At 46.4% G+C, this 252,717-nt stretch overlaps 10 protein-coding genes, 1 long non-coding RNA gene and 4 other non-coding genes across 19 annotated transcripts; 9 read left to right on the forward strand and 6 right to left on the reverse strand.

Moving 5' to 3' along the window:
- Positions 1-292: 292 nt before the first annotated feature.
- LOC149335217 (TATA box-binding protein-like 1) lies at positions 293-19,417 on the reverse strand. The gene is made up of 5 exons (XM_089551903.1): positions 18,791-19,417; positions 14,932-15,014; positions 9,625-9,792; positions 4,648-4,742; positions 293-1,971 (listed from the first exon to the last, which is right to left on the reverse strand). Exons 1-5 carry the CDS (start codon positions 19,100-19,102, stop codon positions 1,718-1,720), a joined length of 912 nt encoding a protein of 303 aa, XP_089408029.1. The 5' UTR covers positions 19,103-19,417; the 3' UTR covers positions 293-1,717.
- Positions 19,418-19,760: 343 nt separating this feature from the next.
- On the reverse strand, positions 19,761-36,441 carry LOC149335218 (transmembrane protein 121B-like). The gene is made up of 5 exons (XM_089551902.1): positions 35,608-36,441; positions 31,567-31,842; positions 30,673-30,826; positions 26,041-26,310; positions 19,761-24,331 (listed from the first exon to the last, which is right to left on the reverse strand). Exons 1-5 carry the CDS (start codon positions 35,608-35,610, stop codon positions 23,961-23,963), a joined length of 1,074 nt encoding a protein of 357 aa, XP_089408028.1. The 5' UTR covers positions 35,611-36,441; the 3' UTR covers positions 19,761-23,960.
- Positions 36,442-37,724: 1,283 nt separating this feature from the next.
- Positions 37,725-44,960, reverse strand: LOC149335219 (uncharacterized). The gene is made up of 3 exons (XM_089551904.1): positions 44,746-44,960; positions 40,498-40,747; positions 37,725-38,702 (listed from the first exon to the last, which is right to left on the reverse strand). The coding sequence occupies exons 1-3, from the start codon at positions 44,853-44,855 to the stop codon at positions 38,412-38,414; spliced, it is 651 nt and encodes a 216-aa protein (XP_089408030.1). The 5' UTR covers positions 44,856-44,960; the 3' UTR covers positions 37,725-38,411.
- A 72-nt stretch (positions 44,961-45,032) lies between these two features.
- LOC149335220 (uncharacterized) lies at positions 45,033-61,183 on the forward strand. Its single transcript, XM_089551898.1, has 8 exons — positions 45,033-45,191; positions 45,658-47,511; positions 49,977-50,083; positions 51,919-51,959; positions 53,414-53,832; positions 55,298-55,461; positions 55,571-55,611; positions 59,227-61,183. The coding sequence occupies exons 2-8, from the start codon at positions 45,728-45,730 to the stop codon at positions 61,027-61,029; spliced, it is 4,359 nt and encodes a 1,452-aa protein (XP_089408024.1). The 5' UTR covers positions 45,033-45,191; positions 45,658-45,727; the 3' UTR covers positions 61,030-61,183.
- Positions 61,184-66,943: 5,760 nt separating this feature from the next.
- LOC149335221 (uncharacterized) lies at positions 66,944-81,570 on the forward strand. 3 transcript variants are annotated; one of them, XM_089551899.1, is made up of 5 exons: positions 66,944-67,171; positions 68,525-70,397; positions 72,916-73,073; positions 76,925-76,971; positions 80,519-81,570. In XM_089551899.1, exons 2-5 carry the CDS (start codon positions 68,533-68,535, stop codon positions 80,654-80,656), a joined length of 2,208 nt encoding a protein of 735 aa, XP_089408025.1. In that variant the 5' UTR covers positions 66,944-67,171; positions 68,525-68,532; the 3' UTR covers positions 80,657-81,570. The 3 variants fall into 3 exon arrangements, with proteins under 3 accessions (XP_089408025.1, XP_089408026.1, XP_089408027.1); XM_089551900.1 differs by lacking the exon at positions 66,944-67,171 and adding an exon at positions 67,256-67,460; XM_089551901.1 differs by lacking the exon at positions 66,944-67,171 and adding an exon at positions 67,611-67,764.
- Positions 81,571-89,397: 7,827 nt separating this feature from the next.
- On the forward strand, positions 89,398-93,116 carry LOC149335222 (uncharacterized). Its single transcript, XM_089553770.1, has 3 exons — positions 89,398-89,803; positions 91,262-91,429; positions 92,171-93,116. Exons 1-3 carry the CDS (start codon positions 89,610-89,612, stop codon positions 93,114-93,116), a joined length of 1,308 nt encoding a protein of 435 aa, XP_089409896.1. The 5' UTR covers positions 89,398-89,609.
- A 2,345-nt stretch (positions 93,117-95,461) lies between these two features.
- Positions 95,462-102,641, forward strand: LOC149335223 (uncharacterized). The gene is made up of 3 exons (XM_089553771.1): positions 95,462-95,555; positions 98,553-98,596; positions 99,687-102,641. The coding sequence occupies exons 2-3, from the start codon at positions 98,588-98,590 to the stop codon at positions 100,368-100,370; spliced, it is 693 nt and encodes a 230-aa protein (XP_089409897.1). The 5' UTR covers positions 95,462-95,555; positions 98,553-98,587; the 3' UTR covers positions 100,371-102,641.
- Positions 102,642-104,364: 1,723 nt separating this feature from the next.
- On the reverse strand, positions 104,365-148,948 carry LOC149335224 (uncharacterized). The gene is made up of 24 exons (XM_089551907.1): positions 148,793-148,948; positions 143,228-143,339; positions 140,423-140,499; positions 138,511-138,643; positions 137,093-137,241; positions 135,160-135,259; positions 134,583-134,707; positions 131,458-131,604; positions 129,833-129,950; positions 128,480-128,646; positions 123,798-123,905; positions 123,496-123,582; positions 122,746-122,884; positions 120,925-121,037; positions 120,220-120,283; positions 119,094-119,208; positions 117,954-118,051; positions 115,614-115,735; positions 110,490-110,589; positions 108,414-108,656; positions 107,235-107,495; positions 105,782-106,036; positions 104,662-104,706; positions 104,365-104,527 (listed from the first exon to the last, which is right to left on the reverse strand). The coding sequence occupies exons 2-24, from the start codon at positions 143,334-143,336 to the stop codon at positions 104,412-104,414; spliced, it is 2,991 nt and encodes a 996-aa protein (XP_089408033.1). The 5' UTR covers positions 143,337-143,339; positions 148,793-148,948; the 3' UTR covers positions 104,365-104,411.
- On the forward strand, positions 113,112-170,764 carry LOC149335225 (uncharacterized). Its single transcript, XR_016284024.1, has 3 exons — positions 113,112-113,442; positions 162,881-162,995; positions 170,643-170,764. It is a non-coding gene; the product is annotated as an uncharacterized LOC149335225 (long non-coding RNA).
- LOC149335226 (uncharacterized) lies at positions 160,393-217,660 on the reverse strand. Of its 2 annotated transcripts, XM_089551906.1 has the most exons (25): positions 217,494-217,660; positions 214,136-214,232; positions 208,519-208,625; positions 203,924-204,000; positions 203,677-203,806; positions 201,677-201,825; positions 199,199-199,304; positions 198,615-198,742; positions 193,786-193,932; positions 192,696-192,819; positions 190,311-190,477; positions 183,279-183,386; positions 179,163-179,255; positions 178,785-178,917; positions 177,455-177,570; positions 177,050-177,113; positions 174,568-174,682; positions 173,296-173,396; positions 171,277-171,395; positions 170,669-170,768; positions 168,284-168,523; positions 166,107-166,367; positions 164,190-164,453; positions 162,388-162,441; positions 160,393-160,728 (listed from the first exon to the last, which is right to left on the reverse strand). In XM_089551906.1, exons 3-25 carry the CDS (start codon positions 208,619-208,621, stop codon positions 160,619-160,621), a joined length of 3,009 nt encoding a protein of 1,002 aa, XP_089408032.1. In that variant the 5' UTR covers positions 208,622-208,625; positions 214,136-214,232; positions 217,494-217,660; the 3' UTR covers positions 160,393-160,618. The 2 variants fall into 2 exon arrangements, with proteins under 2 accessions (XP_089408032.1, XP_089408031.1); XM_089551905.1 differs by lacking the exon at positions 214,136-214,232.
- A 17,112-nt stretch (positions 217,661-234,772) lies between these two features.
- Positions 234,773-234,845, forward strand: TRNAA-AGC (transfer RNA alanine (anticodon AGC)). Its single transcript has one exon. It is a non-coding gene; the product is annotated as a tRNA-Ala (tRNA).
- A 1,925-nt stretch (positions 234,846-236,770) lies between these two features.
- Positions 236,771-236,843, forward strand: TRNAA-AGC (transfer RNA alanine (anticodon AGC)). Its single transcript has one exon. It is a non-coding gene; the product is annotated as a tRNA-Ala (tRNA).
- Positions 236,844-237,442: 599 nt separating this feature from the next.
- Positions 237,443-237,515, forward strand: TRNAA-AGC (transfer RNA alanine (anticodon AGC)). The gene has a single exon. It is a non-coding gene; the product is annotated as a tRNA-Ala (tRNA).
- Positions 237,516-238,838: 1,323 nt separating this feature from the next.
- Positions 238,839-238,911, forward strand: TRNAA-AGC (transfer RNA alanine (anticodon AGC)). Its single transcript has one exon. It is a non-coding gene; the product is annotated as a tRNA-Ala (tRNA).
- Positions 238,912-243,570: 4,659 nt separating this feature from the next.
- On the reverse strand, positions 243,571-250,114 carry LOC149335231 (chitin deacetylase 7-like). Of its 2 annotated transcripts, none has more exons than XM_089553772.1 (4): positions 249,747-250,114; positions 248,338-248,550; positions 245,609-245,842; positions 243,571-244,408 (listed from the first exon to the last, which is right to left on the reverse strand). In XM_089553772.1, the coding sequence occupies exons 1-4, from the start codon at positions 250,112-250,114 to the stop codon at positions 243,895-243,897; spliced, it is 1,329 nt and encodes a 442-aa protein (XP_089409898.1). In that variant the 3' UTR covers positions 243,571-243,894. The 2 variants fall into 2 exon arrangements, with proteins under 2 accessions (XP_089409898.1, XP_089409899.1); XM_089553773.1 differs by having other exon boundaries at positions 245,609-245,832; positions 248,316-248,550.
- Between the last annotated feature and the right edge of the window lie 2,603 nt (positions 250,115-252,717).

The following is a 252,717-nucleotide window of genomic DNA, read 5'->3' on the forward strand; positions in this document are numbered from 1 at the left end:
CTTAGCGTTGCTTAAGAATTTCTCACAGGTACGGTTGCATATCGAGATGGTCGCGCAAGCGGGTTTATTAAGCCTCACTAGCCTAACTGGGTAAACTGGTGTGCTTCTTATACACTGATGTGTCTTATATACAAACTTTTTCAATGACAGCTTGCATATATGGCGGGTGCGTCTTATACACCAGAAAATACGGTACTACTGCATTTACAACAGACATCTGTGTACAAAAGTAACTGCACACAGTGCATGGCCTTTCAAGGAAATAAATGGACAGCTCTTGTGGCAGCTGGAGTGCATGGTAAAAAAAAGCTTTATTTCACAAGGTCCGACATTCAAAAAAAAAAAAGTTGCACTACATCCAAGCAACCAACACAAGCACATCCGCTGCACTGGTGCAACCCACAAGCAAAAGATGGCATCTGCTATAAAAATTAAGCTTTCTGTGCCCGTCACGGCGAAACACCCGCATCTATAAAATGCAGACCGCAGTTTCACTTTGCTTGCTCGAAAGGAGTCTGCAAAGGGGTCCTGGACATGATGACATAACCCACGCAGAAAATGAACACCTCTTCTGAGTAGTCTCCTCCTAAGGTTGGCCTACGAGTAATGAATACCCTCGGTGCCCCGACTGAAATTATTATTGCTCTCTACCTGCCAGCAACGCATGTCAGAATGAACCATTCCGCCACGGTCTCAAGACGCTGGCCTCCGAGCGGCCAGCTTGCAGAGGTTCTCTGGTGACACTTTGGTTGGGGTGCTTTGGGAAAAAACTAGTGGATCCTCGCAAAACACGCACATCTGCACAAATATGAACACCTGTCCTCACTGACACTTTGTTCCGACGCTACTGAAAAAGCACGCGTCTCTTCCGCCTCCTCCTCACCCTCCGAGAAGAATGGGATTGCCCCAGAACTGCCACACAATGAGAAAAAAAAATTCACTTATCGCCTCCTTCTAATGCCATGACCACGAGGAAAAAGAAACAGTCAAGTGACCACGACAGCCCCAAGCACAGCAGCTGAGACGTGGTCAAGTACACTGTCTTAATAATAGGAAATGTCACGCAACTAGGTAACACAAACACGCACGCACACACACACTCACGAGGGGACGGGGACGTGTTGGAACAGGGGAGGGGCAAAGGCCGAGAAGAGTGCACTCTGCGGGGGGAGTTGCAGCTATGCACACAGTCACAGATGATATCTTCGCCACTTCTAGATGCAAGCACTCTTCTTTGTCTTTTCCTTTTTTCTTTTTTTTCCTGGTAGGAGAAATGCTGGCCCAGAAAAGACGGCCAACGGTCGCCTTCCGCGCTTCCGCACCACTTGCACACACAACGAACCCCCCCCCCCCCCCCACACAGAGGGAGGCACATGCCTCCATCCAGCGTGGTTTCTCTCAGTACAAACCCCAACCTCCCCACCTAGATAAAAAAAAAAAAAGAACATGCAGCTTGATCACCATCACCTTTTTCCACATGTCTGCGACGACTAGAGAGCTGCAACGGTGAGCAACGCACACAATCAAAAATCGTCGGCAACACGTACAGGGTGGCAGCCTGCTCCGTCGAGACGCTGTTTCTAAGGCGAGAATGTTGGAGTGTCAGCGTCGGCGGTGTCGATGATACGGGGAGCAGCAGCAGCAGCAAAAGGGGGAAAGTAAAGTGACGAGAAAAGGCCACACTCTCTGCGCCTCTCTCTCTCTCCCACCCACTCCCTCAGTCCCAGCTCTCATCAGAATCGGGGTAGTCCATCAGGTCCTCGTCATCCTCCTCGTCATCAAGTGAGTCAAACTCATCCTCGTCAGCAACGAGGAACTCACGACGATCCCGCCGCGTCACAGCACGGTTGGGGCCACGTTGAGACCGTGCTGCGGTGCGGGGCATGTCCTCAGGTCCTCGCACCTTGCGAAACTCGTAGACGAGGGGGAAGATCTGCTCAATAGCTTGCTGGACGTTGGCAACACTGGGAGCTGCAATGATCAAAAGGTGTGCCAAACTGTAAGGTGGTTTTGGAATCCAAGTACACTGAGTCGAACCTGGACACTGGTTCTGCTTTCTGCAAGCAGCAGCTCGTTATGAGAACCAGCAGAAACAAAAATGAACACTGAAATTAAAGAAAGCACAACACAACTGCAGCATCCCCAGACCAAGGAGCAAAACGAAGGCAGCAATCTGACCATGAGCTCTGTCTGCAAATGATGAGTGGCCAAGCACAACCAAAGCACTGGACAAGCTTTATGAGAGGCCTCAAATAGTAGTAATTACAAGAAGACAACACTACACAAGCATTCAAAAGAATCCCCTCTAAAACATGTTCACTTCCCAACAGCACAAAATGCAATGATGGCCACGCGCTTGCATTACAACTGATAAGCGCACACCATGAAACAGGCGCTGACGTACACATACATGCAAATGCAATCAGCTTCCCAGGTCTTTATTTGGGCCAGGGCTTTAGAAAAGAATGCTGTGTCCCAGCCTTTTTCAAAACCAACATTTTTTGCAGACTTTTGTGTTGCCAACCAAGCTCTCGTTTTTTTCTACAACTGTCACTGTGGGCATCAGTAGGAACGACAGAACAATAGGAAAACGACTAATTTACCTTATTTGCCCAAATAATAACACAACAGGGAGTTTGAGATCTCGGGGAAAATTTTAAAGAAATATCATTACGATTACACCAAAATCTCAAACTGTTCAGGCCAACCATAGCCGAAGGAGGATATGCTGGTCAGGTTTCTATCAAAGGAGTTAGCAAGCATGCCTTGAATTAGTCAAGAATCACCATTCCTAGCTGCTGAGTGGCAAGTGTCCCTGAAAACTGCTGAGGAACTGAAATCTAGAGAGTTTCTTTCTAAGCAAGACAAACAAGATGAACATTTCAACAGGCCGTCTTTCTTGGCTGGAATGGAAGAACTGACCCCATCAATCTGCAACATTGCTCTCAAATAAGTGTCTATCACAATCAACTTGTTGACGCAAAGGGATCGTTCAGTCATTATGGAGATATAGTATCAAACAAGTGCCATTGTTTGAGTGAAGATCACAGGAAAACATTACCTGATGCTGAGTTACAGCAGCCACCTTCAATTTTAGAAGAGGGATCTCTGCAGCATGCAAGGTATGTGTGTAAAAAATAAACTTGCATGTTTCTTTCATTTGTGTTAAGCTTCCCGTCGAAATTCACGGATTCTTAATTCTGCATCTGCAGATTTTAGAATTTCGCACCGTAGTGGTTTCTACAAATAGGCATTTTACCCTCTGCAGTTGTACGGAAAGCATGAACACCACAACGTCGTCCTCACTGGAGGGCAGAACCTTAGAATGGGACTCTCCTTGTCTGTTGACGTAAAAACCTCTTGCCATGTGTGTGAAGTGTACATTGGGGAGGCCAAAGCAGGCTTTCAGCCACAATGCTGGTTTCACGTATTTAGCCTATTCAATCCTCTTTGAGCCATTTATAGCACTTTCACTGCCAGCAGCTGCTTACCGTATTTTCCGGTGTATAAGACGCGGCTTTTTTTCAGAAATCTTGCTGGTGCGTCCTATACAAGGGTGCGTCTTATACGCTAATTTTTTGCATTTTTGTTTTGAGAGTTCAGAAGTTACTCAGGTTCATGTTGAAGCTTTTTTCATTGAAAAAATATCACTACCAATGACGCGGTTGTAACGCGGTTAATACTTCAATACGGGGACCGCCGTGCGCAGCTTTTCTTAGGTGAACTTTATCATGAAACAGCTGGGATGACGACTTCCGGGATCACAAACACGCAACCGTTTCGGAGGCCCCAAGCAAAAGTAATGTGAAATGCCAAAAGATGAAGACAATCGCGCTTCTCGCCATTGTCAAGACAAGTCAAGACAAGCCGGTGTTCTTTTTTAGCCACCCTTTGCAACTTTGCTCCGTGTACGTAGTAGGAAGAGAATGTTTCAGCCGCGTTGCCGCCAGAAATGGGCGAACTTTTTGATAGCGTATATGAAGATGAAGACTTCATAGGTTTTAAGTCGAAATAAAATGTTGTTATGGACATAATGCAGAGCACTTTCGTTTTTTTCTTTTTTCGAAAACGTGGGCGGGTATAGCGTGAGTGTTGTCATTTTCGATCACTTAGCGTTGCTTAAGAATTTGTCACAGGTACAGTGAATTCCGCGATGGTCGCACAAGCGCGTTTAATTCTCACTAGCCTAACCGGTTAAATTGGGGTGCGTCTTATACAAGGGTGCGTTGTATACACCGGAAAATACGGTAACCATGAGATAGTAGCACCTACAATGACAAAAACTACATAGCCGCTGGGAGGCACAGGCATCAACCACTCAAGTTTCCTGCACCCCAAATGACAGCAAGGTACAGTCCTTGTGTAGCACTGGAGTAGCTACCCACATCTGATGACGACATACTAAGTTCACAACGGATGAAATCCTAAATATTAGGCACGAATTCAACATTACCAATAGCTGAGCATTTCTGTGTTCAACAAGGACAGGCTCAGCTGCAGGCTTTATTACAGCTGCGACTTGCAAATGTCCATGACCGGCTTATCTCAGCAATGGTTTACATGCCAAATGCACATAAAACGGCGGTCATCAGTCAGCACCGACAAACCATGACACACAAGCACAGGACAATTCATGCGCCAGCCCACCTGTGACTGTGATGCTGCCAGTGGAGAAGATTTTCAGCGTTGCCCTCAGATCTTTGATCTTGTACGTGACGCCGGGGTGCAGCTCCGGCTCATAGCTGCAAAGGGAACAACACGCAAACGCTCACTGGGGGGAGCATATCCCACGGCAGCCAAACACATGCACAGTCCGTACACTGTTTCATACATGGTGAATGCAATGCTGCCAAAGCTAGCGCGAGACTTCGCATTCGCTACATCAGCGCTTGAAAAGTACCTCGTTCACCTGCCGTCCAAAGTACTGAGGATTTTCCGTTACGGCAAAGCTCAAGTAACACAGCTTCGCTTTCCCTCCTTCCACATTTTCATTCTACCGCTCAGCACGACCTCGGGAGGTACCGTACATTGCCGTATTTAAAGGTGCACTGAAGAGGAATCTGAACTCGTCTTTTTACCGCGGGAACTCGATCTACACATTCCGGGCATTCTTAGAAACTTCGATTTATTGCCCTGTGAGGCCGATTTCCCAAATTAAATCGAATTAACGTCCGGCTCCCGCCTTTATTTTTGGAATTCTCCCCGCACAGTGGGCGGAGTCGACCAACGCGTGAAGTGCCTTTCAGCCAGCTCCGTGGAGGCTTTGCTTTCGCTTTATTTTGTTTTTTAGGCTTCTGTGAATAAATAGTTTCATTCGCAGATAATATGGCCGCAGAAATAAGCCCGCAGAAATAAAAATACACACAGACTATTTGCTTCTACGGATTACTACGCATTACTCCGCCGATGGCAGAGCGGCAAGTTGCCACGGGACTGGGTGAAAGGCACTTCACGCGTTGGTTGACTCCGCCCACCGTACAGGGGAGAATTAAAAAAAAAAAAAGAAGACGGGAGCAGGACGTTGATTTAATTAGGGAAATCGGCCACAGAGGGCAATAAATCGAGGTTTCTAAGAATGCTAGGAACGTGTAGATTGAGTTCCCGTGGCAAAAAGACGAGTTCAGATTCCTCTTCACTGCACCTTTAAGTCGACCCACCAACTCGCGCCCCTCACTGGCCAAAAAAGCAGTTGACTCCAAATACAAGTCAATGCTCCCGGCGCCATGTCTATATAAAAGTGGAAGGTGTAAGTGAATAGTCCATTCTTTGTTATATAGTTTCCCATGGTTTGGTATCGCAGTGCTCAAGCAGCTCAAAGCAACAGAAAGGTAATGAATTTGAATTGAGTTGAACTGAATGAGTTTGAATTTTCATTAGTGGAGTCTATTTGTGTACGAATAAACAATTATTTTCTTTTTTTAATGCATGGAGCTTTAAGCAAACCTGCCGGCAACAAGCATCAGCACAGGGTGGCGTACTAAGAACGGCTTGGCTGAAAATGCCTTGGACTCCACAAACAGGTTGACTTCCTTATTTCGGATGCTGATTTTTGTTAGGAAAAAAAAGTGCAAGTTATATGCGGCAATATATGGTAAAAGTGACATACAATAGGCTATATGATCAGACCTCATACACACCCAAAAAGTTGTTCACCACCAGCGAAACTTATAATCAAACGGTCGATAAGTGGATACTTGACAGCCTTGTCCATGATTTGCAATGCCAAGCACGAAGTTCTGTACCACTCTATGTTCTCATTAAAACCCTCAGCGAGGCTTTGAGAAGTATGATACGTGGTAATTAAGTGCCATGCTTTTGAGAACACATTACTTGCGCACTTCACATAACATTGCATGCCAAGTGTGTAATGGAGTCGGACAGAATGAGATTATCAACTAAATATGCCAATAAGCATCCCAAACGTACAAGGCAAAATGCCCGAAAACATCCGGAACAACACAATGCACTGAAAGCAAGCACTTATGAGCATATTAATATTATTGCAGACCTTTCTTTCTTCTTCAATGCACACATTCCTTGCAGCATCTGAGGATGATGCAGAACTGAGAACTAACCATTTCGATGGCAACATGAAATCGCAATCTTTAAGACTAGCAGTATTTCGGTTCAGACCCTCGAATCAAATTAAGTTTGATTAGTTCAGAATTATCACATTACAAGTTATGAAGTATACAAGCGAGGGTCCTTGAAGACCAAAAAGCAAGCTCTGGACTCAATTAAGAAAAGGTAACCATGCCTTGTGCTCTACACCTTCTAGCTTCTGACGAACAAATGGAACCGAAAGCCTTAACATGCACATACACGATGCCAATGACCAGGAAAACCCACACCTAATAACCATACCAGACTGCCACCTCAGTAGGTGTTGCCGCATTGCTCGTAAATTCTACAAAAGTGCCCCTTGCCAGCACTTGCTTGTCCTATCTTTAGCCCCATCAATTTTTTGCCAGTAATAAAGCACAAATAAAATAACAAAAATGGAGTAATGCTCAGGAGAGATGAACTCTAATTATTGGTAGCAATACCATTACTCAAAGGATCCAGAACTTTGGCTGATCTTGTAGCCCTCGACGGAGAGTAGTTTGTTAATCGCATCAACTACGATAAAGCCAAGCAAATAAAGGAAACATTAAAGGGGTATAGACACCTAATTTCGATGGCATGTTTTCCTCTCTACAATGATGCTGAAGACATTACTATGCATTTACCACCATGTGGCATTCGCCTACGACTGCTATATAATTTATAATTGAATTTTTCTGCCACGCTGTTCCGGTTTCAACAACCGAAAGATGGCTGTGATGTCAAAGTGTGGTTATATGTCATATGAGGCATAGAAAAACTGCAATATAACCGCTGTTTCCACATTCATTGTTACTCCGGCTCTTGAAAGCTGGGTTCAGCACTGTAGGGCATTAAAACAGTGAAACAGTGGGTCATGCGACCCATAACCACACTGACATCACAGTCATCTGTTGAAACTCAAACCACAACAGCACGAGAAAGAAATCTGATTATAAATCATTTAGTGGTCATAGGAGAGTACCCTCGTGGTGATGCATGCATAGTATACTCAGTTTCATACATAGCAGGCAACTCTGCCAAAGCTAGTGCACCTGTTCGCACAGGCTAAGTCCGCACGCAAAAAAAAGTTCGCCATACAACCAAAGCGAACACAAACGTATTTCGTGGCGACAAATCTTAAGTGCCGTGAGTGGTCCCTCCCGGACTTCGTTTTACCTCTTGCCACATTTTCGTCCCGCGACTCGTCGAGATTTCGAGAAGCAAAAAGTACACGTGGCGGCGGTATGATACGCGGTTGGTAGGGCGAATCGCTTCTACTGAATCCGCGCCTAAAAAGTAGTTCACACTCCGTGAAAATTATGGCCAGAGAGCCCGAACACTGAGCACCTAACAGCTTCGACCGTGATTTTCAATGTTACTACATCGTTTTATACCGCTCTTTGTATTCGTCCACACAATGACTGGAGTTTCGAGAAGAACGAATGATATGTGGCGGAGTAATATGGTTTCGCGGACGTGCTACTTCAGCAACCTCCGCAGCGCTGCCTGCTATGTATGAAACGGAGTATAGTGTCTTCCGCATCATTGCAAAGAAGAAAACACACATGCAAAAGTTACGCATCTACACCCCTTTAAGGATTTCTGCTGCAGACGATGGTAGTACACGCATGCTCCCACTATGGCTGTGGCATGCTCCACGGGTGTGTCATTTCGTGCCCAGTTCCGCTAACTACCTTTCAACTTAAGGGGGGACCCTGGTCTTGAAAAATTTTTTTTATTAATTTATATATAGTAATGAAATTTTCAGGCCACATGTATTTTTGTGTGCTGATTTTAGATATGTCATTTAATTTTGTGTAAAACAATTCCTTGAGCACTTGTGCAATTTTTATGCAAGTCTTTTGGAGAGAGCATATAAGAAAATTTGCTGCAGGAAACTCGCTAAAATGCATGCCATTGGGCTCTCTTGACACCAAGGAATGCAATAAGGGTAAAATTATCATCCTGGCTATCATAGAACTTGAGTTACAGGGTACTGAAGCTGCCACTTCACAAACAGGAATACACATTTTTCTTCTCATTTCTGAAGCGACAACTTCAAAACTCTATAACTCAAGTTCTATGATAGCCAGGATGATAATTTTACCCTTATTGCATTCCTTGGTGTCAAGAGAACCCAATGGCATGCATTTCAGCGAGTTTCCTGCAGCAAATTTTCCGCAAAACTTTTCCCAAAATACTTGCATAAAAATTGCACAAGTGCTCAAGGAATTGTTTTACACGAAATTAAATGACATATCCAGAATCAGCGCACAAAACGACATGTGGCCTGGAAATTTCATAACTGTGACTTCATTAATAAAAATTTTTCAAAGACCAGGGTCCCCCCTTAAAGGTGCACTGAAGAGGAATCTGAACTTGTCTTTTTGCCGCGGGAACTCGATCTACACGTTCCGAGCATTCTTAGAAACTGCGACTTATTGCCCTGTATGGCCGATTTCCCAAATTAAATCGAATTAACGGCCGGCTCCCGCCCTTTTTTTTTTAATTCTGCCTCGTACGGTGGGCGGAGTCGACCAACGCGTGGAGTGCCTTTCACCCAGTCCCGTGGCGGCTTGCCGATCTGTCATCGGCGGAGTAATACGTAGTAGTCCGTAGTCGCAAATAGTCCGCGCGTATTTTTATTTCTGCGGGCTTATTTTGCGGCTATATTATCTGCGAATGAAACTATTTATTCATGAAAACCTAAAAAACAAAATAAAGCGAAAGCAAAGCCTCCACGGAGCTGGCTGAAAGGAACTTCACGCGTTGGTCGACTCCGCCCATCGTACGAGGCAGAATTCAAAAAAAGGGCGGGAGCCGGACGTTAATTCGATTTAATTAGGGAAATCGGCCATACAGGGCAATAAGTTGCAGTTTCTAAGAATGCTAGGAACGTGTAGATCGAGTTCCCGCGGCAGAAAGACAAGTTCAGAATCCTCTTCAGTGCACCTTTAACAGCTGGTCACAACACCACTTGTAACGCCAGCATAACAAACAAAATGGAAGAAAAAAAAAGTTAACAGAAGGGCTGCTTGCCTGGCAAGGCTCCGGTTTTGTTGAGAGAATGGAATGAGTTTGATGGCAAACGGCATGGTGCAGGTGCCCAGGACGTTCACCACCCGGTAGTTCATGAACTTGACCCTGAAGCCCAGCTTCTGGAGAATGCGCGCGTAGCGCCGCGCCGCCGTCTTGGCGGTCTCCTCACTGCGGAAACACAAAGGGAGGAAAAAAAAACAGTGATCACTCCGAGACAAGAGTGAAAAAAATATTGTTACCTGTCAAAGCTACGCCCAGGTCGCGAGGCCCAGGTCGTAGCTCTGGGCAAATTTTTTGCCACGACCAGGATTCTTGAACCCTTTAAGGGGGGATATGGGGATCAGATCGCAAAAATCGTGAAAAAAGTCTATTTTTGAAAAGTACACTTTTTGGCATCTCCAACACTGTTTCTATGTTGTACTGAAATATTTCACCCAAAAATAAACTTTAAACGCTCCAAATAAATATATTTGTCTGCATCTACCCATAGACACTGTGTGCTAGCTTAGAACTTTCAGGCTTGTTTTCTCGAATGTTTGTTTTGAGCTTAATACCTTGCTCATGGAAAGCACAGTACAGCAATGGGTGCGTGGATTTTTACCGTTTTGTTGTGATCACTGAAACGTGGTCTGCGTCAAGACAGTCCAGATTTACTCTTTAGGTTCACATGTTTTTATTACGTGGTAATTAGAGCATGATACATTCTAAACATAAAAGAAGGTGCATATTGTGTCCTTTAAAAAAAAAGAGCAGAGAATTTTTTTTAAAAATTAAGAGAGTCTAGATTTACACTACACTTCTTAATAAATATTAAAAGCATTTACAGACCTGTAGCCTGTTTTTTTGTCATGCTAGGCTTTCCACAAGCAAGCAACATGGGGACAACATATAAACAATGATAAAAGGGAACCTACTGAAGCTGTCAGTGTGAAACTTTATATTTGATTGTTTGATGCTGTTTTAAACCAGTCTGCCAAATTTCATCACTCTAAAAGTCGAAAAGTTGCCTTCGATCCCCACATCCCCCCTTAATGCTCAAATTATGAAGGATCCAAAGAAAAAAGTTGCCACCCTCACATTATGCTAGCCGATATGCTTAGAAATCGGTAAGTCGTCAATTAGCGACAATTAGCACTTGGCCCACTTCTGTGCCACTAGTTCACTGAAAGACCAAATCGAAGATCTCGAACCACCTCAAACGCCCAGAGACAGTAAAAGAGTTTTAGGGAGTTAGCTTTTGGTTTGTGGGGGTTTGGCATCCCAAAGCGACTCAGGTTATGAGGGGCGCCATAGTGAAGGGCTCTAGAAATTTCTGGGGTGATCGAAATTTCCGGGTGCTAGCTTTTATTAGAGCTGGTTCCTCAACTTCGTGATGTCACCCCTGACATCTGTGGTGCGACCTGCCACTTGCCTTGTTTGGCAGGTGGCAAAATGGAGAGGGAAACCCCCTCTCTGCTTTGGGGGAGGTGATGGAGAGCGGTAGAGGTGGGAGAAAAAGGGTAAGAAGGAGAAAGGGTGAAAATTCAAGGAGGCATTGTTGACCTAAAGTGCGGTGCGGCGAAAGCCTTAAGCGCAGTGTTGCTGCTTGTGTCACTGATGTGTGGTTAAGATGTTGTTAAGCTTTGCCTCTTAAGAGTGGAACGCGACAGCGTCTTGCAACGCTGCCAGGGAGTCCACTGAACGCCATCGCCCGTTCAGTTCTACGCTTTGCTCATCGGTAAATTGGTTTTTGAGGAAAGGAAATGTATCTGTCTTTCATATCTCGGTGGACACCTGAGCCTCACATAAGGGAAGGGAGGAAGATGGGGGTGAACGAAGACACCGTATTCACTAGACACATCTTTGTTCATTCCAAACCATCGAGCTGGCATGGAAAGGCTAGCATGCTCGTCTCGCACTCCCGAGACCGGGGTTCGATTCCCAAACTCGACCAATTCTTTACTCGATTTTCTTATTTATCTGGCCTGACTAGAAAAGTTAATTAGGCTAATTGGGTCATTAAGCAATTAACTAAACTCGGTCCCACTTACCTGGAGCATCACTATATGATCCCTTTAATTGGTTGCATGGCTACTAGCCAAAGTACAATTGGCCCCGTTTGAAATTCGCGCACTGTGACGTCACAACCGTTTCGATGAATTGAAAAGCGTGACATTTCTGTCAACAACTCCTGCTTATAACGATGAGGCATTAAAGGCTTCCGCCTTAAAAGTGATGGGTGTACTTGGGCCCACGCCTCGACTGAGGGAAGTGGTTGGTTTGGTTGGTTTATGGGGTTTAACGTCCCAAAGCGACTAAGGCTATGAGAGACGCCGTAGTGGAGGGCTCCGGAAATTTCGACCACCTGGGGTTCTTCAACGTGCACTGCCATCGCACAGCACACGGGTCAGCAGCCGAGCACCATAGCCACTGAGCCACCGCGGCGGCAGTGGTTGGTTAGAAACCCACCACTGTCACTGCAGTCCTGGGCAAGTTCGCATTCACGTCCAGCTGTCTGATTTGCAAGATAAAACACAGACCATGTATGTGAAAATTCCTTGCTGTCACAGCACAGTGAATGCTCATTCACATGACCACTGGTAACCATCCTCCGAAAAGCACTATTCGTAAGACACGATATGTTACCGGCCAATAAAGTATACTACTCTAAACTGATGCAATTAATCCACAAAGAAAAGCTTTACACTAGACTTTCAGGTAGGTCGCCACACTACAGCTTCCGAACTCATACACATACAACTAAAAGAATTAGAACTAATTATGGTAAACAGGATATTGATTATCAAGTAATAAAGATACTTAACCGCCATGGACGCTACATTGATTTTACGCTAGCATTTAAGTCATTCAAATCAACTTATAAAGAATTTTTACAGATCACTGAAGATAATTTATACATATAGGTACCCATAAGGCGTATGCAAAGTTTTGGTTTTTGTAAGTTTCCCCCGGTTTTCTGTCAGTGTCATCCATCACAAACGCTAATTCATGTCTTCACTAAAATGTGTTGTCGCGAAACCTATGTTTTTGTGTTGTTTCACCGCGGAAGTTGTTTAATCTATAACCATCACTATGTGTTTCTATGTATTTTATATTCTCCTGTCATTAAGTATACCGTTTCAACAGGAGGAAAACCTGCATATGTATTGAAGTTGCCCACTGCGAATTACAGACGGGAGACGAGGCCTTGTCAGGCTCCATGCCTTTTGCCTTGTCTTCCACTTTCAGTTTAAAGAAAATAAAATATTTCTCTCTCTCTCTCTCTCTCTCAAAATCCAAGAGGTGTCGTTCTTTTCTGTCCCCAAGATCTGTACAAAAATGACAAGACAAGGAATTTCTGGACACTGGCCAAACGTTGGACATTCGTGTCCCCTCTTTACTTCAAGCAGTTCGCCCGCAGCAACGCCAAACATTTTGACATCAAACTCTGTATGCGAGATCCATGTAGCAATTGAAACACAGCGTGAAAATGGTACATTGCGAATTTGCGCCGCTAGGCATTCAAGGATTAATGTGCACCGATCACAGCGCATGGGTATTTTTAACGTTGCTCCCCCATCAAAACAACAGCTGTGGCCTGCTTTCAGATTTCAAGATTGTGCTCTTACTCACACCTGTGAGAACTGCTGCAGAAATTTTTTTTCTGTTGCAAATGACTGTTTCCAACAGCAACAATACACAGCTTCAATTGTCTGCCCTTTATTTAAAGGCGCTCTGAAAGGGGCTCTAATAAAGTTGAGGTATGCCTGGGATGTTAAAGCACACCGCTTTGCGAATATTGTCCAGCAAGAATTTTTTTAATGCATTTTGTAGGAGCAGATTTATCTTTAGTCCAAATTTGAATTTCAGCATCTTCGCGCCATTCCCTCTCCTCTCGTAACTTTTTGCGAGCTGGAAGGTCGGCACTCCTCTGTTGGCCCCACCTCCGGGGGCGGAGCTTCCTGACCTGCCAGAGCTACGCAGCTCATTGGCCGCGACCGTGGTAGCTGCCAGACGTCTGAAAGAATCTAACCAATAGCCACGTCTCAACTTGTATACGCAAGTGTGAGCGACAGAGAAGTGTGCGAGCATGAAAAAGTCGCCGGTAAGGGCTTGCCAACTTTCGCGCGTGATTGTGGGTCTTCTGCTGCGTGTAGAAGTGTATTATTTGGCTCAGGTTTCCATGCAAACAGAATGCAGTGATTTAGCGAGTTGCGCTCTCCTCGGAAAGTGTTTCAGAGCCCCATTAATTAAACATCTGCAGACCCACGAGGGTCACGTTAACACATCCCAAGCACAGCAGGCCAGAATCTTGTTGAAGGATGGGTAAGCAAGCTTCGCTAACAGATGGCCGTCAATATCGATTACTGTTTTTATTGCATTTCATGTTCTTTTGCCAGAAATTGAGCTAATGCTGGCCCAACTGCTCTGAGCAAGACAACTGCTGAGCATGGGGAAAGCTACAGCACTGCACGTGCCCCTGAAATGTTTCACCATGCCCTGGAACAGGATTCACACTTCAGCTGAATGAGATACCTATCTAAAGGTCAGTTTCACCACACAAATCCGCAAAAGGGGAGGACAGGCTCTAAAACAACGATGTCTGCAGTGGTCGCAGGACATTAACAAAGGAAAGAACATTACATCTAAATGAAAAGCACATTTCACCCAGCAACTTTCAATCACTTGGCAGAAAAGACCCCACACAGCACGTTTTCAATACTTCAATAACTGCCATCACATTTCACACAACACTTCCAGTGCGTGGCCTTCCCAACCAAACACCACCACTACCCATTTTCTGTGGGCCCTTTCCTTAACTACACACCGCTTCATACATCAGGTACACAAGTAGTCTGCATGAAAAAATAAAGGGAGGCTTGTTAGTCTGCGCTGGTTTTGTGGCCGAGTGGTCAAAGCTGCAAGAAAACGACACCGTGTCGTCAGCAATAGCAGGGTGTTTAATCAAGCTTGTGACAAATGTGTCATATAATAAGCCTGCAGGCAAAGCATTTAATGTCTATTGCTCACCAGAAGGAAAGCACTACTTTTTGGTCGCGGAGGTAGGCAGCGCAAACAAGAGCGCTAGTTTCGATAGCGATGCACCTGATATACGAAACAGTACAGGAGCAATAAGTGGCTGTGGTGACCTTTTGTAAGTGCAGGTGCTGAAACAGGTGCAACGCACATTTATCCGAAAGCCAGCATTAGGAGTATCTCTTCACGAGTATCCCGCCTTATGCAATGCCTATGGGCCCTTAAAGCTTCAATAACTTAAATGAAACTGCAAGCCGTCAAAGAAAACTGTGATGGACAGCAAATACCAACCTGGTGGCTCCAGTGCAGGTGACCTTCCCTGAAGACCACATGCTGGCCGTAGTGTAAGGTGTCCTAATTTTCATTGTCAGCATCTGCAGCAATGGAACACACAATCGCCTTTAACTTAGTCATGCTGCATTTAACAGAACACGAACCACAACAAAAAATCCCAGTAGCATTTGTTGTAGCAACAGCAACCTAATGGCCAACAAGTTTTCTTAATCCAAACAACTAGGTTTGTCAGTTTGTTGCCTGAAAAGGGCACTGCACACACACACAGTCAGAGGCACAATTCATAATGGGGTGTAAAATGCGCGCACACAGGGCTAAGACGTAGCAGTTACCTTTTTATTCCCTCAATATCAATCTGCACGCTACGGACCAAATACAACATACCGCACAGACAGATTTAATGCCATTCACGTACTGCCACATGCAAGAGATTAATGGCATGAGCCTTATCACCATTTGAGGCCTACTGCCTACTGTGATCACCACAGCTCATTCAAAAAATGTGTTCTCTCGTCCATAATCTTCACATAGAAAAAGCTTACCTCTATGCGCAAAGCAACCTCCTCTCGTGTAGAAAATGTTGAAACTTTCAGTCAGGTGAGGCATCTCCACTAACATTTTCACGGAGAACAGCACCATTTTTACCAGCACTTCTGATTGGCTCTTTCTGCTCGCTTGCTCACATGCGAGTTTATGGCTATTTTTTTACTTGCCCACCAACAGCTGCAATTCCCTCAAGATAAATTAGATGCTATATATGAACAAAACTGACGGCATTTTGTGCTAGTCAGCTCTATTTACTACCAGATAAAATATGACTGGCTTGCAGGCGATATTCATGAAGCACATATGACAAAACCTAGATGTGTAACAACCGCCGAAAATAATGCTACTAATAAACTTACGGTATTAAGCATTTACTGCCATTTCTCGTGCACTTGTGGTACTGATATTACTCTCCAAAGTTAATACCATTCCAAATATTACACACACGACCATGTACATTTGATCCTCATTCCTGTACATGTCCATGTTTTATCATGCCTCTAAAATGTGAAAATGTCTTCTCTGTCAGGCTCTCAAGTAAAAAAGTCTGCAAGAGCAACAATTGCAATGGTGCCAAGGCAGCAGCGTACAGGAGAGGAAGCAGATATCAGAGACAACAATGCACTATATTTAATACATTACTTAAACCGCAGTCTAGCCAAACAGGTCGTGGAAACTGGAAAAACCAAAGTTGGAGTCAACACATATCTGTCCCCACACAATCTACGCGCAACTCCTTGAAATTGTGATAACCATAACTGCTTCAAACAGTAAGCCATCAATGATCACCGATAGTGGCCCACAAAGATAAAAGTGCAATGGCTGCTTATCTGTCACTGAACTGATGGATAGCAAAGCTGATACTCTGAGCGAAGCATGACAAACCTACCACAACCCTAGGAAGACAAAAAATGAAGTGGTCCCAGTCAATGCTATGTGATTACTTGAGCAATTTTCTCAAACACTGCAGCAGAATGCCTCATTATAAAGGCACAAGTTGCAAGTGTGGCACGAATGAACTGGGATTTAATGACAGCCCATTCCTCAACGCTTCGACGACAGCCAAGATGCGCGCCAGTCAATCCAGTAGGTCTCAAGTCATTTGCCAATACACCTCGACTGTTGACATACTCATGCATCCACGAGACAGATTTTTCTCAGCGTCAGTGGTAGGTCAAAATGTTTACAGCAGAGGTTGCTTTCCTTTTCAGGTGGGTGGAGCATCACTCATACAAGTTTGTCAACGTCAGAGCCGACAGAAATAGTGTCATCGGTCATGACAAGGGCGACTCCTTTCTCGTCGTGCGCAAACCTCGCCAGCTAACGGGTCGCTTATCACCACGACAGCGAAAAAAAAGGTACTACGCCGAGCGTTGCGTCCGCGGCGGCACGCACAACACCCTCCCTCTCCGCGGATTCGCCAGGTCGTCTCCGGAACCAGGGGACGGACGGGCGGACTCCCCGAAGTTCGGGGTCATCGTACCGACGGGGTGCCGCTAGCAAAACCTTCGCGCCGGTTCAACCCCCCCCCCCCGTGAATCACACCGTCGTGCACCGACACATCCTCTCAGAGCCTCCTCTCCCGCCCCCACTGCCTCCTTTCTGGAAGCAGAGAAACACCTCCACACAAACCGTTGCGCAACTCAGCGGGCGCCGGTCATGTTCTTGCCCGCTTGCGGATCTCTCCCTCGATCACCCCCCCCCCCCCCCCCCCCACCACCACTTCTAGCCTCCACCCCACACTCTCCTTCTTCCGGTCAAGAACAAAGCAACACGGCCGCCGGTTAAGAAGGCGTGCACGGTTTTGGACAAAGAGCAACAAAACGCGCACGTAAGCACAATGTGGAAGACGTCCGAAACCGGACGACGCACGCAGGCGAAACGAAAGCAGCAGCATCAGCAAGGGCTGCATCGGGGAGCAGCCTGTGGGGAGGAGGAAACTGTACGCTTCGCGAACATTCATCGAAGTCGTAGCGGTTGTCGCCGAAACACGACCTGGGAGGTCACGGTACTACGCGGTAGACACTGTATATTTCCCCGACCTCGCACCTGCTTCAAAAACATCGTCTAGCTTGGTCGCAGAAGGCCAATAACAGCGAAGCTCCGTTGCAGAAGACCAAGAAAAAAAAATTCTCCGGACACGCCAGCTTCGACTCCGCCGCCCGTTTTTGGAACGCCGTCGATCCGAAAACCCGGCTGCGCAGCGATTACAAAACTCCCCGCAGAAATCGCAGCACAGCAGTGACATTACGTAAAGCTCGCTTCTTGACTCTCGCGTTTCGTCACGGCTGCTCGCTTCGGCCTCCTACCCTTCGGACTCTCTCCAGCGTGGAGGCGGGGTGTGTGTGTACTACGAGTGGTCCGCTTTCTCGCTCAGACCTTGACGCCAGCCGCTAAACAGTCGGAACAAAAAAAAGAAAAACGGGGGCAGCGCGTGCACACACAACATGAGAGCACGGAGAAAAGGAAGAAACCGCCGATATGCACCGCCACCGTAGTACGTTCAACATGGTTGCAGGCAAAAAAATATATATAAAGATACAAACGAAGCACCACGCCGTGGCTTGGCTGACCGCTACAACTGCTTTGCGCGCAATCGCCCCATCCCAACAGTTTACTTTGCGTGTCCGGAGCAAGCTGCACCTACTACCGCAAAGAAATGGGTTGGACTGAAGTCAGTATTTTTAGAACGGAGGGATGATGGGCGGGCGTGCAAAAAAGAAAGCAGCTAGGAAAGCACCGTGCGCGACTGCAACGATAAATAAAACAGGATGGATGCGCGCGCTGCTGGGGTCTCGGGCAATCGCAGCAAATTAGGCGACGTGCGCTAAAGAGGAAGACGGCGAGGAAACTGTGTGGGAGGACGAGGCGTTGGTGGGGGGAAGGGATACCTGGAAGGCCGCCGTTCCAAATGAAAAAGCCTACGGTACACAGTTGATGGCGCCGATCGTGAAACAATGCCCAGTCGTCATCGCCGCCTTCTCGGCGCTGGCCTGACGACTCCCGTTTCGAAAGCGCGGGCCAAGAAAGACACGCGACGTGCGGATCGGATTCAAGGTTGTTCTTTTCGATAATTTGCTGCTCGTCGGCGGTGCGCTGCAGACAAAGGACCGCCACAAAAAAACAGCGCCCAGAACGGTGCAAACGAATCGCGTGACGGCGAGTCAGCGCTTCGCCGTCGACTAGAACGAACATGAATCCGTTGAGTTTCATGCACACATCACGCTCTCGTTCGTCAGAGCCCGGGACAAAGAGGCGGGCGGGAGAAACAAAAAAAAAACAAAAAAAAGGGGGGGGGGGGGTGACTTACGCCGTTCTCGCGCCGATACTCGACGTTGGTCGCAGTCAAAGCGATCTGGCGCAAGTTGAGGTGGCAGCGCACGCTGAAACTGCACACCACGTTGTTTATCACAATGTCGATCACGGGCTGCGGTTCCGAGTCGCCGTCGGTGGCCGGTTGCTCCATCACCTCGGCAGCCGCGGCGACATCCTGTCCCGGCGGCGGAGGCTGCGGTTGCTGCGGCGGCGGCTCCTGGGGGCACGCGTTTTCTGTTTCGGGTCTAACCACGTCCCTCGAAAACTGGTGGAACGCGAAGTTGCTCCCCTGGCTCAGCGTAGCCATCACGGGCGCACCGCCGCTCGCACACTACTACTTTGCCCCGGCGACCGTCACAGTGCAGACTTGTCGTTTGGGCGCTAGGCCTATGGGTAGGCCTAGCCCAAACGCGGAAGAATGGCTTCCGAAGCAGTGTTTTTAGAAAATTAAGCCACGCCGCCGCACAATCGACAAAATTGCGAGCCTCAAAAACCGTCACGACGCATTTTCGGCGCGCAAACACCACCTAAAAACGCGTGAAAGGGCACACACACACAGTAACTCTTCCAATTCTCACTACGCGTCTGCTAGCGGTGTGCTCGAGGCGCGTTCTGATTGGGTATTTAAGAGTGCGACATGTCCCCCTCGCGGATTAACAGCAAACTAAGTTATTCGAAATAGGAACGGTTACTACTCCGAATATAAGACCGCCACGGTATCATCAAGAACGAGGAAGGCATATGAACGGTACACAAAAGTAATTTGGTAGGGGGTCAGAGAAAAATATATATTAAAGGCCGAAGACTCTGACTAACCATTTATTTGACAGCATGCAGGACGCACCAACGTTACTAACGCACGTATGACCAAGGTTGGGACGCACAGAACGGTCGAACTGCTATAAACAGCTCTTTTTCGTGGGACCACTTTCTTCGAGATACCGAACGAACGACAGACGCGGGAACCGACGATTCATAACTTTATTAAACGCGCAACAGTGTCATAACATGAGCAATGAACGTCGCAATACGTACTCTTACTTTTTCTTTGGCATCTAAGTTTGGCATATTTCCCCCATTCCACACTGGAATAAAAACGACCGCTAATAACGCCCTCGTAACAAACAATAGGTACCAGAAAACAAAAATAAACACAAAGAACAGCACAGCTCACATGCTCGAAAATTTGGGCATAATTACTGCATGGACCGGCAATGTTACAAGTAGACTAAGGGTAGCTACACTCGCAGATACTGACAAACAAGCAAGTCAAAAAGCAAATGCAAGAGACAACCTTTTGAATCAAGTTTATCCTGACATTAGATTTCGTTTCACTTGTTATCTGAAGTAGACAATATTTTTAAATAGAGCGCGAGAAAAAAGTGCAGAACCCCTGAGCATACATAAGAGCACATTAAAAGTTAGTGGCACGAGTCAATGAGCAATATATAAACGCAGCGATGAATAAGTATGTACACTAAAAAAACCTTAAGAGTGCGTATCCAACAAAACTACTCGACTGCAAGAGCCCTCAGCCATTTTCACACAATGGCATCACACTTAAGTAAGCCACAGGCCAAAAAGACAACTGATTACTATTAAATGAGCCCTATAGGGCAGCACTGCTCAACTCTCTCTACACATCAATGAGCGATATCTCTTCTATCAGGTACTTTTCTACACATATTCAAAGCTGCACTTTTGTGCGGTGGAAATTGTGGGGCCGATTTATCAACATGGCAGATCTAAAGACACCACTCAGAAGATGCATTTCACTGCAATTTGCACATTCACAAAATTGGCCAAACTGCAGGATCGTCCTTCCATCGATCGACGCTCTATGCAAAAATCTCAACACAACTTGCGTTACATATGCTATGGTATTGGCTGAAAGTGCAGAGCTACTTTAGCACGGGGTTAACACTAGCGTGTGCCACTATCAGTAATGAGGCACACATAAAAGGGAGGGTTCTGGCGTGAGGAGACAGTTTACCTAAAACTTATCCGAGCAACTCATCATCGCAAGGCAAAACTTCAGTCACACGCCTATCTAATTAAAATGACCTTCGGAGATGGTATTAGAATTGAAACTGCTATTTATTCGATCCCGGCCGCGGCGGCTGAATTTCGATGGAGGCGAAATTCTAGAGGCCCGTGCACTGTGAGATGTCAGTGCACATTAAAGAACCCCAGGTGGTCGAAATTTCCGGAGCCCTTCACTACGGCGTCTCTCATAGCCTCAGTCGCTTTGGCACGTTAAACCAACTAAGCTAAACTATTATTCCAGCACATGCAAAAGAAGCAATGGATCAGTTAACAAAAATGCAGAGGGCCAAATGAAACCCAACACTCTGTATCTTGTATATCACAGAGGGCCCGAAAAACGGCATACTCGTCTCACATCGGTTTCACAAACCTTTCCACAACTACAGGTCTACGTAACGAGTTTTGTTCCAGATGCTCCGTAGGGGTGTCAAAAGTAAGCAGCTACAGACAATAAAAAAAAGAGTTCCTGTAAAGCAATGCCTCCCATTCCAACACACACAACATGTGGCAAGTGTTTGATCGGGCTGAACATCGTGTGCGTACTCGCAGCAATTCAGCAATGTGCAAAATGGCAGCCACAGGACAAGTGACAGGCCAGCTAGTTGCCATGCCTTGTGAGCTTGAGAGAACCAGACGGTTTGCTCCAATTTTAAAGCTTGTGTAAGCTGAGTATCTTACTGCAAACCGCAGTGACAGGGTCAACCCTGCAGTCTCTCTTCACTGGTGCAACTGCAGAAAATTGGTCACAGGTGTGCAACTGGAATGCGTCTGCCATTCAGGACAAGGCAGTAAATACGAAGGTTATAACGCGAGACGTTCCTACTTGACGCCACCAAAGATAGGTGTGACGACAGTTTTAAAATACTGGTAACTTCTCAAAAGCGCACGTAATACACATATTAATTCTTGTTCAAACAAGACAGGATGTAAAAAAAGCAGCTTCAGGCAGGTAGCCCAGCAGCAAAAACTTTAAAAACATTACATTAAGTCCAGCTCCAACATTTTCGACTGCTCTCCATGCAGAGTAACCTCACAAAAAGGTGTTGCGTCATTTAGGCGAAAAGCTCTAAGTAACATAAGTTACATGCCAATTTCTTTTCCCGAGATGTCCCTCACATGAAAACATACCGGAACGCCAAGACCATTAAGCAACTCGCATCCAAACAATAAAGCATTACGCAAAGTGCAAGCTCCTTTCACTGCAAATAACAGCTTAACAAATACAGTTGAAGTAGGATGCGGTTACAGAATAGTCAATGTTTGAAATGTCACCTTCAAATCGTCTACGACAGGACTAATTATAGATTGGTTTGTTAGAATGGCTGAATTTTTAAGTTTAGCCCAGCTTTCGAATAATGCTCACTGCCAGAAAAATTTTCAGAAAAGGTGCTATGAAAAGAAAAACGTGCACCCTTGCTGATCTTTTACATAAATTTTGCAACAAACTTGAAATGAGCATAACTACAGAGTAGTAGTTTGCCAGAAGTAAAAACAAGTCTGTATAACAACTTGGCCTGAATGCAATGCAATGTGCATTCTCGCAAGTCTTGTCACAAACGGGACCTCGGAAACTTCAAAAGCATGTTTAGTAGTGGTGCTGTATATTGAGCATGTCATTCAAAGCTCTTTCAATTTGGCAAAGTTGGAAATATTGCAACAAAGAATGCACGCCGCTGTTGGAAGCGTGCAGTCAACAGGCTAGTAGCTACGAATAATCCACGATTGGTCTGGAATTCTCACATCGTGTCCCGGCAACAATACCTTGGTAGCCTCAATGGCGCGCAACAAGATTCATGAAGATCCGTAAAGCCAGCAGCTCCAATGCTGGATTTATAAACAGCAAAGTCTTTATGCTTTCAGCACCACTAATAATAGCCTCCCCACTCCTGCTTGCCCTCATCGAAACTTTAAGCCCAAGTAGAGATCAGTGGAGATTCATACCCAACTCTCATGCACATGGCACAAGTTGGAGAAGACGCACAGAACAAAACACAATGTCATGCATTGATATTTGGGTGCTGTGATGCTTTAAAATGCGCCACTTTCCCGAATGGACAGACCATATTGTCTCCAGCTGCCAAGAAATACTGTTTTCCCGGAATATAGGTGGATGGAGAGCTCTCAAGGCTACTTCATCACTGATCCACTTGCTGAGTGTTCTCGTTTTTTTTTTTTTTCAGTAAAGCATCACGCAGGGCAGTACCACACAGATCGAGGAGAAGGGCATAGAAAGCGAATGCTTCAAGCCAGAGAACGATGAGCAACGGTTTGTGGCAGGCACTACCAAATCCAAGTGTCAGGACTAAGAATAGTTCTCGGAAAAAAAATTCCATAGGACCTCACTGCTTTATGACCGGGGCAGATTCTCCCCTAAAAATACAACATACTGGGTCTGTCCAACCTACGGAGGCGTGTTTGATGCTCTCGGCTGGCAATGCAAAGCTACATCCTAGGGTTGTGAACCATCATGGCCAGCGTATTGTATTTGTTTTGTCACAGGTGACCTTCAGTTGTTAACATTGGCAAGCCCTGGTGGTATATCCGCAGGGCCAGTTGGAAAGTCGTAAGTGAGATAAAAACGCGCCCCTGACCAACCCACAATTGGACAGCTGGGGCCGCATTGCTCGCAACAAAGGCACAAAAAAACGTTGCAACGCATCACTCATCTCTTAGGGTCGTAATAATGGTGACTGTAGCAGCACATAAAAAGTTCTCACGGCCTCTTTGAAGGCCTTCAACAAAATCGCTAGATGATGACAGCCCATTCCAGCAGCTCATGCTAAGTTCTCAAGGCCTCCGTGAAGGCCTTCACCGAGACTGCTGTACGATGAGAGCGACTATAGCAGCGCACACAAAGTTCTCAATGCCTTTGCGAAGGCCTTTGCCAAGGCCACTAGACGATGAAAGCCACTTTAGCAGCATCTCCAAAATGCAAAGTTCTCAAGGCCTCTTTGAAGGCCTTTGCCAAGACCATTTGACAATGATGACCACTCCAGCGGCCCATGGAAAGTTCTCAAGGCCTCTGTGAAGGCATCCATCAAGACCGCTGTACAATGACAGTAATTCTAGCAGCAAGTGAAAAGTTCCTGAGAGCTTCCTGAATGCCCTCTCCACGGCCACTAGAGCACATTTCCGACCGAGGGACTTGGCAGGCCATCGTCATCGCCATGGCGATCGTCCTTTTCGCAGATGACCTTGAGCTCGATGGGGTCGGCGGCGATGCACGTGCGGCTTCGGCGGCGGTTGGAGAGCAAAAAAAAGTACAGCTGTGCTTCGGGCACGAGGGTGCGCAGCGCCGAGTAGATGCCGAGGAGGTTCTTGACGAGGAAGAGCGAGACGTCGTGGCCGAAAAAACTCCAGAGGTAGATGCGGATGGCCAGGTAGGGCACGTTGATGAGGCACATGTGCAGCAGCTTGTAGAGGAGCTTGAGTCCCAGGGGGCGTGGCAGCTGGCCAAACTCGCACTGACTCAACTTGAACAGGGCAAGGGCTGCACAAGAGAGAAAAAAAATAAATAAAAATGAATTTTTTTTTTACTTGCCCCACACAAGTGTCCCTTGCATTTTTTAGTTCTCTAAAGGTGAGTGGTTAAGACAGTCAATTAAAGCATTCTGCCATCCACTAGTGCATCTTGGTACCCATGCACTAAAGTTAACGGAGCATGTGAGCTGCGAAAAAAATGAATTTTGTGCAACTCATTGCATGCAATTTGAAATCGAAACCTACAGCCTGCACTTTATGGTGGGGACTCAGCAGTGTGTGCCATCTTTAGACTGTGTGCCCAGGCAACAAGGAGACGGCTTTTTCACTGACTTGTTTGAATCGCAAACTTTTGATGCTGGAAGTACCTTAGTAGTATACACCTGTGCAATAAAATCTTAGTACCTGTGCACTAAGGACTTTGTGTACCAGGCTTGCTGCTACATGCCTTTTTTTGGTTTGTTTTGGTTTATGGGGGTTTAACGTCCCGATGAGAATAAGGCTATGAGGGATATCGTAGTGAAGGCCTCTGGAAATTTCGACCACCTGAAGTTCTTAACGCGCACTGACATTGCACAGTAGATGGGACTCTAGAATCTAGAGTTTCATCCCAATCGAAATGCGACTGCCATGGCCGGGATCGAACCCCCGTCCTTGGGTCAGCAGCCGAGCGCCATAACCATTGAGCCACCGCAGCGGCTACATGCCCTTTTTTTTCTTTGTCCCCGCCACTTGTGCACTAAGATTTGTGACCTGTGTACCATATAACCTTTGTGCTGCATGCCTTGGTCGTTTATGTTTGTTCATCCTCATCACCAGCCTGACTACGCCCGCTGCAAAGGAAAGGCCTCTCCCATATCTCTCTAATTAACCCTATCTTTTGCCAACTGCGGCCACTTAATCTGATCAGCCCATATAACTTTCTGCCGCCTCGTGCTATGCTTGCCTTCTCTTGAAATCCACTCCGTTACCCTTACAGACCTGTGGTTATCTTTCCTTCACATTACATGCCCTGTCCAAGCCCATTTTTTTCCTGCTTATTTTGACTAGGATGTCATTAACCCGCGTTTGTTCCCCTCCCCCTTTTTGTTTGCTCCCTCACCCCAATCCCCGGCGCCAGAGTCAGAAAAGCACGCGAAAATTTTCAGTTCTCGTATAAGCCCTGGGATAAAGGAATGTCAAGAATGAGAGAGCTCACGTGAGTGGGTGAGTGAGTTAAATGGATGGACACAGAGGACAAATTGAAGGTGGCCTGTAATGATACTTTAAAGCATTCTGATAACAAAATGTTACTTTTCCTGAAAACGGAGCTCATATAGGCAAGAAAGGACCAAAAGGTGAAATACAGGTGTCACCACTACTGGATGTTTTCACAAATGAACTGCAAGGAAGGCATATTGTGACAAGCCAATTATCGGCTCGCGGATCACCGAGGCTAGGGTTAGGCCTCCATCCACTTCCAAACAATGACCACGGAGTCCTTCCACGTCTGGACGTCACAAGTTTGCACTAATGCAGTTCTCTGGGCAATAAATGCGTCCTCTCCTGTGGCTGGACAAATGTCAACACAGCCCGAAAAAGCCGCAGAATCGATTTTCACGGAGAACAAAATTTGGATGGAGTTATCCCCAGTGTTCCTTTAACAAAGGAAGGTGAACTGAAGTGAAATTCACCCCATTTCAAGAAGAGTCACCCTCACCGACATGCGAGCAAACTCACTGGGCAGCAAGAAGTTGACGCAGGTGAGGGCGAGCACGGCGTTCTCGAGCGGGTACGTCAGCGCCAGGTGCGTCTCGTTGGGGAACAACAGGCCCAGGAAGGTGACGCTGTCGAGCACCTCGAACGTGGTGCCCGTGCACAGGGAGTGCAGGTACGTGCGCTGCTCCGAGGTGGCGCCGGCCTCATTGTGGCTCTCGACGAGCAGCAGGAAGATGACCGCCGCCACGGCCAGCACCGCCTTCAGAAACTGGATCCCGTACCGGTCATCATCTACGCACACGAGTGCACAGGCTCTCCTTGATATAAGAACACCTGCCTCCCACTTTGCGAATGTACCAATGCGTGCAGGAAATAACAATGGGGAATTCACGTAATGTGGCACAAGGGGGCCATGTTACACTCTAAGCAGAGAGGAGTGAAAAGGGAGTAAAGTTGTCCTCTACAACTACTCCCTCATTTTTTACTCCCATATAGGTGTATTTGTGTTTAGAGTACACGTAAGGGGGTCATTTATGCGTAACGGGTCATGATTAAGGACCCTGGTTTCCCACGTTTCCATAACAACTCCCAGATAAATTGCGGATTTAGGCATTTTTCGCGCAATTTCGCATCGGTAGCCAAATTCTAATTTTTTTTTATGTAACTGTTGTTACAGACATCAGTAGGAGTGACAGAACGATGGGAAAATGACTAATTTACCTTATTTGCATGAACACAACGCATGGGGGATTGATGTGGTCACGGGTTTGATGGCATACAGTTTGGTCATGGTGAATAAATAGGTGAATGGGGCATAGGTGAATAAATATGGAAAGTTTTCATATTTTGGAAGCACTACGGCTCCCTTGTTCACTAGATATAGTGAACAAGGGAGCCATAGTGCTCCCGGAACATGAAAAATTTCCATATTTATTGACCTTGGCCAGTGGCCAGTACTCCTTATCAACATATATGGGGGAGTTTGAGACAGGTCAGGAAAATTTTGAAATATATTACTACAATTATAAAAGAATCACAAACAGCTCAGGCATAAACAACAGACGATGGAGGATCTACTATAGGTCAGGTTTTTATCAGAAAAAAAGGTCAAAGTTTGCAACCGTGCCTGGAAATGGTCAAAGATCATCAGCCCTAGCTGCTGAGTGGCAAGTGCACCCGAAAATTGCTTGACAACAGAAATACAGTGACAGAGACCTTGCACCCTTGCTTTCTAAGCAAGATGAGCAAGGTGAAGATTTCAATGTCCTGTCTTTCTGGGCTGGAATGAAAGAAGTGACCCTAACACTCTCTTTGATTACAGTCATTATGAAGATTTTGTATCAAACAAGCTGCATTCTTTGAATGAAGACAACTTGAAACATTACTTAATGCTGAGTTTTAACAGCCAAGTTCAGTTTTAGAAGATGGACCAAAATAAACTTGCCTGTTTCTTTCGTGCACTTTGTGCTTCCTGCGAAATTCTGTAGATTTTATATTCATGAAATGTTGTGAATTCTTTATTCTGAATTTGCGGAATTTGGAATTTTCCAATGCAGGGGGTTAGGAGCCTTAGGCATGAGGGTTTAGCATGAAACGATGACATCACATAGCGAGGTCACAGGACCAGGTCAAGTGACTGATGCAGACAGGTCCTGTTATGTAACTGTGTGATGACATCATTTCATGCAATCGAAAACCAAGAGATTCCGGTGGGGGGGGAGGTAACATGGTCATAACAGCTGGTGCTGCAAAAAAATGAAAAAAAAAATGGCTCATTTTCTGAACCTCAACGAGCTACCAGATCTGAGCAACTGCTGCTGAGCAGAAGATTAACAGCCTGCCTGGCTATAGCAGCCACATTTAGATAAGAACGAATACGAACCATGTAACCATGTGTTAACCATGTAACGATGGCAAATGTTTGCAATGCCGAACCATTCTTCAATTAAGTAAAGTGCCTCACTTTTGACAATACCTGAAAAGCTCAATGGCCCAAAGTGCACCCAAGTGTCACACATGTTCAAGTAGGAATGAAGTTCATCAGTTATCGTCACCTTCATCAGCCTAACTACATCCACTTGTAAGCGATCGTACGACGCAATTTCTCATCGGCGCCTACTCCCGTCGAGACGGCGCCAGTCGTGTCCTCGACTCAAGTGGAGCTCACGTGAATCTGGCTCGGTGCGCCGGTCGATCCAGAGTGCATACCGCATCGCCTGCCTCGAGTGGCGCTCACGTGAATGTGGCTCGGTGCGTTCGTCGGTCCGGAATGCATACCGTATCGCTTGCCTACCCTCCTCTATTCTTCCCGGCGCCGTCAGGACGCCGTTTGTGTTTGTGACGTTTTGTGTTTTCGCGAGTGCGGCGCGTCGGCTCATCAGCGCCGGCGGCAAGAAGCGCAGCGAGTGTGTGGTGCGCGAGCGATCTGAGCGGACGTGCGTGTAAGACTGTGGGAACCCTTTTGAAGTGCGCGAACTTGAATTATAACCACAATACAGTCAAGCCCACTTACAACAATAATGGTTATAGCAATATATTGGATATAACAATGGTCAGTCGTGGCACCGTCAGCTTTGTCATGTGTTCTATGGTAAAATAAACTGCTTATAGCAATGCTGTCAAGACACATTATTGGTTATAACAATTAAATCTGGTAATTGAGTGTCAACCATTATAGAAAAAAAACCAAGGAAATGCTACAACCACACCAGCAAAACCATGCTTACAACACAAAAGCACGCGCGTGTGGGGCCGACCAATGGACTGAGCTGGCGCAGCAACGCCACGAAAGCAAAAGAACCCGTGAATGCGTTCCCCTGAGCAAAAGGCCCACACAGAGAAGAAAGTAGGGAGCATGGTAGGGAGCCTTGGCGGAGCAGTCCATTATTAACATTTCTGAGGGGTGCACCGCTTGCAGAAAAAAATGTGCAGATGCATTTTTCTTTGCTTTTACACTCTGAGCCACGGCTGGCACTGGCAGCGCGTACGTTGTCCCATCTTCCGCTGTTCTTCGCTAACTTCCCCACGGTCCGTGCTTCACAAATTTCCCGTGTCCCAGGGGCAGGCGTCATCGCGTCAGGAGAGCTGCTGCATTGCTGCATTGGCTACGCACGCCATGCGTACCCCCAATCAGTTGCAGTGCGCGTGCGTGCAGCCAGCACGGTTTTTCTCACGTCAGCTGTCACCGCACGCTTAGTTCTGCATGCTTCTTGAATATCCCATAAGAATCACTTCCGGAAAGCCCGCTTGATTCCTGTGATGTGAAGGTGTGCGAAACTCTCGGTGGTGCAGTGATGGCGGTGCTTTGGTCATCGGTGAACGGTGAACATTGTTCCAGTTCCCTGAAGTTTGAATTAATGAGCTTTTACAGGTATTAGGACTATCAAACCCCTCCGGCTATTTACTGTCAGTAAATGCTCTGAAGTTTGTCATCTTTTCTTTTTTTCGGCACAACCCTGTTATAACAATTATTGGTTATAAGTGGGCTTGACTGTATATCCGTTTTTATTCCCAAAAAATTGTGTGTGCGTGGGTATTCTTACCCGCTCCCCCTTCATGTTTTCGGTCATCGCTGACACACTAAAGCATGAAGGCCTCTCCCACGACCCTCCAATTCACCCTGTGCTGTGCTAGCTGCAGCCACTTTATTCTCTCAAACTTCCTTATCCCATCTCCCCACATAACCTATGCCCACCTAACTGCTACGCTTGCCCGTCAGAGAAACCTCTAAAATTCACACCTCACTATCACAAACTGATGAAGCTGTGTGTGCTTGTTAAAGCCGAACACACTATAATAGAATCACTGCCATCCATGAAATTAAGAGCAACTGTTGGGAAGCCCTGTTTGTCAGTGTAAGAGGACAACACATGGATGGGGTAGTGGCATGGATTGGTGCAATAATTTCTGGAGTGCTTTTTGTGTTCTTTTATTTTTTGCAGACCTACAAAAGAAGCCAGACACAGTGCCAAACAAGTTCCGCTGTTTATTTTGTCACCTCAATACCCTTACACCTATCTCCCTCCTGGGCTGTTCAATAACATTCACTCATGTTCAACAGGTACCAACCCATTCAAGGTTAGCAACCATTGTAACGAAAAATGATCAAAAGTGCCTCCTCTTAGTTCACAGGCTGACGCGCAGTGAAGCAAGCACTCCAGCACCTTACCCTAACTCGGACAGCTCAATGATTTGGTTTTGTTTATTGGTGTTTAACGTCCCAAAGCGACTCAGGCTATGAGAGACACCGTAGTGAAGGGCTCGGGATAATTTAGACCACCGGGGGTTCTTGAACATGCACTGACATCACACAGTACACGGGCCTCTAGAATTTCGCCTTCATTGAAATTCAGCCGCCATGGCCGGGATCGAACCCACGTCTTTTGGGTCAACAGCCGAGAGTCATAACCACTGAGCCACCGCAGAGGGGTTGGACAGCCCAATGAAGAGGGAGAGAAACTATTACACGTCCTAGGTCCAAGTAGCTGGTTCAGGTGGGCTGGTTAAAGGGAGCAGCTCGACGTAGAGTGATGGTTACTCAATATGCGGGTACCATGTGAGCAACATGTGGGTAGCACGTGGGTGCCATGTTTTTCTTACACACTGAATGAGTACACCTCACACTCACTCACTCACGCACACATGCATGCCCACCTTTGAGCACTTGTGCCACGTCCATCCGAAAGAGCAGGACGACCTTGGCCACGAGTAGCAGGGAGTAGAGGAGCCACGACGTATAGCAGAGGGGGAAGCGCCCCAAGACCGGGTGCGGAGGCTCGGGCTCCGGCGTGGCATCATCCGGCTGATCCTGTAAGCGATAAGCCCATTTCGCGCCACACTTGTAGATGTGCCACTTTGAATGACCACTGCAGCACTTTTTCTTCCTCTGTGGCAATGAAAATTGGGGCGCTGTTTCTGCATTAGTTATTAACACACCAAATTGCATCATTCACGACCATTTGAAAAGATAGCATTGCGAAATAAAAGCTATTTACTCATCCCGCCAAAAAATGCCGTGATGTCCACTTGTCATTTCCAAACACATTTCTCTGTAGCTACAAAAGATGGCACCACAAACTTGACAGGGAGGTGTCAAAATGGTAAGAGCCCGGAATTCAAAGGTGGAAATTCACCTTGTATACGAAAATAGGAGCAAGCTTAGGTAGCATCCACATGTGTGGACACAGCACCTGAAGGGAATATATAGCGGTTCTCATTATGTACAGCAGACTCTTGTTAATTTGACCTCCTTTAATTCAAACTGACGGTCTCGTAATCTTAACTGTGCACAATTTAAACAAATTGTCTGTTGTTAATACTTAACTAATTTATTCACAGAACAGAACCAGAACTAGACCGTGGTCCAAGGATCCGAGCATGCTTTTCATCACTCCTCCTGTACTTACATTTTCCTACGAAACAAAACATTCTTATTCTCATTCTAAAGCCATCCAAAGGGGATTCCGAGCTTTCAGACTACTGATCCACAATCAGCATGACGAAACAGATTTTTGCACCAATGAGAGGAAAGGAAGGGTGCCTGCTTACAGGAGAGGGTGCGGACCGCCGGAAGTGGCGCCGGGCAAGGAAGACGGCCGACATGATGCCGATGAGCACGAGGAAATCGGCAAGAAACCAGAAGTACCAGGCCACTGACCCCTGGTTGTGCTGGATGAGATAGAAGTCGAGCGTCGAGCCCTGGAACACCACTGCCACCAGCAGCACCAACACGTCCAGAACGGCCGCCAGGTGCGACGCAGAGCAGCATCGGGCCATGGCAGCGCGAAGTAGCTTCCGCATGCCGCCGGAGTCCGCACTCAGGGGCTACAGCACACCAGAACAGCAGAGGTTAGTCACATGGAGGTTAGTCACATGGAGGTTAGTCACATGGAGGTTAGTCACATCGCACCAAACCCAGTTTCCACTAACACATTATAACATTTACTAGTAAACGCCCTCAACGGTTTTGTAATCTTGAAAACACAAGGTGAACCGAGCTTCAATTCCGATTCAACTTTCAAAGGTTCGGTTACATTCCACATAAATACTCCCAAAAGCAGAAGATTGCACAGCCACCAGCAGATTTTATGGCACTGCTAAAACTGCCATAAAATTATCTGTTCACCCGAACAGCAGCATATGAACAGAGGATCACGCTTCATCTTGTTTTGATACAAATACAGAACATCGTACTTTCTTTTCTTATTCAGATATCTTTCACACCAAAATACCAAAGGAGGCATATAATAAATAAACAGCACAAAATAATAAATAAATAAAAATTAAAAATACCCTGTGCCCCTTGGTTTCTGTGGCTGTTGGCTTCTCTCATATATTGTAGTAGAATGTTCTTGCGGGCTAGCTGGTTCATTTCAATAAAAGGTAGGAATAAGCAAATAAGATAGAAAGGAGATATAGAAACAAAAACGACACTACGAGAGCAGACTTCCAATTGTTTATTTACAAGTGAAAACTCAAGCTATACATTAGGCGTGGAACTGAAGTGCACAACCACTTTTGTCATTTGTCACTTTTTGTATTTTTGTTTACCCAATGTCGAGGTCCAACTGTGTGCTATTTTTTATCAGTTGATGTGAAAATCATTACATTCAGCATTAGAACGTACTATTTTCAGTGCTTGGACTAAACTGAGCAATGACGCTTGGGACAGACCCACGCTTCTCTCCCTCTTCCGAGTTTGCACGTGAGGCCGGAATTGATCTTTATCTCCATTTCCCTACTCCCTCCCTTCCGCGAAAAGGCCTTCGTGCCAGCTCCATTTAATAGAGATGACTCAATAAATCTGAAGGAGAAACGTTTGCCCAACGGGTCAGTGGGCCACGCAGGAATGCATCACAACAGAAAAATCAGGAGGCACCCAAAGCTAAAGTGCCTAATTGGGCTACGTGTCGGTCGAGATGCGACACAACTACAGTAACATTATTCACAGGGAGCATTCTGGATGAGTGGATGGGGTTCGGATCGCCACACCAAGGTATAGCAAAAGCAGCAGCTTCAATAAAAGTTTGCTTATAAAGGATGACTGCGATTTTTCTCCAATTTTTTCCTATCACTATGGGTCGAGACATATCTCCTAGAAAATGGTTAAATAGTTTGACAGCATCAGATTCCAAGCTGGCAGGACACAAAGTGTGGCCTTGTCTGGCACATTCTAACATTTTATTTAGGGCACCATAAGTGAGGCTATCTTCCCAGAGTAGTGCACTAAGCAAACTGCTGCGTATCCATAATTTCAGCTGCACACAGACAAGAGAGGTCAAACAGGAAAAAAACGACAAGACAAGCGCTGCTGATTAGACAGGCTGAAAGCCCGTTTCCTGCATATTCTGTTTGGTTGTTTTTACTTCCTGTGAGTATTCAAAGAACACCGCCTCTCTCTTTCATCACTAGAAACATGAACCATGGAAGAGCCGCATTGCCTGAAGAAAGTGAGGTGTGTCAGAAATTGACCGTTGCAAGATTTGTTTGGTAAGCTGGGAACTTAGCTTTCTGTTAGAGTGGTCTTTCATTAATCTGAACTTGCCTAACTCAAACTTGCGACTAATTTGAACTGACGCTTGAATCTCATCGGCAAGAAGTGCATTAAAACAGCTCTAATTCGATACATTAAATAATTAGAATAAAATTTGAGTCCCTTGAAGTTGAGCTACCGAGAGTTGACTGTAAACACATTTGTTTTCCATTACAATTGCAGGCCAGCAGAATAGCACAAATTCCACTCTTTAACATTCTATCAGGTATTAGCAACTTATTAGAAACATCTGGCAGTGTGGTGTTTAATGACTTGCTATTTTGTCTTTCCTGGAATTCTCCTCAAAGCAAACTCCAAACCTGAGAGGCAGGCCTTAAATTACAGTTGTGAGAGTGAATGCAAACAAGATGAGACTGTAGTGTAAAGGGCTGCAGACCAACACTGTCACTATACTAATGAAGCAGTGCTTCACCTGTCAGATCACGCAGAGAATTGCTTGAACTTGTTACAGTTTCTGTGAACACCGTTCTCAAGAGTGGCAACAAGCTTTGAACCCAAAAATGAACTATACACACTTTCTAGCATTTGGTTCAGCAAGGTTCATACATCAATCCATACTAAATTTTTCAATCTTGTTTATGTATTATTTTATTCCCTTATCAGGCTGCTTTTTCATAGATAGCATACTTTATTACCAGCAACACCTTATCAAAATCAGTAAGATATAGCTATCACAATGAGACTGTTATAATAGCCTGAATCCCCACTTTGGCCTTGAGGGGCTCTACACAAAGCTGTTGCAATAAAAAGAATGTTGACACACTGGTAGAAACTTGATATGCTTTAGTAGTAATGCATTTAGCAGTAAATTTATAAGTACCTTGCGTGCACACATAAAAACACATTATATTTGTTGAAAAGGAGAGGCGCAGACTTCAAAAGTCCAGATGTAAGCACACTTGTCTAAAGCACTGGAGCAATATGCAGCAGGCTAAATAAAGATAGATCTTAGCGCATCTGCCATGTTGGAGGCCTGACGCTTGTGCCTTTGTAGTCGTAACAGATATGCAGAAACAGATGAGTGCAATAACTGTCTGTAAAAACCACAGCTGATGAGACAAACAAAAGAAATTGTTTTTTTTTTTTTTTGCATACCCGGAGACGGCAGCCTTATAATAGCAGTGGTCAACAATACAACCCGATGCACAAACCTGCTCCTAATCTATTTAGCATACAGAGTGATGAAACGGTTTGGTAGTTCTGTTCAGCCTGTTCGCGGAAGCAAGAGAATAAGCTCCCTAACCACGGACACAAACCACAAGATGATTAGTGGCGCACGAAAAGCTTACCCTTTGCATTGCTACTTTGCGCGCAATGTCTCACGCAGACGCTTTTGTTTTGACACACACGCGTCACGTCGGCAAACATCTCAAGGCGTATGCGCTTTCACGAGTCACTGCGTTAATGGCAGTTAAAGCGAAGTAAGCACCAGCACAAGTGCTGCAAGCAGACGGAAAACTAGACTTTTGTGCATTATTCAATTACCCCGCCGGCAATTGTCCTGTAGCAACAACTGTCGCCAAAGGCTAACAAAAAAAAAAAAAAAACTGCGCCGCGAACTCCAAGAAACAATAGGGCGTCAATTAATGACAAGAAGCGAAATATTTTTGGCTGATTACGAACAATGCGTTCTTTGTCAGCGTCACTGATGCCGATAGGAGCATGCGATCACGAAACAGGGGCAACGCGTTTTGCGCACGGTAGCGACCACACGCTCTCAGCTGATAAACGTGCGAAAAACCTGCCGCACAGGTGTCTTACGTAGTGACGAAACGGTGACGCCCACAGAGGCTGATTCATCGTAGGAGGGCGCAGAGCACGTCGGGCTCGGACAGTGAACAATGCGCCCGCGTCGGTTGCGTAATGCACGTACAAAGAAACGAAAAAATGGAAGGAAAAGAAACTGCGCTAGCCCTCGTGGTAGCTGCGCGCGATGGTGTTTCAAGGCGAACCATTATCAAAGCGCAAGTAGTAAACGCACCTTTGGCGCAGAAGCGGGCGGTCCTGCGAGAACACGGAAACTTCACCATACTCACCATAGCGATCGTCGTTTTCGCCTACGCGGCTTCGATGATGGTCAAAAACACAGACGCTGACCGCACTGGTGATGAGAGCCTTGCCACCGTGGTAGTAGAGAGCGCGGAGAGCACTCCACATCCATCAAGGCTCCCTTGGGTCTGTCGTTGTTTCCCGCACTACTACTCGGCGCACTGCCGCGACTTTGACCGTCGCGCACCCGACGATATGAATCACCCGTCGTGCCTTCTCGAAAGAAGCAAGCCTGAAAGTTCAACGAGCGAAATAAAGGCCGCTGGCTCTTGGCTGCTGCGCGCCGTCGTTGACACAAAAAATGACAAGCAAAAGCCCCCCTCCACGGCGTCGCGACGTCAAGTTCAGCAAGCTCGCGCTCGTTATGTCGACGGCAACCAGAACAGCACGTTGCAATTTCGACGGCCAAAGCGTTTACACAGCTCCGCAGCCATGTCCGCAGCCGACCGCTGAATTCAATCAAATCTCCCTATATTCTGGCCATTAAAACAGGCACAATTGCATTCTTATTTTTCTGAATAGCCTATACCATGAAGAGCAAGCTTCGCGCAAGGCTTCTGATAACGGTCCTAGTGCAGGGGATGAAAGCGGGAAATTTGAATTCAGTGCAAGAGGTGCTCTTGCGAGTGTCATTGATCACCGACACTCGCCAGGCACAATTTGGCAGTGGAGTAGGAGCTACGAGCGCGACAAGACGGCTTCCAGGCTTGTGCGTTTGGCTCGCGAGCGCGTGAAAACTTGAGAACGACACACTTGTGGAAGCCGCCGCCTACCGCGTAAACTGCGCCCCGTGTGTCCGTATGTAGAACGAGACGCATCATTCATTTTCACCGCCGAAAATCGAACTGTGCATTCTACAGCGCGGACATCGGCGCATTGCTGTTCGCATCTTAGCGCGTCGCTGCCAGAATGGGGTGTTTTCACCCTTTCTGGGCATTTCAAAAGGCCCAACTCGATCCACGACGAGGCTCAACTCTTCCTCCCTTTTCCTTTTTTATCCCCCAATGGTTTCCGATATTCCTCGCATTTTCACGGCAAGAACGCTATAGTAAGGCTTCATTTACCGATTGTCTTAATAGTACGGCTGCGCTTCTGCTAGTTTACGCTTTCACACAGCAGTTTAAAATACCAGTTCTGCTCAACCCTAGGTAACTAATGTAAAGGTTACCCAGAGTTGAGCAGCAGTGGTATTTTAAACTGCTGTGTGAAAGCATAAACGTAACCTCTACATTAGTTCATACAGCTCGATCCTTGCAGAGGAGCTTAGTCATTTGCTTGCATACATATGGCACGTTAAAATGGCATGAACATGCAAAAACTACTTACATCCAGTAAAGTTTAGAGCAATTTTATGTCAATTACGTACTAAATTAGATGCTGTTGTATATTTTCTCTCAAGTACACCAACCTCCTGAATACTCCTGACCAGCTGTTTTTCCTAACAATGGTGATATATGATTCTGCGATTCATACACTGGTAACAATTGAGTCATAGTGTTGTAGACTACTAACTAGCCCAAGTGTCTGTGCTTAACAATATATGACTACTGCTATTGCTGCCTCAGGCTGTTTTTACGAGGAAGAACTACAGAGAATGTTTCCTACATTCGAATCAGTGCGAAAGCACGGATCTGTGCTATGTAGAAAACGACAATGAGTGGACAGTGCCGTGGGATGGAGCACTCGTGCTAGGCCAGCTGCAAACAGACAAGGGAACAATGGACGATTTTGCTGGGGCTTGGTACCCATAAGATTAGTGCTTAGCATTAGAACTGCAATGACGTCAAGTGGTTCTTTCTTTGCAGATATCAGAGGCTAGATTACACTGCCATCCACTTCCAACCCGCAATTACGGAGTCCAAGATTTGCAATTCTCACGGCGCCATCATCACGACTTTGATCTGTGGAGGGAAAAAATATTTCATTCCGAACTACAAATCTTTTAGCAACAAACATTCCTTTTGTTGCCAAACGAATGTCTACAGAGTCACAATTGTATTTCACTAAGAGCAGAATACTGGTTGGAGCTGTACTCAGAATGCGCTTTGGATGATACTGCAATGCACTACCAGCTTAAAAAATGATAGGGGTGCCAAGACACAAACGATTTTTTCAGTGTCTTTATTACGGCTGACTAAACAATGCATCATCTGTACAAAAGCCAGCGTTCAAACTCGTAAACAAGAAAATGACTATTATAGTTGCACAGTGTGAATCAAGATGAAATTAGCTACTTAGATCACAATGCACCAGCACTCAAAATGCAGCTTTCCTCAAAATCAGCACACCATTAATGACACAATAGATGATTTGTAGTTATGACATGAAGCCTCTTTAGCGATCAGCTACCTGCAAGTATCTCCATCACATGGTGTTACCACTCACACCTGAGTGCAGTTTCATGTTTCTGAACCATAGGCCCACCTGTCACCTAACGAGAACCTGCTGCAACAAAAGTAATCCTTTCTTACCACCACAATCTCAGATTCACAGCAAATGCCAAACTAGCTCTTTGACGCTATTACAGTCTTAAGATCACATCAAAAGGCTGCCTGCTTCTATAGCAGGTCACCACTGGCACAGTCGAAATAGCAGTCCCCTGTTGACACGGTCCCCTGTTGATGCAGTCACCCGTTGATACACCGGTTACCTGTTGCATCGGCCCCACTCTCTCAGGCTCACACCTGGAAAAGACCACGTGCTTCAGTGGCAAAAAGATGCTGTCGTTGGATGGTGCTCTCTCTTAGGCACGCTAAGCTGCCCACGGAGGTCGCACCACGGGCAGTGGTTGTCACCGCTCCGGCGGCACGCGGTCGGTGACCTCCATGCGGTCCACCACGCCGGAGAATGTTGCCCTTCTAGCAAGCCGCGGAGGCGAGCCCCCCCTCGCTTCGGCAGGCGCGCTGATAGCGTCCGTGTGGTGCAAGTACGCTTCCCACAGCTCTCGCCGCCAGTGGACCAGAGCATGCCAGACGCGCTGCAGAAATCCGGCCGCAGCCAGGAAGCCAGAAACGGTAACTCGCCGCGTGCCTGTCAGGATGGCCGTGGCTGCCTGTTCCATCTTCCCTTGTTGCGGAAACACCTGCGGGCAAAGAAAACATGCAAAATTTTTTGCATCCGCAGTCGTGGCCCAGTGGTGTGGACACCCATCTTGGCTGCAAGGAGGTGGTTGGTTCAAAACCTACCGCCGGACACCCACCGGTAAAATGGGTACAAGCGCCCAGCGGCCCGCCACTCGGCTTTCTTTAGGGGTATACGTTTGGGAGAAGCTCCGTAAACTCCACTGCGCCCCTCACGCGCGGAGCCCAGTATCGAACGACGTTCGCAGCCTTCCTCTCTTGTGTGGTACCGTTCAGCCAATGCGGCTCGAACGCCAGCAGAGAAGCGCAACGGCCTTTCCCTCATATGTGAGGACAAACCAGCCTTCCTCACTTCCTCAGAGTCTTACACTCGCACTGATCCACTGGCTCACAGCAGCAGAATCAGCAGCGATTGTACTTCAGTGCAATTTTCCCTTCAGTATTGATGAACTTTTTTCCAACATTTAGCCTTATGAAGCATAAGCTCATTGTTATAGTGCGCTAACATTTAAGCCCGCATTCAGCAAATATCCTGTGATGCATTCTGAAACCTGGAGAGCAACCTGTCCACCGGGTTGTGGGCAACCTGCCCAGGTGTATATACACACACAGGTCATCATGTGTAATTTGTATCTGGTTACACCCGAGAATATGGTTACCACGCATTTAACAGGTGTTTGCCACCCACCACGGTGCGCAGATTGTGATGACATCACAGGACACGTGACCTAGGTGGCTGGTGGGCCAATTGCTTTTCCGCTCACAATGTCGCCGGCGCATTTTTTGCAGAACAGAAGCTGTGACTGATACACATGCATAGAACGACCATTACAAACATTGTGCTATGTACCTATGGCAGGTCACCTGGCAGGTCACTTGCCACAGTGGTCTGCTTGTGATGACATCACAAGGTTCGCATCGCATATGTGTCACGAGTGACAGTGGTCGCCATTTCCACTTGCATAGACACTTATAATGCTAATACATTAATAAGTCCTGACGATATATAAACAGAATACTTTTTTGTTTGCAACAGAATGCAGTCACTCATTCAGCTTTTCCGTAGTGCACAGAAGGAGTAGACAAGAGCAACCAGCCAGGTCGTCGCCTCACTGACACAAAGGTTTCGTTCGGTTGCCAATGCTGGTGCTGGGGGCTTGTCAGCGACGGCATATTTGCCGATCAGACCACTACCCAACCCAAACACAGAGGCAGCGCTTGGCTGACGTCGTGCAGTGCCGTTCATAGTACATCACATTACTGTGCTGTGATGTCTCTAATACTATACACCGATATCATTCCCAAGTTCCTACGTCACCATCTCACTAGTGACGGATCTCGATTAAGAGAAAAAGCATTCAAGGACCTTTGGAGCTGAATTAAAATATATTGGTCGCATCCGATATTGCTGTGGGTGACCTTACACACAGAGGAGGACCATAACAAGCTTTTTGTAGCCTAAAAATTTGGCGTCTCCACCTCTTTAAGGTGGATATCCGGATATCCAACGGGACACGCATAGGCAGCTCGACACACTGCCAAGACGTCACGTGCAGCGTCACTGAATTCTGACCAGTCAGCATGACATCTTGCATATGCTCACTCCCCCTCCTCTTTGCTCCTCACAATCCTTCATGTTACGCCAACACTGCAGAGCCAAGAAAGTAACAGCTGTCGCTGTAAAACAACTGCTCCACAACTGACAGCTGTTACGAGCCATACTTCATCTGACAGATCTGCCCTGCACGCCATCTCCTCCACAGTCCAATGTCCACTGAGAAAGCTTGGGGTTGCTACCTTGCGAAGGCCGCCATCAACAGCCTGGCCGATGCATTCCATGCTGTCAAACCAGAGGGTGGACACACCGGACGCAGCTGCCTCGAGGGCTAGGCCAGGGCTCCAGCCGCGCCCGGAACAGTAGGCGCCCGCTGTCAGCAGCAGCAGAAGCCACGGCACTCGCAGCCGCCACAGCCACAGCAGTGTCGACAGCACCACCAGGATCTGTGCCTCTGAGCGCCAGATGTGCAGCCGCTCGGCCAGGGAGGACCTGCAAATTGAAAATGGTAGCTTGGATCAGTTGGTTAATGGGACAATGAGGAAAGCTTCATCCAATCTTTAGTCTCAGTAAAAATTGACTGAATGGATTTTTCAGGCCATGCTGAGGTATGTTTGGCAGCAAAAGATGTATTTATCATTAAGAAAATTAGGTTTAAAAACAGAGCATGTTTTCCCCCCACAGCCCAATGAAAATCAATAATGTTAAAGGGTCAATCTACTCACCGAGATGAGTGTATAAATAATGGCATATTCTGGTAGTCGGCACCCTATAACATCAATAACGAGGGAACTGCTCCCGGTTTAGGCAGGAATTTATATTTTATTTCGGCGTTAAAAGTGTCGTAAAAATGCATGGTGGTGACCCCAAACGTTCATTTTGTTGGTGCAGGTGGTAGTCTTTTTTTGTAGAAGCATAAGTGAATATACTATGTACCGTTTGTATGCCACAATGTCATAGAAACGTACGTTTTATTCTAGTAAACTGTAGAAGGCGTACCGCTCGCTTTTTCTGCAAATCACATGAATATTTATAGTTATACGTATGCTAAACGCAGGCACATTCCCACTTTTAGTTCAGCGTATGCTAGCAGAGACGCAAAAATAAACTCAGCCTATAGTGGCGCCATCTGGTTGTCAGGACGGGAACCATTGCTGTAAACAAACCGACTCTCCACTTAAGCCTAGAAGCGGCAGAATCGTCACTCCAATTATTAAAATAAAGCAAATTTATCACTTATACGTTTTCTTATAGGCGAGATGAGACGAAGCAAAAGACCGGCGCCCCATTTATGGCCAGTAAACGCACTGAAAAAGGCAGCAACAACGAGAATTCAGTCCGAAGCGAGAGGTCTGGCTTCGACGGGCGCCGCCATGTTAGTTGCCGCGCGGCGGAAATCCAGATGGTTGCCAGATGAGACTACCATCTCATACAGATGTGTTCCCACATCAATAAATTCTATTTTAAAATGGTCGACTGCTCTTCTTGGCACCACACCTGGCTAAACGTTAATGTGAGTAAAGAGCTATCGGTTGCCGCAAAGAAAATATGACCGATAAAATTCAGTAGACTGACCCTTTAAGGCTGTAAAGAATTCTGTGACTGCTGTTTGGAAGTGAACAGCAGTGAAGCCTAGCTTCAGGAATCCAAGTTTAAAAAAACTGTCTCAAAGTCTCCAGCTAGCTTGCAAAAGTCTGGTGGTGGTAATAATGTACTTTATTGTTTGAAATCTTTTCTAGCTCAAATAAGATCAGTTTACAGGGAGTGTAGCCTCATAGTCATAAAACATGATAAGTGAACGAAAGCAAACCATGCACTGTAGCAGACAATGGCACAGACAATAACCCTCAGCCACCTCCATCGTCCACAAATGCCCCAATATTTACAAACAGTGTTAGTCCACAGCCAGAAACCTACCCCAGAGCTTTCATGGTCATTCACACAAAATGAAGTCATCACTAAGTGCGGTCACATCACATGATCCATTTTCATTGGTCAATTGACCAATGGGTGGCCTGACCAATGGCAATGCGTCTTGTGAACCATTCAACTGTCACTGTTCCAGTTAAATAAACTCACAACTGAATCTCCCAAATGCATTCCTTTATCACATTCTTTCTTTTACATTCTCCTTACCAATACAGATGGTGCTTAAGCTCATGTCCCATTACATGAACGCCCCTTACACTTTTTCCTCCATGACTTTTCGTCATGCTATGGGTTTCCATGCCTCCAACAAGCTGCCACATCTGCAGCATCATCTAGTGTCTTAATGAATATTTAGAAGGATACAGATGCATATAAAAATTGGAAAAAACCTCATGTAAAGCCTAAGACACTTATATGGCAGCTGTGAGCAGCAGACTGTTTTTGAGAGAGCAACCAGCTCGGAAGGTAGCTAAAAGCATTACATAATCCTTGAAAAAATAACTAGAGTAGAGATAAGTGAGTTCTCCGAGATTTTAAACTGCATTTAAACTACAAGAGTGGCACAGTTTTTGCGAATCAAGTGCAAAAACTATGTTGTGAACAATCCTTGCACCTTTCCTTAGCTCATAAAAAAATTCGAGTTTATTTTGTTCATCGTCCAAAACATCCCCCTAATAAGGAACTCGTGATAAAAGGTGCAAGCTGTCACTTGCTGCTGATTGACAAACCACATTGAATCTAGGGTGGTTTTGGGTAAATGAAAGGCGTAAGTTCATTAATTAAATACAACAGCTGCTGTTCAGGTTCTACCAAACTGTGTTAGCAAACTCCAGTTATGGTAAAATGCAGCTGGCATGAAAACTCGCCTATAAAGGTACCATCACATTGTAAAGGTGAAGCCAGAAAGGTAGAGATGAATAGATATCAAGAGATCTGCCGATTTAAAATCATGCTTACGAGGCCAGAAAAAAAAGCCTATATTCTACAAGTACAATAATGCTCTGGAATGCTATGCTACTGAGTCAGTTCTCCAAATTTGCTAGCACAGACAACAGTACAGCCAGCAGGCAGTACAACCAGCTGTTCCCGGTAAATAAAAGAAAATTGGGACCAATTCAATTAAATGAGTATTCCAACTGAATAGTCTATATGGACTTCCAAATGGACCAATTGAGTTTCCAACCAATGAGCACAACTGGTCTTACCAATTGCATCCAAATGCACCTAATGTATCTAAGTGAACATTTGCATATTCAACAAACAAGACAAAACTAAGATGGTTCTTATAATAACAGCTATCAGCAGCTTAAACTACTAAAACGTATTCATCATCTGCACTATACCTGTGGTCGAAATTAAATGAAATAACTGCACTCAGTGGGCAAGCACCACTGGCCTCAGCATGAGTCTCTCATAAATTGGGTATTTAAGTGGGAGCGGAAGTGTGTTCTCTGGATGTACATATTCAGCTTATGCTGTGTCTGAATATATGGTGTTTCTTGATTGTGACGTATGCATGCCTGTTTGGCCTTGATTTTCATAAAAGCATGTAATGTTCAATTCCCCAGAAAAATGTTGATTCGCACCAGGTAGTATCTCCAAATCAGTTTTCCTTTTGCACATTATTAACGTGCAATAATTCAATGCAAGAAATATTTTTGACATCGAGTATTTTGCACAACTTAATTGTGAGATACATTCTGTAAATATTTTCTGGATGCAATAACTGTCTATAGCCAAATTGGTCCAATTGGTCAGGTGGCTAAAAACACAACTGGGACAAATTGGAATGTCCAATTGGTTCTAACTGAAATTTCCAATGTTTTATTTTCTTACAGGGATGGGCAGAGCGAAAATGGCAGTAGTACAGTGCTAAAAAGTTACCGTATTTTCCTAATTTTGTCACTGCTGGCTATACTGTACACTTTTCCTCGCGTATGCCAGGAATGTGCTATTAATGACGAAGATACTGGAGACAACGCCACTTAATGCTGCTCATGCGACAAGACAGGCTCTGCATACCAAATGCAGAAGGTACAATCTGCAGTTTAATTTTCCTTGCAAGTAGTATGAGTCAATTGCTATAACCTAGTCTCAACAGGGTTCGAGAAATCTCGAATTGGAAGTACTTGTGATACCCGACATAGGCGTACGATAGATAAAACAAACCAATTATCAGTTTGATAGTGCCGGCAGTAGTGGGTGCAAATAGAGAGTACAGGCCGATAACAGTCTTCACGCAGCATTCTACACGCATAACGTAGCTAAGGTCTGCAGCCTTGATTATAGCAATGCGCGACCGCAATAGTTTCCATGCGCGTTTGCACAGCCATTTCGTGCATCGTAGTCGAATTCTTCCTTTCGCGCGCACAGCACACAGCAAAACGATAATCGACAAAGTAGGTAGCAGATGCCCGCAGGCGTACAGCTCGATGAGCACGTAAAGCATCCGTAAGATAGGCACGTTACAGCAAAAAACGCTTCAAAGCTGCGGATCGCAACTGGGGAAACCCAAGCTCTCGGTGTTCGAACACCTGCGTACAAAAATTCGCGCCTCTCACCCGTGCGTTCGGATAGCGCGCTTGGTCAACAGGTCAAGCGGCAGGAATATGCAGTACTGGAAGGCTATTTCCAGAAGGAAGGATACCACTGCTGCAAAAATCGCCGACATCTCCGGGGAAACGAAGCCGACGCTATTCGAAAACGCGGAGAAGGAACCGCTAAGCCTTTTTTGAGCTGCCGACGGATGACCCGGCGCCCGGAAGTCGACAAGAACAACCGATCATCACGTTCCGGTTTCGTTTACAAGAGCGGAAAACGTAACCGGAAGTCTGCTAGCGCTCTCCGGTAGGTGGTGGAGGCGCGGAGGCGGCAAAAGCAGCAAAACTGACAAACGCGCGGACGGAGTCGCGGAGTCTTGTGTTTTGACGGCGTGGCGGAGGATACGTTGTCTGCGGAGTGAGCGCTTGCACTTCGAGCGTTTGGGAGATCCCGAAACTATGCTCAGGTAAAACGGCGTGTTAACAGCTCGCGTTTGTTGACATGTGAACAGGCATTGGCACAACTGACAGTAATCTTGAAGCTGTGAAGTGGACGAGGTAACATCTACAGTATACTCTCGAAAAGTATATTTTCGAGCACGGCTGTCAATGCACTGCGCGTACGGCGCTGCTCTTGCTGTTTCAATAACGCCTGTTCATTGCGCGCCTCGCGGGCGTGTCGCCTTTCTTTGTACGCATAACTTGTTTGTCCGTTTTATCAATGTGCTGCCATTGTTATGACTGCGGTCACGCGCTGTCAAATAACGGAGTATCGTGGTTTCGCTGCTGCTTGAGAACTGTGTTGGTATTTTTCGTTCGAGATGCATATGAGACCTAAACAGGCTGTCACTGCAACTAACGTACCGAAATTATTCTCTTTTTAATTTTTTTTTTGTCGTATCAGTGTTAACCGTTTCACTTCGCGGTTTTCAGGTGCGAGGACTTCGTCCCGTAATTGTCGGACTGCATCCGCCGAGGCCGTCGTCTCGAGTACACAGGCGCCATGAGCAAGAGAATGTTGGAATTTTTAAAACAGCGCGTCGAGGCAAATCAGGGAATCAAAATTTCTCTGCTGCCGGGGCACCTTTCCCAACTACCGGCAGAAGTCCGCTCAAGATACGGCTCAAACGAACCTGCTATTCGCAAGTTCATGGAAAATCACGCGGAGGTGTTCGTTATTGACAACTCTGGCCGCGTTTTTACACGGCCACAAAACAAACTTCTGCCCACAGCAGCGGATGAGCAGCGTGCTACAAATGACATCTCAGCGCTGTACGATGTGCAAGGCAAAGTGTTGCGCATTTTTAATGCATTTGGATTCATTTCGGTGACGCGTCCAGTCAAAACCACTGTTTACTTCACCGTAAAATGTTTTGAAGACGGCAAGTACAGCAATCTGTTGACCTGCGGCCTTGCTGAAGGCGACAGCGTCGTTTTAGATGCAACCAAAAGTGAAGGACACAAGGCTTCATTCAAGGCAACGCGTGTTATTCTCATCTCCCAAGCTGTTAATTCTGCTTCTAAGCCTCGGCTTTCGGAGGAACAGCTGGCAGATGAGGGCAACAGGCTGAACAATCAGCGTGGGGTTATCCACACTGTAAAGCCAGGCTACGGCTTTATCGTGTTTGGGCCCAAGAAAAAGAACTGTGCATTTTTTCACGGCAGCACCGTGGACAAGGCAATGACCAAGGATAGCAAAAATTTGACGGAGTTTCTCACTGTTGGAGACAAGGTCAGTTTTGATGCCAAGCCGGACGACAAACCCAGCAAGTGGGTCAAATGGAAAGCCACTAGGGTCTGGCGCGCCCCTACTCCAGTGAATAGTGCCTGCAACTCTGACGTTGACAGTGGTGATGAAGTGTTCATGTCAGAGGACGAAGATGAAATCCAAGGATTCCTCAATGACGAGAGTGAACAGGAATCGTCTGATGTGGATGTTGAGGACTACCCTATTGGGTGTCCTGATTGGGAAGATCCGCCACAAAGACCTTCACATCAAGGTGATAAGACTTGTGAAGCTAAGTCCCTTCTAGACTGGCCTGCTCGAAGAAAGGTGTCTGGGATGAAAGGCTTTTTCGTGCCGTACACCGAAAAAACTGGTGTTGTCTTGTGGCTTGACAAGGGTGTCAACGTACAAGTGGTGATCACTACTTTGTACCACATTGGCAAGCAAGTCAAATCCTTCAATGAGCTGTGTCAGGACTCATCTGAGCGTGGCTTGGAGGTGTTCTTCGATGCTGTTGAAGCAGACGACATGTGGGTGGCTACGCTTGTCTGGACGGGTGAACGGCCCGCTAAACTGCATGTCACCCATAGCGAACACATTTTCAACAGTGTTCTTGCCCTGGTGAGGGCAGAAGCTTCTTCATGTGAACGTAGCAGTACGGACGCTGCGCGTCCACTTTCAGCGGCATCCGGAGAGGAGCCATCGGTCACAATTTTTCCCAGTGGAAAGGGAGTTGTGACAAAGGTACTTCCAGGTGCTGCAGTGTGCAACGTGCAGGAGGCTGACAGTGGCAGACAGCTGAAATTCACAAATTTCTATAAAGATGGCTCTGTGTATGTTGAGAATCTAGACAAAATGCTGCAAATAGGCGATGCTGTCTCTGTTGACTACATGGTCGGCACATCCTGTGGCGAAGAATACGTCCACTGCGGCCTTGTCTGGCAGGGGCGCAAGCCACTGGACGCAGCTCAGCTGTCCCCAGAAGACTTTATGAAACAGATAAGCATGAGGCCAGCCCAATGCAGTGCCAGTTCATCGGCCAGCAGCCAAGACCAGCCATCGTAAGTGCCATTGCTTTTCAGCAACCGGGATTCTCAGAAATGCATTCTAAAAGAGCAGAAAAAACAAAACAAAGTTCTGAAAAGTTCTAGTACTTCCTGGTACGTGATGTATGGAAGGTGGGTGGGCAAAACAGCACAGAAAAGCAGAACAGAGTGAGCTAAGAGCACCACTTTCAACTCTCTCTCTCCCATTTTTCCACACTGTCCCTCCTCCCCCTGCCTCTTTTGTGATCATTTACCATCTGGCCAATTTCGACACCCTGCTTCTTAGGGCAGCTCTAGGATTCCTTTTGTTAACAGGTCCCCAACCAGATTTGGTCACTAAGAAAGCATGACTTGTAGATCGGGAAGTTAAAATTGTCTGCAAAGTAATACTGCAAAGTCTGCAAAGTAATGCATGTTGTGATTGACAACAAAAATTCCCTATCAACTTCTTTTCACTTGCACTTCCTATCAACACAGCCATTCATATCTTTTGCCAGGGATAGAACATGGGAAAATCTGCACTGTGCAAATGGTACCTAAAATTGTGTTGATTGATCATCCTGATAGATGGCATGCTTGCATGACAATCAGTTGCATGCACACTGTCTGCTCTTCATTTCTGAACAAATAAAGCTGGCACTCTAGCTTTCTTTCGGGTCTCTTTGGCAATCTTTGGGGCCTGTGGATATTGTTGTATTTTCACTTTATTCATTTGTTTGTTGCGGGTTGATTGCACTATCCTTGCGTGGAGCATTAGGCATGGCTGCATTCTAAATCTGCTCTTCTGTTTACCAGTAATGGGATAGTGCGATCTATCTGCCATGTCTAGGGAATATGTCGTAGCACAGATAGAGTACATGGGGTCGACTTATAAAGAAATTTCAACACTCTCGTAGTAGAATTGTGGACAAGCCTTGCTTGTGGAGGCTAGTTAGTTGCTGAGCATGCTAGATAAACTTGTGTGAAATTGCGTGACTAACAAACAAGTCCTTGCAGGAAATTATCGGGGGACATGTACCTTGCGTGATGCCTTGTAACCGCTGGAGTATGACAGTCTCTTGACAGTAGGCAGATTGGGGGCCCAATAAATTTCCACTGAAATACAATGGAGGTTCGGCACTACGAGGTTCCCTTGTACAGGGTGTTTCACCTAAGACTTTCTGCAATTTTTAAAAATAAGCTATTTGAATTAGATGCGCGCTTTTTCAGGCATAGCATTGTCAGTGGTATAGTACATCATAATGCAGCTAAGACGTGCTAACTAGCAGGCTTGTTAACCAATATTTAATAGTTAACTTTTAAACTATTACCGTTGGGCTCCTTAATTATTGAGAGGCATGTAGCCCACCGTAAGTAATGTCCATATCCGTTTTTAGAATTTCGAGAACGCGATTATCCTCGGCGCTGTGGCCCAACAAATTTTGGCTATTTCGCCGAGTTAGGTTCACTGGAGAGGTTGCTTTGCCTGCAAGCTTCTCAAACCGCGTGTATTTTGGCGCGATGTAGGCAAAATTTGTTGGGCCACAGCGCCGAGGATAATCGCGTTCTCGAAATTCTAAAAACGGATATGGACATTACTTACGGTGGGCTGCATGCCTCTGAATAATTAAGGAGCCCAACGATAATAGTTTAAAAGTTAACTATTAAATATTGGTTAACAAGCCTGCTAGTTAGCACGTCTTAGTTGAATTATGATGTACTACACCGCTGACAATGCTATGCCAGAAAAAGCGCGCATCTAATTCAAATAGCTTATTTTTAAAAATTGCAGAAAGTCTTAGGTGAAACACCCTGTATATTAACATTTCTGGCACTTTGTGCATGAATTTTACTGCTTTATGTTTTCTCACATTCGTGATTCGCTGCAGTGCATCTTTATTTATTTACACTGCAGTTTTACCTCTACATGGTGGTTGAGAATTGTGCCATTTAAAAGATGAACAGTGCGCCGTAACAGAGGGACAACTAAAGGCAGGTGCTGCACTTTGCTGTTGAATGCAAGATGCAGCTGGAGTGGCTGGATTTTGGTGGAGTCAAAATCCTCGGATGCATGAGTGCTGAGATTTGGCTGCGCTTAAAGTAACCCAGAGTGGCCGAAATTGACCTGAAGCCCTCCAGCTGTCTTTCTTATGGTGCACAGGGTAGCTTGGAGGCAAAAAAATACATGCATTAGCTCTGTGTTAGCGAAATTGGTGAGGCATGCAAATAGCTGAGTGGTCACAAGGCTGTGCTGATATGAAATCTAAATCCCAGTGAGTGGTCATTGTCGTGGCTATTGTCTCAAAGTTCATTTCTCGCATGGGTGTGGCTGGCGAAACACGAGTACGTGGCTTCCTCGCTAGATCACATTTAGGGTGCACTCATTGCTTGCCCTAGGTCACGCAAATGTGGCCCAGTTTCACTTACTGAAGCTGCACATCGTACAAGATCTACTGTAGTATCAACGGATGCTAATGATGCAACACCTGATGGTACCGCAGCTCCAGTTCTGCTGGATCGGTCCCCCCTGCAAAGCAGGAGAATGGCCTGCACTTGCCTTTGGACCAGTCTTCCTCAGATCAATTGCGGCGAGAGGCTCCAGCCGCTGGTGAGGATGCCTCTACACAGATTTATTTATATATTGTTGCCAGCCTGAGAAGTTGCTGCTCAAAGGACAATAATACCCGTGCCACACGCTCACAAGAAATGGCAGTAAATGCTTAAGGCCTTAAGTTTGTTAATGCCATTATTTTCGGAGTTGGTGCTACACGTCCACATTTAATGCCATTATCGAAAGTGACGATGACGATAACGCTTGCAAGGTAGTCAAAAGTTTCATCTGAATATAAACATTCCTGATGAGCACAATATATGGGGAATGTTGTTCAAATGTAGTATAAAAACGATTTTCCAGAAAATACAGCTGTTCCTGCTTTACAAGTCGAAAAAGTAGCCATAAACTCGCATGTCAGCACCCAAGTCGAGAGTAGCTGTCAATAAGGCTGGTTAAAATGGCGCCCTTCGCACCGAAAATGCGGTATAGATGCCTCATCTGACTGAAAGTTAAGAATTAAGCATTTCCTACTGGTTAGGAAGTTGTTACTAACAAAGCTGCATGCTTTTCTGCGTGTGGAATGGGAACGAGAGTACGCATGGCACAGGCGAATGGGTTGTGGTGAACTCGGTAGGTCGCGAATGGCAGTAAGGCTAATGCCATTAAATTTATGCGTGTGACACCACACGAATGCCATTAAAACTTAAGGCAGTAAGCACTTAATGGCATTAAATCTGTCCGTGTAGCACGGGAATAAGAGGTATACAATGCTAAAGAAACAAGACAAGGGTCAGGCAGGGTGCCGTAACCCTTTCGTACGTCTTGTTCCTCCCACACTGCGTGAACCATACTGTGTTCCATTGCTAGCTGGTTAAAACTGCTAACATGCTGAAAGGCTTTAGCCTCAGTGCTAATATTGGCCTTGGTGGGGCCTATGGCATGGGTGACACGGCTTTTGCCTCTTGGTCACATGAAATGATTGCGTGGCTGCAGTGTCAGACCTATGCCTGCTAATTTCCTGATTTCATCATTGTGCTGTATGCTCTGTCGAATTGGACTATGTTTACCTACAAATGGAAGACGCAAATTGACAGAGCGTGTTCTATCTGTATTCTGTCTCTATATCCCTGATGGTTTTGACTCGGACCATATGTCAACTTGCTGAAGTCAACTCTTTATTTAGCCTTTTACGATCTCCTTGTCGAATTATTAATTTGTCATCACTGCTACTTAAGTAGGAAGGAAGTCAGCAGTCACTAAGACCAAGGAAAGAAAGGGGGATTTTTTTTTTTTCATTTGTGGTTTATTCACTGGGAAATTAGTAGTGTAACCGTTTTTACCTTAAAGATTAATTTACAAGAAAGTAGAAGACATCTTGAGAAATCAGTGGCAATCTTGCATATTCTGCACTTTGCGTTGACAAAGGCCATCCTTTTCCAGTTTTTCTTTGCAAAATATGGTAAATAGATTGCTGCTGGTACATTTGAGCTTTCTTATTTCCTTTCCCCATCACTTCGAAGCGGTGGGCTAAGGCCCAGGTTCAGAGTTCCAGTTTTCATATAGATATATGAATACAAGTCCACGTGTTGTTCTTGCTTTTGAAGTTACCATCAGGCAGTCCGTGAATTATTCAACTAACTGGCTGGAACAGTGGGGAAACTAGAAAAAATGATATTCCACGCAGTGACTGTTGGAAGTGGCGGGTGTGTGTGGCACTTGTCACCTCTCTTCATGTTCTGTGTCCTTGCACAGCTCATTGAACCTTGCTCCTGTCTTTTTTTCTAAGAAGCCATCATATCGGCAATTTTCAGTGCACTGTACTGCCTCTGCTGTGTACAGTCATTCCAGGCGAAGAGTACTGTTATGCTCATTGACATTTTGTCTTCCAGGGACCACCGTGCCAACGCAATCTGGCGTGCGCAGTTTAAATGTAAGCCTGCGTCAACCCAGTGCATGTTGCCAGGGCATGCCACCTCCTTCCTGTGTGTCTCTTGCATGTGGCTCTCGCGAGAACCTCTTTGCCTGGTCCCATTCTTTGCGCATGTGCCCAGCAGCCTGGGGACACCTTTAATTCAATTCCTGTCGCTTGGCTCCTTTCCCTGCCTTCTCCATTTTTCCTGAATGTTGCACAGAATGAAATGCTGACCCATGTTCTACTTTCTGCCTCTAGTCAGATGCTGTGGCAAGAATGCAGTGGCAAATGTGCCCCTTAAAGGAGGCCCTGCAACCACTGATGTCGGCCTTTGTTCTGACGTTGTTTTCTCTTGCTAACTTGGCATTAAAAGTGGCTGACGGGTGCTGGGAGGCTTGGCACAGTTGGTCAATGTCATTGGTTGGCAGGCTTCCTCGGAGAGGTGTTTGCAACTTCATTCCCAGTTCTATCCATCGCTTGATGTCTGCCTGATCAAGAAAAAAAAAACAACAAGATTTCAGTGCTGGCCTGCCCACTCTGTCCCCATGCTGGCTTGTGACTTTTTTTGAGGAGCTGTCGGTAACTACAGTAAAACACACTACCGTTTGTTAGCTGTAGGTTTTGTAACACAAGTTCAGCACTTCGCTGGCATTTCAGATTTTCAGAGTAGAATGGACATGATAAAAAACTAAAAAGAATGTTCTTACAGTAAAATGGCCCATACCATGTTAGTTTCTTTGTTGTTTATTTTGTTAATTTTTCCCTCACTTGGACCTGGTTTCCAGCCAAGCCAACTAAGGGAGGACCCTGGTCTTTGAAAAAAAAAAAAAAATTAATGGTCACAATTATACAATCTTCAAGGAACATATATTTTTGTGTGCTGATTCTGAATATGTCTTTTAGTTTTAAAACAAGTCCTTGTGCACTTATACGATATGTTATGCAATATTTTGGACAGAGCTTTTAAGAAACTTGCCTAAATGCATGGCATTACTTTTTCATGATGTCACATCAAGGAATGCAATAAGGGTAAAATCATTACCTTGGCTATCATAGAACTTGAGTTATAGGGTTTTTAGGTTGCCACCTACAAACATGGATGCAAACTTTCTTCCCATTTCCGAAGTGGCAACTTCATAACTGAAGATATGATCCCTGAAGGTTGCATAATTGTGACTTCATTGATTAAAACTTTTTTCAAAGACCAGGGTCTCCCCTTACAGACCAGCTAGACCTGGAGTTTGGGAGCTGTCTCAGTAGAGCATATTATTATTTCAAAATACTGCAGGCCAGCATGTTTGGCCCATGCAGGAGGGGCTATTATGCAAAGCATGAAAACAGTGGCACAAGAAACAGCATTTCACGAGGTTGCCGACATTAAGAGATGCAACACTCATTCACTCAAATGATGTTCAAGAGTTTTACCAATGCTTGAGCAACTCTGCCTTTCTTTCTCTGCATTTCTCTGGCAGGGGGATGTTGTTCAGTCAAGAAAGAAACGTGCAGCCGCGGCAGCTCCCTTGAAGGAGCCTTCGATTTCGGTCTACCCGAATGCAAAGGGGACCGTCACGCAAGTCCTCGACTGCTTCGCGACGGTCAAGGTCAAAGAGGCGGAGAAAACACGCGAGGTAGAATTCTCCATCGACTGCTTCTACAAGGACGGTGTCATAGTCATGGACGACCTCAAAGAGGTTCTTGGTGTAGGAGAGGAGGTCTCCTTGGACTACATGGTGGGTGACACGGGTCGCAAGGAGGTTGTCCGCTGCGACCTTGTCTGGCTGGGCAAGAGGCCACACAACGCGCACTGCCTCGGCCCAGATGACTTTGCCAAGGAACTTGACATTGCGCCACCTTCCGCTGGTGTCACAGTCTCCGTCGACGACCTTTGCAGGCAGGTTGCGGGTGGCCGTCTCAGTGGCAATTTTTCTGTCTCACTACTTGGTGTGTAATTCAGTTTGTTTGGTCATGCGTGGATGCAATAAATTCAATTATCATTACATTCCAGTTTCCATCCTCCTTCATTATTAATTTTTTTTTCGGAGGAGGAGGTGGGGTGAAATATGAAAGTATCTTGGCAGGTAACAACAAACCTCTTATGATGTGACAGCTGTACCAGCATTGAACAACTTGCGGCAAAATACATTTATAGCATGTAGGTGGCACACATTTGTGCAGTTGTTCATACCTTTTCCAAACAGTTCACAAAATATTAATCAGTAAGAGCCATGTCATGGTAAATGGATATCTGTCTGCATGAGCAGCCTGCAGATGTAAAAGCAAAAGCAAAATGGGTACATAAATTTGCATGCACAGTTACAAGAGCTTTCATAAACAAAAAGTTCAAAATATCTGGTGCATACAACAATTTTTTACTACTGCGACAGTCCGTACTGACAGTTGTACGGACAGTTGTATGCATTTCAGAGCCTGACTGCAGTGCTAATTGCTGATCAGCAAATGTTAGCCTGGTGCAATGTTCCATTCCACCGAATTGATAGCAAGTTTCGGACCCTTCTGCTACACAAAGAAAGTAAGCAGAGGTAGAAGCACTGAGAGAGGTTGGTTTCTGTGTCTGTCATCTTTCCTTGCATTGCGCAGCACTAATATGTGCAGGAGAAAGGAGGGCACAAATCAAGTGTAGACTTTCACCTTGGTTTTAAATCTTATCTTCAACAGGCTTGTCCAGGCTGCATCACCCTTGTGTAAAGCACCTGAGCAGTGCACTGCCCTATAAACAAAGAGGCACAGTGCAGCCTTCGGTTGGTTTGTGAGGCCGTGTTTGTGCAGAAGAAGAGCGGCATAGACCTGAGCACAACCACTTAAGCCAAGCATTATGGTTTGCTGTCCAGTTTCAGATTTTATCAACTGGTACACATTGCTCGACTGCTCTACAAAAAGGGTGACGCAGACTGTGCAGTTGCAATCAGAATATTTATGGAATAGAATAAATATGGACTGCGCTCCAGCAGTCAAACTCTTCTGGCACTTTGTGTACTGGAAATTAATGGCAGTTTGATACTTCTGCAAGTAAATTTCACTAGTGCATAAATGCAGCAAACTTTTCTGTTTCCATTAAGCAGTGTTGGAAAAGTTTAAATGCTGTAGTGTGGTCCATATCATTCTATTCATGACAGTCCAGATATGTGTGAGCTGTCTTCATTCCTTGAAGAAGCAGACACGTATGAATGAAATAAATTTATTTCTAATGCATGCACTTTGTTCTCAACTCTACAGAGGTAGCTTGCAAGGCTACTCAAATTTATCGACTATTTTTTAGCCATATTTTTTTTTTCTTAACCGTCCAGTTATTTTAATTTCAGTGGTACAATTTACACTCTCAATTCTTTTGGTTGCAGTGGCTGGCAGCAGGAAAGTCTACTAGAGAACAATTTGGCAGCTCCAAACCGGCAACAGCATGTTAGTGAAGACAATACATGTGAATTGGAAGTGAACACGTTTTTGCCAAAGCAGTCCCCCAAGCAAGCTGCAGAGAACATCAAGCAGTCTCCAGTGCCAGCAGGTGAGGCTGAGTCAGTTTGGTTAGGGTTTTGTTGATACATTGTGTGTGGCTTACGAGATGAATGCTTCATATACGGCACTAATTCTTTTGCCTCTTCTATTCCTTGCAGAGTCTGTTGACAGTCCCCGTCATGTTGCATCTAGCATTCATGTAAGTCGTGTCCCACCCTGCATATGATGTCTTTTTATTCCTGGTAGCTTTAGGCATTGCATAGCTAGCAGAAAGTTTTAAAAAAAGTTTGGAAGAAGAAAATTCTCAGTGCTCTCCCGCACTGTGGATGTAAGACGTGTCGTATCTGTTGCTGAAGACTTATCTGTTGCTGATCGTATCTGTTGATCGCTGATTGTATCTGTTGCTGATCGTGATGTTGCTGAAGTCGTATCTGTTGCTGAAGCTACCTTTAGTGCAGGTAGCTTGGCTTTGGACGCAGTTGTTGTATTAAATACCTGAATATTGTTGCTATGATTGTTGTTAATGTCACCGTCGCATCCCCAAAATCGTACACTGCACAGGTAATGGACAAAATTCACATGCTCGATCTTTGTTCGTGTCCCTTTGGAGTGTACCTTACTAAGCACCTCTTGTTCCTATTCATATGCGTGTGAAATGCAAAAACACTCTCATTAGCAACTGCTGTGCTGGTGTGAGTGAAATTTCTTGCTTTTCGCAAGACAGGTGTGGTGAGGCTACAGAACTGAGCCTCTCATTCTCTTCACGGGGGCCCTCAGCCTCACGAGCAAGAGCTTGAAGATCCTGGCGTCTTTCACTGGACGGTTCTTCTTGGCAAGGCTGCACAGTAGAACCCCGCTGTTACATTTTAAGGCGGAAGCCTTTAATGCCTCATCGTTGTAAGCAGAAGTTGTCGACAGAAATGTCACGCTTTTCAGTTGGCCGAAACGGTCGTGACGTCACAGTGCGCGAATTTCAAACGGGGCCAATTGTACTTTGGCTACTAACCATGCAACCAATTAAAGGGATCGTATAGTGATGCTCCAAGTTAGTGGGACTTACTTAACCAATTAGCCTAATTAACCTTTCTAGTCAGACCAGATAAATAAATAAAACTGAGAAACTGAGTAGGAAATTGGCCGAGCTCGGGAATCGAACCCCGGTCTCCGGAGTGCGAGACGAGCACGCTACCACTCCGCCATGCCAGCTCGATGGTTTACAATGAACAAAAGCGCGTCTAGAGAATATGGTGTTCACTCTCATCTTCCTCCCTTCCAGTTACAGCGAGGTTTAGGTGTCCACCGAGATATGAGAGACAGATACATTTCCTTTCCTCAAAAACCAATTTACCAATAAGCAAGGCGTAGAACCTTTCCTCAAAAAGCGTTGCATTCAAAGGGCAATGCATCACGCCGAATGGGTGGTGGTGTTCTGTGGACTGCCTGGCAGCGCTACAACACGCTGTTGCGTTCCACTCCTAAAGGCAAAGATTAAGCATCATTAATTGGCAGTTAATTTATGCACCAACAGAATGTAAAGTGAACAATCGCGTAGCAGAATGCAGCACTCAGGCTTTCGCCTTTCACCACTTTAGCCACTAAAGTTCCTCGTAATTTTTTCTTTGGACTGAGGCAAAAAAAGTGATGCCATCCAGGAGACTTAGTAGCCAGGAAGCACGCATAGTTGTCTGGCACCTTTCTAACGTGAGGGAGTTAAAGCTCGTGAGGCGGAAAAGACGGCAGCATTCGCTTTTTGTCGCCGAAGTCTAAGGCTGCCTTGGCTCTATTGTGTTGTTAGTGCATGAAAAATCTCAGGATCACCAGCGGCAGAGGCCACCAGGAGCGCTGTGAGGGAGTGTGATGTCATCTTTCGTCCTTGAGAAAGCGGAGTTGAAAGCTTCCATTGCACACAGGGTATGGGGGGCTCTAGGAGCAGTGTGGAGTGATGCCATCATGTGGATGGTATAAAGGGTGGATGCTATTACATTGCACTCTTAAGGTGGTGCTTAAGCATCTCCCAGGGTTGTTTGTTTATTTTCCTCCTTGTATGGGCAACAAGCTTCTCTGGAATTAGCACGGCTTTTGTGGCTGTCACGACCATTCACATGCACAGAATGTCCTAAAAGCCCTGTGATGGCTCTCTTTCTGCCTGAGCAGCAGGAAGGCACTAGCGATGTTGAGGCATGCATGCACACCTCTGTACTGTTTTCGCAGCATTCGCTTTAATCCTACACAATCCTTGTCTATTTTAACCTAGAAATTGTGGTTTTAAAGCTCCAGGCAACAAGGCAAACCCACCTAACAGGTACGTGCCTCAGAGCCAACCTGCACAACTGCATCTTGTTCAGCGCTGCCCACGTGGCATTTGCCGCGGTATAGTTTTGTTTTCGCGCCTTCGTCGTGGGTGCAACACGCTAGAAGCCATCTATAATGTGGTGGCAGCCGCGCAGCCGCGGGACTGTAGAGTCCCGCTTTGGCTGGAGTGTTGTCGCCATTTTTAAGTGTGCTAAGCATAAGCTGTCAAAGTATTGATTGCGGGGTTAAAGCACTGCGCAAAGCGACATTCGCAATGTGGCATATGGGAATGGTATCATAGTTGCAGTGTAACAGCTGAGCTTGCATTGCATGTGTTCCTATGGGGGCCTTTACGGGGCAGCAGGCAGGCAGGCAATGTGATGAACTTTTTTGCTTGCGCTGCAACAAAGAGGGCCTGAAGGAGGGCTGTAATCCCGAAGTGGAATTGGCACTGGCGGAGGTCAGCAGCATTTCCACTGGCCATAGAAGTGCTACAGGCCAAAGCAAAAGAACTGGCTGGAGAGCGAGGCATTCCACAGGATTAGTGAAACACGCGAGCTAACTCAACAGACCGTGTCAAGTGCTTGTTGCGAGGTAGCTAGCTAGATCGCTGCAGTCTGGGTTGACATCCCAGAAAGCTTGGCTGCATGCTCAATCTGAAAGCGCAGAATTTCCAATGCACTAGACAGCGCGCAAGATTGTGCAGTAATCAGGAGGTCAGCTGTGACTAGGAAAAGTGAGCGGGGGAGCAGGTTCGTGGAAATAAATGTCATTTGCGTGTTGTCCCTGCTGTCATTCTCAATAATTTTTTTGGCCAGCTTATATTGGAGGAATTTTTTTTTTTTCCTTGAACTTCTTGGTCTCGGCTTAGCTGCACATTTTGCTTAGAAAATTTCCTCGTGCACTGCCTTTGCATTCCACGTATTGGGGCACGGGTCTTAGTCAAGTCTTCTTCTGGCTTTTTGCCCATGCCCCAAACATTCCTGAGATGTTGAGTAAACATTGTGTCACATTGTATTATGGCTGGCCTAGGTTCGAGTAAATACGGTACTTGAGGATCTTGCCATCTTTCATGGGCAGTCTTAAGCTCGAGTGCCCTGCACCTTGGGGGTTCACATGCACCTTGCATTTGTCCTCGGCCAGTGCGTACAGAGAAGGCCTCTGCAGTCCTCCTGTGACGTCACCGCACATTGCAGTTGACATTGCACTTTTTGATTGAAATTGCAGTTGCACTGTTTGTTTAGTTACTAAGGTAGCTTTTTCACTTGGGTGCAGAAAATTTCATCGCTATCTGTTTGAGGCTGCTTAAGAGAACCTTTTCTCCATTTCTATCTGAAGCAGCCTGAAGCAGTGCAATCATTGCATACTTATGCAGTGGATGGGAAATGGCAGTTTATGTAAAGCAAGTTGAATGAGTGCAATTATATATCACCCAACTGCTCTCTAGCTCACAGATTGACGTGCTGCTTTTATGTGAAGTTTTCCTAGTTTCTCAGTAACCGTAAAATTCTGCTGTGTTCAGGACGAGACTCTGCTTCGACTCATCAGGACAGTTGTCGAGGAGTACCAAGCCAAGTTGCGAGAAGAACTGCAGAAGTGTATGCAGACATTCATGGAGCGTCCAAAGGTCATAGTGGTGTGTGACGCTGAAGCGCAGACCGACAGAGAGGACACTGCTGTGACCTTGAGCTCTTGTGGAGACCAGACGCCTCCTTTCTTCAGCCCATGTAGCAGCCCAAGCAAGGAGCTGGATTCTGTGCACGTGCCGGTCACTGACAGTACCTCCCAGCCTTCAGATGACTCCAGTCTTCTGCAGCCGGGTGCCATGAGCTTTGGTGCTTTTCAACTAGTTGAAGCATCAACTGTGCCAACTGGGTTAACCGCTTCCTTGTGGTCAGATGATGCTTCTGATGTACCGATCACTGACAGTACCTCACAACCATCGGCTGACACCAGTCTTCAACCGGGTGCCATGAGCTTTGGTGCTTTTCAGCTAGTTGAAGCATCAAGTGCGCCAACTGGGGTGAACGCTTCCTTGCACCCAGATGGTGCTTCTGATGTACCGGTCACTGACAGTACCTCACAGCCACTTGCTTTCCTGGAAAGTGAATCCACGCTGCATTCGGTCAAGGCTTCAGAAACAATTGGCACCATTTCTCAGCCGGCGGAAGCTTTGGATGCACAGGTTGTCAGTGTTGAAAATCTGGCTGCTGACACTGCTTTGCATGCCACAGAGTTGTCACACAGGCCATGCACAGAAAGTGAAGCACTGCCATCTTTTGAAACGATGAACAAAGATCCTTCATGTGCCAAGGTCTCTACGAATGAACCAGCTGCATATGAAACTTTTGTCGTACAGGCTGCAGGCTCGTGTGTGCCAGCAAACAACAGTGTCTTAGAACTGTCTGCACCACTCAAAACTGAAGCCAGCTGTGATAGTTTACATGAACATCATCGTGACGGGGATACCGCACAGCCTTCGGACGCACTGTGTGCACCAGATTGTGAGATTGCACCAGTTTCAGGCGAGGCCATTTTTGAGGCAGACGGACGGTCTGCTGAAAAGAGCCTGTCAGGCTTGTCTGAAGAACCCGTCAAGGTTCCTGTAGACGCCAGTGTTTCACAACCAGTGGGCTCAAAGAACTTGCTTGTTGAAGATGGCGCTCGTTCTCAATCATCGAGTGCATTGGATGCACCGTGTGAAGAACCCAACAAGGTTCCTGTAGACAGCAGTGTTTTGCAACCAGTAGACTCCGAGAGCTTGCTTGTTGAAGATGGCTCTCGTTCTCAACCACCGAGTGCATTGGATGCACCGTGCGGAGGAGGCACCAGCATCCACCTTGTTGAGGAGTTTGGTACAGTGCAGGCTGAGGAAGGCAGTTCTCACCTTAGTGATAAAAGCAGCACAGAGCCCTCAAAGATGGTGCATGCACCAGATTATCACATTGCTCCTCTGTCAGCTGATGCAGATTTCAAGGCGGAAGGGACATCAAACAAACCATCCTCTGAGAATATGTCACTCTTGCCTGATTCTCCTGACAGAGCTCTTGTAGATACCAGCGTTCTACACCCGGTGGAATCTAAGAGTTCAGCGGTTGAAGACAACAGTGTTTGTTCACAACCAGGTGCAAGTACATCAGACGCAATTTGTGAACGCACCAGCGCCCGCCTCGGGCAGGCACCAGGTACAGTTGGTGCTGGTGACTTTTTCACCGCTCAAGAGGAAGTAGCTTTTCCTTCAGACGGACCAGAAAATGCTTCCAGTGATGTTGCACTGCTTGAGACTCGGAAAAGTGTGGAGCCGCCTGCAGATAACATTTCATAGTAGTTGGTTTCCCAGGATGTTGAATGAATGCTTCACAGTGTGATTATCTTTTTTTTTTCATGCAAAGGCAGCAGCTTTTTTTTTTGCTTGTGTGTGTGCTTTTGAGTGCAGTTATTGGTACTGTCAGTAATAAAAAGTTGTGTGGATCCTTAAATTTGCTGACCTGCAGTGTCTTGCATTAGGTTTGTGACTGGCCCTTTGCAGTATGCTTCCAGTATCACACAGAGTACCAGCATGGTTCTTGAGAATGCATGCAAGCACAACATGCATTTGGGGTGACTGATCTTAGCATAGAAAGTAGTTATGATATGAATTATTGTTCTTGCCTCCAATGGAAGTGCAGTACTTTATTACCCATCCATTGGCAGTGGTTGTTCTGATCACTGAATTAGAGCACTGGTAAGAAATTTTTTTTTTTTTTTTGACACTGATGTGGCCAAATACAGGCTAACCGTAATGCATCCAGAACGTTTTCCAAATCTATAGGTCTAAGCATTGCCGCCAAGCTCATTAAAGCTAGCAGTTCACGCAGTAAAATACTTTTGCAGCTTCTGTCTAAGGCAAGCAGTTATGTTCTGGCAGGCTCGGATTCAGAGAAGCATATTTGTACTAGAATGCACTGTGTGGCATACTCTGTGGCATAGGTGAGGGCATGTTTGATTGAATATTTGTCAAGCTAACCGAGTTGGCTACATCCCGGTTAAATTCATGGCAACACTGGCGAAGTGGATGTGTTCAGTGGAGATGCGTTTACATTAGATGGCGAAAAATGTAAACTTGGCAAAAGCTGGTTGCAAGGCAGCAGCTTTTAGAAAAGGAGGTAACCTATCCCAAGAACATGTTGCCATCCAGAAGCATCACTCAGAGTGTCGTTGGAGACTCCAAGAAGTGCAAGATGCTGCAAGCAATGCAAAGGCTGATCTAAAGGCCACTGAGTCCATAAGAATCGAGAGTAGTAATTATGCTATTAGACTGCTAGTTTTAAAAGGCGAAGGAACACACCGTGTCACAGACATTCCAGACTTTCTGGTATCAGCAATGTTTTGAGAATTGTTCAGTAAAGTCTATTAATGCACATGCTATGCATCAGTGCTAATGCCAGAAATAAAACCGGATGGGAATGCCCTTGGTTCAGTGTTCTGCAAGACTTAGTCAAAAGAACTTGTAAAATATGCTGAAATCAACTCTGACCAAGCTCCTGTGTTCTAGAAAAGCCGGTGCATAATTTTGTACACTTTACCATACTATTTATAATTTGCTCTTCTCCAGACTTCCTGCATTAAACTAATCTGTTACATGACATATGAAATTTGCTGCAAAAGTTTTTGCAAGGAAAAGGTTATATCAGATGTTATTACCCACACAACGAGAAAAGTTTCCCATTAGCAGGTGAAAAACTTGCTCCTTTCGCAGTTCAGCAATAAAGCTGCCGATGTCAAGAGCTAGTTCTGCTTTTGGCTGCGGTCTTTCTGTATTGCCGCTTACCTTGTTTTTATTGTGGTGCCTCTAGTGAGGCTGGACAGCAGCAGGCTTTGGTGCTTTGTTTTGACTGAAGGTTTTCATTAGGAAAAACACAAGGTAAGCTCATCTTTTACTTAGCTGTTAGTGTTATTACTTAGCTACGTTACCTTGAAAATCTTGCTTACAATGCATTTCCACATTTCTCTACATCTGCATTAACAGCTGAGGTGCCAACCATTGAGGACATCTGTCCTATACACGGGTTGGTGGTTCTCCTTCGACTGGGCTCCCAGTACAGAGTACGTGACAGCAAAAATAGCTACACTGTCTCCTCTGCCTTGATGGAAAGCAACATTGATTTTACATTCTGAAGCTACGGAAGGTTTGAAGAGATGCCATAAACCAAAGCATTTATTTTAGTACAGTCTAGCCTGTTTTTAGAACGAAGCCACTTATAGCGAAATAGCGGTTATAACGAAGGGATTTCAATTTCCCATTCCCATTTTTGCATTTTCAATACATTTTGGGTCCGGTTTTAACGAAGTAAATAAGAGCGCGTCAGCGGATATAACGAAGAGATTTAATACCAACCGAAAAATAATCTGCCAATCAACACATTTTTGCGTCCTTGAGACGATTTTTTCCGAGAAAATAAGAGCAAAATTCGGCTGACGGCGTCCTTTCGTAGCGCCTCCGACAGCGAATGCGACGATGCTAGTTGTGCCCCTAAGCCGTTCACCTCCGCAGCGGCCATCGCAGCTGTTGACACGCTACGGATGTACCTCGGGAGTCCGGAGTTCGACCAGATCTTTGGTTCGCAGTTGGATGGTATGGAAGCCGCAATCCTGAAGTCCGCACTCGCGAAACGTGTTCAGGGGACGCTGGACGACTTCTTTCAGCGGCAATAAATCGGTATGCCGATGTTTGCATTTTTTTTTCGTAGTCCGCATATTACGAAATAGCGGATATAGCGAAGTGATTTTCGATTCCCGCCGACTTCGTTATAACCGGGCTAGACTGTACTTTCTTTTTCATCTACGTGATGTAGCCAATCAAGAACAAGAACTCTTTAACATTGTGAGCTGTAACATATATATAAATGGCATGTAATGTCTCGCACCTCCATGCAGGCTCCGAGATGCATTGCAGTACATATTTATGCTTGGTTAATTCTGTGTGTGAGCGAAGTCCTCTCGCATGCACCAAAGCCTTAGTAAGTGGACGTTGTCATAGTTGCTGTCACATGCTCATCAAGACCGTTGACACACATTTGCAGTTACATATATAGCCTCTGTGCATGCTTGCTGAGGCATAATTCGTGCAGGAAGAAAAAAAAAACAGTAGTGCTGAAAATACAACACATTTGTCATGCAGTTGCATTTTTGCATAACAGCCGAACAGACATTAAGTTGCTTGAGACTGTTATTAAGCATGCCAGTCTCTGCAGTAATTATCCATAAACCTAAGCAAATATTGAGTCATAGTTGCTGTCACATGCTCATCATCAAGACCGTTGACTCACATTTGCAGTTACATATAGCCTCTGTGCATGCTTGCTGAGGCATAATTCGTGCAGGAAGAAAAAAAAAACTAGTGCTGAAAATACAACACATTTGTCATGCAGTTGCATTTTTGCATAACAGCCGAACTGACATTAAGTTGCTTGAGACTGTTATTAAGCATGCCAGTCTCTGCAGTAATTATCCATAAACCTAAGCAAATATTGAACAAAAACAGTTCTGACAGGTTCATGTACCAACAAAAAAGCATACTGTGTGCCTAGGTTAGGTTTTGAAGTACAGGTAAGTACAGACTTTCAAGAGAAAGAACTCGACGCGTCGCATGTGTCAATTTTAGCACAGCAACTAAAACGCCCGGTGCACCTTGCTTGCAGGTAACGGAAGCTCCGCTGAAGTACACATTCACGGTGAGGGACGCCGTAGCAAAGTGCTCTGGATTAGTTTTGACCTTGCATTTCACAGCACACTGGTGCCTTTCGCCTTCATCGAAGCACGGCCAGTACTGAACCCGGGTCATCAGCTCAGTACCGAGCGCTAGCTCCAATCACTGAGCCGGCACGGCGGGTGTAGAAAAAGTACTGAAAGTCCTCCGAGGATTTGTATGATTTTATATATATATATATATATACACACACACACACATACATACATATATATACAGGGTGCCCCAGCTAACTTGGACCAAGATTTAAAAAAAAAACTAAGCGTTCTTGAGAACTGAAAGTGGTTGGATGCTGTTAGGGTTTATCTAAATTTACAGTACCATTTTTTTCGCTCCTCCTATTCGAATAATTGTCGAAATAAATAAATAAACTTTTTAAATATAGCTTGAAACGTTCAGGCGCCAGTAGGAAAGTTGTGGAGCTCCACAAATATTGTCCAACCCAGGCACTTCCAACGAGGTGGACTTAGGGTGGCCGTTTTTATTCGGGAAAAACGAAAGCCCGCGGTGTTAAAAAAATACCTCGTGATAGCGCGCTCGGTGCGCCCGGATGCGCCACGATTACAGCGCTATCATCCGTGCTTTCTAAAAAACATGACTCGCTTCGCGCCTTTCGTGCTGCCCAAGACAGGGCTTCGCGTTGCGTTTGGTTCCAAGATAAGCGCCAGTGGCTTCGGGCGGCAGTTGAAAGAAAGCGCGGCTCCTGTTTTTCAGCGTAAATCACACGACGTTATCAGGCTTATATGCGTCTTTGCTTGTTGGGATCTTGCTCCCAAATTCGAACTCATATCGTCATCGTTCCTCCGCATGCATTCTGCTAACGTGACTGCGCAATTATCGCCGCAGAAACGGGAGCCGCGCTTTCTTTCAACTGCCGTCCGTACCCATGCACTGCAGGCACTTATCTTGGAACCAAGCAAAACGCGAAACTCTGTCTTGAGCAGCACGAAAGGCGCGAAGCGAGTGATGTTTTTATTGCGAAAGCAATACTATTCCCAAGAACGGCCTTTCGCGTAGCGGCGCCACTTGTCATATTTCACCTTTAGAATGACCCCTGACGTCATACTAGGTGCGAGAGACGCTACCAACTCGGCTCGCACGGCACCCGCTTGGCACGGCGCGCTCCTCCCGCTAGAGGCGCTAGTGACGTTATAGCGTGACGTCATACCTGCTTTCACAACCTACCAGGTTTAACCAAAGCTAAGCCCCAGCCAATTTTTTAGAAAGCATGGATGAGAGCGCTGTAATCGCGGCGCATCCGGGCGCGCGGAGCTAGTAGAGCTAGTCTAGGTGGCTTTGGCGGAGCGCGCTGTCTTGTGGTATTTTTTAAACCCCGCGGGCTTTCGTTTTTCCCAAATAAAAACGGCCACCCTAAGTCTATCTCGTTGTTGCACAATATTTGTGGAGCTCCACAACTTTCCTATTTACGCCCGAACGTTTCAAGCTATATTTGAAAAGTTAATTTATTTATTTCGACTAATTATTCAAATAGGACGATCGAAAAAAATGGTAACGCAACTTTAGATATTCAGCTCCTGATAGGGCGAGACCTTCAGGCAATTTTTAATCTGTGTTAGAGAAAAATGTAGCAGCCGCGTGAATGAAGCGTCCTAAACTTCAGCGCGAACAGACGACGCAAGCCGAAACGTTCGCACTTTTAGCGCGTCCTTTATTCGAATACTCAACGTCGAACACAGCACGTAGAGCATTTCAAGCACGAAGTCGGAGTACCCAGTATGCCTTGCGGCTCATATTCAGATTGAGCACCACCTATCAGAATGGTATCGCATACTTTCCTTCAATGCCACCTCATTTCCGCAGCTGAAAATGGCCGCTGTGTTGCGACACCACCGGCTCGAAATGAGCATTTCTGGAAAAGATTAAAATACTAAATAATACGATTTCGGCGACCTATTTGCGCGTTCAGGCGTCATAATGTCCCTTACTCTGCGCTAGGATTGTTTCTTGAGCACTCTGATAGTATTTGCAGTACGTATACTCTAGGTTTTAAGAAAATACCATCAATATTAAAATTAGATATTTTTTTTTTTTTTTGGGGGGGGGGGGGGGGGTGGCACAGCATAAGGCGAGAACTCTGCTCTTGGGTTACACGAGACATCTGAAAGTGTCTCATTTGTTACAACCTTACGTGACGTGTCTTATGACAAGACAAAAAAGTGTGAAAGATTGTCAAAGCTTGTCACTTGCATACTTCAGTCAACCGCCGCTGCTTCGTGCGTGCCGTTGCCTTCGTCCATCTTCATGCTTAGGAAGAACTTGAAGACAACTGCTTTTCGCATCGTGGACTGTAGTAAAACGCTAGCACATCGCAAGTAGGAAAAAAGCTTGCATGCATTATCTCCCTGGAGCACATGTCAAACATCGCGTCGGCACCAAGAAAGCTACACAAACGCGCACTTTCGAAACCGAAAACGCGCGAAAAAGGAACAGCGTCCTGACAAAAGCGACCGATCAGCATGGGCGGAAATACACGCGTGGCGGCGTCCACATCCTCCTGGCGACGGGTTCAAGGCCCGGCCCTCTGGCCTGTAGATTATCTGGACAGCCGCGTAGAAAGTTGCGGTCGAATAGTTGTGTTGCTAGGAGAAGCTAGACCGTCTCAGCGTCGAATTCGCGTGGTACACGTGTGCAGGAATAAAAACAAAAGTCTCGAGGACACGTGGAGTTCCATGACTAAGAGCTGACGCCCATCGCGCAGGTGAGTACTCGGCCACCCAAGAACAAATGCGCTGCGTAGCGCGTTATCTTTTGCGCCGCCGTATCTCGCTGGTGCCATGCCATACCTTTGCCCCTAACCGTGGCTTACGGGGTTTCGATGATCACGCAGCTGTTTGCGTTGTCCGTGACGAAGGGAACTTTGTTTCGGCGGTAACTTATTAGCGGGCGAACGAATGGCCACTTGTTGCTTTCGGCGGAGCATTCCAGGGCTACGTGTGGCGAAGTATAGTGGACCGCGGAAATTCGAATCGCTTACCGTCAAGCGAACGGTACGTTTTTCAACTGTTTGGCTACCTGCAAGCACTTCCGGGCGTTAGCGTTGACTAGCGTTGAGTGGCGTTTCCGGACAGTGTTCGAAACACGTGGTATTCTTTAGTCGTGGTTGGACTTGACGTCATCTATTTGTGCATTGCGTAGCTGCTGCTTTGTTCTTGTTAGAAGCCGCTGTTCCTAGATCAGCCGGCTGCTGTTCGACCGGCGCTAAACGATTCTCAATTTTCTATAGTTTAATCGTTGGATAGGTTTCGTTTGCCGAATGTGTTTGGATCGTCGCGTTTACGCGTCGATCAGCTGGTAAGGCGCAGCAGTGCTTTGTCTTGTTTCAGTTTGAGTGAAAGCATCGAAAATGGTGAACTGATTTTCACGAACCAAAGCTACACTGTGGGCTAGCTCTAGTGAAGAGCTGCGGATTAATCGACTACCTTAAAGCGCGGAAACGGTTAAATAGCAATAATAGTGGCATTTTCTCAGACGAAACTTGAGAAATTAAGCTCCTTTTGAAGTTCAAAGAAAAGGGTTCGAGAGCCACTGTAGCCTAGCTCGAAATTCGTTCACATATTTGATAGTTGTTGAGCCTACCAGCAAGGTATACTTCGGTAGTCAAAAGGTCGAGATGGCAGCTTTATGGAATTATCAAGCTGAATTCTGTACCTTTTTGCTGTTGGAATCACAGCATGAATTGACTGGAGGGGAACAACAGAATTATCATGCATTGTTTGGAGCCTCATACTGTACTTGCAACATAGTCGGTAGGAACTTTTCTTTGTGCGCGTGCCATCTTTAAGAAAGCTGTCCTGTCACCAAGTTGTCTCCGTGGGGTTGCCTTTTCAGAGACACAACTTACCTCGAGCAGCCTGTTTGCTCCATTTCTTGTCTTAGCCATGCTATTTTAATGGCTACTTTTACATGGAATTTTACTTGAGCTGTTCAGAGACACAACTTACCTCGAGCAGCCAGTTTGCTCTATTTCTTGTCATAGCCATGCTATTTTGTGAGATGTATTTTATCATGTGAGATGTATTTTATCTGATACAGTAATTTATTTTCTTTTCAGCTTATTGAATGGTGCTACAAACCACTCGCCAAGCCATGGTGAACGGGAACAGCAAATCCCGCGAGACGTTGAAGGAGTTTCTTCGTAAGCGGGTTGAGTCTCATCCGGGTATCTCCATTCAGAAGCTGACTGGGCATCTGTCTCAACTCCCGGCTGAGATCCGCTTGAAGTATGGCGGCAACGTTGATTCCATCCGCAGAGTGCTCGAGCAGTTCCCTGAGATTTTCATCATTCGTAACCATGATCAAGTACATGTTGCAAATTCGAAGACTACCGCCAAACAGGCTGGGGCATCGTCAGGGGCAAACAGCGATGATGAAACCACCACTACGCTAACTGGGGCAAAAGGAAAAGTGTACCGAATGTTCAAGACGTACGGATTCATTTCTGTGCAGCATCCAATCAGCACGAGCGTCTACTTCAGTCTGCGCTCGTTCGAGAACGGACAGCATTCTAGCCTGCTTTCGTCTGGTCTACAACTTGGTGATGGCGTTGTTCTTGATGCTGAGGTGGGCCCCAATGACTGTGAGGCCAAGTTTCGTGCTAGCCGAGTGACACGCATCAAAGGTGCAGGTGCCTCGGCTTCACCGTCTGATTCGTCATCGCCGGCACCCCAGAGTACTGTGCTTCTGCCTCTCGTGAACAGAATTGGTGCAATAGAGACCCTGAAAGATGAGTTCGGCTTTATTAAGTTGGAGAAAGAACAGGAGTGTGCATTTTTTCACGCTGCCGAGATAGAGAGGTACCTTGGGACTGCTGTGCCCGCACTGCCAGAGGTTCTGGCCGTTGGAGACAAGATTCGATTCGATGCTGACCTTAACAAGAACACGACTGCGAGGGCTAAGTGGGTGGTGACTACCATACATAACATTCAAAATGTGCCTCCGTGCCATTCAGGAAGCGAGACGGAGGGAAGTGAAATTGCTCCGGGCACAATAATCAAGCGGGAGGGGCTCATACAGATGGTCAAACCAGAGTTTGGTTTCATAAAATTCGGCACCAACTACCGTGACCGTGCCTTTTTTCACCTCAATAATGTGGCACTGCCTCCTCGTGACACCATCAAGAGTCTGCCTGACGTGTTCACAATCAATGACAGTGTGCGCTTTGAAGCCAAGCCTAGCCAAAAGCCATCTGAGAAGGTCAAATGGCAGGCAACTACAGTGTGGCTAAGTGAGTTTGGGCCCAAGGACGGCTTGGACTCTGCTGATGAGAGTGGCAATGAGGTTTTCCTCTCAGACGACGAATCTGACATCATGGACTTGATCCAAGATGGACTTGCGGCTGGCAATGTCAGTGACTTGGAGGACGATGACCTGGGAGCAGGCTCAGGGCTGCCTCTTGCCACTTCACATACATTAGTTGATGGACTGCGGCAACACTTGCATGTAGAGACCCACGACCTGTTGTCATCTCCAAAGGACTTCAACCATCATTTTAGTGACCTCCACAAGGATGAAGGCTTTGTTCACCTGCCCCAGTCTGTCGAGCCATCCATTGTGATTTACCGGGGAGCAACTGGAATCGTCACAAATGTCACAGACTATGGTGGTACAATTGAGGTCCAGGATCAAGCAAGTCCTGGCTCATCCGGATCGAGGAAGGTAGAGTTTTCAAATGAAGTTTTCTACCGGGATGGTTCGTTATGTGTGAAGGAGCTATGCCAGGTGCTCGGTCGAGGCGACGCAGTAGCCCTGGATTACATGGTGGGCAGCAACGGATCGCGCGAGGAAGTGCGTTGCGATCTTGTTTGGCAGGGGATGCGGCCCCATGGTGTTCCACAGATGAGCCCCGAAGAGTTTGGTCAGCATCTGCAGATTAAGACGCCCGTGCATCAGGGAGGGCCGACGTACGACGACTTCCAGCGAGAAATGTGAGTAGTAACGCAGACATGGCTACCACTGTTTCCATTTGGCGATTTCCTCAGAATGGTTTCCTCCCGAGTCTTTCGCCAGAGTATGAAAGATGGTGGGAGTGTGCCAATGACTTCAAAAGTGGCCATGAAGGCTGGTTGGCTGTGCACCGTAACATATGTTGGTGCACATCTCAATTTACATGCTTCACCATTCTTAAAAATTCGGAGATAAACTGATGCAGGCAGTGATAGAAGCCAAGAAGCTTGCTGCAGGAACCGATGACTGTATCATTATGCCTTTGATATCTGCTTTAGCAGAAAAGTTCACTTACCTGTAGAACACATGCTTGGTGTCCCGCTATGACTATATACAGTATTGTGCATCATTTTCATGAACACTTGTAAAAATTTTCTGCCTCAATCGTTGGCTTGTTTGCGATGAAACTGCGCACAGAGGTTGCGTGTTACGGTAACTTTTGTCTTGCGGTAAGTTTGACAACCATACTTACCTGGTTCAACCGCGCATGATGCAAACCTGTAATCATCTGCGCCGAGATCAAGGAATCGAGAGCCGCCAACGCCGGGTTTTTGTAAAGGGCAGCGGCGGCATCATCGAAGAACCCGCACACCTAGTGATGCTTACCTTGGTGCCTTTTGCGTTGTGGCACTTTCCTCTGCAGACACGAGATGGCACCAACGCTTCCCCTCGGCGGCAACCCGGCGCTGGCGACTTTTGGTTAATCGTTCTTGGAGCGGATGATTACGAGTTTGCATCTTGGGCGCCTGAACCACATAATTTTTGGTTTGGTTTATGGGGTTTAACGTCCCAAAGCGACTAAGGCTATGAGAGACGCCGTAGTGGAGGGCTCCGGAAATTTCTGCCACCTGGGGTTCTTTAATGTGCGCTGACATCGCACAGCACACAGGTCTCTAGAATTTCTCCTCCAAAGAAAATGCGTACCATCGTTAAACTTGCATCGAGACAAAAGTTACTGGAACGCGCAAGCTTTGCGTAGTTTCACCGCAACCGAGCCAGCTGTCCAAGCGAGAAAATTTTGAATAGTCTTCACGATACAGATGCACAATACTGTATACAGTGGCTGTTTTGAACCGTTGTTAGACAGCGGGCGCTGTGTTTTTCTTGTCATTAATGCTGGCTGTTTACATAAAGCGTGTAGCTACATACAGAGACAGTATGGTCAAATGCAAATCAAGAATGTAGCCGCAAAAGCCCTTCGAAGGAGGCCCACTGGGTGTTGACGGATTTTTGTGATGTTGGAAGTGATCCCTTGTGCCTGCTAGCCGTCAGCGATGGCAGACTTGCAGATGTGAAGCGATGAACTGCGATGTTATGACAGTAAATCTGCTCCATTGCCTGGAGGGCCTGTTATGAGGGTCATTTGCCAGTGTGTTTTTGAGTTCTATTTGAACATAGTGCGTGTGTGCAGTGCTGGAGGGACTCCTTTTTTTGTCGAAATTTTGTCAAAATGGAAACTACTTCACTTAGGCCAAAGAGTGCAGGTGGTAATGAGGTGGAGGCCCACCCTGTGTGAGCCAAATTAACCTATAGATTAATTTGAAGTCACTGAACTTGATTGGTTGCACGATACGAACTGCGGATGATGAATGTTCCGACTTGGTATGACGCTGTGAGGGATGTGTTGGAAATAGGCAAATAGCATGCAGGCAGCAGTGCAAATCATGATGCAACCGATAGCAGTAATGGAATTGTGCTGTTTTCTTTTTCATTATTTATGTTTATTGGCATGGGCCATGGTCTTATCTATTTGGTGACATAGGGTGGGACGTGTGGTGTCCTCCTAGTAAAATTTTTTTATCTATTCACACCCTTGCGAAAATTTCTTTTAGGCAGTCTATAGACTGTCCATAGACGTTAGTCTATAAAGTCTCTAGACTCTCTATAGACAAATCTTAGAGAACAGTCTGTAGGCAATACAAATGCTATAGGCAGTCTATAGACAAATTATAGATTTAGGGCCATACACTTTTAATAGACTTTTGTCTATAGACTATGAAGGGACAAAGAAATATCCATAGGAAGGCAATATAGTGTATAATAAGTCTATAGACTGTCTATAGACCATATTTATAAGGGCAGTACCTCTAAAAAATCTTAAAGAAGGCTGTTACACCCGTGTTTCATGTAATCCCTTTCTTTGGAGGCTATTAGATGTGTAACTAGTTTGCCTGCGAAGGGTCATAATTGTGTGAGTAGAATTATCTGTTGTGCTGAGGAAAGTTTGTTGAAGAGTTGAAGAGTTTGTTGGCTAAGAGTAGAAGTGTACTGATTTGCTGGCTGTGACCCGGTACCTCAGTTTCAATGCCGCTGAGTGGTTTAATTTCAGGTCATTGGTTAACCAGGAAATGGCTGGTTTCGGAGTCATTTGGTTTTTTCACTGCATACGTTTGTCATGCTCATATAATTGTGCTTCTTCTGAAGGAACAGTACTGCCCCGTTTCGTATTGTTACTTTCCTTGCTGACTGTGGCACTGCTTCTCGCAAATTTCATTGCAGACAAGAGGCAGGCCTTTGCTTAACGGAGGCTGTGAACCCACGGAGACGAAGAAACGACCGCAGTCCACTGTCCATTCCACCGACATCGAGTGAAACATCGCCCACATCGCCTTCAGGGAGCATTCACGGTGACAATGGCATGCCTAACGGTGTTTGTGGTGAGCTCAAAACCTTTACTGTCATAGCAAAGCTTAAAGGGGAACAGAGGACGTCTGCTCCAAATTTTATTTTCTTGGTGAAAATTGATTTCGTGCCTCTTCCTGGCTGTGTTGATGTTTCTGTGGCAGCAAAATAATCAAGTAACACTTGTTGCTGGGCTAGTTGGTGCACTATTCTTCGTACAAAAGTTAGCGCAAAACACGACACTCACAAGAAAGGTGGACAGGACAACGCGCTATATTGGAAAGATACTCAAGTAACACTTGTTGCTGGGCTAGTTGGTGCATTATTCTTCGTACAAAAGTTAGCGCAAAACACGACACTCACAAGAAAGGTGGACAGGACAACGCGCTGTATTGGAAAGATACTCAAGTAACACTTGTTGCTGGGCTAGTTGGTGCATTATTCTTCGTACAAAAGTTAGCGCAAAACACGACACTCACAAGAAAGGTGGACAGGACAACGCGCTGTATTGGAAAGATACTCAAGTAGCACTTGTTGCTGGGCTAGTTGGTGCATTATTCTTCGTACAAAAGTTAGCGCAAAACACGACACTCACAAGAAAGGTGGACAGGACAACGCGCTGTATTGGAAAGATACTCAAGTAACACTTGTTGCTGGGCTAGTTGGTGCATTATTCTTCGTACAAAAGTTAGCGCAAAACACAACACTCACAAGAAAGGTGGACAGGACAACGCGCTGTATTGAAAAGATACTCAAGTAACACTTGTTGCTGGGCTAGTTGGTGCATTATTCTTCGTACAAAAGTTAACGCAAAGCACAACACTCACAAGAAAGGTGGACAGGACAACGCGCTGTATTGAAAAGATACTCAACTAACACTTGTTGCTGGGCTAGTTGGTGCATTATTCTTCGTACAAAAGTTAGCGCAAAACACAACACTCACAAGAAAGGTGGACAGGACAACGCGCTGTATTGAAAAGATACTCAAGTAACACTTGTTGCTGGGCTAGTTGGTGCATTATTCTTCGTACAAAAGTTAGCGCAAAACACAACACTCACAAGAAAGGTGGACAGGACAACGCGCTGTATTGAAAAGATACTCAACTAACACTTGTTGCTGGGCTAGTTGGTGCATTATTCTTCGTACAAAAGTTAGCGCAAAACACAACACTCACAAGAAAGGTGGACAGGACAACGCGCTGTATTGAAAAGATACTCAAGTAACACTTGTTGCTGGGCTAGTTGGTGCATTATTCTTCGTACAAAAGTTAGCGCAAAACACAACACTCACAAGAAAGGTGGACAGGACAACGCGCTGCATTGAAAAGATACTCAATTAACACTTGTTGCTGGGCTAGTTGGTGCATTATTGCAGCGCGTCCTGTCCACCTTTCTTGTGAGTGTCGTGTTTTGCGCTAACTTTTGTATGCAGCAAAATAATTATTGGTCATAAATTCTAATTTAAAAATTCAGCTGTCTTTTCCCGCCACACAATTTAAATTAGCCTCAGTGATCAGTGAGAAAAGTAATAAGTCTTGATGTTACTCTCTGTTCAGTCTCTTTTACTCCCTCGAGCTTATGAGTGCTCCGTTCTGAGTAAAATTAGCCTTCTTGCATTAGAGTGCTGTAGTACTATTATCGATACAGGCCAACTTCAGGGATAAGGACATCAAATTTCTCATTGTATATTTTCCTTGTTTGGAATGGTGTGCATGACAAGCTTTTGTAAAAGGGATTAATCTGTGGTATTTGCATGTACCGGATAAATAATTTATATTTGAATTTCTTTAGTGTAATCTGGCATTTTGTTTCAGCAGTCAAAAGTGGCTATTATATCACAAATAGGGTTGAGCTCGGGTGTGGCTTACAAAAACTGCCATACTATAGCTGTTCATTCCTGCAGTGTGTATTAAGACTTTTGGGGCGGGTGGTCACGAAAGATTGTGTGAACTAAAATGACACAGGATTGCGATACTGCTGTTTTCTTGAGCTTCATGTATCCTAAACCCTGCTTGTAACATCATAAACACTGTTCAGATGCTGAAACCTGAATTGAATATACATTTGAGAAAATAATTCAGTGATGAATTATTTATACCAGACGCGGGTGAATTCCTCGTTGTGATCTATGTTCGTTAATGTCTTGCCCACCATTGCAAGGAAACAGCACAACCAAAAATGTCTTTACTCTTTTAAAGGCATTTAGGAAATCACGTTGCTGATAGTAGAGCACGTTAGTGAATTTCTGAATGTGCTTAGATTTTTTTGTTGAAATTCTTCTGCTGACCAGTTTCATTTTCAGTTTTATGGTGACATGCGCTGTGACATCACAAGCCAACGGTGGCACAATTAGCCTTTGTTTTGCCATCCCATAGATACCACACCACAACACTCCCGTTTTTGCTTTCGGTGCCCACCACAACGATTGAATTTGGGTTTCGCTTGATTTCTGTGGCTTTTTTCTGATGTCACAGTGCTGCAGATTGCATTAGTTCTGACAGTTTTTGGGGAACAAATCACATCTTGAAAAACTCTGCTAGAAGTAGCTTGTTCATGCTGGTAGATTCTGCACTATTACCCCTGTCACACGGGCACTTTCGATCCTCATTGAGTCAATGCTCATCGAACTCAATGCAGATCGACGGTTGTCACACGGCCACTTTCAAGCGCAATCGAGCTCGATCCTGCTTGACTCGATGCCGGCCCCTCAAGAGTGCTTGAGGTTCCAAGCACAATCGAAAGCACTCTCGCTCTCACGAAGCTATAAATATAAACACTAGTTAACAAAACAAAACTACAACTGTTGTTGTTGTAATTGATTAAAATGCTAGACAGAACATTTCCAAGCACTATGCCTGCTTATATGCAAACATATTTATAAATAATCTCGACACCGCACTCCAAACTTAAAGATGGCGTCCTCCTGCTCGTCGACGCACAAACTGTGGAGCGAGCGCGAGACAGCCGCTCTCATCGACTGCTGGCTAGACCGCCTAGATAATTTGCGGCGCCAGAAGAGAAACGCCATAGTCTACGCAAAAATCGCGGAGGCGTTGCGGACCCTCGGGTTCCATCGCACAACAGCAGAGGCACAGAGGTGCGTCGCACGTCTGGCTACGGATTTGGCTGCTGCTGCCCCCAACTGCACAGTGTTGCCGGACATCACTTTGTTATGGCTGTTGGAGGAACATTTGGCGCCACCTACACACACGAGGGAAACTTCTCAAGGAGCATTGAAAATGCCCGTGTAGCACCGGATGTTTCAAGCGTGCTCGAAAATCTCGATGCAGATCGAGTTCAATGAGCATCGAAAGTGCCCGTGTGACAGGGGTATATGATTCAATAAGAGCAATAGTATATGCAGCACCCGCAGCAATAGAAGGCTTAGCACCTGTTCCCCTTTGCATTGCAGAAAATGGCAGAGGAAGACTTCTGTTTGCTTAGCATAACTTTTGCTGCTAGTAACCGGGATTGTTAGGTTTGCATTATTGAAGTCGCTATCTAAATAAATGTACTGGCCATGTCAAAACTCATTCACGAACCTCACCGCTTTTGTGCGATGACTGAGTTCAACTGAAGTTGGAGCTGCTTGTCAGTGGGCAGAATAATTATTTTCTCCCTGAGACAGTGTTGGCCAAATGCTTGTGCAGGCAACTTTTACAGAATGTCGTGCAAATTTTTAATGGATTTTTATTTCTGCCTGTCTCTGTGAGCATTTGATTCGGGTGCTGTTAGCCCTGGCGTTCTCGTTAGTCAGGCAAGCAACTCTTCTGTTATGTGTAAAAAGTTTGCCGCAAAAAAAAAAAAAAATTGGTCAGTGCCTCCTTGGGTTTTTGCAGTTGTGCTTTTGCTGAATCGCTTGACGCTTGGCTTCTCTTCTTTGCAGTAGGCAGTGTTCTGGGAACCAACGGCATGTTTTCAAGTGACGTCAGTGTAAGTGAAGTGCATGGCATTTGATCTCGAGTATTACCGTTTGCATGCATACTTGCTTTCACAGTAGACTGACAAACAATTACTATAAAAGGAATTCGCTAACAATGGGATAGTGGACTCAGCAGTTCCCTTTGCCTATATAGTGGAGTGTAGTTGTCTTACTTTGCTTTTAGACAGGTTTCATGCTGGGTCACAAGTTCGAGTTAAGTGTGTTTTTCTGCATTTTTGCAGCTGACTCTTGTGTTTGGAAGTAATTTCAATCTGTGTCCCTTGACAGAACAGTTGAAGGATTGACCAGTGACACACAGAACCCCCACCCCCCGATCTTTTTTTCTCTCCGGGAGACGAATTGGCATTGTCTACCCGTTGGTTACATGCTCCTTCACTATGTACGCAGGTCTCCTGCTTCAAATTGCTTGCTGAAAAAAATTTTTTTTTTTCACTTTTTTTTTTTACTGTGGCAGTTCTTGTTCATTGATTAACATTGTCTACTTTCTGCCTAATTATTTGAGGAAGTGTCAGAAACACTTGTGGTCTTCTACCACATGTTCACTTGGTAGCATTCGTAGTAGTGGGAAGTTGATCCTCGCTTTGTTGCTGCCTGTTCCAGTGCTAAGCAGTGTGAGAGCAGCCTAGCTGTGCTGCAAGTGATAGAGAGGCTAGCTTCGTTTTATCCTTAAGCCTAACAGTTGAGTCTTATTGTTCCTGAATTGCGGCATCTGTGCTCCTGAAGCATAATAAAGGTGTGCTTCGTCGCAGTCACCTAATCAGCAGCCACTGCAGGTGCAGCTTTTCTGAGAAGCATCAACTGCAGATGTAGAACTTTGTTTTTCTACGAGTGGGCAGGGGCGGGGACATTATCTTTAGGTCTCATCATGGTTTCTATTGGAACGGGTGCCATGAGTGGCTTGTTTGTACCGACTGTTGCGCAAATCAGAGAAAATCGAAAAAAAAATTCTCTCGGCTTAATTGCGCGTTTGTTCGGGCTCAAATTTCGCACAGAGGTTGCATTTGGTGGTCAGTTTTGTTTTATACTATATTTAGGTGGGGTACTTGCCTGATTCAGTCAGAATTATCAGGAAATCCCCATTGTATGTGGTGACGGCGAACCAAAACCGAAAGACTTCGCAGCAGTGGTACCCGTGGCGCCATCTCGCAACCATCGGAGAAATGAGCTCTCCACCAGGGAGGGCGGTGGGGAGGAGTTGGACTCGCATAGCCAAGTCGCGGCCATGGCCTTCTCTCGATCGCTGTACGCTCGCATTTTCGGTGATGTCTCGCGTTGCTTCGCAGCAGAGAGCACCAAGCAAAGATAATTTGCTCACCAACTTAGCACAGCTGGGTTTCTCCGGTGGGTGTGAGGTGGCGCCACGGGTACCATTGCTGCGATGTCTTTCAGTTTTGGATCGTCGCCGCATACGATGGGGATTTCCAAATAATTCTGACTGAATCAGGCAAGTACCCCACCTAAATGTAGTATAAAACAAAACTGACCACCAAATGCAACCTCTGTGCAGAATTTGAGCCCGAACAAACGCGCGGTTAAGCCGAGAGAATTTTTTTTCGATTTTCTCTGATTTGCGCAACATGGGATATTGTTCTCAGGAGGGCTGCCGCTCTGTCTCTGGTGGTAGTTAAAAGTTTCAGAAACCGCAATTTCAAAGCTAAAATAAATAAACAAAATGATGATTTCATTTTAATGGCACAAGGGCACATGTGGCTAAAGAGTGCCATAGCACACTGGTGTGCCATTGGAAAACTGGTGTCTGGCCTGCGTGAAGTGTTGCCAGAGGCCAATTTTTCTAAGCACTTGATCCCAGAGAAACTGGGTGCCAGGCCAAGGGAAAGCTTGAACTCAGCAGAAATCTGCTGCATACCTGGCGGCACTGCGGACTGAACCCCGCGCCTCCTGCACACGAGGCAAGTGCTCAAATCGCCGCCAGTGCCGCTGCTGTGAAACGAACAAAATGCAGCAGCTATAACTTCACATACTTTCTTACCAGTAGCCGGATTTACATGAATGCGGCAGTAGCGCATCACGGGAAATGCAATGCACCAGCATTTACGTGTAGTGCATTGACTCTGGCGTAGTGGTGGCAGCACACATATACTGAAAGCAAAACAGTGTTTCTAGTACAACCAATTTCCGCTTTTTTTTTTTCTGTGCTTCCTGCCTGTATTGTTTACTGCTGTGGTGTTCACTATTCTGTGGAACATGCTCTTAAATGCAACCAGACCTGCAGCAAAGTTCCTTCTTAAGTTCCTAATGCGATCCAATTGCGTTCACAAGCGTTACAAAAGTTCTTTTACTTGTCTCCGATACGCCTTCATCTGGAGCATTTATGCACTGCTTACTTTCCTAGCACATTACCCTCATTTACATGAATGCGGCGTGCTAGTAAGTTGATGGATTGCGCCATTTGTCGCATTCAAGTAAACGCAGCAAGTGAGGGGGCCTAATATGGGTGCGTTGTCAGGAATAAGCTTCCTTGTCTGTCTGGTGCAATCGGTAAACTTTTTTTGGGGCCAGGCAAAATTTTTCGGCTGCACTCACTGGCCCTTGCCTCCTTTAGCACCATCGCTGCTCAAGCCACTTGATCGTAGCCTTATTGTATTGTCTGTAGGCTTGGTCTGAGTTGAGCACATTTTCATTTCTGGGTATCATTTTGGTCATGCTCCCAGATTCATTGTGGCTTTATGCTTGATGGCCTCACTGTTTTGCCGTACATTACAGTGTTGTGTGTCCGGGATTGTGCATCAAAATGTGTGGAAACCAAAGAAGGTGCTTCTAACAGCACCATCATTTCGTGGACAAGAAACACAACTGGTGTTTACTGCAGTGAGGCTGCTTCTTGTTATTCTTGTTAGGGGGGGGGGGGGGGGGGGGGTAGAGGGGTTAGATAATGCTCAGTGTTGTGAGGCTACAAAAGGGAATTAGCTGGTGTGAACAGATGTTTCCTATGGTATCTTGTGTCCCTTGTCTCGTTGCAATTTGTTTCACAGCCTTATTAGTGAAATTTTCACACCTTTATTAGTGTGTAGGCAAGTGCAGCTGTGAGCTTAGCAGGAGCCGATAAACATATATAGATTTTTAGGTATGACAGCTGTTTGAAGCCACTGTGAGACGCAGTTTATGTTAACTACTGTATTGTATAAGAGCCTAGTGCAGTCTGGAATCTAGTAGGCCTGAACGTGTCAAACAGTTCAGCGACATGGACTCAGTCACAGACAGCCTAGCTTGCAAACCTGTCTTTGCCATTGTCGGTTACTTCCACAAAGGTGTCCGTGGAAATTTTTTCAGACTTTGCGGCAGTAAACTGAACCTCAAATTCTATTCGCACTTCTGACTCCTGGTTAAGGCGTTTAAACAAACTAATTGCCTCTGTTTTGTGCTAAAATTTGTGCATTTAGAATTCGTCTTCTAAATTAACATATACAGCACATTGTATGTGTTCAAATTTTTTTCTTCTCATCTTTCACAGCCCAAACAGACACGTGGTAGCAGTGAACCAATAAGTGCATAAATAATTTAATAAATTGCTTGCAGGACGGTGTCCTTCGCCGCCTGGCCAAGATCATGGCACAAGAGCTTCACGCCCTGCAGCAGAATGACCGAGTGACAAAGGGTGCAGTTCGGGACGCAAGCACACAGACAGCAGAGCGCCTTGTTCGCCCAGTCCTGTAGCCAAGCGCCAGCAAAAGCACAGCTTTGGCAAGCAAAAATGTGCCTTTGCAGGGCGCCCTGTGAACTTGGGCATTACAGTGATTTAATCATGCGGTTAAAAAAAAAGAAGAAAAAAAACGAAGAAATAGGGACTGAGAGGAGGGGGTAAAGAGATGTTATAGATGAAAGATAGTAGTGCCTTGGGAAATATTTGGCATGGTACCTGTTGCGACAGCGAGAATCTGGTTCCAATGTGCTTTGACGTGCTTTATTTTTTTTCTGATGTTATTTGTTATGTTAGCAGTGCAAGGATGAGTGGCTATTTTTTTCTGTCTGTTTGCAAGTCCGAGAAGCAGCACTATGTTGAGTGCAGATCACAATGAAATTAACATGATTTGCTGCTGCCTGTGGTGCTGACAGTGAGAATGGAGCCACTAATGGTATGGTTAAAGTGAATTTACTCAGAAGCATATGCATGTATAACCATTTCATTTTTTTTTTCTCTTGAACCGTAGTGCTAAGATTTTGTTTGTGATGGCGTCGTAGCAGGCGGCCAGTCAGGCCATTGTCTAACATGCTACTTGGCAACACTGGCTGCACCATGTGCCAAAAGGAAATCGAATAAGAAAAAAATGTAATTCTGAATTCCCAACAGTGCTTTCACACAACGCCTAGTTTGCTGCCATGGGTGTTGTTATAGGCTTAAGACGTACGTGAAATTCCTAGATTCACTTCAGGACTGTACAAACTACTATGACGTTTCCATTTTTTTTTTTTTACACAATGAAATTCCAGTGTGCTCAAGATTGTATGTTCCCCGTGTTGTGTGCATTCCTTTTTTTTTTGTTCTTTAGAACCCTCAGGTGTGTTGTCTTCATTATGTCATGTACTGAGGCTTGTGTGTCCACAAATAAAGTGAAAACATCTTCAACTCACCATTGGTTTGCGACGTTGAGTGCACAGCTGACTACTTGTTCTCCAAGTGCCGAAATACGGCGCTTTCTTACCAGGGCCATCATGTGACCTGTGACGTGGCATCCGATGCAGTTATATGCTTGTAAGCCTCATGCCCTGTTTTAATGTGGCGCATGTTGTGTACCACACTGCTGATAATTCATTACAAAACGTCATGTGAAACATCTTTTTTGTGAATGTATTTGTGTGTATGAAAAAGCCGAAGAGCTTGCCCGTAGAATTTACTGATAAAAAGCATTGCTGAGGAAGAAATTAATGCAGTTGGTACTTTGTGACGTTGATAAATGTCTGGATTGATACTATGAAAATTTACAGGGCGCATCGGGCGTCTAAAAATGCAGATGGTGTGTGCCTGCACGGTCCTGGCGGTACTATTACGGGGCACGCTTCGGGGCAGAAATTGTCCAGCCTTACCCAGCGAAAATAAGGATGCACTTTATACATATTTCAGCACGTATCTTACCTAAGGAATGTTCGAGAAATTTTCAGACATACAGCGTTCTCCTTAATTTAATGGCCGCACCTGTGCATGTTAATATGGTAGCATTAGAAGCTTCATCACTGAAAAAACAGCGTAGTTAATTGTTAGCTGATTAGTCGAAACAGTGAGCACCCCACAGGGCCATGTGACTTGGTCGACGGGGTGATGTCCTAAGGCCACGTGATCGAGCTGTGTTGGCAGGTCTTGTCATCTTCTCTGTCATCTTTGTTGTTTAGTGCTATGATGTATAGTTCATTCCAACTAGCCCAAATTTCCGTTATTCTGAGTGGAAAGAAAACGCGTAGGGGTTGTTCAAAAATTGGCTGATTGGTCGAGACAGTGATATATATGACGTCACATGGTCGCGTGAGGCGGCCGAGCACTGATTTTTCAATGGGGTGTATGACGTTATGTGACCACGTGGCGGCCGAGTTAGCAGGTGACATAGCCGAGCGCTGATTGGTCACTGGTGTGTGTGACGTCATGAGACCACATAGCATGGCCGAGCCTGGTGGCGGCAGCTGTGCGTATTGAGCCGTGATCAACGCGGCGTGTGTGCCATAGTAGAAAGCCCGCAAGCGGAGATGCCAACCGCCGAAATACGTCACTGAAGATGGAGTATCGGCGACTGCACAGGCTCGGAGCGTGCGGCGAGCAGCAACGATGGAGAAGCAGGACGAGCGGACTTCAGACTTTAATGCTAGCGCATTCTCAACACGTAATGTAATTACGTTTCCCTTGAATTTTGTTTTTCCTAATGGCGTGAAAGGGAGGGGGGGGGGAGCATACAAGGGCATTTTTATCGCCACCTGCGACATCTGAAACACGAAGGCTCGAGAGACAATTGGACGCGTCGCTGCCATGGTCATCTCCCTGACGGGCCTACCGCCTCCAACCGCCAGTGACGCCTCGGTCTGTTTCTAGAGTCACTGGAAACTTCGCCAGTGGTTCTATTTCTCGCATGCCTGCAACCAAGAGGTTTATTAACATATGGCTCGCTTCAGTGCTCATGTTCTGCGAAGCGAGACGCAAAATAAGGGAGCATGCCGGCTGCTGTTGTCACGTCACGCGAAGGCGGCAAATGAAAACACGATGGAGGTAGACCCTTTACAGGAGAGGAAACTCGGGGGAGGTCCTCGCTATCCGAGCGGCACGCCAGAGCATGTGCCAGAAATCACGCGCTTTCGCAAGGAATGCTGGGAGCCTGGCCGCCGGCTCAGTAATGCTGGGCTGTAGCTGAGTGCAGCGGCGTTGTCTGTTGCACTGTCTGCTACACATGCGCAAGCCCGCTGAGATGGCGGCCAACTAGAGGGCGCAAGGGGGAACCGGCTTCAAAAAATGTGGTGTAACTGCCTCTCCCGAGTTCTTTCTTTCCTCCATGGAGTAGATGGAGGACTGATGGGTGGATAAGGCTGAACCCTTTAAATCGGGCGCGCACCACTCTGGCGCCATCTACGAGCGAGCGGAGGTACTCTCGTTCGCTTGGTCGCGACGGCGACGCGGCTCAACCTACGAAGGGGCGTTCATTGTGCACATCTCTTTCTTCAAAGGAGACCCTATAACGCCGAAGCCCTGCAGTGCGGACTGTATGTGCGCGGCCTAGACCCAGCTGGGTACGGACGAGCCGCTTTAGGGACTGGATGATACCAATATAGCGATTGACCGGTGTTCACGGCAGCTGGTGGTAGGTCAGCTAGGGTCCCTAGAAATACTAGGTCAGCATCTTCATCTCCGATACTGGACAAAGTTGTAAGAACGTAGTGACGAAGCCAGCGCAGAGCATATGTCTACGCACAACGTACAGTCAGCGTCATTGCGTAAAGCGCTTGAGTAGCGCATTGGCCATAAAGCGACACCTTGGCGTCGCCGATATAGGTTATTGAAACAATCTTTGCGTGCACATTGCAAGTAGCGCCGCGTTGACCTATATATGAATCAGATGGAAACTAGCGCTTACCCGAAAACAATCGGCTGCTGTTTGATTTCATGTTCATTGACTAGTGTGCGCTGCTCAACCCCCCAAAGCTCTTTTTTTACGTGCCGCCAGCACGACGCCGCAGCAGCTCAGAAAGCGGTGATACGATTGGGCAGGTAACGCACGTCATTTGACCGGGGTGAGCCAGCAAAACACACCTCTCACATCGCTGTCATTGGTTGATCACCTTGTGTAGCAGTTTCGCTTTCAACGCTGCCCCTGTCTCGCGGTCACCACGCTTCTGCAGCCTGGGACACTTTGCCCAGCCAGCAAACACATACGCACGCACCGATTGACGAAGCTCCACTTTCGTTCGTAATAAGGGAGCGTTAGTTATAATTGAAGATGTTATGAATGGTTTCGACCGCATATTTTGAGATCACGGTCTTCTAACCAGTTCATACAATAGTCCTATATCACGGCCGCTTGATGCAAAGCATCTAGCGGCCGTGCCTATATATATAGTCGCTATCACCACTAAACTGAAACTTACAGGCAGTATACTCTTGCAACGTCTTATGGTCGGAGTTGCTGAATTAGAAGTACAAAAATATTCCTTGTAAACAAATTTTACAGCTTACTACAGCAGTGAGTCATAGATTTTTCTCTTTTCTTGTAAGCGCTGTTGGCAGTATACCGTGATGGCGCTTTCCTCTCCGGGCTGTACCCCGGGCCATACCCGTTTCTCTTGCCAATAGAACATACGGAAACGACGGAGGCACAAATCGTATTTTCTGATATATATTTTCACCGGATTTAGCTATAGCAGAATATAACGACGTTAATTTGCTTAGCCGCAGGTTCGAGCTCTTCACTGTCACGAAAGTCGATCCTGCCGGCCGGGTAGCACCGTCGTACGGTAAACACGACAACTACGGCAACTACTACCGTGCGGCAAATGTGGCTAGACAAGCCTGGCAACGGTAGAAACTGTAACGTGTTACCGTATTTGCCGTACGGCTAACCGGCTAGGCCAAAACTGTAATTGTCGATCCGATTCCAGACTCTCCCTTTGACCTCCACACGGTAAAAAAGGCAGCTGTAAGGCGCAGGCTGTCCCATTCATCTCTGGAGGCGTAAAACAATGGAGCCGTCGGGGCAGGCGTACAAAGTTTCGCATTTGCTATAGGTTGCGCCGTGAATCGCCTTCCCATAGTGAGGATAGGAGAGGAGCCTAAATCGTTTGAGGCAAGTCGTGGTTAACTCTGTTGTTATGAGGTTCGATTCTACAGGGGCTCCGCACCTTATGTCAACCAGGCTGCATAGTTTGCTTCTCATTCGTATTGTAGAGCCCTCACAGCGTCCCTGAAGATCAAAAAGTTATTTTAAAGTGAGGGCAGGGGATCTCCTTACCATACAGAGATTTAGAGCTTGAGGTCTGGCGTAATAGCTTTAATATACGACTGAGAAGCAAACCGTGCAGCCTGGTTACTTTTGGCAGATACTGTACCTTTCGTGGTCTCGAGCTAGAGACAGTTCTATTGGTGTATTCATGTTTGCAACTTTGACTGCATGCGCGGCTATAATCGTACGAACTGCTGTGTTTCGGATTCGCATCGGCACGAAATGACAAAACTGATCCAGCATGCAGCGTACCGAATGCTGACGTTGAGAGGGAGAAAACTTATTGTTCGAAATGGGAAGTGTAGCGCTCTTACGCTTTACTGATCCTGTCTCAGCGCATTGTGAATCTGATGCATTAGAAATTAGAACAGGGTGCACTAAAGTAGCAGCAGATGGTTGACTAGCACTGGGCAGGTCTTCCTAGTGGTACGGTCTGGCCGCAGTTTTGTAGTACACCTTGTAACCGTTACTGCGGTATGTTGGAAAAGGTGAGAGGAAAAAAAACGGCTTTCCCTTGGCAATTCGTTATCACCTGTACGGCTGACTAATGCTAGCGTCTGAAGACGCTATCTAAAGGACTGCTTTGCCTCGTTTTACATAAATGAAATAATCTCAGGCTCATACTGCTTTCGATGGGAATCGTTTGTTTAATGTGTCCATTAACCCCTTCAGGTGCAAATTATATCCAGGGGGCGAAAAATGCTAACTGCTGTAATTAGTCAGTTGCTGCTGTGCTTGCTGTTTGTATTGTATTCAAACCACTCGCTTTGTGCTGGCAGGTCCCCCAGATAGTTTCATAACTTTGGGGACCTCCTATAGTGTATCACCTATTATGTATTAAATTTGTGTATCCCAATAATAATATTATTAAACTTGAACTTAATAACCTTATATTTATGTCATCAAGGACCATGTCATGATTGAAGAGCAAAAAATCCTACCCTCCCAGACGCTTATTACACGCGTTTTCTGTCCATACCTCCACAGCATGGCTCAACGTTTGCCGCGGAATATTCCGGATGATGTCATACGATTCAGCGTTTCGTGCAGCATAAACTTCCTAGTTAAGGTATAGCCTAGTTCACGGCAGGGATTCGAACCGGCGACCTATGTACCCCAAATTCCACGTCTTTACGAATCTTCAATGAACATTGCGGCTCAAGGCTCAACTGTTTGTCGCAGAGTGTTCGGGGGGGGGGGGGGGGGGGGGGGTCATACGATTAAGCGTTTTGGGCTGCTTAAGCTTACTGTCTAGCTCGCGGAAGGGATTCGAACCGGCGACCTGTGACGACGCTCGATATTCGATCGCTGCCTCAGCGTCGGTTCATTTTTTTTTGTGTTAATTTCGCGCACACGACTTTGAATGGTCATATATGTCGCTAAGGGGCCTGTCTACTCTTCGCAAAATTTAGTGCTCGCTATATATTCTGATTATGCGACTTGCCCGAATACGCGATCGAAAAGTAAGTCGTTTGTGGTATCTGTGTCGCTTGTAACATCACCCGTTTGCGCTAGCTGAAATGCATAGTCAGTTCTTGAAGACACTTTTAAACATCACACGCGCAGCCATGTCCAAGATAATACGTAATCCATATATGTCGGTACATGTAACCTAGGTGCTATTAAATGAACCGCCGCGGCTGCTCAGTGGTTATGACACTCGGCTGCTGACCCGAAAGACGCGGGTTCGAACCCGGCCGCGGCGGTCAAATTTCGATGGAGGGGAAATTCTAGAGGACCATGTACTGCGCAATATCAGTGCACGTTAAAGAACCCCAGGTGGTCGAAATTTCCGGAGCCCTTCACTACAGCGTCCCTCATAGCCGGAGTAGCCTAAGACGTTAAACAACCATATGCATCGTGATTTTTCTTTCATAGTGTTATAGTGTTTGTTAGCGTTTAGGCCCTCTTCGGAGCGTCGTCTGTTGTAAAGGAAACGTTTCTTCTGAAAAGCGGCGCTGTGTACGCGGCGACAATTGCAACGGCGGTACAGCAGCAGTTCTCATAGCTTGGCAGTGCACCCTTAGCGTAACAAGTTTAAGCGTTACAACTAAGTGTAACAAAAAAGAGCCCTGGCCTATTGGGGTGTAATGATTTTCATCGCAAATGCGGCACTGAAACGCTCTCACGCAGCCACTGCACGCCTGCTAGATTCCACACGGTCGTTTGAGGATGCCTTTTTTTGATGTCAGAGGCGCGTTCCGCTTAACGCACTAGCAGCTTGCGTCCATGTGTGTGTGTGTGTGTGTGTGTGTGTGTGTGTGTGTGTGTGTGTGTGTGTGTGTGTGTGTGTGTGTGTGTGTGTGTGTGTGTGTGTGTGTGTGTGTGTGTGTGTGTGTGTGTGTGTGTGTGTGTTTCTTCCTAAAGTGAATGTTTCTTGCGCTGCAGTTATGTCTCAAGAATACTGAGAGTCCTGGTGCGTCTGCTTTGACGGAGGGGTAGGAGGTCAGCGCTGAGATCTTGTGAATTAACGCTGGCTCCGAAAAGGCCCGGTAATGATTTTTTAGAGCGCAGCTCTTTGGCGTCCGTTCCTGGGTTTCGCGTCGGCGTCGGCGTCGGCGTTGTCGTCGGCCTCGTAACCAGCTCCGCCCCCCTTTCATCCCCCCAGCGCTATCGGCGTCAGCGGCATCAGTCAGTCGCTGCTATCTCTTCCCTCCTCCCTTTATCGTGTTGTCCGCTTGCTGCGCGCGCTTCTGCCCCCATCGTTTGCCGCTGGGTGTACACGCCGCCCCCCTCCCCCCTCTTCCTGCGAGTCTCCGGTTGTCAAATTTGCGCCGGCTCGAACTTAATTCCTTTCTTCGCTCCTCCTCCAATGCAACCCCTGTGCGGTGGCAATCAGAGAGCCAGATCGGTGGCGGCGGATCTGTATATGTGCACCGCCCGAGCCGAAATTGCGAATACGTGTGAAAAATAAAAAAAAAAATTCTGTGATAGCGCATACATCTGTTGCTCGATTTCTTTGCCTCAATCTATCGAAAAGGTGAAACAGCTTATTTGCTGCGCTCAAATTTCGCATTAGGAAGTAACGTAATCGTCGGTAATTATTTTCTTTTTTTTAAAGGAAAGGAAGTATTGCAGTAACAGTCTCACTTCTTGGTGGACACCTCAACCACGCCGAGTCAAAATGGGCCTAAGCACTCCACGAGGAAGGGAGGAAGATGTGAGAAATAGGTAGAAGTAATGGCAGCGTCACGGAAGGTGTTTTACATCAGCTCTTATCTCCGAGGAGGACGAGGAAAACATTTATTGAGAGTTTAAAAATTGGTTGGTCTCAGTCCGTGAGCCCAATGGTCTGAAGCTCTGCTCGTCCCCTTTCCGCCAGGTTCTGGACACGGGGTCCTCGCTCCGCACGGTGGCCTCCCAACGCCCAGGTTTTGAAGAATGTTTCTTCTGAGTTGAAGTTTCTTTGGCATCCATGTTATGAGAATCATTGTGCCGGTTCCCCATATAAGGGGCAGGCTGGATAATGTATCTCCGTATCTCCTCCGAACACTCGAACAGAGCGTTGTGTCGCGCCATTTGAAGTTGCAGAGCATTTAAGGGGGTAGGTCCGTATCTCCCCCGAACACTTGGTATAAAGAGCTGTGTCACGCCACCTGAAGTTGCAGAGCATTACACGGGGTAGGTCCGTATCTCCTCCGAACACTTGGTATAGAGAGCTGTGTAACGCCACCTGAAGTTGGAGAGTATTACACGGGGTAGGTCCGTATCTCCTGCGAACACTTGGTACAGAGAGCTGTGTCACGCCACCTGAAGTTACAGAGCATTACAGGGGGTAGGTCCGTATCTCCTTCGAACACTTGGTATAGAGAGCTGTGTCACGTCACCTGAAATTGCAGAGCATTATAGGGGGTAGGTCCGTATCTCCTCCGAACAATTGGTATAAAGAACTGTGTCACGCCACCTAAAGTTGCAGGGCATTAGAGGGGGTAGGTCCGTATCTCCTGCGAACACTTGGTATAGAAAGCTGTCACACCGCACCTGAAGTTGCCGGGCATTAGAGGGGTTAGGTAGAGCATTAGGGGGGTAGTCTGAATTTCGTAGATGATGTATTGATGTTATGAGTTGAATGATCGATGCGGTTGACGATAATGCGGTTTTCTCCAATTGCAGTTTTCGTTGTGTTCGGCCATTCGCTTGTGGCACATTGGTGGTGCGCCTGAAGGACTTCGCATCGCACGCCTGTTTCTGGAGTCCCGATGGGTAGCAAGCGTTCGCCGCCCCCTCTGGGAGCGCTCTCCGAGTTTCCGCCGCTGGTCGAGTCGAGCAAGCCGTCGGGGCAACTGTTCGACGAGGATGGGATCATCGAGTACCTGCGCGACCTCTACGGCTTCATCCGCCTCAAGCGGTTCCCGAGCGAGACCGCCAGCTTCCACAGGGACGACGAGGCCAGGTGGACAGTTTTTTTTTATATGATTCCTTGCCATTCAAAAAGGCGACGCAGTGTTCTGCTGCTTTTGCCCTGCGCACGCGCAAAACCGAAATCACGTGACTGAGGAGCCCACACAGCCACGCCCACAAAAGAAATTGCGTTTAGAAATTTCTCTTTGAAGAAACACCTTGCATAGGACCGCCAACTAGGGGCTGTACTTGGAACAGCACGCGTCTAGATTTCAAAACTAAAGATGCCTCTTTACTCCCTTCTTAGCTTTCAGAAACGAGTTTAAAGTTCATAACCCTGCTGCAGCTTGGGTGGCTAGCGCAAGACAGTGCTGAGTGAATATGGATTAGAATTAGGACAGTGCAGGAGAGAGGGATGGTATGGTGACCACAGAGCGCGAACTCTTATGTTTTTTACCCGAACGACGGCATAAGTTCACGGGGCGTGGGTTTTCTGAACAAAAATGATTTCGACTTCGTCACGCAGGCCAGTCACCCAAACTCCCTACAATAGCGAGAGGACCTGCATGTTCTTTTTGCTGGTATCAACACAAACCGACTGGGCCTCGATATGGTGCTAGAAAAAATTTGTTCCTGGGTACGCGCATCCCGCAAACTTTTGTTACCGACTGTCGGACCTCTTAGTGATGACGTCACTCTGGGGTTTATTACTGCAGATATAATGTAATCTCTTTTCCTGCGAGCGCGTGAAGAGAAGAGCTAACACATGTGGCCGCCTTCTCATTTATCGCGTACCTCCCGCGGTCTCGTGCACTGTTTTCAGTCTATAGTTCATGCCGAACTAGCTGGCCCAACCCGGTACTCTAAGCGGACGTAAATGGGCGAGAGTTCGTTTTCCTTGAATTGGACGCTATTCAGATGGTGGCGACGGACGCGCGAAGTTTAGATTGCTGTGGGCTGCAGGCGAGATTAGCCCTGCGCTATGCCGGCAATTGTTTTACCGTAGCGATGCTATAAATAATAGCGAAAGACGGCAGTTTGTGCCATACTTCTGTCTGTCACCGCGCATGCAAGCATCCGCAAGAGCCGTCGACAGTGTCCTGAAAGAATGTTAGGTTGAAGCGGGAAGCCTCCTTCCTATTTGTCCGGTTCCCGCGCAGGGAAAACAATGGAAAGTTTTAGCACAGCGGAGACGAACAAGCAACTATTACTGCACGTGCGCAGTAGGCATAATTTAATTCGGTATACGTATACGATAGCACGTCTCTGCTGTGATAAAACTCTCCATTGCCTTGCAGAGAACCGCGGGTCTCCTCAGCCCTTTCGAAAGAAGCGAGCAGGACCCGTTGCTCAGTGCTGTGATCTGGGTCACCACAAAGATATAAATCACCGCAAACACCGCAAGAAGAGCACAGCGCAGGTGATGCCGTGTCTGTGTTATGCATCCATGCTGTATAGTCAGAGCAGAACCCGTGCATAGACGTGCACGCACTCATTGGTGTGCCTGCAGGTACCTGGGCCGGCGTTTGGAATCGGCGAGCGACGTGTTCAAGGTAGGCGACGTGGTGCGCTTCGACGCCGTGCCCAACCAGAGGTTCCATGCGTCCGCCAGATGGCGTGTCTCGGCATTCCACGTTGTCCACGGGGTACCCGGCTGGGCGTCGTCCAAGCCGTGCAGGTACTATAGCGCATGCTTTTGCGGTACCTCGCGCTGTGGTCCATATACGTACAAGGTGAGGCACACTTGGTTGGAACACGCGAGCGTGCAAGTCTGCGCTGCGCGCTGGCAGTGTGACCAGACAGCTTGACTGGCGCAGACAGCTCCGCGAGGCGCGCGAATCGCAGAGCCACGCGTTCTCACGTTCCCATTAAGTGTGGTCCATATTGTACTGCACTGGAAATTACCCCCGCTTGTTCGAGCTCAAAGCACGATAAGCGCACACAAAATGACACGCATGTATATTTGACAAATCTGTTTCATGCATATAACTGGATGATTTATAGCTTCATAGAACCGAACGACGTAGTTAGTTTGGCTGCCGTCAGTTACTATTGGAGACAGAGAGAAGAATCTTGTCCATCTCCCACGAAACCACGCGCGTGAGAAACTTACAGTGAGGAGTAGTCATTGAAGGGCACATTTAATGGGGCCCGCTGTGGCAAAACTTTAGCTCGAGACCAGCGCTGTAGCGGAGGAGTACGATGCAGACACGTTGACAAGAAACACTGATCGTCCAGGAGTCCTTTGTGTGAGTGACACCGAACGAACGAAAAGGCTGATTTGTAGTGCAAGGATTGTTTTAACTGGATTAAGAGCGTGTCCTTGATACACTTCGATTAGCATGATAAACGTGGTAATTAAGCTTTGCACCGGCAGAGCATACCTGGCCCTAGTAGAAGGTTGCCGAACCTTTTACAGGGACTGGAGTCTCAACGACGATAAATCCCGAGAGTTGACGGACTGCGACGGAGTTATCGATAGGCTCAAGTCGCAGTACGGCTTCATCCGTCTCGGGCCCCACGTGACGCCTGCGGCTTTCTTCCGCGTCGGCATCCTAGAGCGCTCTATGAAGACCACCATCACAGACCTTGGCGAAGTCCTCGCCGTCGGCGACCTGGTTCGCTTCGACGCCGAACTGAACCTCAAGGATGACACATCGGCTAAATGGTGGGTCACTCACGTCCAGCCGGTATCGCGCACTCGACCCTCTGCCGACCGTTGCCTTGACGAATCCTCTGAGAGGCCCCGTAGTAGTGAAGGCGTCAACGACTGCAGTAAAGACACAGATGAGGACTGGTCTTCCACAGTTACGAAAGGAACTGAAAAGAGGTTTCCTTGGAGCTACGCTCGGTGTGCGGCTAGAGCCGTGGCTAGGGAAGGCGTCGTCAGGACCTCGAGTCCAGCGAACAAGGAGCCCGAGACGCCAGCTGCTGGAGTCGTTGCCAAGCTTACGTCTTCCGTGGCTCGCCCTTCGCTCCTCATATACCGAGGAGTCAGCGGCATCGCGAGGTCCGCCCAGGGAGGCATCTCAGTCTACTGCGAAGTCAAGGAGGCTGCTGGAACCAGGCGCATCAGTCTGGCTGAAGGCTGCGCTTTCTACAAGGACGGCGTTCGATGCCCAGAGGATGGTGGTACTGTAGCAAAGGCTGTCAGCGAAGGGGACCAGTTGACCGTCGATTACGCTGTTTCAACGGAAGCCCCGCCCAAAGAAGCTGACGTTTACTGCCACCTTGTTTGGCAGGGAGAGAGGCCAAAGGGAGTGCCGAATTTGACCTTAGAGCTACTGGGTCGAGCGTTGAAGACGGCACCTGAGAGCAACCCTGATCCGTCCGTCAAAGACATGCTTAAGAATCAGGAGTCGTGAGTACAACTGTATAATAGCAAAACAAAAATAATAATTTACATCCTGTGCGAGTGGCCACAGGGAAGCATTGCATCGCTATCGGTGGCTTGCGACTACAGCTCCCAAATTGGAAACAGAGCATGCTTTCTCCTTGTTTGATCATGAACCTACCTGCCCAGACAGTGCGCTTACACGCAACGGTCAGTGCTCAAGGGTCCTTGAGACCTTCGACCACGGCTGCTATTTGGCAGGGGAAAGCAGCGTACCGTCAGACTTTTGTCTCTGAGTGGCTACAAAGTCGAGTAAACGATCAACTCCAGGAGAGCAAATACCGAGATAAAAAAGGGCAGTGGTTTTAGCTCAGCTAGGCTAGGATATACTTAGCGAAAGCAGTTTCGTCTAATGACCTTTCGGTAGCAACGTCGCATGTCGCATTTCGGCTGGCGAAGCGAGCGGAAGCGAGTGCAGCGACGAGGCAAGCGGTGTGACGTCATACCAAACGGCGGCGGCGGCTCCGCTGCTAGGCGTGCGGTGTGACGTCATGCCGGATGGCGCGGCGTCCGCCAGCTACGGCGGTTGCTAGGCAACGGCTCAAGGTCGGTCTCTGTGCCTCCTGAGAGCACCGCCACAGCGAAATCGCAAGTTCGTGGCCAATGTAGCTTTCGCTACAAAAACTGACAGACTATTACGCTAGTCGGTAATGCGAAATTGAGCTCAACTCTTCACACGCCACCTGCCAACGCTGACAGGTAGCATGTTACGTTGCTAGCCACCCTCCGGGACCTTCCCGTGGCAGCCACCTTCCGGTTGTCCATTCCTCCGCTCTCGACGTGGCAGGTGGCGTTTCGCTCTGCTACTGCCTGGCAGCACGCCACCTGTCACGCCACCTGTCAGGCGTTACTTTTAGTGTCCTCTGTGATTTGTTATTTACTTCGTTATTTGAGTTATTTTTCATTGCATCAAATGCTGTGATTCCAGTTTTGTATTACATTTATCGTTTTGTAAAGATTGCCCCGCACTGCTGCTGTAAACGAATCCCTGCATTTTGTATCTTTACGTGGTGCCCAAAGCCCCGTCATGCAGTCATATCTGCCTTTAGCTCTGGACTGCAGGATTTTTTTGTAATCCAAAAAATAAAATTCCAATTCCAACAGACGAAATTCCGTCAGCGACCGTGGTTGAGGCCGAGAGATGGTCCCCAAAAGATGACGTCATCACGCCGTCTAGAGGGCGCATGCATATAGGGTGACGTCACGGCACCGACTCTGCGCGCGGGCGGTCTCACTCTGTCTCCGACTCGTGGGGGAGGCCGGCAGGTGAGATGGAAAAGCGGCGTGCCCGTATTGACGTCATCTGACGGATCTCCCTGAGTCATAGAATAGATGGGATCGTTCGTGCCAGAGGCATTAGACAGTTTTAGTATAGCGTTTGCGTTTTTTGCGTACGCAACACGCAAGATGTTTGCGTACGCTAAATTCAAAGCGCGAACAACACTTTTAGTTGAGCGTTTGCGGACCGTTCCGCAATAGGCGCTAAGTAGACATACAACATCCAGGTTCAGCACTGTTTGGGTAAGTACCTAGCGCCACCACACGTCGAAAAAAAAAATGAGGTCGTTTTGAGAAGTGCTAAAAATGGCCGTTGCCATGACGACAGTGTACACAACCTGTCGTTAGGCTTACGGGCTTGAAAACGGACTGCTATCTGAAGAGTACCGCCAAGTTATCGTACATAACATTGCGTCCCAGTGAAACGACAGAAAGCGGAAGCGAATACCACCATTTATTGCCAGTTGAGCGCCGAATAACTCAATGACGAGGTATTTTAGAACCGAAGCGGGCAAACAGGGCGCCGCCATGTTGTCTCCGCAAGCCCCGCAAAGACGCTACGCTATTTCCAGAAAATTGCGTGCGTACGCTAAACGCTAAGCTTCTTTTAGCGTTCTGCGCATGCGCATTCTACATGCGCTATTTTATTGCGTACGCAAAGGTTTTGCGTACGCTATTACTAAAACTGTCTATTATCTCGCCGCGGCCTCTCATCTATGCAGCGCGCTGCAGCGTGCTTGGCCTCGAAGGGTCGTTGCCTTCGGCTCTCGACCAGACGCGACGCCATCTGCTCCTCCTGCAGCGCACTTGGCCTTGACTAGAGTCATTTCGTGCAGCTCGAAGTTTCGAACGTGTGCCGCTTTCCGGGCCTAACAAACTACGCAGACGAACAATCTTGCAGAAAGAACTTTCATGAAAGAAACTAGGCCGCGCAATGCTTCCGCATTCCCACACCTGAGCAGTCCTAAGTGTCTGTACCGACTTTTTCCTTCTTAAAGGCAGTAGCCCTCTTTTCTGTGCTGGTCTTCCCAAAGCAGGGTGAAGAAAGCAGCCGGAGGCAGCGGACCAGGTCAACAAAGCGCCAAGAACTGTGATGATGACGCCGCCTGCCTGGATGGCGCTGGAGCAACAGGTGACAGAATAGAGCATATGTTTATTTGCCGCTCTCAGCAGTGCTTGTAAGCAAAAGGACAATTTCGAAAGTTCTAATAAGAGGTAGATTGATGTCTCATTCGATCTGATACTCATTTCTTGTAAAATGACTTCCCTCCCACTACATATATGCACAAATGCTATAAAGGTTAAGTTGATTCTGGGGCAGATAAAGGCTCTTCTAAGATGAGCCACTATCGGCGTGTGTTTGCAATCACAGGGGGCGCTTGCGGTCACCGGAAGCTCAGAAAGCTAGACCGGATGCGGCTGGGGGTATCGTCTGCGCCGTCGTCGCGCCGTCGACTGCTACTGCGCCCGGTTCGCTTATCATGCCCTTTGAAATCTCTCTTCCGTGAAGACCTCTACAGGCTGTCTAATTTAAGTGCCTGCCTTTGCGAGCAAATGCAGCGCACGTGGCAGCCTATCGGACTACACGAGAAACTTGTGGGATTCCGAGAAACAACCAGCTAACGGTTGAAAGCCAGGACATTTCGGGGGGTATATATATGTGCGGAATCGCAACATACATTTATTGTGACGTTTTAAAAAGATATCAGCTCCGAAAAAAAAAAAAAACGTTGCATACTTGTTCATACTGTCTTTAAAAGTTCTCGTTTCGCCAGTGATTACGAACAGCCGTCTTTATAGGTGCACTGTGAAATAAGAAAATAATTTCGGATAATTATGTTTACATATTCTTCTATGGGCCATGCTCTCACCCATTACCCCCGGCCGGGGGTAACTCCGAAACTCAAATATTGTGGTGTTTTAAAAATACATTGGCTTTGAAATGGCCTCATCAAGTCGTGATCAAGATGATGATGATGACGACTTGCAAGTGAAGGGAAAAAAGGTGCTCGTTCGAGGTCGGAGGACGTGGGTTCGGATCCCACTGGCGGCATGTGGTTGTTTTTTCTTCTGCTTTCTAAGAAATTATCTTTAAGCGATAAAATAATTGCAGTGCTGGTCTCCCAATAACTCTCACCAGAAATTAAAAAAAATAATACAATAAACATCCTCTATGCTCTTTGGTTTCGGTGACTGCTGGCTTCTGCCATACTTGATTTTTTTTTGTGAGATGTACTCGGCTTTTGGGAACGATGGGACGACCGCATAGGTGCCGTGTGAAATCATAAAACTACTTTGCAGACTTTTGTTTACATAAATTACTAGGGCCTCTACCCGCTGTACCCCCCAGCTATTACCTTCAGATGGATGGATGGAAATGTGGAGCGTCTCCTTCGAAACGGGGTGGTGGCATTTTCCACCGTGGCTCGCTTTTTTTCCCTTTATATTTCTTTGATGGTTTGGTTTGGTTTATGGGATTTAACGTCCCAAAGCGACTAAGGCTATGAGAGACGCCGTAGTAGAGGGCTCCGGAAATTTCGACCACCTGGGGTTGTTTAACGTGCACTGACATCGCACAATACACGGGCCTCTAGAATTTCTCCTCCAAAAAAATTCTAGCCGCCGCGGCCGGGATCGAACCCGCGTCTTTCGGGTCAGCAGCCGAGCACCATAACCACTGGGCCACCGCGGCGGCTTTATTATATTTCTTTGAGAAATCCGTCAAATTTAACGGCATTATCTGTCACCAACAAGCCCAAACCAAGCTACTGTTGCATTATCTATAAATTCGCCACTTTTCTTTAGGTGCAGTTTTTATTCCAGAATTTGTAACCTTACTTCACCGCCCTGCTTCTGACCAACAAAATTTTCAATCGCTTTCGCTAACTTCTATCCCAGATTCATTAATATGACCTTTGTTATCTATAATCCCTAGCGCCTCAGGAAGACTTATCTGTGCCTGCATCGGCATCAGAATGGATACTGCCGCATTCTGTTATAAGATATTCGATTGTTTGTACAGATTTACCACACAACCCACATGTGCCATCTTAACGGCTAAATTTCCTTTTGTAGCTTCGCATTCTAATAGACTGATGTAGCTTGAGAGAGTAGAACATTGCCTCTTGAGTTATCATAGAACGACACCTTTATGTTCTAATTTTTGATTTTATGCTTCTTTTGAATTGGATTAGTTCAGTTCTTACCGTCTCCTTATTTCTCCGTCTTTGTTTCCTGCATACTTACCGGTTAGTTTCTTAGTCCTCGTCGGCGAGTCAACACTCTTTCTGTATGAGCATTTAAATGCTATAGCTGCCCATCTGTTATCGTCCGATTTCTTCAGGTGTACTTCATATAATTTTTTACTCTAACCTTCCCGTGTTGCGAACGAGGACCATCCCACGTCCCCCTATGCTGTCTCATCTGTAGCTCTGCCGTGGGCATCTAGTGCTAATCTACTAACAGCCCTCTGATTTATTGCTACTTCTGACTAAACTTTTGACCTTAGGCACAAAATTGCTCTCCCTAAAGTAAGCTCGGCGCCATTATTCCGTTACAAATACTTATCAGTACTGCATACTGATAAGCCATCTGATTGGGCCCTTTCGGGCTTTCCCATGTATATATTTCCTTCGTTTGCCGATACCATGAGGTATTTGTATTTTGATATTATGGGTATCTGATGGCCTTATATTGTAAGGGTCTGATCAGCGGAGTCGTTGAAAATCATCAGACCTGAATTACTTACGCTAATAGTGAAGCCTAAACCATTTCCTTCGTCTCCACAAGGGTTAACGAGTCTGTAAATTATCCTGGCTATCAGCTAATAGTACACCTAGCGATAGCAGTGCCATCGCATCTTACGTCACAGATCGGTGTTGGTCTGTATCTAAGTCTAGGGCATAATCGTGTTCCTGGATATATATACATGAAAAACAAGGCGAAACGTATTGACTACAGACTAAAGGACCCATGTGCACAGATTTTGCTGTGCGGTAAAGCTTTGAGTTGTGTTTTCTTTTTGTATTCAGCGAACCCTTAAAAGTCGGTCTGATCACGTCTTGTTCTCGCATCAAGCTTCGAATACTTGGTGTATGAACATTCGCCTCCTACTGTTCTGTTTTTCTAGATGCATCAAGCAGTCTGCAGGCAGCGACTTCCATCATGCTCACGGTAAGTATCCATGACACCTGACTGAAGCTAACGCAAGCGTAATTGTTTGGAGCATGACAGAGGAGCGGTACAACTGGAACTCTAAGTATGGCTTATGGACGTTGGAGGGCCCATTATAATGCCTAGGTCCATGATCTGAGAATAAGTACAGTATTGTGCATCTTTATCGTGAAGACTTTTAAGAATTTTCCCGCCTCAACTAGTCGCTCGTTTGCGGTGAAACTGCGCACAGACCTTGGATATTGCGGTAACGTTTGTCTCGTGTTAAGTCTGACAGTGCTACTTAACTGGTTCAGCCGCGCATGATGCAAACCCGTAATCTTCTGCGCCGAGATCGACAAACTGAAATATGCCGGCGCCGGGTCGCCGCCGGTAGGCGGCGGTGACGCCATCTATAAGGACCCGCACATCTTGCAATCCTCTCCTTGGCGTCTTGCGCGTTGCGGAGCTTTCTCCTGCAGACAACAGATGACGCCACCACCGCCCTTAGACAAAAACCTGGCGTTGGCAGCTTTTGGTTCCTCACTATCGACGCAGGCGTTAACGAGTCTGCGTCATGCGCGGCTGAACCAGGTAAGTACCGCAGTCAAACTAAACACGAGACAAAATTACTTCAATACCCAAGCTATGTGTGCATTTTCAGGCGCAACAACGTGAAAGGCGGAGACGAAATGGAGAAGCAACACAGCGCGAGCGCTGCGCAGTTTCACCGCAAACGAGCCAGCCGTTGAGGCGGGATACTTTTTTAAAAGTCATCACGATAAAGATGCTCAATACTGTACTTAATGCATGAATACTTAGTTATAAATAGGTTTATGGTTTTTGGGATTTAACGTCCCAAAGCGACTCAGGCTATGAGGGACGCCGCAGTGGAGGGCTCCGGAAATTTCGACCACCTGGGGTTCTTTAACATGCACTGACAAGCTAGATATAAATACTTAAGACCACACGTAATGCAATGAGTGGGTGATGAAATGTGCACAAAGCGGCGTGTGCAAAAATGTGTGGGCTGTGTGAGTATCCTTGAGAGTAAAGCCACCTCTCGTCCTCCCCATCATCCTTACCTCTTTGCGCCCGTTCGTGCTTACAGGAAAGCAATGCGGCCGAGATAGCGGGGATGATTGCGCAGGAACTCTGCGCTATATTGCAAAACAACCACGTGCAGAAGCAACAGCAGAAGCAGCAGCAACAACCTCCAGAGGAGCATCAGCAACAACCTCCAGAGGAGCATCAGCAACACCCAGAACAGCAGAAGCAGCAACAGAAAGAACAGGAGAAGGAGAAGCAACAAACCCAAGAGCAGCATCAGCAACAGAGAGAACAGCAGCAGCAGAAGCGACAACAACCCCAAGAGCAACATCAGCAACAGCGAGAAAAGCAGAATCAGCAGCAAAAACCAGAAGATCAGCATCAGCAAGAGAGAGAACAGCAGCAGCAGAAACGACAACCCCAAGAGCAGCATCAGCAAGAGAGAGAACAGCAGAATCAGCAGCAACAACCCCAAGAGCAGCATCAGCAGCGGAGAGGACAGCAGAGTAGGAAGCGACAACAACCCCAAGATCAGCATCAGCAACAGCGGGAACAGCAGAATCAGCAGCAACAACCACAAGAGCAGCATCAGCAACGGAAAGAGCAGCAGAAGCATAAGCAGCAGCAAAAGCAACCCCATAAGCAACAACATCAGCGGGATGGCTGCAGCCGACCCGGCAGTCCTTCCGAGTGCCTTATTTCCTCAACAGGCGACGACCTTGATCAAGAGGTGACCCACCTGTGAACTTCACCGGCTTATCCCGTCATGTGACGGAAGCGGAGGTCGGAGGCTGGTCGCATTGCATATACATCCAGCTGCCTTTTCGCGTTCAAGAAACAGCCATGATGTGATGGATTTGATGGCTAGGTTGACAATGGAACTCTGGCATCGCTTACACACACAGCTGCGCACTTGATGGCAGTTGTTAAAGGAGATGGTAAACGGTTGTGTGGGATGGATGGCATCACATACTAAATCATTTATCCATGCTTCTCCTGCAGGCAGGCCTGCCTATTGATACTGTACACGATTGTACTGCAGAAGCAGCACTATACAGGCGGAGGGATATAGGGCGAAGGCACTACGTTGGCATGTGGTTAGAAACGTTTCCTTCATGTCGCATTCCTCGTCGTTGACTTCCTGTGAAGCTACTCCGCCGTTCTTGCCGATTGCCTTTGGCAGAATCAAACTTAGGACGTTACAGTGGGTGTGGATGTTTCTTTAAACGTATTAAATGAGAACTTCGAGAAAGAAATTTGAACGTACAGACGACCAGAAAGGTCAACGAACGCACTGTCCAATCTTGTTGTGCAAGAGCTGAGCCAGCGTTAGACAGAATCTTTCTTCCTTCTTTTGTTTCGAAATCCTCGTTGTTGTTCGGAGCACCTGTTGTTACAAATTTGTGCGCGAGTGCGTTTTTGAGCTTTATTGAAGGCTTCGCAAGTAAGTGCTTTTTTTTTTACCTGGGGTTTTAAAAACAAGACATTTGTCCTGGACGCGTGAACCAGTGTCGCTCCAATGTAAGCTTTTTTTTTTGGGCCGGGCTCCGAAATAGTGTATAATCTGTTACATAAAGAGCAGGCAACGCTGCCAAAGCTAGTGCGCCGGTTCGCGCACGCTAAGTCCGCGCCCAAAAAGTAGTTCGCCATACAACGACCGTGACTACAGACATATTTCGCGCAGCAAATCTCGGGTACCGTGCATGACAACCTCCTGCACTTCATTTTACCTCTTGCCACATTTTCGTGCTGCGAGTCATCGAGACTTCGAGATGTAAAAGTCACGCGTGGCTCTATGATACGTGGCTCGTAGGGTGAAGCGCTCTTACTCCATCCGCACCTAAAAAGTAGTCCACACTCCGTGAAAATTATAGCCAGAGGGCCCGGATCCTGAGCGCCTCGAAGCTTTTACCGGGATTTTCAGTGCTGCCATTTCGTTTTATACCGCTCTTTGCTTACGTTCAAAAACACTGACCGAGGCTTCGAGAAGGACGAATGATACGCGGCGGAGTAACATGGTTTCGTGGATGCATAACTTCCGCAGCGTTGCCTGCTATATATGAAACCGAGTATAGATAAGCAGTCAAGCGAGTGAGATTTTTGCCTTCGAGCTTCGTAGAGTTATATTATGAGAACTTGAAGGCCATATCCGCATGAGAGGTATGGTTGTTGCATGATCGACGGCTTCATGCCAAGTGCACATTTCTGTTTTGTGGCGCATTTCGGTTTCGTTAGCGTAAACATGGATGCGTCTAGATTTCATCTTTTTGCAAGTGTAATATTCTGTCGTTTCTCACGTGTTTTCGTTCTGTCTGCAACCTGTTTGGTTTGCTCCAGGAAGCGTAGCTGCGCCCTCTCCTGGATTTCACGTTTTTGTCAATTTATGGTTGCTGCGGGTGAAGACGTCAAAATGCTTATTTGCGCATCTACTAAAGGCACTTTACTCCGACACTGTAGTTTGTATCTTTTCGTTTGCTTCGTCTTGTTGGTAGCCAGTAGTCTCCCATCCCACAATGCACGCATGTTCTTTCGACTTTTTTTTCGTATCCAAAGGCATTTACTCCGACACTGTAGTTTTTATCTTTCTGTTTTCCTCCTCTGGTTGACGGTCAGTTGTCCAGCATTGCACGCAAGTTCTTTTCACCTTTTTTTTCATACGGAAAGCATTTACTCCGGCACTGTAGTTTTTATCTTTTCGTTTGCTTGTTCTGGTGGACAGTCAGCTGTCTCACATTTCTCAGTGCACGCAAGTTCTTGTTACTTTTTCGTATCGAAATTCCAGGCACGTTCACAACCTGCTTGGTCAGCTGGCGGAAGAAATCCATACGACAGCGCAATTCTACTCTTAAACTGGTGGCCAAACAGACACGAAGTAATACCGCAGATAAACATCAACGTATTATTTAACGCAGCGTCGACGACACCGCATACTGAACAGCTGGGCAGCCACTTTTATTGTTGCGTTTGTTCTCTAAACTCGCGGATGTCTAAAAAACAAAGAAGCAAAAAAGAACGAAAAAAATTAGCATCTCACAGTTTACGTGGTTCAGGTCCTGTTTGTTTAAGGGCACGCATGTGCACATTTTCAGTTAAAAAAATGCAATAAAACCATGAACCGGCTTATTAAACGAATGCTGAGCTGGATTACTGATGTGTGTCATTCTTCGCGCAGTTTCTTCTTGTCACTCCCAAGGCGTCAGTAAAAGAGTCCTTTTTGCTGATGTATTTTGCCAGCGCTTAATTTCATGCCAGTTTTACGTGCCATGTATGGCTGTTTTACAGCACCAAACTGCGTCTCATTTCAGGAAGTATATACGCCACTGTTTTCAAGAGGCGAATGGCCGAGTCTGCATGACCCTCGGCAGTTCCTCGGGCATCATGCTCGGAAACAACGCATACCATACCATGCCATACCATACCATACCATACCATACCATACCATACCATGCCATACCATGTCATACCATACCGTACCATACCGTACCATACCGTACATTTTCATGACTTATTTGTCCGAAGTGTGTGTGTTTGATAATGTTTATGGTTTTAGTGGGGTTTAACGTCCCAAAGCGACTCGGGCTATAAGGGACGCCGCAGTGGAGGGCTCCGGAAATTTCGACCACCTGGGGTCATTTAACGCGCACTGACATCGCACAGTACACGGACCTTTAGAATTTCGCCTCCTACGAAATTCGACCGCCGCTTCCGGGATCGAATCCGCGTCTTTCGGGTCAGCAACCGAGCGCCAACACTGAGCCACCGCGAGGGCTTGTTTGAAAAAGAGCTGGAATGGCGATTTAAGGAAATTTATTGGTAGCCCTTCCTTGGCATTGCGATGGCGATTTTCTTTGGCTAGGCCCTTGCGAAAAGGTCAGAACAAACTTGCACGCCAATGCGAAGCATGCAAACTAGCAAGCAAAGTTGAACGCGAGTTCCTTCTGGAAATCATTCAGAACTGAGACCATGTATGCCGGCCAGCATAAAGATGTGCGATGCAGGAACAAGAAATTTCAGCTGGCAGCTGCTAGTGTCGCTGTAAGATGACCTATACACACCGGCTGCCTGCCAACTGAGTGCCCCCCCCCCACCCCCCTCCCCTGCAATGGTTTCGTTAGTTCCTGAAAAGTATTTTAGCCTTGCGCACTGATCCTCAGCTGTGAGTTTATAACTCTACGTAACACTTTCACCACAGAATATTTCTTTGCACTGCAGAACGTATCGCAGTGAAGCTTTTGGGCGCACTGTGGTCACACCCGCGACAGCCTACTCATGTCGAGCCTGACACAATTACTCAAACACTCACGAAACGAAGTTCTTAATGCAAAAGCCTTAATGGCTCATCGGCAACGAAACTCGATGTCCAAAAAAAGTGACGTCCCAAAATCGGATGCCCCGGCAAATAAAATTAAAACTTCTGTCGAAGGTGCGGGGGAAATTGAACCCGGGAGTTTCAGCTTGCGAGCCGAACACGACACCCCACAAAACCACGTGGCTTCGTGGCGAACAAAAGTGAGCCTATTATATGCGTTGCCTTACGACTGTATGCCAATGAGCAGATGCTTCATTAGAAAGGGAGGAACAAAAATGAAAAATAATCTGTCAAACTTGACTGTTTCTCCTCTCTTTCGCACACATACACGAACGTACGCACGCACACACACGCACGCACACGCACGCACGCACACACACACCGAAATACAACAGTTCCAAAAATTTCGCCACGGTCGTAGAGACGCATGCAGTTAGCATAAATATTTTTATTCTGTTTCCACTACCCCCCGCAATGTCATGCCGCCGATGGGCTAGCCCGTCTCGTCTTGTAGAAGCCGTAGGCGAATAGGGCGAGCACTCCGAGGCCTATGCCCAGGAATATCATGAAGAACGACAAGCCGGTGGCTTTGGCTGCAGGAAGAAGAGAAGGCGTGTAAGAGCTCGTCACTGTTACCGCACAAAAAATAGACAGGTTGGAGAAAATTGGATTGAAGCACTGGGGATTCGGTATCGAAGTTCAGCCTGTTGACAAATAATTTACCCACCGTTGCTGTGGAGGGCCTCTGCAGCTCTTGCTATCGGGCGGTCGTCTGAAGAGAGACAAGCACCACGGTTAGCGCACAAACAAGCTACATTAAAATAAGTATGTAACTATTTGTTTTTTTTTTCGCTGCCTTTTGCTGCTGCTCTGACGAGGCAAGAAGCCGGTCGTTCCGTGTAGTTCCAAGGTCGCGCGACTCGGTTTCGAAAGGTACGATGTTTGAATCCTGCGCAGTACAGTTAAGCTCCTGACGTGACACAAATGGTTCTTTTTTTTCACAATTTAATGTCAGGTAGGAGTTGTGCACTCCATTCCAATATCGCGCTATAAAGGATATGTAGAGCAAACAGGAATCTTCCTGAATGAACGCTTGAAGGAACATCATAACAATGCACCGTCTTTGTCAAAGAAACCAAGCAGGCGCGAACGGCCCGGATGCGGGAGCGCGGTCGTGAGGTGGCGCTAGCTCCGAGATTGTCGCTCATGACGTTGCTTTGCGCCCTCACGCTGGCTGCGTGGATGATAAACAATGTAGCTTCTAATGCCATCACATTAAAGCTTCATTATTACTCAAAATACCCATTTTTCAACATTAGAAACGTTTAGCATACCATGTACCGTGTTACCGTTACCAGAAGCTCACCCATTACCCCTGAGCACGCGCTGATTGGTCCCGATGCAGCAGGCGCGCGGCCAGCTGCCTGGTAACTGGCGCCATCTGGCGCTGCAGTGTCAAAGCAATTTGCGAAATTGGCTGCGCCCAGGCCTCCGATACTTCGGTACCGGCAACACAGTACGCGGTATGCTAAAGGTGTCTATTAATAAATAGGCACTTTTAGCATACCGTGTACCGTGTTACCGGTGCCGGAGTACCGGGAGTTTGCGCGCCGCCAAATGCGCATGCGCAATTGACCTGACGGCGCCAGATGACGCCACATACCCGGCACTGTGCTCGCGTCCGAAGCGTCGGAACCAATCAACGCGTACTCACCGCCGGTGGGCGGGCTCCTGGCACTCCGGTAACGGTAGCGGTGTAGCGGTAACAAGGTACACGGTTCGCCGAAGGCGTCTATTACTACGAGTATTCGGAGAAACAGTCCCTGCCGAACACGGAGCGCACTCACAGTTTCCCGTGTATTCGTAGCTGCTGCAGATGGGTGACATCACCACGCCATGCGGACCGGCTTCGGCGTCGAAGAGCAGGCAGTCGCCCTTGCCCAAGTCTTGAGTGCCGGTGCAGTGGTCGAACTGCTGGCAGCGGAAGCTCGCCTCCCAACACTGGCGCGCGCACTCGGCCTCGGACACCTTCTTGATGACCGTGTGCGCGTTGCCCAGGAGCCGCGTCATGCGGGTCTTGCGGTAGTCGTTGATGTGCTTACCTGCGCATGAGTGGCACCCAAGCAAGTACGCAGTCTGTATGTGGAGTTTCTCGAGCGTTGGCACTGAGTCGATATTCAGGCAGTAAGACTTAAAGAAGCACTGGTAACAAAACGAAGCTGGCTGTATCGAGAGATTACCGCGTCCTGATGACAAAAATCCTACTTTCCCTGTAAACGAGGCTGTTACAGGCTAGAAAAGGGCAAAAAATGAAGTACCGATGTCGCCACTATACTGGCCGCAGCGATTTCCCTACACCCTCGTTTTTATGAAGGCGTCCCCTTCATTCGCACCGATTTTTTTTTTGCTTACACACGACAAGGAGGGAATTCAAAATGACTACTGCTTCTTCTCTGCTCTCAAAAGCAACAGCCCCCCCCCCCTCCCCCCCCCCCCCCCCCCCCCTAAGCTTTTCTTCATGGAAACATAGAGACGGATACAACTTAAGTCTGCAGTTCGCAGGAAAAGGTACAGCGCAAAATACAGCGCCCACATTCAAGACCGCCGCACAGGATTCCTCCATGACGAAAAAGTAGTCCATTGTTGAAACTTAAATAAGAATCTTGTTAAAAGAAAAAAAAATGACAAGCCCTAGAGTTTTGATACCTATCTCGTTTAAGATAGTCAAACATTAAAAAGCTGACTTCATTTAGTGCTAGGATTGGCTAGCGGAGTTATACAGGACGCCGCGGTCCGTGGCCCAGTGTTAGCAACTGCTTGTTTTTTTTTTCTAAGCTGTATCATACTATAGACGTCCCCCTAATTTCACTCCTGGGGGAATACTCTGGCTGGCCATACAAGCAAGTTGCGGATTCGCCACACAGTTTTAATGCGAAAGCCGTATACTTAACGCGGCCCCAACCAAGAATCTTTTATGAAGTTTCGGAGTAACTCGGGTAAGCACGGGAAGTCGGTAGCATATACATTTACAGTAACTATAGAAGTCGAAGGAGCGTCGCGCCACCTGTAACCAATGGCACAATTCGTGCACCCCCCCCCCCCCCTCCCCAGGTGCGTTTTGAAATTATAAACACACCTCTCTCGGCGCTTGCTTATGAGTTCCCCTAGCATGTATAATTTATAGCAACCCCAGTGATCGGCATACTCAAACGCCAGCAGGGCAGAAAGAGCAAGAGATCATAATAATTAACTTAATAAAAGGTACTATATACTAATCAAAACACTGAAATTCATGCTCACGGGTGTAGTGGCTGCAGCCCTCGGCGTTGCTGCGATCTAGGTCGGCGGGATCAGCGACTTCCAGGATGTGCTTGTCCTGGAGGCGGCAGGCGGGCTTGCCCTTGCGCGACAGCATGCAGAAGTCGAACGCCTTGCAGACGAACTCCTTTTCCTTGAGGCACATGGCGGCGCATTCGGAAGACATGCTCACGTTCACGTACTTCCTCGCGCCGATGGAGTAGCAGATGCCCGGAAGCTCTTCGAAGGAGCTCTGGTAGGTCTCTGAGGGAGCAGGAAGGGGAACAGATAGGCTGCAGCGACACTGCCGCAGAACAGTATCCAACAAATCGACCTTTTTATTTTATTGACAGCGAGATCTGTACAGCGCCGGCGTTGGCGTAACAAGCCACGCTGATCGCTTAGCCTATACAGTGACGTCACGCATAACATCACTGCAACGCGCCATGGCACGCGTCACATAGCGTGGTCCCAACACAGTGACGTCAGGAGTGACAGCACTGTGACCTCATGGGAGATGCACCGACGTCACAGCGGCGGCCATTATGTGGTGCATGTAGCCCGGCGAAAGGCTGGAAGCATATCTTATCGGATTATCGTTACCTGTCTTGGTTTGAACTACCGCAACTGAGCGCTGTACCACAAAATGATGCCGGTGACGTCACCTGAATATCTCGGATACCAGAGAAAGTAAAGAGGAATGAATAAACAATATTGCAATCACCACAGTGAACGGCTTTCGGTGAATATCGCTTTTCACAGTGGTAATGGTCACGCTTTTGTGGTAGCTCGTGGTGGTGGTGCTTCTGAAGAGTGGCTGGGGGGGGGGGGAGGAAGGGGGGGGGGGGGGGGGTAGCACACCTAGCGCCCCTTGAGAATCGCGGCTGGTCGGGGCAACTTCCGGGCATCCTCCGGGATCGGAAGTTGCCCGGAGGGGTTCCCCCAGGAGGGTGCTCCGGAGGAAGCAGGTTCCGGTTCCGGTGGGTGCCGGAGAACCGTCCGGAGCGCCTTCCACGCATCCGCCAAATTTTACGGACCAAAGCTTTACAAAGGCCCAGGGGTTGGGCTCCATATAACTTCTCTGGCCATAACAAATAAAAAAAATAAAAAATGCCTCCGTGGCGAGGCGGCCTAGTCTCCGTCATATATGCTCATGGGACGCGTCGCGGCTGTGGGACTCACTGGAGAACACCGTGCAGTCCGACTGGAGTTCCATGTCTGCCGACTCGGGCCACCTGCTCTCGGTGCTGACAATGCACTGCTTGCTGACCAGGCAGGAGGAGAAGGCGAAGCAGTCTTCCCGGTCCCGGCAGATGTCGGCGCAGTCCTCCAGCGGGAACGAACCCACGCGCATGGCATAGAAGTCGCTCGGCTTCAGGCTCGAGCCCACTGCGGTGTCGGTGAAACCCTTCGGGACGCTGCCACCTGCACAGGAAAAGGGGCGGGAGAGCGAAACGCGAAACAGCAAGTTGAGACTGAGGCCACGAGCTTACCTGACGTGGCTAGAGGATATATTTTGTCGCGAAAGCAACACTACGCGAGTCGCCGAGCCATTTCGCGGAGCTGACGAAAGGCCATACTGCGCATAGCTAGCGTGCCGGGGCAGCCGCGCGCTCTCCATCGCGCGCGTCCGTCCTCGCGGCACAGAAATTTGTAAAAAATTAGAGATCACTGCGGCGACCCGCATTGGGAGAATGCGAAAGCATTGACGCCTCCTCGGCAGTCGTCGCCTCTCTCTATCATTTTCTTTTTGTTTGTTAATCCATTTAAGAACCGAATTAGCGTAATTATTTGACGCTTTCATTAAAGATCAATTTATTTGCTCTTATTATCTTACTCTCTGAATTACTTACTCTGAATTTATGTACTCTTATATCTCACTAAACCATTTTGTTTTTTTAAATTTGGCGCCGTAGTTGCTTTCCCGGCCACTTACTATATCCCCGTACAGCCTATTCAACCGTCCAATGGTTTTTTGCTCATATTAGTTAATTAATATACGTCAAAGAAACTTTTTGTTCGATTAATTATCACTCATCAGATGCACTTCAATTCATTTCAATCTGTATTTTCACTCCTTTTCCTATTTTTGCACGACTTTGCCGTCTACGGCTGTTTTCCCATCCACTCACTTTAACAACGGCCACGCTATTTCGACGCTTTTTCGACATTTTGGCTCTAATTAATGACTAATCATCCTATTAAAATAACTGTTTTTTTTTTTTGCGCAGCATTTTCACGTCATCCTCTTTCAATCGCAACCACTCGTTTGATGCTACCTCTTCTGAGAACGTCACAACTGCTGCGGACAAGTTTTTGACACGGCTCCGCCGACATAGCCTAGAAATGCTTTCGCATGAATATTCTTTGTGTTTTCTTGTGCTTACATGGCATGTAATCTATTCTGATTGTGACGACTTATTTGTGCATGTTTTTAACACCACCTGTCGAAACCTCATGCCAGGCTGCAGTGTGTGGAACAAAATAAATAAATAAATAAATAAATAAATAAATAAATAAATAAATAAATAAATAAATAAACTATCAATGCTATTCTCTTCTTAGAGCAGTGTGTCATTAATGAAAGCTGCTATGAACCTTTCCCTTCTTTCTTGACGAATGGAAGTGTCTAACCATTTATAGCCTCATGCTCGCATGAGAAAATAGGTGATGTTCCAATTTCTCAAACGCTTATATGACCACTTCCAATGTTTGGATGCTGCAATTTACAAGCATTGTACAAAACCAGTTGGCTTTCTTGAGGCCCGCATGGGCTATTTAGGTGTATAAAAAAAACAGATTTGAGTGGTGCCTGAATAGAAAAAAATGGCACAAAAATTCGCAAGTACACTCAATTATATTATGTATGGAATGCGATAGCATTGGAAATTTTGATGCCTGCACCTGCATGACATCACTTCCGTGTGGTGACGTTACTTCCCTCCAGCCAATGGAAGTGCTCTCGTTTGGTGACGTCGTTTCCCTCGAGCCAATAGGAATGCTCCCGTTTAGTGGCGTCACTTCCCTCCATCCAATGGGTGAATTTTATGACCGACGACGCATTTTGGAACTATGAGGCGTCTAATATAAAATTTCTCGAGTAAGTTCTTGACCGTGAGTGCCCAAGTTGTGCGTGAAGGAAAAAATCTTTTCTGGATCCCCGAATCATGAGAACGGCAGTAAAAGACGTGCTTTTAGGATTCTGAAAGCGATGGACGCTCATCGCAGCGTGGTACGAAACTGAATAAGCTTGCTCACCCAGCTGATGCTCGTGCCTCAGGTCAGAATCCCTCTCTCCGAACATGTCACGAAGACCCCCCGTGGAGAACTCGATGGTTTCGGCAATGAGAGTAGCGATCTGAAATGAGGCGAAAAAGTCCAGGTTCCTCAAAATATAACTGCTGGACATTGGCAGAGATAAGAGAACAGCGCAGGTTATAACATAGCATAGTCATCATGATGGTATAATAATGGCAAGCATGGTATAATATAAAATAACGTATCTAAACAGAAAAGAACAAGGCAGTACGAATTTTATTTGCGAAGAGAATGACCCCTCGGCATTATTTTTGGATGAAGTGGTATTGGAGAGGGTTATGATAATTCGAGGGGTAGTCACATGACGCCACGGGCGCCATCTTGTTGTACAGTACAGAGCTTCAGCGGTGCAGGCCAGGGCAGCTGGCGATAAGCCGATTTCACCGTGATCCATGTGCACTAAAATGGCGGCCATTGTGACGTCGGCGCATACCCACTTTTAGTTTCCGTGGAGAAAGGTAGGCGAAGTGCAGTTTTAGTCGAACCGTACGCCGGCAGGTGGCTCAGGAAGTCGAATTTCCTGCGCCACAATTTGTGCCCTCCCTCCTTACCAAGTACTGTGCCAACTAAGCTAATGCATACTGCCTTCGGTGGCCCTGCCTCGGAGCGTGAAATGCTGATGAGTTGAGGGAGGAGTTTCTAAGGCGGTCTATCTCGCCAGAGCTCACAGGCATGTTTTCGGTGCATTAAAAAGAACAAATGACACAGACACACGGGACGAGGGCTCGTCCCCTGTGCCCGGCAGAATAGAGAGAGCTAGCACACTTTATTCTACCATCATAAGCTTTAATCTCCCCTCTCTCTTTATTTCTGCGTTTTGCCCTTCCCTTCTCCATACTGTGCAGTAGCCGGCCAGGTACATGTTACTCCGGGTGACGCCTCCACCACTGCTCACTTTAAAAGGTTATCTCTCTTCGTTTCTATAACCTTACGGATACCATTAAGGCTAACCTCCAATACCGTGTTTACTCGACTTATGAACGCAGCCCCTACTCTGGCTGCCAATAATTTGCAATTTAGTTCTTTTTTTATTTTTCAAAAATCAGAAAAAAATGGCAGGAGTTTAACGTAGTTAAACCGAGTATACGTGCGAAGGCATTTGTTTAGCCTGATTGGCTCACGGTTTTGCTTTAGTGGGTCGTCGGCACGTTTGTCGACGATATTAATTCGATAGTAGCATTAGTTGATAAAGACGACGATGTGCAATGCACAGCGTGAGAATGTCAATCTCAGCAGCTGGAAGTATCTCTGACGAGGTTGCGCTGCCGTATCCCTCCTCTAAATTTCTATCTGCATAGGTCTGGTTTGGCGCTATCTCCCCTCTGTGCATTTTGCCGTGAGCCTGAATCTATCGATCATTTTTGGCTCCATTGTCGTCGTTTCACCTCTTTGAGAAGAAAACTGCTGGAGTTGCCCTTACAGCATTTTGGCCTTAGTTTGAGCAGCCCACTCTTGCTATCATTTTATGCCACCACGCTTGGGTTCAGCCACAGGTCTGTTTGTGATGCTGTTCAAAAATTCTTGCTGGAATCTCATCGACTGCCTTGCTAAATGTTGCAATATTTTATTTTCTATGCTTTATTACATGTTGAATTATTTACTTATTCTTTTTTTCTCTTTCTCTCTCTCTCTCTCTCTCCTATCCAAACTCTCATCTCTTTTCACTCCCTGCCCTCCTTGTGGTAGACTCCCCCGGTGTGGCTGTCCCGTACGCTTTTCTTTTGCCTTTACTACGTACAGGTGAACAGCAACCTCTGCCTCTCGATTCTTGGCCGATCCCCCAGTGTGGGTATGTGCAGTCTTTTCAAAGGCTAACAACAACAACAAGAGCCGCCGCGGTGGCTCAGCGGTTATGGTGCTCGGCTGCTGACCCGAAAGACGCGGGTTCGATCCCGGCAGCGGCGGCTAGAATTTCTTTGGAGGAGAAATTCTAGAGGCCCGTGTACTGTGCGATGTCAGTGCACGTTAAAGAACCCCAGGTGGTCGAAATTTCCGGAGCCCTTCACTACGGCGTCTCTCATAGCCTTAGTCGCTTTGGGACGTTAAACCCCATAAACCAAACCAAACCAACAACAACAAGAACAACTCGAAGCGTGATTGGCTGCGGCGCTAACACAGTGCTCTCGTGCAGTGGCCTGCGAAGCTGATCTGTTCGCGCTGCCACGAGTTCGAATCCCAGTCGCGGCAATACTTATTTTATTTATTTTATGGTTTGGCCAAGGTCACCTCAAGGTCAAGCTTCCTACAAACTCGGCGAGCCGGTTTGACCTCGTGAAGTAGTTCTATTGCACTAAAAAGATAATTCTTTCCTGCTTCGTTTAGAGGCCCAGCTTTTGAGGCCCAGCTAAAGGCCGATTCACACGACGGTCCGTTCGCCCGCGGCCCGCGCACTACGTGTTCATGCGACGCCACATTGAGAGGCGCGCTGGAGGGATGGATGGATGGCGGCCGACAGCGCGCCCTTCAAAGTGCTGACGCATGAACACGTAGTGCGCGGGCCGCGGGCGAACGGACCGTCGTGTGAATCGGCCTTAATGGGTACACGCCGCCGCAAACCAACCAGTCATGCAGACGTATTTCATGGTACTGCAGATTATCTTATCATAGACCGCCTCAACTCAGCAGCCCGGAATCGATCGGTCGCGTCCTTTCGCAGCGCACGGAGCCGAGCAGTTTGCCTGGCCGCCAGCCGCGACTGCGAAGCAGCCACAGAGATAACGAACTTCACCTGCATCCGCTACACCCGGCGATGTATAGGACCGTCATCTGGCAACCCGGTGCTAGCACCACCGCAGGAATTTCATGGCTACATACGCAGCTGCCTCGCTGGAGCCATTTGGGGCACGTCGCCGCAAAGCAACCGGCCGTGCAGACGCATTTACTTCTGCTGCAGGTTAGTTACCGACCCTGTGCCGCATGTTTACGCTCTAGCGACCGTTTCTTGCTGGCGGTGTCGTGACGACATTCCCTCCATATTTCGAACCAATCTCGCAAGCACTACTACGCATCGAATCGACCCGGAACGTAATTCTCGCAGAGCTTGCCGTGATTTGATCTGCACAAACTAGTATTGAGGACTCTGAGCATTCACTTTCAGCGCGCCTCGGTCGAAATCCTCGAAAAAATTGTAGCAATCAACCGTGAAAGTGGCGCCACAGCGAGGACCACATCCGACTTGATTAAGCATTCATCCGACGTGAAACGGCGGACGGACAAGTAAGACGATGCCGAGAATCCCTTACGTCTATCGAATTTGATGTTCTTCGGAATCTGACACGAACTCGGTGAAACCTGGGAGTAGACCGAAGCACATGTTTCATTTCGCTCCGACAAGCTAGGTATTTCACTTGACAACCATCAAATGGAACGTTTCGAGAGAGTCAAAAACCTCCAGTCATTGTCAAGCTAGCGCACTTGAAAGACAGATCGAGAATGTTGCTTGCTGGCCCGAAGCTTAAGGACACAACGTTTTCCGTCCGTGAAGATTATTCAGCTAAAGTTCGAGTAGCTGGAACCAAATTTTTCTCTTACGGCCAACAAAACGACGCCTCGTGCAAGCTTCGTTTCGACAAGTGACTCATCGGCAGAAAGCTCTTCGTTTGTCACTCAGATACGGATCAAACCGTAGCGATTACTGCAAGCACCGCAGGACCTGCAGTCTCTCCATTCCAGTGCTTCATAGTGCCCACGCCCAATCGCAGCCTATCACAGAATCTCGACTTTGCTGACAAATATTCGAAGTTATTTGCCTAAAGAAGAAACAGTTGAAGCACTTCTCGATGAACATAACACAGACATCGCATTATTCGTTGAATCTTGGCTTACACGTGATATACAGGATTTAGAAATACTGCACGACAATCAATCATTTCACTTATACCGGAGAAACAGAGTAGACCACCGGGGAGGTGGAATTCTTGCCCTAATGAAATCAAGTCTTTCTTCCACCCGAGTGGATATTACCAGCCATAGTGAAATATTGTGTATCAAATTTTCTTTTCCACCTTGCACCAACATTTGCTTTACTTTTCTTGAGGATTTGTTCTTGAGGATTTGTTCTCGAGGCCTTGCAGTATCCATTCCTTCACACTAGTCTTATACTCTGCTGAGACCTCTATTTTGGTTTATGGTTTATGAGGGTTTAACGTCCCAAAGCGACTCAGGCTATGAGAGACGCCGTAGTGAGGGGCTCCGGAAATTTCGACCACCCAGGGTTCTTTAACGTGCACTGACATCGCACAGTACACGGGCCTCTAGAATTTCGCCTCCATCGAAATTCGACCACAGTTCCCGGGATCTAACTCGCGTCTTTCGGGTCAGCAGCCGAGCGCCGTAAGCACTGAGCCACCGCGGCGGGTACTTCATCGCTTTATCGCTTTGTTTGCGATGAAAGAAGACGCGCCTAGATTTATCTCGATTGATCGCATCCAGGCGGAGACGATTGTATACGCTGTTCCAGAATGTTCTAGTAACTTTCCAGGCTTCATCTCCAAAGTTTGCTATCAGCTTTAAAAAGAGCATGGCCGAGAGCGGCGGGCATTCTCGACGACCGCCGAGCACGCTTGTTGCTTTGCTGCCGCCGGGTGATTCAGTTTATGCGGATGCAAGTCAGCCCAAATGAGGAGTTTCGTTTAGAAGCCATTCTCGCTGTTTTCCTATTCGCCGGACTGCAGTCACCACAATGTGACAATATTTTACTGTACTCGTTGTATTGCTGTAGTCTGTTTTTATGTATCTTTTTTTTCCTCTGTCACTATGTGTTCTTGCTTGAGTACTTCAGTTTGCGGCACTTTCTTTTGTTTTGCTTAGTTCTGTTGTTAGTTGTCCTTTCATATGTAAGCATGACCGCCGGCCACTCTTGTATCACCCCCCCCCTCCCCCTTATGTAGTGTCCCTACGGGACCCTTAAAGGGTTAATAACTGATGATGATAATTATGATATATTTCGGTCAAACAAATACTGAAAAAAAAAACCGGAAACACTGGACATATGACCCCTCATAATTCCTCTACTAAAGTTTTTCTCATTCTGCAGCTTGCTTAATCACTTAGGGGTGACCGTACCGTCATGCGAGTGTCGAGATGCTCGACGACAAACTTGAACTCGTTTCTTTCGATCGCCTCTTCCAGATCGTCGATGGCGTCCCGTGTTAGGGGGATGTTCCTGCTCTTGGAGTCTTCGGTCTCTGAAATGAGAAGAAGGGACCGATCGTATTATTAGGCTGGTCGCCTGAATAATGAAAGAAAAAAAACGCTTAAAAAATTCGCTGTGGCTTAGCTTGGTTAAGCCCGGTAATTGCGAAAGCAATATCCGTAGCTACGCCATGGTTCAGCTGGTAGTGTAGCTGGTGGTGGTGCTTGTGGTTAGACTTGTGGTGATGCATCGGTTATACAATCCAATCCAATCCAATGTAATCTAATCCAACCCAATCCACTCCAGTCCAATGTAATCTAATCTAATTTAATCTAATTTAATCCAATCCAATCCAGTACAATCTAATCTAATCTAATCCAATCTAATGCAATCAAGGTCAAATGAAGGTCAATGGTGGTCACCGCCGCGGCACGGCAAAGGCGTGAAAGTGCAACTAGTATTGCTTTCGCAATAAAAGATTCTCGGTGCTCTAATTCAGACAGTGTTATATATATCGATGCAGAGAAAAGCCGTCTTTGTCCGTTCGTGTCACGAAAGAGACCCATTGGTTGAGAGGGCCTTGACGTAGTCGTGACGTCATCGCAGTTCCCATCGGTCGAGAGGGCTGTGACGTCATTTAAATGCCACTGCGAAGTGACTCCCAAGAATAGCCCTTTCTCCGAAAAGAAGTAATGTGGTGGAGTGGAAATCGAACCGCTGCCTTTTAGCTACGTTTTAGGTGCCGAGCCTCTAGGTTCTACACTATATACTAAGCAACGTTCGTTCAGTGGAATAGCAGGTGTGACCTAAGCGGAAGTAAAGGAGTGCTTGCGCCGGAGGGTTGGCTATCGCTATCGCATTGTACTCTTAAGGCTGCTTAAATGTCGTCCCAAGTATTTTTCTGGCAAAAATATTACTATTAGGCATAACGCTAATATCCGCGTAGAAGGAGAAGAAGCGTAGCCAGAATGTCTTTCATGCACCCTGGCCATTCCCCCTCCGTGGGTATACGCCATTAAGCCTGAGGACATCATCATCATCATTTCGAAGGGGGGTCTAGGCAATGCATTCCCACCGAGAGCACTTCCAGTAGCACTGGGAAGAAGTGTGAGCTTGATTTTGAGGAGGAGGAGGAATAAGATGAGGTTTCCCCACCCCCTTCGATAACTGCAAACGTACCTGAACGTCATATATGCTTAGTTCCTCAAAAGGAATGCCTGACTTCAGGTTCTCCCCTCTTCGTGTATTATACTGCGCTGTTATTTTGGCGCTCTTGCCTCTGCTTGCCCCTCCCTCCCCCCTGCAATAATCTCCTGTTGGCGCTGCTCGTATGGCGAGTAAACAACTAAATAACAAACGCTATCGGTATTATTTTGTAGATAATTTTTTTTCAGACCGCTTGATCTGTCAGTTACTAGCTCAGTGAAATACCTGGTACGTTCAAAGCAGACTTTTTTCCCCCATAGAAAGTAGTTAGCTGCCTAGTCTCCCTCGCAGGCGTGTCTTATCAAATCTTGCAACTGATATGCGCAACTGATATGAGCCCCGTGAACTGATTTAGCTGATAGATGGAGTCTCTGATGGAAAGCGACTTGAACAGCGCAGCTAGTCGAGACGGAAGAGAAGAACACAGACACAAGCGCTTTGTCGCAATGAATCATTTGGTTTCTAGTAAGCGCTTGTGTCTGTTTTCTTCTCTTCCGTCCCTTCCGTTAGCGCCGTTCAAGCCGTTTCCCATCAACATGTACCGACCAGCCCGAAATTGAAATCGACCGGTGATGGCGCCATCTGTATTTCATTTTTGTCACTCTGTAGCTTAAGAAACCTCTGTTTTCAGTGCAAGTGGCGTCTTTGTCGTTACAATGCTGTAATGTACCGACGAAATACTATTTCAATCCGTCCGCAGTGTTCCTTTAAACTCCACGTACCACCAACCTTTTGGGTGGGTCACAGGTACTAAGGCAAAATTAAAGGCCAAGTGAGTTCTCATAAGACTGCTGTTAAGATTGATGGGATATTAGAGATGCAGTTGGCAAAGACAGGGACAATCGGGGAATGTTGAGAAGGGCCGTTTGACCTGGCAGATGATGTTAGAAACAGCAGCGTTATCTTTGGGGCCGGGTGATAAAGTCTGAAGGGAAACTTCACCATCGGAATAAATCTCATTACTGTGCGTATCCACACACACACAAAAAAAAAACTAGAACTTAGTTGCATGTAAGTGAACAGAAGGTAAAATGAAATGTTTGAATATAAAGAGGGTTACTCACTAGCGTATGTGTTGCATTCAACTGAATTTTCGAGAACGCCTGGTCCGCTGATATCTTTCGAAGTTGTCGCGCAGAAAGACCCACAGTGAGAAACCGCTCTGGAAGACAAGAGGAAAAAAAACAAAAAAAAACATGCATCTAAGTCTGTATTTGAGAGTTCGAGAAAAACTCTTCTGGTCAGGCATAATACTGAACAAATTGACAGTCACCGGGACGTTTCGAAACTGTGCGCAGGTTCGTTGTTCACTAAGGGGCCAGGAGTTTGTTGTCGCTTAAAGGTGCACTGAAGACGATTCTGAACTTGTCTTTTTGCCGCGGGAACTCGATCTACACGTTCCTAGCATTCTTAAAAACTGCGACTTATTGCCCTGTGTGGCCGATTTCTCTAATTAAATCGAATTAACGTCCGGCTCCCGCCTTTATTTTTTTAATTCTCCCCGTACGGTGGGCGGAGTTGACCAACGCGTGAAGTGCCTTTCAGCCAATTCCGTGGAGGCTTTGCTTTCGCTTTATTTTGTTTTTTAGGTTTCCATGAATAAATAGTTTCATTTGCAGATAATATAGCCGCAAAATAAGCCCGCAGAAATAAAAATACGCGCGGACTATTTGCTACTACGGACTACTACGTATTACTCCGCCGATGGCAGAGCGGCAAGCCGCCACGGGACTTGTAAGCGTGCTCTCATTCCAACGCGTTTTAGAAGTACACATCCCATAGTGGGGCTTAGTATAGAACGAACAATTTCGCCGAGAAGAGGGCAGCAAAAGAACTACGTATCCAGCCTCCATAGTTATACTGCTATATATGTCGAGCTTGTTGACTAAAGTTCATTTCGCATCACATGACTGCTATACGTTGGGTGTTTTCATGACTACAATGCATTAACATCGCACCCACTTACAGCTGCTGGTAAGTTAGGCCTTACCTCGTCTTTCAGGAAGCTATATTCGTTAACACGGCTGCTAGCAATCGGCTTGGTGTGATTCTCAATTGGTGAGTGACGGCCACGTTAAGGCGGTAGCCGCCATTTTGATCGCGTTTATTTCTTTCAACAAAGCAACACCACTTCAGTTAAGCATTCCGTTCTTCACAACCATTCCGTATCTTTGTATTTATAAAATTTGCGGCTCTTTCCATACCTGCACTCTTTGTAGTGCTTCGACGAACACGTTTTGAGGCATTCTTCGTACGTGACGACGCCCTCCGACCATTCCGGTTCCATGATCTTCTTGTTTGGTACCTCTTTGTAGTCAGCTGCTCACAAAAAGAAAAGAAAAAAGGGAGTCAGGGCACACTTCTAATGCATTGAGTAGAAGTGAGGAAAACAAGGTAGGGTGTCCACTAAGACTTCCGTGTGGTCAATGTCGTGTTTATTTCAGTGCCTGCCAGGTTACCCGGTTTCAGCGAATTTAATCGAGCATTGTCCCACTGCCCTTCATTTCTCTCTTACATGCTCGCCTTCATGCCTGCTTCATGCCATAAACGTGCAGGGAGACGGGAAGAGTCGTCCACAACAAGCGACACACCACGGGAAATCGGTGAACGAATTTTTATCCGGTAGCGTTGGCAAGGCCATGCAAGTGAAAACTGTCCGGCGTCGGCGGCGTGAACGTCTATGTGAAGCCTCCTCTTCTAACCCTGGCAGTTGGTGTTTAGAGAGATTTTTTTATTTATTTTTATTTTGCCCACACTACTTTATGTCAAGGTTGGTAGATGGCAGGTGGATAGAGGAAAATCCTCCTCTCCACTTCTAGGGGAGAGTATTTAGAGGCCGGACTAAAAATGACTCAGCAAAAATTAATAAAACAAGCGATTACGAATAGAAATGGGATAAGAATAGAATCATAACCCGAACACAATCAAATATGCAGTAGGTCGGCGAGTGAAAAAAAAGTGTTCTCATTTCCTCCGCATGAATCCAATCTATCGCCCCTAATTTTTTAAATATATTTTTCGTTGCGAGGAGGTCCTTCATAGAGGAGCATTGCCCAACCACGTCAGCAGTTCGCCCTATGACGTAAGCTACCGCTTCCCGTCCGTGGCGCCCCATCGTGACGGCCAAACGAACAGATTCGTCCAACGCGGTCCCACTGCGAAGCGACCAATTAGGCTGGCACTGAAACAGAAGGCGTTAGTCCGGTCGGCTATCCTACACTGAGTATCTAAATGGGGCTATTTCGTTCCACGCGCGGCAGTGTAGCGCAATATAGGGACGGCAAGCACAAGATTTTACATGGACTCGATGTTTAGTGGAGTCTTACGCACCTGGAATTGCTGGGTGCTCCAGGATAAGCGCTGTCACGTAGACCATGTTTTCGGTGAAGTCGACCTGCAAAGTCCGGAAGAGATATTGTTTCGTCGTCCCGAAACCATATCAACATTCTGCCTTCACTTACAGTACATAGGTTCGTTACCCTCATTGGCTGGAAACTTTACAACTCTTGTGGCCTTAGCAGAGCTGGCCGGTATGTGTGGAGAAACTGGTAAGTGCGATGTAATGCTCCGGTTCGTTCAAGAAATAAGGCCTCTCGAGGTGGAATTTGAAGCATGGATTTCGTGAGAGTGGTCTCAATGCATGGTCAGTCATGGAATTTATGAAGGATATCAAGGTAGCGCTCCTACCTCCAGTGTTTTCGGCAAGTTTGTTTTCAGTGCTTTCAGCGAAAGTGTCCATGGCTACGCTGATGCCGCGCACGTATCATGTAAGTGCAGTTAGGTCTATGTCCACGTAAGCATCAAGAGTCGGAGTCTATAAGTGACTATGTTAGCTAGGCTGAATCTATTGGAGGTTTTCACGAAATCGACGCCACGATGCGGCGGCACCGCGAACTAGTCTAAGGAGGATCGGCAGCGCGCGGAAATGCTTCGTCGGCGCATTCAGACGTTGTTGTCAAAGTTTTCATATAAAGATATTGGAAGTTTCACGACATAGACGCAACACACTATAGGGACAGCAGCGGAATGGCGTACCAGTATATCCGGGACCCTGAGCGGCGACAGCCTTGTTGCACGCTGCAGCTCGGCCAGAAACCTGCGCTTGATGTTGCCGCGGTTCGCCGCCAGGAGGAGCACCTTATCGGTCGCTGCAGCGAGTAACGGGCAGAACAAATGGTTAGACGTTTGAAGGACCTTCCATGACATTATACAGATGTTCGAAGTCTCTAACGTAATAACGTTTTCTCTCAAATGCAGTTTTGTCCCCAATTCCGGGTGCCCTGAGAATAGAGGGTGATTCCGAAAACAACACTGATTTAGATTATGTCATTCTAAATATACAAGAGATATGATAACCGGGTGTGGACGTTAGCCTTATGCTTAGGTTTGTGCAAATGATACTTATTCTAAACCGAACCGAATACGAATATGCGACCTTTGCTACCGGAGCGAATACAAACGGCGTAGGTGAAAAACCAACTGGAATAGGAATCGAATGTTTACGTGATTCGCTGCTTCTGCGAATGGTCGTACAAAACGAATATTCACTCGAAACAGCAAGGGCCAGTGGCGGCGCTGTAGGTAACGTAGTTAAAGCTGTAGCTGTCAAAAGACGCACCAGTGATGTTCACTAGGGGAAACGCAATACGAGATCAGTATATTAACTCTATGACAGTCGAGTCATGCGCGTAGGAAAATTATCTTTGCTGTTGATCATGACGACAGCGAACAAACCAGCCCCAGTTCTGATTTGATGAGAGGGACGGGATTTATGAGCTATGGCCTTCGATATATCGGGCATGAAGGGAGGGTTTGCTGGGCATGGTTGAACCCTATCTCGTAGCCCAATCTTGAATACCATGTGCATGAGCATTATGAATGCCACTGCACGAGTGGATAGCGTAGCGGAGCTGAACCCTCATGTGCGGCGTCGGAGTGGGGACCTTGTTCTTGAAGCAGTCGCCGAAAACAATTACGGGGTGCCCTATTCTAACTTCGCGCCAGTTATACGAAAACTATTAAAAAAATTGATAACGGATTCAGTGCGTTTCGAGTAATTTTGAACACGCACTGTTTGGATTCTTTATGCGAACCGGATAGAAGGGCATTCGATTCGATATTCAAAGATTTCATACGCTACATCATTACTCGCCGATGCACCTTAATACGCATTTCATTGCCGCATTTCATCTTCTCCTCTTTTTATTTCTTTTATTTTACCTTTTCTTCACTGCTCTCCTTCCGTCTTTGTCTCCCAAATTCCCTTCCCCATGCAGAGTAGCATGCCAGTGATTTATCCCCGTTATCTTGTTCGAAGTGCAAATTCGCGAGTAGAATTAACAGAAGCTAAATAAAAATATTGTCGCCAGAATTGTGGCCAAGTGCTCGGCGAAAATTCGTGCGGTAGGACATCGTGGTAGACAAAATGGCAAGAACAACTACGGTCAGCGATACACACAAAAAGAAAAAAATAACTACCAAACACTTCGCCATCTCCACTGTGCGCAGAATTACTTACGCCTTTCTCTCCGCCTCAAGCCCCATCCTTTCCCGCAATACGAAAGCGCCTACTTCTAGAGGCACATATATGCCGGACCCCGTGATGCGTGGTTACACAGATAACCTTCTCAGTGCCGATTTGAAAACACGATTAGGAAACGGGGCGTCGACACAAGACGTAAGAAAAGGCACGCAATGCTCAAGCCGTTGTGTAGGCATTTTCACGAGAATATGGCAGACTGCAAACAAGATCGCAGTAGGAGCTCCGGAACATCAATCCAAGACACTGTTATCTTTTGGTGAGCGACCGTGGTTTTGCTGGAATAGCTACTGCAAGGATGCAATAACATGGAATACCCGGGAAGCCGATCTGGATCCAAGTGTACTTGGAGTCGTCTTCTTCGGAGTAACAGTTCTTCACGTTCAGCTTAACGTTCAGGTCACGCAGGTCAGTCGAGATGTCGTGGATGTTACCGAAGAAGTAGAAGTACGGTTGCTGGAACAAAAAAAAATGGATGTTTTAGTATACGCGAGCCTTCTGTAGCATCGTCACCTGGACTGAACACAGTCGTGTGCATCCTTTTCGTTGATACGCGTAGTTGTGTTTCTACAAAGACGCTGGTCTAGGCTTTCATTATGTACAATGTTGGGCCCACTTTCTACCTTCGTGATACTTCGAGAGACTCCTTCAAACGCTCACCGATTGGTTGAAGCAGCGGAAACGAACGTGGCGATCAACTGCAACGCGAAGCATCGGTGAACCTATCATGACTGTAGTGAGGTGCACGTCGCTGCCGAAACGCACTTGAATCGGCGACTGACACTGGTGTTAAAATGTCGCTGCGGTCGCGTGGCAGGTAATTTTAATTAGACAACTAATAAACAATCGTATTTTTGAAACGTTGATTGGTCAAGTGAGTGCGAATGTATCTTCATGAAATCAATTAGCCGCTTAATTGGTTCAAAAGACGGCTTGCTGTCCGCATTTTGACAGCCTGCAAGCAACATTACAAACTATACACAAAAGAAATTTTCTATTTGAAGCAAGAATGAAGCGGGAAAGAGAGGAAGGAAATGATAGACGCTGAAAGGTGCGTCTTCACATACCTCATCATTTCCAAGCACGTACGCATACATGCTCACACGGACCGGTAGGTTCCTCTGGTTGACAGACGTGTCATATATTTCGTCTTTCTGTAAGGACAAGTGCGCAAAGATGAAATCGTCTTATTATCACCGCCTCCAAGCTCCGAACGTGTACCATAGTACAAATGATGTGGCGAGCTTGTACACCCTTCTTCAGAAGTTTGCACAGTTGCGCAGTTTCTAAAATTGGTTGCTGGAACTGGCGACGAAAATCATGCGTCTGCAGCTTCGTTTACATGAACTCGATCTTAGCGAGTACTCACCACGAGGAAGTTGTAAGTTATCACGGCGTGGGTCAGGTGAGCGCCACCCACTGGCATCGGTCCAGTCACCAGCTCGAAGGTGTGAGTGGGCATTCCGCGAACTTCGTGCTGCTCGGAAAAAAAAGGAAAGAAGGAGGAAAAGTGAAATGAAGGGAGTGAGGGAGGAAGGGCGGAGGGTGTACGAAAAAAAATCAAGTGCTTGAATACCCATTTTTAAAATTTAAACGCTACTTAGCTTCATGAGCATCACCTGAAACCAAGACCGCTATGCCGAATACGAGGCTGTTCACTCTAATAGGAGTGCTGTAGGGCAAATGACAATAGTTTATAGATGATTCGGCATCCTAAATATTTGCACATATAAAGAGAGAGAGGGGGAGAGAGAAAGAGAAAACCGAATGCTGCATGCAGCCACCTTGTTGTGACTGAAACTTCACAGATTGTAGGTGCAGTTTACAGGGTTCATATATCATGGTTCACGCTGAAGCCTCGCCGGTTCTGTTCTCTATTAATTGCGGAATGTCATAAAGAACATACGCACAATTTTGCTAAAAAAAGATTCAGCTATGAAGGTAGTCAGAAAGCGATGACAGGGTACAGAGACAACCGCTGTACTCTGAGTGGCAACACTGTTAAGCAATGAAGGGAAGGCTACTGGAGCCTCTATAACTAGTCACTCCGTCAGATAGGCCGTTGGGGCGAACGACAGTGCGTCCGGTTCTCGCTTGGAGCGTTGCTTTCTGCGCGCTTGCTTCGCTGCATGTCTGATGTAGCTGGCGCCATCTGTGGCAGCTTCTTGTAACAAGAAGTGAATAACAAATTCGTTGTAATCAAGGAAACTGTTCTTAAAGCGGAAGCTTTACTACTCGCACTTTCAGCCTTTGGCGTGGCGCGGCGGTGCCACCACCACTACGGCCGGTCTATAGGGGGGCGTGCTCGCTCTTTTTCTTACGGCCTTCGCAATGGGGTCTGTTTCCGCCTCCCACCGCACCGCGGTGGGGTCGCCACTGCCCCACCGCTCCGCCGCTGTTTCCGCCGTTCACGCGAAAGGAGAACGCGCGCCCGCTCCAAGTCTGTCCCGCGTGAGCGGTAACCATGGCGGTAACCGTCAGGTCCTGATATTTCACCCTATGCATTACTCAGAGACCGTGCAATCAGCCTTTGCGATTTGACATCTGAGATTTATAAAACAACTGAATAATTACCGCGCGGCAGCGCGCGCTCTGCTTCAGCATGACTGCACGGTCGCATGATGAGCTTTTTGGGTTAAATTGACATCAACACTTCTCACCCCTAAAGTCTGCACAAAAACAAATCTATCAGCCTCATCAGTTCGTCTACTAACAGGTATTAACCAGTGTGCAGGTTTATAATAAGTGACCTGAAGCGTTTGCGTCACCGGTTCTTAAGGATTCCGAAGCGTTCATGAAATAGGTCATGAAATCTCAAGCGTTGCTGTTTTCGTTTCGCAGGAAAGCGGCTTTAGCAAGAAATCACGATGCTGCACGGGTTCAGAGAAAAGAAAACAATTTTATTCACAGCTAAATTCAAGTTGTCCAATGCAGAGCGTTCATCCATAAATTGAATATGTTTTACATTAAAAACATATCAGTTGGCTGAAATACTGTACATATCTAGTCTCGCGAATTGCGCACATCTATTATAGGTTTAGTTGGTAGATTGATCAACAACTTCTCATCAAAGAAGCAGGCATGAATAACGCTGTAGAAGTGAGAAGAGCGGCAAAAAAAAGAAAAATTATTCTCCTCAAACACTGCACATTCTTTTGAAACTGTAGCCGCAATATATCCACATGAGTACGACCGGTGGTAGGAAAGTTCACAGTCTCAAAAACTTCCTTGACGGTTTATGCACATATGATTAGCTGGCTACTCGTTCCTGTCGGTGACTGTCTTGGTGTAGTTAACAAGAAGTATTCTGAGAAATTTCTCAGATATTAAAGAAGCAGACCTTATGGCACGGCTGCTGTCGATTCCTTCTGGACAACCGCATAACGAGGATCAGATATGTCCCGAAGACGGACAGCGGTCCTGGTTGCGTGTTTGTCCTTGCGCTGTTTTCTTGCATGTGTTCGTGCTTTAACAGTGCGTTAACGGCTTCGCGGAATGCACACAATGTTCGGGAGTAAAACCTTTCATGCGACGGCGTGGCTCGTTGAGTTTTAAAGAAATAGTCGAGCCTGCTTAACGGCCAGCCGCATGCTACCCCGTATTCCTGACAACCTGACAGCAAAAAGAAAGCAATAGATATGGCGGCATTGAAACTGCAGACAACCGCAGGAAAATCGGGCCAAGACAACAATGCCAATTAGTTCGTGCCAGCGTAATCTAAAGTAGAAGCAAAAGCGTGATGGGCCTGAGGCAGGGGCAGCGTTGTGACAGGGCTGTGATTAACAAATGGCAGCGATCTGCAGTTTCAATTAGAGTCATGTGGTGGGCCTCGCTGGTCCAGCCAGTCACGCGGCATGGCATCGCTTGCCCAATCGGCTTTGCGTGGAAGATGTAGCGGCAGCGTACATGGACATCATTCACACTTTGAATCTCGCCTATCGGCGGCGCGTCATCTACCGCATGTTGACTCCAACTGACCGACCAGGCGCCGATGTACTGGTTCGGATCTCTCTGTTCGCCTCCGTGAAAATGATTGAGGGCGTGCGGATAAAACTGGCCGCAATTGCTTTCGTAACGCGAGGTTTATGGGCCCAGGAATGATGGATGATGCTGTGCTCCAGGCGCACCAGACGCGCGTAGGTTTCTGGCAGGACGTCGCTGATGCTGTTGTCTGGACCTAATGCCGCCTGTATGAATCCGCCGCGACGGCTCAGTGGTTAAAGTGCTCAGCTCTGAGCCAGACGACGCGGGTTCTATTCCGGGCCGCGGAGTACGCGTTTTGATACTAACGTCAGAACTTTGCTATAAAAGCTCTACGTGTGAACTTCTTGGCTGACATGCAGAGCATTTGCTTTCTGTTTCCTTTCGTTTCGGTGAGTCGTTCAGCGAGAAGCAGCGGGAAAAAGCACGAAACCAGGCGATCACCGTCCGCCGCCGCAGAAGCAGGCGAGGAGAGAGCGGTCGCGAGCGGTGGGGTCGTCGCGCCCCTGGCGGCGGCGGACGGCGTAACCCCCGGAGAAAAACTCGCATTGCTTCCGCGGCGAATGCGAAGGCCGTAGGAAAGAGCGCGCGCCCCCCTCGAGTCCGGCCGTGCCACCACCGGCCTAACGCCTGCGCTCTCCGCTAGGAGCGCAACAGGTGCTTTGTGACGTCACGCCGAAGAGAAGGGCGACCGACTCGCGCCGTCGCAAGCCGCGGCGGTGCCACCACGGCGTGGCCTCCGCGATGGAAGCGCGCTTTTAAGGCGGAAGCCTTTAATGCCTCATCGTTGTAAGCAGGAGCTGTCGACAGAAATGTCACGCTTTTCAATTGGTCGAAACGGTCGTGACGTAACAGTGCGCGAATTTCAAACGGGGCCAATTGTACTTTGGCTACTAACCATGCAACCAATTAAAGGGATCGTTTAGTGATGCTCCAAGTAAGTTTGACTGAGTTTAATTAATTCCCTACTTAACCAATTAATCAAACCTTTCTAGTCAGACCAGATAAATAAATAAAACCCAGTAAGAAATTTGCCGAGCTTGGGAATCGAACCCCGGTCTCCGGAGTGCGAGTCGAGCACGCTACCACTACGCCATGCCAGCTCGATGGTTTGGAATGAAGAAAGGTGCGTCTAGTGAATACGGTGTCTTCGTTCACTCCCATCTTCCTCCCTTTCCGTTACGGCAAGGTTTAGGTGTCCTCCGAGATATGAGAGACAGATACATTTCCTTTCCTCAAAAACCATATCACCGACGAGCAAGGCGTATTTGTCCGCGTTTCAGATTGACCCAAGTTGTCGTGACGTCACCGCGCGCGAAATTTGACGGGTGTCCACCGAAATATGTGAGACAGTTAATGAGTAATTTCCTTTCCTCAAATACAATTTTCATTTTCTTCATTACGGCCCCTCTTTCTTCTTTCACTCACACTTCCTCCCTTCCTGTACGCTGCGGCTCAGGTGTCCACCGAAATGACAGAGAATTACAGACCATTTCCTTTCCTCAAAAAGCGTTGCGTTCGAAGGGCAACGCACCGCGCCGAACAGGTGGTGGCGTTCTTTGGACTCCGTGGCAGCGCTACAACACGCTGTCGCGTTCCACTCCTAAAGGCGAAGCTTAAGCGTCATTAATTGGCAGTTGCTTTCGCGATTTCCCGGCTTAACCAAGTTGAGCCACAGCCATTTTTTGCCTTCGATCTCTAACGTTGAAAGTTGACACTTATATCCGGAATACGCCCTGAATAACGAATATTACCCATTGACTGAGTTGAAAGAACAAACTATTAATCGGAACCGGTTACTCTATTTTGCTGCGTATGAAGCGAGGGCGTGTTTCGCCTCTGTAGCTTTCGCTGCGTCGCCAAGAAGAGTCGCAAAGTATAGCAACCACGTTGTGGACTCAATATGACTTTATAGCATCATACGTTTCAATATGACTTTGTAGGTATCAACCGGGCAGATCAATGCTTTTCGTCGCTGGTTGGATGCTTCAAGCAGCCAGATTGAAGTATTTCTGCCAGGAAGACCTAAAACGGATTCCGTAAGACGAAACAACGCTTCTCGGCACTCACTATTCCGAGGTAGCTTGCGTTCTCGAGGGCCTTGTACGACGGCAGTATCGTGTCCAGCATGTTGATCTCGTTTTTGTCCGGGAGCAGGATGTTGGGTATCGCGTCCTTTTGAGCTTCGACCTTGCAGCCGACCACGAAGCCGCTGTCGACGTGGCTGTAGACGTGACCTGCGCGTTGCACTCTTTTTTAGAGTTGGTGGAAACTTTTTGTCAGAGTACCACATCACTACCCCACCCCTCCATACGGTCGGATTTGGAAAGAATGTGGCTGCTAAAGCCCATTGTTCCCACTACCGCGGTGTTTTTGTAACATCATCCTTAAAGTGTTAACTTAGAACCCTGCGTAGTTTTCACAGCTAACTTCGGCGTTATCATCGCAGAAGTATAAGCGGGAAGAAGGAACGGTCGCGATTTATTTAAGTTATAATAAATAAATAAATAAATAAATAAATAAATAAATAAATAAATAAATAAATAAATAAATAAATAAATTCAGGGTTTATTTCGCCCTTTAAGTTGGGTGAAATAAAACATCCCAGAAAGACAGAGTTCCAGCTGTCTTATAATGAAAAGCGAAATCGCAGGCGCCATACACAGACGTGTAGACTTGACCCATATGCTGTGCGGTTGTGCATCAAGTGACGCCTACGCCCAGAAAAAGGAACATTGGGACAAAGTACTAAAAAGTGCTTCACTTCACGACCAGCTTCGGGCTGTCCAGGAGGCCCGCGCGGCGGCGGAGAACTTCGGGCTCTCTGTGCCTACGTGGGAGCTGCCCTCTACACCCGGCGCCTAGCCGAGTGTCCTTCAGGACCCCTACTATGGGAAATAAAGTTTTACCACCACCACCATATACATGCGAATAAAAGTGACGACAGTAAACAGGATCGCGCAGGCACAATTTGATTCGCGCTCTTTACTATAACGGGGTGGAAATTCTGTTAACGCTGCCATTTCATGTACTCCGTCGCAATCTTCGCCGCAGACGCAGCAGTGTTTCGTGCAGGCGGAGCTATTTATGCCAGAGACCTGTGAATTGAGCATGGCTAGTCAGAAAATGGGTCCTTTTTCTCAGCTGCCCTGGAAGCCACTATTTAATAATAAGCAAGAATTAAGCTGAAGTCATGGGAATGGGTATCTCGTGATGTCACAGTCATTGGTTAAAGGGCCGCCTTTGAGAGGTATTCGCTTCGTTCTTGAATTTGTTTCTACTACAGCTGTACATACAACTGCAAGTAAAGCAGTATTAGACGAGACAATTTACGCAATACAGGAATTCAAATGAAGGGTGCATTCATGCAACCTAACTTTTTACAGGGTAACTTTTACAGGGTAACTTTACAGGGTAACTCACCGTTGCCGTAGTCGTAGATGTGCTCCATGCTGACGAGAGGCGAACTGACAACTTTCTCTGCAGAATACCAGTCGGTGCCGGTCACGCTGATGAGACTGTCTTTTTGGTCACGAATAATCTGAGAGAGAAACAAAGAAAACCGTTTTGAAGCTTCAGTGGTCCAGATTCATGAGTCAATTTTGAAGCGAAAAGCTTCACTAGGCTCGTCAACACCGCGCTTCGCGTGGGCCACCCCTGGGCGCCCCCACGGCGCGCCCTTCCTCCTCCTCGCCACCCCCTCGCTTCTCCTCCTCGCCACCTGTCTACCCTTCGCCCCTGCTAGCGGTTCTTATCGCGTCCTTATCGCGTTATCGCGAGGCGTTGCGATAACGCCCGAGAGGAGGCGGCGGACATAGCGCTCCGTCGTTCTCCTCCTCGCCATCGGTTAACCGCTTGGGACGGTTGGGACGGCGGTCTCCGTCCCAAGAGAAGGTTCTTTCGCAAGGCGTTGCGAGAACGCACGCGTGAGCGGCGGCGGCCGTAGAAGAGGCGCATACATTCGCCATGGAAGGAAGAAGACCCAGAAGTGGTAGCGAGGGAGTTAGCTCAAAATCTACACCGCTACCGTGGTACTCCCAGTGCATTGTGCGCGAACTGCGACAGCCATGACGTCAAACAAAGCATAACTGCAGCTTTTCGCTTGTATATCCAGGCTTAACCAGAGCTAAGCCACTGTCAATTTTTTTGATAAGTATGCCTCCACGGATATTTCAAGGCAGGCAAGGACTTCGTCTTCAGGTTTTGAAGATTGTTTCTACTAACTCTAAAAATGGCGTCACCGGAGGAAAAAGTGAAAGATAATTAGCCGGACAGTCCTCCCCTGTCGAAAAAAAAGAAGTACAAAACCGTATAAGGTTCTGTAGTTTTGTAATTTTTCTCTGTTTTTTTGGTATTTTTGTTTAGTACCGTGGTTTTTTTTTCTGTAGTACTTCTGCGCAGTATGCAGTTCTGTAGTGCTTTTCTGTAGTGACTACACAAAATTCTGCTTTTACTACAAGCTCAGGGGCAAAAATAGCAGAAAATCTGTTGTGACGAGAGAAAATTTTCTGCTGTGTTTTCCGACTGTGTCGGCCCTTATTACAAGGCACGAGCAGAGTCTACTCAAATACAGAATTGAAGCACTTCTAATACAGACAGTAATTTGTATACAATACCAATTACTGCATTGCATTTGTTTCCCATCGAAAAATAACAAATTTTTGTTGTCAAAACCTATTTTTTTGTCATATTTTGGGATATAAACTTGTTGTAAGAACAGAAATATTTTATAGTAAAACTGAATTTTCTGTACTATTGTTCTATCTCTTGCGGTAGCGACAAAACTGCAGAGGCTTCCTATGGAAAAGACTAAAATACTAGAGAAGAATGCTACGATGCTAAATAAAAATTTGTCTTTAGACATGATGAGAAAACGTTTTGTCGCATTTTGGGCACAATTCTTTATTTTTTGACTGGGTTATACATAATTTCTTTCTTTTAGAACTTCAACATTACTTCACAACACGAAAAATTCAGAAACATAGCTGTCAGCACCAAACAACGTGTGCACCATTTTAAAATTGCGAGTGCACCATGTCAAGACTTACTTCCAAGTGAGACAAGAAGTGGTCCTTTCCCAGCTTTGTGGGATTGGTGTAAGCCATTTCGACGTGGAACTCAAGGTCCAGGTTGGAGAAATTGGGTGGGGCCGGAACATCTTTGGTCAAACGCTGACAACCTTTTCCCATCGGGATCTGAAAGGGACAGGATGAAATATGTAGGGGCCAGTGTTCATTGTTATAGGTTTGGACACCTTCTTTGCGAGTGCCCGAACTATACTGCTGAAAGAACAACATTGGAGGCGACCGTGAAACGACTGGACTCTCGCCCTCTCTCTGAGGAAACTCTTCTTGGCGCCAGGACGAGACGTTCTGATTGGTGCCGTGTGACAAAGGCCCTGCTCAACTTTTTGTGTGAAACAGGCCTGGATACTCGTCTGTGACCGCCTGTGCACAACCTGCATGGTTAATGACATGTGTCGGTGTTTGTATTGCTGACACCAGTTTTATGAGTTTTATGTGCGTCTACTCACCGCGATGCGAGTGGCAGCCAGTGTGGTGTGCGTGGTGTGTGTGTGTGTAGACATCACCCGAGAAACTCATTGTATTATGCCATCATCAGCCTTCATTCGCACTTTCCTTTTCCTCCTCTTCCCTTTCCCCTGTGTGGAGTAGCAGGCCAGGGCCATGTTACCACCGGCCGACCTCTCCACCTTTCCCTCATTAAAATTCCTTTCTCTCTCTCTCTTTTTGTGGCTTGTCGAGTTTTCAGTTAATTTTCGTGTCTCTTGAAAAGGACAAAATTAATTTTGTCGTAGTAGAGAAAATGTGTTACTAATTAGCTCATGAAGTGATTTTTTTTTTCTATGTGCTAAAAAAAACCTTCGCCTTTTCTCCACCCTTTCTGGAAGGCTAAGTGCCGGCCTGTTTTTAACGGTGAAACACATCGGCCGAATTTCCAAAATGCATTTTTTCGAACTTTCTGCGCCCAAAGAGTGGGGATCAGTGACATCAAAGTTCCTAGGAGTCGCCTCTCGCCTCCTGCTCAAGACATTTTAACGTAGCTAAAATAGCAAGCTGGAACCAAAATTCAGTCATGGCCAGGGATGATGCTTCGCGTGACGCGGCGATGACGTCAGAAAAATGAATGTAAAAAGACCCGTACGCACGTTGAATGGCTGAAATAGTGGCTGAAAACTATTAGCCCTTTATAAAATGCTTCACACGACGTAATGCAAGCTGCAATATCTTGTTACTGAAGCAGGGAGCAGGTGTTAAAGGGGCCCAGAAACAAAATTTTAGTTAACTGGTTTGCCTGTTGATTGCATACGGTGAGTTATAATGGTGCTATTAGCGTCGGTAATGCCGCGTATATTCCGTTTTTTAATATTTTAATGTCCTCCCAAAAACAACTTCATGGCTCTGATGGTGTCGCCACACAGTGGCGGATTTTTAGCAGCGGATATGACATCACCTGGCGCGAGCTTGATGATTGTACAAACAGTAAATATACTGCAAATTGTGTGAATAAATAGAGACACATTTTGTCACCTGTCTGCGTTTTATATTAGATCAACAAAAACAACTTGTTTGTCTTAGATAAAAGCCCTGCAAAGCAAGTAAAATAAAAATACACCACCAGGGGCGCTCTGGCATGGAAACGACGCTGCCCGTCTCAGCAAGAACGAGTTATAGAGAGCAGGCAACCATGGAGTACAAACTTCCGCGACGTGCTCTGGCTGGTTGTTTTGATTGGTTGCGCCAGGTGCCGTCATTGGGAGAGCGAAATAGGAGTGGGAAGCCCCGTCAATATCGAGTTGAGGGCGGCGTTTTGTTTGCTTGTATTTTGACATTTCTTCACTGAATAACTCCCGTTCCTGTGCATCGATTCCTGTAATTCTTTTTAAGTCAGCATCTGTGTGACATAAAGAACCCACCTGAAGTATAGCCGGTGTCCCCCCAAGCAGTGTTTCGCAGCCCCTTTAACGTGCGGGGCATGATTGGAATGTCAGTATGCGGTGTTGCCCGTAGAACCTGAGACCTCAGAAAAAAAGCGAACTTTAAAATCAAATTGCTGCGGAACGGAATGTCGTATGGCTGCCACACTTTTTAGTTGTCTAGGGAGTCTAGGGATCATACTCTCGCGGTCCGGTCAGAACAGGGAATCTCAATCCAAATCACCCAATGAAACACGCTCTTCGCTTTCGCGGAGCAAGACAACTTGCTCCTGATCGCTGATTGGAATACACCACTAGTTCTTCACGCAGAATTGAGAGCTGTTCGCTTTTTATGCCGAACATACTGGCCGCACAACCGAGCTCTTCCTTGCTGCGCCGCGCGCGGCCGCGTAGCTACCACTTGACCTACATCGGCGTACCACGTGATGTGACGTCACAACAGCTGTGAAAGCTGGGGCTCAACTCGTGCGCTCGCTTGCGGACGCGCAGCCTCCACCGGCGGCCTAACTCCCGCTCCTTCCGCTAGGGGCGCTGACGTCACAACAGCTGTGAAAGCTGGGGCTCAAATCGTGCGCTCGCTTGCGGACGCGCAGCCTCCGCCGGCGGTGTGCTTCGCATCCTAGGCTTAACCATAAGCTAAGCCAGGCCATTTTTTTCTCTCTCTCTAAGACTGGTGGTACGCTAGGCATTACTGGGTTAAACTTTCATCAGAGTAAAACCAGTTGAAAAATAGTTATAAAGCTGAAAATACGCTCCTGCCGTTACAAAAATTTTTTAGACGGTCTATAGACTGCCCATAGACTTCTGTCTATAAAGTCTATTGACTCTCTGTAGACAAATCCTAGAGAACAGTCTATAGGCAATACAAATGCTATAGACAGTCTATAGACAATCTATAGATGTATAGATTTTTACTAGACTTTTGTCGATTACGAGTCTATAGGCTATCAATAGACAAAAATAAATACCTATAGGAAGGCAATAGATTCTACAAGAAGTTTATAGACTTTCTGTAGACCATATTTATGAGAGTGAAGAGACCAGGAGCAAGGAAGGAAACACAAGCACGCGTCGGGCTTCGTTCTTGAAGTACCTCGGCTCTTGAATGGCGTATTTTAGGTCACGGCGCCCCAGATCTCAGAAGGCTTCCCCGACACAGCTAGAACGTGCCACTCTGGAAGCAGTTAATTTTATCAAGAGAGAGGAGCTGCTCACTTTGAAGACTTCGTCCACGTCGTAGGGGTAAGGCTGCATCATCATGATGTCGACTGTCTGCGGAGCCGCCCTTATCCTGAGTGGCAGGGACTTTGAAGTGCCATAACCAGGATTCGCTTCGACATCTGTAAAAACAGAGCTCTTAAGTAGGCCAGTCGGTTTGATCAACTGATGAATTTTCACTGACGCGTTCAGACAAGGCCAAGAGAATACGGACAGGACAGATTCTAGAAGAAAAAACAGCTATCGTCAGCCTTGTCTGTCTTCTCTTGTCCTCGTATGAGCGTGTCAGTCAAAGTGCATCGAACTGTGGAGAATGACGCGAAACGAATTTCGCTTGTTACCGTATAACGATGGTACCTAACAGTTCAAAGCTCAGAACTTTTCTGTAAATTTTCTTTGCTTTTTGGTTCGTGTGATTTTTATTTTGTCTATTTCGCCTTCCTCCATGAATCATAACAGGTTTATAAATAAATAAATAAATAAATAAATAAATAAATAAATAAATAAATAAATAAATAAATAAATAAATAAATAAATAAATAAATCATTTATTTATTCATTCGGAACATCATACCTGCGAACCAAACGCGCGTTGGTTCGGTGTCCCCAGGGTAGCAGGCGGCCCATTGCAAGCTGCTCATTCCACGGATGGGATCGCTGTTGCCTTGGTAATACTGGAAGGAAGGAAGCTCTCCTTAACACGTTCTCGTGGACTGTGGGCATCTTATTACGCAACTTCGAATAAAGTAAAGCTGCATGACAAAAGTTGAGAACCAGAAAGCGCACCGACAGTTTTGGGAAACGCCCGGGGAAACTGGTCTAACGGTTAAACTGGACTGTTTTGTTTTTCTCGCTTAAATTATCCTTAGTAGACATGGCATCCGGAAATGATTGGGCGATAAAAGTGACCCCTTTGAAGCGGGAGTTGGGGCCTAGGCGCCACCTGGTTCGGTATTCTTTATTCTCCCCTTTTTTAAACATTTATCTTGACCTTAACACCTACAATCTTGAAATTTACCTTTTTGCAAATACAGATTACAATTCCGTTTAGGCTATACAAATTTTTAATCACGAGCTTTTATCTTCAGGTCGCTTGAATACTCGCCTTGCAGGTCACTCGCCTTTAATCCAACAATTTTCTATCCGTGTTGTTTAATGACATAGACAGCCGATTAATAAATCTTACCTTCGTTATCTCTGAACACTAGACTTGGGAATGGTGGTCGTGACTACTACGCCATCGATACTGCTACATTCTAAGAAAGTATGCTGGCAGTCAGTTATCTGCGAAACCAGACACGAAGTCGCCACTTCTTGGCATTCATTCCTGTGGTTGACGAACTACCACAGCGAATCTGCTGCCTCCAATTAATTTTGAGAAACACCGTGTGTCTAGAAGCTCGGGATATGTTGGGTAGAACGGCGTTGCTTGGAGCTCTGTAAGCATGCAAGTGAAGAAAAAAAAGGTGCTCGCATGGCATCCATGACGGAAGACAACGACCACCGAAACCAAGGAGCATAGGGGATGTATTTATTTTTTTGTTAATTTGTAATTTTTCATCAATGGGGCATTAATAAAAGCAGAGGAAAAAACAAGCACATGCCCCCGGTAGGATACGAACCCACGACCTCCGAATTTCGCGTCTGGTGCTCTAGCAACTGAGCCACGGCGACTTTTTTTTCTTTATTGCCTGGCTGTGGCATTACACAAGAATGACCAGAACAAAATTGCGGGACACAATGAACACCTGGTATTGATATATTCAGCCTGCCAGGGGCTGGTTTCGTCACATTAAAATTCATTTAGGGCTCTACCCTTGACAACCACTCGAAAGCCTCGCCAACAGCTTTGGCCCTCTCAACAAACCGATGCACATTTTCACGAAAATAAATTCGTGCTGGCCTTGCGTCGGGATCACAGTAATATCCTGTCATTCGCGAGAGCCAAATACTGTGGAGGCCCATTAACATATTTAAATCAAATGGTACTCCATCCTCGTTTTCAATGGACAGATACCATGGGGTGAAGTGGAAATTGTTTCTTTATCGTCCTGTGAAGTACGTCCCAAAAATAAACCCCTTCCCAACAATGCAGAAAAATGGGACCGTTTGACCACGTTCCTACGTGGCACTCGCGGTAATACAGGAGTCCGCCGCTATGGACGAAGGGGGCGCTGGTGAACACCCTCAATGTCCGCTTGCACTACACATAGATACCCCCGAAACAAGAAGATTGGACAGCCGTCGCCGTAACTGAGCTATGGCGACGGCTGTCCAATCTTCTGCTTTCGGGGGTATCTATGTGTAGTGCAAGCGGACATTGAGGGTGTTCACCAGCGCCCCCTTCGTCCATAGCGGCGGACTCCTGTATTACCGCGAGTGCCACGTAGGAACGTGGTCAAACGGTGAGGGCAAGAGCACTGTAAGCTCGTTTGACTGCTAATCGAGAGAGGCTCCGCTAGTGCATCGCAAGGCGTCACGTGACTGAAACGAAGGAGGCGACGCACCAGTTCCTTGCTCTGGCTCATCCAGGCTTTGACCAACAGCGCAGAGGGACCCAGAATGGTGGTGTTCCCACGCCAGCTCTTCCACTCGTGTATCAATTCGTCGACGGGCTTCGGTGGAGACTGCAGGTCCGCCACGCTACATTCGCGCCCTGTGCGGAGGTGGAGGAAGAGTGAAATGGAGGTTTTTGTTATTTTTTCGTCAAAGGGACACTAAGGAGAATTTCAAGTTGGGCGTTATCGAAAGATTGCAGCGTTCTAACGAAAATGACGCTGCTTAAGCTGGCAATGTAGATTTTATAAGGTAGAAAGGGCAAAGGAATGAAATACGGTTGTCTCCGTAAGTGGCCGATTTCGGAAGTAAACTGCGCTACGGGGACGCAGTTTTTTTTGCCCGGACCCCGGAAGTTAGGATACATAGCCATTCACTTCAAAACGGTGATCACGGACTGATCTCAGCGTCATGACTTTTAATCGAGTGGTGGGAAAATTTTTGATGCAGTTTGTTTAATCAACAGAGGCGTATTTTGCTACCGGGTAAATTTTAACATATCCCGTAGGAGCTATAGAATCGATATTTGCTGAGAACTATAATTGGATGAAATTGCCCCCAGCGTACCATTAAAGGGACATTGCCCATTTAAAGGCATACTGAGGATCACTCCACACAATTTTCGTTACTTTAAATTTCGATTCTGTGGCTCCTTCTGACTATGTTGGTGTTTGTCCCGAAGCAAAATACGCATGTTTTGAGGAAAAAAACTGCATCCGAAAATTGCCCCGCCACTCGATTAAAACTCATGACGTAGCGTCTTTTTTATCAGATCCCGGTAATCTACCAGAACTGACTACCTTCGATTGGTCCTAGGTGTCCAACTAATTGCTTGTGATGCCTTAAAGTAAGCTGCGAACAGCGAAAGGAAAATTTTGATAAGGGAAGGCACTGTAACTGTGGAACTCATGGCGGACACCTAAGTTCGCCATGACGGAAGGGGGAAATTGGAATAACATTTTTTTTTTCAAAGTAGTTTCGGTATCTGAAGCCGCCGAACCCGGTGCGGTAGTAAAAAGCCTAGTGTCACAAAACACTCAGCAGCTGAGACCGATGTGCAACGTCAACTTAAACACAAAATGTACTAAGGTTTCTGAACAATACGTTTGTAATTTTTGTTGGTTGCACTACAAGCCACCAGTCCTCTAGCCGGACGGGGCACATAAAAGAACTGTGACAGGCGACCTGGAAGCCAGCTTGGCACGAACAAATAGGTTTTAAGGAAATAAAAAAAATTGTTGCAACGCGTTTTTAAAAACAAGTTCTGTCCCAACTCATGATGTCAAGTTAAAAAGCGAGCTCGACACCGAAGGGTAAAATAATTTCGGACTTAACAAAAGAACAAAAAAAGAATGTTAGTGGTGCTCACCCTTGTACACGAACATCTCCCTGGTCGAGGCGATGTAGTAGAGGTTCATGTATTCGCCGTCCTTCTGCTGGAACTTGAGAAAACCTTCGTTCGCTCTGGGATTGTAATACTCGATCAGGTAAAACGTCGATTTCTGCGGAATGAACAGAGAAAGGAATTCTGATTGTAAACTGTCCTAGCTCGCCAATTCTTCCTCTGTGCTTTACTGAATATTGGACGTCCATCAGGAATGCCCAAGCGGTCGGCCCTATAAGAGTCAGCCCTCTAACAACATTTTTTATCTACTCGAGAAAATGCGCTAGTTCACTACGGAAAGTTGCCAGCTTTTGTTTTCAATGCCGGCGTCACCCTAACGTTTGCTAGCTTTGCTGCTTCGCTAATCAATCAATCAATCAATCAATCAATCAATCAATCAATCAATCAATCAATCAATCAATCAATCAATCAATCAATCAATCAATCAATCAATCAATCAATCAATCAATCAATCAATCAATCAATCAATCAATCAATCAATCAATCAATCAATCAATCAATCAATCAATCAATCAATCAATCAATCAATCAATCAATCAATCAATCAATCAATCAATCAATCAATCAAATGATTCATCAAAGGCAGTCATATGTAATGTAGGAAAGGAATTAACGAACGTATTATCAAATGAGCTTATTATCAAATATCTATGAACGCAGTAAACCAACGAAATACGAAATAAGATTCTCTTGTGCTATGAAGACTCAAGAAAGCTGTACTAACCTTCTATTGGTTGCTTTAGGGCTGTGGCCAATTTAAAGCTAGTTAAAATCTATTTGGTTTAGAGATTTCATTATGAGTAAACTTAAGATAGCTCCATTTAATTTTCATTCTCAATGAAATTTTAGTCTCGCTTTTCATGACAAAACAAGCGCTCATTATCATCAACCCATGCTCCGCCATACGGCTCCAAAGGAAACCTGTACAGCTTTCTCAGGAACTTCGAAGTTGAAGCAAAATTAATCGTCGTCGTCATCAGGTATTAACCAAAGTGGAAGCTTAAGGGTATTAACCCTTAAGGGTCCCGTTAGGGACATTACGTAGGGGGAGAGGGGTACAGTGGTGTTCAGCAGTGATACATGCATATGAAAGGACAAAGAATAATAATCCGGGGAACATACCCTTGATCACCGCGTTTCGTTCTACAAATAAACTGGCGAAGATGGCTGGAAGATGGCAGGACTAGAGCGAATTGATCGACAACTCTAATTAGGTACGTTATTAGTTGAAGACGACAACGGCGCAGTTATACGGATTTTAAGCCGTATCGCTAAACTCAAATAGACGCTGAGGAGTAATTACTCCTTTATGTCAAACCTATTACGTCTTGTGAGTTCTTCCTAAGCGCACTGGTCTTTTTTGTGGCTTTGTTGACGTTCCTTCGACTTTATTTTTTCTTGGCGAGGAATTTAGCGCTGACAAGGACATACTTTTCCCCTCCACTCGATTCAAATTCTTTACGTTAGTGATGACGTCAAAAAAGTTGTGGACAGATATAACGACCGGCTAGTCCCGGATTCAGGTGCAGAATTATCATTGAGAAAGGGCAGACGACCCCACAGGCCAGCCGTGTAACACAGGTTTTAGATCACGATCCACTGCCGTAACAGTAACGTAAGCGCTGTTTAGCACGGAGAAGCTCTAGCATGGAGCTGTCACTGTTTAATTCCTCTATATATTACACATATCATTTTGTTGAGCTGTGGTTGGCGACTTCGGATGAATGATGTCGTACGCTCTGTTCCACAGATAAGAATTTAATTCCACAGATAAGAATCCAATAAAAATGTTAGAGACTTAGCCCGGTTGAATAAAGATATTCGATAAGATCTGTTCACGACTTAGTCTTGGTTCACGCCGTATAGTTTTCCGTACCTCTTTTTCATCGTTGATCTCCGCTGTGAGTTTCCAGCCGTCCTTGTAAGCATTCAGTATACTCGGGATCGCCTTGGCTGCAACAAAAGGATCCAGAGGAAAATGAAATGAGGCCCTGTGGCTTTCAAGGTCAGCTGATGAGAAAAAGGAAGTGCATTTTCTAAATAGTCCACGGAGTTTGATATTTTCTGGGATACACACTTAGCCAGAAGGAAGTAAACATGGAACACGGGTTAAATTTTGGGGGTCTCCTCAAAGACTTCCTCAAAGACTAATTCCCAAGGGACATCGTCACAGTTACTCGCCCCGTGTAGGAACTTTGCTTCGCGGGGATTAATTGCTGGATTCAGTCCCATTTCACACCTTTTCAACTATGTGTAGCCATCTGCAAGACTTGAGTCAAAAGCATCGATCGTTGTGGGTTATATGTCTGCAGCTTAATATTAAAGTGTTTAGGACAGGGGAGAGGTATTAGTGTAGGCATACGCCTGAGCGTACAGCTGCTCACAGTTACCTGGAACAAAAAGAGGCGTCAAGGTCTGTGCGAATTTTTCACACAGAGCTCGGAAATGGCGGGAAGTGCAGACTTCGTGCTTGATTTGGCTAGTGTTTTCTGCAAAACGCGGATTCAGCTGCGGAATCGCAGTTGCGCAGATTGAGTCATTTCAATTGTGCGTTTTAAGCTTCTTAGAAAGAGATTTACGTTTTAGAAGTAATTTACCCATGTGCATGACGTTTGATTTTAGGCTAGTGTGGAAGTTGGCAATGCATTTCCGAGAAGCATATCTCGAGAAAAGTATCATTGTTGTGACTGGATCCACGTTTTGTGCCAAAGACAACCCAAGCCTTAATATGCAGTTTTCTCTTCTCCCGCATGCCATCGTTGAACGAAGGACTGCAGCACGTTTTTTACTTCAAGGTAGTTATGAGAAACTATATGCGCTATACGAGTCGGACGCTTAAAGTCCGGCTCATTTTTTTTTTTACTTTTCTCTACTTGGATAGAGATAAAAAAAAATTTAGAGGTGACACTTACGCTCCGCCATAGAGCTGCACTGAAGAGGAGTCTGAACTCGTCTTTTTAAAGCGGGAACTCGATCTACACGTTCCGAGCATTCTGAGAGGCTTCGAATTATTATCTTGCGCGGCCGATTTCCTTAATTTAAATGGGATAAAACGTCCCGGCTCCTGCCCTTTTTTAAATCACCGCAGACGGTAGGAAGAGTCAACCAACCTTTCAGCCTGTCCCGTGGCGGCTTGCCGCTCTGCCATCGGTGGAGTGATACGTCGCGATCGGCGAAAGCAAAGACTTGTGGGGACGCCTTCGTCCCCTGCGTTCGCTTTCCCGCATTGCACACCCCACTGTTGTTAGCTCCTCCGAAACGCGCTCTTCTGTTTTGGTTACTTTAACTAACAGGGGAGGGCGCTCGCGTCGTAGCGACACCAGCGCCACGGATGGCGTTTTGCTGCGCGCGCGCGGGGGATAGCTGGCTCTCTTCTCCCTCGGCAACGGGAAGCGAACGGACGTTTCGCTCGCGGCTTCGCTCTTCGTCGACGGGCGCCTCTTGGTCGGAACTTACTCCCGCCGAGCCCGACCCGCTCGACCTCGGAGTTTATCCCTTTGCCCTCGCGTGGGCGGACGTTCGCTCGTAGCCGTGCTGGTGAGTCGGACATCCTAGATTCCTCAGTGTATTGTGTTGCTAGCTGGCGTTATTGTTGCTGTAGCAATAAATGCCTTGTTTGTGTCAGCCAGTGTGTCGTTCCTTTGTTCCCGCAGAGCAAGGCCCGCCGTGGTCGGCGTGCGCTCAGTAGCGTACGCGACCACGGGGTGGGGTCCGCGCGGCTTTGAACTGGCTCAGCCGCGGTTAAACGGGGAGAACGGAGTTATATCTCCCCGATTTAAACCCCACAGACTCCACGCGTATTTTTATTTTCATGGGCCTAATTTGCAGCTATGTAGTCTCTGGCTGAATCTATTTATTCACGGAAACCTAAATAACAAAATAAATGCTTGCCACCACGGGACTGGTTGAAAAATTTGTTGACTCCTCCTACCGTCTGCGGCGATTTAAAAAAAAAAGGGGGGAGCCGGGACATTAAATCCCATTTAATTTGTGGAAATCGGCCACGCAGGACAATACTTCGAAGTTTCTAAGAATGCTCGGGACGTGTAGATGGAGTACCCGCGGTAAAAAGACGAGTTCAGATTCCTCTTTAGTGCACCTTTAAAGATATGATGCAATAGCGTAATGGGTTAATTCCCATATATAAAGAATTGGTTATTCTCTACTTTATTATCATAGATCGCAGCGGTTAAGCGATGCGCCACGGCCCTGGGATGGCAGGTGCTGCCACAGGTGGGCCTTGTGCAACCCAGGTTGCTTTTCCCGAGCGACCAATCATTAATTTTCCTGCCACATCTCTGGTTCGAACGAGTTCCATTGCCTTTATACGGCATGCATGAGTCATCATTTTTGTTCCAGTACCTTTCATTGGATTATCATATGAGATGATACTAATCCGACCCAATAATCCACTATAACCGACCCACTAAACTACCCTAATCCACTTTAATCCATTTTATGGGATGGGCCTGCTTCCAAAATGTTGGCACTCCGTAGATTTTCTACAAGGTTGCCTTCTGGTTCAGGTTGCCACCTGCCACTGTGGCCACATTGTGATGACGTCACAAAGTCACGTGACCTCTTTCAACCAATAAGGAATTCGTGGCAGAGAAGCCGGATTTTTTTTTTATGGGACAACCCAAATGCTATCGAATTGATAAAGAATAGGTTTTCTACTCACGTCCAACTGCCTTCTGTGGCTTCGCGTTGCATTGTGCATGAATGGCTGCCGGCAGAAGCACAAACGTCGAAACCGCCAGCGCCGCGGCGACCGCCGATGCACCCTTCATGGCCTGCGGAGAGAAGGCGACCTCTTCAGCAAACTTCCGGAGCCCTTCACTACGGCGTCCCTCACAGCCTGAGTTGCTTTCGGACGTTAAACCACAATAAACCAAAACCTAATCTTCTGCAAACTGTCGCAACGGCTTTGCGGCTTGGCTTTTCGGAAACGCTTTAGAATGGTGACAGCTCCACGAAGGAAAGTCTGAAATTCCACCTAAATGCAACGGCCAGGTCATAAATAAAGCCCGGGCTCCTATTTTATAATGATACTTTCAACAGCATTCTGATTTGCATTTTTCATGTTTTTCTCTTGCTGTGCCCAAGATGCTGTTCAAATCGTTTTATGCAGCCGTTATGAGAATTGCCAATGAATGGGGCCTGCGGCCATTTCAAGCTGACCGTCGGCAGCATTTGCTGTAGGCATCCTGCTTCATTTAATGATGTAAATAAAGGATCATTGAGTTCAATCGTATTAGAGCTTCTGTTTCGGCAAGTTGGCGCGGGTTATTTTGAAAAAAAGGTTAACACGAACAAAAATTAATCACACATAGAAGACCACGCTAAGCAGCATTGAACCTGTTTATTTTGTCGAGGAAGAACACACAGCCACAAATGATGCCTAAAACAAGTAATGAAAAAAATTACATTATGTGTTGGCAGTGCAATAGCATTAGAAGCTGTTGATGCCTTTACCGGAAGTAATGGCGCTTCCAGTTTGATGACGTCATTTCCTTTCAGCCATAACGTCATATTTCTTCCCCCGATGAGGCTTTTTATGTAACCGCATTACAAACAAACTATGACGCCTACTCTAAACGGCAATGCTTGACATGCGAATGTAGCGGCACACTGAGGGCCACTTAAAGTGGACTTTTTTTTAAAGTTAGGTTGCCGTGGCCTAACGACAAAGAGGCTGTCTTTACTGAAAACGAAGATTTTTTAGGTTAGAAGAGGTAAAAAAAAAAAATGAAATGCACGCTTCAGCCCCTCTGAACGTTGTCCCTAGCAAACTGCGGTAATGTGAAGGCAGTTTTCTTTTCAGTGGTGATCTCTGATTATAGGTTACATTACCGTTCATTTAAAAATGGTGATCACGGAGTCTTTTTCTACCGTGATGTGAGGAGTTTCAGTCAATTGGCGGAAAAAGTTTTAAATCCGATATCCTCGGCAAAAAATGTGTATTTCGCTGCTGAAAAGACATCAGCAAAGCAAATAAAAAAGTTTTTTTTAGTAAGATCAAAAATTTGACACAGTTGTCCTGCGTGTCCTTTTAAGAAATCGGGCTCAGCCGTGACATTGTGACTAAGTACTTATGGCCGTCGCCTCCTGTGTGATCTTTTCGCGATACATTCTTTACTTCTTCAACACCGAGGATTATCTTCTGTGACGTAAAGGCTTTTAGCTAAACAAGCAACGGCAGTCACCAGCTCTAGTGTTATAGACGGGAAGTCGAGCAATGAAAAAATGGGACGAAAATTAATCGGGAAAGCAATCCTTACGAAAATGCGACCCCTGGCTAGGTTTCTCGAAAGCAAACTTTGTAGGTCAGAAAAAAGAAAAAAAAAAAAACTCACCGCACGGTTTCCGCTTTTAACGCGAGATTCTGTGAGAGATGTTTGGGGTGGTAAATATTCGTTATTAATTGTTATTTTTCTTCTATGGTACATTTTGAGTGACGGTCCTACGTTGCCACTTGAGATGTCGTTGTGTTCGGACCCCTCAGTGTGGTGCGTTGCAGTGACGTCACGCGTGACGTTTCCACATGCTAATACAGTGTTACGCCGACGCCACAGAACCGGAAAACGCGCATATAACATCTCTCGCTGTAAAATAAGGCAGGCGGGCTTTCAATGGCTTCATGGAGGAATATTTGAGCATGAAAAAAGGCGGTCGGATTTTCGTCGGCAGTGTGCGCACCAAACATTGGTGGAAGCTCGGTACTTTGAAGCGGTGGCAGGGCTCTGGAAAGCGTGCCACATGTGGTCACGTGACCACGTGGTCGAGCTGAGAAGTAGAGCACTCAAAGAGCGCCTTGAAATAGTCGCCCACATGGCGACGGATTCGGCCAACGTCCTAACAGAGGAAATACCCGAACCGCACAATCGTACCCCAAAGCCACCCGTCAGTCAACATGAAATAAGCACACATCATTCGCAAAGTTCTAAGGCTTTCCTCACCCCACTGATGCTCTGAAACTTCAAATCGCCTGATACAGCTAGCTGACCGAACTGTCCGGAGATAAGGGCAGATACAGAACGCATTCTATACTCGTGCGACGCTACCATCACCTCTCCTTTTTCCTCTTACCCTTTCTCTCCTTCCTGAAGTGCTCGAAAGACGGGCCTTAACGGAACAAGCGCACTTTTTCACTGGTCTTTAGCGCTATCCTCAAATAAAGTTTTACTCCTTCTCCAACGTGGCAAATGAGACTATGCGGCTTGTTTACTTGGTCCGGGGATGGAGCCCAGTGGCCCCGCTAGGACAATCACTCCTATCAACTCAGAAAACAAGGAAGTCAGAATCTGGCACCGGCACGTTGAACTAATCGGCCACTTGATGTATTGAGCGCAACTGTGATGTTTTTCTGGCCTACTGTGTTCCTTTTTTGTGCGCCGTGGTGAAGTGAAGTATTGAAACCTTTTCAAAAGCCTTGCAGAAGGCTTGAAAAAAAAGGCCTATAACTTTTTCAAGCCTTTAAAATTGTGGTTTAAATTGGTCTTGCGCTGCTAAAGGCCGGGTCCCATATACTCGAGCTCAAAGGACGACTCAAAGCCAGGCAGAGATTCGGGATTTCATATCCCGGAAAGGGGAGGGGGGGGGGTGTACGAGTCGAGTCTATCCTTGTGCTGTACACTTTAGATGGCAGCTGACAGAAGCCACGCAAATACATCTGTAATTGGGATGGACACAGACAGGCCTTGGTGCCAACAGCAACGCTGAACTTGAGGGAAATTTTGATTAAAAAAAATTCTCAACTCAGTCTTATTTTCTCGTGCGAAGTTTACATGACTGAATAACCTCGATTCTTTTGTTGGCAGACGGTCTAAGTTTTAGATTAAGCGAATTATCGCAAGCCTTGAATAGTGACCATTGAATAGCATGTGGAGAAGACAAAGGAGGAAGAATGGCAAAAGGCGCCAAACCAGAAAATTTTTCCAAATTATTTTGGTGGCTTTTGATTTTTACTATTAAACTATACCCACATCCGAGTATAACACACCGCAAACAAGCTGCCAGGTTGCAAAAAAAAAATAAACAGAGAAAAACAGTGAAGATGGTACTGCTTCAGGAAACTCTACTCTCAGGCATATTCACTCTAGTCTGGAAATTAGGGCTAATCAGGAATATTTAACATTTAATTTCAAGCTCATACCTAGCAAGTGTCGACGATTCCAGTCTTTATTTTGTGCCACAAAAGCTGAAACATAACCAACCCTTTCTGGTGGTTCTGGAAATCCTGCTTAGTGACCAGATAAGGCAGTTTTTAAAATTATGTTTGCTGCGAAAGAAGTCAGCAATTTTGTTCCGCAAAACTAAGGTCAAGAATATGTAGTTTCAAACACAAAGGAGAGAAAGCAATTTCGCAATCTTAAATGTTTTGCTATACAGACTTAAATTCAACTGATTTTTCTAGGCCTAAAAAAGCCAAATATAGTGATGTGCGTCTTGTTAAAACTGATTAAGTTGAGATGCAGTGCTTATTAATGAAGCTGTGCAAACTGCTTTAACACAGCTTAGCAACCGCCTGCAGTATGCAGTGAAGAGGCGCGCACAAACCGACGGAGGACGAAAGAACAGCTAACGCTTTGGTGGACGCTGAGGAGCCCCATCTGAAGTTGGAATTCCCTCGAATATATACCGGGTGTTTCAGCGAACGCTTCCAAAAATTTTCAGAAATAGGCTTTTTGGGGTAAATTTGCTTTTACGGCATAGTATTACCAGTGTTGGCGGTCAGCAGAAAACCGGTGAATCTTCTTAGGTAGTAAGCTGGTTAACTAATTCATATTACTTAACTTTTTAACTAGTAGAGTTAGGAGCCTTGTTGTAATCAGAGATTTGTAACCGGTCTTTAGTAATCGCCATATCAGTTTTAGAATTTAGAAAACGCAATTACCTTCGCCGCTGTGGCTCTACAAAGTTTGGCTACATCGCGGGAAAATACATGCGCTTTAGAAAGCACGCAGGAAAAGCAACCCCTTCAGTGCACGTAACTAGTAGAAAAAGCCAAATTTTATCGAGCCACGGCGTCATGGGTAATCGCGTTGTTTGAAATTCTAAAAACTGATATGGCTATTACTAACGACGGGCTACAGATCCCTAATTTCAAACAGGCGCCTAACTCTAATAGTTAAAAAGTTAATTTTCAGAAATAAGCTAACTAGCTTACTAGGTAAGATGGTTCACCGGTTTTCTGATGTCCGCCAGGCCTGGCAATACCATGGCGCAAAATCCATAATTTTACCCTAAAAAGCCTGTTTTTGAAAATTTTCACTATCACAACACACGACGTTACTTCGGGTGTTGAAAGGCCGATACGCCTACGATGAACTTGATGTTCACTTAATGAAGTAAGAAGAGTATGACTGAAGTTGCACTGCTTTGTATTCTAGTCCAAAGAAAGGAAGATGAAGTTCGGGATGATGTGGCCAGAACGAGGAGTGAACAAGAAGTGAGTAAGGATTAAAGGTGCGCACTGGAACTTCCTGTTTCGCTTACTGCGTGCTCAAGTCCAAGCGATAAAGATTGTCCCTTATAACCGACGAACGTTGTGCTTGATGTTATACACTTAATCGCACATCGGCGGCACGAAGACGAGATTTTACCTAGCATATATAGCATGCACATAGCAACACCATGGTGCTAGAGCCTGGAGTTTAGAGGGCGAAGTAATCGGAATACCAGAACCTGATACCCGATTCGTTCAGCACCACGAACGAGCCGAATTTCTGAGCTCCACGTGTTCCAAGTAGTGGACGTCTCTCAAAACCAATTACGGAGGAGTTGAAGATAGCAAGCATTAACCGTGTACACGGTGTTCATATCTCAAGCCTGATGTTCAGAAAAAAATGCATTAGATATAGCGTGGGACTTCAAGACAAAACTAAAAAGACAAAATGGGCAGATGTTTTTGCTTCACGCGACTCTAGTACACACAAGTGAGCGCGTGCATTTAGCTGAAAAAAGCAAGGGAAATCATGGGTTGGAAACTGCTTAAAAAAAATAGAGGGTCATTGAAGTTTTCTTGGAGGTTCTCACTACGAGGGAAGTAAAGTAAACAAAAATAAAGTACACACAGTTTCAGCGTTAAGAAAAGGCGGCATAATTGTATTCGTTTAACCTGTTCAGTCTTTATGCGCCCTGCCCAAATCAAAGTAGAATTTCGATGGCTTTTTGCACGCTGGCGAAAATATCTGCTCTTAAATGAATACCTCTACGGGCTTGTAACGGGGTCAGAAGCACTCACCGTGGTGGATCAGGCTCACCCACGGAGCAGTCACTCACGGAGCCAGGGTATTCCGGCTACTACACAGCTCAACGAATCGGTTTTACGCCCCCTCCGTCCCACCCTCCGAGAACGCGGCCAGGATCGCCTGCAATCCATTGTTCGCGCTTCGGTGATAAAACGCTCAGCTCTGCGAGATAGGAGGCGGCATCTCCGTAAGCGAAAGGAAACCTGGCTAGAAACAATGACCGCTGTCGATTAGATAGCGAGACGTCACCGCGTTTCATCATAAGCGGCGCGCAAGCTCTTTCCGCCCCTTCGTCGATAGACAGCTCCGTGCAGTACATGGATCTGGTCCCAACGCCCCCTCGAATACGCGAGTATCAATGAGGAATGAGCCCTGGGAGTACGCTGCCGAAAACTCCCCTCATTCGGTTATTGGCACAGAATCAGCATGCTTCGGCACTGAGAAAAGTGGTGTGAGCAAAAGGGGTAGGAGGTAGGTATCGCATCACGCCCCGTTTCCATGCCTGCAGCAGGTCCTTGCACTTATAGTTAGCAATTGCCGTTGATTAAGGTCCAGTCTTAAGCTTACCCAGTTTCTCTTTCACGTCCAATAGTTTAGGGGAATCCCCCAAGGTGTAGCAGGTTTGTAACAAGGGAGTAATTGAATCCACCAAAGCGCAGCCATACGGCTAGAAAGGAAAGCTGGACAGCTTTCTCAGAAACTTCGCAGTTAAATAATGGTTCGTCCTGGTCGGCGGTTCGAACCCGTGACCACCGCATCACCGGTGCAGTCACTCTACCAACTGAGCTTACCGGGACGTATGGCTGCGCATGGGTGCATTCCAATGTGTAGTTACTTCCTTATTACTAATCTACTCCGCTTTGGGGCATTCCCCTAAAACATTTGACCAACACTGTTCCCACTTCGAGTTAGTGATCAATTCGCTCTCGCCCTACCATAAGCTTGCCGTCCCGTTAGCTCAGCTGGTAGAGCGACTCCTCCGGTGAAGCGATCGTACCGGGTTCGCACTCTGGACCGGGACGAATTTTTCTTTAGCTGCGAAGTTTCTGAGAAAGCTGTCTAGCTATTCTTTGTAGCCTATGGCTGCGCTTGGGTGGATTCCAGTGAGTAATTACTTCCTTATTCTCAGTGGTTATGGCGCTCGGCTGCTGACCCGAAAGACGCGGGTTCGATCCCAGACGCGGCGGTGGAATTTCAATGGAGGCAAAATTCTACAGTCCCGTGTGCTGTGGGATGTCAGTGCAAGTTAAAGAACCCCAAGTGGTCGAAATCTCCGGAGCCCTTCACTACGGTGTCCCTCATAGCACGAGTCGCTTTGGGACGATAAGCCCCTATAAACAAACTAAACCAAATCAATCTTTCACGTGTTAGAAAGAAAAAGAAACCTTCCAGACATTCTGCCATCGACTAACGTGTAGAAGGTAGACACACCTAAAGTACTCCGCGGTCCCGTCTGATATCCGGGAGGCCCCTCAATCATGCATCACATTACCGCAGACTACACATCCTTCTAAGCAGATGAACATGGCAGTGTGCTCCTTTGATCCCCATTGGTCTGTCGGGGATCACATCATCCCGAAGTGGTGAGATCAGTATAGGTTCTGTTCAACAAATTTCCTGGTGCTCGGGCTGCAGTTGCTGCTCGAGCATCATCGGCACCTACTTATACTACTACTTATCCTATACTGCTACTGTTGCAGCCGGTAGTACTGAAAGCACTGATACTACTGCGACTATTGCCATTGCTTTTAGTGCTAGTACTTCCACAATCCCAACCAGCACCCCTACAGCCAGCTTCACTCCAATGAGATGTCTTAAGAACGGCCAAATCTACCTGATGCAGTTATCACAAGAGAGAAAGAGGAGGGAGATCTGATAGCGATTCGTTTATAGAATAGTGATCCCTTCAACAGCATCATGATTAGTTTAGTCAAAACGGGTGAAAATAGTGTGCGTCCGGGACTCTGCACGCTGACAGCAACTGCCGACAACTTTCCCAAGTTTCGTCTGGCGTTACTGAACCTAAAGCCGCAATCAGCTTTATTAACGAGTGAATGTATGGCTCAAACTTTGTAACACGCTAATAGATGTCAGGCTTCACGTCCAGCGCCCACTCGGCAGTCTTAGCGGCTGTACTACGTTACTGGGCAGGACTTTGCCGGTTAGATATCTACCTGCGTCGGTCCCGTTTTGATGGGGAAATATATGAAGAACACCCAGTGCTTGCTTGGAGATTTCGTGCACGTTAAGGAGGACCAGCTACGCCTGAAATCGGTTCGCAGCCGTCCACCACACAGTCGTAGTTTACGGTGCAGAAGCTTTGGGACAAGGTTAATTCAGGGTGAGGTGGAGGTAGCAAGTGGGGCTTAGAGGTGATGTAGACATCCTTAAGGTATGTTGCGGTATGAAAAGCAGTGGTATCGGTTCGACGCGAATGTCTGGGATTCGTCGGGTTTATCACCAGTCGCCCGGCCGTTTATTTAACGGGCTGGCGCATGCATTCTACACTCATGTCATGACACTAAGCACTCATCCGATCTCATATCAGCTACGGCATTGTTGTCTGGGGTAACAATATATTTTTATTCTTTCCAGGCGTCCTTTCATTCTCTCTGCTGAAATACGAATTCCCCAGAAATTGATTCGATACACCTCCCTGGCACCAATGATGTTATCAATTTATCACTTGATATCATGAGCGTGACTCGGACTAACTATATCCTCAATAGAAATGATGAAACGCTGTGAACGCCAAGGCTGGCGTCCGATGATCATAAGTCGATATCCCGGAACTATCCACGCGCAACGGTTCTAGATATGCTGGCGCCTCGGCTATGTCATCGTCGGCTGGCACGGTCGATTAGAGCACAAGCGCCGAAAAATCAGGAACCCAGATAAGGGTACATAAGCTTTAACTTCAGCAAGGGTGGATCCACCAGGAAAAATGTAATGGAGCAGCTTTTTCTTCCAATTCTATTCTCTGGTAATTACATTTTTGTCTCAGTCCTTAGCCGCACCGATATTCAAATGAATCAAATAAAGTTCTCTACATCATGTTAGAGTTCTTTACATGGATTACATACTGAAGGAGGTCCCGAATCATTGACCGTAACGGGCCTCCTAGAAGTTACAAATCAGAAATCCGAGTCCAGATTTCTTGGACAACAATCTTGAACGTTGGAATATTGTAAGGTAGGGTTATGGAAATATTGAAGATAATGGTCCATTATTCTGCGAAATGTTTATTTTAAAGTATTCGATCGATCGCATGGAGCAGTTTAGACTGCCATGGGAAACCAATGTGGAACGCTTTTCGCAATAGCAAATTCATTAATAGAAAAAAAAAAACACAAGACTGCCATCGGGTGACCTGCGGATACATTGATTGTTATAGTGAAATCTTCCAATATATGAAAAAATTACGTTCATAAACGGTTTCCAGTTGAAAAATGTTTTTGTCCAGAATTATCGGGTATGAAAATATAAAATGGAATAGAAGTATAAAACAGTTAGCCGCACAATATGTACAATTTCCGGACGTGCGCGGCATGCGCTGTGATGCTGTCGCTTCGTTGGGGGACACTTCGTAACATGCAAGCTCTCCAAGTTGGCGAACAATCTTGTATGGGCCGAAGTAGCGTCGCAGGAGCTTTTCACTCAGTCCGCGGCTGCGAATGGGCATCTACACAAATACATGGTCACCCAGTTTGTATTCCGCGTGACGTCGGCTAAGGTTGTACCGTCGTGCGTCGGTGCGCTGTTGATCTTTGATTCGGGCTTCTGCATGCTGAAGGTAGGCGGCGACGTCGATGCTGCCTTTATCTGTGACATTCGGGAGCATGGCGTCGAGCGTGGTACTTTGGGCTCGCTCATCCAGTAAAGCCATTTTGTACTACACTACTATAGCTGGGACGCATTACGCTGTGAGCCTCCGAATGACCTTGAAACGACCTTGAGATAAGTCATGGCTAGTGTTGCTATGCCCATATACGTAATCATGTGTGGTCCACTTAGTGGACCACCTTTGACCTTGACATTTGACCTTGCACATCGGTCTGAACTACTTCTACCATCGACTCTGGGTCCCCAATGAGCATCGTTGTGGACAGAAAGATGATTCAAGCCATTCGTTTCAGTGAAAGTGCCACCGCTACGAGGCAGTTTCACCAAGAGTTTACCGATAACCCGTTTCGCAGTGTGTGTGTGTGTGTGTGTGTGTGTGTGTGTGTGTGTGTGTGTGTGTGTGTGTGTGTGTGTGTGTGTGTGTGTGTGTGTGTGTGTGTGCGCGCGCGCGCTTGTGCAAACTAACGTGTTTGCGCTTAAGAATCCTTCTACGCAAGCAACCATCCATGTTCCCTTCGTCAGGCTGTGGCAACTGCGTCAAGATCTTAGTCCCTGGCATTGTCCTGCCCATCGAATAGTTTTTGTCTTCATCAAGCCAATCAATGAAAACGAATAAGCGGCTGTGATATGGTGGGGGAATGAAGAAACAGTAAAAGATATGTACCGAAAATGAACCATGTTTAACCATGCTTATGTAGCTTTCGCTACGTGACACTCGGCTCGGCAGAGTTGAACCGCTGCCTAACTTTTTTATTCCAAGCAATCTGTTTTCATTCGGAAGACTTCTTTCTGATGACACCAGACTCAGCTGAATAAACTTCGCAAGTTTCGGTGAGTAGCCCTGTAGCCACCATCTTTGCTTTTTCGCTAGCCATCCTTGGATCAGTGCCAGGAATTTGTGTTGCCGCACAACAGTTTTGGCACGGTAAATAAAGATTGCTGGTGCGGCCTTATTCAGTCATCTGTATGTGTGCTGAAAGGACAGCAACAAATATATGTCGCGGTTGGAATATATGCACAGGAGCGAGATGAAGCGTTATCTGGCCCTCTGCTCCCCACCGTGCCGCTGACCTCGTTGTGAGGTATATCTGGTAAATACGATAAGCGTGACGGATCCGAGAGCAGGTGTTTTGAAAATGCGGGCGTCAACAAGGCCCCGAATAAACACTTCGTGCACATCCAGTTTATGGGGAAAAATTTTCCCTTCAACAAAGTTTATATTGCGCAAGAAAAGTTTTAGTGTTTCTCGTTCAAGGATTTCAGTCTTTTTGTTGCTTCTTATTACAACGCGTTGCAGCCACATTCATTCATTCATTCATAATGCACACGTTAATGGCAGATTCATATGTTTTGCGTAAATCGAATAGACAAACAGCCGAGTCAAACACTGTGCTGTGACTTAAATCAACTTTCGGTAACCCGAAGGACTTGCTCTGTTTTTTGTAATTGAAATCAACCGAAACCAATGGAAAGTTTTTGTAAGACGTACAAGAAACCCAGCACCGGCGCGCTATCAAATTTATTTCGTCAGATGCGTCTGGTGTGCAGTGACACTCAAGTTTATAATAGCCTCGTTTAGTGCTGATGTTGTTAAAGACCATTTTTCCTCTTCTTGGGTAGGCTTTTTCTAATAAGATCATCACTGCTGAGAATTCCCACACTATCGTAACGAAACGATCGAACTCTTCAGTGAAAATGAGAACTTCTCATGGCCGCGACCATCACCCTACTCTCGCATGCCAGTGGGGGCATACTGGCCCACAACGACATTCTTTTCTTACTTTCTTTTCAGCGAGAATTCACTTCTGCTCTTTATTGACTCTGTTTATGACAACACCCAAATAAGCATCGCAACCTACATGCCGCCACTGAGTGGTTCGCAGGACATAAGCCCTGGAAGCAAATTGTAATTTTTCACATGTGGCGCCTTCCAGGAAGTGCGAGAAAACTCGTACGCTACGCAGAAAATCGTTTCAAAACAAGCGCCCATGTGCGACGCAGGCGTAATCCGCTTCCACGAGGTGCCGACAGCGCGTGCGAAGTGGCAGGCGTGTTCTTGCAACTGTCGCCATCTGTCGCTTGGGCCTGTTTCCAGTACTAACTCCGCATGTGTGTTACAAGCTGGCGGTTCGTTTTCAAACAGTGGAGCCAGGGAGAGAGAAGATTAGTTTATCAGTTTATTAGGGTTTAACGTCCCGAAGCGACTCAGGCTGTGAGGGACGCCGTTGTGAAGGGCTCCGGAAATTTCGACCACCTGGGGTTCTTTAACGTGCACTGACATCGCACAGAACACGAGCCTTTAGAATTTCGCCTCCATCGAAATTCAGCCGCCGCGGCCGTGATCCAACGCGAGAGAGAAGAGGAACGACGCGTATGCGCAGAGTAGCTGTGTAAAAAAAAAAAGGGCAGTGGTTTAGCTCTGGTTAAACCTGGAGGATTGCGAAAGCAACGAGGAGATAGAGAGGCGATGGAGAGCGCGCGGCAGCAGCGGCGGCCCCGGCCCGCTAGCTATGCGCCGCTACTGCGCATGCGCAACTGGCGAGCGCGGCGGCGGCACCTCTGAGTCACCCGCGCAGCGACGGCGGCGGCGCGCCAGATGTGCGCCGTGTGACGTCACTGCTCCTCGAGCATGCGCAGTATGGCCTTTCGTCAGCTCCGCGAAATGGCTCGGCGACTCGCGTAGTGTTGCTTTCGCAACAAAACAGACGAAAAGCTTTTTTGCACCTCGCTCTCCTGTATCCACTTCGGACCCGGCGCACATTATACACTCGGCGACAACTTTTCTTGGCAGCGAAGGGAAAACTACTCGGGTGGACCGTCCGTAACTGTGTCATTCCTTCAAATATTTCGGCCCATGGAGTAAGGTAGGAGGTGCCCTCGCTATCCGAGCTACATGACAAAAAACGTCAGGAAGTCAAGGACTTCTAAGAGTATTTGGTCAATGGCGCAACCTATTAGCATTGGACGCAGCAACATCATAGGGTATGCTTCATTCTGTGCTGCGCATGCACAAGGCGCTGAGATGGCGGCCAACAAGCGAGGGGGACCCTCAAGTCCGGCTCAGAAAAATGTGACATAACAGCCTCTCCCAAATTCCTGTTGACTTACATAAGTCAGGCCGCACGACAGTGCGCTTGGCCAGGTGGCGCGTTGCTCTCGACGCGGTATCTTCCCTCCGTTGCTGGAGCAGCTGGCGCCATCTATGAAAGATTCTTGTAACTGGCCGTGGCAAGATTTGTTTTTTATCGTCGGCATAGATCTTTTAGTTCAATAAAGTTTTTCTAAACTTAAACAAATATGTTGTAATAACAAAAATTTTTTTCTTGACTTTCAACTTTGAAAGTTGGCATTTGTGTTAGCAATACTTCTGAAGTGAGGAATGTTAACAATATTTTAGGCGCGTTTCAGCTGCATAGCTTCTGCTCCATAGACCCTTTAGAAAATTCAGTCTGGCAACTCGGCAGGCATCATCATCAGCAACTTCCGTCGGCGCCGTGCGCCATATTTTGGGCACCTTTGGCTGGAAGACGCGCAGCTACAGTGCCTAGCTATAGCGCTCTGCACAGTCTTTGCTTAGTTTCCACCTTGTGGCATGTCTGGTTGCGTTTGTGAAAGCGATGGCGGAAAATTTGCAGTGGTCGAGGGACCTGACTGTCAATACCGGGCGGATTTTCGGAAAGGCTTTTGGACTCCTATTGTCCGGCCGCACCTCTCAGCGAAGCTACAAGCCGGTTTTACTGCGATCCGTCGACAGGCGGAAAATTTGCAGTGGTCGAGGGACCTGACTGTCATCCCGGGCGGATTTTCGGAAAGGCTTTTGGACTCCTATTGTCCGGCCGCACCTCGCCGTGTCACCCTGCAGGTCGAATCTACTGTCGATAAAGGAGGGCTAACAACACTTGGACCGGACTCGACTACGAGCAGGCGCACTGCAGGGCGAAATGCGTGTGGATCCGGATATGGGCACTCGATCAGCAGGGCCGGTGTGCTGCCGTCGGTGCGAAATCAGTCGCGTTGTAGCTGTTCACCATCTAGGCCTAGCGACGACTAGGGCATTCGGTGACCAGCGAGCAGTTCGTCGCCCGGCGTTGCCGCAGGTGGTGTCGTTGCCGAAAGCTGCACTATAGCACAGGCATGCTGTCGTTGCTGGAATGTAGGAAGCATCCTTTCTGGTAGCATGGCTGTTTTGTATTTTCTTGTGCGAACGTAAAGTAAGCCGAGCCTGCCGGCCGGCCAGCCTGGATCCCGTCTGCCGGCGTCATAAAAACGAGCTAATGAGTGTTCTCGGCGTAAATAATAAACCCTGGGATAGGGAAATGAGAAAATATATCATTTTTCTGTGTCATTGGTCAATACCGAGTTGCTGGTAAAAGTGGCAACTGTGGTACGAGCGAATTTGTTGCGAGAACCGCCTCGCAGCTGCCGCTGGCCCGACGCTGGGGTCCGGCTCGACTGGCGCCCGCTAGCTCCGCTGCTGAAGGCGCCGTAGAAATTGACCATACTTATATTTTGTTGTGAGATGATGCTGTCGACAGCAAAGCGGAGTGAAGAATAGGCCTTCAATTATAGCGCAGGCGACTTCCGAAGCGCCGGCCCCTGTCGCTTCGATGCGAAGCAGGCTATAAGCCTAGCGACGACCACGGCAGGCAGGCAGCCGCTGAGCTCGTCGCCCGGAGCGCCCGCGAGCGGTGCTGTTGCCGAAAGCTCGCAACATCAGCAGGCATGCTTTGTCGCCGCTCGAGTATAGCTGGCAGTCTTTCTGATAACAAGGCGATGCCGTGTTTTCTTGCAATATTTGTACACCAATGCCAAGCAGCGTTCAGGCACTGCTGCGCTGCGGCGAAGTGCGACACCGGTTGCTTGCCGCTGCGTGTGTCCCTGCTTGCTGTGGTGTGGCAGCCTTCGGAAGCGGTGACCGGAGCGGCGCGCCGGACATGTGTCTCTTGCTTTAGCCAGAGTGCACAGGCACTGACCGAACGAAAACACACAGCTGCTGCTGCTGCTGCACTCCGCCTATGCCGTCGTTTGCTGCATGTTCGCAACGGAGAGAACGACGGCGCTCCTCGCCGCGCCGCATCGTCGTGCTCTTTTTCGCGCACACGGAACTCTCTATGAATGGACGTGGATGCTTGAAAATCCAAACCAAGCGCGTTTGAGCTACGTTTTGATTTTGTGACGCGCCGAAATAGTCGCCAGCATCGGAATGCATGTCCTCGAGTGCGCCGAAGGTGGCACCTTTATTTTTGTGCTCACTATGCAGCGGAGCGGCTACACGGTAGAAGGAACTTTTCGCTGCTCTTTCAATACTTCTGTCATTTATTTTAATGTGAAAACAAACAGGTCACGGACGAGAAGAAAGAAGCATGCAGCTACTCCATGCGCTCCGTGCTCTGGAAACAGAGCTTGTTTCCGTACGCGTCTCTTCGCCGCTCTGGCTGCAGAAAGGCACACAGCAGCATGCCGGCATCGTGACTATAGCTTGGAGCAGAGAGCCAATGTCAAGGAACATGGCTAGGACACAGAAACAAGAAAATTGCGCTTGTTGTGGCTTCGCCGGGCGCCGTACTTTTCAATCTGGCCCGAGCGCATACCGGCAGGCATATGCCCAAGTAATGGCGGAGGCACCGCGGTTTGCGCACCACACACCAGATGGCGCTGAATTCTCTAAAGGGTCTATTGCCAGTATTGAAGTGGAACTGCGTCTGGCCGATAGCCAATATTTCACGAGAAATGCGATGAGGTGGTCTCCGTCAGAAAAAGCCACAGAGTACAGTGTAATACACTTCTGTCTTTGAAGGGGTTATATAAAAAAGGCGCCTCTGCACTGGAGCCTACATGCATCATTGGAAGTGAAGTGATGGTGTACTCTCTGTGTTGTGTTGAGTTCTCAGAGCGGCCTTGCAAATCGGCTAGGCGGCTCTAAGTCAGCTTTCTGTTCCGAACGGTCAAATAACTGACAGCTTTTTCGCGCTTTAGGATGAGATTCTTTTTAATTTTGATTTTAATATGTATTCTGCCACGCATTTATCAACTAAATATGCACCATAGCATGTTGCATGCCCCTCAAGGCACGGAGAGTTGGGCGGGAAAGATCGCAAAGAAAGAACTGTTGGACCTACAGCCGAAAATTTTATTTTGCCTCCGTCCACGCGGATATCCAGACTGCTGAAATATCAGCAGGGTGAGCTGTTGGAGGAGTTGGTGCATATCGCTGCCAGCGAGTTGGGAAGTGGTTTCAGATGATCAGATGGGTGTCGCAAATATAACTGGAAAAATCTTAGCACTGGGTGCAGGGACAGGAATAAGTAGGACAAGCGACGTTCACAGACGCTTTTCTTTGTACCATTCGGGGCGAAAGTAACAGACCTCACCTCCAAGTTCTGGCCCTCGCCACTCTGAGTGGGGGCGCCACATGACAAAACACTTCTGGGGTCGGGACCGGCGCAGTGGGCCCGTTTCGACACCGGAAGTGTTTTGTCAGGTGGCCTCTACGCAGAGTGGCAGTGGTCTGAACTTGAAAGTATGGGGGAGGGGGTATTTTACTTTTGTTCCCGATGGTACCTGGTCTTCCTTTGCCCTGTCTCAGTTGCATGAAGATTCAGCTTAGTATGCAGTACCAACTCACCCAGCAACATACGCTTTACGGTGGTGCAAATATATTTCAGTTAACACTAAGAAACCGTACATTCTCTCAGGTATAAATAGAACGCGTGTCATTGCTCTTTTCGGACTTAGAGAAAAGATTAAATAAGACGATGCTGTGCCCTCCTATGTGACTGTTTCGTTTGCATGTTGCTGTTGCTGCAAGAACACACCTGTCTTCCTTGAGCGCTGTCTCTGTGTGAACGGATACTGTGTTGAAATCTCCCCTTAACTTCTTCGGCGAACGGGGATGACGGAATAATGCTGCACATGACGAAACAAAAGCGAAGCGTCCCATGAAAAGCATTTTAGTACACGGGCCCCTTCTATCCTTACTGAGGCTTTTCACTTAAAGGTGCACTGAAGAGGAATCTGAACTCGTCTTTTTGCCGCGGGAACTCGATCTACACGTTCCCAGCATTCTTAGAAACTTCGAATTATTGTCCAGTGCGGCCGATTTCCATAAATTAAATCGGATTAAACGTCCCGGTTGCCGCCTTTTTTCGAACTCGCCGCAGATGGTAGGAGGAGTCAACCAACCTTTCAGCCAGTCCCGTGGCGGCTTGCCGCTCTGCCATCGGCGGAGTGATACGTAGCTATCGGCGAAAGCAAAGAGTCCACGTGTATTTTTATTTCCGTTGGCGTAATTGGCAGCTATGTAGGCTCTGACCAAATCTATTTATTCACGTAAACCTAAAAAACAAAATAAAAGCGAAAGCGAAGCCGCCACGCGATTGCCTGAAAGACACTGCACGCTTCAGTTGAATCCTCCTACCGTCTGCTGCGAGTTCAAATAAAGCCGGGAGCCGTGAAGTTTAATCCAATTTAAATTAGGGAAATCGGCCGCACAGGACAATACTTCGAAGTTTCTAAGAATGCTCGGAACATGTAGATCGAGTTCCAGCGGTAAAAAGACGAGTTCAGATTCCTCTTCGGTGCACCTTTAATAATGCCATGAAGCAATGCCCAGCAACGACATATTTTCAAATTCAGTTCGGTCAGGTTCGCAGTCCGATCCTCCTATTAAATATTCACATAGTGATTTCTTAGAACTTTCTACAGTCTCCATGAATGATCGCAGAGACTCCGTTGATTATAAGCCCCAACGCTCTTTTGTAAAAGTAGTTTTATTGGCTCACAGCCGCTCCTTTTCTATTAGGTGACTGCAAGCGGCGCAAGACGAGGTGAGGTCCAGTAGTCCATTTACAGTCCAAAGATAGGCGAGATTTGTTTTTCGCGAGACGCACTCATGATCATAAATAATGGGCGTGAGTATATAAGGATGCCGCGATGAGTTGAGTCGCCACCGGAGGTTGAGCTGGAGGCCGGTTCCGCTAGACCCGGTTGGCCCGGTGTGCCTTGTAGAATCCGTAGCCGAAGAGAGCTGCCGCACCGATACCAATGCCCAGCAGCACCATGAAGAAGGCGAGCCCACCTGCCTTGGCTGAAAGTAACCGCAAGAAGGGAGGAAGGTCAGCTCCTCGCCGCCATCGTCATCGTCATGCATCGCCATCGTCATCAGCAGCACACTGTGTTCACTGACAGACCTAAGCTGTGGATCGTCAGCACACTTCTAATGTACAGTCTTTGTCAAAAATATATAGCCCAAGGGATTTGCTTCCAAGCCGCCGTGTAGCGGGGTTCTTAAGCACATGTGACAGTCCTAAGCATAGAAGGGTGGAGGTCTTAAGTTCCTCCCACCTTCGTGCGATTAGGGTCCCTAAGTACACAAGAGGAGCCGCGCTGCGGGGCTCAGAAGCAGAAAGAAGCCTTGGGCTCTGTGCTTTTGACAAAAACTGTATCTTCTGCGAAATTAGAGTTTAATATCAGATGTCCTCTCCTCCTTTAGTGTCTTTCAAGACGGCCGGAGGGAAGATAAGAAGGGAAAAAGAAAGAGAGAGGGGAAGAAGAAAGAAAGGAAGGAAGAAAGTAAGAAGGAAAGAAGGAAGAAAAGAAAGGAAGAAAAGAAAGGAAGGAAGAAAGAAAGAAAGAAAAAAATAAATAAAGAAAGAAAGAAAGAAAGAAGGAAAGCAAGGAAGCAAAGAAGAAAGGAATGAAAGGAAGAAGGAAAGAAGGAAAGAGAGAGAGAAAAGAAAGCAAGAGAGAAAGAGGGTCTGCAGTAAGGTAGATTATGAGCATTATATGCATTGATATACACTCAAAGAGAATTCATAAATGTACACGAAGTTTTTGCTCCTGAGATTCAAAACCAAGAAACGCACAGCGCAAATTCGAGGCAGAGGAATAACTTGTCTTCAGAGATGTACCTCGAAATAAGCAGAGCGGAGTGTTTGGCGGACCGCAGTGCTTCAGCAGTGGTGCAGAATTTAGGAAAATAAGCAAGGCAAGTCACTAAGCTGGTCCTTAATTCTGAGCAAAAAAAGCATACTCAGGAAAAAAAAGAGTGAAAGGTGACGATGCAATAGCCAGGTCATTGAACAAAATTTACATGACCTACAAGGAGGTACTAGAAGAAAGGCTGCAAATTAATGTACAGAGCACGTCAAAACTTTTCAGGCTACATGTTCTGTGCTTGTGCCGTGTAATGAGGCCCTGACGACACACCCGAATCTCAGAATCTCTTTTGAGGGGTAGGAGAAGTATATATCATTCTCACATCTGAGAACCTTGGTGGCTTCATGTACAGTCTTTGTCAAAAGTAACCAGGCTTCATGGTTTGCTTCTCATTCGTATAACAGAGCCCTCACGGCTTCCCTAACGATCAAATAGTTCTTTGAAGGTGAGAACAAGTGTTCTTCTTGACATACAGAGATTTAGAGGTTGAGAGCTGGCATAATTGCATTAACATACAACTGAGAAGAAAAACGTGCAGCCTGGTTACTTTTGACAAAGACTGTACGTATGTACTGCTGAAAAGAACTCCGTGGCCTGGGAACTTTTCACGCTATTTGTACATTTAGGTAGCGAGTTCCACTCATTTTGCCTTTGGGGCGGCGACGAAGAAATAATAGTATCAGTGTCAAATTATGTATTATGTAACCAGTTGATTACCACATTGTCACTAGCGGTTGTTCCGAGAGATTTGACCAGCAACCGCTAGCGGCTACTTCATCTCTGAACTGAGTATCGAGTTTCAACTTACCGTTGCTGTGAAGGGCAGCACTTTGCTCGACAGATGGGGCTTGGATCATGTCGGCTGCAACGAATAGCGAAATACATTAGCGCTCCGCCCAAGCAGATCGTGCGAAATCTGTTACGTAATACTATGCATGATTGTTGCGAACGCGTGTTTGTGCAACACCGGTGTGAGTTCTCTGATGTTTACTACTACGCAAAACTTATTTTCCTTTTTTTTTAAATGAGTACATTAGTGCTGTTTTACTTTGAGAACAGTAATAAAGTAGCAACCTTTGTTAAGCTGCTTATTACCAGCTTTACTGTTGCAGGCCTTAGCTTTCTTTTTATTTGTTTTGGCGGCATGAAAACTAGTAAATAAATGTAACTGAAATAGGAAGAAATGATTTCAAACCTCTAAAGCTCTCTCGAATATTGTCTGCCCCTTCTGCTGGTCCCTTTAACATAACCCTTAAAAAGGTAAATTCCTCAAGCTTTACTTCACTTTCTTTTTCTTGCAGATTATTCGTGACCGAATGCAACCTCTTGAATCTTATCGGCGTCTACGGGCAGTCGACTCTCTAGTCATTTGCTCTACTATCGTCGAGTTTCTGCGGATCTACGACTACAGCACTGGTGAGAAATTTTTCCGCATATGAAATCGAGAATGGTTGAGAGAATGGTAAAGACATTCGTGCACACCGCTGAGGGTTTCTTTTTTTTGTTCTCGGTGTGAAAAAAAAATGAGATGCAGAAAATTTCCTGCATGTTTTCTGCTTCTGAGTTCGCGAATTGCAAAAAGCGCCGAGCCTGAGACTTGTTTATGATTCGCTATGGACTCACGAACCAATCACGATTGCCCAGAAAACGACCGCTAAGGCGTGTATGACAAACGCTGTAGCATAATCTCCCTCTTGTCTACGGCTGAGGCGCGGGCCTCAGGCTAAGGTGGTAACGCTGAGACGATAGCTAAGCTGTATAGGCCTATGGCCAATGTTGGGAGGTTAAGACGATCGCTAAACTGCGGGGGTTAGCCTAAGTATACTAAGGATAATGATAAGACGATATGCGATAGATGATAAGGTGATACGTTATGGTCCTGACCTGCCGCGAGCCGATATTATGTACACGAAGGGCTGCGATTCTAAACGCTAAAGGTGCGAGGGAAACAGTACATGACAGAATACACCACTAGCTTATCAGTGTCTTCTGTCTTGTGCTGTTTCCATGGCACCATTCACGTTGAGAACATGCAGCAACTAGCCCAGCAATGTACCATTCTGAAGACGTACTACCCTATCTCAAGAAGTGAAAGAAAAAAAAAACTGCGAGGACACTTTGGCAACTAAAGTGTTGAGAGGCGAAAGGCGAGGACACTATGCCGTGACGACTTCCGGTGGATATGATGTCACGCCGTTCCCGTGGCTATATCAATACCCAAATTATACATCTTTTGGGGATATTAAGTGTTAATTACGCTTAATTACACATTTTTTCATCTAATTTGACACAAATCCGACGTTTTCCCGACCAATCTGTGACAATTTTCACTATACCGTGACGACTTCTGGTGGATGTGACGTCACACCGTTCCCGTGGATATATCGAAGTCCGCGCTATTTAGACGCAATTTCTACATTTTTGCCATAATTAATTAACTAATTACTCTACAGTCATCAAACTTGGCTTCTAGGCTCATTTTTTGCTCCTCTATCTGAAGCAACCACTGATTTTCTTCTATCGTTTTTAGTTCCCGAGTTAAACGCGTGTGACACGCTTTGTTAACGAACGACAGTATCAGCGCTTAAAGGCTTTCGCCTAAATACTTACGGTTGCCCGTGTAGGTGTATGCCGAGCAGATGGGTGACATGGTGGTCTTGATGGGGTCGTTGCTACGAGCGTACAGGGTGCAGTCGCCGTAGCCTAGTTTCCGCGTGCCGGATGCCGAGCAGAAGTCGAAGTTCTTACAGTCGAACGTGGCCTCCCAACACTGGCGCGCGCACTCTTCAACCGACACCTGGTTGATGACGGTGAACGCTTGGCGGCCGATGATTCGTTGGCTCTTCGTCTTGCTGAAGTCATACAGGTACTTCTCTGCGTAGGGGTTGGGAAAGCGCAGAGCGCATGGTGGCATCATTATACGCTGCCGAAGTTAGTGCCTCCATAATTTGGCTCAATTCATCCCGTTCATCGTAGCCATCATTAGTTATTATTCCCTCAAAGGCCCGAAGGGAATTACTTAAAGGGAATGTGAAACATAAAACATTGCGCAAAGCAGTTTCTGGCGCGGCAGTGTAGCAGTGTAGCAAATAATGCCAAAAAAAAGACAAACAAAAATATTTAAGAAGGCTCATGGCCACAGACAGTGCAGCGGTGACCGAAGAACGAATAAATCGCAAAGACGGCTATTGAAACGCTTAAAAAGGCCATTGACCCCACAGAGCGAAATTTTTCCTGACTAGTTGGGGTGGCAAATCAGTGCAGTAAGCGAAAATGCGGGAACTTAGTTGACGTGTTCTCTGCTAATGGAACTCGCGACTGCCGCTCAGCGACTATTTCTTCAGTTAAAGAAGTGAGGAACTAGCAAGAACATTACACTAACGACTTTTGTGTTCCCGTTAGCGACATTAAAGTAATGTCAAAGGATTGTAACTATAATTGCAGAGTAATAGACAGAAATGTGCAAGTCCACCGTCTTCAACCAATCTCCTGACAAGAGTCGATACCCTGCTTTACCACCCTTCACGGCTTTGTACCTCAGTTGTGGAAACTCTTGTCTGATGTTGTCTGCGATTACAACTGAAGACCACTAGGAATCTGGCTACTGGGGCTATTAAAGGGACTTTGCTCTGTTTTCTTCTATATGTCGCACGTAATACATTACTGTCAGCGCATGTCTCACTTTAGACTGCTTTTGGTTTATGGGTTTTTAACGTCCAAAGCGACTCAGGCTATGAGCGACGCTGGACTGCTTTTAACAATCTCTTCGTGTTATATTCGGTTTTTCATTTATTACTGTATATTTTAATCAAGAAAAATCAACTCACACCGTGGGATAACATAGCTTAGCGCTGAACAGCATCAGGTAGGAGCGAGCAACGACATAAGGGTGATGTCTGTTAGTTTCAGCTTTACGTTAGCACCACACATGGTAGTCAGAGTTCAAATCACTTGGAGAGACTAACCCTTCCTTAAGAGTGAGATATAGTCGACCGAAATACACTCTACAGTTTGGAAGCTGGATGCAGTGAAGCGTACCGGGACGACTGCTGCCACTTTTCAGCGAAAAAAACAAAAACAAAACAGGAGAAATAAATAGCGAAAGAATAAAAGAAGCGGAGAATGCGTGCACAGGAAAGCAGGATTCTTACGTTCGTCCCTTTCCTACTGTGATGAGTCCGTATATACACTGTAAACGAAAAGGAGTAAAAAAGGTAGTAAACTGTCCTTTAGCGCAGTCCCTTTTACAACAAGGAGTGCGCTGGAGGACAGCTTACTCCATTTTTTACTCCCATATAGGCATACAGTCGAACCTCGTTATAACGAAGTAATGGATGTAACGAAGGAATGACGATTCACCTTGCAACCACAATCAACACAGGCAATAACGAACACTATACAGCTACAACGAAGTAATCGCCGGGCCCGTTCAAATTCGTTATAATGAGGTTGAACTGTATTCGTGTTTAGAGTGTAAGTTATGCTGCCCTGTATATAACCCGCAGTTGTGGCGTGGCCGACACTCACTGGAGTAGTGGAAGCACTTCTCGGCGTTCTTGGCGTCCAGCTTGGCGGGGTCCCCGTACTCGCGCAGGTGCGTGTCGTGCAGCCGGCACACGGTGGCCGGGTCGCGGGTCAGGCTGCAGTAGTCGAACGACTTGCAGTCGAAGTCCTTCTCGGAGAGGCACAGCCGCGCGCAGTCCTCGTTCTCCGGCACGGCGGCGAACTTCTTCGCCGTCATGTCCAGAGACATGCCTTCCAACTCGTTGAAGCTGTCCTTGAACGTCTCTGCGAGCGAGAAGGGATGACAGTCACCAGGCATCAGGGGCATGTCTTCGAACGGGTTTAAGCTATTCACCTTCGCGATGGATAAGAGACTAGAAGTACTGGCGAGAATTGAACCAACGTCTTCGATCAAGTTGGAGCTACCTGTGTACGCTTCTACGACGCTGAAGGTAGACGTATTGATAAGTACCAAGCACATGCCTTCGAAAAGCCATGAGCTATTCGTGTAAGCCTATGCGATGTAGAATAGTCATTAACCCGCGTTTGTTTCCTCACCCACTCCGCCCGCTTCCGATCTCTTAACGTTACATCTATTATTTTTCTTTCCATAGCTCGCGGCGTTTTCCGTAACTTAAGCTGAACCCTCTTTGTTAGCCTCCACTTTTCTGCCCCATAGGTGAGTACCGGAAGATACAGCTGTTGTATACTTTCCCTTGCGGGATATTGGTAAACTGCCATTCATGATCTGAGAGATCCTGCCATAAGCGCTCCACCCCGTTCTTATTTATCAAGTTATGAACAAATCAATTAACCTACATTTTTTTTTGCGCAATAAATATAAAAGATCATTGCGTAAAAGCTTGCGCCCTCTAGAGTAAGTTCAAGAGGATTTAACTTTTCCTATGCAAGGGCTGCATTGCGTGCATTCCGACTTGTGGATTGTTTGCGTTCAGAAAGATCCGTCACTCTTCTTTCAACGCCATTTTTCAGATTCGACCCCATCGACTGGAAAGTGGTTCTTCAAGAAAACCAAACAATTTTTTTGCGCATTGTCGAAAGGAAAATACCGCACGTGATTATTTGGAAGCCGATCTCGAATGTTTGAAGCTTTACCACTCTTAATAGACGCATTTGCCTAGTATCCCACATTGCTGGACGGCTCGAAAGTCGGCGTTGAGAAATATATTTCCACCAATAAATACTCGTAGATTATTCTGAATTCTGAAGGGATATGAATATTTTGTATAAAAGATATTTCAGCATTTTTCGAATTCTTGAAATTTCGGCGTATATGGGATAACGTGAAGCTGCATTTACGCTCTAAACACGAATAAGTGTGTATGGGAATAAAAAGGGAGTAATTTGCCCTCTAGTCCACTCTTTGTTTATGAAAGAAAGTGCGCTAAAGGACAGCTTACTTCATTTTTACTCCTTTCTGTTTAAATAAGTAAATAAAGTGGTTCTTGAGGAAAGGAAATGACGCAGTAACTGTCTCACGTGTCTCGGTGGACACCCGAGCCGCGCCGTAAAAGAACGGATGAAGGAGGGAGTGAAAAAAATTGAGGGGGCACTTTGGCTCTCCAAAGTGCTGCAAAGCGAAAGCCTTTCCTGGCGCACTGTTTGGCATTGACTGCGAGACTGTTTGGCATTGACTGCGAGACTGTTTGTGCTGTGCTAGCGCTTTATTTGACTACACATTACAACTACACGCTTTGACTGCCGACTTTGACAGCTTCTTTAGCACGACTCCCTCTCTGCTTCGATGAGTTCGGCTGTATCCATGGCCAGTAATGGGGTATGTAATGTGGTCACCCACGGACGCCTTACGCCCCCTGTCGAAGCAGACGACAACTATTTTATTAGTTGTCGTCTGCTCCAAAAGGGGGCGTCAGGCATCTGTAGGTGAGACCTCATTACTTCGAATCCGCGCACTCTGACGTCATAACCATTTCTACCAACCGAAAAGCGTGACACCTCTTCTGACAACCTTCTGTTGACAACGATGAGGCATTAAAGGCTTTCGCCTTAAAAAGAAAGGAAGGAAGAGTGTACAAGAAAGGACCGACGGGGGAGGATGCTGCTGCAGATGCCGATTCTCAGTCGGGGGAACAGTCTAGGATTTATTTTCCAAATGCGACGCGTACACGGAAAATGCCGAGGCCAAAGAGGGGCGCCCCCTTGCCCTCTTGAGCACTCACTGGAGAAGACGGAGCACATGATCTGCTTCTCGACGGCGTCGCTGGGCGGAGTCCTGTCGAAGCTGAGGACGCACTCGTTGCTCGACAGGCAGGAGGAGAAGGCGAGGCAGTCGTCCCGGTCCCGGCAGATGTCGGCGCAGTCCTCCAGAGGGAACGTGCCCACGTGCAGCGAAGAAGGCGCCGCGGCCTTCAGGTGCACGCCGAATTGGCTGGTGGAGAAGCCGTGCAGCTCTGGACCGACTGCGAGAGGGACAGACGCCGTAAGGCGGTCTCTTCAGGTCACCGTCACCCCATGTAGGAATTAAACGCATATGAGCATAAACTTTATCAATTTCATCTTATCAGGGAGGCCTCCTACGGTTTATGGGGTAGTCGTCATTCTTGTGGTGTTTGTCTAAGTAGCAGTAGTAGTACGTGCATAGTTGTAGTGGTAGTAGTCGCGCTAAAGTTTGCCCTTGGGCTTTTGGTTCGTACTTGAAACATTCGAGGGCAGCGCAAAAATACCGCACATGACACAGCGGAAACAGAGAAACACAGGACGGGCGCTGACCACCTAATGTTTATTGTGAAGCCACCTCCCACATTATAAATCCATAATAAACCATGTGACAGACAGGAATCCAATGAAGCACGGAGCAAAAGGGGGAAAAAAAGGGATAAAAATGTTCGGTCATGTGCACACGGCCAAAGGGCGATGTCCAAAACTTGATCGCCTGCTGCTACTTTTGTTTTGGACATTGCCCTTTGGCCGTGTGGATGAAAATACCGTACTTTTTTCTCTCTCCCCCCCCCCCCCCCCTTTCGCCCCCATTTTCTTCGTGCTTCATTGGATCCCTGACTGTCACGTGGTTTATTACGACTTCATAATGTGCGGGATGGCTTCACAATAAACAGTTCGTAGTCAGCGCCCGTCCTGTGTTTCTGCTGCGTTCTGTGCCGTCTTTTTGCGTTGCCCTCTAAGGTTTCAAGTAGTAGTCATAGTTGGAGTAGTAACGATAATGGTAGTAACAATAGTAGTAGCAGTAGTGTAGTAGAGTCAATGTACGATAATTCCAACTTGAACGATCCCGAAAATTTGTTCCAATCATGCGAAATTCAAGTTAAGATGAGCATTTTATTGCACTTCATGTTGACAGGACCGAACCTGTTAACAAGATCCGTTAGTTCGAGTTAAGCGACTCTGAGTCAACGAGAATCCGCAGTTGCTTCACTAGAGTCCAGTACACCTGCTACTATTGCTAGTAGTAGCAGTAGTAACAGCAGTACCAAAAGTAGAAGAAGTGATGAGCAGGTCGTAATAAATGGATCAATGAAGTCACTATTTCGAGTATCACGTGGTCATTTCTTGACCAATGAGCATGGAGCCTCATATCAATGCGCTACAAATGTGGGCGTGAACGCTTCAGTGGATTCATTGTGTGTGGCTGCGTGACCCATATGGGACGTGGGGTGAGCTTCCTTGAGGTTGCGATGAGCAGGGGAAGTGACGTAGCCGTAGCTGTTTCTTTTATTTCGCCTCAGGGAAGACAAAGACAGAAAACCTTCACACTACCTACACCCCCAAGAAGCCTTCACTCACCAGAAGTTCACGTATCAGCAGAACGAAAAGGGGAAGGCGTAATCAAATTCAAAGGCACAACCGGAAGACGACCAATGTAAAGCGAAAGGCAAAAACACTCTGCTGTCACAGCTTCGCCTCATCAGTTCGCATGATCGTCCGTAAAGTTTTGGTTTCTACAGCAGTGCCTGTTATCTCGATTGGTGACTCTACCAAACTTGAAACAACGCGTAAACATCCCCGTTAATTGTTTTTACCATTTATAGAGGCAGTCATAATCTGCTCATTTTGATGCCTTTGGAATTAAACAGTTAACTGCGCGGAAAGGTTAGGACACCAGGGAGGCACATTCACGACACTTAGAAACGCTTCTAAGTGTCGTGAATCTCCCTGGTGTCCTAACCCTTTCGCGCAGTTAACTCTTTAATTCAGAAATGAACCAACTAGCCCAGCAAATCCTTATGCCTTTGGGTTTCCACGCCTCGTGAAGCATCCAACTAAAGCTGCCAATATATCAGCAGCCTGCAATTGCAGGCCGCTGCTAAAATGCTAAAATTAAATGCTTTGGTTAACCAAAGCATTTCGAATCGTCAACCCATATTCTTAAATTTCGCTCACTTTTAAAGGCTTTCTCCCTGCTCTAACTCGTCAATCCGTCTAGACCCGCTCATCGCTGTAACCTGCTTTTTAGACGTCACAAAGCGGCACTCTACAGCAGTGTTTTTTTGGCTAATAGTTCTATAGCGCATGCGTTTACTTTGATCAAATTTCATGAAATAGTGCTGGACATATCTCACGCAGTGACAGCAAACACGAAGCGTACTTACTTCTCTTGTGCCTGTCTCGCATCTCTGGGTCGTTGGAGCCGAATGTTTGCGGAAGCGAGCCGATGGAATCATCTACCGTCTCCGCAATCAAAGTAAGATCCTGCAAGTGAATGCATTCCGTTCCATACGAGTTCCATACAAGTTAAGCTTGTTCTTTTCAAACAGAACATAGTTGTTCTGTTAAAAAACAGAAGTATGCTATGCTAGTCTTGAAATATCACTAAAATAAAATAAAAAAAAAAACACTTAAAGGAGTATAGTCACGTTAATTTTTTGAAGGTATTCTTCTTTCAAATGATGCTTTATACATTACAATACATGGATCACGACATGGTTTTCGCCTATGACACCTAAATAATTTATAACTGAATTTCTTTTTTTCATGCTGTTTCGGTCTCATGAGCCGAACGATGGCTGTGACGCGTAGTTGATGTTTAGGTCACGTGACGCACGAAAAAAAGATGGTAATAGAAATGCTGATGCATAATGAGACTTAGTTGTCCACGCTAAAAGTTGTAAATAAACTAAATAAGATATTAGCTTAAATCAGGGTCCTCACTAGGTGCCCAGTAGGGTCCCCAGCAAAAGATTTCCCAATCTTCACTTACCCCGAAGCCGTAACGACCTTTGACGACGAGGAAGAACTGGCTGTCGCTCACTGCGCTCACGATTTTCTCGACGGCATCCTCGGTCAGGGTAAGGTTCCGGTTCAGACCATACTTGTTTTCTGCGTCCGAGAACAGAGCAAACAAAAATAAAAAATACCGAAGCGTTGATTTCCCGGAGCACTGTGTCACGGGATTTCATTAACCTCATAAAGGACACTTTTTTTTTTCGGAAGTGGCGCCAAAATGGTCATTTAGTACTCGTCTGTCGGCAAGCAAAAAAAAAAAAATGCTTTCGACAAGCACCACTCGCCTTAAAGATGCACTGAAGAGGAATGTGAACTCGCCTTTTTGCCGCGGGAACTCAATCTACACGTTCCCAGCATTCTTAGAAACTGCGATTTGTTGTCCTGTGCGGCCGATTTCTCTCATTTACATCGGATTAATGTCCGGCTCCCGCCTTTTTTTTTAATTCCCAGCAGACGGTGGGAGGGGTCGACCAACGCATGGAGTGCCTTTCAGGCAGTCGCGTGGCGGCTTTGCTTTCGCTTTTATTTTGTTTATTAGGATTCCGTGAATAAGTATATCTAGTCGGAGACTGCATAGCTCGAAATCAGGCCCTCGGGAATAAAAATATACGTGGACTCTTTTTGCTTTCGCCGGTCACTACGTATCACTCCGCCGATGGCAGAGCGGCAAGCCGCCACGGGACTGGTTGAAAGGTTGGCTGACTCCTCCCACCGTCTGCGGGGAATTAAAAAAAAAAAAACACGGGAGGTGGTCGTTTAATTCGATTTAAATTAGGGAAATCAGCTGCACAGGGCAATAATTCGAAGTTTATAAGAACGCTCGGAACGTGTAGGTCGAGTTCCAGCGGTAAAAATACGAGTTAGATTCCTGTTCAGTGCACCTTTCACCCGGAGACAGAGAGCCAGAAAACGCACGACGATCTTGATTTGTCATGCACCAGAAACAACAGTCGGCTTATGACGACCCTGACTCGTCCAACTGTGCTAGGGGTTTAATCATCTTCATCACCAGCCCCCGTTAAGTGCACTGTGAGATAAAGGCCTTTCCAGCTGACCTCCGCCCCTGTCCTGCGCAAGCTGCGGCCATGTTAACCCCGCAAACCTTTCAACGTCCTCCACTCACATGACTCTGTGCCGCCACCTGCAACGCTTGCGTTCTCTTGGAATCCACTCCGTTACACTTAACCACCATCGGTTACACTTAACCCGTTATTTTTCTCCCAGCTACTTTCCTGCCATAGACAGGGTCTGCGGTCACTATTTGCCTTGAATGAAAGCATTCTTTTATCACTCCAAATACGAAGCGGCCCGTCGCAAGCTGCTGATTGCTTCACAGGATATCGAGAATAACTATACTTACCTTCATATTAATTCTGAGCATCACCGTATTTCTTCCAGTGTTTTGATCCTCAGTAATACATTACAATGCTTCCCCCAATTTACTTAGCAGAGCAATGTCCTCAGCCAATATAAGGTTCCTCTAATGTTCTCAACTGACTCTCATCCTCCGCTGATCGCAGGCCAATCCTCTGAATATCTTATGTACGAAGCGGTAAAAAGTATTAGTAAGATCGTGTCTCTCTGCCTGGCACCCTGACTGGTATAGTATATCACTTTTCCCAAGGAGGGCTGCGGACCGCTTGAAACCCTACAGACATTTTGCAGTCCCTTTAAACATTCCTCTTCCAAATAATAGTTACGCAATGTTTGCATGACAGCTGATGTTTCAACTTTGATGGTTTTTTTCTCTATCTATGAATACTAATAGGGGGCTGTTCATATTGTTTATATTTTGTGAATTTCTCTATAAAACCTGAATGGTGGTGTAGATGTGGTCTATTTTCGAGTACCTTTCCGAAGACCGGCCTGCCCCCTTTTTTGATACAAGTCAGAATCTGCTCTTACTCCTCAAGTAATCATTTTGGTAAATAGCTCATGCCAGTTATAAATGATTAATTCAGTCGGGACGGATCTTCGTAACACGGGTACTTACTTGCGTAAACGCTGCAGTCGACAGACTTTTCGAGGTTGTGCTGGTCGTCTTCGCTGTACATCCGGGTCAGATAGCAAGAGGCACCGCAGTACGCTGCAGCACTGAGGAGAGAATGGAAGGCGACTATAAGCTTTATGCGACCATGGCCTCCGAGATCACCCGCCCGGACGGGTGATGCGGACGGGTGATCTTGGAGGCCATGATGTAATTGAAGAAGGAGCTCGTCGGCTCGTTTGGCGGTGCCCCGTGTCACACTTAGGAATGTTAGGCAATATATGTGTATGAAATGTAGTCGTCTATGACCATGACATATCATGACTAAGCATGACTAGTTAAATGGTAAGCGCATTTGTGGATCGTATCCCGTTACCAGACATATCACTTGTTCGTGCGGAGTCATGCGAGAAGACTGGGCGAATGTGACGGCCAATACCAAGTAAAGACACCAAAACGGAAGTGACGTCACCGAACCGGAAGTGTTGCGGCAACGCCTTCACGGGCTGATCGTGCTATCGTAACTCAGTCTGGGCATTGTGTAGGTGTCGGCTAATTTTTGCCCTTGTCTTTACAAAAACAATGAAATATGCGAAAGTGCAGAAAGTTACGCGAGTTGTACGTGCATCGTAGTTTTACGTATTTCAGGGAAAAAAAAAGGACGGAAACACAGAGGAAGCCTCACACAAGACGAGAGATGAAATATGAAAAACAGATATGCGCCCCTTAAAAGGCAAATATTAAAAAGTTATGCGAGTAACAGCTGCCTATTGAAATAGGGACAGGAAACAGACGTAAGTTGCATTTGGTTTCTATAGTGTCAGTTGGCGCAAAGCACCCGCAGCCTGAAGAGCAACTATTGTTTCATAAAATTTGAATAAGAAGCGACGGATTCTTGCGCGTCATGTGAGTTTAGGTTGGTTTCAGTTAGCGTAGCCAGGTTTATTAATATTCAATTCTTTGCGACCTTGGTAAAAAGTTCACAGTTTTGGGCTAAAAGAAATTCAATTAACTGCAAGACTTAGTCAGCAGACATTCATGTAAAGCTTGAAAATTTTAAAATTTTATTGGCTTAGAGAATAACACGGAAATACTGACCGAAAATGCTGCTCCCCTCCCCCACCCATACGACTTTTCGGCAATATACTGGTTGGATTACGGCGTGCTCGAACGACTGAATGTTATTCGCCGAAACTCGGTCGTCGGGCTTATTGCAATGAAGCGCTAACCGCTTGAGACGATAGTACCTTGAAACCAGTTTCAAAAATAAGTACTTACGTGCAGTCATTAGGGCCACTGAGGGAGCATAACTTCAGACAGTCTTTGAGCTGGATTACGGCTTCCTTCATGTCGAAACTCTTGACGCCATAGTTTTCTTTTTTGTCGTAGTCACCTGCATACACAAAATATCGAACCGCTGCAGCTTATACAAAGAAGCGCAACTTAGATCATGGAGGTGGGTTGACTGATCATTCCGGGAAGCACGTATTCTACTGCTCTGTGCTAAAAAATCTCTGCCTCTGCCGTAACCGAGAGTAGAGTAAGCATGAAATGTTTACGGGCATAACACGAAGCGTACGCGGACACGACGAGGCGCAGGCCTGACAAGAATGTATATGCAGCGCGTTCGAAACTGTCTAAGGTGCGTAGAGGCGAAAGCGCTTTCCGCACCACTTTGCCTATGTGACACTGTTGACGTCATTACTGGATTACGTCACCCATAATTGATGACTAAGTAATGACAAATTAATAATTAGTGACTATTTACTGATTAATTAATAAATGCTAATTAACTGCTAAATAATGATGCTTAAGATTCTTCGCCTTTAGGAGTGGAATGCGACAGAGTGTTGTAGCGCTGCCAGGCAGTCCGCGGAACGCCACCACCCGTTCGGCGCGATGCCTTGCCCTTTGAACGCAACGCTTTTTGAGGAAAGGAAATTACGCATTAATTCTCTGTCATCTCGGTGGACACCGGAGCCGCACCGTACAGGATGGGAGGAACGCCACCACCCGTTCAGCGCGAAGTTACCGGCGCTTGTATACCGGTTGTGTAGGAGGGCTTAGAGAGTCTCGTTAAATCTCGTACGGTGCCCGGATGCTCTCGTTTCAGTGCCCGGATGAGTGGAATTCAGTGCCCGGATGTTGGCTCTCGTTCTCGGCGTGACGTCACCACACTGCCGACAACGGGAGCTAAAAGCTTAAAAATCGTGGATAGGTTAGGATAGTATTGGCTTTTCGTTTCACCACGGTGCGTACATGTCTGTGAGGTGGGACAAATGAAGGCAGGGAAAGCAGGTCTGCAGGCAAAGCCTTGACCCTGGCTGACCCAGTGTGTTTATTAATAACCGAAAATTGGAGTAGGTGCAGTTAACGTAGTAATTAGTCATTATCATTCAAATGAGCGCAGCGGTACGAGTACAATATAAAGCTGCGCAGCTCTATCAGGATCTTCGCAGCCGTAGAAACATACGTCTTGGCCGGGGGCTCGAACCCGGGACCACTGCCTGTCTGGAGCAGTTGCTCTACCAACTATGCTGAGTAGAACTCATCTTGAGCATGGTATTTATTGGAGCGAAATGATATGCGTACGAGAAATATTAACAAAGAGAGCACGAAGAACAAAGCACATCACAATACACAAAGCATTACGGAACAAAAGACACGCAACACACTCACATTAACACACGTGCACCGAAAGTAAGGCAAGGCTGAGGAGGCGGTGCCAGTCTAGTTTTGAATCAGCCTTGGCATAGATACCTCCAAGGAAATCAATCATCTGGCAAAAGTGGGCTTTTGATGAGGCAAGAGACTCACAATGACGGTCCATTATACGCCTATAAGGTAGCAGGGCGAGGCTGAACTCATCAACAACGCATTAGACTAGCACCTCTCTCGGCCATCTGGTAGCTGTCCTGGTTAGCCTACTTAGTACATCGACTGCCTCAGAAAGACGAGAGTCCCAGGTGCAAGCCCTGGACCAGGATGCATTTTAATTTGGTTGCGTGGTTTCTGTAAAAAAAAAACCCTGCGCTTTCCTTTGTAGCCATATCACTGTGCTCGGAAGGACGCTGATGAGCAATTACTCCTTTAACTTTAACCCTAGCTTAAACATCATGTCATTGACGACTGAACTGTAAAACACACACAGAATAGCTAAGTGACAAAATACAGCGTTTTGCCATACACACGCTAGAGACGCAAATTTTAATGAATATGTAAATAACAACGGCATTCGTATGCTCCAGAAAATAACAACGAAACTGAGATTAATAAGCATAAAATTTCTACTTTTCACATTGTCGAGCAAGTATTCCGGCAGAAGATGCAACTTCTTTTCTCAAAAAGTACAAAAAAAAAGGCTTGCAATCTTGACCAATTATTGGTACATATGTGAACCATTTACATAATGCTGCAGTTTGGTCGATTATACGTTGCGTTTCGCAATTTGTCCTAGATAATGTAAAAGATTTTGAAACAACACTTAAATCATAATTTCTATGCCTGCAAAGGCAAGTGCTACTAAATCAAATAAAGTCTTTATTATTTTATGGAAAATGTGAATCCCCTACAGGCATTGACACTCACGTTTGAAAAAAAAGAGGTACGGTCGTAAACGAATATATAAGAGGTTTTCTTTTCTCGCTGGGTGAGTGAGAAACCAGAAGAAGAACGAAAACTTCACTGGGAGAAGTTTGTGCCGAGATATCAGTGTTGTTATCGGACCGTAGTTGTTAAGCAATGGTACACCGATACTTACTGATTATGAGCGGACGCTCAAGGATCAATGCTGTCACGAATACTTCGTCACTCGTGAAGTCCACCTGAAATGCGTGTAACAGGTTGCGGTCAGCATTAAGTAGGAATATATCGTATCACACGGGTTCCTGTCTGTTCTGGTTTCATGTCCGCCCGGACAATTTTAACTGTTAGGTTATACGTTAGCTGTTACGTTAACGTTAACTGTTACGTTAACTGTTAGCTGTCTCCCCCCAGCTGATTAATCACATAAACGGTGCAACGTTTAGTAAAGCTAAAAAACGGGAGGGTCAAATAAAACTGCAGCTCTGAAGTCATCGTTATATGCTAAGAAAGGCCAGTGTGTCGCACTGTTGTCCAGCAGGAATGGATGAATCTGCTGCGTGGTGGTGTGGGCCGAACTTACCAGAACACGTGGTACCCTGGGCGGAGTCAACTGGCCGATTTGATAGAGGTTCCGCAAGAATGCTTCTTTCACCACGCTAACAGCGCTTGCTGCATTAAGCACATCTTTGTCGCCAACTGTGTGGAGAGAGTGCAAGACGGGAGCGTTCAGGGAGTTAGGACACCAAAATTTTCTTGGAGTATTTTTGAGTTGGGATAATTCGTAAGAAATTACTAAGCAAGAATAACCACGAGAAATTCGCTTTCACTCTGTACTTAACTTGTAATTAAATTATTACTCCATTCAGTTTTGGTTTCGGTTTCAGCAGTCGAAAGACGGTTGCGAAGTCACAAGTGGGCCCCAGATCACGTGAGACGCACAAAAACTACAATACAACCGCTCTTTGTTGAATTGCTGGTATTCTGGATTCAGGAGCAGTTTAGCGTAAGAGTCCGAATGAATTAAAATGACAGAGCAGCGGTTATATTGCAGTCCTTATGCGCTCACGTGATCTTGTACTCATTTGTGAGGTCTCAACCAGTCCCTGGCACCTCAAACCGAAACAGAGAAACAGAAAGAAAAAAATGGCCTGGCTTAGCTTATGGTTAAGCCTAGGATGCGAAGCATACCGCCGGCGGAGGCTGCGCGTCCGCAAGCGAGCGCACAAGTTGAGCCCCAGCTTTCACAGCTGTTGTGACGTCATATCACGTGGTACGCCGATGTAGGTAAAGTGGTAGCTACGCAGCCGCGCGCGGCGCAGCAAGGAAGAGCTCGGTTGTGCGGCTAGTATGCTTCGCATAAAAATCAATTACAAATTATTTACGGAGTGCTGGAGAATTGCACGTGGTTATCCGTGTTTACTAATATCGTACGCATCCTCCCAGAGCAAAAACGCGGACCAAAAATTTTTCTTCACCACTCTTTTAAGTACTGCTCCATCTCGGTTTCTAACGTGATGCCACAAAAGAAAAGCAAGCTAAGGGCTGTGCCAAAAAAGCTGGATAGTCCTATACCTGAAATAAAGAAAAATACAGAACATAACCGTGTAAGATCTTCAGAGCGACGTCGGACAGGGACAGCAACGCGTAGAAGTTTAACGCATGCGCAGTATGACTGGCACAGCATGAATGGCACAGCGATGTCATTCTCATTTCTGCGGACAGCTCCTTACTCGTGACTTTTATTTGTTTTCCTATTTGCCTTTCGGCGCTCATAATGCACGGTGCCTCGTACTGTACGCGCTGGTGCGGTGAGGTCAAAGCCGATGCTTTGTATCCTAAGGTCGCGGAACGCACACGATTGCGATTGCTGTGCTCCTGCTATAACCGGCAACTCGAAGCTGTTTTCTTACCTGGGAAGCCAACCTGAAGCCAAGTGAAGGATTGCTCGTTTTCATCGTTGCAGGACAGCACGTTCATCTTCTCGTTCATTTTTTCCATGACCGTCGTCAGGTCGTGAATGTTGAGCGTGATGTCGAAGTATGGCTTAAGGGGGCGAGATAAAGAGAGAGGAGTGATGTATTTCACATCGCGACGAATCCTGCCTTGGGTCTACAGAAAACAATAGGTCGTTGGTAATGCTCGGCATTCTAGAAATGTTAAACTAATAGGCACCGAATTGTGGCGATCACCTTCTCTAGAATACCGACTTCACATTACGATTCTAAAAAAGAGTGCTTTCAGTAAGCACAAACGCAATGAAAATAACACACGAGGAGGAAAGTTCATACCTTCAAACCATCCTTGTCCGCCGAAAATGTGCGAGCACTAATTTTTATCGGAATGTTCTTTTTCGACCTGTCTTCGTCCCACACCATATCGTCCTGCAAACATAGATTTGAGAGGCAGCAGAGAGAAGTTAATTTGCACATCAAAGTGAAAAAGAATGCTTGTTGGACTGAAACAGTTAGAAAAAGAAAGAAATGCTCGTGGCGGCCAATACACTGAATAACTATTGGCAATATATAACTATAGATTCATGGCTCTCTCTATGTGAGTTTGCCAACTTTCTGACTGGTGTAAGTTTGTATTTCAAACGCTAATACTGCCTCGTTCTAACTTTTAGTTAGAGACTCTCTAAGTTTAATCCGTGAGGCTTTATTCTAGCGTAGTTAGTAAGCATTAATAGCCTCGTCAAGGGCCGTGGTAGAAATGTTTTTGAATATTTAAAATTTTTTCAGTTTCCTTCCTTCAGAGGTCCGCTCGTGTTATTACCGCGATCCAGAGCACTCGTCGTTTCTAAAAAAAAAAAAAAACCAATCGCTTCATACTACTCCGTTAAAATGAGAGCTAGGTTAACAACGAGAAGCTGTTTAAGAAGCATAATTCGGGATATACGCCATTAATTCAGTCAAGCGAAGAAGATGAAAATGAAGAGAAATAATAAGAAGACGACGAGAGGTGTCTGCCACGGCAAAATCAAGCCTATAACCCTGGCCAATCCCCCGCCGTGGGTATGTGCCATTAAGCCTGAGGACATCATAATCATCATCAAGCCTGTTTGGCTTCGCGGTCGACTCTAGCATGGGCCTCTATAGGGAACCCAAGCTCAAGTTTGGGAGCGCGACGCCAGCGCCGTAGCAGACGCCCTGCTAGCTTTGTGTGCACGTGCGACGGGAGAGTCGCGCGAGGCGCAATCTTCGCGCTGACAGACGCGGTCTCGGCGAAGCAAAAAGGAGGTAGTACGAAGGCCGTAATGTAAAAACCAAAGCGTATGTACACGGTGATCCACTCTTACCGCGAACACGCGAGTATGCGGCCGCGCTCTTCGGAGAGCCAGTGAGTCTGTCCCTACCATGCACGAAAAAAGTGACAGACGACGCGCAGGCAAGTCGCTCGCTGCTCGATTTTCCAGCCTTGCGACTGGGAGTCGCAAGCCGCTGAACTAATCGGCGAGACAGTGGAGCTTTTGGCAATGACGCCGTCCGCGGACAGTAGAGCTTTCGGCAACGACGTCGCCCGCGGCCACGCCGGGCGACGAGCTGCGCTGCTCCCTCGCTGCCGTAGTCGTCGCTAAGCCTAATAATTTCGCACCGATGCTGTAGCTGAGGGCACTTCGGAACTGGCCAGCGCTGTAATAAAGGTGCTACTCGCGTCACCGTTTTACTATGTTCACCGTCACATAATAAAACAAAGACGTGACCGATTTCCGTGATGCCTTTAACTGCGGAGCCAGGTGACAACAGGCGAGCAGCACTGGGCATCAGCAAAGCGGCTTTGGAAAAGAAATATGCTTGTATCGCAGTTATCGCTTCTACCAGCAGCTCGGTATTGGCCAACGATCCTCAAAAATGATTAATTTTTGACGTTGCTCTACTCCAGGGTTTGGTATGAACGCGAACAAACAATATTAGCGTATTTTTCTGACGGCGGCGGCAGGCAAACAGGTCGGTAGGCCGGCCCTAAAAAGCGCGCCGCTGTCGCTGTCATCACGACGCTTATACGACTGCGGTGCACATCAATACCGTCACGACATCCTCCTGGTCACCGTAGTGCATTGAGAATCGCACCGAGCGCGAGTGCAGGAGACGCAGTCAAAGCAGACGAAATTCTCGAAAGCGCGCAAGCAATGTTATTCCGGAGAGTTTTCGTTTCAAGCAAGAAGGCGACCCGCAGGTCGCACTTGCAAGTGTGAACAATGGTGGTCAAATGTTTAGGGGGTTCCCCCAAGGTGGAGTAGAATGTTGACGAACTGTTGCCTGGTCGCATGTCCTTTCGACTCGCACGTAAGTGGATCGCCCTGCGCATCGCATGCAACAACTGACAACTACGATCAACAAGTGTCTCGCTTTATTTCTCACAGCTGATAGCACTTCGCATATTTCGAGCATATAATTATACCGTGGACTTACCTCTAGTTACATGTCATACAGTACGACGTTAATACTCACTCGAGAAACGCATTTTACAGTCAAATGGGCCTCCTCATCGTCGACCGTCTGCTCCACACAGTAGACGCGACTAATCAGTTTCCCCCCTTTAATTAAGTTTGCATTGCAGTACTGCGCGTCAGTCTGAACGATCTTATTGTGGCTCATGCAGGCGACACATCGCGACAGCGCGGGCGCGCGTTCGTGCAAGGAAGCGCGCGTGCAAAGAAGCGTGGTGAAAGCAGCGCGAGCAGCGAGCAGCGCCCCAGTTTTTACTTTTCTCCCATAGATGGCGCTGCACATCAGGCGCAGCAGCGCCACCCGGCGATGCTTTGGGAGCCTATAGCCGCAAAGGCATATTAGGGAGGCATACGGACCAGCAGACCCATCGTTAATCTAACGCAGAAACCAGAAAGCAGCCTTAACAGATACCAAGCTCGAGAAATAAATGTTATTTCGCTCTCTCTCAGATCTCTGACAACTTCTCGCTGAATTAACTGGGTCAGGTAGCAGCTTAGCCGTTCAATATGTATTTTTCATTCATTTCGAGTTCCGCTTTCTTTGCGAGGGATAGCTAAGCACTAAAATCCGCAATGATGCATGGGCTTATAGCTCATAGCGCAACGCGCGGTGACGCATAGCGAAAACTTTTGAGAAAAAAAAAGCTTTACGTAATGGCGCCCTTTTTTCGGATGTGATTTTTTGAGCCAAACCCGCCAAGGTTAAAAAAAAAATTGGGGGCGCCGTGAAGATTAATTAAAAAAAATTAGATTTAGTCTTCCTATGCGCCCACGGTATTACGTAAAACTGGTTATGATAGCACAACATAGAAGAGGGTTGTCCACTGTGTCCTTAGCATCACAGGTACAGGATGCATAAAAAGTTCCCAGGTCATAAGGTCTGCTGTACAGCAGTATGCTATGAAACTCAAGATGCCTATGAAGCCACTAAGCTTATCAGAGGTGATATTGATGTTTCACCTAGCCACTGCAGATACCTTGAGGTTACCTGGTGTCGTGATTACCCACTGTAGAACTCTAAAGCAAACCCCATGGCCTAGCAACTTTTGACGCACCCTGTGCTTTATATATTTCCTGAACAAAATACAAACATTTTCGTATTGGCTAAGAAAACGCTATAGTTTATTATTATTATCCATTTTCAAAATGAAATGAAATTTTACTTTCCAAAACTGGACGGTTACCTGGACTAAAAGCTGCAAACGCAACCTATGAGCGAGATGCGTTTTAACAAAAATATGACAAAACAACAAAAACAACAAAGTTTAACAAAAAATTCATTTCGAATGACAGATTCACATAGATTACTGAACAGCGCAAAAAAAGAAGACCAACCTGAGCTGTTTTTTTGTTTTGATTGGTTCCTATCTTAATTATTTGCGAACAGTTGTGATTAGTCGCAGTTGTGATCATTCGCTAAGTCGCTCAGCATGCTATTTTAAAAAAGATATCAGGTAGTCCGATGCCAGCAGATAACTTTTTGACACAAGGAAAGCTATCTTTCAGAAATGTGTGATGTTTGTTGTCGCGCTAGACAATGCTACCGCATAGATAAACTGACGGTACCGCTGAATCTTGAACTAAAGCTTTTAATTTGACGAGGAGGGCATACTGCTGCCGGTTTATCAGTATAGTTAATTGAAACAATGCGCTCCTGTACTGCTTCATTCATGATGATGAATTTTAAAGGCGCAAAGGCATCGGTGGCCAAAAAGCGCCATATCACAAGGTGTTTTCGACTACTCAATGTGGGGTCAAGGACCCATTTTCCGAGCATTTCGCCCTAGATAAGCCGGGCACAAGGAAAGGGGAAAGCTTGTACCCATTGTACCGCCGGTAAATACCCGGCAGCACTGGGGATCGAACCCCACACCTCCCGCATGAGAGGCAGATGCTCAACCACTTGGCCACCGCCCTGCCTGACGATGTGCAACGGATGACCATGCGTCAGACTTACCACTAGATAGTAGTAGGTGAGTGTAGCTGCTTTTATCTTGGATGGTCCTCCACCAAGCCCATCCGTGGATATCTCGAAAGCATGCGTTGGTATGTCTCGCACGTAATGCTTGAAAAAAGAAAGTAAGAAAAGTATTGGAAACAAAAAATTGAATGGAAGTAATTATTCGACGTCAGAATGATGTCAATAATTTTATTTGAAGCTTCAACGACCGTACCGAGAAGCGTTGTAGCATACCCATGCTCTGACGTACTATACGACAATACGACATGTTCAGTTGTTTGCAGCAATAAAAAAGGAAGGCATTGCGCGAGTCGCAAGGATGGAGGATTTCTCTAATTGGCTGACCGGCAAAAATAAGAGCGGGAGCCTTCTAAGGTTCTGTCGTGTCCGGTCGCTGTGTTGAATGCAGCGAAAGACGCACACGGCACTTTAAGACTTCGTTTATTTAAAGCCGATGAGGGTGCGACCAGCGTCGACCGAGGCAGGAGCCGAACTGGCCGCCCGAAGAAAGGAGGGAGCGGAGAAGCGTCCACGGGAGGGAGTGGCTTCCCAAAACAGGAGGAGGATGCGGGGGCGCACCATGGGGGGCATCTGGCGACAGCGTGCGACGAGGGGCAAGTGGTCGTTAGGAGGAGGATGCGAGTGGTCGTTAGGAGGAGGATGCGGGTGGTCGTTAGGAGGAGGGTGCGGGGGCGCACACACACAAAAGCAATAAGGGGACACAACACTTCCTTCCCCCTTAGAAAGTTGCCTGGTATCGTGCAGGGGGTCGGCGCTCACGCGTGGAGGCGCGCTGGCTTTGTGCGCTCGGGGGAGAAACACTTGTAGGCTGGCTGTTGTTCGCTGTGTCTCCTAGGTCTGTCCTGGGCGAAGTCTCTTCTTCCGGGAAGAGGTGCCAGGCTATGTGGGAAGATGGTGCACGTGTTCTCTCCGCTGGCAGACAGCTCTCAGACGGCGTCGTAAATCTACGCAGCTGGTTGAGATGTCGGCGTGCTACTGTGCCATGTATGTTGACGAGCCAAGAGCGCAGGCCTATGCGTCTGACAATTGTAGCTTCCTCCCAGCGTGGCTTTTTCAGAAACTGTCGGGCGAGGACGCGCTGCCCCTCATTAAGCGTGCCGCAGCGCGGAATTGCTTTTTCTTCCCGGAACGTCTCTGCCTTTGGCTCGGGGAGGATGGCTGTGAGCTGGGTTCGCATTTCACGCTCGAACATCATTTTCGAGGGGGTCTCGCCTGTTGTGCTCTGAACCGTCGTGTGCTGCTTGAAGAGAAAGCGCGCAAGGCGGCGCTGCAGCGAGCCTGTCTGATCTCTTTCAAGGGCGCGTTTTAGCTCGGCTACGTAGCGCTCGGCTTGTCCGTTTGTCGCTGGGTGGTAGGGGGCCGATGTAACTGATGAGATCCCGTTGTCGCGATAAAACTTGAGGATCTCCGCAGACACAAACGGTGTTCCGTTGTCCGACACTACCTTGCGCGGCAGGCCGAACGTTGCAAATAGTGATCGGAGGTTGTCAATGACTGCTGCCGAAGTCGTCTGTCCCATTTGCCTTATCTCAAGCCACTTTGTGTAGGCATCTACGACCACAAGGAAAGTGCAGCCCTCAATTGGTCCTGCAAAATCAATGTGCAGTGTGTGCCATGGTGTGTCTGGCTTTTCCCATTCTGGGACAGGAGCTTTCGGCGGGGCGCTCCGGCTGCTCTGGCAAGGCTTGCATTCTCGCACCACTGTTTCGATGTCGTTGTCAATGCCAGGCCACCACATGTAGCTTCTGGCACACTTTTTCATTGCAACGATGCCCCGATGTCCGGCGTGGATGAGAGACATAGCTTGTGCGCGTAGTTCTCTCGGCATCACAACTCGGGACCCAAATATGATGCAGCCGCGATGGGTGCTCAACTCTGTAGCTCGCCTGCGGTAAGCGTCGAAGTTGTCCCCTTTGAGTTTATGCACGTTGCCTTGTTGAACAGCTGTGTAAACTAGCCGGAGAGCTGCGCACTTCTGCGTAGATGCTGCAACTGTGCCTGCTGTAAGCGGAGGTTCTGGCAGTGCTTCGAACATCAGAACGTCTCCTGGTGGAAATGGTTCGTCAACAGTTGCGTCTAGTGGCAGACGGCTTAGCGCATCGGCGTTTTGATGTTTACTCCCATTGCGGTAGACCAGAGCGTAGTCGTACGCTGAGAGTTTGATGCACCAACGTGTCATTCGCGGAGACAAAGTTGGTGGCATAGGCCTTTGTGGTCCCAGAATGCCCAATAGCGGTCGGTGATCGGTTATAAAGGTCACCTTCCGGCCGGCAATGTACTGGTGAAAATGTGTCGCCGCGTAGACGATGGCTAGCCCTTCTTTGTCAAGTTGCGCGTAGTTGCGTTCTGCTTGCGACAACGTACGTGAGGCGAAGGGGATGGGAGCTTCCCTTCCTTGCTCGTCAGTTTGCGATAGAACCGCGCCGACTCCGTACGGTGATGCGTCGCAAGCCAAAAGCAGAGGCTTCCTTTCGTCGTAGTGGCGGAGGACTGTACATCTTCGAATCAGGTCTTTCAGGGCATCGAATGACCGCTGATGGCGTGGCGACCATGTCCATGTCACATCTTTCCGAAGGAGTTGGTATAAGTCGTTGGCCACGGTAGCTCTTTGTTCCAAGAACCGGTCGTAGAACGTCAAGAGTCCGAGAAAAGCCTGTAGCTCCTGCTTGTTTGTTGGAGCTCGTGCTTCTGTGATCGCTCGCACTTTGTCCTCGGTAGGGTGAATGCCTTCCGCATCAATTCGGTGTCCCAGAAATTGCACCTCTGGCACCGCAAAACAGCACTTCGATTTGCTTATGCACAAATTAGCGTTTGCTAGCCTTTCGAGAACGAGCTCTAGGCGCACTGCATGCTCTTCAGTGGAAGTGCCACTGATGATGACATCGTCAAGGTAGACACAAACTCCTGGGATGCCCTGAAGCACTGTCTCCATGAATTTTTGAAATATGGCCGGGGCTGCAGCTACGCCAAAAGGCAGTCGCTTGACTTTGTACAAGCCTTTCAGTGTGTTAATTGCCAATAATTCAGCAGTTGACTCGCTCACCTTCAGCTGCTGATACGCCTGGGTGAGGTCCAATGTGCTGAAGACTCTTGCGCCACGCAGTACACTGAATACTTCTTCAGGTGTCGGTAGCGGGTAAGAGGACGCTTTAGTCGCAAGATTGACGGTGCTCCGGTAGTCTCCGCAGAGGCGTATGGTTCCGTTCTTCTTGCGAACTACGACAAGTGGTGTGGCCCATTCTGAATGCTGCGTCGGCTCGATGACACCTTGCTGCTCCAGTTTGTCCAACTCTTTTTCAACTGAATCTCGGAGAGCAAACGGCACCGGCCTGGCCTTCAGAAATTTGGGTTGCGCGTTGTCCAACAACTCCAGTGTGACCGGGGGCCCTTCGTTTCCTGGAATCTCTTCCGAGAATACTCTTTCGTATTTCTCTTGCAGTTGCTCAACCATGTTCTGGCTCGGCGTCTGGTGTATGCCGCATATCATCACGCCTAGTGGAGAAAACCAGTTTCTCCCTAGAAGGCTTGATCCTGTGCCCTTCACAACAAGCAGAGGTAGCGTATGGGTCTGGCCGTTGTAGTTAACCTGCACGTTGGCAGAGCCCAATAGTGGCAGATTCTGTCCTGACCACGTTCGCAGGTGCGTGTCGTCTTGTTGCAGGGCGGGTGCGTCAGATGGCCATGAAGTTCGGAACGTGTCCTCACTGATCAGAGTACAGGCTGCGCCGGAGTCCACCTCGAACTTAATCAGCTGGTGATGTACGCTTACTTCTGTAAAAATCTTCGGTCGCGTGCCGAGATTCATGGTGTTCAGGTCGTACAACACAGATGGTGTTGCTGATGTTGCTCCATGGAGATCAGATAGCGGCGTATTCTCTGAGGCGTTGACGCTGTGATTAGGCTGGGAAGGTGACTTTATCTTGGCAAGTCTCCGTTTCGTAATGCATGCTCTTTCGATATGCCCTCGCTTGTGGCAAAAATTACACGTGGCTGACTGGAATCGACATCCCTGGGGGTTGTGTTGGTCGTCACACCGCCAGCAGCGTTGTGCCTTTTTGACCGATTTTACAACAACAGAAGGCTTGCGCACCTGGTTGCTTGTCTGGTGTACCGGCTCGGTGTTCCGGCGAATCCCTCTCTGCTGGTGACCGGCGCTCTCCGCTCGAACGGCGATGTCGTAAGCTTTGCTGAATGTGAGGTCCTTCTCAGCGAACAGGCGCTGCTGCAGTGACTCGTCACTCAGTCCGCACACAAATCTGTCGCGTAACATCACGTCCAAGGGAAGCATGGTGGTGTTAGCAGAAGAAGCTGCGTCTCCCTCCTGCCCGGTAGCTGTTGTCGACAGCGTTCCAAAATTGCAGTCGGCAGCGAGCTTCTTGAGCGCGGCTACGTAGGCGCTCACAGTTTCTCCTCCCAGTTGATCTCGTCGTTGGAAGCGAGCCCGGCTGTAGACCTCGGATGGCCTTGGGTCGTAGTGCTTTTGCAGCGCTTTTACGATGTCATCGTAAGACACTGCCGCTGGTGTGCTTGGCTGAATAAGGGCGCAGACAGTATCGTAGGTCTGCTCCCCGCACAGCGTCAGCAGGTTGGCCCTCTTCAAGGCTGGGTCTGTGATGTTGTTAGCTTCAAAGTAGAACTGAAGGCGTCCAACCCACGATGACCACGATGAGCCGTTGAACTCTGGTATCTGATTGGGAAACCCTCGCGTAGCCATGGCTTGTCAATAGCGTTGCGTAGCGCGGGTCGAATCCACTTTCTCGTCGCCACTGTCGTGTCCGGTCGCTGTGTTGAATGCAGCGAAAGACGCACACGGCACTTTAAGACTTCGTTTATTTAAAGCCGATGAGGGTGCGACCAGCGTCGACCGAGGCAGGAGCCGAACTGGCCGCCCGAAGAAAGGAGGGAGCGGAGAAGCGTCCACGGGAGGGAGTGGCTTCCCAAAACAGGAGGAGGATGCGGGGGCGCACCATGGGGGGGCATCTGGCGACAGCGTGCGACGAGGGGCAAGTGGTCGTTAGGAGGAGGATGCGAGTGGTCGTTAGGAGGAGGATGCGGGTGGTCGTTAGGAGGAGGGTGCGGGGGCGCACACACACAAAAGCAATAAGGGGACACAACAGGTTCCTGCATGAAAACACCTTTAGTATGCAGCGAACCCAAATTATGCCTTTATGGCAAGTGTGCAAGGATAGCTTTAGCCATTGCAACTCCTTGGGGGTTGCATACCTTGTGGGAATTTTTTTTTTCAGCGTTTGCTGTCCTTAGCTCTTTCCTCACTTTTGTACTGTTGGCAGTGGGCTTGCCGACCCCGCCAGGTTCTCACAGGCGGAAAGGTGGAGTCGCAAGCAAGAATTACCGAAGACACTTTGGAAATTCTGAAGTGGGCTTGGTGAAAGCCTTGCCGTCAACCCACTGCCGCTTCCCCGAACCGCTTGGCGCGGAATTATTGGGCCGCTTCGGAGCCATGCGTCTCGCTCACTCGACTGCAACGAGACGTCTGGCGAAGGAGCGGCAGCGCAGCTACCACCGCCGACGCGCGCGCGCTCGTTCTACCGCCAATGTGTGACGTCATGGTTGCTGTGCACAGTTGCGCCCCCCACTGGCGCGTCGGTTGTTCTTTTTGTTCTTTTTTTCTACACTATTAGCTGCTAATGCCGTGCTGTGTTATATGTGGGGTTTAACGTTCCAAAGCGGCTCATTGGCTGTGACAAACGCCTTTGTACCGGGCCTCGGATTAGCTTCGACCAGCTGATGGTATTTAACGCACCCTGACATCGCGCACCACACGTGCGTTTTTGCATTTCACCTCTCTCGGAGTGCCGTGGTCGGGATTCGATCTCGTGTCCTTGGGCTCAGCAGCATAGCTCCACGTAAACGACATAGCCACTAAGCCACTGCGGAGGGTTAATTAACTGTTAATCATCTTTACATAGGACGTAATGCTAATTACCATGACTCCTCTTCGCATACGTGACCCCTATGACCAACTTTACAGCTCACACTGTAACAGGCCTCATATTACAAAAACGTGACAAAGCGCACAACTAGAACAGCACATAATGCGGTAACATAACTAGTACTTCGGAATAAGATAATGAAAAAAAAATAGCTGAGGTCTAACTCCGGTTAAACCGGGCAAGTTGCGTAAGCAAGCAGCAACTGTTTTGCCCGAGGCGAATGCCTCCCGCTTCCTCTCTTCTCTTTCCACATTCCGACACATGCGTCGAGAGCGGCGCGCGGGAGCGCGGCGGTGCATAGGGTGCCTCGATGCCTGCACTGCGGCGCTGGCATCGAGGCACCCTAGCGGTGCAGCAATGGTCCTGCCGCCTGGTGGAGCGCGGCTGAAACGGTTGCTATGGCAACGGCGCTCCATCTGTTTGACCTCGCTGCGGCTGAAGGTCAACCGTGGCCACCACCGGGAGCTACGCGATGGCTTGAAACCTGGCGCAGTATTGCTTACGCAATAAAAAAAGCTTTCTCACACAACCCGCTGCTGTGACTCACTTACTATAGCATTCGTCCGCTGAGTTCAAGGACAAGGCAGCCGCATTCCGATGGAGGCGAAACTCAAAAGACATCGGCGTGCTGTGCTACGTGAGATCGCATTAAAGAACCTAAGACAGTCGAAATTATTCTAAATCCCTCCCCTCTCAACCAAAAAAAGGAAAAAAAAAGCACGATTGAATCATGTCCAAAATACGACACTTTTTTTTGTCGCCTTGTCGTAACGGCAGAACTACTTTAGTAAACTATAATTATCTGCAGCTCGTTCGCTACAAGGGACCGCACGATACTGCAGAAAATTTATGTCGCTACTATAAGTTCGTGGCCAAAAATACTACAAAAACTGCTTTGGCGACAGAAAATTTTCTATTCTGTTTTTCGACAGGGCTACCGCGTCTCTCATAGGGCCCAGTGTGCTGCAGATTTACGGCGTTGAGCATCGCATACCATGGCAGCTTCTGCTTAGGAGGTAATGATGAGCGACAGAAAAAAAGGCCGCGAACTCACGATGCCGAGGTAGCTGGCCTTCATAAGATCCTTCTCCTCAACGAAAAGCACAGGCACCATGCCCAATTTGCCCAGTCCAGGTAGTTCCATTTCGAGCCTGTACTCGTCCTGGGTGTTCATTGTGCAGATTTCACGGTGCCCAGTCTTATTGATCTTGAAGAAGATGCCTGGTTGGTGAAAGGAGCTGATAAGGGTTCGATGCATAAAACAACTATTTTCAAAGACATAAAGTACCGTAGGGTTCGATTCACAGTCCTCTCCGTATTCCCACGGAGTGCGTACCTCTCGTTCACGCTCCTATTTCCAGCTGTAAGCTGCTACAATCAACATTGAGCAATCTCCCTTCCGGGCTCTCGTTAGAGGCTTCGCCTACGTCCTAACGCCAAACTTAAGCGCACCAAGCGAAGGGAGTGAGAGAAATTTCGCACATTAAAATTACTCATGCGTCTCTTACGCCATCTCATAAATCAATGACTCAGGCGGAGCAATTACCGACATTCCTCTCAGGCTAATCCACTCTTTATATTGACGCCACCACCAACACCACCACCATACGTCAACTCGGTCCTGAAGATTAAAAAATTTCGACTACAGAAGTATAATAATAATAATAATTATAATAATAATAATAATTTATTTCTGCCTCAAAAAAGTGACAGAGGAGCTGCAGAAAAAGCTGTCATAGACAGCTTGACTGAGCCGCAGCCCCTTATACCGGGCAGCAGTGACAGGCGACGAGAAAAAAAAATAACAAAAAACAAAAGAGAACAATTCAGAGAAAAACACATTATTAACACCAAGAAAAATCTTACCTCTAGTTTGTACATGTGTGCAATTTACATGGTCATTCAAACATCATTGCATAAGTTAAGTATCTTTTAGCAGTACAACAAAAGCACAATGAATCAAACAATACAAATTAAGAAAACAAAAACACAACTTAGTGTAGTTTAAAGAAAAAAATCATTTTGTAACACAGTCTATGTACAAGCAACGCAGCTCACGATGAGTACAGGTAAACAAGTTGAAATTGGCAGATTTGTATGTGTTTAGAAGAGAAGGAAGTCTATATAGCAGGCGCTGTTTACCAGTATTTATGCGTGGTGTAGGCACCAACCAGGTTTCAGGCTCTCTAAAAGGGTAACTCGCTACTTTTTCTTTCAGATTTGCCAGACGTCGAATATGACATGTTATTTTTGGTTTCTAGTTTAAAACGAACACGCAGTCGATATTGATATAAATTAAAGATTTTCATTACGCCAGTTTCACGAAAGAACGCTTTGCTGGGTGCTCATAGTCCGCATTAAAGACGTAGCGAAGAAATTTTTTTTGCAGAACATGATTTTTTTTGTAATGAGGAATACGTTGCAGTGCCCCATACAAGCTGGCAGTAGTTAATGTGGCCACAGAACAGTGTGTTATATAGAAGTAGTTTAATTGATTTAGGAAGAATGTATCTAATGGAGCCAATCGTGCCTGTTACCCTGGCTAACTGCCGGACAACATGATTGGCGTGATCTTCCCAAGACATGTGCGAAGAAAATTCTACACCTAGGCATTTGAAGTGATCAACAATTTCTATTTCTCTAGAGTTAAAGTTAATGCTATCGTGTGGGGTGATCGGTTTGTTTCTTGGTCGAAATATTACAGCTTTAGTCTTTTTTTCATTCACGCGCATATAGTTTGATTGGGACCATCTTTCCAGTGTGATCATTGTCGTGTTGCACATTTGTATCAGGTCATAAATGTTACTTCCGGAGAAAAAAAAAAGTAGCGTGAATGCTATCCGCAATGCCACAAAGCGCACAAGTTTTTGGTTATGACTGAAGCCATGGCGAACAGAAAAGATTTCGGCTGCCTTTTTCTTTGCAGTACAGGGTTCAGAGTATTTCAAGTAAGACAGGATGTAGGATCATCGTAACACCCCGTGATTTTTTATCTTTGATAAACCGGCCCAAAAAGACAAAGGATAAATAGAAGAAGGACGAAGTGGACGGAAGTGCCGGTTGGTGGTGGTTGAGAAGTGACTGATCCTGGTTGCGGCTAAAGTTACTCAGGCTCCAACGGGAGCCTATAGCTTATGATCTTACGTGGCTTATGATCTTACGTGATTTCTTGATAAATGAAAGCCATACCACTCATTATAAATGAGTTAATAAGAACAATACAAAAGGTCGATAGCATATTTGCAAATTCGACCCTATATCCCATTTCCGGTCCAAAGCTTTCTCTTTGATGGCTTGCGAGAGCACACGAAACTGCGATGTGAATACTGCTCTAATAGTTACCCTGAAGCTACCAGCATAGGGATTATTCTAATGGTTAAGTATGCGGCGAGCTCTAACATTGGTCCTTCATGCACGTTTTGGCTCTGCAGACCCTTACCGTTCTCGTAGTCGTAGATCTCCTGGTAAGTGCCGCCAAACACCATATTTTTCGCGTTGTTGTCGCTGGTTGCCCATGGTTCAAATATAGCGGTCAAGTGGTTGTTGGAAAGGTCGCGAATGAACTGAAAAGAAATTTTAGTCTATGATTAAGACGAAGAAATTCAATTTTACTGCCACAGTAGGTTTGTACAAGCACATATCGAATCGCTAACGTCCCCTCTTTCTAGCTTAGCCAGTGAAGAACACAAGGAGACAGAGGTAAAAACATAAAAGTAACGTGGTTATTACATTATTTCTTTGTGGAATCACGCGCATGCAGCTTCCGCGAGGTGATTAAGATTATTAAAGTCGAAGTTATTGCGCTCAACACATTTCTCGGAGCAACCAGTTTTCTTTTTTTTTTGTGTATGTTTCGAGTGCTGCACATGACTTTTGTGAGCTTTCTATGCCTAGGTAAAGTTTCGGGTCGCTACTGAAGTGCGCGAAGTATTTCACGGCAGGAGTCTTTTATGGGCATGTCTCAGATTTGGGAGCTGTCTCCTTCAGTCATTCGTACCAAATGGATGATTAAAATCCTCTAGAGCTTCGAAAATATCTAGAGGGAAAAAGGTGCCAAAGTTTACGTGTGTTGCTAAAGAGTGCTTGATACAGTACTGGAATATACACTTCGTACTTGGCTTGGCTAACGTTTGGCTGAAAACCGGGATTCTGCTGCCGAATAATAGATGAGCCGCTATGCTATTTCACTGTGGCCAGGTCAAAATTTCTTGAGCAGTGAGTTCTTCACTTCTTCGATAAATATACTTCAAGTACATTTCTGGTATTAAGAGGATATGGAAATTTGCAAAGCACTTCTCGGAGTTTTACCTCGAAGAAAGATACTCTCTTATACGAGTGGATCCGCTTTATGGGTTGATAGCCAGTTACGATCCAAGTCAAGGACGATGTTTTTACCTCCAGGCATTCCCGCTGCGGGTGATATAGGCCACAATGCCTCCGTTTTCTTTGTGGGGGGTTTTGAAAAACCAGAGCATGAAAAGGAGAGAATTCTCTCTGTCTGTCTCGAGTGAAAGAGAGCTGAGACTCACGTTAAGGTGCGAGGAGTAATAAAAGTCGGGCGTGTCCTGAAGATTTCTGAACATGATCTCGGCGTGGAACTCCAGCGACACGTTGGCCAAATCAGGAGGCTTGCGCAGGCCCTGCGCCAGGCGACTGCAGTTGCGTCCGGCTGGAATCTGCGAAAGAAATGAAGAAGAGCATGTTTATATTCTATCACTTTGTCGAGAGTACGTGTAAATACGACATACGCTGCAGGTAAAGCTCATCGGGTGTCGTTAAGGTTGATAAACGCGATATCGATGTCGTTGAAATTGAAATTGAAATTGAAAATTTATTTCTCCACAGACATTACAGTGGAAAAAGGGGACACTGAGCAAAAAGCTGCATAATGCAGCTTGAAGTAGCACCCAGTGCCCCATTAATACAACGACAGCAGTGTGTTTCACGAACATCAGGCTTAAGTTGAGCTGAATATCCCCATCAAAACAAAGAAAACGGACAACAATAGTGTAACCCTGACCACGTACACAGCAGAGATGCACATAAATAATAGGAACAATAGACAATATAATACACCAAACCTATTTACATTGATGCCACAATAGATTCGAAAATGCACATGACAGATAATAACTGTTTCTTTGAGATGTCTTCTATACAAACATTATTTGCTGCCAATGTGTTGAGACAATTTCCTAGGTTATAGGATAAGGACTGTTTACGGTATAAAGTACGGCAAAAGGGTAGAAGCCAAGGTAAAATACATCGGGTATTGTAGACTGGTGTGTATTGATGTAGATTAAAGGCTGCAAGGAACAGTTGATTATTTGTTTTAGCTGCATTTTTGCATGCACATAACAATATGAACGGGTGCAATATATCAACAGACAAAATACCATATTGCTTAAAGTAAGGAAACGCATGGGAATGCCATGGTACATTTGCAATCAATCTGACAGCACGCTTCTGTGCAACTAAGATCTTGTGAGGGCCTCTTTCGTTGGAAAACCCGACGTCGGTGTCGTTGTGACAGGAAATTTCTGATTGGTCGAGAGGGTAGTGACTTAAAGCGGTTCCGCTGAAAATAATAATAAAAAAAGATGGTCAAGCGAAATCGAGCCGCTGATGATGAGGGACATTAGTTTAGTGGGATAAATGAAGGCCGTGTACGTGCACGTCACACCGCGCGCAGTAGGCGAATTACATTGCAATAACACTTAAATATTTGGAGTCACTAATTAGCGTCGCCAATTAATACGGACGATGATGTGTAATCAAGCAGTATGTGATGGCAACAAGCGTTTCGATGTGTGTAAAAGGGTGCATCATCATCATCATCATCAGCCTGACTACACCCACTGCAGGGCGAAGGCCTCTCCCATGTCTCTCCAATTAACCCTGTCCTTTGCCAGCTGAGGCTACCGTATCCCCGCAAATTTCTTTGTCTCATCCGCCCACCTAATTTTCTGCCGGCCCCCGCTACGTTTGCCTTCTCTTGGAATCTACTCCGTTACCCTTCAGGACCAGCGGTTATCTTTACTTCGCATTACATGCCCTGCCCAAGCCCATTTCTTCCTCAGGGGACCTCCAAGCGAGAGTAGGGACCATTTTACGCTATCGTGTGAGGTGAACTCTTAAGGTGAACTTAAGTGTCACCCAAGTTTAGCTACTGAACCTGCCTCCGTCTTCACCCAGATTTTTTCTGCGAGCTAGGCGGCGCGTATGGTTTCTTTGGCTGATTTTGCAGCTTGAGGGGTTTCCACCATCTTCCGCTTTTTTTTTTGAATTTTTTCTTTATTTATTCTCAGAAACAGTACACAAACTGTTGTTTGGACCCATAGCCTTTACGGCTAGTGAGGGGTCCAAATACAAAACAAGTACAATATTACTGCAGAACGTGTAAAATAAAAAAAACTTCAAGATTAACACACACAATTGAATTCACTCCTACATTTCCATGGAAATTAAATAGTGTTTTAAAGATGTCGAAAAGTTATTTTTTTCTTTAACTTCATTAGGGATTTCATTCCACACATGGGCTCCGCTGTATTCTAGGAGTCTCCGGCCGTACATATTGTAACAAGGTGGTAAATTAAATAGATTGTTGGTTGCAGCTCTTGTTTGTTTCATTGGTAATCTAAATAAACTAAGGGGCAGGGGGTTGTTAGATTTTATTACATTGTTTACTATTTCAGCTATCTTCAGTTTATATGCCATTGATAGGGGTAAGATACGAAGCTGCTGAAAGAGTGGCCTGCTGGGGTATGTATTATTTGAATAAGTTATCATACGAATAGCTCGTTTTTGAAGGCGAGAAACAGGATCTAGGTATGTTTTATATGTACCACCCCATGCTTCCAGGCAATAAGATAATTGACTGTGCACAAAGGCGAAATACAGAATGCGTAGAATTGGAAGATCAAAGCAGTCCCTGGCCTTTAGTAAAATATGACAACCATAGGCTAATTTGGAGCAAATATTATTAATTTGTTCTTTCCAGTGCATATCAGACGCGAACAGGACACCAAGATACTTGTATTGAGGCACCCTCAGCAGAGTCGTGTTGTCGATAGTTAGAGATATATGTTCTTAACTGTCCGGCATGCTTTCATTCCTTTACCGCTTTTGGTGCTTCATTTGCCGCCGCTTTAAGCTGCTTTTGTTCTTCCTGCCGGGCAAGGAGGTCAGTGTCCCTCTCTGCTTTCGCTGTTTTACGTGCCATAGGCATCGCCCATTCTTGAAATGCCTTAGCGACGCGTTCGGCCGCCTTTTCACCTTCGTGTGCGGCTGCATAATGTCGCCGTTGGCGACATAGCAACTGGTTCAATTCCGCAGCCACGGCAGCGGATTTGGAACGGTACATCAAAGGGACGGTGGATGACGAAGAGGGCGATTTAAAGCCGGAAGGTCGAGAGTATTCTACTTAGTTTTTTTTTTTCCCACATACACCTCCTTGGCATTCACCACCGTACCTTGGCCAATCCCCCCGCCTGGGTATGTGCCATTTTCATGCGGAGAAAAAGAAGGAGTTCGAGAGGCTACAGGTTAGAACACACAGCGTGAGTGGCGTGAGGTGCTGCGGCCAATCGCCTTTAGGATGCTGTATCAGATTCATATTAAAACAACGCAAGTCGAGGCAAGACGGCACTAGAAGGCTTTGTAATTACTTGTAATTACATAAAACATTCATTTTCACCGCCATCATAACTGCGCTCACCAATTAACCCTGTCCTTTGCCAGCTGCGGTCAACGTATCCCAGCAAATTTCTTAACCTCATCTGCCTACCTAACTTTCTGGCGCCCCCTGCTCCGCTTGCCTTCCCTTGGAATCCAGTCGCGTAAAAGGTACAACATTTTATCGCTGTAATAAATATACATGTTAAAAAGCTGTGACGATGGCCGAGGGGCCTTCACGCGTCGGAAACGATGTGCTGTGTTCGCACTGGTGCTGGTTGTAATCCCGTTCGAGGCTACAAGCGGGGTAGAAAATATTTTCTGCTACTTACAATTGTGACGAAAAATTTCGGAACGTTTCGGATAGGTTCGGCTTCATGCTCTACATCAGGTTTCGGACAATGCTCAGACGCAGGAAAGACGCCCTGCTACAAGTACCTCTCATGATAACACGGGTTAGCCGAAAGTGAGAACTGGAAGAACTGGAAGCACGCTGATGTAGTACATTTCACTCGGCCGCGAGCTTTTTTTGACTAGTCCGAACAACCTGTGTAAACCGCATACGAAAGTTGCACTAAAAAAGTACAAGCAGGAATACTGGACTTGGGAAGCAGGAGTTAGCGACATTAAAAGAAGTGGCAGTTGAACCGCTACGTTGTTTCAAATTTAACCTTAATCCGTTAATTATTAGTTTTGATTCTAGGTTGTTGACTGTATGCAGGGAGTATTCCTTCTTTTTCTTTTTGCTCCTTTGTTCACGTACGTCCAGTATCGTACCCCTCGCACGATGCCTCTGTTCGAAGGCTGGAATTTGAGTGCAAATAAATAATAAATAAATAAACGGAATCCGAAAGAGAGAAAAGTTGGGGGACGCTTATGCTTCGCCCTTAAGAGTGGAACGCGACAGCGTGTTGCAGCGTTGCCAAGGAGTCCAGGAACGCCGTCGTCGGTTCGGCGCGACGCCTTGCCCGTTGGACAAATCGAAAATTGTTTTTTTTTTTTTTTGAGGAAAGGAAATGAGGCAGTAACAGCCTCACTTATCTTGGTGGACACCCGAACCGCGCATGATGCGATTTTTTTACGCAGTCCCTGATTATAGGTCACGCGTTCGAATCCCTGCCGCGAGACAGGCACTAACTTAACCAGTACGTTTATGCTGCTCGAAACGCTGAATCGTATGACACTATTCGGAACATTCTGCGGCAAACGGTTGGCCTGATACGATTGTTTTTACGCAGCTTCTGATTATTTCTGACACGTGGTTTCGACAACTACTGCTCCGTCGACGGCTTTTCTACCGAACGAGCTATACACGCTATCGCGTAATGAATATTTGGGGTTTTGAGGCACTTCCTGGTAGACACACGTTTCTAGCGGCGTCTATAGCACTTCGCGTATGCAGTGCGAGAGTTAGCGGCGCGTAACAAAAGAGCTAAATGTTTGCCTTGTGCTTTGGGGAGAAAGCGTTTCGAGCCTCTGTTTTTACGTGCACATGCAGGTAACTCGCTGAGAAAATAACTACCAGTGCATTGAAGTACGTCGCAGGCCACGTTGACCACGGTTTCACATGTGCTCAGTTACACCTCTCGGCGAACGAATAGCATATACTATTCATTGATTCAATCAATAAACTCCGTCCGTCCGTCCGTCCGTCCGTCTGTCTGCAAAGAGCTGGCTTGCTTACCAGAAACTTTCCTTCTGGGTCGCCCTCGTATTCCGTCATCATGGTGATGTCCGACACCTCCTTTCCTTGGACGATCCTTAGGGGCGTGGGATGGTTGTTGGCGCTTCCGGTGGACGAGACTGAAGGGTCTGTTGTTGAACCGAGAGACGAGCACGCGATAAGATTGAAGTACGGTTGCATGTGTGATAGGGCGTCGAGCACACAACTTTAACGTACGTGTCAATTAATAAGTCGCCCCAACGCACTTTTCAGCGTCGTACTTATTTTAGTGGTTATTGAGAAAGCGATTTTTGTTCATCAGACTGCATTCAATCAAGTAGAGACTTTTAGCTGAGAGTTACAGTATACCTTTACAGACAAAGCCCTCCGATGACGCTGGCCGCAAGACGAGGAAATTTTTCTCACATTTCAAAGAACGTTTATGACGACAGAGGGTTGGGTTTAGAGGCAGTTTTCCGCGGCTTGAGGATTTCCTTTTTACTGATTTCCCCCTTTTTTTTTTACTGCAGAGACTATTTGCTGCTGCACGCGAACAGGTCATGTATAACAGACCCATGGCACTTTTGTCGGACCGAAATTCTTACTGGAAAAGTAGACGTCGATGGGCCCTTCATCGTCATTCATGTTGAGGCACACCGACCACTTCAGGGCTGGGATTCCTCGCACAGTGAAGTTTGTGCCTTGGAACTCCTGCGCACAAATGTCCGGGGGACCGGTGAAGCAGCCCTTAGAAAAATTTTTTTGGACAGTTTTTCGGCTGTCCATACACTTTTGTCAATAAAGTCTATAGACAGTCTGTAAACAATCTATCGCTTTTTTTCCATACATTTAGTAAACTTTTGTCTATGGGCAGTCTGCGCACTATGAATCGACAAAATAAGAGATATGTAGGAAAACAATGCAGTTTAACGAGGTCTATAGAAAGTATATTGAACACTTTCATAAAAAAGATATTAATCATCTACTTCTCATCTATCTGATCTAAGGCTCTCCCCACTTTCCTCAAGCCGTACCATTGAATGTTTCAAGTTCATGGACACGTTAACGAACCCGGCGATTTGAGACACTTGATAGCTATTTAAAATTTTATAGACCATCATCATTAAGAAGCTACTACGAAATAAACGTGTCACCTCTTAGTTCTAACACTGACTTGTTCAAATACAGTTTTTTTGCCGTGTACCATAAAAGTTTGGGCCCCCTTCCTGGTTCTACTCCTCTGCCTTTGAAGGAATGTTTATATTCTGCGATTTGTACCTGACATGTATTTACTGTGTTTTCCTTGTGCTTTCATGGTATACCTGATATGCGACTGATTATTATTTATATGTGCATTCTTTTATCTCCTCCTGCTCGAACCTAATGTTAGGCAGCATTGTGAAAGAATAAATATATATCGGCATAAATTAAGATGACATAGGAATAGGCGTGACACTAATGACACTGGCAGTGGTACGTAGGAAATGACGTCCCGTGGCATAGAAGCACGGAGATGGAAAAGGCCGTAGAAGAAATGTCGAAGGGGAAAGCGGCCGGAGAGGACAGACTAACTGCAAATATATATTGTAGGATGGAGGAAACATTTTCTGGGAAAGCCTGCTACCTTCTATACGCTATCAGACACGTAGCCGGCATTTTTTTTTCTCGGAAGGAGGCTCAAGGTAATTTTTTGTATGGCGAGAGGAAAACGGGGAGGGGTGGGGGGAGGTAACCCTCTTAACCCCCCTCCCAGATACGTGCATAAGTGCCTGTACGTAATGCATCATGATTTCGCTGATATGTGTGTCCATTATTGAGTCCACTGTACTGCTATATAATGCTCCGGTTTGCACATAATGTGAAAATAAATAAAAAAGCTATTTACTCTCTTCCTCTTTCACCCTAGAGCTGACATCAAACTGAACTGCCTTCTTCACCTGTTGGCACGCATGGCGGTGAAAGGGGCTACTAAGTCTGACTATTCAATATTTCCATGGATGAAACTGCGGTCGGCTTCGCCCTGTGGGGGCTTTAGCCAAGCACGTAAAACAGCGTTGGCAATAACAAAAACTTTCAAAACATAAATCCGGGGCATAAGGCCTCACACAACACTTCTCGTCTTCAAGAACGTTTTCTTCTTCACTTCACAATTATACGCTTCCTCCTTCATGTCTGTTACTTCTTTAGAGAAGCTTTCCGTGCTAAAACACTTCACGCCAATTCAACACACGCGATTTCGCTCCCTTAATGCACAATTCGTGGACAGAGACTTATGATTCCAACCATTTAGAATCACTTCTCAAATGTACTTGCGTAGCCGTTGCTGCAACAAATGCAATACAGCGTTCTAGCACTTCTTATACAGCTACATCCAGTCGCCAACAGCGAATTCCCATGCGCATGGACCAGGTTGGCCTTCATCCGGCCTCTCGGGCCATCTTCGCATGCGTTGTTGGCAGCTGGCGGTAGCGGTGTACGCTAAATATTAAAGGATACACACCTAACTTTATTGCTTGTTTTCTTCGTTGAAATGATGCGTTAGACATTAGAAAACGTAAATTACCGCGTGGTATTCACGCACGACCGCTAAATAATTTATAATTGAATTTTTTCTCCCCTGCAGTTTTGGTTTCATCAGTCGAACGATGGCTGTGACGTGTAGTTGGTGTTTAGGTTACATGATGCACTAGCAAAGCGCTAATACAATCTCTGATACGTAGTTTTACTTCACTGCAACACTTAAGCCAGCCTCTTTCAAGACCTGGAACGACAAAAAACGATCTATCAGCAACTATAGAGAAGATTTTTCATACCTCACGTGACCTAAATATCAACTAGACGTCACAGCCATTGTTCGGTAGTTTAAACCGAAACAGCGTCAAGAAGAAATCAATTATAAATTATTCAGCGGTCGCAGACGAATACCACGGTGTGCTCAATGTATACGAATGTCTAACGCATCGTTTGAAAAAAAAAAAACACGCAAGCAAAAATTTGGTGTCTGTAGTCCTTTAAAACTCTCCAGCGGGTCGGGCGGAATACCGCGACCGTTCCTTCCGTTCACTCTGACAACCGTCTCTTACCACTTGGATGTTTTTCTTCACGAGGGGACCGACGAAAAGAGATGAGGCGCCGTATATGGAGTAGGTGTTCTTCCCGTCCTTCCACTGGAGGATCATCTTCTTCATAGAGTCTGGCAGATTGTCCAGCGGGTACGTGTCGCAGCTCGAATCTGCGCGATTTTTTATTTTTTTATTTGAAAACAGAAATGAATACAAGCAAACTATGTACAGTGGTACTGGACCCATAGCCAAGGCTAGTGTCGAGTCCAACACAATGATAAATTGCAAAATGCAGCAGGTGGAGAGAACACTTCTGACATAAATAATTTCAAAGTATTAAAATCACAACATACATAGCTAATATATACATTTGTTATCATGCATACATTCTTTGTACGCAATAACCTTAAATATTAACAGTTTTACAGTCATTTGGGTACAGAATTTGCAGCTCAACCGGCGGAAACTTACAGACTCAGCAAAAATATTTTAAGAGATTGTGAAAAATTAATTTTTATTTTAACATCATTGGGCACACGGAGCAAGTTTTAAATGCACCGTAAGGCAGACTTCATCCATTTTTTCTTCTTTGTAAAGATCGATTCTGAACAGACTGAAGATAGCAGCTAGGTGATAACGGCTTATACATATAGCGTGCATTCACAAGTTCGCGTTTTGACTGCGATGCGACTTCACTATCCGTGAAGTTGGCTTGTGCTCATCTGCACGAGCGTTCCACTGAGTGCTGTTTATCCGGATTGGCTCACTCACTCACTAGTCCATTTACTTGTGGATTGAATGATCGACAATTATATTTATTTCAAAACTGTCCTCTTTTCAACTTCCGCCATCTAATAAATTTTTACAGACATTAAGGTGATTGTTTATTTTCGGTAACTGCACAAATATTTATTTCAGATTACTGCTGGAAGGGTTATAGATTCACTCAGTGTTTGCATGCACTGTTTGCTAATTTAGCTCTGAACTGCTTAAATTACATGTAAGCCTGCTCTTCGTTTTTCACCTAGTACCCACTCGTGCAGTTAATGTTTGCGATAACTGATTTGCTAGCAACGGGTAACCACTCTTGTGTAGCTTGTTTCGGACTTCCTTCATGTGATAAAATGCCCCCTTCTTTTTGTTTCAACGTAGTGAAGTTGTTCGATACACCTGAGATGCGAAGCGGACCACAAAACGCGTTTAGGCAGTGTGAACAGAGTAAGTGAGGAATGATAGAAAAGCTGCGGCTGTGGATGGGAGATTACTAGCGGCGCCTAGTGGCGACGAATGCAAGCGTTCTGCACGGCTCTTTGCTGGGCGTACTTAACGGTTTCCACATCAGCCATATGATGGCGCGATGCAAGAATGACTTAGCGGCATTCAGTCACATTATCGCGGAACACCCGATGGCTAGCTGTTTATTTCTTCGTCTGTTCATCCCTACAATCCCTACATCCCTCATCCCTACATCCCTGTTCATCCCTACAATATATAAAATGTACAGGGATGTAAGAAGTAGTTGCGATTAGGCGTGTTCGAGCATTAATATTCCTAACAGCCCCGTCGAAAAAAAACAAAAAAAAACGGCAGAATCGTTGAATCATAAGAGTTGTTAGTCAGCGCCAGTCCTGTCTTCTTTGTTATTGCTGTGTTCCCTGTCGTGTTTTTTTTTTTCATGCGCTGCTCTCTTATGATTCATGTATAAACCAACTTGTTCAAATACAAATTTTAATTGACAGAATCCAGCCAAAAATACGTCAAAATGTTTTCCCGTCATGTCGTAAAGACACATTTGCTGTAGTATTGCAGTATTTCTCTGTAGTATTCTTCTATAATTATGTCGCGCAATATTGCAGAAAATTCTGTTACTGCAAGAATTTCTCTTGTTAATACAAGGTCTTGGCCAAAAATACTACTAGAAAAATGTTGTTACGACAGCAAATTTTCTGCTGCGTCTTGAAGTGTAATAACATAAATACTATTAAGTTATTGACAGGTGAGCGAAACATGTATGTACGTACCAGTGTAGAAGAATGCTTCGTTCGTGTCGTGGTTGTAGTACGTGTCTATAACCATGCCTTCGTTGTAAATACGCAAGTAGCCTTGAGTTTTTTTCGTGTCGTAGTATTCCGTCATCTGGAGCGTGTTTTTCTAGAGAGTTTAAGTGTATAGAGAAAAAAAATAGTGCATTTATGCACATAATTAAAATACAGGAAAATGAGAAATTGTCCAATGGTAAATGACTTCTTGTGAGTGTATTTTACTTACATCGGTAACGTCACTTGCTTCAGCTCTCAGCTTATAGCCATTCTTGAACAGCCTTCTGATGTCCGGGTAAGGCGTCGCTGTGATGTCCGCAGGTATCCAGAAGGAAAAGAAAAAAAAGATTACCGCACGATCAGAAGCTACACAACTTAGCAAGAGCGTCGATATGGTCCACCAAGGAGGGCTATTTAACTTCACTGACTAACTTGAATGTGTTTATATACCAATTTACTTATTTGTACTTCATGTAGGATTTAAGGGAGTGAGTATGTAATTGTAAATTGTGTAGTTTAACGTCCCGAAGAGACACCCCGTCCTATGAAAAACTCCGTAGTAGAGGGCTCCGCCCAAATTTGGACCACCTGGGGTTCTTTAACGTGCGCTTTAACATCGCAGAGCACACGAGCGCTTTTTGCACTTCGCCTCCTCCGACATACGGCCGCCGCAGCCGGAATCGAGCCCGCGACCTTGGTGTCTAACACTAAACACTAAAATACTACGCACTAAACGCCAAACACTAAACACTAAGACCAAACACTAAAGCCACCAATCCACCACGTCCTTTTTCTTGTAAGACAGGGCATTTATTACGGTTTAAAATTTTCTATGTACATGAACTTTTTACTAAAATTTTGAGGAAGTGGCGTCAAAGACATCTCAAAAAACGTCAATGCAAATCAGCACTACAATGAAGGCAACACTGAACACGCCATCAAGAGGAAGTGGCACTTATTTAATTTTCATTTACTGATACTGTCGGCGTAAGAGGGCTATTACAGGAGTGTAAAGGGCGAATTTGAATGTAATAGTGGGTGAAAAATACAAGGGTGGAAAGATTTTCAACAGAAATAACGGCATTTGGAAATACAATCTTTTGGCAGAAAAACGTCAGTTCGCATGAGAGAGGCAGTTTAGTCCTACTGCTTTGTCTCAGGGGCAAACACAACATTCTCAATATGTTGAAGGTATTCAGTCAATGCAGATGATGACACAGCGGCGCCTGGGAGATTGTTCCAGTAATAGCAAGTGAAGGGAAATAACTGAACTTAAAGCAGTCATTTCTTAAAGCCGCTAATGAAAGAAATCTACCGCGGCGATGTCTGGACGTTTCATTAGTTTTGATTTCGAGATATTGTGATTAGTTTATCTGATTGTGGATAACAAGGTAAATGAATTTTAATATTTCATATCTGGTTCTTGCTTCGAGCTTCGGGAGTTGAACTTGTTCGCTCAATTAGGTTGGAAAATAGATACGGCGGTATTTGTTAAATACAAATCTTGAGGCGAACAAGTCTGCCGGTATAAAGTCTGCCTGGCAATACACTTTGGCATACTTTGGGACGTTAAATCTTATAAGCCAAACGAAACCGTTTTACCCCTTTTTTGTTTGCTTCATCTGCTGTGCGTTTCATATGTTCTATCATTTAATTTTATGCAATTTGAACGAATTCTTTTCTTTTTGAGCGCAGTTTGGAATGAGTTATGAAATGAACCAACTAGCGTTTGCATAGTCTTCTTGTAAACTACGGCTGTTATCAGCAACCGTACACCTTCACCCTCCTCCCACCGAGACAGCCTCTGCAGGAACGGAGAATATCAGGGGGGTGCTAATTGATTTCAATTTCACTTTAATTAATTTCGCTGCGCACGTAATGTGTATGGTTCCCAGCTTTTTGATTTGTGCACTGATACGTGCTATCAGTGTCAAATGAAACGCGACCAAGAGAATCAGAAGGCGGACTGCTAAACTGGGAGATATTTCACTAGGGAGGCAGAACACCAGAGCGGTCGATTTTCGCATCGAAGGCTTAAAGACTGTTCTCTGGAAGTTTTAATAGGACACGCTTGCGTTTCCCTCCAGCCGCAAATATTTTTGGTTGTTTGTACTCACGTTTCAGTTATCCGCGTTTAATTTGATGCTGATGGTGCGATGATACACGAGCCCGAAATACTACTTCAGCAGCTGTAGACGGCGACGTCGCCTTACGTCACGCGTTGCAACAGAAATAGAACGGAAGATTAATGCGGTACGCCAAAGGTCGTTTGCATTAGGAGTAAACGGTGGCCCTGTACTACGGGTCCTGGCGCATTTTCAATATAAAATTAATTTTTATCTGTCGAAGTTAGGTATGGTAGGATGTGGCATGGCATGGCATGGTATGGTATGGTATGGTATGCTATTGCCACGTATCATTGCAGTGTTTGTTCGTTCACGCTCAAGGCAGCAGGAAAGGGTCGTTATCACTTTTGTTCGTGGCGCGAGAAGCGACCAGACTAATCTCGATTGTTCGCAGCCATGAAAGGCTGCATCTAGGTTTTTCCAGATTACCGTAGATGATCTTGACCTGTTATCTGGAAAGTTCCTTGCCGGCTTTAAATTGAGCGATGCCGCGAGCGGCGGACATTCGTAGTTCGACGACCGACGAGCACGTTTGTTGCTTACGCCGCCGCCGAGTGATTCAGTTATTTTGCGGGCGCAAGTCAGCCCAAATAAAGAGCTTCGTTTCCAAGACTGGCTGGTGTCTTCCTGACCACTGGACTGCCGTCACTAAAAACGTGACACTATGGTATGGTATGGTATGGTATGGTATGGTATGGTATGGTATGGTATGGTATGGTATGGTATGGTATGGTATGGTATGGTATGGCATGGCATGGCATGGTATGACATGGCATGGCATGGCATGGCATGGCATGGTATGGTATGGTATGGTATGGTATGGTATGGTATGGTATGGTATGGTATGGTATGGTATGGTATGGTATGGTATGTGGAGTGTAACGTCCCGGAGCGACACCTGGGTATCAGGGACGCCGCAGTAAAAGGCGCAAAAATTAGTTTAGACCACTTTGGGTTCTTTAGCTTGCGAACATGGTTAGAGCAAGTTAAGCCAGATGTGCTCCATCGAAGTGTCGGAATGCACACCTGTATGCTAAAATATTATAGGCGTGGCGCTTATCTGCTTAGTGTGATAGCAGCGCCACACAATAGATCGGTAAAGGCAAGGAGATCAGCACAATGCTGGCGATAACAAGGCCAGTGATAACGGCGCGTGCCACTTCTAATCTACAGCTGCTGTTGGCGACTGAATGAACATGGAGGCATTCTACGAACACCCCTTCCTTTCGGGGCTTTCCAGAGACCACATTCACAAAATGCTCTTTTTTGTTTTGCGTGAAAATGAGGACCATGGTCAGTCGGTGTCTCTTTCTCTCTCTGTGACAGCTACGGAGTGAAACCTACTTTTCTGTAATTAAGAACCCGTTTCACGATTTATCGCATTCGCTGCTACTATGATATACCGGGTGTCCCAGCTAAATGTAACCAAACTTTTAAAAAAGGCGAAGTGTCCTAGTCCAGTGAAACCAACTCAGGACTGTTCATAGTCGCGTGGCCTAGTCTTGAGTATTTTTTCGCCCTTCAAAGATAAATAATTAGTTAAGTTTAAGTAGCTAACTCTTTAATATTGACTTCAATATGAAAGTTTTAGATCACCTCGAAATACCGCTAGTAGTGCTGTTTCCGTCTAGTTACGATATACGTAGCTTCATTTATTGGCCTTAAAAGAAAGTTGTCACGTGTCCAGCTGCTCGCTCACTTCTCTGCCCCAATGTGCACCCAAAGTCTCATCGAAGAGAGGACTTCAGAAAAAACGTATTTTATTCTTTAAGGCACGTCTTGGCACGTTGAAGTGACACAGTTGTCATGTGGAAGCTTTTTTTTATTGTGCGGGTTATGGTTAAAGGCCGGTTAAAAAACTACTTTACGTAAATATTACTTTGCTGCAAATGTCTCAGTAAGCTGTTTCTCAAAGCGATCTACAACTTTTTCATTGACACTTTGTGCCTCAAGTCAATAATTAAAAAGTTAGTTAATTAAGCTTAACTAATTATTCAACCTTGAAGAACGAAAAAAACACTGAAAACTAGGTTACGCAACTCTAAACAACCCTCATTTGGTTTCAGACGGCTAGGACTCCCCGTGTGTTTTAAAAGCTTGGTTACATTTAGCTGGGACACTTTGTATACTGGACATTAACCCTCTGACGGACACTTTCTATAGTAAAATGCTATCAAAAAGGTCATTTAACATCCGTGGTGCCATCTTTCGTCAAACAAAAAAAAAATAAATGCTTTGGATGACCCTTCCTTGCTCAGAATTCCAGAAAACACGCTACGAGCTGGACTCGTCATGAGCCAGAAATGACAGCAGACTTATGACGAGCCTGGCTCGTCCATGACCGCCAGAGGGTTGATGACGAGAAGGATGGTAAGGAATTAAAAATGAAACGCAAGGAAGTCACACTATGCGAAAAATAGGTTCTCGATATTGTGAAGTGTGCCGTTCGTATGAAAAACAGGATTCCCAAGAAGAACAGCCGCAAAAAAATGCAAACATACTGCAAGCTGAAGCACCAGGCCATAAAACCACGTTCTACAATGCAGTTCTGAGGCTTCCAGGTTATTCTAATGTTTGCCAGTCATTTTTGCGGCCGACGGCCTGTCTAACTACGGCTAGGCCGACAACGCCTCTGGCTTTCGTCTAAACGCGTTTGTAGTTTTAATTCCATTTCCTTCTAAGTAGTGCACTCACTCACCGCTAAGTCCCGGGGGTGACGTGACGTTGCAGGCAGCGTGTGTGCTTTCGAGCCAGGCGAGGCCCAAAAGCAGTGCCTGCGTAAAGACCGCCAGGCTTGGCATGGCCCTGTGGTGAAAAAGGTAATTCGATTAAATTCAATTGCTCAATGCTCAAATTAGTCAAGAAAGAGGCGGAAAACAAAGCTGCCCTTGTAATTTGTTCGAGTCATGGCAAATCGGCTCTAATGGGGACTATGGCTGACATAAGTTTATAAGCCGACATAAACAAGTAACAAGTTCTGCAGAGTGACGAGGGAGGCACATCATTCATCCATGCATTCATTCTAAGGGTAAAACTCTGCGTAACCATGACCAGGAATCCGGAACAGCGGCCAGCGGCTTGTTGTAATTTAGTGTTAAGTCACTCGGCCATTCTCTTTCTTTTTTACGTCACAAATGACGTCAACGCGCTATTTTTTATTGTTGAATGCCATGCTTAACGGGGTGGAAACCAAGGGTACTAGAAGTGCGTCTTCCGAGTTCCTGGTAATATTTAGGTAGTCGTTAGATGTATGAAGAATCCCGTTGACGCCATCTAGCATGAACATTGCGCAATGTTTGGTGTATTGCGATCATTGTTCCGCTATGAGAAAGGTTTCTTGGCTTGCGCAAGAACACATGTTTTGTTATTGTTCATAATGAATAAATTGGTATTTAGCTCAAGCGCGGCTACGTGCTTGGTCTTGCCAGGCAGGTAACACAGTACGTAACAAGATAACAGTCTGGGCTGAACGAAGTGAATGAAAGACGCTGTCGCAGTTCCGCCGTCATCAGTGTATTTGCGTGCAAAAGAGACATGTGCCGATTTTTCTCTCGCCTTGCTTTGTCATCCCGATATCTGGCGTCGGTAGGCGGGAGCGATAATGGCGTGTCCACTCGTACAGATAGCGCTTTGGCTACCCCTATTCTCTCGGCACAAAAGAATGCTCTCGAGGAGTAGGCTTGACGGATCAAGACCAGAGGTTGCCGTCAACTGGAGCAATATGCCAGCGCCTTGTTCCGTGTCAGCTATTGTTTTTCTTATTATGACAAGGCGAGGAGTCGTTGGCCGCGTCGCTCATTGTCAGCTTTATCGCAGTGGCATCGTGCCTTCGCACGCCTTCTACGCTTAGTTCCGACCCGAACACGTTTTCAACACGCTACACGTGGTCCGCATTCCTTGCGGAGCAGGCGCAAAGCCTCGGCCAGGACTCTGGCCCTGATACATCATAGAACACGAAGAAACAAAGGAAGAAAGGCCATGCCACTCTCATCGGTATGTCGACCTATCGATTCCGTAGCAGGAGTGTTACCGAATTGGTCGTGAAGTCACGCGCTTTTACGTGGAGACTTGGGCGTTTTGGTTCATATTTATTAGTTATAGCGCATTACATGACAAGGATGGTGAACAAGAACTGATACTGCGTCAATTCTTGTTCACCGTCTGTGTCCTCCGTTGCGTTATATCATGGTATCTCTTCATTGCATAGAAAGACAAAGTAGGGAGACAGTAAAGTCGGATACAAATAAAGAAAAAAGCAGCCTTTCCCCGTCCAAGGACCCCGTTCCAGCCAAAGACGTCGGCCGTTTCTCATGAACCTGCTAGCGTCACAATGCAGTGAGTGACCGATAAACGGGGCAGTCCCCTCTCTTCATTGTCCCGGATAGACCCCTTCCTGCATTGTCACGCCGCTCCCTGCATTGTCAGGCTAGCAGGTTCATGAAGATCGGCCGACGCCATTGGCTGGAAGGTGGTCCTTTGACAATGAAAGGCCGCTTTTTTTCTTTACTTTTATCCGACTATACCTATAGGAGGCCACAATTTGCTATCACTAACGTATTAACAAAACTCAGGGATGCATATAAATGAGTAAAAATTTTGGGGGAGAGGGGGGGGGGGGGCGACAACCATTTTGGAGTTTGACTGCACCATAGAGGTGCTATGCATACCAACGCGCATGCTGCTCGCGGATAAGGAATTTGGCCAAACGTGGCGGACAAGTAGGGTAGCTCGTGCACCAAGCTAAAATTGTTGACCGCTGCTAACAATAACAACAATAAACTTGCTGCTCCATATGACAGTGATTAAGGATGACACCACTCATGCGTGTTTACTCATTATATTGGTTTAGTGTCCACAGGAAAAAGTGAGCACTTTCTTCATCGCGCAGAGCGAAGGCGACCCTCCTTAAAGATCGAAGGTCTGTTTTCTTTTATTTTGAGGCATGAGTTTGCACCCAGTTCTAGAGTGATTTTGAGAGACCTCCGCGATGGCGCAAAGCGCGAAGCAAGTGTGTGGATTTCATTGAATTCTTTGGAAAGCACACGTCTCTCTGATACCGGAGGGAATAAAATTTGAGCATTTAGTTATTGATTACTCCGTAATTATGTTCGACGAGCTAAATTTTTCCTGTTTTATACCTATGTTTTCTCTCCGCGTATGGTATCCAACATACAGTTTCAAGTTCAGTACAGAAATAACCAGAACATTCGTCTTTGTGTGTCTGATCGTTGTTCCCTTTCATAGTGGACGGCCCTGTACCTTACTTCCATAAATTTTCCGTATCCAATCTTACTTCCATAAATCTTCCTTATCTCACGATTTCAGGATCCATCCGATACAGAATTCGGTTTTTGCCTTCAGAGAAGAAGACGTGTGTGTTGCACTGGTATGAGGCTTTTATAATTCAAGTGCTACTCAGTCTCTAATCGCTGCATGATAGGCCGCTATACACAGTCGTGAGCTAATGAATTTTTTTTTGTTATCTGCGTGCCCGAAACTGATAAGGCTGCTCGTGCAGCGCGTGACATAGGTTCAAGGAGGCAGATAATTCTCCTACATCGCCGTCAGGGAGCCGACTGTACGCGATCGTTTTCTGCCTATTCGCTATCAATAGTCGCCGGCCTTTTGGCCGATCCACCAGTGAGGGCACGTGTCGTTTGACGCGTGGATGACAACATCAATAGATCACGATAGTACTTGATACGTAGCGATTGCGATGACGGCAATCGTTTATGTGCCTTTGTCCAGTTCACCCTTAATTGCACTTCTGGTTGCGGGGTAGGTTGCGATCTATTAATCAACTTCTCGCTGATGGCCGACAGAAAAGTAATGTTTTCCAGTAAGAATTTCAGGCTGGACTAATTTGGTTGACATGCTTGGGCGGTGAACAGTACGAAAACAGCAAGAACAAAGCTATACAGCACGCGACGAGTGATGAGGAAATCTATGAATGCATGGACAGGAGGGGAGGCCAACATTCTGTGCACACAACTTAACTAAAAAAAAAGACACAAGCCTATGTGCAAATCATTCAACACGACTCTGTCCTCTTTTGGAAACTTCACGGGCTCAGCAGGGGTTCAGGCATGGTCGGTTAGCAGCAGTGAGGCATAGTTCTCCTGTCACATCATGCATAGCAAAATAACGCAGCAAGAAAACGCGGTAACAACGACGACTGCGTACAATCAACTGCACGCTTCTACATCTTCTTATGCTGGATCAAGATTTCCTTTTTTTTTTACAGTGTTGAGGTGTGTGGGGATGTTGACAACATGAAAGTGATGACGACAGAACAGACGTCTAAATAAGGACGCATACTCGCAAGTAGAGACAACTTGGCGAGTTGGCATCGTGTCTTTTCGAGAAACACGCAGCACGACAAGCAGGGACTAAGCACAAAAGTTAGTTTAGGTTTATGGGGGCTTAACGTCCCAAAGCGACTCAGGCTGTGAGGGATGCCGTAGTGAAGGGTTACGGAAATTTCAACCACCTGGGGTTCTTTAACGTCTACTGACATCGCGCAGTACACGGTCCTCTAGCATATTGCCTCCAACGAAATGCGACCGTCGCGGCCGGGATCGAACCGGCTGGAGAAAGTATTGGGCGTGTCTAGCTGAAGTCGACCCAACGCGATGATCAGCTGTCATTGATCCGACAAGGCTGTGACTTGAACAGCCTTTAATGCGCTAACAATGAAGTGGTTATGCCTGCCTATCGGCGCGGAGCTAAGCGCTACACTATATTCGGACAAGCAGTACACATGTAGGTTCGCTCAGCAATACACGCATTCAAAAGTGAAACACACCAAGAATCCACGTGGTGTATAAACTATATAAGCCTTAGCTTTCATTTAGATTTAACGTATCAAGGGGCTGCTAACTCTGAGCAGAGCAGGGGTCTTAGTTTTGACAGTACGAGTTCTGGATGGGAACTTGATGTTCGAGTAGACGGGTATTTTCCGTTACTTGGTTGCTTCGTGAACCTCCATAATCTATGACCGCTGGAATAAAGTTTTTTTCCGGGTAGCCGTTTTGCTGTTTCTTATTGCCGGGTCCATGATTGTCAGCTGTTTGTTTCTGAAAGTGGCGCCCATTCAAGGCAATGTAACTTGTTCCAAGTTACCACGTATCCTAAAAAAAAAAGACAACGAGAAGAAAACAAACGCATACAGCAAAAAAAAAAAGAAAAGCTGGAAAGTAATACTATAGCTCAACACAGGCGTGTGAATAACTGAGAGTGGTATGTTGCCCAAGGGATCTCGAGATATGAAAGCATGCGAAGAGAGGAAGATACTGCGGAGAAATTTACTTCGTATATAGACATTCACTGCTCATCTTCGTTTTCAACTCGCAAATGAACCCTGTTTATGAAATTCTCTACTGCTCTTACCATCACTTTTCGATGGTCACGAACTGTTAATTTTGATTCGTGCATATGTTTTTATAATAAACTGTGCCGTGTATACAAAAACGGGACACACTTTGTGGTTAATCTAACGCAAAATATTAATGTGTGCTTGCATGCTTTTTTTTGCAATGCTACTAAATCGTTGTTTTTCAAATAAGGGCTAAATGCCCATGGGGTTAACTGAAAGCCACATTTTCTTTTTGCTTCACTCTATCTACACGCAGAAAAGGATTGGGGAGTTGACCAAAACTAGTACCTAATTCTTTGCTACCCTTTACTGCAGAGGTAAGGCAGAGAGAGAGAAAAAAAGTACAATAATAATAGAGAGATCGGCAAAGCATTGACACATACTAAGAAAAACAAAAGTTATGATGCGGCACGACATGCGATCACACGAAGCCGGTTGTCGTATAACCACTTAGCAACGGCTAGCGCATCAACGCCACGGTCGCTTAGTGTTGCAACGATTGGCGTGCCCTCCTTTCTCAGCGTAGGGCTGCCAATATGACGCTCGTCTGCTTAACATCCCTGCTTCTTTTTTCTTCTTTCATTCTCATTTTCCAATTATATTTTTGTTCCCTCTTCTGGTTGTCGAGAGACCGAGACGACGCACGCGAGGAAAATACGCAAATGTTTAAAAGACCCTTCGTGGAAGTCATTAGAAAGCTGGGCAATGTCTATGCATTTATCGGGGGCCGTAAGCTTGGACAAAACGCTGCTATAAGTTTTTGATAAGATGGAATAAGTACGCTTCCAGAAATGGTTCCTTGTAGGGAGTCCACTGGGGCGTACGCTGTAGATAGTAGTAAATGTGTGAGACGAAATGATGGTTTCTCTCCCAAAAACATTTTACTTTTCGCTGAAGAAACCTATAGAATTGCCTTCAATACGCGCTGGTTGCTGCTTACCCCACGCGTAGTTGGTCTGCCGCTGTATCTGCAGTGTACTACGTCCGCACTCCAGATAGCGCCTCGATTGCAGCCTACACAGTTTCCTGATAAGGTTCTGTGGAGCAAATGATGAGAACACGTTAGGTTTGCAAACAATAGGATATTTGGCTGACTTGAATTTAACGTTTCTTCGTTCGTACAGGAAATCGGCGTAACAAAAACGGAAAATTCTCGAGTATTTGCTCACGACAATGGAAGGGATATATATATATATATATATATATATATATATATATATATATATATATATATATATATATATATATATATATATATATATATATATATATATATATATTGTATTCAGTAGGGGTTCCAATGGCCCAGTTTACTAGTTTAGGTACAGTATTACGACAAACGCGACTGTTCTTTTAACGTTTATTTTGCCAACAGTTTCGGGAATGGTATTCCCTGCCCTGACGAAGGGAATACCATTCCCGAAACTGTTGGCAAAATAAACGTTAAAAGAACAGTCGCGTTTGTCGTAATACTGTACCTATATATATATATATATATATATATATATATATATATATATATATATATATATATATATATATATATATATATATATATATATATATATATATACAGGGGGAGGGTTGCGAAAGCTAGGAAAGGGGAAAAACATTTATACATAAAATATAAAAATAAAGGATGCAAAAGTAACATTGAAAAATAAAATAAAAATAGGAAGGCAACCGCGGAGGCTTGGGTAACAGAGCTATAGAAATAGATAGGAAGGGAACTAGTTGCTTCTCAATTCCGTTACCCAAGCCTCTGCCGTTGCCTTCCTATTTTTATTTTATTTTTCAATGTTACTTTTGTATCCTTTATTTTTATATTTTCATGTATAAATGTTTTTTCCCCCTTCCCTGGCCTTCGCAACCCTCCCCCTCTTCCCCCTAAATGGACTGGAGCACTCGCGTCTTATACTGACTCTGGGTCTCTTTCCTCTAACGGGAGAGAGAGTGATTTCACCTCTCCCTTTGCGTACGGTGCCTAGAAAATGAGAAATTGTGTTCATTCGTGTGTATACCCTGAGAAAGGACGGTCCTCCGTTCGAAACTGTCGGTATTAAATGAAGATAATCACAAAGTCGTGACCCCGTCTTCTATATATATATATATACTAAAATAAATTCTGAAAAATTTTTTTCATCCGTCCACACCGTCACGTGCAAAAATTAGAGCTCAGTTATCAAACTATTGTTGGCCTTTGGGCTATGGTTTAAGATGACCATTATCGGACTATATTTATGCTACTAAACTGACGCTCAGTTCTCAGTCGATTCTCAGTGTCAATCCCAACCAATTCTCAGCTGCTTCAGATATGTGCGGGCCAATGCGTCACTTCACATTTTAGTGCGAAAGCACTTCTTCACAAGTTCTATCCGGCTCACTGAGTTTGTGTAAAGTTTGACCTTGAAGGTGACCTTGGAAAAAGCTAGCATAGCAACAGCCTATGCAGAAATAAAATAAATCTTTCCACGACTGGGTTTCGAACCTGCGGCGGCGCGAACCTTCGCTGGCCACTAGCTGCGCGACAGCACTACGCTATTGTTTCGGCCAATCACGCCTTGTGTTAAACTGCAACTGACTCTTGCATGTGCACTGCATGTCATCGTCTTCATCAACTTTCACCTGAGGCGCGAACAGATCAGATCAGCTTAATCTCGATCAGAGCTTAGCCTGAGCCTAATATCTTCGCCAGGCGTGGCGACGACTCAGCAAAGCAAAACACAATCTTTCGCACGTCTACTAGGTTTAACTATGTTAAAACCTTACCACTTTTTTTTTTCATACAAAAAGTGGTCCCTGAAGCTGACGTCGTTAAGGGAGGGGCGGTATATTTTAACTGTACATATAGATGGCGAGATTGGAACACGGTTGGGCGCACTAAGGAGAACTGTCGGTGCTGAATAAAATTATTGTTAAACATAAGTAGAAGATGTTTACTGCGCTCTCGAGTAGACGTGCACAACTTAAGCTGCACCGCCCCCCCCCCCCCCCCCTCCTCCCCTTCCTAGTGGCATTATTACTCAAATCTGTTTTTTTCTCATTTGTTTGAAGCGGATATGACATATCATAATCAACATTAATCCTACACCATCCGCCTCACAGCCGGCTCTGGATTAGCCTTTCATGAATACTTTCTTTTACATATTTCCCAAGTCATCCTGGCATGTCTGTAAATGCAGTGAGCGATTCTTCCCTAAGCTTGAGTAAAAAGGGTCACACTTGGGTTTCACCTTACCGGGGCGGATTTAAAAGGGAACTGAGAGCCAATAGAAGGGGCCTATGTCGATAGTGTACCAAGCTGTAATCACAGACATCACTTTTTTTTTTTCGCACAGAAATCTGGGTTTTTATAATCTAGAAAAAACGACGTAAAACAAATGCAGGTGTCGCCGTCACCGGCCGATTTCATAAGTAAAATGCGGGCGTCAGCACGCATTATTGGAGGCAGATCTCAGAGGCTACGCTAAACCGCCGTTCACTTGGAAACGATGGCGACCCGGACTTTTCAGTAAGGACGTCACGAATCTTAATCAACTGCCGGGAAGATTTTAAGCCCAATTTTTTCTCACCGACAGATGCGTCTTAAGCTGCCTGAAAAACGCTACCATAGCCAGAAAAGCCAGGGAATTAATTTTTACTGAGAACACTATCTGGATGGAGTTGTTCTTAGTATCCCTCCGAGCTTCTGGATGGCGAAACGACTCACCGACCTGCCTGTGCAATTGTCTGATCAGAGACCCTTTTATCAGACCCAAGCATTTTATCCGAGAAAGCCAAGCTCATGGCCTGGGGAAAGCTTGTACTCGTTTCAAAAGCGGTGAGTGTCTGGTGGCACTTGGGATCGAACCCAGCACTTCACGCATGCAAGGCGTATCCTCAAGTCATTAGTCGTTTAGAAGAGCGAATTGGCGGGATAGTTGGTTCTTTTGCACGGTTAGGGAACAGCGCAGGGACGAGACACAAGGAACTGCCCCTGTGTGTCTGTGAATGTTCTTTGCGTCTCGTTCCTGCGCTGTTCCCTAACCATGCATTAGTCCTGTTTGGTCAGAAATCATGCGCCCAAGTATATTCGTAAGATGTAGGCATTTAGCAGGACTTGAGACATGGACCCACAACCTCCTTCATTCGAAGCAGATGCCCTGACCACTCGTCACGACGTTAATCAACCGACCTGTTTGAAAGAGTTTTTCTTCTTTGCGTAGTTCACCCTAAGCCCCATATGAAGATATAATGACATGTATTTAAAGGCTGAAAGCATTAAAGGCCATCGAAGGGAACAAGTAATTCACGCTCACCACTGTCGGCTGATCCTGGACCGGAAAGTGCAGGACTCGCAGCAACGGCGGCAGGATCGGCGGCGGCCAGACGCGAGTGAGTGCCCGTATCCACTGAGCCGCTCGTCGGGGGATTGATGAAGTCTGGCACGCGCTACGCCCCCCGAAAGCACTGGCCACCGTACGGTGTGCGCGCTTGCAGATCGCGGGGCGTATCTTATCCGCGGTAGCGCGGGGTCGCGGATAAGGACTCCACAGCGGGCGCGGTCCGGCTCGACGCGGTAACACCTGAGTGAAGCGTTCCTCCTCTTGAGGGGAGGCCCCCGTTATCGGCGATATAGTGTACCGAGAGAAGGCGACAATTGTTTTACCCACGGCAGCGGCAGCCTTCGAGAGATTCGACTGCATGGTGGAAACAAAGGGCTTTGTGTCAAAGCGAATGTGTAAGGGTGACGGTTCGTACGAAACTCACGGCGAACTTTCTTGTGTACTCTTCCTCCCTCGTTTTTGACTTCGGCTTTCCTGCAGCACACTAAGTAAGAAACGGCTGGAGATTACGTGAGGTTAGTCCTTCGGGAACTAGAGACGCTTGCCACAACGATTAGCCCCTCCAAGAGCAACCATTAACATAGAAAAATTGCAAATTAATCTCCCCACGTACTGACCGCTCCTTCTATGGCATAAGAGGCGTGTTTAGTCCGATTTTATCCATTTCTGGATTAGAGTGCATGGAGCTAAATGCCGTACTTAAGTCCAGAAGGGACTTAAAGCCCCCCCTGGCTCCTCCTCCTTTTCCAATTAGTCCACAAGGGAGGAATAATTGCTCTTTCAGGAACTTAAGGTGGTGACAACGCAGTTCATCCACGAAAGAACGCTCAAATTGCTACGAGGGTTAGTATTCTGGGAAGGAAAGGCGCTTGCTACCACGATTAGTCCCTCGAAGAGCAACTGTTAATCGCATAGAGAAACTACAAAATATTTTACCCAATGACTGACCACTCCTCGCGTTGATTAAGTGGTGCATTTAGTCTTTGTTACCTATTTAGCCATTTCTGGCTTTTTCCCTTTTCGCACTTAGTCTGCACGGGCCGCAGTTTACCTCTCGACGCACTACCCTATGAGGAAGGGCTGAAGGAAGGGGTGAGAGGAGGCTGAGAGAAATAGTCACCGTAGCGTACAGTTCCGGATTAGTTTCTACCACCAACGATTGTTCATGGCGTGAACTGATATCGCAAAGCACATGGGCGTTGTGCATACATTTGTAAATGTAACCTTCTCTGCTGTCCTTTCTCGCTCTCCCTCCTATGTTAGTTTCACCTCCATATATTGTACCCTATCCCTTTATCACGTTTCTGTCACAGAAACGTGAAGGCTAACGAAATAGGCTAAGTTGAGGACAACGCAGCGACCTAAGGAAAAGAAAATGATAGGCATTAGAGACAGATTAAAAGACAAGAAGAGGGTCGAGTGGGGGAGGGAACAAATGCGGGTTAATTACATCCTAGGCGAAATCAAGAGGAAGAAATTGACTTGGGCAGGGCATGTAATGCGGAGGCATTTAACTGTTGGTCCTTAAGAGTAACAGAGTGGATCCATGGGAAGGCAAGCGTAGCAGGGGGCGGCAGAGGGTTAGGCGGGTGGATGAGATTAAGAAGTTTGTGGGGATACGGTGGCTGCAACTGGCAAGAGACAGGGTAAATTGGAGAGTCGTGGGAGAGGCCTTTGCCCTGAAGTTGGTGCAGTCAGGCTGGTGATAATGATGAACTCGGGTAAGCTTGGGTAAGTTCGGAGGAGCGTCGCCTCAGCTGCGCGAGAATTTGCTCGGAAAGAGCAACATGGGTCGCAGATTATTCCCTACGGGTGGCTGTTCTTGTCACAGCCACCTGCCAATGCAGTGGCGCATCTCCTAACCGCTGGGACACTGTGCCTGTACTCGTATGAGGACTCGCCGCCGTCTGTGAATGTTAAGTAGAGAATGACCGATTCTTCATATATATGGGCACTGAAGATATCGCATCGTATCCTTAAGTTGGAGCTTAAGTGTGTTCCCTCCAAATGAAAAATGAACACCTGCTTTCACATGTCTACTCGGTTTAACTACGTTAAATCCATAGGAATTTTTTTGAACCGATTTTACTTTGCAATTAGATCTATGCTATTAGATCTATGTCCGTATGCAAGCATCGCTTCACCGCTTGTGCTGTCACTAGTTATCTGCTCCAGAGAGGTTTGACGGTCAAACAGAATCACGAGGACATGCAGAACACATTGCAGGACTTTGTTTCATTCATTTGTTTTCCAAAATTTACTCGTAAAGCATATAATACAAAAATTCAATTTAAAAAGTAATACAGCAAGAGGAGCCTAAGTAGCGGACTACAGCGGGACTTGCATCCTAGGTGTCTTCGAGGAAAGTGTGCTTGTCATCATTCACGAGCAGGTAGGCTTAGGTAAGGTGGGTGCTTGATTCCTGGGAATTGACGAAGGATCAAAGGCGCCAAAGAGTGGTTCTGGGGCTTGCAAAGTTGAAACACTTACGCGCACACCGGGAAGATTTCCTGAGCATCCCAGTATCGTGTGGGCTAATACGCCGCCGTATCCTCGCCCCTTTTCTACCGAATGCAATAACTTTTTGCGAACCTGTTTGGACTTCAACCTTTCGCAGCTAGTTACTAAGCCAACTCGAGTCACGCCATCATCTTCCAATGTATTAGACCTTGTGCTAACCAACGCGCCGGATCTTATCCCTTCAATCTCGTACTTACCTGGTCTTAGTGATCACACCTTGCTTCATTTCGATGTAAAAATTAATATTCCTAATCGCAGGAGCATCTTCAAGTCCATTAGAGATTATAAACGGGCGGACTATGATTCCATTAATCGTGAATTAGGTCTTTTCTTAAACAATTATTTACCAGATTTTCCACACCGTTCTGTCCACACTAACTGGGAAATGTTTAGGGACACTGTTGAACGTCTCACTAATACATTTGGGCCGCTTAGAATTTTGCGGTGTAATAGCCAATCACCGTGGTTTAATAACGTTTTAAAAAGGCTATCCAATAAGAAAAAGCGTTTGTTTCGCTCGGCGAAATCATCGAATTCGCAACAACGATGGGACGGTTACCTTTCTGCGGCCGCTGAGTACAAATTAGCTCTGAAAAATGCTAAGGACTCTTTCTTTAACAGTACTTTGCCTGCTTTGCTGATTAATAACCCTAGACAGTTTTGGAACACTGTGAACAAGAAAGATAGTTCGTCAGTACTACTTACATCTTCTGACTGCGTTGCATTTTCACCTAATGAATGCGCTAGTGTCCTTAACAGTGTTTTTGTTGCTGCTTTTTCTGGCAATGTTTCCCTTACCATTCAGGAGTGTCCGGTCTTGGATGTTTTTCCCATGGATCCAATTCTTTTTGACACAACTGGCATCCTGAGGATAATTCAAAACCTTAAGATTTCTTCTTCCTGTGGCGTCGATAACATTAATTCAAAATTTCTGGTGAATACAAAGATGTACAGTTCAATTATCCTCACCAAACTGTTCGACCAGTCTCTGGAAACAGGCTGTATTCCCAATGACTGGAAGGTTGGGAGGGTGATTCCGCTGCATAAGTCTGGCGATAAACATTGCCCTGATAACTTTCGCCCTGTGTCGCTCACCAGCATACCATGTAAAATCATGGAACATGTCATCTACTCTCATCTTGCTAACTTTTTAGAATCCAATTGCTTTTTCACTAATGCCCAACACGGCTTCCGTAAATCTTTTTCATGCGAAACGCAACTCATATGTTTCACAAATGACTTACATTGCATTCTAGATCGCGGGTCCCATGCTGATTCTATATTTATGGATTTTTCTAAAGCATTTGAAAAGGTTTCACATGAGCTTCTTTTTCTTAAACTAAACAGCCTGAACATTGATTCCACAGTGCTTGCATGGTTGCATTGTTTTCTTTCAAACCGAAGTCAGTTCATAACAGCAAATAACGTCAATTCAGATTCCTCTCCTGTTTGCTCTGGCGTGCCTCAGGGGTCCGTTCTTGGGCCCCTCCTCTTTCTCATTTATATAAACGACTTACCAACTAATATATCGTCTTCCATTTGTCTTTTTGCCGATGGCTGTGTTATTTACCGCGAAATTAATGATGATATGATGTATGTGTTCTTCAGTCAGATATTAACAAGGTACTGGATTGGTGTAACCTGTGGAATATGAAGCTAACCATTACTAAATGCAAGCATTTGCCCATTTCTCGTCTATCTAATACACCCTCTACCTACTGCATTAATGGCATCACTCTTGAAACTGTGTCGTCTTATAAATATCTGGGTGTTCACGTCTCTTCTAACCTGTCCTGAAAAACTCATGTTGACTACATTACGAATAACGCCAACCGCATGCTTGGATACCTTCGCAGAAATTTTTCATGTGCACCGAGTTCATTAAAACTATTACTTTACAAAACATTGGTCCGCTCTAAATTGGAATATGCTTCATCGGTGTGGAACCCTGGGGTCGAATCTCTCATTTATGACTTAGAATCAATTCAAAACCGCGGTTGTCGCTTCATTCTTTCCAACTATCAACGTACTAGTAATGTGACTGCCATGAAAACTCACCTTTCCCTACAGCTTCTTTCCCATCGCAGGTCAATAGCTTCATTATGTACATTTCACAAAATTTATCATAATCCTCATCTTAAAGAGAAGTTATTAAAAAGACCACCCTATATTTCAGCACGCATTGATCAGCGCCACAAAGTTTGGATCCCTCCGTGTCGCACAAGATGTTTTCATGATTCATTCATACCCAGAACTTGTGTCAGCTGGAATCACCTTCCCCACAATATTGCTGTAATTACTGATACTGCTGCATTTCGTAACACTGTTATTAATTTTATATAGGTATGTGTCCATAACTTTGTTAATTTATTAGCTGTTGTTCTCTTTTCTGTTTTGTTTTGTGAAATGCTGCCTTTTGTTAATTCTGTTATTGATTTTATACCTGTGTGTGCTGAAACTATATTCAATTTTTCTAGCTGCTGTTTTGTTTTTTGTACTTGCATGTTATTCCCCCTCCCCTCTGTAACGCCTAACGGCCCTGAGGGTAAATAAATAAATAAATAAATAAATAAATAAATAAATAAATAAATAAATAAATAAATAAATAAATAAATAAATAAATAAATAAATAAATAAATGCATGTGGCCCTGGATGACGCATGGCGTCATCGCTTTGACCCAGAGACAGAACAACACTCCTCAGAGTGCAAGCACAAAGGATCTCCTTGTCCAAAGAAATTTTCGGTACAAACCTCCTGCAGGGAAATTCACCGCGTCATATTTTTGGAACTCATAGTGATTTGTCATCATCAATTTCGCCCAAAGGACAGACCATTACTGGTAGGTATTAATCGCAGCTGTTGAGCTTGCGACAACAGGTCAATTTGAAACGACCTGGACAACTGCAGAAGGGGGTCTTGTTCCTGCATGACAACATACACTCCCACACTGCTCACCAGACCCTGCCGTAACCGCCTTACAGCGGCATGCAGCTTGTCCAACGTCTGCCGCATTCGACCGACTTGGCGCCTTCGGTTGCCATTTATTCCCTGCCATGAAGACACACATGATGGGCAAGGGCGCGGTGTTTGAATGCTTGAAGTCTTGGAAGGATAATTTGTTTATAGTCAGTTTAAAAAGTAAAAGCCCCGCTGCTAAACTTGTATTAAAGTGCTGGGGCGCTATGTTCCACCCTCATAAGATTTCAGTCCAGTGCCACGTCTCGTTCTCTCTGAGGCCTGAAACCTTCCAGCAGGCCCTCGTAATTAAGGCAGTATTAACGGCTGATGCACAGCTAACAAAGGTATCAGCTTTGCAGTGCTGGAACCTCCTGCCGTATGTAAGCGTGGCTGCCTAAAACAGTTACAAATTATCAGTCTTTGTTGGCGTGATTGGACCGAGCGGCGCAACGCGCCGAAAATGTTCGCGATAACAGCCCCGCCGCCCACAAGTTATGAAGGCATTCGAAAGCGTGCTATATTCTGGTCGTGTGGGTCGCTATTTCGAGATATTGCAGAAGTAGGACAGAGATAATCGCCGACCCATTGTAGCGCGCCGCATGTCACGGGGACATGTTAATCCTTTTCTGCCATTCACTGATAGGACATGCGAGATGTGCTTTATGAGTTACCTTTGCTTAAGTGGAATGGAGAGTAGAGCTTTCCCCGCTTATAACGAGAGCATATATTAATTTTTTGAAACATGGTACGGGTAGTAGCTGAATTTATACATTTCTCAGATTGTGAATATTTTAAAAGTACCCCCAACGCCCTCACTAGTGTTGTAGGTAATTTGCTAGCAGTCCATACTACAGCTAGGCTACCGTACTGCGTATAACGCATGCGTGCTCTGTGTTGTGTTGGCCGTGGACACCGAGCTTTGTCAATAGAAACAACGTGAATCAAACTACGAGCATGACTACGACAGTCGTGGGCATTTTGTATTGGGCAGGTTGGTTTATCGCTTAATGAATGCGAACTACGAGGGTCAAGTCAGGTTACATATAACTCACGGAGAAAGGCGTAGACGATATAGCTGGTGCCCGTCCTTATATGTGTGTCATACGTATACCATACGTCATGTTTTTCCATGCAGGGCTTTCGCGCTCATAAGGAGAATATGTCACACTAGCTAATAAGCACTAGCTCTTCGCACGATGTCGATCAAAGGGCCGCACAGTTTATATATCAAATGCGGAATCTCTGCTGCAGGGCATCTCGCTTGGTATTTTGGACTGTATTCTTACTGTTTTTTTTTATGTATAGATCCTCTCGGCGTACTCTGGTAATTTACTGCAAAGAGGAATTTCTGTTGCGTCGCGGTATTTACCCCTTCAAAAAAAATCGATCAATCGATCGATGGGCCAGTTCAACGGAAATGCGTAGCGTTAGATATTAATTCCCTTTCGCATGAAACGACAAATAAAACACATTACTTTACATCCCCTTTATTGCACATTCTTTGCACTTCTCTGCATTTGCATGCTTCTACTTGTTTTCGCCTCGCGAGCAGAATCGCCCGTCTATCGCTGAAGCGCGCTCTATGAATTAAAGGTGTTGCTATTCGGCTTGCCGAGCTCGTCGCACGTTTTTGACACTTTGTACTTTACTCAAATCAAATTTATTTTCCAACAAGTGGATGGTCGCCTGGGCTAAAAGCTGTACAAACAGCTTGACAAAGGCCCAGGAAACCAGTACACAACATAGCAGGAGCAAACAGTGTTATACAAAAGTGTTATTACAATGCATACGTCACTGCAGCACGAGATGAAAACAAAACAAAAAGTTGATCAATAAAAGAATCAACGAAAAAAGCTCAACAAGGCAGAATGATTGTAAATGCGAGTATAATATTTAAAGTAAGAACACATCTATGGATAGATTATATTTGCTCGAAGTAGGTTCTCAATTGCTTAGGACTAAAACCAACAGTGTCTTTATATTTGTTGAGAAAAACGGGAAGATTATGAGCCAAGGATTGTAATTTGTAGTCTGTTCTAAAATGTGGTAGGGACCATGTGTCAGTGCATCTAGTGTTTACTATTGCAGTGCGGTGTTCAAGAGATGCAAGTTTTACCAAGAAATTATCCATACCTGCCGAACCGAAATAAGTTAATTGTAACAAGCGATATTTATAAATATTATCCACACGAATCATACTAAGTGATGTTATTATGGGTTGAATATTTGACGTTGGTTCTAAGCTTACAATGAGACGAACAATTTTTCTTTGCAAGACAAGAAGCTTGTTCGAATTTGTTTTAGTTGTTGCCCGCACTAGAGTACAGTCCCGATTCCACGAAGCCCCTTCACAAGCACCGCACAGCGCCTTTGAACCGTGAAGGGAAGCTCGCACGCAACCACTTTAACGGAAGTGTGGCAACCGACGCGCACGAGCCGCGCTGATATCTCGGCTTCTTCTCTCAGCTCACTCGTCTCCTCCCTCTCCACCTTCCGCGGTGCCGCCCGCCGGGTTGTACCCTTAGGTTGCAACTGCCCTTAGGTTGCACATTCTTCCGCCCGCATCAGAAATCCTCCGTCCATGCTAGGTGGTGGTGGTAGTGGTTTAATTAAAAAATAAAAAAGTGAAGGGAAAGAGTGTTGCCGACCGCGGCAATTGCTATCTAATATCTTAAGCACCCGAGCTGCAGCCGGCGGAAATGAAAGGGAAAGGGAGAGGATAGTGAGGAGAAGTATCGAGGGGTGCGACAGCAAGAAAGGACAGGGGAGAGCTTTGTACACTATTTACAAAATACACAAGTAATCAAGTTCGCGCCTCCTCTCTTCTAGAAGTGGAAAGAAAGAGGCTTCACAGAACGAAGGACACTTTGTAACGACGTGGGGGCTTTAATGCTACCGCATTGATAATGATGATGATGTCCTCAGGCTGAATGACACATACCAAACTTCTTTTTCCTTAGACAGTGGAGATAAGCGCCAAACCAAACACCCACAAAAGTACCCTAATGTCGGAAAAAAATGTCCTACGTCGGCGTCGGTGACCGTTTGAAGCCAGGCAGCCGGAGAAAATGGAGCAACCGGCCACTCTGGCAACCTAGGTAGGCTATTTAGGTCACGCGACCTTGTGGCGTCATCACAACCTGCCAACCAGAATGTGAACAAACTGACCACCGTGTCAGGTAGCAGTTAAATTAATGATTAGTCGCGAGAGGTCGCTCGTGGTCAGAAACGTGGGTAATAGCTGGGCAATGGCGAATCGCTTAACCGCTGCACCATTGACTAAGGAGCGCTCTGAAGGCTCCCAGCCATCTATGAATATAGAATACAGAATTAGCAATCCCGCATATGTGGGCATTAACCCATTAGCTCTACCACGTCATACCATAAAGGCGAAGCTTAAGTGTCTCCTCCAGTTCTTGTTGCACGGATTGCAGGCTGCGTCGCCATCCACTTCAGAGCGGCGATAACGGATCGAGTCCTTTTCCGCGTACACACCACGATTCTTAATCAAGTGGGAGAAAATTTTTAATTGATTTTCTTAGCAGTCAGTGCATCTTATGCTGCCGCAGAAACATGAACACGGCCAGAAAGAGCCACGTTATCGATTTTTATTCAGAGCAGAAATTTCGAGGAGTTGTATTAAGTTTCCTTTAGTGGTAGACTGCATTACACGTCTACATTTCTACTGTTCCAGATTCACACACTAATCTCCGTCCGTACGCAGGTCGGCGGACGGACACACTTTGACAATAGAATAGGAATATATAATGAAATATGAACAAGATGGACTTGGTATGCAAGAGGAATAGGAGGAAGAAAAGTAGTAGGCGATTGGAAGAAGAAGATGCACTAGGTAACAAGTTCTAAGAACACAAACAAACACGTACTGTAGTCAGCAATGCTGTCTAGAGTGCTCGAACGCCACCGCCCCACGTACGAGGGTGGGGCACTGTTCTCTCGCGAAAGGGGCCGTTTCCGCAACTTTTGATAAGAGTCCGACGGAAGGGCGAAGCGGGAAATCCTATCAGCCCCCGGGGGAAAAAAAAGAGAGGGTCAGATATATCAGCTGTGCTTTGCCAGAACGAGAGAGAGAGAGAGAATAAAAAAAGAAAGCGCGGCGAACGGCGGTCATTCACACAAAGCTATGGATGGGCGTACTTTGCGAGCCTTGGCTTGGCATGCATTGTAATAAAAAAAAAGAACGGTAAAGGGAACGTGTAAAGTAAACTTCATGAAAACGCACCGTTAGTCCCTTTCTTTCTGCACACGGCACGCCGCTTTCCGTATATGCGTGCTGTGTCCCAACTCAACAGACTAACTTTTTAAAAAAAAAAAGAAAACTTCACTGGAAACGAATCGCAGGATAGGAGCGCACAACTAAAAATTATATGAAAAAGTTTCTTCCGCGGTATTTTTTTTTTCTTTGAAGTGCGCTATATAATCTAAGGCCAGTTAGAGAACCGCAGCTGTCCATGTCGATCGGGATTGATGGACTCCTCTGCATAAAAAAAATGGCTTAGTGAAATCGGAGGTGTTGGCAGCCTTGAACACGCATAAATGTGTACGCCACACTTCAATGAATGTTGGCGGTAGAGTTTAAGGACTCATTGCTGCCCAATTTTCTGTCGTTGCAATAAGTTTGCAAGGTTACGCGTATGTGATGCTGTGTGAGCGCCGGCGACACTTCGTTAGCCTCAAGCAAAGCCACAATTGCCGAAGCGACGGCAACACTTCTTCACAGGTAGCGGGGCCACCGTAAACTGTCCCGTGACCTTGCATGCCACTGGGTCCATCATACATGAGAGTCGGAAAGATGGGAGTGTTCGAGAATGTGCTCCATGGAGTCACGGGGCCCGGATGAGCCTAGATAATGAGGACGTGAGGGCCAGTTCGGGCATGAAAGAGAAGCAGAACAGCTCAGCAGAACTCCTGCAGGCATTGAGTTTTTTTTTTTCGCGTGCGTGTAAATAGACAGGTGCATGTGTCTCGTCTGTTATCCACAAAATTCCAGTTTTTTACCCTTACTTTAAGGAGCCTCCGCGGTGGCTCAATGGTTATGGTGCTCGGCTGCTGACGCGAAAGACGCGGCTTCGATCCCTGCCGCGGCGGTCGAATTTCGATGGAGGCGAAATTCTACAGGCCCGTGTGCTTTGCGATGTCAGTGCACGTTAAAGAACCCCAGGTGGCAGAAATTTCCGGAGCCCTTCACTACGGTGTCTCTCATAGCCTGAGTCGCTTTGGGACGTTAAACCCCCGTAAACCAAACCAAACCTTATTTTATGTGCTGTTCTCACTCAACGGGTAGGTGGGAGATGGATTAAAAGGGCGGCCGAGCTAAGTCACTGGACGAACTCAACGCCTCCCCAGCATTTTTATCGGCGTCGCACTCATACGCCTTATGCTATTGTGTAAGTGCCCTAGATTTCTTTTCTTTTTTACAGTCAATGCCTGGGTACCTCCATAGGCGACTGAGGGCTGGCTTTACTTTCCTAACGACGACGCATGTCTGCTTAAAGGCGCTGTGCTCCGTTTCCAAGTCGACAACGCAGCGCAGAACGAGATTGCACATCTTAATCATTGGAGAATACCAGGGTGAGAAATTCTACAATGCTACCTGCCTCACTGGAGCAGTGGTGTTACGTTACTGAGCACTAGGTCGGAATCCCGGCCACGGCGGCAGCGTTGCGATGGGAGCGAAATTAAAAAAAATATATTTCCAGGCAAGGGTTGTAGCGCCGAAACAGACAACACACAGCAATCTAGACGGGACAGGCGCTACAACCCTTGTCTGGAAACATGCACCAACTAGCCCCCCAACAAGTATTACTCAGTTAAAAAAAAAAAAAAAATATGGCCGTGTACTGTGCGATGTCAGCGCAAGTTGAGATCCCCTGGTGGTCGAAATTTTTCTGGAGCTGTCCACTACGCCGACTCTCGAAGGCCTTGTGCAGGCGCGATATGTTTGGCCCCAGATACTGCATCACATCACTTATATTTCGTTTGATACGGTATTATCTGCAGCGGTTTTCTACGGCGGCTTGGTGGCTTGATGATCGTTGTGGGGATGATTATGGTGATGGTGATGATAGGAGTTTATTTGGAATACTGAAAACAAAAGTTTACATATGTTCGTCGGGCAGTTGCCTCAACGTCATAGTCTGATTTGTATCCCACGTAAGAATAGCAGTGACGGTGTCCTCTCTGCTGCACACATACGATACAGGGTCACACTCCCCGAACACACACTCGACAGGAATAAAATTGGCTGTGGTTTAGCTCTTGTTAAATCTAGAGGATTGCGGAAGCAACGAGGAGAGAGAGAGAGAGAGAGGCGATGGAGAGCGCGCGGCAGCGGCGGCGGCCCCGACACGCTAGCTATGCGCCCCTACTGCGCATGCGCAACTGGCGAGCGCGGCGGCGGCACCGAGTCACCCGCGCAGCGACGGCGGCGGCGCGCCAGCTGTGCGCCGTGTGGCGTCGCTGCTCCTCGCGCATGCGCAGTATGGCCTTTCGTCAGCTCCGCGAAATGGCTCGGCGACTAGCGTAGTGTTGCTTTCGCAACAAAACAATTTATCACCGCACTTGATAGGCACACATGACTACTAAACTGTGCTGTCAATTTTAGGTAGCAGGTGCTATATAGGTCGTTTCCAAATATATATAATCCAAAACTGTGCGACTGGTCCTAGTTGGTTTTGTCTCAACGTTAGACAAGAGCATTCCAAGCTCCCTACCACCAAGGCAGTGCCTTCTACGGCAGTCAGCTGCTGAGTACAAAATTGCGCGATGAAATTAGTCCTTTCCTGTTGTGCGGAGTTCGCGGGCTACTACCATCATCATCGTCTTCAGCCTGACTGCGGCCATTGCAGGGTAAAGGCTTCTTCCTGTTCATGTGGTTTCATAAAGACACCACATCAACCTCATGAACCGCACATCACAGCATCGCAAAGAAAAGGAAAGTACACAGCATCAATATCAAAAATCAAGAACACAATACGACTAGCATTTATGAATTTAAGGAGGCCTAAATAACAGAAGAAACGTTATCTACTAGATAATTCAGATAGTAATCTGAAGTTTGCTGTCCAGGAACTCGTTAAGTAGAGGGTGACACTGAGCATAGAGCATTGGATAATCATGAGAAAAAACTGTCATCACTGATCATATCGCTCAGATAATTCCACAACAATGCATACGTTTTAATTTACTCTTGAAAGCAGCGCTCGCTGCTAACAATCATAACCGTTCGTGAATAAGCAAGGGTACTGTTTAAGAAACACGGACGAGAGGACGACAACGACTGCTCCCGTCCTGGTCGTCCTCTCTCACGTCCGTGCTTTTTTGCGCAATACCCTTGCTTAACCATGTATGACTGATTCGCCCAGCAGCATGCACTTTGTTGTCCAAGAAACTGTACAGCAATTTACGTACATACGAAATACTCCGCTGTAGGCTGTTTCAGAGCTGCAGTCACAGCAAATTGGTTTTTGGTAAATTGGTTTTTGAGAAAGGAAATGGCGCAGTATCTGTCTCACATATCTCGGTGGACACCTGAACCGCGACTCCCTATGATAAACGTCCTCGAAGGACACACATATGAATCTCAAGACATCGCTAGAACACGAAATCCCTCGAGCACTGCAAAATGTCCAGAGGCCTCCGGAGACGCACGAAGTGAACTACTTCGGCTAAGGCGACCACGAACACATCGCCCAGAAGCCAGTCGATGAAGGAGAGGATTCCTGCTTGTTACTGCGGCTTCCATAATTTCTACAGTTTCCCGCGTGTTCCTTAATTGTTTAATTGTTTTACGTGTGGATAGAATCCTACCTCTTCTTTAAAATATCATTAAACATTGTTCCGTAGAGAATTACAGAGGTATGACCTACGTAATCAAGTAAGAATCAATTCACCACTGCTCGTTGTAGCGCGGGCAATACGTTATTTCAAAATCCTCTCATTCTCAACGTATACCAGGTGAGATTGCGTAGGCCGGTCAGCGGAGAGAAGACGAGGTTACAGAAATGGTGTCGAAGAGGCGAGCGTTTCACTTCCCTCTCCCGTTCGATCCCATTCACCGCTTTAAACTTCCTTAGAATCCGCGGTGTTCTCCGTCCGGGGGTGCCGACGTTCGCGGTCCAGGAGGCCTGGCGGTGGTTCTCAGGCGGCATCGCCGTCTACCGACAAGAACAGGGAACTGTAGGCACAATTAGTTACAGTCATCATGGCTGATTCCGCAGAGTTAGTATTCGCAACACTGAATGTACGTGGCCTTAGGTCTCGCCAGAGGCAGGTGCAACTCCGCCGACTTTTCTGCAGCAGGCACCTTGATGTTATCGCCGTCCAGGAGACGAAAATTGAAAGTGAGGAGGATACTGAGGTGGCCCTGCAGCCCTTTTTATCAGAATATAATGTTCTCGTAACGCATGCTGTGGGCTTGTCGGCGGGTTGCTGGTTGTTTCTGCGCAAGACACTCCCCTGTTCGGGCTTGACCTATAATGTCGATAATGAGGGCCGGTTGATATGCTGCGATTTTCTTCTCTATGGAAAGCTATGGCGACTAATGAATGTCTATGCATTTAATACTGTGCCACAGCGCATTACTCTTTTTGAATGCATTGCCAGCTTACTGGACTGTGACCGGCATGTTGTGCTAATGGGTGACTTTAATTGTGTGTGCGACCCAGCTGATCGTGCCGGTCCTGATACACCCAGGGACAGGAGCGGTGAATTTTTGTCTGTTGTTACGGAAGATGCAGGGCTCATTGATACCGGAAGTTCATGTCCTGGTTTCCGCTTATTCACACGCATTCAGGGCCATTCTCACGCTCGCCTAGACCGAATTTATGCATCTTTTTCACTTGTCTCCAGAGGATTGGTCTGTGAGACTGTACCAGTTTCGTTCTCTGATCACTGCATGGTGGTTGCTCGCCTCGGAGGCAGTGTTTGTTCAAAATTTAGGCCGAAATGGGCGCTTTGGAAGCTGAACTCTTCAGTAATTAATGATGAAGAGTTTGTAATTCGTGTCCGCTCGCAACTGGAATCCTGTCTCTCGAGCAAGATGCCGTTGTTCGCCGCTTGGGAAATGTTTAAGCAAGACGTGCGTGCTACAGCTATAGAAATTGTTTCCGTGCGGTCCTTTCACAGGAAACATCAGGAGCAGACACTCAGGAAAAATTTGTACAATCTGTATGAAATGGAATGCGAAGCACCTGGTTTATATACGGATGAATTAGCTAGTATCAAAAGTGAGTTACAACGATTTGATGCAGAACGTTACCGGGGTGCCCGTGTTCGATCTCGTACCAAGCGTGATCTGCAATGTGAGCACCCGACACGACAGGCTTTGCTTGATGAGCGCCGTCATGCGACTGCGAAGTTTATTTCGGGGATGATGTCCAATGGCAGACTAGTGTCCAGTACAAATGAGGTGATGACCGTATTTGTAGATTATTACACAGACTTGTTTAGTGCTTCACCTGATGTGCATAATTCGGAAATTTTGGCGTATTTCAGCACCTTAGTGAGCCCTTTATCAGAAGATGATTGTTCTGTTATTAGCGGCTCTTTCACGCAGGAAGAGGTGGAACATGCAATTTATCAGTTACCTGTCTCAAAAACGCCTGGTCCTGACGGCATTTCAAGCGAATTTTACAAGACTTTTAAATCTATTCTCACTCCTGTCCTGCTGCGGGTCTTCACGGTGGGGCTGGATATAGGAGCCCTTCCTCAGTCTTTTACAAAAAGCCACACAGTCCTAATTCCGAAAACTACTGATGAAGGAAAACTGCGCTCCGTAGAAGGTTATCGGCCCATTACATTGGCAAATGTGGATTACAAAATTTTTGCTAAAGTCTTGTCAAATCGCCTGCAATTTGCAATGTCGGTACTCATTGGATCTCACCAGACTTGCGGTTTGAGAGGCCGCTCCATTCAAAGTAATGTGCACATTGCGCGGACAATACTTGAATATTCCTCCAGCTGTCATGAGCAGCTTGCCCTCCTTCAGATTGACCTTGCGAAAGCATTTGACCGCGTTCGCCATTCATTTCTGTTTTCACTTCTAGAGCGAGCAAACGTGGGTTCTACTGTACTTAAAGGGGTGCAGCTTTGCTACAGCAACTGTTCAACACGATTGATCATTAATGGCCAGCTCTCGAACCCTGTGCCAATCCGCTCTTCTGTGAAGCAAGGCTGTCCGATGTCTCCTCTGCTTTTTGCTCTTTACCTGGAACCGCTTTGTTTGAGTGTTTTGCGTAACAGTAATATCCATGGGTTCCCTATTTTGGGTAATGAAGTCAAATTGCTGGCATATGCTGACGACCTTGCATTTTTCTGCGTTGACAAGCCCAGCATTGATAATGTGTTGTCCACAATAGATCAATTCGGCATCGTTTCTGGTGCTCAAATGAATCGCTCCAAAAATTCTGGCCTATGGTTTGGTTCATGGGGCACAACTCCACCTCTGTACGCTGGCATAGAATGGTCTTGTGTGCCTCCTAAATATCTTGGCGTTCCACTTCATGCCTACAAATCCAGTGCCCATTACTGGAGAGAGCGAGTTCCGGCTGTTGAGCGTTATGCTCAGACATTTGTACCGCATCGCCTCTCAATTTTTGGTCGAGCCCAGGCTTGCAACACCTTTCTGGCAACAAGAATTTATTACGTACTCCAGGTCCTTCACTGCGCCAGACATTACATACAGCGTTTCCATCGTATATTTGCGACGTTTATTTGGTCCTCCAAATTTGAGCCCATGCGGCGTGATAACCTTTTCAGGCCTGTTTGCGCAGGAGGCCTGGGCCTAGAGCACCTGTATGTGAGACAGTTGGTTGCCCGTTTCTTCTTTTTTCGTGCTTGTTCCCTTCCGATTATTAGAGCATTCTTGCAGGTTAACTTCATGACTTTTCTTCCGAACTTAGTAGTTTCTTCCAATTTTACTGAACGACCCCGTTTACTAGGCTTTATGCAGGAAGTTTATGCCTCCGTGCGTTTTTTGACAGTTCGGTTTTCAAATGAGTACTTATATTCTGTTTTGCGCAAAAATCTGTACAGGGATTTGATATCCATGCTCTTCCCGCCCCCACTGTATCGTTCCGTCTACGTTGGGCTCATGGGTCATGATGTTTTAAAGCGAGTGCGTAAAATGCCAATTTCTCCTTGCACCAAAACATTTTTCTATAAATTACACACTGAAACTCTACCTGTCAAGACGTGGCTCGATAGGAAAAACATTTTTGTGTCTTCTGTAAACTGTCGCTTGTGCAATGTGCCTGAAACAATTGAACATTGTTTTATAGACTGCAAAGACGCGATTTTGTTTTGGGATGTGTTGCAAAGGACGCTACAGAAAGATTTTCTCCTAAATTCCTACAGTGTGCGCTACCTTGTTGTTTCCCAACCTGACTCGAATCCTTATGATATGATTCTTCTGATTGGACTTCATAGTCTTTGGAAAACACGCATGCAAGATCGCAACGTTGAACCTGTTGTTTCGCCCAGAATTCACTTTAGCCGAATGTTGCTGCAGGTAACGGACATTTACAAAAAATCGGACTTTGTACCGGATTGGTTTCCTCTCCTGATGCGCTGTATATCTTTACCGGCCTTTTAGCTATAATATGTTACTATTATGTTTCTGCCACCTAGCGCCTACCTAGGTGCTCTGTAAATAGTTGTTTTTGTGTGTGTATATGCACACACACATATGTATATATATGCTTTGTATACAAAACCATGTAAATAAATACCATGAAAGAAAAAAAAAAATCCGGGGGTGTAGCTCAGATGGTAGAGCGCTCGCTTAGCATGCGAGAGGTACTGGGATCGATACCCAGCACCTCCACGAGCTATTTTTTTTTCGTTGTGCCAACTTCGTTTCGTGCGGTATTGAGAAAGGTATATGTACACAAATATGGGGTTCGAAGCCCCAGTGCTAGTGGGTGGGCTATCATTGAGGGCGCAGTGGAAGACATGGTTTATTTCGAACACTTACAGTTCTTTAACATTCACTTACCTGACACAACACACGGGCGTTTTCTCATTTCACCTCCATCGAAACTCGGCTTGGACAATTTGGCTTCGGACTCATCGGTCAAATTCAACAGCCACTGAGCTACCACGGCAGGTGTGTTAAGGAAGAATGTCATGTTGAAGGGTGGGTAATCAAGGAATATTTAATAGGAATTTAAGATGTCGCCATCTCATCTGTTCTACCAAACAGAACTCTTTTCAGCAATGAACGGTCTTACAAGTTCGTGTCTTTAAGACCATGTACCTAAGACATATAACTGTGGGTCAAGGTCTAAGGACAGTCAGGGGTATCAATGGTCGACCGTTTCTGCTCTTTGTCTTTTCATAACAGCGTAAACCCCAATAACGTCTACAGAAGCGCCACACAGGGCTGACAGTAAACTGGGGCCTCGTTGACCAACTTCGGACACTTTTATCGCGTGTTTACTCTTGATCTTGCGGGGCTGTACACGCGAACACAACCAGTGGTCAAATAAAAACTGACCATCTGTAGGTTCAGTCATGCGTCCTTTCATCCACCATTTTACCCAATAACCAACTGTTATAACCGTGTGTCACCATAGTAGGTTCCGACGTTTGGTCCTGCTCAAGTGCACCCTGCAGAGTACAAACATCAGCTAAAAAGCTCATAAGAAGCCTCTTCGTGTTGTGTATACAGTTGTGCCTCGTTAATATGGACTCTTTGATTACCGAGCAGAACTGTCCGCAAAGCGAGTAGTCCATAAAACGAAAAAAGAAATAATAACACTTTGTATTTAAGCACTGTTTCTGTGTATAATGTTAGTCAATGAAGTGGAAACCAGACGAAACCTTTAGAGTTCGAAGGGATATATTCTGGTCAGAATTATCTTTTTATATTTTGGCGCAGTTTGAAGCCCCTATAGGTGCACCACAAGAGTGATGGCGTCTCATGGCGTGATTGCATATCTTCTGCTTCGACTCCGCATATCATGAGACACGTGCATATCCGTACTTAGTCGCTCGCAGCTGATGAAAGCGGTTTGACATTCTTCACACGAATTCATGAATTGGAGGAAACTGTAAGGAAAGTCAATTGGACACCTTGGAACTGTCAAACGTGAAAGCACGAAAAAAAAAAAAGGGTGTGGGCAGTCACTGCACTTTCGCACTGCATTTCGCAGGAGCCTGCTTTCAAAATACTGGAAAGGAAACATTTGGTTGGGGAAATCGAAATTTTGTTCTCATCGTTGCCCACATTAACGCGACAGAAATACACGGTCCCCAATGGGCTCTGTGCATTTTCGCCCTGTGCATTGTCCGGACAGCGAGTTTCCAAATTAACGAGTCGTAAATGCACTGTTGGTACCCAGGAAAATTGGCCATAATTTGAGTCATCCATATAAAGGAGGCGCGCGACTGTAATGCTGCCAGTGCGACGCCAGTGAAACACTCCGCTCGCTGGTCTACCTCGTAATGGTTTCTAGGCCGGAGGACAACTCACACGACCGCTTGGAGTAGAAGGCGTTACAGACGCATGCCATATCTCAAATTCTGTCTGGCCCTGTCACTGAGGTGTGTAGCGGCTGCCCCATGTACTCCAGAGCCAGCGACGCATACAACACCCGTCCTTCGGAGTCGCACCGGCCGGCCAAGCCAGGTGGCTCACGGCCAACTTTTCCCGAAACGGTGCCGACGAAGAAAGAGCTCGGCCACCCTCTCCCGTTCGATCTAATTTTCCGGCTTAAATGTCGCTCGACTTCACTGTGTCTCCCGTCTGGGGGTGTAGCTCAGATGGTAGAGCGCTCGCTTAGCATGCGAGAGGTACTGGGATCGATACCCAGCACCTCCACTGTGATGACAATATTTTTTTTCTTTTGCATGGCTACCATGTTTGCAATATTCAGAACGGACTTCAGTGTCGGGCTGCTTTTGTCCTTATTGCTACTTCTGAAGGACGTCATGAGCAGTGTGTGAACAGGGTACGTGTTCCTTCACAGTTACCATGGCGTCTTTGTGTTTTATTCAAAGTGACTGTGGATGACAGTAAGCCTCTGGGTTTTTGAAACCTACAATCAACTACCTCGGGAAGCTGCAGAAGCACAAAGGAGGCGGCCTCAAATTCTCACCCCGTATACATTGGGAAGAAATTTAGTGCCGGTGGATCCATTAATCGAATCCTATCCAAGACTTTCTGCCGCATATAGGTGATGGCATTAGTCCTGAGTCCCTTGGCGCGCACACATCCCACATCGGTGTATTGTACTTCTAAGGGACCACTTGTTAAAGGTACTTATGTTCGGTCCTTGTACGCTTTATAGTGTGCAGACGAACAGCAATTTGATTTTGTTTCCGTAAATCTGCCCTAGGGAACCAGCCTGTGGTTCTCCTCACCCGCTCGATCTCCTTTACCGGCATAAATGTCCTTCGAATTCGCAGTGTTTCTCGTCCGGGGGTGTAGCTCAGATGGTAGAGCGCTCGCTTAGCATGCGAGAGGTATTGGGATCGATACCCAGCACCTCCAGGAACTACTTTTTTTATAGCAGTGGCATTCTTTCGTATTTAAAATAAAAAGACTGATGAAGTAAGATGTCACAGGATAACTATTTGTAACGTCACGTTTTCCTTGTCTGCATCGCAGCCGTTGCTGACGCTGTTGCAGCCTTTTTGACAACTTGACGGGGGATCTCTTCAGTGTATTCTTAGCATTTTTGGAGCCGCCGGGGTGGCTCAGTGGTTACGGTGCTCGGCTGCTGACCCGAAGGACGCGAGTTCTGTCCCGTTCCCGACGGTTGCACTTCGGTGGAGGAGAAATGCTAGAGTCCCGTGTACTGTGCGATGTCAGTGCACGTTAAAGAACCCCAGGTGGTCGAAATTATCCTGAGCCCTCCACTACGTCGTCCCTCATAGCCTTAGTCGCTTCGGGACATTAAAGCCCAGAAACCCTATAAAAACTTTATTGCTTTGGTCGTGCTTTATGGGCAGGGGTCGTGCTCTATGGGTTTTATTGCCCATTTCTCGTGCTGTCTGTTTTTAGTGGCGTGAGGCAAATAACATCGAGAGAGAAGCACGACATGCCGCTAGACACTACCGGGCTATAATGTGTCATGCTTGTGTTGTGTGTTTCATTTTCACTTTGGAAGTTAGACAGATAGATGCAATCCACGCGCGGAAAATTATTGGCCAGCTACACTTGTCCGATCCTGTGCCGTGTTTCCGCCTATTCCGCTGACATATCACTGAGTAACAGCCAGTAAGAGATTAAGAAGTTTGCTGGGATACGATAGCCGCAACTGGCAAAGGACAGGGTTAATTGGAGAGACATGGGAGAGGCCTTTGCCTTGCAGTGGGCGTAGTCGAGCTGATGATGACTGAGTAACAGAGAATCATACGCAGTCAGGCCATATGCCATCCGTCTGCTGCGTTGGTACGTTCGAAAGCGTAGGTCCGCGCGTGGTCTGCACCTTGTTTTTTTTTTTTAAGTGGATAAGCACCAACCAGTCTAAAAGAAGCCCCTTCAATTGTTGGCCGTTGCTGCCACCGGGACGCCTGTAGAACGCTTCGTATTGTACCGCGCTTTTCAAGGAAACAAGCCTCATTAGGAAGGCAGTTCACGTCGACTTCGGTGAACCTCTGCCTCTCATTAACCGGCCACTACTCTTTGTGCATATAGGAATCAGCTACGTATACTATTCCCGCCCCTCAAGGTCGTACCGGTCGACTTGACAGCGGCACGCTGCCAAGTTTTCCGGAACTGTGTCGAAAGAGAGAGAACCGGCAGCCGCCCTTTCCCTTTCGATCTCATTCATCGCTTTAAATTTTGTAGACTCCACCGTATTCGTCGTCCGGGGGTGTAGCTCAGATGGTAGAGCGCTCGCTTAGCATGCGAGAGGTACTGGGATCGATACCCAGCACCTCCACTGACTGTTTTTTTGCATTCTTTTTTGTGTGTCCATGAAGTTAGCAGTACTCAGTTCCGACTTTAAAATTTAACTCCTTTTTTTATTTTACACACTTCAGAAGGAAGCCAACCTGCAAAATCCTTTCTTCGCCCTTTCGAACACTCTCTATGTATTTGCTTCAAACCGATGGTGAATCACAGAAAGTACCAGTATTTTCCATGTCTGCAGTCGCAAACTTCATCTCCCTCCACCAAGCATCTTTCGATCACTATTCCCGAGAAACTGGAAGAACCAAATGAAGATGTCTCGAATTCTCACCGCACTGGGCATAAATGTTAAGGCAATTTTTCACATGCTGAAAAAAAAAAGAAGGTATTGTGACTGTTGGGCGTGCAGCCGGGCGCCTCCTAGTCACTGAATGACTTCACACATGCAAGACAATTTAGTATACTCCTAATGGCTTATACGGAAATAGTTTTACGTTCCTTTAGCCTGAACTTGCTAAAGTACGAGAGAACAGGGGCTTGCTTTTCAGTTTCCCTGTACCGGATAGACAGAACTAGCACTCCGTTTTCTTCTGCCATTCGATCTTCAGCCGCTTTAAATTTTTCTCCATTTCTCTTTACTGCCCGTCGGGGGGTGTGCACAGCCTCTGGAAAACTCGCATGATGGACAGACACTGTGAACCTGTTGTGTCTACAAAGGATCACTTCAGTCGAATGGTTGTTCATCTAAGAGACGTGTATGCCCAGACTGAGTACGAACCGGAGTGGCACTCACTATTAGTGATGTGCTCTGCATTACCCCTTTTCTAGTGTATGTCTTTTGAATATGTATTGATTACCACTGTTTTCATAATGGCTTGTATATAGTTCGTGTACATAGAACATAACATCACTGTAATAAATACCATGTTGAAGAAAAAAAAAAGGGGGGGGGGGTGTAGCTCAGATGGTAATCAATACATATTCATTACCACTGTTTTCATAATGGCCTGTATATAGTTCATGTACATAGAACATTACATCACTGTAATAAATACCGTGTTGAAGAAAAAAAAAAGCTCAGATGGTAGAGCGCTCGCTTAGCATGCGAGAGGTACTGGGATCGATACCCAGCACCTCCATGAAATTTTCTCTTTTTTTCTGTTGTGACATTCTTTCATTCTTAATTGGCATAAAGGACGGTGGTAGTTAAACGTCCCGACGCAGCACATACGCTACGAGGGACGCTGTAGCGGAGGGGTAATTTTAACAGCCTGTTGTTTCTTAACGTGTCCTGCCAATGCGCAGCACACAGGCGCCTTTTGCCTTTCCCGTCCGTTGAAATACGGCCGCCGCTGCCGGGATTTCATTCCGTGTCGTGATGCTCAGTGGCCGAAGCCGAGTACCACAGACACTTAGCTAGCGCTGCCGATATGTTACTAAAAAAATGTCACATTAGAAGAAAGATATCCTGAACGTCTGATTGAAATAAGTTAACATTTCAGTAGCATTCATTCTTCGCAGTTCTTGTCTTTAAAACATGGCTTGGCTGTTGTTGGCCAAGCTCTAGCTGAAGCATATACCTGAATAATATTCACGAAAGCCCGAAACAGAGCTGTCGGTCAAATGGAGCCTTGTTATTCCCCTGGCCATATTTTAGTGATGCATTTCATCTTGATTTTGCCGTGTTTTACGCTTTAAACACGGGCATGTTCCGTAGCCAAATAACTGGTAATATACAAGCTCAGTCGTATGCGTCTTCTTTAAGTGTGTTCCACTGACAAGTTAACAACTGTTGTTTGGCTGTAGTCAACCACGTTCCACGCTACGTTTTATATCGCATGGAAATTGAAATTAAATAAAAATTTTATTCCACAACAACAAAAAAAAATGAAACGGGGAGGCCACTTAAAAACTGTAGGGAAGGCGAATGGGGCAATACAGTTACGTGCGGCTAAGGGGGCAGGAACACCCATTCGAAAACATATGTCAGTATTACCGCATTACGCGAGTAGTGAAGAAGCATAAAGCAGGTGTAGATGGAAGTGTAAAGCATAGCACGAAGAGATGCTGAAAAATAGACATCAGAGCACATCGTTATATAAGCATAACACGCAGTTCTTTTGATGAAAGTGTGGATATGTCAGAGTCCATTTCTTTTAATGTTTTATTGAGGAGTGTAGGCAATAGACATTTTAACATTTGTGTCCCATAATTTGTTCTGCATTTGGTTTCATTCCAGGGTGCTAGGTAGCGTACGTTATCAGTGGGAGAGTTTATAACTTTTCTAGACTAGTTATGGCGTCATTATTTTTCTTAAATCCGAGCATATACAGGTGCCATAGTTTGTAATCATACACTGATGTAATCGGAACGATGGTGTGCCTTTTAAACAAGTCTGCAGCGTCGGAACTATATGGGATTGTGCAGGCCAGGCCGGCAAATATTTTCTTTTTGCAAACTGTATTGAAGTATTCAACTGTATCCTCTAGAGTATAGGCTTCAACTAGGAAGCCCAGAATAAATGTTTTCCACTTGAGTATATTGCGGCCACCTCGACGCGTGTGAAACACTCTTACCCTTCTATTGCTCCTCTCAGAAAATGTGAACAAAAACATAAAAGAAAGAGGGACGGAGCCCGGACCAGCAACGCTTTGCGAGGCTTATCGCCAATTGACGATAAATCAAATAGAGACAAACGCTCCAAAGAAAAGAAAATCAATTTAAAGAGAAAATCAGAGATGTAAAAAACAAAAACTCAAAAGAAGAGGAAACGAAAGGCACATCACAATCAAAGTCAGTGCCACACGCAGACTGACAAAGCTCAGTGTACAGTCCGCGAAGTAAAAAAAAAGGGGAAAAACCAAAGTCACAATATAGTCATGGTCTCAGTGCTTACATCACGCTAATCCGCCCGAAAGTTGAGTATGCTTCTGCCATATGAGACCCTCATCAAGCTTACATCATAAACAACCTTGAATCCCTGCAAAACCGTGCTGTTCGCTTCATCTTTTCAGATTATTCACGCTTCACCAGTGTCACAGCATTAAAACAACGTGCCGAGTTGGAACCGCTATCATGTCGACGCCATTTCGCTCGCCTAACCTTGCTTCACAAACTGTATCACCATCCCACCCTCCACGACGACTTCTTTTTGCCACACCCTGCAGTCTTTCCTCGCCGTGACCACGTTAACAAAATAAAACGCATCACATGCCGTTCATTGCTCTACGCGAAATCATTCATTCCTCGCACTATAATAGATTGGAATAACTTGCCATCACACATAGCTATTGAGGTTAACCCGCAATCGTTTCAGCATTCGTTAAAGCAAACCATGGACTAACAGATTTGGTATTTTTGTTGTATTATGTGCATTTACTGAGTATTTTATTCTGCGTTGTTTGTTATTATTTGTGTACATTACTAGTTTTAATTCATTATTACGTGTATTTTGTTCAAATTCCTGTGTCATATTTTTATGATTGTATCGCCCCCCCCCCCCCCCCCCCCCCTATGTAATACCCTCGCACGAGGGCCCTTGGGGGTATTGTAAATAAATAAATAAATAAATAAACAATCGAGACAAAGCACAGAGTGCTGGCCACGACGAAAATCAGGGAAGCAAAAGCGTAATCAAAACAAAACAAGACAAAACCGAAGTCCCGTCACAGTCAAGGTCACAGTCACCGCTCCCACCAGCGCCGCACTGTAGCCAGCGCCTTGGCACTAACTGTAAAGAAGACAAAAATAAAGATAGGCGGGCGCGTGCTGCGTGCACAAGCATCGCACTGGTGCCATTAAGCCTGAGGACGTCATCATCATCATCATAACGACACTGGCATTTCAGTTCCGAATGCTTGCCGCGCCGGTTCTCCTTTCCTGGCACTCCGCTGCGACCCTGTGATTCCAGGCAACATTGTGGCCGTTTTATCGCGACAGCGTCAAAGGCCCCGTTCACTAGTAAATCCGGTGTCGGCGTTGTGGGCGCAAAATCACGGTATCTCGCCATAGCCTTAAGGCGGAGTTTAAGTGTCCCCTCATTCCCCCCCCCCCCCCCCCCCCCCCCCTTAGAAGTGCCAGGCAGTGGCGCATCACTTAACCGCTGGACCACTGTGCCAGGAGGGGTACGAGGACTCCCAGGGATCTATGAATGTAATGTAGATAATGACCTTCTGCATATGTGGGAGTTAACCTATTAATGATATCGCGTCATACCCTTAAGGCGGAGCATAAGTGTCCCCTCATTCCCCCCCCCCCCCCCCCCCCCTAGAAGTGCCTTTCAAGTTCAGACTGACGGGATTTGAAGGCGCAGGCCCTTTTTTCTCAAGCTATCCTCCCTGAAAAGCAGAGCAGCAGGCCGGGCGATATCCTTGTGTGCATTTGAAGTAACCAGTAGGTGGCCGACCGGCAGTGAGAAAATAAATAAATTAACTGCTTTGAGTAATGAGTAGGGTACATATTTTTCATATACAATAAATCTCTATGGGCCCTGCACCAACGGACTAAATGGGAGTGGGGAAGGGAGGGTTACTATTGAATCAGCGCGCCCACAAAGAGGGAAGTATTCAATAACGCATATCAGTCTCAAATGCATGGCTTAGGCTTTATGGGGGTTTAACGTCCCAAGACGACTTAGGCTATAAGAGTAGTGGAGGGCTTCGGAAATATCGACCACCTGGGGTTCTTTAACGTGCACTGACATCGCACAGTATACACGGGCCTCTAGCATTTCGCTTCCATCGAAATGCGACCGCCGCGGCGGGAACCGAACCCGCGTCTTTCGTGTCAGCAGCCGAGTACCATAACCATTGAGCCACCGTGGCGGCTAGTCTATAATACAAAGCAAGAATATGATGTATAATACAAAACAGAACAAGAATATCGGGTTAGAAACAGATCAAGAGCGAAATTTACACACAGTATTTCGTTCTGCTAATTTTTCAAAGCATCGTTTATAATTGAGCTAATCGGAATTCAATATATATTCATTTTTAAGCTTTATAATGTTTTAGAATTACAAGAGATGAAACCTATTTCGGATTCCTAAGCTAAACCGGCGGGTCGAACGTTTAGCGGCAGCACAAATGCAAAACAGCATAACACAGGCGAACAACACAACGGACACTGCGCTGAAAAACTGCTTCGCCGCAGCAGGCCCAGCGCGGTCGTTTGACGTGTCGACTTTTACAGCCTCTATCCACGGGTATCTCTCAGGACACGGCCTGCACCCAACCATGCATTCAGCCTCTGGGATAGACGACTCCGGAAAGTGACATCTGTGAACTTCTGGACATTGACGAAACTGAGTGGTCCTCGAACACTTCTGTGCGTATTTGCCCAGGGGCTTCGGGTGTCGCATGAACTGCACCACTTCTTCGACTGTGACCAAGAACGCGTCCTTATTGGTCAGCAGCCAGTCCACGAAGGACAGGAAGCCCCGCTTGCGCTCCGGATTCCACAGCCAGTTTTCGTGAATGAACACCGGAAACGGGGCCCGGTTGGTGTAGTAGTGGCGATCGAAGTTTGACCTACGGGAACGGCAAGATAAAGGCATTAAAAAGGAATACATTCGATGACGTATACAATCATTTGCATCCAGTTCGCACGTGAAGTTGCATAGAGAAGATCAACAAATGGTGAAGGGGGTTCGATACAGACGAAGCACACTTGCGAAGAATTGAAAGCGGCGACTCCGGAATTTCTTTTATTGGGGATTTGAGCTCTGTTCGGGCCTACAAAGTTTTAAAGTAGAAAAAAAAAACCGACCGCCCTTACCCACCCTATAGGAGCAGACGAGGGGAGTGAAAAGGGGGGCTCGTTACGACACATATAAACGAACCTGACTCGTGGTAATACAGGACGTTCTATGTCCGCCGCTATGGACGAGGGTGGCGCTGCTGAACACAACCATTCTCAGGTTACGCGCGACATAGATACCCGCGAATATAGAAGATTCGATAATCGCCCTCCTTCACTTCACTTCACTTTATTACCTTAAACACCCCCAGTTAGGGGGTATTACATAAGGGGTGGGTACAGACAGAATCAAACTTTATGTACAAAGATGTTATTCGTTAAATATGGCAGTTATACAATTCAAAAATGAGGATGGACAGGTGGTTGCAGCGACGTCGTGTGGAAGGCCGTTCCAGTCTTTGGCTGAGCGAGGAAAGAATGATGCAGCAAACGTTGTGGTATGAGTCTGTGGACGGGAAACTTAGAGCGCCGTACGCGGCATACGGAGGTCGTGGGTAGATCCCACCGGCGGCAAGTGATTACATGCGACTCTCTTCTCTTCTACATTCTAATCAATCGACTTTTCTACCATGGCATCAATTCACTGCTAATTTCTCACTTATCGACGCCACAAATAAATAAAAAACATTCACCTACGCTCTCCTTGGTTTCGGTGTCTGTTGGCTTCCTTAATACCCCAGGATAAAAAGAGAGGGCCCACAAAACCCATGTTCCTGTCGCCTCTTCTACCAAATACCTTTCTGTAAGGCACGCTTGTAGTCGCTCGTTCATGTGAACTGAGAACTGCGTGTCTTTAAGGACAGAATTTTCGAGCACCGCCAATGGTCCATTCACATACTGGCTTACCGATAGAAAGACGTTGTTTCCAGGGGAAGACAGAAACGGCATGATGGTTCGCAACGTGTATCATGCAACCGAGTTCGCTCTTGTCAATGCACGCTCTCATAGAAGGCACTCCGCTAGGTTCGCACCTGAGGAAGTCGAACATGTCGGCAGCCGTGGTCGGCTGCGGGATACAGCTGTCAGGCATACTAGGGCAGACGCTCTCCTCACGTGCTCCATCGCCGCCCAGAGCACTCCGGACAAACCTGCTCAGGGGCACCATCCACAGTCCCTGGAAGTCACCTCTGGGACAGACGATGCCTTCACAGACTCCCTGCACACCGTAGTCCAAGGTGTACGGGTACAGCGGGAGCTTGCCGTGCCTGTAGTCAGGGGGTAAGAGGATTCACCGTCGCGCCGCGTTTGGCCTACGACGTCATCATGTACTATTGGCAGCAGAAGTTTACGAAACACGTGTTCTCCGGAAAAAAAAAAATCGCACACTTCAGGAAACTCGATTACGTGTCTGCGCCGAGACGAACTTTTGTAGCAAAAGCTACACTAGGCTAGCAGAAGCGCATATCGCGGTGCGTGCCAAAGGCCACTACTGCGCATGCGCCGTTACCATGGTAACCAGTAACATGGCAACCATGGCGCCGCAGCCACTGCGCCACACCGCGCATGCGCAGAGTCGCTCCGCGCAGCTGGGATATATTTTTCACCACGCTCGCAACCTAAAAACTTTTGCTGTTCAGATTACTCTGCAGCCAGCTAACCCTGATACCCGCCATGGTAAAGGACAATGCCTATTTTGTAGCTTAATTGATTTATTTCTTTTGCCAAATTGCGAGCCTTCCCATAAGGTTGTTTGAACGCTCGGTACCATGACAGGTCCAGAATTTGGAGGTATCGTGTTGTAGCATCACCTGCAGTAGTAGAAATAACAGCGCAGGAAGTGCTCAACACCTGCGGGTGTGTTCCAACGGGTGACGAAAAACTTGGAGACGGCACGCTGCCCACTTGTTTAGGTTTGAGGGCTGAGCTTCGGGCTCATATATTGGAGTACAAGCAATATTTTCAATTAAAAGATTTGAAAGTTGGCCAATTTGGTGAGCGTTCGCGATAAAACAGGAAAACCAGGGCCAAGATGACGTATACCTAAAGATACCACCAGCGCCGACTATCACATGGTGGTAGTGTTTGACACTCAAATATGTATACATACCCCAAACAAAGAAACAAAAAAGGAAGAAACAACAACACTGGCGCTCCCTGTTAAGCCGACATGCAGATTGCAAGAATGTGAATTCATTGCGAGAATGTAAGTTCGATTACAGTCATCTTTTTACTCACAAGGCCGACTGTAGCGGTCATTTTAAGGGACGAAGAACCATAAAAGAGTTTTTGTGTTGACGATTGCTGATTTGCTGTTCTCCTTACTTTTTCAGTCTTTTCAATGTCTTCTATTAATACCTATACTTTCAGGAATAAATTTTCAGTTTAGAGTTAGCGCTCATCCCTGTGTCCTCTCGTCGTCTTCACTCGCTTTTTTCCACCATGAACTAGAAGAAGAAAGCCACAGACTTTCTAACCTACAACTCAGAGCTACCGGCATGGTGTGCTGAGCAATACATGTTGTTGGGCTAGTTGGTTTGATTTCCATGCTTGCAGGACTCAGTGCACAAAAAACGAAGCACAGAAACAAGAGGGTCAAAAGGACAGAGCGCTGAACTAACTTTTATTTTGAAAACGTGGAGGTCCAGTATTTAAGAGGTGCCCTGACAGGTCACGTGACCACGAAAAACATAAATGGGAATCGTCAAGAACCAAACGAAATCTGACTAAAAACTCAAGTACGGTGAAGCGAGGGCAAGAACTCGCTTGTCTAATGAAAGGAAACACAGATTCAGAACAAGACAAAAAAATATCGTTTTCAAAAACACCTCGAGATCACTGCAGCGACCCCCACTGGAGCAATGAGAAAGCAAAACGTCGACAACTATATCGACGTCCGTGGCTATTCTGACGTCCATATACTGTATCGACATCCAAAGCTATTTTGACGTCAAAGCTTAATTTTTCGCGTTTTTCCGCCTTTAATTAATTCACTAGTTAAATCTCATCAAAATTACTTTCATTAGATTTAAATTCTCATCAAAATAAATTATTAAATTATTTTCGCCAAAATAATGTTCATATTGAAAATGTTTTAAGAAAACAATACATTCATTCTTTCTCTCACAAATGTAATTTTTTCTGGTTTCCTGCAGTGTGTTCCTATGTCTTTTTTGTATTTTTTGGGTTTGCTACTATTCACAATTGCTGTTATTTGCTGATCATGTTTATCCTTCACATTGTGCCTTTGCCTTTAACACACACACAAAAACTGAACTATGTGTAGTAAAAGCTACAATATCTGTACTCGTACAACTGTTAGTTACTACCGACACCTTGCTGTCTTGCCATGTAATGGGGCCCGAGGGCCGTCAAGTGAATTAACGTTCACTTTTTGTCTCGGGTCCCTCATTTCTTACTGAAATGGAAATAAACTTCAAACTTCAAACCAAATTTTTCCCACGGCAGCATTTTATCGCACACTATCTGTCACAATCACACTTTCACACATTTAACTTTGGAGAACGACGTAATCGTGCGGAAAAAATGTGCGGATTCGCTTTACGAAAGCGTTACGAAAAGCTTTACGAAAGCGTTATGTATAACGCTTTCGCATTAATACAAGTTGTCAGTTCAGCGCTCCGTCCTGTCGTCCTTCTTGTTCTTGTGCTTCGTTTTTGTGCGCTGAGTCCAGCAAGCATGGAACGCTGAAACGGGAAAGCGAACGCGTGCACAGCACACACGCACATATCCGGACGTATACCTCACGTAGACTGAAGAGTCGTAGAGGAGGCCCTGCTTCTGCATCATGGCGTAGGCACTTCCGTGGCCGATCTCGAGGAATGGCGCCCTGGCTCCCACCATGTCCCGCTCGGGGATGAGTGCGTAGTCCCTCAACAGCTGGCGAACGCCCACGAACTCCGCCTCCCAGCCGTTGACGTCCAGCGTACGCCAGTAGGTCATGTTGTTGAGGTGCCTGAGATAAAGGCATTCCAAGGCCGCATCTGTAGCAATTGTGCTGACATACTATTCTGGCAAGAAAAGCGTACAACTCTTGTATCTTAGCAATAATCACCTATGGGACAGAAACGTGGAGGCTAACGAAGAGGGTTCAGCTGAAGTTAAGGACAACGCAGCGAGCTATGGAAAGAATAATTACAGGTGTAACGCTAAGAAACAGGAAGAGGGAAGAGTGGGTGAGAGAACAAACGCGGGTTAAAGACATCCTAGTTTGGAACTAAGAGGAAGAAATGGGCTTGGGCAGGGCATGTAATGCGAAGTCAAGATAACCGCCGGTCCTTAAGGGTAACGGAGTGGATTCCAAGAGAAGGCAAGCGTAGCAGGGGGCGGCAGAAAGTTAGGTGGTAGGATGAGATTAAGAAGTTTGCGGGGACACGGTGGGCGCAGCTGGCAAATGAGATGATTAATTGGAGGGACATAGGAAAGGCCTTTGCGCTGTAGTGGAAGTAGTGAGGCAGATGATGATGATGACCATCCCCGGACGCGACTCGGCTGCCACAGTTGAAACTTAAAGCATATAACGTTCAAGATAGGGATACTCCAAAATAGCCGTGTCGCCGGAGTCATCCGACAATCTCCACTAGACGTGAACGTGATGCGCTATATACAGTGTTGTCGGCACTAAGTCAGAACTCTTTCTTTCAGGGGTGTAAACCATGAAGAGGAAATGCTAATACAGTGCGACGTCCTCCATGGGCTGCCAAGAATACTTGCACTAACGACGCTTTGCTACGGAAAGCGGTAAGTTCTGCTGAAAGATAATTTTTTCTTTACTTTATGTTTTGTTGCTCTAGAATGTTCCAGGAGTGCTGTAAGTTTCACTTACATTGCAATAGCGGCCATACCGATACCGGTTGGAATCATGTAATCTTAAAGGGCATTGTTTCCAAGCTACTATGGGCCGCATTTGGTGACGCGAAGCAACGGCTCGCTTCCAACCAGGCACTGCCATAATGAATGTCACAGCGGTTATTAAGAATGCGATGAGGGTGCACATGGGAAGGAGGGCGCTGCTTTCGTTTTCGAGTCCCTAAATGCACCCTATCTATCTATTCAATCCACCCTATCTAGGGAGGCAAACAAGCAGTTCGTAATATGAGGTCTAAAGAATAAGACCTCTGCCGCAAAGGCAAATAAATAGCCGAAACTCACGTGATGGAGTGCAGCGCGATCTCGCTGCCTGCGCTGTGTAGTTCGTGCACGAATGAGTAGTCCGTGTATCCGGCTGAGACGAAGAAGGTGGCGGCCATGTTGCAGCCGTTGGCTCGGTTGCGCCGCCTACCGGGGGCCAAAAGCTCTCGGTAGAAGTTCATGTTCTGGTCGTTGACTGCGTCGTCGAAGGTGATCATCACAAACTGCGGCATCTCTGCAACGCTCAGGTTGCCCGGCGGATGGGTGCTCACGCAGAGACAGTTGTCTTCCAGGCGGCACCTGCTCGGGTCGCAGTCGGCGCACCGCACCACGTCGAAGACGCAGTGGCCATAAAGGATAAAGAGGAAGCAGCACGCCGCTGTTCTCATGACCTGCGTCAGTCAAAGGAGGTTGCAGTTAATTGCACTTAACACACACCGACCCGCGGCTGTACGGTTTGTGAGTCAGCTCCAGCCCTTTCGTTCGCCGTGGTCACGAACACCCCGGGAGGCACGATGACGGATGTCTCAGCAATCGATGAAAGCTGCCATCGCAAGTTACTAGCAGTCCGGTGTCCACGGAGATGCCCTCGTGGGATCACTCCAGGAAGATTTCCCCTTCTCCTACATCATCTAGCCCCCCCCCCACCCGTGCAGTGCGGAAGAAAAAAGGAAGCTCTCTGTTTGCCCATTTGTGGGCGACTTGCCGACGGGCCACTCGAAAGGGAGGACAGAATTTGTTTTGCAAAAACCTGCTTCTCAGTAGGTTCTGGAGTTGAAGCCCTTAACTGCAGCGTCTGGAGGCTGTTGCTGAAGAGCTGCGAGAGCCAGGTGGATAGAGGACGCCACGGCCACCGAAAAAACAATGATTTTAAGCTGCGTGGAAACCAGTCTCGAGCAGGACGGGTCATTCAACGTTGACCTTGCGAATAAGGGCAAATATTGTATAATTGTCGCGGTCTTGATTAACGAGTCATGCCTTCGTTTTCTCTTAATGGGTGCTTCTACGACGGTTGAACTCGGTAAAAATAGCGAGTTTTTGCGGCAAAGCGCACACCTAGAGACAAGCGATAATAGATAGGCTTTGAACCTGGGCAAAATATAAGGGAATGCTAGTTTTTAAACCTAGATCAACACGAAGGGGTACACTGGCTTTATGAACCCAAACAAAACCTGGGCGGAGTACTAGCTTTTGAACCCGAAGCAAACACTAAGGATATACCGGTTTTTTAATCGAGGAAAACATTGCGATGAATCACGGCTTTTCAATCAAGGCCAAAACTAGGGGCAATGCAGGCTTTTGAATTCAGGCAAAAACTATGGGGAATACCCTCGGAGCAAGGCAAAAACTGAGGGGAATACCGGATTTTGAACTCAGGCAGACACTGGGCTGAGTAATAGGTTTAGAACCCGGGCCACAAATAACGGTAATAATGGCTTTTGAACCCAGGCAAAAACTATGGAGGATACTGGCTTTTAGAACTAGGCAAAATTAAGAGCAATACTGGTTTGGAACCTAGGCATAAACTATCTTGAATATTGATTTCTGAACCCAGACAGAAGCTAAAGAAAATACTGGCTTTTGAACCCAGGCAGAAATTCGGGTGAATAATGGCTTTTGATGTCATTCCAAAACTAAGCTAATAAAAAAAAACAAAGGGGAACACTGGCTTCTGAACTCGGACAAGGTGTTCCCTTCCGTACTAAGCCGAGCTACCCGACAGAAACACGTGTATAGGTTTGAATGTGTTAGCAAATAGAATTATGGCGCATTTGGCTTGCCTCTATCGGGTTAACGTCAAAAAGCGACTCAGGCTATGAGGAACACCGTAGTGAAGGGCTGCCGATTATTTCGACCATCTGGGGTTCCTTAACGTACATTAACATCGCACAACTAGTAGACGGAAGTCGCGAGTTCGACCCCGCCGGCAGCGGTAGCATTTCGATGCAGGCGAAATGCTAGAGGCCCGTGTCCTGTGCGATATCAGCGCAAGTTAAGAACCCGAAGGTGGTCGAAGTTATTCGAAGCCTTCCACTACGGCGTCCCTCATAACCTGAGTCGCTTTGGGACGTTGATTCTATAAGGCAAAACCAAATGTGCCATAACTTTATTTGCTGACCCATACAAACCCATACTCGTTTTTCAATAGAATGTACGCCGAAAAGTATTCATATATTCACCTACCTGCTCTCGTAGCTACAGCAAAATGCTGTTTCCTGCCAAACGAAAGCCGCTTCTCTGCTTCGCGAAGCTGCTTCGGAACAGCAGGGTTGCAGCTACCGACATCTGCTTGCGGGGGACCATCGAGCAGCTGCTATGGGCTGTCTTCACGTGATACAACCGCCTGAACACCTGTGTCAACGTGTGGTGCTTATTCTATGAACGCCATTTTTTGCCCCGATCTACCTTGACACGGTGCAACGGCGCCCACGTGCACCGCTTAGGTGCCGAGATCGTTCCATACGCGCCATTCCCTGTCGCTATCCCCTGCAGTTTTAAGAAACTTTAAATGGGTCTACTCTTGACCCCAGCCAATCGAAGTAGATGGAGCACCCGTGTAGACCCCATGCGCGCACGCAGAGCAAAAAAAAAGGGGGGGGGGGGGAATACCACGTAATATACTTTACCTTGCACACATGCAGAACAACGTTGTTCGCTGATAAAAATTGGCAAAGGTTTAGCTCTGGTTAAACCTGGAGGATTGCGAAAGCAACGAGGAGAGAGAGAGAGGCGATGGAGAGCGCGCGGCAGCGGCGGAGGCCCCGGCACGCTAGCTATGCGCCGCTACTGCGCATGCGCAACTGGCGAGCGCGGCGGCGGCACCTCCGAGTCACCCGCGCAGCGACGGCGGCGGCGCGCCAGCTGTGCGCCGTGTGACGTCTCTGCTCCTCGCGCATGCGCAGTATGGCCTGTCGTCTGCTCTGCGAAATGGCTCGGCGACTAGCGTAGTGTTGCTTTCGCAACAAAACACTGTACCTGCTTGCTTAGCTGT

The sequence above is a fragment of the Amblyomma mixtum genome, chromosome 7, assembly GCF_055824585.1.
Source record: "Amblyomma mixtum isolate Tamu chromosome 7, ASM5582458v1, whole genome shotgun sequence".
In the NCBI taxonomy this organism is placed as follows: domain Eukaryota; kingdom Metazoa; phylum Arthropoda; class Arachnida; order Ixodida; family Ixodidae; genus Amblyomma; species Amblyomma mixtum.

Excerpts from the sequence above, each read along its gene's own strand:
- LOC149335217 (XM_089551903.1), bottom strand. The coding sequence starts at position 19,102 with ATGGCTACGCTGAGCCAGGGGAGCAACTTCGCGTTCCACCAGTTTTCG. Across the intron at positions 9,793-14,931 it reads ACCTGCACTGGAGCCACCAG|TGAGGAGACCGCCAAGACGG; the intron begins GTTGGTATTTGC and ends GTGTTTCCGCAG. Across the intron at positions 1,972-4,647 it reads TGGCAGCATCACAGTCACAG|CTCCCAGTGTTGCCAACGTC; the intron begins GTGGGCTGGCGC and ends TGATCATTGCAG.
- LOC149335218 (XM_089551902.1), bottom strand. Across the intron at positions 30,827-31,566 it reads GGCGGTCCGCACCCTCTCCT|GATCAGCCGGATGATGCCAC; the intron begins GTAAGCAGGCAC and ends TATCGCTTACAG. Across the intron at positions 24,332-26,040 it reads CGTCAACTTCTTGCTGCCCA|CCCTTGCCCTGTTCAAGTTG; the intron begins GTGAGTTTGCTC and ends TCTCTTGTGCAG.
- LOC149335219 (XM_089551904.1), bottom strand. The coding sequence starts at position 44,855 with ATGTCGGCGATTTTTGCAGCAGTGGTATCCTTCCTTCTGGAAATAGCC. Across the intron at positions 40,748-44,745 it reads CGCGCTATCCGAACGCACGG|GTCCTCCCTGGCCGAGCGGC; the intron begins GTGAGAGGCGCG and ends TTCAATTTGCAG. Across the intron at positions 38,703-40,497 it reads TTGATGGCGGCCTTCGCAAG|GTGTTTCCGCAACAAGGGAA; the intron begins GTAGCAACCCCA and ends CTTTGCCCGCAG.
- LOC149335220 (XM_089551898.1), top strand. The coding sequence starts at position 45,728 with ATGAGCAAGAGAATGTTGGAATTTTTAAAACAGCGCGTCGAGGCAAAT. Across the intron at positions 47,512-49,976 it reads AGCAGCCAAGACCAGCCATC|CTCCAGTTCTGCTGGATCGG; the intron begins GTAAGTGCCATT and ends ATGGTACCGCAG. Across the intron at positions 55,612-59,226 it reads ATGTTGCATCTAGCATTCAT|GACGAGACTCTGCTTCGACT; the intron begins GTAAGTCGTGTC and ends TGCTGTGTTCAG.
- LOC149335221 (XM_089551899.1), top strand. The coding sequence starts at position 68,533 with ATGGTGCTACAAACCACTCGCCAAGCCATGGTGAACGGGAACAGCAAA. Across the intron at positions 70,398-72,915 it reads GACGACTTCCAGCGAGAAAT|ACAAGAGGCAGGCCTTTGCT; the intron begins GTGAGTAGTAAC and ends ATTTCATTGCAG. Across the intron at positions 73,074-76,924 it reads CATGCCTAACGGTGTTTGTG|TAGGCAGTGTTCTGGGAACC; the intron begins GTGAGCTCAAAA and ends TCTTCTTTGCAG.
- LOC149335222 (XM_089553770.1), top strand. The coding sequence starts at position 89,610 with ATGGGTAGCAAGCGTTCGCCGCCCCCTCTGGGAGCGCTCTCCGAGTTT. Across the intron at positions 89,804-91,261 it reads CACAGGGACGACGAGGCCAG|GTACCTGGGCCGGCGTTTGG; the intron begins GTGGACAGTTTT and ends GTGTGCCTGCAG. Across the intron at positions 91,430-92,170 it reads GCGTCGTCCAAGCCGTGCAG|GGACTGGAGTCTCAACGACG; the intron begins GTACTATAGCGC and ends AACCTTTTACAG.
- LOC149335224 (XM_089551907.1), bottom strand. The coding sequence starts at position 143,336 with ATGAAGGGTGCATCGGCGGTCGCCGCGGCGCTGGCGGTTTCGACGTTT. Across the intron at positions 108,657-110,489 it reads GAGGCACGAGCATCAGCTGG|GTGGCAGCGTCCCGAAGGGT; the intron begins GTGAGCAAGCTT and ends TTTCCTGTGCAG. Across the intron at positions 106,037-107,234 it reads GGGCTGCAGCCACTACACCC|GTAAGCACATCAACGACTAC; the intron begins GTGAGCATGAAT and ends ACTCATGCGCAG.
- LOC149335226 (XM_089551905.1), bottom strand. The coding sequence starts at position 208,621 with ATGCCAAGCCTGGCGGTCTTTACGCAGGCACTGCTTTTGGGCCTCGCC. Across the intron at positions 201,826-203,676 it reads CGAAGCATTCTTCTACACTG|ATTCGAGCTGCGACACGTAC; the intron begins GTACGTACATAC and ends AAAATCGCGCAG. Across the intron at positions 160,729-162,387 it reads TGCTGCCCTTCACAGCAACG|CCAAGGCAGGTGGGCTCGCC; the intron begins GTAAGTTGAAAC and ends GGTTACTTTCAG.
- LOC149335231 (XM_089553773.1), bottom strand. The coding sequence starts at position 250,114 with ATGAGAACAGCGGCGTGCTGCTTCCTCTTTATCCTTTATGGCCACTGC. Across the intron at positions 245,833-248,315 it reads ATACGTCCGGATATGTGCGT|CTCCCGCTGTACCCGTACAC; the intron begins GTGTGCTGTGCA and ends AGGCACGGCAAG. Across the intron at positions 244,409-245,608 it reads GACATGTTCGACTTCCTCAG|GTCAAACTTCGATCGCCACT; the intron begins GTGCGAACCTAG and ends CCGTTCCCGTAG.